Below are 229,455 nucleotides of genomic sequence, written 5' to 3' on the forward strand. Positions count from 1 at the left end.
CAACTGTTTTTGAGATGAAATTGCAAATTATATGTACCTAGTTCGATCTAAAATATCATTCTATGGATAAGATGTCGATGAGAACTATCATATGTGTAATGTATAGGTATTGATACAGTACTAATAGTGTCTCCAAGTTATACTGGCGCCTCAGAAAATATTGAGAGGAGAGGATAGTCATATATGTATGGAAAGAAAGTAGATGATTTGCTCAATGAATTGGTATTACATGTTACAAGGAAGATTTTGAAAAGTAAGAAGCGAGACTACCGACGGTTCTAACTTGTGCGTGTATATTTATAACAAAATACGTGAATAAAAAAGAACACGCTATTCCATCTCAAAAGCACAAGCATATTAAAAGAAATATATATCCTTTACTGATTTATTCATTTGCACTCCAAGGGTTCATTTTTCATATTTTTTGCCTTCAAGAACCTAGAACTGTACACTTGCGCCACATCTTTTCTAGCTCCACTTTTACACCTTTGACTTCTCGTAATACTCGACGGTCTTTCAAACTATTCAAATATCCCTTCCCGGAATGGCATGTAATTTTTACCACATTGGTCAAAAACCTCCTCTACTTTCCTTTCTTGCCAAATGTAGTCACGAATAAATTTGGCATCTCTGCAGCACTGCTAAAGCAACTGAGCAAGGGAAATTCTCAGTGCCTTGAGAAATTGAGAACGAGTCGGCAAGCCAGAGAAACCGCTTCAAATAGGCTCGACTCGTTCCCAAGCTCACCAGTACCGTGGTTCTCTCCCCAGGTGACGGAGCATTTCAAGTTCCTTTGTCTTCTTCGTTTGTAATCACTGGAAAATCTGATGTTTCTATGACTCTTATGCAATCACGTGATTACTCGTGTTCGCAAAATAACAAACAGCACTGTAAATCGTACTTTCCATAAACTGATAAAAATGAAGGCAATTTTGAGATAAACCAACCGATCTTTGTCCTCCGAGCATCATGCTAAGATGAAGAGATTGACCCAATTGGTCAAAGCTAGTCTCATCCAACTGTCGAGATGCCAGCTAAATTTAAGGTCACAGAAGATGCTGAGTCTAGCAAAGCAAAGGGAACAAATAGAAAGAACAGATAAATACATCATGCAAAAGGCGATTAGCTCCCAGTTCCATGAAGTATGCTCGACCGCAACACGACAATCACGGGGACAGAAATGTTGCAACACCAACAACTGCCTCAGCAAGTCTGAGAAGCTCAAGCCATGATCTTAGCAGACCTCACATACAGGCTATCCACAACCTTGCCAATGTTGGAAATGGTTTCCAGTGTTGCAGGGTAGAGAGCATCAGTCTTGGGATCGTCAAAAATGATGAGGCATCCGGCACCCTGATCCAAAGTCCCAGCAAACTTCTTGTCGAGAATCATTTGAGACAGTTTCTTCTCCACATGGTCCCCGGGCAATTCGATCAGCTCAGCAATATGGGAGATCTCGACCCTAGAGAAAGGCTCAATCAACCTGCAGAGATTCTGTTCTAACAAAGTGTCATACAGGGAAGAGAGGTGCCTGTGGACAATTGGGTCTTCCTCCAGCTGGGCTCTGAAATCCCTCAGTGCAGTCTCAAATAGCTTCAAGGATCGCTTCGAGTGGGCATCAGCAACAGCTTTCATGGCATCAAGCTCTGGCCCCACGTACTGCAAACCAGCCTTGGATGATATTACTCCAGATACATCATCCGCCTGATGTACCATAATCTTACATAACAACATGTATTTGAGGCTAAACACTGCCCTTGGATCTTCAAGAGCATTAAACGCTTCAAAAGCCTCGAAGAAATAACTGTATGCTGTTTTATAATCCTTCTCTTCAGCATGAAGAATCCCACTCTGCAAATCTATAGTCCCCTGCTGAGCTGGAGGCACGTAAATGGCATTTGCAGCTGTTCTTGCTGCTGTAAGAGCAGCCTTGGCTTTGGGAAGATTTCTCAAGGAGAAATGAAGCTTACTCTCCAGCAAGTTGATGTCCACCAGAAGAAGCTTGTCATCGAGTCTTCTCACTTCCTTAATCAAACCTGAAAGTAGGCTTAGCGCTTCTATATATTCCTCATCGTCCATCAGAAGTGCTGCAAGCCTCGCTTCGACTCTTTGCCGCAAGAAAGTTCGCTTCTCTGCACGGGTCCACTGAACCATCTCTTTGCAAAGAGAAATCTGAAGATCAGATGTGCCAGGAATCTTAGCCACTGCATCGATTATACTCCGAACAATTTTTGCAGTTTTTGCCTTTGGAATCAAGGAAAAGTAAGGCCTCAATTGGGTCAGAAGGCTGCGAAGATCCTCCGCCCGATTCTCCTGCCTCAAAAGATCTGACAAATTAGTGATGGCCTGCTCTTTGATTCGGAGGGCTTCAGGGGACGATGAAGGGTTTTCAAGAATACGGTACAGGAGAGATATAGATTCTGATGGAGTTTTGGCCTCTAAAGCCTGAGCAACTGAATCAGTTGTTGCCGGGAGATAAGACGTTGACATCTTTTTCAAAAAGTCAAAACCCTGTAGAACAAGAAATAAGACTTCGATATTAGATGAATGCTAGTCCCCAAGACATAACAGAAGCCAGAGTATGTGAGGGATAAGTAGAAGCATGAGTTTGCAAAGCAGCCGACCACAAAAGTTCTCGACTAATTTCATCACATTTACATGGATGATAACCTCATAAAAATCACAATAATCTTACCAATGAGTGCTTTGCTACAAATAAGCAGTATTATGATTCCAATTTGCATCCCAATAAAGCAATTGCACAGAAAATCTATACGATGAAAATCTATACAATTTCTTATTATCAGGAAACAGAGCAAAGCTGATCAAGGAAAGTGTTCGCTGTCCATAAAAAATATTTAACACCCAATCACCTCTTGAAAGAAGCAAATCAATTCTCGCTACAATCGTATGTATTCTAATGACTTATATAACTTGCTTATCTTCTGCCAATCAACAGCATAACCAGAACCACCACAACAGAACATTCTGCCACCACCTAATGCATTACTTCCCCAGTTTCACTATTGCTAAGCCTATAATAATCAAACTCACATATTCGCAAACAAAATCCTTCTAAAACAAAGCATGTAGTTGTGGTAATGCATCCACTCATGACAACCTTCACCAATACTGCCAAAAATCACCCAATGTCAGCATCTAATGACCTTCATAGCATTAGAAACTGAAGGGGTGAAAGTCAAGAGCCAAAAAGAAAACGTTTCGACCTTCCCCAGAAAGATATGCTTCGAGACCTCTCTAAACCTTTCGAATAAACATATACTGAACATGCAAAAAGAACACGACATAACATTATCTGAAGACACTTCGTCTTCCAAACAATCAAGCCATAACTCGACATCTAAATCATCTGCCATCTATCACTTGTATTCAGTCAACAACTGCCGCTGCAACCCAAAACTTGTAAATAATCCCACAGGCATTAAAAACAAAATTAACCAATTCAATAAAATTTGAAAATCCATCCCCACCTTCTGCGGATGCTCATTTGTTTATTGCTCAAGGGAGTAAAGGTGCTAAAACACTCAATACGGATGATTTCCAAGAAGATTTGCAGAGTGTATACCTGAATCTGACTCGCTACACTAAGAGCCTAAGACATAAAATATCAACGAAAGCAAGCGCACTCAAACAAATCGACCACTATGCGACATAACAAACGCCAAACAAGGTCTGCTAAGTTGTAACTGAGCATGGAGAAAGTGAAGTGCGGAAACAAATTACAGAGTTGCAGCAGGAAGAAGACCGACGCAGCAGAAGCAGAGCTACTAAAATCGCTCGTTACCCTGCGATTTGCGATCTGGATTGAGAGATTAGACGTTCGCCAGCGATCGAAGAAGAGGGCAAAGGAAGAGATCGAAGAAACTGATACGAAACCCTAGCCGACGGAAAAAGAGAGGTCTCCCTCGAGTATTTAAGCACTTCTTCACGCAAGAATTCAAAAGCATTGCAAGTTGCTATGCTACCTACATGAAAGCCGCTTACCAGAATCTTCACGAATCACGAACCTCGTTCTGAAGATAAACCGATCCAAACCCTAGCAACGGTGGAAGAGGAAGAAGAAGAGGAAGTCTTCTCTGGTGGATTATTTCTCAAGAAAAGAACTAAAGTATCTGCTGAGCATGGCGTGATTTTTATATTCGCAAAAAATGATATTGCAATTCCTCTCTATTTTACCATAGGAAACTTATACCAATTTGAAGCAAAGAAATGCTTTGAGGACCACACCGTTACTTTTCACAAAGTGACGGCACCACCTTGGCCACGTATTAAGTGTTTTGCGAGATTTTTTTTTTTTCGTAGTTTTGCTGGATTATAAAAGTTAAAAAAGTATATTGCATTTCGTGAAAAGTGACCATACCGTCCTCTAGGTTTTTTTTCAATTTAATTTTTTTAAAAAAATATTTACAAAAATATTTTTTAAAAATAAATATTTACAGATTTGGGCATCGCTCGGCGGTTGGATTGCCGAGCAAGGCTGGGCTTATCTTTTTTTTTTAATTTCTTTTTTCAAGTATTTTAATTATTTATATTTATAATATTTAGTTTATTTCGTATTTTTTTAACATGTTTATATTTATTTTATTTATATTTTTTTTTTGCAAAGCTTATCTTTATAACATAATTAGTAATAATTAATACAAAAATTATTAAGATCTATAATTCATAAATAATATTGTAATTATGTAATTAATTGAAAATATTCATAAAGTAAAATTGGTAAGATATATGTTGGAAAAACAAATGCGAAAACGAACACAGAACACAAGGATTTACGTGGTTCGATCAAGGTGATCTACGTCCACGGGCGAGGCAAAACGAAATTCCATTATGATCAAAGAGAGTACAGATTACAGAAGTCGTTTTTCGATCGAACAAAAGCATACGGCTCACTCGTCTCTCACATAAGGAAAATCTTCAATACCAAACGAAAAGAAACCCTAGCCGCAATATAAAAAATAGAGCCCAAAAAAAAATTTCTCGGGGGCGTTGCATAATTACAACATTATTTATATGAATATTTTACCAAATTTATATTATGAATATTTTCAATTAATTTCATATATTGTTAAATATGTCTTGAATTTTATGTACCCGAGAAAAAAAAATTTGGGCTCTATTTTTTATACTGCGGCTAGGGTTTCTTTTCATTTGATATTGAGGATTTTCCTTATGTGAGAGACGAGTGAGCCGTGTGCTTTTGTTCGATCGAAAATCAACTTCTATAATATGTACTCTCTTTGATCATAGTGGAATTTCGTTTTGTCTCGCTCGTGGACGTAGATCACCTTGATCGAACCACGTAAATCATTGTGTTCTGTGTTCGCTTTCGCATTTTTTTTTCCAACATATATCTTACCAATTTTACTTTATGAATATTTTCAATTAATTACATAATTACAACGTTATTTATGAATTATAGCTCTTAATAATTTTTTGTATTAATTATTACTAATTATGTTATAAAGATAAGCTTCGCAAAAAAAAATTATAAATAAAATAAATATAAACATGTAAAAAAATACGAAATAAACTAAATATTATAAATATGAATAATTAAAACACTTAAAAAAATGAAATTTATTAATTAAAAAAAAAAAAAAAAGATAAGCTCAGCCTTGCTCGGCAACCCACCTGCCGAGCAGCCATGCTGGGCCCGGCAGCTTAGCTGCTCGGCAGCCCAACTACCGAGCGAGGTCCAAATCTGTAAATATTTTTTTTTAAAATATTTTTGCAAATATTTTTAAAAAAATTAAATTAAGGAAAAAAAACCCCGTCCTTTAAGTAACATTACATCTAACATGGATGGAAAATTATTTTTTAATTTTAGAATATATTTATTAGAGTCCTAAAACTTATCATTAAAGTGTAATTGAGTCATAAAACTTTTCAAAAAAATGAAAACAAATCCTAAAACTTATCAAATTGATGCAATAGAATCCTTCCGTTAACTCTGTCCAATTTGACTAACAAAAAATGCTAAATGTGTAATTTTTTTGTTACTTTCTCTCTCTTATATGGCGCTAACGTGGCTAAAACAAGAAAGATAAATCCAAAATGACCTTGTTTTGTTCTGAATTTAATTTTTTATATAAATATTAATTAAATTAAACTAAAAATATATTATTATTTTTTTGCAAAAAATGGGGCAAACTAGCGAGGGCCTCTGCAGCCCCATTCCTCACCCTTTGTCGACCAGGTTGCCGGTCGGTGACCCCAGCCGATCCTTGCCGGCCTTTCTGGCAAGGGAGGCGGGGGAGGGTTGGTTTTGCTGGTTTGCCTTTTTTTTTAATTTAGTTTTTTTTTTGGTTTAATTTAACTAATGTTTATATAAAAAATCAAGTTTGGAATAAAACAACGTCGTTTTGGAATTATATTTATTTTTCCAGCCACGTCGGCACCACGTAGGAAAGATAAAGTAATAAAAAAATGTCACGTCAGCATTTTCCATTAGTTGAATTGGACGAAGTTAACAGAATCACTCGATTGCGCCAATTTGACAAGTTTTATGACTTAATTGTACTTTCCAAAAGTTTTATGATTCAATTGTACTTTGGTGACAAGTTTTATGACTTCTAGTGAATATATTCCTTTAAATTTTAGGGAAAAACATTTTAAAGGCAAAATGATGAAGTCGTGTATGCTAAAACTACTTCAATAATTTAAACATAGAATAAGTGTACTGAAATACTAAAGCTTGTGACGAAACCGCAATTGAGTACTAAACTTGTAAAAATTTAATCAATTCCTAAAACTTGTCAAGTTGGTTCAATCAAATTATTTCATTAACTTCGTCCAACTTGACTAACTAAAAGTATTGATATGGCTTTTATTAATATATTTTTCCTTATCTTAAGTGGCGATGGCGTGGCTAAAATGATGCCATTTTAATCCAAATGGTGATATAAATTGTATTTAAATTAAATAAGAAAATAGGCTAATAAAAGAAAAATAATAATCGCCACAACCCACCATGCCGGTCTAGGGGAGGGCCGCCGGCCCCTGACCGGGACCCCTACGGTGAGGGGTTGGAACCCTCCCCGCTTTGTTTCTCCTTTTTTAAAGTAACTTATATTCTTAATCTCATTTAAATAAAATTTGTATTTAAAATCTAATACCAAAAAGACGTGATTTTAGCCTTACATTTCATGATTTAGACACGTCACTAACGCGATAAAATATTAAAGAAAAAAGTCAAGTCAGCATTTTTCCTTAGTTAAGTTGGATGAAATTAACGGAACAACTCGATTGCATTGATTTGATAAGTTTTAAGACTTAATTGCACTTTTTGAAAGTTGTAATCTACTAGAAGTGATAAACTTCTCACAAAAGTATAGTTGAGTCGTACAACTTTCAAAAAGTGCAATCACATTTTAAAACTTATCGAATTGATGCAATTCAGCCCATTTGTTAGTCGGTGTCACGTAAGAAAAAGAAAATAATTTTAAAAAAAAGCAACATAAGCGTTTTCCGTTAGCCAAGTTGGACGGGATTAATGTAAGGATTTGATCGCACTAATTTGACAAGTTTTAAGACTTGATTGTATTTTTTGAAAGTTTTAATACTCAATTACATTTTCGTGACCAATTTTAGGATTTTCAATATAATTATCTAAAAAAAAAACTATGGACGAGTGTCTAAATTTTTCTTCATTTTTCAATCCCAACCCTAATTTTTTTCCGGTACTTCTTAAATATGACACAATTCAATATTTTCTTTGCTTGTAATTGAAATTTGCTCACATGTTCGTCCACCGTGAGAACAAACATTTTCCTTGGCAAGACAGAATTGGCCCGGGATCATGGGGACTTATATGGGCGGTGGCTAGCAATGCGCACCTGTTCCAAGTCCGTACTTGCGCCGTGGATTTGAGGTCGGAGGCCTCACGATTTCGAATTAGAATGAGCTTTCCATACATTTTTCAGAATCGAAACGCCTCAGCTACGCGTTGATGTGGACGGTTTCTTGTAATATATATTTTTTAATTTCTTAGTGTTTTTTTCTCTGTTTTTTTCCCTTCCTCCTAAATGGCCACCGCCCTCCTCGATGGCTGGCAACATGTAAGGGCCGGCGAGACTCCCTCTTGCCGGGATCGGGCGAGGCCGACCTCCGGCCAAGCGTGGCTTGCCCTCTCAGGGGTGAGGTCGCTCGAGGGTGGTGAGGGTCGGCCTCGCTAGCTTCAGGCGAAGGACCATCGACAAGTTGAACCCACTAAATACCCATTCTCAACCATTGTGGACGCAAGTTTGACGCTCAAGCTCAAGTGGCCATGATGGCCGCGAGCACAAGATTTGGTGAGGAAGGGAGCGACCTTTGGTTGTGGCCATGGCAGCTGTATACACATTCACAGACACCAAGGCCGCAATCCTGGTGCTCAAGCTCAAGTGGCCATGAAAGCCGTGAGCACAAGATTTGGCGAGGAGGGAGCGGCCTTTGGTTGCGGCCATGGCAGCCGTGAACCCTAAGCTCGAGGTGTTCATAGTCCACGAGCATGATCGCAGCAGTGACGAAACTGTGGGAGAGAGAAAACGAGAGACGTCGGGAAGGATGTGATAGATGTGGCGCTCATGGCGAAGCTCTTGATCCCCGACAAGGCTCGGCGGGTGAGATCAACCCTCACCCGATCCCGGTTAGGTCGGCCCTTGCCCGTTGCTGATCTCCGGCCATTGAGGAGGTCAGCAACTAGGGAGGAAGAAGGAAAAATGCAGAGAACGACAAATTATTAAAAAAATTTACAAAGATTACAACGTCGGCGTCAATAATGCCACATAGGCCGGTCGGCATTTACGTTAGCAATTTTCGATCAAAATTTGTCAAATTAACTGAATTGACATAAATATAAAAGGTTTAACAGTCAATTTAAAAAAAAATTAAGACTAAATTGACACTATTATAATAAAGTTAAGATTTTTTAGATAATTATCCTGTTTAAATTCCCAAATCGGGGCATGGTAAGAAGATTTGAAAACCCTCTTTACTCAAGCATTACTCCTATCACCACGTGACTTCTAGTTCTAAGTCGATGCCCTTTTCGAGAGTAACTTTTCAATTTATTTCTTACAAATAATTCAAAAAATCAAGAGAAGAGAAAACGCACCAAAAAATAGAGGAGAAAAAGGCGCGTGTAAGAGAGAGCGCCGTAACACTTACGTCACAGATGGGAGGTTTCAAGGCCCAACAAACCGAGCAGAAGGCCCAAATGATCCGACAATCCTTAAAGCTTCTTGGAGGCTGAGGGCGCGTCTGATAAAATTTCTGATTCTCTATATTTTTTTCTTTTGTTCCCGAGAAAGGAAAAAAAAAAATCGTGTTTGAAAACATAAATTGATTTTTTGTTCTTGGAAACAAATTTTTGTTCTCGAGGATAAAAATAAGAAGTAAAAAAAGGTAACGTATTTATTCATGGGAACAAAACGAGAAACAATGTCATTTTAGAAAAATAAGCTCTATGTGACTTAATGCTCGTTTTTACAACCACGAGTCCATCCCCTGCCAATCGCCGGCCGCCGCCGCCTTCATTCCCATTTTCATAATTAAATAAAAAAATTGGGAATAGGAATTTTTGGGATTGTACCAAACGCGTTTATATTCTTTTCCTATTTCGTGAATAATGTACAGTCGTCAAATGCTTTCTTCTGCTAAAAAATTATTTCAAGGAACAAAATCAAAATAGATCATTCCTTCTCATAAATTGTTCTTCGAAATAGAAACGTTGACAAACACATCCTAAGATTTCTGTTGCACGGAACAAGCGATCGAACAATAAATAGACAGAACAAGAAAATAAATCGGACACCGGATGTACGTGGTTCGGTCGTAGAGACCTACGTCCACGGGAAGAGCAGCAACGAATTCCACTATAGAACGAGCGATACACGGAGATTACAAACCCACACTCGAGTCACTCAAACACTCTCAGTGTTTCTCAAGCCCCAATTACATTCAAGAACGCACACAGTATTTAGCCCCAAATTCCTAATGAAATAATCTCTCAATCTCGCAAAGGAATTAAAACAAATCTTGGACTCACAAGATTTAATCGGCTTTGACACTTGAACACTTGATGTAATTCCACGGAGAAAATCCTCTAACAAGCACTCGTAGGTTGGCGCTTCAACAATGCTCTCCTCTAATAGACGAGACCAATATACATATATATGTCGCACTGATGGACGAGCTGGCCGAATTCCTCTTGGATCTCGTGATTCGGTCAACACAAGAAAGAGGTCCTACATGGATTATCCCTTTTCTTGATCAACCCCATCCTGAAGAGAAGTCCACGTCCAAGTCAGAATAGGATAACTACAAAAGATCTTCCCTTTTATTTATTTTCTCGTCGACTCCAACAGATAACAGATAAGTTCTGTTATTGATTCAAGATTTGCGATATACCAAACAGAAAATATATATTTCAAATGCATATGTTCACAATCTTGCATGCAGATTTCATATCTACAAAAAATTTCCGCGGATATTGTCCACAAATATTCGATTCGAAATATTTGCAATTTCGCTTTGGGTTCAAAACTCGAGACATATTTTAACAATTTCCATGAGGATTCTAGAATACTTCTAAGGGCGATGCAAGAAATGTGTACTTGTATTATATATTTCTCGTATTTGATTGGTAAATGGTCGTTGAGGAGATTGTATTTTCCACGTTAGATTAGGGGAGATCAACAATTGTAATTAGAGGGTCTCATGTATTATTGTACTGTCTCTCTCATTGCTGTCATCCAATAGTTGAATCAGAGCAAGTTGTAGATGGCGTGATTGATATGAACTCGAGTAACATGGAGAAAGTGAAGTGCGGGAACAAAATTACACGAGTATAGCATGAAGAAAACGACATGGTACAAGCAGAGCTACCAAAATCGCTTATTAGACCGCGTTTTATGATCTGGATCGGCGGTTGTGGCGTTCTCCGGCGATCGAAGAAGAGGGGCAAAGGAGAGATGGAAGAAACTGATGTTCATGGTTTTTTAGCATTGCAAATTGATATGTTACAAGTATGAAAGCGGCTTACCAAGGCTGTGTATGGTAACGTTTCTGTTCCCGAAACAACTTTTAAAACATAAACATTTTTTTCTATTTATGTTCTCAGCAACGATTTTTGGGAACAAAAATGTGTTTGGTAACTGCAAAAAAAATATGTTCCCGAAATAAAAAAAGAACAAAAACACATTTGGTAACTGCATAAAATTTTTGTTCTGGAACAAAAAAGAAGAAGAAAAGAAATGCGTCCAGTAATCGCAAAAAAATTGTTTCTGATGTTTTTTTCATTTGATTAAGGGGACTATATATATTAAAATTAAAATGTCTTTATCTTTTTAACTCACTAAATCAAATTAAATCGCATTTGTTCAATTTACTGAATCAAATTGGACCAATATATGTATAAGTAATTTACGCACGATTTATCAAATGATGATATGGATGAGATCAACTATAAAAAAAAAAAAACTGAAAGAGAAGACAAATTGGAATTAGACAACAAGAACATCAAATATGTTTTCTATAGATAGAAAAAATTACAATTATAAGTTACACATAAATGTTCCCAAGTAGTAAAAAATATGATTACCTTTAAACGAGGACCCTAGAAAAATATTAATTACACTTTGAGTGAAATCGGGGACTAAAATGAAAAATATTTATGCATTTAGGTCCTTTTAGTCCAATTGTACAATTTTTCCAAACATGAGGACTGAAATGAGATGCAAGATATCAAAATCTCATGTCGTGACTCTAAAAGTAAAAATTTTGGCTAAAATGATTTAAAATGGATTTTTTTAGTCAATTTAGGATTATGTTCAATGAAGAGGCATGTGGTCCCAAACTGAATTTTTTTAAATTTAAGAGACCAAAATGAAAAGGGAATTAAAATAAGAATATGAACTATTTTTGCACATTTTTCTGACCACAAATACTATTTTTCCTTATTTTCAGCTATTTTTATAATTAAAATAAATCTGCAAAATGTCAAATATTACAAAAAATATTTTTTGTTCAAAATTGGTTGCTAAGGCTGGGCCAAAGTTTCCAAGGTTGATTTTGTAATTTTATGATTTTTTTCATATTTTTAATTAATTTTTAAAAATAAAATGATAAAAAAATCAAGTGTCAACATAATGCTAGAACAAAAGAGAAAAAAATGCGTTTATAAAAAAAATGTTCCCAATTGTTTCTAAAAAATGTTCCAAATGTGTTTCTAAAAAGTGTTCCGGGAACACGAAACAAGTTTTTCTTGTTTCTTGTTTTTGCTCCAAAAGTGTTTTTGTTTCTCAAAAGTGTTCCCGGAACACTTTGAGAACACTTTTTTACCATACGCATTTATGTTTCCAAAGTATTCCCGGAACACTTTGGGAACAGAAACACTTTTCCTGGAACGTTACCATACAGACCCCAAGTACTCCGGTGGAGTATCTCTCAAGAAAAGTACGGAAGTTATTGCTAAACTGGGGGTGATTTTTATACTCCATAAAATTAAACTGAAATTACTACAATTTGCCTTTGGCACTAAGGAAAATATTGCAATTCTTTTTCTTTACCAAAAGAAAATACAACAATTCGAAATATGTGCATCTCTTACTTGGATGGAAAATTATTATCAAATTGTAGCATATATGTGTGCGCACGCGCGCGTAAATTGTGAGGAATGTCAAAATGGCAAGTCTAAAATTTTGTTGGAACTATTTTAATGATTTATAAATGACTAGGTTGTGTCCCGCACCGGCGCATGATATATAATAGAAAATGATATAAATCATCATTGGACTTTGGCTTGATATACAATATGATTTCTGAACTTTTAATTTATTCAATGTGGTCATTGAACTTTAGTCCAATGCACAATTTCGTCTACCAACTTTTAATTTATTCAATATTGTCTTTGAACTTTTGGTACATCTTCAAACTAATTCATGCACTATATATTGTCCTTGAATTTTAAGTAATGGAAAGATAACATTTGATATTTTCATATAGTCTAAATACTAGTTTAATATTTATCAAAAGTTTAGGGACTAGCTTGAACAAAATAAAAGTTCAGAGACGACATTCCACATTAAGCTAAAATTTTAGGACCACATTGAATAATTAAAAGCTCACATATCACATTGTATATTGGGTCAAAGTTCGGAGACATTTATGTCACTATCCCATATATAAATTTTGAATCCATTGGATTCAAGCATTTTTAGATTACGTATTGGAGTTCGACATGAAGATTCGAAAACCCTTTAAACTCGGGCGTTTGTCGTATTCCACGGACACATACACTATTAGTTAGGATGCACTCGTGAGTTGTGTTAGAAAAATTCTACATGAGAGAATTTGTATGGTGTAGAGCAACTAATATATCTTAGTTGACTCGTATTTTATTAGCTTAAGCTTTTGAGTAAAAATTAACCCAACCGGTTATGTTAAAGGGCTCGAACTTGAATTCACTCTTGGCGGCCTTCTATGGTAAAAGTATATGCGTGCTCCCAACAAATTGTATCGAAGCCGATGGTAGAATGGTGGGCCCCAAACACTGGAACAAGTAAAGATATATGTGCGCTTCCTAACAAATGGTATCGGATTTGATGGTAGATTAGTGGGGCCCCCAATTTGTTTCATTTTTTGGTGGATGAAGATGGGCGTGATTTTCAGGCGGTGGGTGTTGTTGTAACAATGAAGGTCCGGTGGCAGACTTCATAGTTCGGTAGTGAAGAAAAATATATCGATGCGGAATGATATATGGATTAAAGGGAGAGCACAATATTGAGCTCTCACGTGAAGTAAAGATTGTTAGGATGCGAAATCCCACATCGGCGAATTAATATTGTGAAAAGTAGTTAATAATGTCATAGCTGACTCATAACTCATTGATTTACATTTTTTAGTCAATGTGTGTCCGATTAAATACGGCGACAGGTTCAACTTGGGTTTTCTCTTAGCAATGACACTTTTGCTAACACTATTTTTGTTAAGACGAGTTAGGAGGGAAGAGAAAGGGCACACGCTATTTTTTTTAGGAGACAGGAGGGAAGAGAAAGGGTTCGAAAGATACAATCGTTCTTGGATGGAGGCAAAGAAAGAGAGAGAAAAGATTAGGAGAAATCATAAGAAATTAGAGGATTAGACCTTCCGGTCGACCAATCCTATACCGGCGCTAATACTTAATTGTGAATCGACATTAGCAACTACAGCATTAATTTTCGTTAGTGTACTTAACAGAAGGATGACATTGAATTTGATTAAAAAAGTTCAAGCTACTTTTGAATATTTAACGAAATTCAGAGACAATCATTTTCATCCATTGTGCATGAAAACAAGCCATGTACATTCGAATGTGTCGATCCTACCATAAAATAATTAAATTCTCGCGCCTCAAGAAGTATGTAGCGCAATCCCTGGGACGACCACAAGAAAGTAAGTTTTCTTTTTGTTGCAATTTCCCTGGATTGGCCTAGTGCCGATGACCTTTCTTTGACTGGATTGAGAAGTCAAACTTGATTGAACATGCAAAAAAAAAAATTAAAATGGCTAAGGTATTACCCCACGGTCATCTTAAATAAACTACGCAGAACATTCATCATAGCAAAATGATGGAATTTCCACAGATAAGACTACAGAATAATAGATTGGTGCAGTCACCAATTGTCATCACTGAATCAGGACTTACAAGCAGTTCAATGGTATGCCCTCCATACATATACATTGACTGGAAGGCGAAAATCCTCGCATTTTCACGTCAATTCTCGAGGCGGTCGGAGCATCTTGGCCTCGATGAACGAGGGCACCGGCGAGTTATGACTGACTAGAGATGGAAAGCATTTAACCACTGACTCGGAGCACCTGAACCCGTCGCCGAGCTCCTATGAGTTCGTTCATCTGTGCAATTTGAAGCAAGAGTTGGCTGATCTTCTGCGCAGGCCACAAGATAAATTCTGAGGTCAGTGATCATTATGTAGACAGATGTTTCTGTACGACTAGGTGCAAGAAGCCATGCTAAACAATGGAAAAGTTCCAGGAAGGCGAGATAGAACATCGAATTGCAGTATTGAACATATGAAATGCGTTGTTTATATGACCGAATATTCACTATTGACATCAGCTTGAATCTTTAACAAAGTGGCACGGGGTCCCTGATTTCTCGGTTTGGGCGATAGCTACCCGAGTAGATACTATGAATCCAGGGATCCTACCACATACCAGTTACCAGGCAGATAGAACCATATCATTCGCTCGGTGAAGCGTCTCTGGTTTTCTGCAGAAGAACAAACTCTAATCGAATATGCATCAGCTATGCACAAGTGACAAACCACAACTCAGGTTAGCCCGAATTACAAGATATGGAATTGTGCAGCTAACCAAGAAAAGTTTGGTTCTTTCTCGCTTCCGTCGGAAACTATGTGCATGGAAAACTTACTTAATCCGAGCAGTTTCTACTGACTGCACTAGCGAAATTTTTTGGACAAGTAGCATTTTCTCAGAAACCACACAGGGATTAACATCTTTTTAATGCTTCTAACATTGGTTTCACTCCAAAATCCAGCAGATCCTAATTCTCAAGAGCTTAATAAGGTTGTTTGAATACTAAATGAGTCTCAGTACTTGAGAAACAACTGAAACTTCTTTTATTTCCCACACGCACAAACAATTTTCCGAACCATTGATGACATAACCTACCAAATTCCTCTTGTTTCGTTCTCCTCAGTTCCTTATCCCATTTTACATGCCCAGGAAGCACATGAATCTGGCAAACCTTGCAATTACAGCTAGCAACAGAGGCAAACCCAAGTGAATTCTTTTAGTTCGGAATCATCAGCTCTATCATGCAAATCGAGAATTTGCGGAGAGACGAAGAAATTGCAAGCCCCCATTTGTTACCTGGTCCTTGTCTCTGATGAGGAGGAGGAGGTGGTTCTCGCTCGCCTCCATGGGGATTCTGTCCCTTCTCCACCACCGCCACCTCCTCCTCTGCGTTCTCACGTATGCCAACGAGAGCAGGACCGCCGCCGCCACTCCGGCCGCCGCCGCAGCCGAGCCGAACGACCAGAAACCCCCAGCAAGAAGCAAGCCGTGGCGGACCCTCGAAGCAATCCCGCAGATGCCGGACTCGAGAATTCCGGCGGGCGGACGACTCGGCAGCGGCGGCGATGGCGGTTCATTCTCCGTCCCATTAGGAGAAGAAGGCGAAGAGGAAGATGCCGATGGCGACGACGGAGACGAGGAAGGAGGAGGTGAAGTGGGTGTATGTGGCGGTGGCGGTGGGAGATGCTCAAGGCCCTCGGGATGGTGGGGAGGGAAGACGGAAGAGGAGCGACACTGTTGGAGTTGGACGGAGTCGTCTCCGCCGACGACGGCGACGACGCCGTCGTTGGTGTCCCATTGGGTCGTACTCAAAGAAGAGGGAGGTAAGCGGAAAGACGGCGGAGAATCAGGGGATTGAACGTGTTGCCATTCGTCGTCCACGGCCTCTTCTTCTTCCCCTGGTGCTTTCGCGCCGTCGGTCGCCATTGATTTGGAGCAGAGGAGGCGAAGGGAGAACTTCTTTTTGGGTCCAAGAATGTTTCGGATGTCACACTGACCTCACCAGGCCACATATAACTGACCCTCGCGCCTTTGTTGCAAGACTAATTGCGCCGGTTATGTTCTAAAGTTGATCATAAACTGAATTAATTGCCATTAATTACACTAAGAAACGTCACTTGAAAATACTAAAAATTATTTCGCTTGAAATAATTTGTCATTATCTACAGCAATTACACATTTAAGCGCTTTTGTGAACGGTGAGAAAAATTTTTATTGATTCATTATGTAAGCGATGCAATCGAATTATTTCTAATAAACTATTTTCAATTTATTTATTTTTTAACAAAATAAACGGAGCCTTCACGTCACTTTTTTTCAACAATTAAAAAGATATGTCTGATCAAGATAAGAGAGGAAAAAAAGAACTGGATTTGATAATTGATCGAAGAGGTACCACATGAGTCGAGCCGACAAGATACTTATTAATAAAGCATGACTTAATTAGTTGGTTAATGAGTGTCACAAGGCACTTATTAATAAAGTTCTCCATTTGTGCAAAGGTGGGAAACCAATGAACTGAAAATATTATCCTAAATAAATTAACCACTCCGAATTAGTGAACTTTTTCCCTAGATTCGGTTGGAATGAAGGGGTGAGCTTTGAAACATCATTTCTAGATGTGCCTCAAGCAGCTTCGATGAGCTCGTCAGGCTCTAATCTTACGCCAAAATCTCAATTTGGGCATCACTTGAGAAAATTAATCGATAGAAAATATTTTTCATCTTTAATAAAAATATGAGCCCGAACATTTTCAATCACAACGGGAATGTTTTTATCGATATATTTTTCTAAACAACGTGATATTTTGTTGACCCTTTTTCGCGAAGAAAACGGATCATTTATTGGCAATGATGTAACGGCACGATATTTTTGGTCGATATGTAAATCAAAATCTGCCTTCTTTTATCTAAAAAGATCATTTTTTTTTTTGTGGTGTGCCTAAAAAGATCATTAAACATCTTAAAAGTAGATATTTTATACGCACGCCCCCGGAAAAATTAGTGAATCAAAAGGATTATCCAGTTGAATCGAATAGCGCCGGGGATCAAGAATAGGACGCGTGTGCTAAGCTTGTGAACACGAGAAGGACGCGATTTTTTTTTGGCTGCTTTTTTCGTTTTATTTGGGATGATATTTTGTTGATATAAAATATCTGCCAGGAAGGTCGTCTCATTTTCCGTACAAATTTACCATTTTGTCCTTTTGGTGCTGGCCAGTTATTGAGATTTTTTTTTTCCCAATGGAAGCCGTATTAAATGATGTGACGAATTCCTATTAGTATTTGAGTATTTAAATAAATATATTAATTTAGAACGGATTTTACACACTTCATAAAAAAAATAAAATACTATTTTGCTTTTCCAACAAAATCTGGAATATAATTCGAATCTCGAAAAAGTATATGTGGATGTACATTTGAACATATTCATTTTTGCAAAATTTTTAATTGTTTAAATTTGAAACAAGCAGCTGCCATACATAAATACATACAAGTGCATGCATAAAAAGAAAATAGCAGTCACGGCTAATAGGGTATGGCCTTATTAAGGTTCGCTAACCCGCTTAACACGCATTGAATAGCACACATGAACCACACGTCTCAAAAACATTTGTTTTTATATAATAGATAACCTATTAATTGCATATATCTTTATTCAAACGAACATAAAAATACATTGGGAGGAATACAAAAAGAAACATCTACTCCAGAGTTCTATTTACATTTTCGTCGACGTGCTCCAGCGCTATTACTATTGTCCGAGGCCATAGAAACCTGTGAATCTAGAAATAAAGGAAATAACTACGGAGTAAGCCGAAACTCAGTAAGTAAAATATCTAACCTAACGACTAAAATATTCATTTACCATTCATTCGAGCCAAAACCAACAAGCATCATTTCGTCGGACATCACTTCGTCAGATATCAAGTAAAAAAAAAAATTTTTTTTTGAAAGGAGTGTATGAAAGAAAATAAAAATATTATTTTCCGGGTCTATTTCATATTTTAGCAAAACACCGAAATTTTTTTTTTTTTTGGAAAATAACTTTTCGGAAAGCGTTATATTTTTTGCAAAACAAACTAGAGCCCAAGTGAGTCATAAATACGTTTTTTGAGTATTAAAAAAATCAAATTGTTTAATGATTTATTATTTTTCTTTTTATATATATTTTGCTTACTTTTTCTTTTTTCCTCCTTCTCCAACTACCTCCATTGCGAGTGATGGGCAGCACGCCAACGAGCTCGAGGTCGGCCGGGATTGGTTGCGTCTATGACCTATTGCCGGGCTATCGGCCGTCGCTAAGGCCTAGCGATCGGTGGACAAAGGAAAAAAAATAAAAAGAAAAAAGAAAAAAAATTCAGTTTTTTTATATTATAAAAATTGTCTGTGATATTTTAGGCATATATATTTTTTTCAATAATTTATAGGAATTTTTTTTATAAATTAGATTAAATATAAAATGCTTTAAAATTCAGTTGTCAATTGCCGGCCGGCGACCCTCGCCAATCATTGAAGAAAAAAAGAAAAGAAAGAAAAAAAAATACATAAAAAGAATCAGAATGCATTTTAAAAACTATAAAAAAAAATTCAGCAATATATATTTTTAAAAATATATAAGAAACAATTTTGTCTAAACTGGATTTTAATATTGAAGTGTTTTATTCAATATAGATTGGGTCATGCATGGATCGCTAGATTTATTAGCATGAATACGAGTCAAAACAAGTCAAAATAAGCCAATATGTATCGGACCGTTTTTGACTCGGCCAAAAATCGACCCGACCATCCATTTGACGGCTCTATTTTGAAGTCAAGGAAGTCGGCTTTTCGAAAATTGCCATGACTGTGAGGCGCTGTAACCATGATTGTGCGACGGTCGTGAGGTAATTAGAGCATCAAATCGATGGAAACCTGAGCCTAGAAATCCTTTGTCCAAGCTCATTCATGATCGCGAAGGAAAAATCATTTTTTTCTTTTAAAAAAAAACATTATGTCCGCCCGTTTACCCGTCGGGGCTTACTGGGTTTGGATGGCCCAATGGAACCGGCCGCCCAACTATTGGGCCCGTTGATCGACGATAGCAGACACAGACAGAGCCCAACACGCTCTACTAAAACGGAAGAAAAGGCTCCACCCCTCGGAGGACGCGGGGGAACTCGAGCTGTTGTGATCACTCCCAAGTTCATACTAGACAATTCATTCTCTGCAATATGCTCTCCCGGAGCTGCGATGCGAATCTTCAATGGTGGTGGGAACGGGATGACGAGCTTGACTAGCCGTTGGCCTCTTTTAGCTGTTGACTTCGGCAACCACCCTTCTTCTCCATTAAACTAAAGCCCCACCAGCCACCGCCAATCGCCGAGCGCCACTTCCCCGGTGTCAAGATCGGTCGAGAAGACGAGGACCCATCAAAGCTTCGGAACCCGTTCTCGCAGTAACCACATCGCGACGAAATTGGGCGCTGTCTCTTTTCCCTTTTGGCCGATAATACAGAAGGAGAAGGACAGAGCAGAGCCTTCACCAAGCTGCAAGGGGGGGAAACTTCACTCGGTTTCTACTGTTTAGATTGCTTCCGTATTGAGCAAGGCATATAGCTCGATCGGGCGCGAACTACTTTTCTCGATACCTCAAGTTCTGGGCCTTTGTCCGGTCGCTTTGATTTGGGCTACCAATTATTAATAAGCAGGTGCCAGATCATTCTCTACCTACCTCGCCAGGTGCTAGCAGTGGATCCTACAAGGTCCTCGTGTAGCCATTTCTCGTTTTAGCTTCCGTTGGGAGGAGGCGCCAGGTTTGATGCTTCCTGCTCGTTTGCCCGCTTGCTGTTTTTATGAACATGCGACTGTTCCGAACTCGATTCGTCGTTCTGTTTGTTAGATTTCTCAGACTGTCTTAGAGTGAGACGCTTTTTCCTTACTCTACGTTTTCCGGCGATCCTGGCCAGGACTGTCGAATACGTTGCCAGTTTAAGCGGCGAAGTTCATTCTTGAGCTGAGTTGGTTAATGAGGCATGCATGCTTATTGTGCTTTCGGCTTTGATTTTGGGATGCAGCTTCCTGTTATTGTTCTTCACTGTAATAAGTTGGTGTACTTTTGGGTTCATTTGACGTCTTACGCTGCATGTCTTAAATATGATTGCTTCATTGGCTGATCGGAGCGATGTGCCTTGTCATATTCCTTTTCTTTGTTTCTCCCCCTCCTCTTTCGGAAGCAAAGTTTGTGGTATGTCTTAGGTGTATATAGATTTTCTTGTAGTGTGGGGATTCTATCTATGGAGATCTAGTTTCAAAATTTTGAAGCAGGTGTTTGAGTGTTTCTATGTGCTTCAGAGATGCACTATGTTCTTGCAGCTTAAAACCTTGAAAAGCAAAACCGCTCTGGCTCTCTCTCTGTGTCTCTCTCTCTCTGTGTATGCTTTTTGTGTGCTTCCTTTTCATTTTCCCTAATGCTTTTGCTTTTAACTCGCAGGAATTAGCAGTTTATCCCTTCTTTCTTTGAAGTTGTTGGGATATCAAGAAAAAAATGCTTGTATCTGCTCTTTTGACCTCCGTTGGAATAAATACGGGCCTTTGCTTCTTATTCTTCACATTATATTCAGTCCTGAGAAAGCAGCCAAGTAATTATGAAGTTTATATCCCACGATTGGTAGCCGAGGGGAAATCTAGAAGGAGAAGCCATTTCAACCTAGAGAGATTAATTCCTTCTCCGGGGTGGGTGAAAAAGGCATGGAAGCTTTCTGAAGAGGAACTATTATCTATATCAGGCTTGGATGCTGTTGTATTTATGCGGATTATCATTTTCAGGTAATTCAAGCTCTTGGAAGGCAAGCATTCTCTTTAATAGTTCTAAGTGCAACCTTATTTCTTTTACCTTCTTTCAATGGGTATCGCAAACTTGAATTGGCAGTTTCTCTTAGTGCTGGAATGAGTATGCCCATTTTCAGAATTTTGGTAATGAGGATTACTCAGTGCTTCACTAGACACTGCTTTAAGGATTCTTACCCTCCCATTTCTCCTGTGGAAGTGACGCATGATTTCTTTTCGGTTTAAAGTTGATATGATTAACTTCCAGCTCACATTGCGAACTATTATAGAAAGATGCTTAGAGCAATATCACCTGAGGGAAATGACACGATATGGAGGAAATAGAATTAGCAAGCAGAACCTGCTTACTGAATATTTCAAGCGGAGCAGCTAATAGCAGCCCCTTTACTAGTCAGGGAACAATTTGCCTTTCCTCTTGATTAAAAAGTAAGTCTTACAATTTTTCTTAATTCAGAAAACAGAACCTTTTTAACACCCTCAGCTATTTCACATGAAGGTTTAACATGACTATTGCACGCTCCATGAGCTTAAGTTTTAATACCGTCTTTACAGCTTACTTTTCTTATTCAATTACTTTCTGTCTCTAAGCAATTCAAGAGCAGTAGGATTTTGGCTTAGTATCATGACCTTGCTGCTTCATCATCATATAGTAGTTATTGGATAGTAGCAGCTCCTCTGAATTGGATATTTGAATCTGAAGGTTGAATTATTCTTTGGTTTAGCCTCATTTAACAACCATTTATTGGAATGATCCGAGGCCATGTTGTAGCTGTATTCAAGCTACATCATGTTGCATATGTATTCGGTGATTCTTATTGGTAAAGATGTCTAGCCACTGGGTGTTAATGCCTTTGTTCTCTGTGCGTTCCCTCTCTCTCTCAGCCCTGTTGTCTTAAGTATGGTGAGGTGACATAGTGGATGGTATTCCAACTTCCAATGCTTGAATAGACCTATTTATCCAAAATCATGAGAAGATTTGATGGTTTCATCATTTCTTGCACAGCTTATTAGGATGAGCGCAAGGATAGTGAGCTGGATCTCTTTCTGTTTTGCGTATCTCAAATTGCATTCTGCATGATTGTCGAAGCTAATTTGTGATGGTTAAACGTTTGCTTATAATTCTTCTGATTTGTGTAATGCTTTCAAGCCCTTGTTTAATGTGTCATTAGGGATTCAGACTAATTGCGAGTTTTTATTTGTAGTGCTAATTGGATTACTGATCTCATGGAACACATTCCTCTCCATGAGATTGAGGGAAATGCTTATTAACTTCATCTACATGATGTGTATAAAGATAATCGATCATGACAGAGCCTCAAGTAAAAATAAAAAGGCTCCAGTAAACAGTGAAACAATTGAAAAAGAGCATTTGTTTTATAGAATTTCTGTAGAGAAATGACTGGGATGGTAGAAGTTAGATCTGAATTTTGGATATTCATTAGCCTTTCTTCTTTCTATTCATATATGTCCCCATCAATTGACGAGTAGTGACTATGGTAGCTGGGGCACTAGCTTCTCTGCGTCATGTATTTACTTACCTCATTAGCTCTTCCTAATATAATTTTCCTTTTGATCTGAATTTTACAGCTTGAGAGTTTTTGCATTTGCGGGTTTTATTGGAGTCTTCATCCTTCTTCCAATAAACTGCACTGGCGATCAGCTTGAGGATATTGACTTTGTCGATTTTTCAAACAACTCACTAGATGTATTTACAATATCGAATGTCAGCAATGGATCAAACAGGTATTTTTTTGACTCATCTTTATTATTTTTTATTTTTTGGTATTTATGACCGTTAGTGGAGAAGAATGATTAGTTATTTTGTTTGTATACTTATAACTTCTACCAAAGTTGACGCTTTAGGAAATCTTCTTGACTGAAAATATTTGATTTGTCAGTAATACCGGGAATTCCAAGCCCTGTCGCCTAGTTTGACATTGACACCACTGAGTCTCAACTTTTGTGTAAGGATAGATCACCTCTTATGGGAAAGATGGACTCCGCCTGTCTTTTCTTGATGCTAGTACTAATTCATGCTTTAAGTATGCTTTACCTGACATGTTATTCTAACTTGAATTTTGAAATTAATCAAGTCGCCCATACTTTTAGATGAATAGAAGATTCTGTGTCTCTTTCTTTTTTTCTTTTTTTTCTGGAATCCCTGTTAATATGCAATGGTATGGGCATCAATTACTCCACACACCATCTTCTTTTGTGAGGCTAGATATCCGAAATCTGCCTTAGCTGATCATTTGTTTTTTTCTCAGTTGGCTTCCATTTACATTTGAGAGTCGAGAATTTCCACCATGTGCTCCACTTTTTTAGTGTGCAGTAATTTATTGCTCCTACTGAAGCCTAATTTTTTCTATCATTTCCGGGTAACTTGCTAGCATAATGTGGGTAGCTTGCAGTTCCTTGCTTTTACTGTGTTATTTCATTTTGAAGGTGTTTCTTTGGGTTCACATGATACGTATAATATTCCATAGGTGTGGGAGAACCTCAAACATACCATGTTTGGACTGGTCCTTGCCTTTTGGGTTTATATGTGCAAGAACCCTCTTTTGCACACTCCATCAACTTAACAACTGCATACAAACTTAACTGACCAAAAATCGTCCTTAGGTTGTCAACTTCTTTAGTTGCGTCAAATCTTTTAATAGTGAGCTTAATCAACGTTTATTTGGTAATGAGCTGGTCAAGTTATTAGCTGAAGAGCTGACCGGAGTATGAGAGAGAATCTTGACTGATTCATGAAGCCCTTCTGGCAAGTATGTCCTATTTTATAAAAGATGCACTATCTTGTACGTCTATGCTGTGATCGCCTTAAGGAAATTCTCTCCTTTTAAACTTAAATTTTTATGAAAAGTACATAACCTTGGTTTTTCTACTATCTCTCTGGCAGGTTATGGGTCCACTTCTGTGCCGTTTATGTTGTCACGATATTTGTGTGCTTTCTCCTGTACTATGTGAGTCTGAAGGTTTTATCCTTGGAATTTTCTTCTAATACTCTGTGACAACTGATAATATATGATTTTTTTCAGTATCATATCAAAAGGCGCATGACAAATAAATTGTGTATCATTGCTTGATTTTTTAATCATCTCATGAGAAGCAAACTGGTCATTCAGGGGATTATTTAATTTCTTTCTGTCCGGACCTAGAACTGTATGAAAGTTCTCAGGGAAGGATGTGGCATATTATTAGAACAAGTTCAGCGACATTAAAGCAGTCTACTTAATTGCAGGAATACAACAATGTTTCATCAAAAAGGATAGCTTACTTTTATGCCTCGAAGCCCCAGCCACATCAGTTCACCATCCTCGTCAGGAGCGTCCCCGTGTCTGTTGGAAGCAGTGTCAGTGATAGTGTCGAGAGATTCTTTAGAGAATATCATCCATCTACATATCTGTGTCACATGGTTGTTCGACGGACCAACAGGCTACGAAACCTAATCGTAAGTACTATGAGCTACTTTATCTTTGTTATCATTTTTCCTTAGCCGTATACCCGAGGATGCCTTACTCCTTTTTCAGTGAAAAGGAAGCCCACCACCGTAAGTGTTTGAACCACAGAATCTTGATAAATTCTACTAATCTCATGAATCAGGCAAGATGTAAGCTAAAACTTGTGTGAAAGACCCAAACACGATTATATTTTGCACATGGTAGCGTGCAGGCTTGAACATAAGGCATGGACCTAATTCACCCTCATGCATTCCTTTACCACTAAGCCCACTCAGTTGGTTGCTGGACTATTGCATTTGACACGTCAGTATGATAAAAAGTTGGGCTGAATTTGTCATGGCTCTCGGATCCGCTCTGATATTGCGATTGGTTCCTAGAGAGCTGTAGATTGTGTTTTGCAGTCATTAGGAGCATGGCACTTCTGATGTAGATTGGCTAACATTTATCATATTAAACTGATGCCTTTTACAACCATTGTTATAGACAGACAGACTTACGGTTTTTATCTTGTTTAAAAACAAAAAACAAAAAGTAATGATACATCACCTTCCCAAAGGAGTGGGAAATCTCACAGGCTCCAATGGTTATGACGAAACCATCTGACTTATAGCTCATCTAGGCAAAGGAGTATTACTGTGCTGGCTTTCTTTAGATGGGATCGAGCTACCTATATGCTCATTCCTAGCAGGCTGGATTGAGTAATCTTGGCTTTTCGCGCTTTTCATGACATACATATCTGTCCAATGGAATCATGTCCTTTTTTTTTGTTTTTTTCTGTATTTGCCAGCTTTATCATATACCATTGGTGATAAGTAAGAGGAATTTCTAGGTTAATTAAGTGCTTTAGCTTTCTGCCCTATGTTTTTTCATTCTGTCAAAAATCTGTTTTATGGTATGGATGATACAAACCTTCACACGTTTTCATGGGAATAGAGGCTCCCATAGGTGCATGTACCACACAAGTTCAGGCTCAGATTTTCTATGTCAAATATAGGTTAATGGGGAATGTTCTTTGAAATTTTCTGATCTGTGATATTCTTCGTGGCTTCAAGGGATTGACTATTTTATGGATTAGTTGAGCCTCTAGAGATTCAAATTAGTTTTGTCTTCCCCTGGTGCCATTAGTCTCTAAACAAATAAAATGAAATTGCGGTCTTTGGCAATAGCGATGATATGTTTTAAAAGTAATCTTTTAGGTCTTTTCCCTTTTTGGCCAAATGTTCTGTTTTAATTCATCTATTTGATTTGTGTCCCCACTAATGCCATCTCTTACTTTATGATTTAATTTTTCTTTAGAACGATACCAAGAAATTGTATAGAAGGCTTATACACATGCAAGCTGATCCCACACACCAGAAGTATAAGCGTGACGGCTGCTTTGGTCTGTTCGGACGCAAAGTTGACCTTGTGGATCACTATGAGAAAAAGCTGGAAGACTTGGAGGAGAATGTGAGGTTAAAGCAATCTGAAGTTTCCTTGGCTGGAGAAGTACGTGCATAATTATCTATTGATTCTTTGAACAAATTTAGTTCCTTATTATGTGTACTCCCTTCCTTGCCAGATACTTATCCTGCCTTCAATTGAGTACTACATGCAAACAGGGACATCCTAGGTCTAGGAAGATAACTTCTATAAAGCTAAAGTTGCATCATTATTCTCACTATGGTTACCATCCATCCATAAGCAAAGTGAAAAACTTGTTTGCGTTCTTTCGTGGGAATAGACATCCTGGCAACTATAATTTTGTTATTAGGGATGGCACAACGAATGCCATTGCCATGGCTACCGATTTTCTCAAACAAGTATATTACTGTTTCCAGTAGAAAGTGGAATCATAGTTGCAAGAGAATTTCAATCATGATTCTCACAGGGAAGTCAAATGTCTGCAAAACAGAAGTGTTACCTTTCCTTTTGGCATAAAAAAAGATAAGAGAGGAGTATCGACTGAAGATGTACGTTTCCAAATCTAAATTTTAGTGCTTTAACTTGTGCTCAACCATCCCTCTGGACCTGAAAATGATGATTTTTTTTTCTTTTAAGAGGAAAATTTTCAAGAATCTAATTCTATCATGCGTAGCGTCTGAATTGGAGCCATACACGAGGGAAAAGTTTATTTCCAAATCAATATTGCTCAAGTTGTAGTGCCTTCTCTTTAGGGTATTGGCGTCTTGAGCTACGGGTTTGATGCGTAGTGCTTCTAATGTAAAATTATTGCTGAATCGATACTGTTCGTGTTGATGCATATTTCTGCCCTCGTTTCCGTCTTGAGCATGTGTATCGTATTGCTTTTGATACCGTCTTAAATTCATAGGAAGTTCGTGCTGCCTTTGTTTCCTTCAACTCAAGGTATGCCGCTGCAACTGCTTTCCACGTCCAACAAGGAATCAATCCCACTCAGTGGCTAACAGAGGCAGCTCCTGAACCTGATGACGTGTACTGGCCTTTCTTTTCTTCATCCTTTATGCGGAGGTGGATATCTAAGCTGGTTGTCATAGTCGCCTGTATACTTCTCACAATATTATTTCTCATCCCTGTTCTAGTGGTGCAAGGTCTGACTAACCTGAGTCAGTTGGAAGTATTGTTTCCCTTCCTAAAAAGCATTCTAACCATGTAAGTAATAATTATTCTTAAAGTTACTAATCCGGCACATCTGCTCTTACATATGGCATTTTTTATTGCATCTCTCTCTCTCTCTCTCACACGCACACACACGCACACATACCTTCTAGCGCTGTTGATGTTCATTGAGAATTCAGCTTTTATGGTGTTACTTCTCAATGATGCAAAGCCTCACCTCATAAATTTCCTTGCAGAACATTTGTCAGTGAAGTGATCACTGGCTATCTTCCCAGTCTCATTCTTCAGTTGTTCCTGAAAGTGGTGCCTCCTATAATGGAATTTCTCTCTTCAATTCAGGGATACAATTCTCATAGTGCAATAGAGAGGAGTGCTTGCAACAAGGTGCTTTGGTTCACGATATGGAACATATTTTTTGCAACTGTTTTTTCAGGGTCGGTTCTATATCAGCTCTCCATAGTCCTTGACCCCAAAAATATTCCAGCCAAGCTCGGTGTTTCAGTTCCAGCACAGGTGAGCCTGCTTCTTTCTGGGACATAGCGTTCTAATGTATCGATTTAGGAGTTTGAAGGGATAAAGCTGAGCATTGGACATAGTTGTGCACAGCAATTAGGAAATTACTGATGAAAGTTGTTAGTTTTTTTTATCTTTCCCGATTTATCATTAATTGCCGGGGTTCTTAATTTTACTACTTTCCTAAATTATTGTTAACTTTGTAAAGATGGCCAGATGGCCGGATATGATTTTTAACTTAATAGGCTTTTAGCTATTTGGATTGTGATTTTTCTGCTGACTTTCACCTGCCTAATTAACTAACTGTTTCAAGTGAAAAATGCTCAACACGTTGCCTCTTGAGCTAGCCTTACGTTGTTCTAAATCATTAAGGCATTAAACTGATAGTGGTTGTTTTGCTATTAAGCTAACTATAAATATCTTCTGGAAAATTAGGCTTGAGTGGTAATGGAGGCTTTGAAGATTAACTTATAGTTGGCATTTTAGAGGAGTGTCGTGTCTTGCGTACAGACATATGGTCGAAAACTTATCAGAAGATGCTAAAAAAACTTGTACATCTTACTCTTTTGGAGTGGAATATCATTAAATGAGCAAAATTATTTTTTTTGCTAAAGCTAGCATCATATACAAAATTATTGGGCTTTTTGATTTAAAAAAAACACCAAGCATGGTCACATAGAGTTGACAAAGTTTCTCCATCAAGTCATTAGCTAAGGTTTTACTTGTTTATCATTGCTAACTTAGGGGTGTTTGTTTCCGGGAAAACTTAACTTTAAAGGAATAATTTCCGAGAAGACATTTTTCCTTTTCAGGTTAGGGAATTCAATTTTCTAGCTTTAAGCATGCATATTTTCTTTAACTGTAAATGGTTTTCCATTGATTGATCATTTTCAGCAAACTAAATGCCTGAAAGTCCAAAAAACTATTTCTTGGAAAACTCTTTAACTCAAACTAACATACCTTTTGTGGTTGGTTATTGGGCTTTCCTACTTCCTTCTGCACATTCCAATACAGCAACATACAATCAGGGCCAAGCCTATGGCTGTTGCAAATGCATCATTTTTCCCCGTGGGGCTTGTCAAATTTGATACTCTTATCTTTTGGGAGGTCATGCCTCTGGAGTCGCCTGATTATGGAACTAAGATGCATTGTCAATCCAGATTGCCAATAATGCACTATGTACCAATTGTGACCATTTAAAATATTGATCTACACTTGTCATAGTTTGCTATGTGATATCTATATATGTTTTCGGCAGGCATCATTCTTTATCGCTTATGTGGTCACATCTGGATGGACCAGCACCTCATCAGAGCTCTTTCGCATAATCCCTTTCATTTGGAGTCTAGTAAAAAGACCTTTTGTAAGAGATACAGATGAGGAATTTGAAGTTCCATCAATTCCCTATCATAGGGACATCCCCCGAATTCTCTTCTTTGGACTACTGGGTATTACATACTTCTTCCTGGCTCCACTTATCCTGCCATTCCTCCTGATTTACCTGTGTCTTGCATATATTATTTATCGGAACCAGGTTAGTTGCATCTCCTTTATTTTCTCATTATTGAGTTGTAGCTTCCACCTTTGGACTTTTTCTGCATAGTTCTATGATGTGGAATATCAACAGAGTAGCTTCATGCCTCTTTTAATGGGTGTTTGACATTCTTAACCAGATAATGATCAAAGGCATTTCTGCACCAACCGGTTGCTCCTTCCAAATATCTGAGTCCCAATTCTTATGTTAATTATATATCAACGTGAAGAGTCCACAACATTTTGCATCAATATTTATTTTCCCAAAACACTGATATGATCACTAATATTTTGCAGTTCTTAAATGTCTATGCACCAAGGTATGAAACTGCTGGAAAGTTTTGGCCGATTGTTCACAATTCGATGATATTTTCCCTAGTGTTGATGCATTGTATCGCTGTGGGAATCTTTACGGTGAAGAAGCTCCCATTAGCATCTACCCTCATTTTCCCTCTTCCAGTCCTCACTCTTCTATTCAATGAGTACTGCCGGAAACGCTTCTTGCCCATCTTTGTTGCTTATTCTGCCGAGGTATGGCGTTATTAGTTAACATTATTCATGATTACATGCTGGGGCTTATCATTTACATTTCTGCTACTGGGAAGAGATAGCTTCGTTGTTGGATGTTTAGTTCAATAGATGCAAATATTCTTCACATTGATCATGTACAAATAATGCGGTTTAGGCATGATTTTCACTATTTTTGCCCAAATAATCTTCTTATGGAGCTATCAGAATCTGTGTTAAAGAAGGGTTCTCTTGTGTCAAATAAATCTTTCCTTACAAGAAAACGTGCTGCAAGTGGTAGTATGATCAAGTTTTTTTTCTTTTTCTTTCTTACCTTCTAAATTGATCCTGTCTTAAATTTTTTTGCCTCCCATGTAATATCACTTTGGTTAATCCATTTCCAGAGTTTGATAAAGAAGGATAGGGAAGATCAGAACGATCCATCAATGTTGGAGTTTCTGGATAAATTGGTGACTGCCTACCAGGACCCTGCTTTATTGCCTATTCAGTATTCTGCACACTCCGACGGTCTGAGCAGTCCCCTCATCTCTACCGCTGAAGTGTGACAGCGATGAACGCCTTGTTCTTATACCAGCATCGAGGCCACTTCTGGGGAGTTTGTTCCGTTCATCATTTCATATCCTCAATTTGCTGAGAGACTAAGCAAGAGCGGCTTGTCTCGCATGTCTGCTTAGTGATCTGTGCTATGCCTGACACCTTCTTTTATACCAAAATGCTGTGCCCGGTACTTGTTTGCTGTAAATTAGCGCTTGCCGTCACATGATTTGCTGAAGACATCTATGTTGTGTCAACGTGTTAATTTTTTGATGTGCTTCATTTTTTAATCATTATAGGAACGTTATTCCTCATGACGGGCTGTTCTTTGTATTCTTTATAGCATAAGTGCCCTGTTGTAAAAGTATGTTCCCAAACTGATACTAGTTTTTTCTAGTCCTGATGCTTTGCTCAAATTGGTACTTGTTACTACCAATACATACCATTTTTTTGGACATCACGACAATGGTCACCATATGAACTGATCTTTCAATTCCTCGGCGTCATCGGATGATTCAACAAGTGACTGTGCCATAATCGGTCGTTATTTTGCCGACTTTCTCAAGCAAGTATATCATGGGGATTTCCTAATCCCAGAGGGTGCCGAAGCGAGAAGTAGCATTCATTATTTACTGAAGTGGGCGAAATAGCATTTGGATGCCTCCAACTTTGGCAGTTATTAACATCGTCTTTGAGACCACCATAAGCCAAAGAGACAGTCCAAAGACTGCCAGAAGTTGATTTTGCATTAAAATCATCGTACCATATTCTGAGACTTTGCAAAATGTGGCTCATATGCATCCGAATCCTCCATCTTACAATGCCTCAATAATGGTCGCTCAGGTATGGGAGAACAAGCTCACTATTGAATAAGCTTAACACTCAGTGTACAAGAATTTCATCTATAGCCAAAGAAATTAACAAAAGTGATAAGTGCTCCGAAAGTCTTAAAACTTATTACAAAAGTACAATTGAGTCTTATAACTTGCAAAAAGTGAAATCAAGTCCTAAAACTCATCAAATCGGTTCAATCGAGTACTTTCGTTAACACCGTCCAACTTGGCTAATGAAAAATGCTGACTTGGCTTTTTTTTTTTTCAATATTTTCTCTCTCCTACATGGTGATAACGTGGCCAAAATGACGTCATTTTGGTCCAAATCTAATGTTTAATAATTATTTAAATTAAATTTGCAAATAAGCTAAATTAAAAAAAAAAAGGAGAAAGGAGAAATCGGGCTTCCCACCATTGCTAGGAAGGGCCGGCAAGGGTGGGGGACGATCGCCCCGGGGCCAAATCTAATTTTCAATAAAATTTTAAGTTAAAATAAATTAAAAAAATAAGCTAAATTTAAATATTAAAAGAAAAGAGAAAGAAGAAACTAGGCGCCCCACCATCGCCGGGAAGAGCCGACAAAGGATCGCGGTTGAGGAGGGTCGCCGACCCCTGGCCGAGGCTTGGCAACCTCGGCCAGCCATCCCCCACCACCACTGGGACCCTTGATGGCCCTTCCCCATGATGGTGGGGTGACAACAGCCAGGGCTACCCTCGCCTATTATTTATTTATTTATTTAAATTTAGCTTATTTTTAATTCTAAGTTAAATAGAAATCATTTTAGAAATTAAATTTGGACCAAATCGACGTCATTTTAGCCACGTCATCGCCACATAAGATAAGAAAATTAATAGAAAAAACTCACGTCAACATTTTTCATTAGCCAAATTGGACAGAGTTAACGGAAGAATTTAATTGAACTAATTTTATAAGTTTTAGGACTTGATTGCACCTTTTGCAAATTTTAAGACTTAATTGCATTTTCGTGACATGTTTAAGATTTTCAGTGCACTTATCCCTTATTAAAATTATATTTCATATTGGCCTTGGAAGAAATGGCAAAACTACTTGGAAAATATCTACAACTGAGGCAAATGTTTTTGAGTCGTTATGCACTTCCCGAGTATCAGCTATGAGCTTGTAATTCCACCGGAGACGGTTTTTTCTTGCAGTAGACACCAGTTCTTTCTGATAAGAATTGTATACAACCACCTTAAAATTAAACAATCTACAAAGGTAACTGTTCTCTTTCCACCTGAAAGTAGCCAAAAAAATGTCTGTAAACAAGCATCAAGGACAAGGGCACTGAGCAGTATCCATGACACAACTTTGGCAAAGTCATGAATCCCAAACAATTACGATATGTCGATATCTTCACATGAGTCAGGAATATCATCCTTCCTAGATCAAGATGTATCGCAACAGCAACTTGCTCTTAGGCTATTGATAAGTAAGATCACGAGACTACGTTCGCAACAAATGAAGGACAGAGGTGATAACAACTTTGTATTTGGCATTACTTGGGTATAATCGAATGTTCAACATATGCTGAGCAACTTTTTCCACTCTCCCTACTAGAAAGTTAAAAACTATACCACTGCGTTGGAGCACAGTTCCAGCTTAGTGCATAATGTTGAAGGCCTTACATATACACAACGCCACTGAGTTCATAATCGTATATAGAACAACCAAAAGTTGAAAATCTTGAAAGAACCCAAGTTGCAAAAGCAAATCCATACGATCTATCTATCTTATTCTGTATATTCAGAGTAATATTTCCAACATGTGACTGCCATTGTCAACCCCCTTTTTGAAGTCATTGTATGCTGAAGAACAATATAAAGATCAGTATAATGAATTACCTACCGACATGGTTGGGAGCCATCTAGTTTTGTTGTCCGCATCAAACCAATGGTGGAAAAGCTCGACCGAGAAAGCCCAGATACTAATTGACATATGAGAGCCTAAAGAATAACAAAAATGCCGATGGACTTAAACTTCTAATGCAATTCTCCTCTTCCAGATAGAATTATATAAACCCTGTGCTTGCACATAGTTAGATACCCATTGATTCAGCAGAGCTAGCCATAATTTCCAAAATCGGTTGCCGGTCTACACGCGATGCTTCCATGCTATGTGATCTGCAACTGAAATAAAATACTGCACTCATCATGGAATCAATAAGCACCAAAAATGAGTACATTATCACCAAGAGAGGCCCTTCCCATATCCTCGAGGACCCATCTCCGTAGCTCAATACCTTGACTCTATGCTCAAACAAGCCCTGTATAAATGCCATCCCGATTGTGGACCCAAGGAATATCAGGAGCCCTACATGAGTCTGGCCCTTTATCAGAGCACTCGACCGGAACAATGCCTGAGGTCCAGAAACATCCTCCAGTACACATATGACTATAGCAATGTTACAAATAATAATGGCATTAGCAAAAGTGACTGAGAAAACCAACCCTTCCAAAAGTGCTGCATAAACAATCAGATTTTCAGAAACTCCGATGATAGATAACACGCTACAAATGGCAACCAGAAGAACAACAAACAACGTGAGGCAGCCCACACTGACCATGCACGTCCACAAGTAAGTCATGACGATCCGCCTCCAAATTTTGGAGACTATCACAAAGAACATTGATGAATCGGCCCTCTTCTTCGAATAAGTACAGTCTACCGAGTATATAACAGCAGCTTTCGACAACAACGACACCGTCATGAACAAGGGGAAGCTCAAGGCTGAAGAGATTGCCATCTCGGAGAATTTCTGGCACGAGTGTTTGACGAAAGGCCTCAGTGGGAGTCCACTTGACTTGGCCACTAGCATGAGCCTAATGGTCAACCTCTTCAGCATCGACTGATCGACCAACACATTGGACAAAGTTATTGCAGAAACAGGGCAGATGAGCAATGTCGCGATCAGCATGAAGCTTGACAGATTGTACCGGAGAATCCTCACAGTTTCCCTCAAGATCTCCAATGCACTCATGTAATGGTACTGATGAATCTGACTCTGCCCAAAAACCCCATTAACGGATGATTCCACATCCAAATTCTGCAAATGGGGTCCTTCAGATCCCTCACTCTTGGCTCGGGCCAACTTAATTCTCGGAGAGTTTCCAGAAGGCACCTCCATTTTTCCCCTTGACCCAGTTCCGCAAAATTCAAGAACAATCAGATAAACATCACAAAAGCTCACTCAGCCCACGCAAAAGTCATAAAGAGCCGAACCGACCCATCAGATCTAAAACCTGGCATCCCGCATTTATAATGGCAATGCAGATCAGGTGAACAGAGAAGCATCGAATTCGGATCTGAGAAGGTGAAAACACAGAAGAGAAAACCTGAGTCCCCCACGAAATCGATGCAAGCGACCGAGCTCGAGCTGTAGAACTTGAAACGGAAATGCAAACCGTACTGTAAATCATCAGCTGACGTTCTTGAGGAGGAATTCACGAGTTCCAAGACGTGATTCCAATCGGACAAAGAGGAGGGATCTGGGGATTGCGTGAGGGAGAGGGGTCTCCGTGGGGAAACGAGAGTGGACGTGCGGACTGGGGAGCTCTTCTTGGCGCGAGTGGCATGGCGTTTTTGACACCGCCTTCCAGTCTTGGATAGTGTTCGCCCCATATGTTACCGCGAGTAGTTACGTCATGATATTGATTTAACAATTTACTATCACAGAAATTGGAAAAATATATTTCATGACAAACGATATTCTTACAATTGAAAACGTTATTGTCCCATTATGACACCGACCACCTTATTTCAGAAACACATTCGCTACAAATTGATTTTCAATGATTTCCGTACCAACGCTAAAAAGCATTTCGAATGTTCGAGTTTTGATTTAAAAAAAAAGAAAAGAAAATGCTTTATTGTATCTGCATAACAGTAATTATATTACAGCCGAGTAAGTCAGGTTATCCTCGACATCATCACTGAGCATTGTGTTATTGCCGGGCATTGCTGCCCGTGGCGGTGTGGCCTAGCCCGGTCGTTATCATTGTACGAGCAAGATTGGGCGATATAGTGTGCTTTTATCGGATTCGTCTCTTCAATTCTCCACTCTCAAGGTTCTCCACGATATGCCTTCGCCGACCCTCCACCGATTGCATCGGACTTGGCCTAAGAAAGGCGAATCAAACTTATTACACTCATGCCTTCATGAGACATCACATCACCAATGTGCTTTGTCCTAAGGTTTACATCAACCACGTGTCCAATTCATTGCCCATCTCTTGGGCCGTGGGCTTGGGATTTGACCTAAAATCAAACTCTGTTATCAACTCCGTTTCAGAGGCTACACTATCCTTTTGCTGGTCATATGCAACCTTTAAACATCAAGATTAACTTACTATTCATCTATCGAAACATGCACGAAAATCTTCTCTCTCTTTGCTAGTGAAATTCGAAAACCGCGTACCCGTTCGACTCCCCTAGAAGCCTCAATCTAGGGGGGCATGACACGTTGGATAGACTCGATGCTAGAATGGAAACACGTGCGTATATGTTCTCCGGTTTTTTCTTTTTTCCCGATTCGCCAAAGTCTCGAGAATTTCCTCGCACACTGAAATACAACTGACTTGAACTAGCTAAAAATTAATCAGTCCGACCCGGCTATACACCCCGCATGTCTTGATGACATTTCGGAATGCCGGAAGCGGTGGGCTTAGTTCAGATGCATGGTAAATGCATGGGCTTGGGCTTACTAGGGCCCAACTAGCCATGCAGCCTTGCTCTTAGCTTCTCAGATTATCATGGTATATCGGAGCTCCTCTCATTTCTAATCCTCCAATCATGCCTCTGATTCGTGGTTTATGAGTTATAGACACGGGTGATGTCCACATTTATAATCTATCAAGCTAGCCTTTCTATTATTTGGACCCACAAAAAAATAAAAAAATCTAGCCTTTCTATTTCACTTTTTGGACGCCAAGCTTGATAGGTCGAAAAGCTTTTTACATTATCGTGCGAAAGATTTTGGATTGAATTTAAGGCTACATTTGTTTCGCGAAAAATAAGTGATTTGCGAAAACGTTTTTTCCTAAAAATGATCGTTTGTATTGCTTGAAATAATTACTCCATAAAAATATTTTCATCATCAACAGTAATTTATGTCTAAATAGTTTTGTAAACGATGACAATATTGTTCGTCCAATCATTCTTATCAGCGATATAACCGATCATTTTTTAGAAAATTTGTCCAAATCAGTTATTTTTCGTGAAACAAACGGAGCCTAAGAGGGGCGTGAAACTTCTTAAGCACCGATTAACAATATGTTTTGCATATCCCCATAGCATTAATGGGAACTTTAGTGCCATGTGCTATCTTCAACATTAACTCCGTGATTATTCGGGCGCATTAATACTGACGCGACGCCGTATTAATGATTGGCATCGATCAGGCTGCCTCAGACTTTTAATGCTTCTCCCGTTCTCACGCCCGGTCCTCGGTCAAAGTCGACCCCGTCCTCTCAGGGTTCGAGATTCAAGAAGCTCGCACCGCATTAATTTCGGAAAGTTTAATGTCACAAGGTCCGTCCTTTATGTTGACATTTATCCCCATTTTCTTAATTGAAAAGGCAATTTAAATTTAAATAGATAAATTTCGGGCCCATGAAATATATGGCTAGCTTCGTAGTGTAATTACAATTAGCACCAAGAACAAACGATTTTCCTTCGTTCAGACCCCGCGTTCTCGATATGAATGTGATTTTTAATCCAAACCAAGCGCCTAAACACTTCGTCATGCATGTCCAAGAGAAAACCTTTGTCAAACGTGATCTAAGTGATCGATAAGTCATGAAGCTTAAGGAAAATCGCGGTGAAACCTCTGAATGCTTCGATACGACATCTATAATCTTTAGTGATACTAAGATGGCGTTTTCAGGTGACAAAGAATAGAATATGATCGAGGAAGTCGGCGTTATCGTGCATCCCTCCCGCCATCCCGAAATAGCTTCCCTTTAGTTACAATTTCGTCTTCGAAATGATAGATCCGTCCTTGAGCGCAACTAAAAATACAAGACTTAGCTTGATAGTCGGTCCCATGGCATCTAAGGAAATTATAATAGAATTACACTAAAGAAGAGTTCGATCCTCTCATCGATTAGTTTTTTTCTTTTTTATTGGTCGAAGTAACATTTCATTCATTTTTGACATAAATACAAGAGATAAATAACGTAGTCCAACCGCAAATCAAGACAATTTTCAGACAACTTCAAAACAAAACAAGCTTAGCAAGATGAATCATCGTAACAAAGGTAGGAATCACATGCTTAACGAGCAGATCCGTGACTTCTTCAAGCCAAAATTGACAACCAATCTATCTTCAGTAATGAGCAAACACCTGGATCTCTGACCGATTAGTTAGATTGACAAAAGGTTCATGCATTTTCTTTGGTCGGAGGGACCAAATGTGAAATAGTTGACTAGAATTTGCCTTATGCTCTTTAGAAAGTCTATTTTGACGTGCGATTTCTCTCCCTCCATTGACCTCAATCAGTGCATCGTGACTTGCAAATTGTGCCCCACTTTCAACTTCTCTTGGGTGAGTCTAAGTGTGAAATTCAGCGATAGATAAACAACCATTATTGACGAAGGATTCGCTCAATGACTAAACATTTTTTTTCTTGAATTAGGCTGATATCGACAATGCCATTTGTAGAAGGGACAATTTTGGAAGCACGATCATTTGAATATACATAATTTCATTCACACGGGTTGTATATGAACGGAGAAACCCTCCTTTTTTTGGTAAATTGTCAGTGATGAAAGTCTAAATGTACCTAATTTTTCGCCTGAAAAGAAGATGACTTCCGCCATTAACCACTTCTCATGCAACGGTTGACCAATTTTTATTCTCCAATATCCACTAGGGTTTACCAAATAAAAGGAACCGAGTTCATTTCATATCAAAAAATCAGTCAAAAATGCGAGATCATGAGAAAAAAAAAAAAGTTGCTGATTGCTCGAATAACTTCAAAACTCACCGTTCTTGAGAGACTTTCATGTCCTCGGCACGTACCCTTCTCGTCCACTCAAATTAACTGTTGCTGGAGGTGAGAAGCCCTTCACTCTTTTTTCGTAAAGAATTCATCGTACCTCGACACACAATAACAGAATTGTGAATGAGGGGAATATCATACTCGAAAGTGACAAGAAATTTCTCGCCCCATGATTAGCAAAAGGAAGGCCAAAAAAATAACAATTAAAGATTCATCCACGAGCAATGGACACAAGAACTTTAACATTATGTATCAAAGTGGGAGAGCAAGCACAGCTTTCATGGAGTTGGTGAGATAGGTAGTAGCGTAGGGGGAACAAGTTGTTGGACCTCGTGGGGAGAGCGGTATTGTAGCTGTTTCCCACAACACAATGATCAGGGTTTGGCATAATTTAACTCATCAATGGCCGCATAAATTACGTTTAAACATATTAATACATGCTTCTTGTCCCATTGTCTTTAGGGTTTCCACGATCCGTCTAGAACGAACTAACCATTATACAAGTCCGGGTTCGTCGACGACTCTTCACTTGCTCCTTCCAAGACCCATTAAAGAACGATGACAATATCAATCAGTTGATTTGGTCCCGTATTGATCCTGATATAATAGCGACTTAGAATATGGAAGAGAGATTCTTCTCATGATTGAGTTTGCTTTTAGACGGAGACATGATTTTGTGCGTGCGCACTAGTTTATAGCGTTGATTATCGTTTTTGTTCCAACCCCATTAGGTTTTATTCTCACGATCGGTTTGGAATCACGAGGCTAAGCTCAATGGCAAGAAGGAGTGGAGACGACATTTTCATCGTCCATACGTAGGAATTCATCCCCTATGAAAAGGAGGTAAAGAAAAGGTCGAAGAAAGACAGCTTCAAAGTCTCTCAAATTAAAACCGTAGGATGCTGACTTGACTTTCATTTAACTTATCATGCTCAATAGTCCAAAACCCTAATCTTGGCCTCCTCTTTATAGTTACACGAGATCATTGGAATTATAGGATTGGTAACATTGGACAAAACCCGTATACATGACACGAGATAATAAGTAACAAATTATTTTGGCCGTGACGTTTGGATGCTAACATGAATTGACCAAACCGCAATAATAGATATGATATGCTAAGCTGAATTTCTAATCCTAATGTATGCTAAGCTGACTTGCTAAAACATTAATATGGTGCTACTCTTGGCTCGACGAAATACGCACATTTGACATCTATGGATCACGACCTAGGAAAAGCTCTTATAGAGTCTGGACAAATGTGTTAGGGACATGATGTGGAACATCTAACTAATAATTTCAAAAATACAAATTAATTTCAGTTTCTGATGCATCAGAATCAATATGTCCTTACATTACAAAATCACGTATAATCGCAACTTGTGAGCGCTCTCCCATGCCCCCACTACTACTAACGCTTATCAAGTCCCATTAAACATCAATAGAGCATCTTTGTGAACTGAAAAATCAGCAGCTGAAAAGGGACAACCTTTGATTGCTACTTTTGCACATTAGAAAGACACATTATCTCCCACAAACTGAGATTGGGGCGTAGGGTTCTCCATCAATCATTTGTGCGTTAGAAACTCTTGTTCGGCCACATACCAAACCATAGTCACAAGGAGTTGGGTGGAGCACAAAATTCATCGGTTTAGTACCCAATTCAGTTGATAGGGGTCGGGTACGAGACCACGGCGAACCTAATCAAGAGATGTGTTGCGAGTACGAAGAGTTTCTTTACGGATTGATTCTTGAACTAAATTTGGTGTGTCGTGACGATGACCCTATTGACTCGTTGCCCCTGTTAACAACTTCCACAAAAGTTAGGCCACTCGAGTTTAACCAACATAAAATACCTGTCAAGGTTAACTATTTGAACGACCTCAAAGTCCCACCTCCTCAATTTCTTTGGAAGAACATGATTCCCATGCCTACGTATATATTATTTTGCTGGAATTTCTACTTCATGGAATCAAAGTTTGGCGGCAGAAGAGGTTTAAGAAACGAGGAATCTTTGGGGAATTGAAACTAGGGTCGACATCTTTCTCTCATTGACAAGACGGTCTTGAGTTAGATGAGAGCTCAAGCGAAGAGCGATTCGTCTCTTTATGTGTTATGATTCTTTTAAAAGCCAAAATTGGGGGTCATTAGGTGGATCGAGTGGGACGTGAACGAGTGGGACGTGAACACATAAATTGATGATTCTCTTGGTAAAGAGCCATTGTCAATCACTAAAGTTTAGTGGATAATTGCTAAAAATTTTCTAAACTTATTGTAATTATGTCAATCCAGTCCTAAATCTTTTTTTTTTGTCGATTGAGTCCTAAGCCTTTTGCAAGTGTACCGATTCAGTCCATTTGACAGGTCGGAGTTGACGTAGCATCACCGGCGCCGATGTGGCAATTTTTTAGTAATATTATAATAATCTTCAAATTTTTAATTATTTTTTAACTTTTTTCAGTCCCTTTTTTTTGTAGTTTATTTTTTTAGAGGGTTTGGCTGGCAGTCCTGTCGACCACCGGCCGAGGGCCGGTGAGGTCTCTGGCCCCATGGGTGAGGGTCGTCGCCCTCGCCGCCCAATGGGCAAGGGCTCCCGACCCTCGCCCAGCTGCGGCGATTGCTCGCGGCAACCGCAAGGAGGGTCACGAGCCCTCACCCGGCCGTGATCGAAGGCTCGAGACCCTCGCGGCCCTCGCCCGGATCCGGGCAACAGCCGCCCACAAGCCATCCCGGTGGCTTGGGCGAGGGTTGGGGGCCGACGGTTGTGAGCCATCACTGCCGCTAGCCGAGGGTTGGGGGCCAATGACCTTGCCTAAGGGGCCAACGACTTCGCCGGCCGTTGGCCGGTGGCCGGCATGGTTGCTGGCCAAATCGTAAAAAAAATAAAAAATAGGAAAGTTAAAAAAAGACAAACAAAGTTATTAAAAATTCAAAAATTATTAAAATATTATTTAAAAATTGCCACGTCGCTTCCTATCGGTTAAATGGAATGAATTGACACAATTGCAAAAGGTTTAGAACTCAATCGGCCAAAAAAAATTTTATGATTGAATTGGCACAATTGCAATAGGTTTAAGATTTTTTTGGTAATTTTCCCAAAGTTTAGGAGCTGAACAAAGGCAAGAGCACCAAAGAATACAAATCCTTGCCTCTCTGCTATGATGGAGAGACCCTCTTATGTCCTTCTCGCACGAATTTCGTATCCGTAAAGTATTGTGTTGCCCTCGTGGATTGGATACTAAGGTACGGGTTTAAAACTCAAGTAATGACTCGATTCCGAGATGGTTCGTGATAGGAGAATGGAGGGTGTGGTGCTGGCAATGCAATCTCGAACTCCATATAGACGTCCCTTTATTGCCTCCAATCGTTAACTTGGGTCTTTGATTCGATCCTGGTTCCTCTATCGGCCACATGCAATGTCACACCAAACCGATTGCAAGCTCTAATGAAAACTTGGTACTAACCTAAGCCCGCAACTCATTATTACTTTGCCTTCTTCATGTTTGACCGCGTTTCCTCCATTCTCGATCGGGGAGATGCCGTTAGTGGATTACGAGTATGGACAACTGTCGCATCTAAACTTATTTGAGAAGAAATGAGGGCAATGTCCAAATTTGTAACCTACCAATAGGAGGAAAAACTACCAAAAAAGTCTTAAATCTATTGTAATTGTGCTAATTTAAGTCCTAAATATTTTTTTTACCAGTTGAGTCATAAACCTTTTGCAATTATACCAATTCAGTCCATTTGACCGGCCGACAACGATATGACAAATTTTTTAATATTATTTTAATATTTTTCGAATTTCTTGATTATTTTTAAATAAATTTTTTCTATCTTTTATTTTTCTTTTCATTTAGCGGCTGCTGGGCGAGGGCTCGCGACCCTTGCCCAATCGCGACGAAGGTTCGTGGTCCTTGTCGGCCATTGGGCGAGGGCTCCTAGGCCCTCGCCAAGCTAGCCACTTGCAAGCCAAAACACAAAAGAAAAGAAAAGAAAAAAAAGATAGAAAAAAATTATTTAAAAATTTGAAAATTTGTCACGCCAGCGCTCCCAACGCTACGTCAGGACAAGCCGGCCAAATGGACTAAATTGGCACAATTATAAAAAGTTTAAAACTCAATTGACAAGAAAAAAAAAGTTCATGACTGAATTGACACAATTGCAATAAATTTATGATTTTTTCGGTAATTCTCCCATCAATTGAAAGGCAGGTTGGAAGGAGCTCTTTTGATTAAGAATGAAGGAAAATACGACTCTTCTCGTATTTTTAAATTGAAAAGCAGTAGAAAGATATATTTAGCTTTTAATATTGCTCTTGAACTTTTTAAATGTGCAAGTTCGAAATTTGTATGGTTTTACTATTAGGAATAGTACCAAAAAAGAACTAAACGTAATGTATGGCGGTCAATTCATCCATAACTTTTTTTGTCAATTTAGTCTTGAACCTTTTGACAATTTGTTAATGTAGTTCTTCTAGTCACTATTCGTCTAAAATTGTAGTTGAACAACTAAAGCTAACGTGGATTGTTTTTACAATTTTTTAAAATATTTTCTTTTTTTCCTTTTGACGTCGCAGATCTCGCTAGTCGAAAATTCAAAGGGAAATAAGAAAAGCATTAGCATAGAAAAGAAAAATGAAAAAAAGGATTTTTTTTTTTTTTACAGAAATCAATTTCCAAGATTGTTCCTCATTTTGAAAACTAAAGTTAAAATAATAATAATGAAGAAAATACAGTAGAGCAAATAGGGAGAGCAAATTAATATGGAGAGCTACCTAAGCTGACTTTAGAGGACGGGCCCGACTCATCAGTCAAGTGCATACAACCAAACGTCACGGTATATAGTGATGTCCTCAAATAGAAATTTCCCTAATGCCATCCCTCAAGATTAATCGTGGCATATATTGATCATCAACATGAAAGGATGTTAGAATTAACAAAAGAGCTAACTTAAATTGTCTGTACAAAAGATGTAATAGTTACATGGATCCTATGCTTCTTAGAACTTCAAGGGAAAATTACCCTATCGGTGCGAAATTCCAATATTTCCCTTCCAGCGAAAGATCGCTGACATGGTAATCTAGTCGTCGTTCACTATCCTATGTGGCACACACTAAATAACCTATCAATAAGCCATAATATTCTCATACCGATATAGTTCATATAAATCTGTCCGAATATTATGTTACATGGCGCAACGCGCACGATGAATATAATTCAAAACCCCGGAACCTATCATGCGCCAATCAATCTTGAACTTTTGAAACATAGAACTATATGGTCCCGAACTACGTATACTTACGAGGAAAAAGAAACATGCGACCGTGTTCTTATGTGATAAGCTTTCAAAAGTCTCCTCCCTCGTGATGCCCACACAAAAATATGAGAAAAAGTCAAAGTCGGATGTTCTCCTTCCAAGCCAACCCGGCAAAAAAAAAAAAAAAGCGAGTTCGGTTCACGGCCAATGAACGTGCTTCCCAGTTGAATGCTTGGCGCCCCAACAAGTTCAGTCTCGAGTTTACACTGTGAGAACTCGCGACATGAGTTACATGGCTATATAATAATAGCAAAAGTACCATGCATGGATGATGTATTGGATCATATAAAGAGGAGAGAGAAGGGAGAGAGAGAGAGAGAGAGAGAGAGAGAGAGGGGCAAGGCCATGGCGGTTCTTCTTTCTTCCTCAGGCGAGACATGAGTGCACGTGGGGGAAGAGGGACGCGAATTTTCTGCTAAGATCACCCACCCATGTCCCAAAACCCTTGGATGAGAGAGACGGACACTGTAAATTAGGATCACATCGCCTTCTCTCTCTCTCTCTCTCTGAAATTTTTGCAGTTTCAGCGAGGTTTCAGAGAGGGAAAACATCTGGGGTATGATTCTCTCTTCTCCTGCATGTCAGAACTCTCCTCAGGTTTGTTTGGTTTTTTTGTTTTTTTTTTTTTTTGCATTTTCATTTCTTCTTCATGGTGTTTTCATTGTTCCTGCGACCCCAAAAGTTTTATCTTCTTGTTTCTCTGGGCAATTAAGAGCCCTCTTTTTTTTCTTCAGAAGTTTTAGCTTGTTGCATCTCTTGCATGTATCTGCAAAAAGGAGGTCAACTTTGCTGACTCGTAATAGTTCTTGCGAAATCATTTTTCTTGTTTTTTTTCTTGTTTGGTGGGTGTCCATGATATGGAGGAGGACTTTTTGGTGGTCAATATGTGAAAGCTGGCAGAAAGTTTAGGCTCTTCGTTCGGGATTTTTCTCCCGAGGTTAAATTTTTGGCTTTAGCCATTGTAACATGCTCTCTCTGCAAGTGTCTAAGCCTACAGTATGATGATGTTGAGGTGAGGTTTCCAGTTGACGGAGTGCTCTGTGCTTGATCGTGTTGTCTTCATTTGGGAATGACAATGACCTGTTACTGGTCATTTCTTTGTTGCTTAGTTAGTTCTGCAAATTTTTTTGCCTGTCTCTGAACCATCCTTTTCCATTGAGATTCATTCTTATCTTCCTGGCATTTCTCTATGTGCTTATATCCTGTCTAGATTGTTCTCATTTTCTTGCTGGCTAAGATTTGATTATTGCATGCCGCCTTAAGAGGAAATTTTGTGAATTTCGGTCTGAATTTGGCGATTGTCAGGATCCTCTTCTTTTCTTATTTTCCTCTGGTTGGAGAGCAATCTCTGTAGCAGAGTGTACCTTGAGCTTCACTGCGGGAGTTCTTATCTTGTATGGTTTGGTTTCAAGGAGTTGAGTATGGTTGGGCAACGAATGACACTCAATGAGAATGCCTCCTTCCAGAACTGGGTTAGGAAGCTTTGCTCTATGAGATGACAAAGACAACACTCTGGTACGTGTCTTTCTCGTAGGTGAGTACTCTATATTTGCATCAAGTTTGGCTGGAAGAAATATTATCACATCTAGAGATATCCTCGGGTTGATTAATCTCATAGATGCTGAAGAATGAATCACCTCTTTTTGTCGATGTTTCCACCGTGCTGTGTCAAGCAAGTCAACAGAAAATTTGGCAGTTCCCTGCATTTTATAGCAGGAGTTGGCAAGTCAATCTGCCCGTGCAATTTAACATGAGTTGGAAGTTGTTGAATTAATGAAGGGTGCACTTGAACAATACCAAGTTTCTCTTTACTATCTTCTAAGTGGTCTCCATGACTCAATCTAACATTTACTCTGAATAGAAAAATTGTAAACTCGTAATACCAAATTGTTTCGGGAGAGATTCCTTTGTTTTTACAGTGACTTGTTTTTCGTGTTTGGTTTGTTTCTTGATTGGATGTTATTAGCTGCATTAAAGTCATCATCGCGACTTTTTTCTGAAAGCTAACTTCATGATGGGGAGAAAAAGAAATTTTAACAGATATGTTCTTTAAGAACAGCGGACATTAATTCCTCTGTAAATCTGCTGTTGCAAAACAGGGGAGGTTCTTTTTCCCAGTTCAGATATATGCCCACTTTGTGAGGTAGTAGGAAATACAAGCCCACCCAATGCATGGTAACATAAGTTCATAGAACACAGGAATCATAATGGGTGGCTGTGTTTCAACCACACATAAGCAAGTTAAGACACGGAGGCGATACTTTAGAAGACCTGGGAAATGGAACCAAAAGATATGCAGTACCGCTGTCGATGTGCCTATAAGGAAGAGCGATGCCGGAAATCATGTGAGAGAGATTTCCACGAGCGAGTTTGCTCATCTGGATTTTGACAAAGGTGCCGCAACTGCTTGCAAGAGATCAGACGTCTCCAACATGACATTGCACTTAACTCAATTGCAATGGAACCATAGTCAAATTGATGAAAACGGTACTATCCTCTCTCTCTCTCTCTCTCTCTCTCTCTCTCTCTATACTTGAAAAGCTCACTTATGCTTTTCATGTTAAATGTGCTCGACAGAGATCATTTCAGGATATGAATCCCTACCTTTTCAATTGTATATCTCATTGAAGTTGCATAAATGAAGAAATTTTTAGATGTTGAAAATCATGTCTATCATATCCGACGCTGCATCCTTTATTAGTTTTGGCTACGCTTTGGTATCATTTCTTTCCTTTCTGAAAATGTGACGATTGCAAGAACCATACCATCTCACTCGAATTCCATTATATGAAGGTATATGCCAAGAAGAAGCTTGGTTTGACTCGGTCAGTATCCTAGAGTCCGATTCAGACGATGACTTCATTAGTTTACATGGAGGTAATGGTTCTTTTCTTGATGAGGCCATTGGACAGTTCAAATCCATCGACTTCATGACCATTGTATGACTGTTTTCGTCTCTTGTTTGGCTACAGATGGTTTTCCTTCAGTAGGTAATGCCACCGGGGCTATACCAAGTGGTCAAGCTCTTCAGTATGATAGTGAATTGCACTACATAGATGCAGGGCGTAGATACGAGGGCTTTTATGACAGTCGTGTAAAAGTAGATGGAGGTGTACATGATCCCAGAGAAACGCAGCGAAAGAAGTCGAGATTTATCTTGTTGTCTCTCAAGAGGAAATCCTGTGATGCAGAAGAAACTTCTACCGAGCATCGTAAGTTCATAATACTTTCTCCCAATTCTTTTCCACGCTCCAAAGGTTATTGCTTGATGCGATACTTGCGTTAGATGATAGACATTTTCAAACGTATTGTTGTGAATATGTGAAATTCGGGTATCGGCTTTCCAAGTCAGATCTTCTGGCTCATTGTGGAACAAAGTTTTATGAGCAAAGCAGCATGAATCTTTGGTCATGATAAGCTTAATTGAAGCTTTTCAATTTTGTTTTCTCAGCATGATCAGAGAATCTTTCTTAAATAAATTTCTCAGTATCACTATCCGATTTGGTTAATGTTACTTTTCATATGAGTATTTCAGTGCTTACGAGTAGAGTAGCTTTCATGCATTTATGGACTCCACTAGAATTCGAATGTTGTGAATTGGTACGCAGGCATGTCGGAGAGGTTCGTATATAGGCCCAGAGCAGGACTTCTATTACCATGTTCAAAAGAAGAGAAGCCAAGTGCAGGAAGTTGGTCTGCAGTTCCACCTTCGGTCTTCAAACTCCGTGGAGAGAATTATTTCAGGCATGTTTCTTGAATTGGATTTTCTGCCATGTACTAAATTATTTGCGCAAACAAGTATGCTGTTGTAATTTTGCATTTGGTAACACTTTGTTCTCATTTCACTATCTTAATTCTTGCCATCCGTGCAAAAATTGCAGGGACAAGAGGAAATCTCCAGCTCCAGGTTGCAGCCCTTATGTGCCCATTGGAGCTGATTTATACGTTTGCCCGCGAAAGATACATCACATTGCTCAACACCTCGATCTTCCTGCTGTCAAAGGGCATGACAAATTGGCCTCTCTTCTAATAGTTAATATACAGGTTCTACCCAATTCCTAGTAACAACCTAGAGTCTTTTCAACTTCTTTTAATCAGTAACCTATAGTAACATCTTGCTAGTTCTTCTCTAGTCCATAGCTAGCATGCAAAAGGTAGAGATGATTAAACCATAGCTTTTCGATTGTGATATCCTGTACAATGCATGGATTTTACTGTGCATGATGGTTTATTTTCTTGTTAGATTCAACATTTTCATTTTGTTCAGAAGTTCAAATTCTTTCGAGCGGTCGAGATGAAATGTTTCTTCTTTTTCTTGCAGCTTCCAACCTACCCGACCACCATGTTCGGTGATAATGATGGGGAAGGAATGAGTCTTGTGCTGTATTTCAAAGTATCTGATAATATCGATGCAGAAATTTCTTCTCAGTTTCAAGATAGCATCACGGTAGGCAACCACTGCGAATTTTTCTTGTTACAGACAACTTCATCTGAGTATTCTGCCATACTTTCCCCTACCTTTGTTCACCATATCCTAGAATTATGTTACCATGTACTGAGTATACATAACCATTTGCATTGAAATTAACTCAGCTTTGAACCTTTATGAGGTTTCATCTAGTTTGATGGAACACTTTCCTTTCCTTCGTTACTGTCAATGTCTTGGTCCATCCATCACTTGGATGAAACATAACCTGTCCATTCCTCTAGCACTCTGAACGATGAAAAAGAAACTAAAAATGTCGCCAAACTTTATAGTATTGTCTTCTTGTTTTGTGATTCATAACAGCAAAGATTGGTTTCTAATGCAGAGATTGGTCGGAGATGAAATGGAAAAAGTTAAAGGGTTTGCAAAGGAGAACTTAGTTCCTTTTAGAGAGAGGCTGAAGATCATGGCCGGGGTGGTCAACCCAGAGGACCTGCAACTAAGTTCAGCAGAAAGGAAGCTTTTACATGCTTATAATGAAAAGCCTGTTCTCTCGCGTCCGCAGCACCATTTCTTCAAGGTAACTGAAGGTTATGTATTCTTCGTATATACTTCACTGAGATTCTGATTCTCGTTTTTGTTTCTTTTTTCTGGGATCCTCACTCGAGCCATTCTGGAAGAGAGTAGTCTAGAGTCTCTCACATTGTTTCCCAAATCACCTTACAACTATTCATTTCACTTAATCTTTAGAGTGTCGGCATTATCTTATATGCTAACCCATGTCTTTATCTTGCAGGGACCAAATTATTTTGAGATTGACCTTGATATACATCGGTTCAGCTACATATCTAGGAAAGGATTAGAAGCTTTTCGGGATCGTTTAAAGAATGGGGTTCTCGATCTGGGTCTAACCATACAGGTATAACCTTGCCTTCTCACTTTGATGTCATGCTTAGTTAGCTCATATTAGATACCAGATAAGTGATACGTAAGGCCCTTTGATCTTTCTTCAACTATACACATGTGAAACCCAGCTTTTGGCCGTTTAATAAGTTCATCACTTCTGTCAACTGTCATGTTTAGTAACCTCCAAGTTTGGATTTGGTTGATAGGCACAGAAACCAGAGGAACTTCCTGAGCAAGTTTTGTGCTGCGTGCGTCTGAATAAGATCAATTTCGTGAATCACGGCCAAATACCGACGATAGTGACGCTTGATGAAGGTTGATTTCTCGTATGATAGAGAGCACACAATGCATCAGCACCGAGGGATTGAGAGCGGTTCTGTCGACTGGTAAATAATTTCAGAGAAACGCGCTTATTCTTCGCTTTGAGGAGAGACAAGGAAGGATGAAAATAGCAGAGAACCTTATGCTTCGACGCACGTGTTTCATATCTGTCAATAATCATGCCGGGATGTGTTCTCTAATAGAATTTAATTCATTCTTTTTGTATTCACAAGAGATCCTAATCAGTGCTTTGCTTTTCAACTTTAGAAGTCTGATTATTCTGGACCATAATAGTTGACCATCCATCTGTAAAACATTAAAGCGAATGCATTCTCCAGGATATCGCTCTTAAAATTGAGATGGCTCCTGATACCATAAATTCGAATGATTTCGGTCGCTGAATTGATGTGATAGATATGGCCACCATCAGAAAACCTTCAAAAAATGCATAAACTTTCGCCGGAACAGTTGGGTTCATGTTGACAATGATCAATGAAGATTCTTGATAACGAATGCAAATCCTACCCTTGTAAGATGCAGTCCACGAAAGTGGGAGTCAGAGCAGTAAAAGCTATACTATGTACTGAAAATGTAAAGAGGAATGTTTTGCATGTTCCAATAATGGGTGGTGTGGGTAAATTGGAGGACAACAAAGCTCTTTCAAAAAGAAGTTGCCGCCTCGTGTCCTAAATGTATGACAGAGTATATCATTCCCCATTTGAAGGCAAATAGTCTGAGACAACATCAACTTGTTCAAATTAGGCATGCATCAACCTGTACAAAGAATTTTCATTGGTATGGGATGGACAAACACACAAGTAGTAATTTTATAAAGCACAACCTGACGTATTGTATAAACTCTAAAGCATCCCTATTGTATCTTCATGTACAAAAGAATGCAGGGTAGGAAAAGTAATTTGAATACAACACGCTCTGCCTTGGCAGTTACCCATACAACAACGCATCGCAAGCTCGCCCCTAAACAGGCTCCTTTCCATTTGTCCCTCTTTCTGGTCTATATCATCAAGCGGAGCACTTGGCCTTGAACAAAACTATGGCCACAAAATGCAGACAATAAATTGGGCCTAATCACTGAAAAGTTCTATTTTTTCCTTTTCCCCCATTGATGCACTTTGTTGTCTTCGGTTCATGCTCTGTCATATTCCCAAAAGCAGAACAGTTTATGTTATCTGCTCTTTTTTCAAAAGTAGGCGTGCTATCGGCCTATTCGCGAGATCTGTCGTGCCACTTGAGGTGCGCCTATTGTATTCTGTGTGATGTGGCCTAACCTGTGGTATGTTAGAGTTGGCAACACTGTGGCTGCTGGTTCTGGCAACCGGTACATCATGATTGTGTTTACCCTCGTACGTCGTAATGACAGCCTTAGGGTCAGTTGAAGCCCTCTCCACATGTTTACGAACATTGCATCCAGGAGTCGTGCACTTGTAATAGCTCCTGCACATTTAAAAAGTAAAGAAAGTGTTATAGCATCCACAGCAATAATGCTGATCAACTTAAATACAGAAGAACACCATCTTTTCGACATACAACATTACAAACAGTAAACCTGGTTGCTTATCGCCTTGTAATTTACATGTAAAAGAACAGCAGAGAATCTTAGATACTCACTTCAACCTCAGAAACGTTAATTCAATTAAAATCCTGCAATATCCATGCCCATCGTGATCTTGGATCTTTTCTTTTTCTATGGTATTTCGGTGGACGCAATTGCGCTTCTGAAGTGCTGGTAGTAAGGGAGATATGATAAAAGAAGGTGACTATGGAAAAATGTGGATGATAGATGCTAAAAGGCAATGATTCAGCAATCTGTAACACCAAAATCAAAGCTGAGTTTTTGCGCGCCATATTAAAAACATGTGTTAATGACAATACATGCGAGCTTTACCTATTAAATAATTGTTGTTGTTACTCTGGCCTATGTAACAAGCTATATTAAATTAGCAGTTGATGAATTTCGAATTGTTAATATCTTATAGAGTAAGAATCCAAAAGATTGTCGTAGAAGGAAGAAGTACATTTTTGTCCTTCAAGTGCTTATGTTCTATTGTTAGGAGACAAACTTTTCGATGAAATATGGACACTGATTTGCTTGATACTTAAGTATTTGGGCAGGAGACAGAATGTATGCATACAAGATAGACAGAAAGCAATATGCATTGGTTATATCTAAATATGACATAAATGTAATATTACCTTCAATGCAATTGTCATTTTTAGTACATTAACAATCTAAAGATGCGATTAGGAAAATAGTAAAGGTGCTTTGGTGCGGCTTCAATCATCACCATGTATGATAAACAACTGTTATATGCATCGCCTTGGAACAATCAACAAATTCTTTCCATTACTCAAAGATAAAAGGTCAATATTATAATGTGTAGTAGTGTGGGCGTATGTGTCCATATCATCAACATAAACATGTAAAAGAGAAAGCATAAATGCTGTTATAGAATTAACAAAAAGCCAATGTATTGCATAAGCCTTCTACCAGTGAAAACACAGATTTTCCTTCTTCAGGTTCACCTAGTAGATATATAAATATTGAACTCTCAGAAACAATTAATATTGCATCATCTACTACTTGAAATCAGTATATCATATAAACGATAAAGCCTTTTCAAAATGCTGATAAGTGCAGACAATTTTAGACCATCTCAATTGGTGATTGAGGTCGAGAAACCATAACAACAAAGCATAAATATGTCACGGACAGCTCCAAGTAATAGCATAGTGAAGCAATTCTGCTCTGCCAAAGGTAGATAGTTGAGTCAGATTAGATTGTTTCTTTCGAAGTTTGAGCTACCATCTACATTGACATATCCTTGAAGGACGACCAACAAAATAAGCCAGATTGTTGCTTTACATTCTCAGAATCAGAATATTAGGTTTCTAGTTATAGCATCCAGCTTCTAACCATTAACAAGGAGCATATAATCACCTTGGATAGGGATTCCCTTTGACTACTTTCTGCCCATATTTCCGCCATCTGTAGCCATCGTCCAGAAGATCAACTTCACTAGTTGTTTGCACAATTATTTTGGGTTCACTTACAGCCTTGAGTGAAGCAGCAGACTCCACAACCCTGACTTCTGTGTTGCTGCATGGAAGAAATTTATTATGTATTAGCATAGACAGGGACTTAAACTTTATAAGCATCAGAAAAAGATGCCCTTGTTGAAATTATACCGTCTTTTGGGTTCAGGTTCACCTTCACATCTTTCATCTGCTCCATACTCCGAATTACCAACTTCTTCACTGTCACTCGTGCCGGACAAATGCTCGGGAGTTAGTTGGCTAGATTCATGCTCCTTTCTAAGCATTAAATTAGAAGGTTCGCCATCCTTTAATTGGTTAAAATCGCCACTCTGAACATGTGAAGTAAATTTTGGATGCTCCTGAACATGCGAATCACCACCACCAGCAGTCCCAGCATCTTTCCCACGCTTATTTAGAGGAGGTTGATGGTTGTGCTCTCCCTTATAGATAATTTCTGTTATATGGCCGTCAAGAGAACGCTCAACTTTTTTCTTGACGGGGCAGTCGGGATGCGTGCATTTGTAGTAACTCCTTGGGAATTCACTACCCTTAACCTGTTTCTGCCCATATTTCCTCCAATTGTACCCATCATCAGCCGGCTTATCTACTTGCAAGGGAGGCTGTGTTCTCAGATCGGACTGCGATAACTCCGACGATTCAGGCACTGCAACTTTTTCATTCGGTAAAGATTGTGCCTGCTGGAACATTGGCTGTGCCAGCGATGTTGCAGGCGCTGCAGATGCTGAGTTCGGATATTCAATTTGCATATGCATCAGGGACTGGGCTTGTGCAGCCTGAGCAGTGACCTGTGCCAGGGCTTGTTGATGCGACATTCCAAAAGGCCCCTACACATCTCATAAACTCTGCAGATAAATATCACCGCTAGAAACCCAAATCTAGAGATGTTCAAATAAGATTAAGCTCAAAATCCGAACTTGTCTAGAGATCTTCAAATAATTGAAATTGGAGTTCAACTAACATATAATTCAACATAAGCAATCAAGGCATGAGTTCTATCAAGGACAAAGGAAATTAACACAAATACATAACAATATCCGCAATGATAAAATCCCCTATTAGGAAAAAAACTCATAACAACATGATAGTTAGTTACATGCCAAATGACTTCCCTTGCTCAGGTTTTTTGGAATCGTCCATCCAAGGGAAACTTTACTTTTCAAGATTTTCCATAAGGAAAAAACATAACGTCACGAAAAGAGGCAAACAGAAAAAAAAGAGGAGATTTCGTTTGGCCATAGAAGCATTGTCATTCACTAAAGAAATTTTCAGGTTTGAGTTTTATATGGTTAATGATCAAGAAAGTGAAGTTTAGAATTTGCTGGAGTTTTGAGTAGAAAGTGACTATTCCCCAGCACAGACAGACAGACAAACACTATTACACGGTAAATAATATCACTAGCCCTGACAAATGCGTTCATGGAGAACATTGTACAGCTTGTGCTTTGAAGGATTCTTCCCACTCATATTTCCTATTAAAGAATAGATGTTAAAAAGGTAAAACTTAAACAAATAGATTAAGAAACCGTTTCAGATAACATTGCACTGAAACTAATCATAATCAGAAAGCATTTTCTCGGTGTTATGATAGTATCTCATGGAGAATTTAGCAAGAGTATACTTAAAGTTGGTAACTTGGCAATCATAAAGCAATTACCAACAAACGATCAGCATGGAACAACTTCCGAGTCGCTCCTTTTGATAAAAGCAAAGTCAGAACTCAATAAAAATCACGATACAATTACGACACTTCACGTGGCCCCAACCTAACAAACCGAAGTTTCTCCAGAAAAATTCGGCACTCAAGCTTATAATTTCAAGTTCAGCAGCATCATTCCTCCTCCTTTATTAAAAGTAACAGCTCTTGCAGCAATCCTGAAGCATTTCATTCAACACCAATCATTTCTCTTACCAAATCTCCACTCTGTTAAGTTTATTATTATGTCATTCCAAGTCCAGCACAATACGAAAGTCTTGTCTACACTTGATTCCTCGATAAAGCTTGATTTAAGCAGAAGCAAACAATACAATTTACAGCTTGACGGTCAATAACAGTGACAAACTGAAACTAGAAACGACCATTTTCAAAGCAGTATATATGGGATAGTTGCAATTACCGGCGAGAAAAACCCCGGCGAGTCGAGCAACGTGGGGCTCAGCCCCGGGGGCAACGCGAAGAGTGGCGACAGGGGAGGTGGCGCCGAAATTACCAAACCCTCGGGCCGGCTCTGCTTGAACCGGAACTCCCCGTCGCCGCCTGCGACCGAGGGAGCGGGAGCGGGCTCTCCGCTGGAGGAGGGCGGGCGGTGAGCTGCGGGAGAGGCCATGGCGCCGGCGAGGAGCTGGGAGAAGGACTTGTACTCGTCGGAGTCGGAGAAGAAGCTGGAGACGAGGGTCATCGGGCCGGGGCTGAAGCCCAGGCCGAGGCCGAGTCCCCCGGCGGAGGGGGCGGCGCCGTTGGAGAAGAAGGAGTCGATGGAGGCGCGTGGAGGGAGAGTGATGGTGGGCCGCGCGGGAGGCTTCCCCGATGACGCTGATGGCGACGACGACGACTGCGGCGGTTTTTCGTTCGCCGCCATACTTGGCGAACAAAAGACAAGAAAGGGCAGAAAATATCTCTCTCTCTCTCTCTCTCTCCTCGTTTCTCTAACGATCTTCTTCTTCTTCTAAAGAAGGCAATCGAAGCTTGTCGGCGTCTGCGTTATTGGGTCGCTGTCTTTCTGTCTTGGGCGAGCGTTTCAGGATCTGAACTGCGAAATCAGTACAAGAAAGTCCACGCCACCATGTCCACCTGCAACTGCAAGTCTCTCTCTCTCTCTCTCTCTAAGGACAGACCATGATTTTTTTTTTCATTTTTCCTTTTTTTTTTCTGTTTAATAGACAGATCAAGAAATGCATATTGTTTGTTTTCGAGAAAATTGGTGACCCCGTTGACAAAAGGGACACTCTGGTTTGGACAGCTATATGGCTTCGATGAGATGAGATAAAATGACGGCGTCATCGCCAGTCATGGAGACGACATCTTTCCATGATTTTCCCTTTTCTTTTCTTTTTTTTTTAATCGCTTATTGACAAGAGTTGCCCAAAAAAGAAAAAAGAAAAAAAAATCTTTAGCGGGATTGCTCTCAAAGCTGACGTATTGCAATTCGGATTGTCCAACAGAAATTTGATTTAGATCTAGTGTGATTTATGCGTTATAATTTGATACATAAGCGGGTAAAACTATTATGCATCAATATGCAGTAAGACCATCACACTATTTAGTACCGCTGCTTAAGAAGGCAGTGGGACCGTCACACCATTGATTACCATTGCTTAAGAAGGCAATCACCTTATGATAGTCTACTAAAGTCCATGGCCTCCATCGAGATGGCGCTTACCGTGTAATCTAGTTCAAAGATCCTCATATCTGAAGGCATTGCCAAGAGAGTGGTAGCCTGGGAGTGATGATCAACTCAATAATAATCGCTCATGAAAGAAGCTGCTTGCCACTTAATTTGGTCCCTTTCTTTTTTGATTCTAGTGATAAGTGGAGGGAGACAACTATATATAAAGACTATATAAACATAATCTAATCAAGTCACGTGAGATATTTTAATGATCGGATTAGGAATGACACATGTAACACATGAAATACGACTAATGGGTTGACGCACATTTGCAAAAGAGGTAAAAACTCGATTATGATATCATGATAAAAAGTCCAACAAGAACTTTAAGTTAATAAGTAAAAGGAGATCACACATGTATTAAATTTTATTTAATTTTCAAGTGAGATGATTAAATTATGTAAACTAATACGAATATCTCTTACGGGAAAAAATGAAATTTGGGAACTCCGTGCGTGCTGCCAAACACGATTTCGTAATCAAAATAAATCTGATATTAAAGTCCGACGCAGCTTGATAATTATAAAAAAAAGAAAAAGAAAAATATCAATTAGTACATTAATAATGTGTTTGAGAAATCCAAGATCTCCCTCGTAAAAATGTCAGTCAGTGCATTTATGCTGTCTGTGAGAAATCCTCTCTCATTTCTCTAGCTCTCCCTCTCCGAGAGAAGTTCAGCATATCGAACCGAATCTCCCGGAACTGCAAAGCTTAAGCTTTTACTCTTCTCTAGCTTCATGTGCGGAACTCTATAACGGTGAACACGAGGGTCAGCATCTCCTCCTAGGTTTGGGGTTTGTTCATTTAATGATCTTTTTTAACCCACTACAGGATGGGCTATTCCGAGATAACCACAGCCGTCGATTATGTCGCACTTGTGTCCCGGATGGGAGCTTATATGATTTGTCATTACGACGAACTCAAATTCATGTGAAGTCGGATCTCGATAAAGAATTTGACTTTTGAGTCAGCTCGTTCGCTTTCCATTTTTCAACTGCAAAGGACCCATAAAGTTGGGAACTTTTTCTTCAGCAAAGGGAGTGTCTTCATTGGAGGAAGAAGGCAGAGAGAGCTGGAACAAGAACAAAGAGAGCGTCTTTAATAAAGTGAGCAAGCAAAGCGCTCGAAGAAGACCCAAGAGCACAGTGATGGACCAGCAGCGATCGGAGCACCCCAACCTCGTCAGACCACTCCGATGCATCGTCAAACTTGGTTTCTCCTCTTCTCTCGTCTCATCTCCTCCAGTTTTCTTCCTTTTCTTTTTGTCCATTTTGCTTCTATATTATGAATCGCTTCACACATCCAATGCGTCCATGTTCTTGCAATAACTGACCCGTTCTTCCCGGTCATGCTCACCTCATGTTCGTCTATTCGTCTCAATCAGTTCTCTTGGGCCAAGATTTGCACTTGTTTTCTTTTTTGGTTTAGTCATTGGGTTCACTTCTGTTCTTCGCGAAGCTACACGTGCATAGACCAATAACAAGTGCAAAAAACAATGTTCTGCTTTCTTGACCTACGGTCAGTTTCTTGATATTGGAGAGAGCAGTGGATGATTTCTTTTAATTAGCAAGGGTACTGCTATTAGGGGGTTACCAATTTAAAGCTGAGATGGGGATGTCTTGTTTGATTATTATTTAGCTTTAAGAAATGATGATATCCCATGTCCACGGCACAGGAGGAGCGGCTGTCACGTGCAAAAATGATTTAGAGAAGATCAATGAGGCTCATCTTGAGATGGTGGCAACACAGCTTAGGCAAGTGATGATCTCGGGTTCTTCTTCTTCGGAGATCCCAGGGATGGATTGGAGCAAGAGAAGTGGAAAGTTGGAGATATCCCTCAACGTGGATGAGTTTAGAGACCAGGAGTTGTTGGAGCCGAGCAGTTTCATTGTTGTCCATGGAGCAGGTCAATTATTGATTGCTAAATTTTGGGTCTGAAGGATTTTTTAAGCAGGATAGTTATTGCTTGTTACTTTATAAGGCTTGAGAAATTGCACTGTGATTACAATCTTTTCCATTGGGAAGAGCAAGCGAAGCTAAATTTGTGATCTTTGGTTTCCAACATATGAGGAGGAGCAGACTAAATCCCTCCTTAAATATCATGTTCAGTTATATTATTTGCAATTACTGTGGTTTTGAGTGTAATTGGATTGTTGACGTGCAAACAGGTTCTTTTGGGCATTTTCAGGCTAGCCAATCTGGGGTTCATAAAGGAGGCTTGGAACGACCTCTGGTGAAGGCTGGTTTTGTTGCTACACGTATTTCAGTGAGATTCAGTCTTTGATTTCTTTAATAGCTTCATTTCTCTCTCTTCCTTTGGAGAATTTATCCATTGGCAGTGTCTCCGTATGTCTAGCTGCTATAATTATTGCTGGTGCTTTTAATTTCTGAAAATGGCGCTGTAATGTTAATACATATCTGGATGATCGTTGATATAAGTATTTCTTATTGATAAGTATGACCTCAAGAAATTGCTTCTTCTACTTGGTAACCCTAGACAAACAGAATAAGAAAAGAAAAAAGATGAGATGCAAACCATCCTGTCTAATCTGGGCATTTCGCCCTTCTGGGATGTGATCTTTTGGTCATTTGTTGAAATCTTGGGGTGCTTTTCTGAGTAGTTGGAAGTCATCTTGTGACAAATATGATGGTTCAGTTCTCAAGAACAGCCAACAAGAATTGGTGGACAATTAGAAGTGACTTTGCTTAACGTATGATAGCTCAGTTCCTGGAGAAGGACAACTTCAATATTCTAAAGATCGATGGACCTCCTTTGTTCGCCATCCTGTTTACATACTAATGATTTCCCATTTGTCGTCCTTCCCTATTTGGAGACTTTACTTTCTTATTGACCAGGGGAACTGAATTTATGACCTTTATGCTTCCAAACACGGTCTTTCACCTTGACATAACAGAGTGCTAGCAACAGGAAAAGGATCATCGTCTCTTTTTTCATTATCATTTGTCTTTGGAAATAATTGGAAAGTTGAGTGATGCGAGTGCTGGGTTGGGACTGACGTGCTAACCAAAGCTGTTCCAGTCATCCAATACTAAAATCTTTATGAACTTTTGAGGAGGATTACATCTTTGTCATCAACTGAACAATAATGCTGGATGACACTGGATGACAGCTTTATTGTTTGCATCTATCATGCCAATGCCACCATTGCATGAGTTGTCAAATATAATGAGTTACAAGTTGTTATTCATTATTTGTTGAGTGCTCATTGTTCTGATTTTCCAGCGGGCATCAATGTACTGTTCATGTTGTAGATGCAAGCTTCTGTCTTTGCTCCATCAAGTCTTTAGTGGAAATTAGATACTTCATTTCCTTTTTCCTGGCCATATTGTGTATTTTCTGTTTATAACTACTTTTTTTTTTTTTTTTCAAACATACAGGTGAGCACACTCAATCTTGAAGTTGTTAGAGCTCTTGCAAGAGGTAGTGATTCACATTTAGTGTCCAACTTTTACTGCAAGTTGGTTCTCTTTTCTGTGGGTGTTGCTTCTCTTCTTCCTATTGGAGCTGAACTCATGTCTCAAAAACTGACTTCCAAGAAGATACCTGTCAGCTAATGTGTTCGGTTAAGGTTACCGTGCCCAAAATGGGAGCTAAATTTAGCTAAGAGCCCATTGAAACTGTGCAGCCATTCATGAATTTCTATGTTGACCAAGCTTTAACTTGAGAGAGGCTCATATTCTGTTTTAGCTTAACGAAATACATGTTCATTGAGTTGTTCAATTAGTGAGGCTCATTTGTTAATGTTTTTCTTTTTTGCTTTTACACTGACCGCCATGCATTCTGCCCTAGGAAGCACCACACTCTCCAAGGGCCTCCGTGTTGTATCCAACACTCTGACATTTTCCGACATGTGACCGACATGTGGTCAGCGCTCCAAACACACCACCGACACGAGAGTCCAGCATTCTGACACGTCATTTTGACACGCACGGGGTCAATTTTAAGTATTTTCAATAAATTAGGGGTCAAAATGTAAATTCATCATAAATATATGCACTTAAGTCATATACCCGGCCACCTCAAAATTAATATACCCAGCCAACAAAAAAAATCTAATCGTGAATCCCTAACAGAAGAAGAAGAAACTCACCATTGATATTTTTATACATACATGATAATTTATCATGTATATAAAAAAATATACATTTAATATACAACGTGTCCCAACGTGTCGAAATTCTTTATTTTTTGAAAAATTACGTGTCGGCGTGTCGTATTATGTCTTGTCGCGTGTCGGTGTTACTTAGATTCCGCCAACCAAAAAAGCTTGCCACACTGTGCATCCAAATTACTCTACTATCTGCTATTTCACTATTATAATATTGCAACTCTTGTCTTAATCAACTAACAGATTAAAAGTAATTTTGGAAGTGATAAATAGATCAGTTTCTGGACTTGATCTCAAGATAAAGATAATGCTGACGGGGAATTTTATTTACTGCAGAGGGCCTCCCTTCCATTGGAATATCTCCCTTTTCATGCGGATGGTCGACTCGTGAAAAGAATGTAAGAGACACCTTAAGAGACTAGATTTTTTGTACCAACATATATAGAGATCACTTGACTGCTTCATGAAACCTATTCAGCATATCAGCAAACTTTTCCCTGGTTTTTTATTTATTTCTTACGAGGGGTCGTTAGTTCCTTTCTGATCCTCAGCTGTTAATGTTTTCAGATTGCCTCAGCCAATTTGTCCACAGTAACTAAGGCTCTTGATTCAGGTTTCATCCCTGTAAGTTCACAAATTCTTGTCCTCTCGGGCGACAGATTGTTGTGGTGAATTCGTCTATGTGATTTTTCTTGTGAAGAGCAAAATATTATGTCATGATGCGGTAAAGATGTGATTTCTTCAGTTTCATCATCATCCACTTCATGTAAGAAAGTTGTTTCAGATGTCAGAATCTCTCGAGATGAGCAGTGTCATTAAAAAATAAGAACAAGCTTTCCTTTTCTTAAAACAATCCATGATAGTCACTTCCATTATTCTCACTTATGGGAAAGGAAAAGGCTCTGTTTTTAGTGGAGATTTTGACTTTTGTATGTGACTTTTCCACCAAAATGAACAACTATATTTTTTTATTTGAAAATGTTAATGGTTGTGTAGTTTGAAACCCTCGAGCTGTTTTATAATTAGAAAAAAAAATCAAATCTAAAATTTAAAAGGAAAGTCTGTACTTCTGATAAGTCGACATTACCTTCAGCAAGGAACTGTTTAAGAAATCAAATGAAAAGACCTTTTCGTCATGAAAACATGTTTAGGATGAATTAGTCGCATTATCTTGATTTAGGGCAATTATGAAAGCAGAAGGAGTGGTAAGACTGCATCTATGTTGCATTTATGGTTTGTGCTTGACTGGGATGTAACAGCTACATTAGCATTGTTAACATCATTTTTGCTATCAAGCACTTCTTCATTGGCTATGGAAGACGTGACTAGTACGTAATTGCTTAGATATAAATGAGCTAAAACTTGTTTGTTCGGCATGCCTTCCAGGTCCTTCATGGAGATGCAGTGCTTGATGAGTTACAGGTTACTTATCTAATCTTTAAGTTGTAATCTTGTACACCTTTCCAACTATGACTTATAATGTGGTACCATGTTCTCTATTTTATCAGGGCTGCACCATATTGAGTGGAGATGTAATCATACGTCATCTAGCAGAGCATTTGAAGCCCGATTATGTGGTTTTCCTTGTATCCACCATGCGTATTTGATAATGACTTGCATTTCTCCTTGCATAGTCTTTTGTCATCTTAAAAAAATTTGGCATTCCTATTATTAGCTCCAAACATGTGTAGAGTTAACTTTATAACTTAAAAGTTTTATCAGGTTCACTAATGTAACACAATTTGCATCATTTAAATGCCTAAGTATTTAGCAGCTGCTCAAGCTTCTAAATTCAAACTCAACGCTTGGCTGATACTGGAGGTAAACATCAACTGATTGGCTGTTGCCACCAGGCATAGAGATGAATATTGAGGCCCTAATTTCTCATTGTAAGCTCGATATCGTAAGCACGTTATCCTATTAATGTCAAGACAGATGTATTTGGGGTATATGACCGTCCTCCCACAGAACCTGATGCCGTGCTCCTAAAGGAGATTGGTGAGCATTCATTTTTGAGTCGCAGAATAACATTGGATAGTATCATTGGATCAAGCTTCCGGAACTGCAACCTGTAACCAAGTCTTTTGAATGCAACAGCTGTGAGAGAAGATGGGAGTTGGTCTGTTGTGAAACCACCTCTTGAGGACCGTCATGGTTAGTTGAAGAGACAATTAGGGCATAAACACATGTTCATGCTCCTTTAATGCCTGATTTCATTCTGGCAACATGAAACGTCCAGTGGGGTTTCCGCTTTATATATTTGAATGAAGCCTGTCATTATCTCTATGTTTGGGTCCTTATGAGTTGATCTTGGTTCGGTCCATGTCATAACTAACCCTTCAACATACAATTCACTTTGTATCAATTGTTCTGAACAGTTGAATGGACAGTAGCTGCTCATGATACAACTGGGGGAATGGAAACCAAGATTTCGGAAGCTGCAATTATTGCAAAGCTTGGCATTGATGTTTACATTGTGAAGGTTACTTTTCCGAGTTCGCTCTTTTAACTTACCAGACTTTCAAGAGATCAACAAATTTACTTTTCCGGGTTTGCTCTTTCAATTTACTTCTTCGTGGATCAGGCGGCAACGACCCACTCGGTTAGGGCATTGAGTGGGGATTTGAAAGGAAACATACCTGACGACTGGCTTGGAACAGCCATTCGGTTTGCTGGGTAGGCGTGGCCAACAAAGAATTGGGAGGTGGGAGGTGACATTCGTTCATTATGGGGTTGATTTTTCGGACGAAATTTTGCAATCCATCAACCAACTTAATGGACTTGGATGCATACATTAGTCAATTTTTTGCTTGATTTTATCTAGATGTGTAAGACGAGTCTGCATCTTTTCTTCCTTCGGTGAAGACAGGAACAAGACAAGCATAGGAGCTTGGTGAGAAGAGAGCTTTTTTCCTTAAAGTTCCAGTTCTATTTGTCGAGGCAAACAGGGTCGAATATCGATAGTGTTGAAACCTCGATACATGTAAGGGTGATTAATTGCTCAACAATCAATACGGAGTTCTTCAAAGGAGCGGTCCGACTTATCGAATCGAGTAACTAGTTCAACCATCTGAACTGGACCGCCAAAATGCGGTTGAACTACAGCTGTTGGCTTTCCATGAGAGAATTTTCAAATTAGCTGCACCATGTCAATGGCTATTGACAGAGAGCAATTGCACTAACAGACTTGCTGAGGCATATGTAAATAGATAACAGCTGAGAAGTAAAAACAAACATATCATGAAAATTTCATCATCTTCTCTATTTGCAAAGACAGACTAGGCCATGACCTAGAAATAAATGGCATTCTCTACATATTCTTCATTTGTTGCTGGATTACTATCTAATGAATAAAGAATGATTGTGCAGCTTATCTTAATCGTTGATGTTTGACAACAACATTCGTCCAGATTCTCCCAACCGCTTGTTCGATCATAGAGGGACTTGAATTGAGTCTTTAAGAATCTCATAGAGCGATATGACATTCTCGATGCTTAATAGGAAAATGATGCACCACTCCAACAAATTAGACCTGTTGTTCTGTAGGACTTCGTGAAGAAAATGAATGTTGTGCTGCAATAGGGAAATTCATCACCAAATTCAGCTAAGTATCAGAAACAAATAACTAGAAGTAGGCATGGAAAAATCCAATCTTTATCTAGTTGTTTCTTCTGCTCTAAGTGACTGCAAGCATAATGAATGTAAGCTCTCTCCAAAGCAATTTCCTAAGTCCTTGAAGTACGGCAAGATCTCATATGGGCAGTACACTGAGAATCCTTAAGAAAGGATGAAAGGATGAAAGCATGGAGGAAGAGATAATACCTCCACAAATTTTAGCTTGAAATTCAAATTACCAAAGCGTTGTGTGACCTCATACTCCTCCCTCAGGTACTCATATATTTGAGCATATTTTGCTTCCCTCCAAGCAATTTCTGATCTGCATATGATGAGAAAATGAATATTGCTAGCCAACCCTAGAGTTCTGAAGGGGAAAAAAAAATCAAGGCAAAGGGTTGTTCTCAATGATCAACTTAATTACAGCATGTAGAGATCTTAAATTTCCTAACACGTACAGGCACACAGACCCACAGAAACTTGGAAAGAGAACCACAAAGAAGAGTGACTTGAAAATCTCTTCTCCTAGACAAGCCTGTTCTATAGAATTCTAAATAATATAGTTTGACCATATCACCTAGTTATTCTCGCATACTTAACAGAACGTCAAAGCATCTTGATGGCATCTGACACTCGATGAGCTAATATAGATTTTTACCTCTCAAAAAGACCAACTTTGAGAATTACATCGGCTAGATTTGAATTAGCCTTCCCAACAAGTTGAAGGAGCTTCTTCCTATCCATTGTAAAGGTTCCTGTGGTCTCCATCTTCCGATTGATATAGGCAAACTCCTCAACCATGCCATCAATCTGAACCAGAGAATTATGTGTTTAACCTTGTATATTAACTGCCTCGATGAAGTTTTACTGAGAAAAACCAACCATAATAGAAGTGGGCAACAAGTGAATCCCACAAATAGATGCAGGTGAGAAACTACCATTCCTCTACACAATTTATATGCCATAATCTTGTAACTTGCACGGATAAAATGAGCCATGCAGCAGCTAAAGAAGCCAGACTGCCTTTGGCAAACAAGCAGAACAATGTTCTCAGGATGAGTCCTCATAAAGCTCAGACAAAGACTTACCTGTGAAACAAAATAATCCAAAGCAATACTTTGACCAAGAACGCTTCCAATAATTCGGATACCATCGATATCCAAGACTTTGAGAACAATATAATCAGGACCCCCCTCCATGTCCCCGTCTAACAGCGGCTGCTCCTTCACCACATAATCTGGAAAGAAAATTTGACAATTCGAAGGAAGATCAATCGCATGAATGAGCATAATTCTAGCATCTACCCCTAGATCATGATGAATAGTGACAAAAACCTGCCTAACAACATTACATGTGTGAAGGTAATGGGCAATTTCAAAACATTTGACCGTGTAACCATAAAACATTTCTCCTGTATTTAGATTTTCTGTGAGGCCCTAGGAAACTAGATGTCAGGGCTACAAAATATCCTTCTACATCAATATATAATTCAGCCCTCTTACCTTCCTTCTCATAGCCCTGTGGGTCTTGTGTCATCGGTCCTTGTCCCAGTGGCTGAGGAAACATGGAGATAAAAAAAGATTTCCCGAAGCTTTGCACTTAGGTATTTCCATTCCAGGTATGAGAGCAGGTTGTGAGCAAGGAAGCCGTGAGTTGGGCATGTATGGTCAAGGGTGGTGAGTCATTACGGTTAGAGTAATTAAATATTAAACCACGCCTTCATCCAAAAGCTTAAGCTTTTAGAATAGTTGGCAAGTGGTCCCATGAAATCTCACATGGTATTAGGGTAGAAGGTCTTGAGTTCAAGTCTTTCCAGGCCCCTATTTATCTTCCAATGATATATTTCCACGCTTAGTACTAGGCAAAAAAAACCAGACCGAGTATGAGGGGGAGTGTTAGAGTAATCAAATATTAAACCACCTTCATCCAAAAGCTTAAGCTTTTAGAACAGCTGGCAAATGGTCCTACAAAATCTCAATTGCGAAAAGCCAGAAGGATTCCTAGTAATACAAATTCCTCTTCATTATGTTGTGACCAGCGAAGGAACTGCCTAAGCTCCAAAAAGACGAAAACTAAGTGATACAGGTTTTTTTTTTTTTTTTTTTTGGTAAGGGAAGTGATACAGGTTTTGTAATCTTCTAAGATGTAAATGGGTAAGAGCTCCTTCGACCGATTCAAGTGATTCAGTCAGTAGGAAAGTCAGATGCCTCTCCTGCGAAACTGGCATTGCTGGCCAGCAGCCAAACCAGGAGGCAATGATTCCCAATGGAAATGAGATATAAGAGAGAGGGAGAAGCCACTCACGGCACACTTACTATATTCAGCTATTAACAGTTCTCATTTCATTTACACGCAAATTTCAAGTGGCCATGAAAAGTTGGAAACTGAATCAACCACTGGAACCGAATTATCTAATAAAGATATTCTAGAAGCTTAAGTAGCTTTTCCAAGCACATAGTTATGTGCATGCTGAGAGAAAATACATCACAGAGCATGAGTAGAAACAGTTCATTTCACCAGGTTAAAATATCCTGAAATACAAATTATCAACAAGAAGACTTACCATCTTTGCATCTCTGTGGAAGCAATCCACTGGCATGCCTTCTTACTATTTTCAGATAAGTTTCAATTTCGTCATCCTCAATGTTGAACAGAATGACAGATCCATATTGACATACGACCATGTAGTGGCAGTGACTTGCTCTCTCTTTGGCTCCAAGACCCTAAAAATGTCATCTTGTTATCATCATCATCACAGAAAAGATGAGCAAAATCATGAACTAAGAAAAAAAAATAAAAAAAATAAAAAATTTATATCAATCTATTATGTAGTTCGTGTTGATATGTAATGCCAAAAAGGCCATAATGTTGCGATTTATGTTGCAGTGCCCTGATCAACAGAAACCACTCATCCATCCATGAATTAGAAGACAACAGTAAGCCTTATCATCATTATGAGCTTGCAGAAGTGAAATCAAGTTCTGCACTTTTAGAAAGAAAAAAAAAAGGCAGTTAATAAACTAACACTAAGATGATGTGCAAAGTCCTGGCAAAGCCCAAGTTATTTTTTTGCCAGCTTAAACAAGTGTACTTAACTGTGAAACATCCAAATAATGCAAATCCCATGACAACACATCAGAGCGAAGTGACTTGTCTAAGAATTATAATCACAAAGTGAGATGCTGACTGTCACACCCCAACTCTACAACTATAGGGGACATTACACGGCTGTCCTCGGAAGAACGTGGCCGCAAACACACAACCAAACCTAGGCTGTTAACAACATATGAATCTATCTACATATCTAATAAAACAGCAACGTGGTAATAGGATCAGAATTCTAAAGTCCACCAACAAAAAATATATACATCTCCAAACCAACAAAGCAAACCCAACAAAGACTGTTTCAGACATAAAATACAACTATCTCAACTCATACAATTCATCTCATTTCTTTTTCAGGTTCTTTAGCTAGAGGCAGCTAGCAATGTTGGCGAGGTATTTTTGGGAGCTAAACTTTGATGCAATATAAAGATGGCTATTTATTTTGTTGAGAGGTTAATGTTGGTTACATGTTTGAGACTGCGTCCCTCAAGTAGGAAAACGGCCTTGTCATGTCTCCTATGCTTATAGAGTTGCGGTGTGACACTGACAACCCAGCAATAATATACGGACTGCCTTGTATCAAGTTGACTATGATCACCAACAATTACACGTCACAAAACTCCAGATATCATGTAAAGTCCAACCAAGAAAGTAAATGAGCTATCTTACTCTAATGTCTGAAGGGAGAGCAGAATATTTGAGGGCAATGTAATTGGAGGAGCGAGAGGTGGCGGGGAGAACATTGCCTAAGTTCTCTGCTTGCAGGCTCTTCAAATCGATACTGCCAAAACCATGGATCTGAGAAAACCACCAGCAACCACGCAAGAAAGCAAGAACTGAACTAAACACAGTGGCCTCATCAATGGAAATAACAACCCAAAACAACCTAGCCACGAATCGACACTCCCAAAGAAAGAACAAGGGTCGAGCTTAAACAGACCTGGTGGAAAGAAAGTAGGACTTGATGGGAATGTTGTCCGATTCATCCGCGTCCTTGATCGGCGACAAGCAGGGGCGACCCGAGTCCTGAAGCCGAGGGCCCAGTTCGTCGCCGTCGAAGTAGGCCCTAGCCGCAACGGCAGAGAGAGGCCTGGCCAAGATTGAGCTAGCGAAGATCGAGAGGCGCGACGGAGCTGGACCTGGAGGTGGAGGGAGAGGAAGATGACGAGAAGAGACGGCGGAGAAGAAGCGGGGCTTAGGGGATGAATTAGCGACGCGGGCGAGGAGATGAGAAGCGGCTCTCCATCTCCCCATTCACGGATTCGGAGGCGAACCCGATAGAGTGTTGTCCTCGTCTTAGTTCCTTCTTCGTGCCAAGGTTGGTTCTCGTTCGGTTTTTCTGCTTCTGCTGTTTTATGTTTGGCTTAGCCGACCAGTTTCCCCCCCACGTTTCAGCGTCCGGGACTCCGCACCGAACAAAGAAGGAAAGTTATTTTTCGTCTTTTCCTGGACCAGAAAAGGTTATTTCATCGACTTTATATTAATGTGACAGTCATATGTTACGGAGCATGCTAATTACAAGTGAGAGTGGACCCGGGCACTGGGGTCCCGCGTTCGGTCTTTGTGGACCTGGACCCGAGTGCCGGGGATCCGAGCATGGACATCGGGGCCTTGAGCCCGACCGAGCTGGGGCGCAAGGAAGCCATGCGCGGGCACCAAGTTCTTCTTTTCGACTTTTGTGGACTCAGGATCGTCCCTGTTTCCTAAGCTGTCCGTGCGCGAGAGTGCTCTGTTGCTTGTCTTGTGCTGATACAAATAAGGAGGAGAGGCCCTGCTTTCTACATGAACCGCCAACATGGCCCCTAAAAGAATTTTAAGAGTACTCGTGCAAATCCTAGACTCCCCTAGAAACTTAGGGCGTGCTCGATCATCTGGGCCACCTCCTCGGCCCACTATCATGTCTTGAAAACCGCCCGTCAATGGCTATGGCTTGTCTGCGGGACTTCGTCTCCACTCCAATCTTCTTTACCTCTAGCTCTAGTCAATCATCTCTCTCGCTCAGGCACAGATAGGTATGCGGCATTCACGCTCAACAAGAAGATTGAGCTCTACGCCGTCACGCTGCTTGCCGTTGATGGGTTCCTCAACATCCGAAACACATTAGGAGATTAGGTTCCGTTCATTTCGTGAATAAATTAATGATCCGGAAAGCATTTTTCTATAAATGATCCTTTATATCGTTTACGAAAATATTTAGACATAGATTGTTGTCCATAATAAAATGAATTTTCTTTGACTGATTATTTCAAACGATACAAGTGATCGCTTTCATAAATATATTTTTTAAATTTTTCGCAAAACATACGAACCTCACGCTACCATAATCGAACCGAATCATAAAATACCCTACTCGGTACTCATAATGGCAGACGAGACAGAACTACGTTGCGAGGGAGCCATGGGCCGGGCCAGTCGGCTCCATGGGCTTGAATTGGGCCTGAAGAAGTAACCACGTTACCCAGCCAGCACTGACATCATACCGAGCCGACGACGTTTCAACTTTCAAGTGAGCTCGTCGTTACGTCCCCGAAGAGCTTGGAAGTGAACTAGCGAAGCAAAAACCGAAGGAGAAGAAGAAGAAAGAGGAAGAGAAGCGAGTCGAGAAAATGGCGATTGCTGGGGATCTGAAGGTCTCTGCCACTCTCGGCTCTTACCATGCCCACCCTGTTCGAACCTCTTTGGCCCTCTCGACCTCAAGGGTACTTTCTTTGTCTTTCCGTACAGCCCGTTTCAGCTCTTTTCCGCCAAACGTCGAGCTGAAATTTCATGCATTTCTCGTCGCGAGTTCCGTCTCTGCAATGAATTGAGTTCGCAGCGCTGCGATGTGTTTAACGGGTGCTAGAATTGATTTGGGTGAGCGATGATGCAATTGGCGAAATGGGCAACTGAGAATCCGCCACCCATTTCGAGGGTTTTGGCTGTAGCTGTGCGGAAAGCTGCTACTGATTTATTCGGTCTCTTTTTCCTTCCTTCTAATTGTCATTGTGTAAGCTCAGTCGTCAAATAGAGCGGTGTGGTTTGATATCCGAACTGTATGATTGGTAGCTGTTGATGTCTCCGAAAAGTCTTGTATGAACTTTTCGATGTCGTGATCGTATACTTGTCTCGAATTGATTCAGAGATCCATGCTTTTAGGATTGTGAATTGGGGTCGTTAGCAGTTTAGGTTTATTGGGGGCACACGCCTGTTTTCATGGTTTCAATTTGTTAGAAACCACTGTCTCTTTTTGCCTGATTATAGCTGAGTAGCTAAATTTCAAGAGGTTTTTGTAGTCTGTAGGGTCACTCCGTTCCTCTGTTAATCAGATTGCATACTCTCGTGGCCAAACTGTCTTCGAGAATAGACTCTCATCTCCTCTTAAGTACGGTTTTTGTTTTGTAGAATTTGGGGACTTCACTTAATTATATCATCCTTCCTGACTCCTCGTGTCAATCTTCTGTGTGAACCTTGGTTTTTCCCTTGTTTGTGGATGTCAATTGACCACATTTGTGGACTAGGTGTTCCTTTGCTCTTCTCCTTTTTATTGCATTGATTAATCTTTGATTTCCTTGTTGCATGTCTCACCTTTTGGATCTTTCGTAAGTTTACCCTTTTTTTACCTTGATTGACACGTGTGAATATTTCAGTAGAAGTAAATTATCCCTGTGTCAAGGCCAGCTAGTAAGCATGCTATTGACTTCTCTTTGTCACCCTCTTTCTGTTAGTTAGATACGTTGACTGGCGGTACATGCATGATTTGTGCATGTTATTTCGCTGAGGATAACATTATCGTAATTTTTGCCTCTTCTGTGGATGATAATCAGTTGGCTGTGTAGCTATTGGTAGTGGGGACAGGATGGTTTAGGGGTGGTGTCGATGACTAATTGTGCCTTTCTGTCAATTGATTGTGTAAAGAAGGGAATAAATGAGTCTTTTACTAGTACCTGGTGCTACTTGTTTTCCCCACTTGGTAATAGTTATAAGTCCCATGGTGCAGAGTAGAGCCAATGTATAGATGCCTTTATATAAGTTATCGGTGATATGCTTTAGACTTCCGGGGGAAATATGAATACAGGATCTTGAGAAATTAATTGCATTATTTAGTTTTACAATTTGAGGTACTTGAGGTCAGAGGACCTCTTCTCTTCTTTCAGTTAAGTTCAAGTTTCTATCAAATAGCTTATCAATGTTTTCTGACACATAACGTATCTTTACTTATTGGGCTTCCTCAATTTGTACGCAGTGGCCCCCTTTCTATGAGAATGACATCTTCCTAGTCCTTACAGAACAAACTTAAACAGTTCACTACATAATGTGAGAATGAAGCCTCAAAGAAGAAGCACTAGATGTTCTGTCTAATGTTTAAAGCACGTAAATATATTTCATACAGGATAGCATGTAATTACCCTTTACTTTTTATTGAAATCTTTTGTAAAGTTGAAGATACAGCTCCAGATTTGTTTTCTGAGGGATTGAGGATCTGCAATTGTCTCCGAAAAACTGAAATGTTAAACTCAATCTTTTGTTAGCTTTTCAGGTAAAGTTTTCTGGTTCCTTGAATGGAGGATCTGACATTCGTGAGAATTCACCTAAGTGGCCCTGCATAGTGCTAGAGAGTAGCAATATGCATCGTCCGTCAAAACGGCTATCTGGTTTTACAGGAGATTATCAGCTGTGTCCAAGTTCTTTTAGCCAAGAATCTGAGAATTTTCTTCTGAATGCCATTAACATGAGCTTCTTTGAGCGTTTAAACTTAGCTTGGAAGATAATATTTCCTTCTCGGATGACTAGAAAGAGTTCCAATGCAAGGGTTGCCAAGCAGCGACTCAAGATGATTCTCTTCTCCGATAGATGTGCGGTTAGCGACGAAGCAAAGCAGAAAATTGTTGCAAACATTGTTCACGCTCTATCAGACTTCGTGGAAATCGAGTCACAGGATAAAGTCCAGCTAACTGTATCTACTGATGCGGACCTTGGAACTGTATATTCTGTCACAGTACCTGTGAGAAGGGTGAAGCCAGAATATCTAGACGAGGATGAAGTTGGAGCAATAACGAATATCGAGTACAAAGACACCGGGGAGAGGTCTGGTTCAGTGGATGTCAGATTTGATTTCTTTATTCCAGACGAAAATGCCCCGCGATTCTGAGGTGGAATCAAGGGGCAAATGAAAGTTTGTTATTGTCGTAGTCGTAATGATTTTCTTTTCTTCTTTTCCGTTTACTGAGTTTTTATCTACTCCAAGTTGGGACATTTAACTGGCGATAAAGACGCTACATCTCTGTATATATGTGAAATATTGTTGAAGGCGATTGATGATTTTGCTCTCTGGGAGTTCATGTTATATCTCAACGAGTAGGAGAAGAAGAATTGCGAGTTCTTCATAATGGTAATGTCCGGTAGTTAGCTGAAGACATTGTTGTCATTGAACGACATATTCAGTTCTTACAGGGGAAAAATGTCACATCTACTAAAATAGCTGCATGCGAGGCATTTAAACGAGTAGAATTTAGACGTCTTGGTTCCAATTAGAGACTAAAAGCTAAAAAGGAACCCGGTGCTTTGCTCGAGAAAGGGAACCCGAATGGAATGATTTTGAATACCAATTCATTAGTAAAAAACCTTATCCTACTTTTGAATTGCCGAAGTAAGAACTTTATGTAAGAGTTGAAGCTCCAAAGAGAATGAAGAATTTTTTTAATAGGAGATTAGACTGGTTTTCTTTGGAGGTGGAAAATTCGTCTATCTGATTTTATAAATTTGCAAATTATTCCTCGGTTAGTTAAAAGAATAAAATTGGCTGATATTATAATAATATTAGGTAGCATAGATATTATTATGGGAGAAGTTGACCATTAAAATGATAATTGATACAATAGAAGTACAAGATATAAAGGCTTTTTCTAGATTAGAATCTTTAAAAGAAGTCTACTAGCAACTGTGATGCAGTTCGATGATGGACATAGACTCAACCTTTTGTAAGTTTGTCCATACGAGAGTCTGATCTTGTGAAATTTCCTTATTTAACTGTTGTTCCTTTGGTGTCGAATTTATCCTTTGCAGAAGACTTATTTAAGGTAGGTAAATTTTTCGAGTTCCTGGAATATTCCTCCGACAGACCACAGGCGTGAACGAAAACGATCAAAATTTAGGATTAACACTTCCTTCGGCTTTGTGAGATGGAAATGAGAAGGGGATGCACATTCATATTTGAGCATGCCCAAAGTGGAGGGCGGGGATTCACAGCCAAAAAGGTGGACGAAGAACACCATATTGTCGCCCAAACAAGTTCAAATTTTCATCATCCATCCGAAGCAAAATGGTAGAATTTCTCTTTTGCGTAAGCTTTGTCCGGTCATATGGCGAACAAATTGCTAACTGGAACACATCTCTAGTCCGATAAACCGATGGCTGATCAGATTGCTTATAGAATCATCAGTCATAAATTGCATAAAGCTGTAAATTGAGAAATATCCGTTCCCAGATGCGGCAACATCAAACGAAAGAGGCTGCAAATTTGGTCTTGGAACAAAGCAAATATATAGACACCTATGCTTCACTGTCTAAAAATAATAGGAGATGCTACTTCCCTTTAGCAGATCAAAATTCTTCCACTCTGACAGCGTCACGGGGCATTTCATAGGCATCCTTTGGCCTCGACTTCTTCACGCCAGCCATGAACCATACTTTGTCAGACTTGTAACCCTCGACTGTCACGCTCGTCACCTTAACCCATACCAGGACTTTAGTCTTCATTCCCTCTATACCAGTGAGCTTCCCTCTCATCAGGATTGCTTTCACGCGATTCGCATACCTGATTGCAGAAGAGTCCTTGAAGGTAACCTCGCAAGCAGAGGGCAAGTAGACGATCAGCTTGGCCTTTGATTCATCAAATTCATAACAAGTTATGTTCTGGGGGAAAAGCCCTGGTGGTAAGTTGTATTCTCGAAGCAGCTCTGGCAAGGTTCTCTGCGGCTTTCCTAGAAATGAGGAAACAATAATCAATCAAAATAGAGAAACCGATTAATTTATTTGAAACGACTGTGCTAATTGGTTTATAATAATCTTTTTCTTATTACAACAAATACACTGACATATTTCATGGACACCCAAAAAGCAAAATGAACTTTATTAATGCAAAAGAGAAGCAAAAGAAAAGGAGACAGAGCACCGGCTGATTCCTACATTGGAAGTAAATCAAAATGCAAAATGGTAATCTAACAGTTCTTGCAATATGAGAACTTAACGGCATGAATAATGTCACGATTACAGATGCCAAGTAATACGAAAAGGGGAGATAGTGAACAGCAGCTGGCTAGCTAAGTAGATCCAGCAGAAAAGTCTCTTCAGTAAGTCTAAAAAACAACAATTCATCTCATCTCTTCAAATGCAGGAAAATCTAAGTAGATTAGTTCACAATAAAGATATTTACCAAAGTTATGGAAACATATCCATCTGTAACTATGTTCTTTGATTGCAATAAGTAAGTGTTTACCAATAGGTAACTTGGATTACCAAATCTGGATTGTTACAGTAAGTCTAAAGAGTAAATGTTCCTTACCTTTCAGCTTGTTGAAAATCCATTTTGCCTTCTCTTCAACTGCATTCGAGACATACTGCAATACGACAAGATCCAGGGAGTCTTAATATTATTTTTTTTTTTTAACCAGAAGGAAGTTATTACTTACTGGAAAAAAGATTTTTTTTTTTTTTGGCAGCATCAAACCATCTAGAAGGCTTGCAAGATAATAAATGAAACATTATGCAAGGGTACCACTGTCCACAAAACATACATAATCAATTCTCCTACACACAGCAGCTTTTAAACCAAAATTTCCGCTCCCTAAAACCAGTTAGAAAAAACAGATAGTCCTTTGAAGTAACATTGACTTAAGAAAGCCAAGCACAAATATGTCATCAAGCTGCCGAAATACAACAAATGCTAGACCAACAAAGCTCCCATTGCTGATCCAAATCTCTTAAGTTTGCTATGTTTACCATACCAGTTCATGACTCCAGCCCATGGGTACCAAAATACGATATTCTTTCAGCTCATTTATCAATAGATATACCAGCAAATTCAACGCTCTGCAAGCATTTGACCAACCTTGTTTTCACATAATTTCGAAGGTGCCATGTGTCTTAATAATGTAGCTGAAGGTACTTAACCAGGTCATCATCAACAGGAAAGATATTTTGCAAGGTGCAAATACAATATGTCTCCTTTGCAAATCAGAAGACTCAGTTATGTTAGAGTAGCTACCTCAGGGCAAGACACGAGTAGCTGCTGAACTTCATGTGTCCTGAGAGTCAAACTAGCATGGGGCTTATGAGAAAGGAAGGGCATTTAACTTGATTTTAATAAGGTGGAGAAGGTTCCAATCTATATAAATTCTCATCTGATGAACCAGAGGAAGTACACTTATTTTAACAGTCATGTTCTTCGACGGGCAATGGTAAATTTAGCCCACAATGCTCTAGAAAGCGAACTCGGCAACTAAGAAATTTCAAATTAGAAGCCAAATTAGTGCAATCGCAAACTGGAAGCTATCGTACCCCAACAAACCAAGTCTTATTTCACTAAGTCGTGTATACTGTATAGGCTAGATGAACGCAACCCCGTTAGAAGCTATTGCACGATCACAACTCACAACCATTAGGCACAGAAAGACCCGCAGCGGTCACCCCAAAGAGTCCACTGAAGCCGCTGTTCCATACTCAGAACAAAGAAGCCACTTTCACTACATTCACTTCAAATTTCGATCCCTCCCATCACACCGACAAACAAAAGCTGCCATCTTTTCCTATAATCTTTCCTCGTAATCCTCGGGTTTTGAATGCATCGGGTGAAATTTACCCTTAATAGATCCGGCGACATTGCCGACCGGAAACGAACATTCATGATGTCCCCCTCCAGAACCAATCATTCCCACTTATTTCCCCTGAAATCCACAGATCTGGCATCCCATCCGGTCGCCATTTTCACTCCACCCGCAGAAAGGCGTCAATCGTGAAGGGGCGAGGGGATTCGCGGACATCACATTCGAGCCACATTACCGGAAAAAACCCACTCCAAAAAAAAAAACACAGCTTTTCAGGGCGAAAGAACAAGAAAACTCACGGTGATGTCTTCGGTGATGTTGGAGAGCTCCTCCTTGGCTCTCTTCGAAATCCAAGAGTTCCCGAGCTTCAAGCTGCTCACTTTCGTCAATGCCTTCTCCATCGCCCTCCTCTCTCCCTCTCCCTCTCTATATCTGTCGCTTCAGAGTCACGCGAAACGGTGGCTTATCGGTCCCTTCCCTCGCTCTCTCTCCCTCTCTAATCCGAGCGAAGAGCGGTGAAAGAGTGACACAGAGAGAGAGAGAGAGAGTGAGGGAGAGAGACAAACATGCAGCTGTATGTATGCGTGCCATTGAAAGCAGTCAAAAAAGCGGCGCTTCCGGTTCTCGATAGCAAAACGACAAAACAAATTTTATTGCCTTCCTGCTAATCGTTTTCCCCCATAAATAGTTCTTCCGTTTTTCAAAAAAAGTTCAGCGAAAGCGTTCAAAATGACTTCAGCCCTCAACTTTTTTTTTTTTTTTTTTTTGGTCCAAAACTTCAGCCCTCAACTTGGTTGGGGTAATTTATGAAAAAAAAATGATTTGAAGGGATTGGATGGTAATGTTATTTAGCCTTAAGTAATGGAAAAGAAAGAAAAAGTATGCATTAGGACATAAACATCTATTGATGTATTGATAAGATATTTTAAAAATAGGGTTCAAACGAAAAGGAAAAATTAACTTATATATTAATACGAAAAACTCCCTTCCGAATATCTCTATTTATTCGAAGAGATTCAGAGAAATTTAGTATATACATGAAATCGATTTTGATTTCCTAAATAATAAGTACTTTCGAGTTAAAAAAAAAAAGAGCGAAATCAACTATTGGAGTCATCATGCACAATGCTTGTATATGTTCAAACTAATTCATTCGGATTTACCATCTTGTTAAGTCCTCATCGAATTTATCCAAAATTCAGAGTTTTGAAATCTCTTGGCTACATATTGAATTCGACAACATCAATTCTCGCACATTGCGGATCGAATTGGCGAGGCATAGGTTTTCCATGGTACAAGAATTTTTCCCGTGAGCGTGCCAATTATGACAACTGATCTTCATCCATTTCATCGTATATTCACAAGGAAGCGACCAAGAGACTACTGAAAATCCATGGCCACACGGTCCAATCCAAGACAAAATTAAAAAAAAAAAGGCGCAAAAGACATCTCGTACCCGTAGAAATCTTTTGGTACCATAAAGTCATCATCTTTTTGAACAAATGCTTAGCAGTAACGCATTCGCAGGGCCTTTATCTGTTCGTTCTTTTGGAAAAACTCCATGGATGCAGTAGCTGTAAGCACATGGAGGGACCGACTGTTTCTGTATCTTTCCAGCTCAGAAGCTTTGACGAAGACAGTCACTCGCAAATTTTAGCTAAAACACGCGACGTGATGCCAACTGAAGGTCATGCAGTGTTAGGACAACTCCAGGAGCTTAGCCTCCAGGTCTGACTTCCTAATCGAGAGAAACATGGCGTACGACAGTCGCGCCGATTCGGCAAAGCTCGAACTTTCTGTAATAGCTCTCCTTTACATCGGACTGAAGCCTCGGGCTTTGAAGCGAGAGCGCGACCCTTTCAGCAGCCTTCGCTTTGGCAGGTCGGCGAGTGCTTGTTTTGCTTCAGGAGAAGCCCAAAATGATGCCTAGCACAGCTTAGTTTCATTCGAGCGGCCTGTTTTCCATCCCAGTAAATTCATTGGAAAGTGCGGAGGTTCGACATTTTGATGTTAAACACACTAACGCTGATGGTTTAGATTAGAGAAAGCCGGCATTTTTGCTAGTCCAACCTTCTCAACGAGCATTCAACCCAGACTTGTTTTGTTAGAGGCATGATCCAATCACCGTACCAGTCGGCAACTAAACTCGGCTTGATTTTGCAGACCAGATAGACTGCGTCTTCCCAGTTGTTGATCGTTACTTACTGCCCGTATGCTTTTGCCTTCCATCTCTACTTTCGCTTGACTGCCGACTCCACATCTTAGAACGTAAGCAAATTCATTAGCTTCGCCCTATCCTGCAAGACCCCGCGTTCCCGAAGATGAGCGAAGGATAGATAGAGATGACTTCATCTATTTTTTTTTTCGGATAAGCGACTACATCAGAGGATTACTAGAGAGAGATCACTTCCTTCAAGCAAACTCAGACCTGTGAACAAGGACACTATGAATTGATTGGTGTACCTGTAAGCAGATAGTGTCAAATACAGCTGCTGATCCACAATTACCATCCTCTCCAGCTTTTACCTATCTTGGGAGTAGATCCCCGAAGTACATATTCCACACCTTACGGTTTATTTTGATTTAATCGGCGCAGGGTCGCAAGAACAAAAGAGAAGATACGAGATATTGGAAGCTGGAGATACAATAAAGAAGGATACTTTTTAAGTTCTTGAAGGTGATTCTGTATATCAAATAGAAACCAGGCCCTTCACTTTCCAGATAGCAGAAGGAAATGCCATTGCTGCTGCAGATAATTCAGTACTCAGTAGAAGTGATACTACACACTTGTCACCTAGCATTCACATTGACAAACAGGAATGCATTGTGATGTCGAGACGATGAGCCTATCTCCTCCTACTTTCTTTCCAATTAAGCTGTAGCAATTTCAGTCGCTTTGTTGCCAACTCGCACCTATAATTTTTCCTATGAGAACATCCACCAAAAGAAGTGGGATGGCACTTCTCCAGTGTAGCCTTTCTAGAAGAGCTGAAATAAGCAGTTGACCGTACTTGACCATACGTGCGTAATCCCATTTGTGCCTAAAACTGGATCTTGATAACAGAGACGGCGGATTCTTGAAAACATGGAAACCTATGTACTAAAAATAGGCAACTGCATTAAGACACCTCTGATTGGGGAACTGGAGATATTGGTTTTCTGCTGACCTACTTGTCTTATGACAGCAATAGCTGTTGAATACATGAGAAAGAAATTCTCGGGATTATCGGAATAACGAGAGCCTCAACAGGGTGAACACAACATTAAGTAACACATGTCAACTATCATAGAAGATTATCCTAAGTCTGGTGATACCTGTGTGTATTGCAGGGTTAGAAGCATTGGCTCAGGTAGGTGTGCAGGGAAGAAAGGATGCTCATCTGAACTCTTCCATCTGCCAAACTACATAGTGTTTCGAAGATCAGTTAAGGGCTATTGCAACCTTTCTATGGAACTGCCTCTGTTTAACTAGGAAACAAAACTGCCTGGGCATGGAGCTTTTCAGTTTCTTTGACCATGAACTCAACCAAAGACCAAGAAAATTTTCAATGGGAAAGGTGCCAAGGTCATATGTATCAGCGTTGCAACAATACTGTGCCCTGTCCAAAAGGCTAAAAGATAATGCTTTCCTCTAGACGTATTAAGGAATCCACAAAGTGGTGAAGAAAGATCTAACTTGTACAAATCTTTCCATTTTGCAATTCGATCCGAATCATTAGTTTGTAGAGCTATTTACTCGATCGCAGAGATTCCGGGACACCTCGACGAGAGATACAAATAGTTGCCGAATACCATCTAGGCATCTAGAGTGAAAATCCGACTCTCGTCAACCTTTTTTTCTCGGAAATTTTGCGTGCAAAGAAGATTCGGGAAAGATATGTGCAAACGTTATGCACAAAAAGAACAGCGAAATTTTCCTGCTCCTACCAGGCATATGAACATCCGGACAAAAGTCCTTTCGGGTGGCAATTAGTCGAAGAGACATGTACGGTAACAACTTATAGCAGATGTTCTGAATAATCACATAAAGGTGGTGGAAGCCGTTTAAATAGAAATCACATAAATGAATAAATAATGAAGGGTTAACGGTTGTAACAGAATGTAAGTTTAGGGGCATTGTATAGAGGTTGAGAGTTCGAGAGCAAAAATATAATATTGTTGACACCGAAAATCGGCATGGGCCTTAAAATGGTCATAAGGCCCATGAGAAGGCTGTGTCATGCAAAAGCCCGCGATGAAGTATGTGTTGGTAGCCGAAACACAGCAAGCCGATACCCGATTGAGTAAAACGTCGGTGACACCATAGAATTGGTATGTCACGCTAAGAGATAGATGGAGCAGATAAGTTTGTACTATAAACTATCCAAAGAATAAGGAGGACAGATTCTGAAGTCAATCCGAGAGTTTAGGAATAGAGTGTACGAAAGAAAATGCAACCGACGGTCATGCTTTGCACTAGGCTATATATAGTTTGTGACGACTCTTTATAAAGAACCGATCAATCATCAATCAAAAACACTTATTTTTTGCTCTACAAATTTATCTTATTTGTATTTACCTTTTATCACACTTTACTTTACCGCACAATATATCTTTTAGCCATTTACTTTATTTTCTCTCCGGAATCGCTACAAAAACCCGTTTAGACATCAAATCCGAAGGTTCTATGCTTCTTGATGAAAGATCTTTCGTCGTAGACATTTCCGGCGAAACACTTACTCATGCTTTAGTGGTTCTTTTTTGGGGGGTGACAATTTTAACACCGCACTATAAGTCTATAACACGGATGGATTCAGATGAATCGTGTTCGGATGAGTTGGAGAAAATGTTGACAAGGACTAGGATAATATTGTTAAGTTGCAATTGTATTCTCAATTCATGTAAGATTCATTAGGGTGATTGATTCGGGATAGGCCAGTTCCCACCTTTGAACTAGAAATTACCCATGAAGGTGTCGTAACGTGATTCATACTCTCAATCGGCGGGAAAGCACAAATGTAGCCCTAATTTAAGAGTAAATCAAGATAAATCTCATGTCTCAATTTATTTTTCTCGTTTTTACACTTTATTTCGTTATGGTTGTACCTCGAATCGTAACAGAAAAGTCGGTTCCACAGAAATTAGCTGTTGGCTCGTGGACCCACCCACCATGATCTGTTCCCTAGTAGGTCCATGGAACCTGCCATTGCACAGCCTCTGCTAATCCTCACTGTTGGCGTATGCATTACGCCCCCTCATCGCCTTCCTTCTCCTCATGTGCTCCACTACCGTCTCCGCCTTCAACATCACCGAGATCCTTGAGGGCTTCACGAGTACTCGTACTTCAACTCCTACCTTAGCCAGACGAAGCTGGCCGGTGAGATCAAGAGCCGCCAGACCATCATCGTCCTCGCCCTAGACAACAGTGCCATGTCCACCCTCGCCGACAAGAAGCCCCTCTCCGTCATCAAGAACTAGCTCGCCATCCATGTCATCCTCGACTACTTCAACCCCTAGAAACTCCACCAAAACTCCAGGGGCTCCATCCTCTCCAACACTCTGCACCAAACCACAAGGAGTCCACCCTCTCTTGAGCAGCAAGTGTGACTGCAACCTACGAGAGCGGAGAGTGAGACTGCAAGAGAGCGAGAGAGATGAGAGGAGTTAGGGCTTTTTAGAGAGAGCGTGAGGACTAAGGAATTACCGGTCCGATCTAGGTGGGTGGTCCCACACCTGGAACCGGACCGGTACTCAACAATTGGAACAAGGAATCGAATTATTCGATCCGAATTGGGCAGTTCCTAGTCCAGTCCAATTCTTTTGCACACTCCTAAGAGTCACATATAATGGGTCGGTCTTTCTCACTCAAGAAATTACTGGTAGTTTGATACTTGATTCTTGTCTTTTTTTTCTTTATTTTTTTGCCTTGCTTTTTGGGAGATATTCCCAAATAAACAGAACAGGTAAGAAGCTGCAATTGTACAACACGATCGAATTTATGAAAGCACTGAATTATACATTCCTCTTAGTCTCGACTCTAGGGATAACTTTTTTCAATATCTTTTTTCGAGAACAACTTAAATTCAAACAAAAAAGGTGAAATGATTTTTCATTATATCAATTGAGCAGCTCGTTACTTCAACTAGTAAACATGTTCTTTGGATGGATTTCTGTTTTTTCCTCTTTTCGAATGGTAAATATTTCTCGAAACATGGAGTGTGAGTCGAACCCATGTTTGCATTATAATTGAGATGCTTATACAAGTTCCGCCCTACTGAATTAGAAAGATTCATATTTAAAAGAGGTTGACAATAAGTTCTTTCAAAATTAATTATTTGTCCCTCTTTTAGAGGTATACCGTAAATGTCTGTAATCGAGTAAATAGCTCTATGAACTAATAGATTGGATCAAATTGCAAAATGGAAAGATTTGTACAAGTTAGACCTTTCGAAATCAATAGTAGCAAGGATGAGCCGAGGATCACGGTTCCGATTTAATTTTATCCATGGGGGATTCCAAAGTTTGGAAAAGAATAGTTGAAAATTGGTAGAATTAGGTAGCGGTGTCAATGTTTCAGTTCAGGTCGACTTTTCTGAAAAATTGAATCGAACTAAACTATTAGGGTGTATGATTGAATTGAACCGAATCTCGCCATGAACTAAATATAATCAATTTGGTCCTATTCGATTTTTTATTTTTTCGATATACCTATTTTGATTTTGATTTTTTCCTTTTTCTTTCTTTTTTTTTTTCCCTTTTTTTTGGTTCAAAGGGCTAACAGAGCCACCGGTGGTGGTCTCTAGCCCTCGGTTAGCGGCCGGCGAAGGTTGACGACCTCACCGGCCCTTTGCACTTAAAAAAGAAAAAAGAAAAGAAAAGAAAGAAAAAGGAAAAATTAAAAAAGTATAAAATTGCTAATTTTAAGAAGAATAGGGATTTTCAGTGCGGTTTGGTTAATAGAACTAGACCAAAATAATCATAATTGAAAAAAGAATGGTTATTTTTAATTACTCGAACCAAAAACCCAATCGAACCGAAATGCACGAAATTTTCACTTCGATTAGTTTTTCGGTTTGATTTTTACACACTGCGTTGTGGCAACATTCTAAGAGAGATTCGGCATGGTGCTCACTGAACCTCTGTAATATCGAACAAGTCGAGTCTTAGCAGATATATATATGAATGAGTATGACCAGGATACCAAGAGTGGATCATAGGATTTAATAAAGCCTATGCAATTCACCGATATAACCACCCCTTGAAATAAAGCTCATTCTCATTTCTTCGAAACATCACACTTAAATCCTTCTCTAACATGTAATGATACTCGGAAGGAGGAAAATACGTTGCAAAGTTAATTCGCATGTACGGACAATATGCAATCGAGATGGCGTAATAGAATGAGTTTGGAGAATAACCAAGAAACAAAGGTAATCAAATCAAGAACAGGTTGAGACACCTAATCAAACTCAAACCCAAGTATTTTTCTCGTGCCATCCCAAAGAATCTCTTGACGCGATACGCCCGTTGGCTCGCCCGACTACAACAAACGAGCGACCCTCCAACGTGACGAGCTGCTCTGCAACACCGCAGCACACAAGACACCATGACGCACCAAAAACCGATTCCTGGCGTTTGACTTTGATTATAAAGGGATAATGACCTAAATGGTCCCCGAACTTTGAGTTAATATGTATTATGGTCCATGAACTTTAAATCTGTTCAATATGCTCCTTGAATGTTAGCCTAATATTCAATATGGTCTCTGAACTTTTAGTTTGCTCAATGTAGTTCCCAGACTTTTGTTACATGTTCAATATAGTCTCCGAACTATATGAAAATATTCAATGTAGTCCTTCCATTAATTTTGGATCGGGGATTATAATGAACATTTTCATATAGTCTAGGAACTAAATTGAACATGAATTAAAAGTTCAGGAATTACATTAAACAAGTCAAAAGTTTAGAGACCAAAATGCATGTTGGGCTAAAGTTCAGGGATTACATTGAATAAGTTAAAAGTTTATGAATTATATTGCACATTAGACTGAAATTCGGGGACTATGTGTGTCATTTTCCCGATTATTAACGCTGTCGCAGCGTCTGGTCTGGTCAATCTTCTCGTCTTTTAAGGTAGGTTCATAAATGAACACCGGGTGATTTAAGGTATTGAATCATTATTTTTCGACCCTTGTATGTATTACTACCTACTGCCAATAATTGCCTCATAGCCTATCATACTCTCTCTCTTTTTCAGCCTTCTTTGACACCTGTGCGGGTCTTCGCCGTTGAAGCGCACTTTCCCTAGCTTCCTCCTTAACGTATAAGCCTCGCCTCCCTCTCTCTCTGTCTCTGTCTCTCTCTCCAGCATGCATCTCTCTTGAGAGTTTCATCCTGAAGCTTGATGGGTTGTTGACACACAGTGCGAAACATCCACAACAAAAGAGCTGCTTTTCAACATTGCAGGGTCTCTCCATCTGATCTCTCCCCTTGTGCGTGCCGGTGCAACTTCTGTCATTAAGACGCAGGTTTGCAGATCGTCGCGCCTTGCTTCTTTGGGGTCTTTTCTTGGAGCGGAATGATCACGGCGGGTGCAATGAAGAAGAGGAGCCAAGGGGCTCGGGTGGTACTGGTAGGCCTGGTTTTCCTCGCAGCACTCCTGGTGCTTCGCACCAATGTGTCGACCGTATCCAGGCTGAGCGTTGCTGCTCCTCCACGCTCCCTCACCAAGAACGGTCAAGGTATGCGTTCCTGCTGGTAAAGCCCTCTTCAGATCTCCTTCTCTCTCTTTCTGTTTCATTTTCCCTTAGGCTGCTTTGTTTTTCTTTTGGAGGATTTCACTTCTCAGATTCGGGTACTGGTTCTAGATAGCCAGTACCCAGTAATTAGGGCATGGCAAGCAAAAAGATTCTTCTGGAGAGATTTTGGATGCTTCTTGTTTAGTTCACTCCCATCTCCCTCCACATTGTTGTGTTTTGCCTGAATCGGCGAAGCTTATTTAGAGCGAACGCCCCCATAACGGGCAGGAAATCCTTTCATCTTTCTGGACATTCTGCGACTGAGGGTTCGAACTTCTTCCAGAAAATTTATTTCCTTCCTACATTTTCCAGCAGTACCATAGAGAACAGCTTGAAGTATACAGTTGTATTAGCTTTTCAGGAATTATTGACTGGTCTTGCCATAACTAGCCAGTTGCCCAAATTGTTCCATGCTTTGGCAGATTGCATGGACGGGAAATAAATGAGTGTTGGATTTTATGGGGTGTACGGTAAGTACCATGGTCCGCCCATGTAGTTTACCACACCCCTTATAATATTGGATAACTGTTAAAGGAAGTTACTCATTTTTTAACGTGAAAAGTCACGTTTAAGAACAACGTTTCCTCTCCCCTCTCTATTAGTTTTTATATAACAAAAGAACAGAGAAGACCGAGTAACAACGACGCTCTTTTGATCCTATCATGAATGCGAAATCGATAAACTACAGATTCTCTCGCTGCATTATGGACATTTAATCTGTGAAAAACGAGATACGTCCGTTCTGTGATGTATTTCTCCGATCGGTGATTCAAGATGATTCTAGGGCTTGTTGATTCAAAGTAATTCCGCTGCGTATGTTTATGGAATCGGTTCCCTTCAATGAGTTTGCTTGTCAATGTCCAGGAAGCTAACTGTAGATGTCCTTTTCTATTTACTCATTCTTGGCAACTCAGCAAACTTCAAGGGAGTGTGTTTCATGTTGAGGGATCTTGGGCCACCACATATCTTCTTTTGAATTCGTCGAGGTCTTTAATTATTAACAATTGGCAAATCCCACATGGGATGTGACGATCTTCTCTTCCCAATCACACAGAGTTATTAGAAGGTCATATAGATCTGTGGCTCTAGGGATGGTGTCAAAGACTCGATGCAGGAGAGGATTGAACTTGATACCGCCTTTTATTTCTTGATGCATAAGGTCCTAGTGTCACATATCGACGGTTGAGAAAGTGGCCAAAGTGACCAGACATGTCTTGACACTTCCAGGGGTAGGGATGAAATCTAGGTTTTCTTGATTATTCTAGAATATTTTTACACGTAGAGTGAGGAATTCTGTATTAATATTCCCGAGTATTCTTGCGATTAATAAGGTAGATGGTAAATTGAGAGATTGGATCTCCCCCGTTAGATCGAGAGGAAATTCACACTTATAATATGAGGGGCTCCGTGTAAATATAGGAGTTCCCCTTGCCCCCTAATTTGCAATATCCAAGAATCCAACTCAAGAAGAACAATAGAACATTCTCTTCAAAACACTGCTATCGTTAGAGCTTCTCTCTTCGATCTTGAACGGACCAAGTGAGAGAGCGATCGATTGATGAGAGAAAGGTCGAGCTCATGCGGCTCCAGCAAGGGGCCGGACGAGTCATTTGGAACCTAAGTGCCACACGGTCGCTCTCTCCATTGCTGCCCTCGACAACAGCGCCTAGCTTACACTATGCCAACCCAAGAAGGGGTGTCAACATTCTACCTTGGCTTAGTCGCTAGCTATCTACCATTAATTATTAAGTCCGCGACACATTCGTGGAACCCTCTGCATAAGTGGGGAAATTAATATATGCTTGACATGTTTTAATTGATGTAATTGAAAGAAAAATGCGGTCAATTGCGGACATGATTGGAACAACGTAGGAAAAGGGTTTGCCATTTCTGTTTGTTTCTAGTAGACTTGATCATAATAAACATGGTCATTACTTGTCGCATGGCGTCTAGTTTCCAATATGTATATGTAAAGAAAGTCGATGCTCTCAACTGGCGCAACGATCCATCATTTGGAAGGAAGAGATGTTTGATCATTCAATCCTTTACGGACTGCATCACCAACTTAATCTTCTTCTGTGTAAAGGTCGGGCTAGAATTATCGATTAAAACGAATCGATGAGCTGGAAGCAAATGTAGAACTAGTTGTGTGACTATATTCGGCTTTCTCTTAATTGTTAAATGAAACTTATTCAGGGTATATTTGTTTGGGCAAAAAGAAAATCCCAAATTAATTTTTCAGACTTTTAAGCGTTTGATTTATTAAAAACGATAGGTTTTTTTATAAAAAAAAAATGATGGTCAGGAGAAAAAAAAAACCGTTAGGTCCCGTTCAAAGAAAACGTTCGTTGGACTCTTGTCTGACTTTTCTTCTGCTCCTTGTAGGTACCAAAAAGTTGTTACAACGAGAGATTACGGGGGTCCCACTCAACAGCCAATGGCAATCCCCTGAATCCAGAGAAGTAGCAGCAGCAGCAATCACCTGCGACCGGTCTCACCACGCATACGACACCTGCACCGTCAACGGCCCCACCCTCCTCCACTCACCCACCTCCACCTTCTTCCTCCTCCGCCCCGCCGCCGTCCGCCTCTCGCCGGAAAAAATCCGCCCTCACCCACGCAAATGGGAGAACTCCACCATGTCCAAGATCAAAGAGTTCACCCTCGCTCCCGCCGGCCCTCCGCAAGACCTCCGGTGCGACTTCGAGCACGACGCCCCCGCCCTCGTTCTCAGCGTCGGCGGCTACACCGGCAACTTCTTCCACGAGTTCGGCGACGGCCTCGTCCCCCTCTTCGTCACCGCCAACACCGTCTTCCCCGGCCGCGATTTCGTCCTCGTGATCGACGGCGCCACCGATCGGTGGATACACAAGTATGAGGACTTGCTCCAAGCTCTCAGCGGTCGTCCCGTCGTATATGTCGACCACGCCAACGGTTCTCATTGCTTCCCTTCCGCGTCGCTTGGGTTGATCTCTCACGGATTCATGACGATAAACCCTAAATTGACGCCTAATTCCAGAACCTTCTTGCATTTCCGCCGATTCCTCGACGAGGCCTACCGGCGCAACCGCCCTGAGGCCCCCGCGGCCGCTCCTCGGTCCCTGGCAAGGAGACCGCGGCTCGTGATCGCCGCCAGAACCGGCGGCGTCGGGCGCGTGATCCTGAACCAGAAGGAAGTCACGGACCTGGCGAGGGCGGTCGGCTTCGAGGTGGCCGTCTTCGAGCCAAACCGGAGCACGCCGCTGCGGGAGGCGTACGAGCTGATCAACTCCAGCCACGCGCTGGTCGGCGTGCACGGGGCGGCACTCACGCACACACTGTTCCTCCTGCCGGGGGCGGTGCTGGGGCAGGTGGTGCCTATCGGAGCGGGCTGGGTGGCGCGGGCGTGCTTCCAGGAGCCGGCACTGGCCATGGGGCTGAGCTACGTGGAGTACGGGATCGCGCCAGAGGAGAGCAGCTTGTTGGAGAAGTACGGGAGAGACCACGTGCTGCTGAAGGACCCGGCGGCGGCCAACGGCGGCGGTTGGTCGGCGAAGGTGATGAGCGTGTACCTGAAGGAGCAGAATGTGAGGTTGGATTTGGGGAGATTTAGGGGTTTTTTGGAGGTGGTGTATGAGAAGGCCAACAAATTCATGGAGGAGGAAGGAAAAGGGTTAAATTGAATGAATTTTAAGAATCAAATGGATGTTAATTAATTTCTCTTTTTCCTTTGTCAATATTTTTGGGTCAAATTTCTTTGTCAAATTCCTCATAAAACATCGGATTACAAACTTGGAAAAGATTAGCAAACAAAGTTGAGTTGATACATACTTACGGAACCGATCAATTTAATTGATGTCGTTTCTATGATAAATATTTCTTGCAAAAAGTAAAGTTAACCATAGCAAATGGGTTTACGATTAGATCTAAAGGGATGTTGATTTTGGTAGATCCATGCATGGCACATTCCAAATTGCAAAGCCGAATATAAACTCTCCCTCACGAGGGTACTAATTCTTTTGCAAGCACAATTAGCGTATCCAATTCAAATTCAAGGTCGAGCCACTGTTCTACATGAAAATAAACAATTCACAAGATAGCTGCTCGGCGATTTCAAATCTCCATCGATAATATTTAATGTCTTTTTTTAACTTGTTCTACATTAAGATAAAGACATTTTGGTAATTTGAAGGAAACACTAAACACAAAGATGGAAGACGTATGATCGGAGGCACACTGAAATTATGGCGTGGAAGTTCATAACAAAAGATAAGGCCCACTTATTGGACTTCCTTAATATGGATGGACTCAATTGCAATAATCTATCTCTTCATAAGGTCCAATTCCATGACATCGCTTCTGTTCCTCCATTTGATGATTGATAGAGCTAGAACCTAGTGATGAAAGACCGAAACGCACGAAAACTGCCCATTACATTAGAATATCATGCCCTCAAAATTCCCATGAAACCGTCTTTATTTTTTACTTTTTTTTTTTCTAACCTTCGCGTGAATTCTTCACAATCATTCCGTCCATGCAATTATCATCCCTATAGGATAATAGGAAAAATTGTCAAAAAAATCATAAACCTTTGGCATATTTATCAATTCACTGTAAACTTTTTAAGTTTGTCGGTTCATTTATAAACTTTTTCACTTTTTGTCAATTCAGTCCTATTAGCTAAAAACTATCGATGTGGATGCCGGTCGTCCTACATGACACCGCCGGCGCTAACGTGGATAATTTTTAATATTTTTATAAAAAAATTCGAACTTTGTTCTTTTCTTTTTTTTCTTTCTGACTTCAGAGGCTAGCAACCCCACCAACCCCTAGGCAAGGGGCCGGCAACCCCCGCCTGTCCCTAACCTAGGGAAAAAAAAGAAAAAATAATTAAAAATAATTATAAAATTATATACATCAACATCGGTGATGCCATGTAAGACGGTCGCATCCATGTCAGCGATTTTCGACTAATAAAACTGAATCGATAAATGATGAAAATGTTGAGGATTAAATGGGCAAATTTAAAAGGTTTATATCTAAAATGGTAATAGTGTAAAAGATTTAAGATTTTTTTTTTTTACAATTATTTCAAGGCTGATAATGACGTGGACCAGACTCCTCGGACTTTGATTCATTCGTGTTAATGTTAGCCCAGGATCCACAAAGTCGTGCTTATTTAAAGTCCCGCCAATTGGAACGAGGGCTAAACCTTGACTAGGTTTCACAGTCACATCAGGCGCTATAAATTTTGACATTTTTCCAGCACCTACATGTCGTTAAGTGTATCTGATATCTCAGGCAAATCACATCACCACTTATGTTGCAGAAGAAAATACCGATAATGTCCCGCCAATTCATCTTGGTAACAGATTAACTGTATTTATTATGCGTTTTTTTATTTGTCATCGAGCAACTTTACTCTCCGCATCTAGCACTTCAAGATTTCAACACTCAATATTCTCATGTGAAGTGCGCCTCGTCACCGAGCAAGGTTGGAAATCGAACAAATTAAAAGTTTAAAGGACGACGTGACACATCGAGCTAAAGTTCGTAGACTGTTAATGAGCAAATTAAATGTGTAGAAACTACAATGCACATTGAATCAAAATTGATGGACCATTTATGTCATTTTTCCTGTGAGAAAATTACAAGCACCATCTCCAGCTCTATTCCCCATGTCAAAATTCCTCTTCACTTTTTGATACCTAAGAATTACCATCATAATTTTTCACGAGTCACACTATCATCGATACCGAAATTCACATTCCGGGTGTAAATTTGGGGTTTGCATGAAAACGAATAGGTCCTTTTATGTTGGGAAAATGGAAAATGTACGTGAGCTGTGAACTTTGAGGAATGATTTGATATGAAGAGCAAAGTCAATGGTTGTTTCCGCAACTATCCCTTAAAACTTCTTCTTCTTCTTTTTCATTAGAGATACACAAGCTGCGCTTCCAAGAGAATGTATAAATGTAATCGGTGGCCCGCAAGGCTCGCAACTTTTACCCTTCCTTGATTTTCAAAGTACGACTTGTACACATCACTGAGAAAGTTGGCACATGAATTGAAGATTAATCTCTCTCTTTTTTCTTTTTAAAGTTCTTTAGCGCTTTTCGACTCCTCCCAAAAAAAAAAAAAAAAGTTTCTTTAGCGCTTTGAGCATAATGTCTGGCTTTTTAGGAAAATCTTTCGGACCACGCTAACATCTGAACGTAATGTCTTAAAGCCGGTACGGATTCGAAGAGACGCGTCAGCTCTAATCTAAGCCAAATTTGTGACGGGTATCTCGGGAGCACTCGTGAATGAGATTCTAATTAAAAATTAAAATTAAAATTTATTTTTCTGATGGGACTTGGGGGTTGATTAAAATATCGGGCGTTGAACATTCCGGGTGAACCCCGGTCGCCTCTTTGAAAAAACTGGAGAGGGGGGCAATTTTGTCTGCGTAAAAGCAGACACGTGACTGGTGGTGATTATTTTATTATTATTATCATCATGAGGTCGCGCGGGGGGTTCCGGATCGACGGAGCGTGGGGGAACAGGGAGGGGGTGGGGGGGATCAGGCCAATGAGAGAAGCGATTCGACATCCGTTGGATCCCCAATCTCGTAAATAGAAAGTTAGAAACCCCCGGACAGAAGGCCACGTGTCTCTCGCTCCCCTCATTCCTCTTTCAACACGCCTCCTGGGAACCACTTTTACCCCCCCCACAAAGATATATATAACAAAAAAAAAAAAAAACATTTGTTTAATGTAACCCCGCTTTTGCAAAGATGTTCGAATGTTATTAAGTGTGGGGGGGTGTGGGATTGGGAATGATAGTCCAAGGGGGTTGTTTGGTGAAAATACTATATATAGAGAATACTCAAAGTTATCTTGAAAATGTTCAAGGACTCGAATCAATACGTTTATTGCCTTGAATTTTCAGCGGGTTTTGGTGAGGGAAATTTGTCCTTCGATGACCGACCGTTTCATTTTTCCCATTATAGTCCTTCGTCTCCCGTTCATCCAAAGCGATGGCCATGAAGAGAGAGAGAGAGAGAGAGAGAGAGAGGAGGGGGGGGGGGTGCAGCTCGATCTTCGGAGATCGGGTTGGGCGATGCCTCTCTAGGTCCTCGCCCTCTCTTGTTGACCCCACCCGTCGAGTCTTGCCGAGGTCTAGTCAACCCTAGGCAGAGCAAATCTCGTCGGAGTCAAGCGGGATCACACAATGTCATCAACAACTTGCCTGAGGCTAGCAACCCTTGCAACAAACATAAATTGTTTCCGGAAAAAGCAAATATCCATGCCTCTGCCCGATCTTTTTTCCTTTTTTATTTACTATTATTATCGATTTTCCTTCATTTTAAAAGTTTCTGCACAAAAGATGTTCCAATCAACAATTATCTAGACGCTATTGCACTATTGAAAACACCTTGACTTGAGGGACTTGTGCTCAAATGCCAAGTCCCTAAGGTCAAAGCAAACTCGCTACCCATGGTGGCTTCACGACTCGTTAGGCGAAAATGGGAGTCGTGCGCCTGTTCATGTGGAGTCCCCCGTCTTGCTTGTGCAAATTATTGACTTACACGTGAATGGAAGTGACGAGGCATAATCCTGTAAACAAATACACGATCGACACGTTTCCCAGTGGTTTGACCTTTTAAGGAAAACAATTCATCACATACTTTCACAGTTCACACCAAAGGCCTTTTAATTTTTCTTTTTTTCTTTCTTTTCTTTCATGGTTGTTACGTTCTTATATTGGTTTTAATCAAAACAACAAGATGAAAAAATTCTTGGGGATTTTTTTTGTTCATTAGAATGTGATTTATACTCTCTACAAGGTCAAGGACCTTGCTTCCGAGATGGCTTTTACGGTTTGAGCTTATATTTTTTCATTGATAACTTGAATTTGATGCTGCTATATATATGCTCTTTTTCGCTTGTAATTGAGTGATGTAACGGAGAGATGTAATGTGTTAATTATAGTTGCATCCTATACCGGACGCAGCTCTAGTTTAAGGGTACATAAGGACAAACCTTGTGTCGGTTTCTTTTTTCTTATTTTTTGTGGTTTGTGCACCGAATCTTAATATTTTTAAGCGAAATAATCATCATATTTAACTAGCTTCCTAAATTGGGAATGCTTGACGGAAAGAAACTGGTTTTGAGGCGTATCGATCGGTATTTTTCATCACCACCATTGTAGAATTAAACCGATTCTCGTAGAAGTTAGGTTATCGCAGCCGGACTTTCAAATCGAGACCGCTTCAATCGATTAAAGAAACAGTAAAAAAAATTTACCCTTCCAATTTGACTGCCGCAAATAAATATTGGGAAAGACCAGCCTTGTCTGAAAATCAATTGCCCCAGTAGTCCGTTAGGTGAGAATTTCCACTAGTTCCCTCAAAAAAATACCTGAAAATATTTGCACTCCACATATTATATATATTAGCCAAATAAATTTAAATGAATATTAGCAGAAGAAACGAATCCAAAAAAAATATATATAAATGATTTTTTTTTGTCGGAAAAAAAATATAAATATATATAAATGATTGAAAAATTAGAAGACCGAAGCTAGAGAGAGAGAGAGAGAGAGAGAAGTGAAGTGAAGAAAAAGCAAGCAGAGAATAAAAAGAGACCGGATGTTGACAAATTTCACGTCACTGTTCTTTAAGAACCTTTCATTCATTTGTGTGAAGTGAAGATCTCTCTCTCTTTCTCTGTCTAGAAGGACAAGGTCTCTGCACTCTCTCTTCGAAGAGAGAGGGAGAGAGAGAGAGAGAGTGGCCCAGGAGATCGAAATCGGCTTCCTCTCTCTCTTAAGCTCGATGCGACGAGGATCTAGAGCTCGTTCCATGGAGCTACGGTAGTTTACCTGGACCTTTATTGCGTTTCTGTGTCTTTTCCTTCTTTTTGTAGCAATTCTCGATGTTGATGCTTATTAGCTGGAGTTCTGGGATTCCGTTGGTGTAGGGTCGATGGTCGGTGATCGAGCGTTCGTTGGAGATTTTCCTCGGAGGGAGCTGATTGGAGGATGTCGATCTCAGGTGAACGCGCCTTGATCTTCTGGTGATCTTGTCCTTTTCGATACGTTTCTGCGATGCCTGTCTGATTGTTGCGTTGGTTAAGTCTGATTAGTCGCGTCGATCGTGTTATTCCTGCCCCCCCTCGTATCTGGCATAATCGCTTTGATTTGAGGATTTTTTTTGCTCATTACGTCTGGGAGCAACATCCGTTACCATTGCCTCTCGTGGAGTACAAAGCCCCTGTAGCTTATGTTAGTGATGAAGTTTGGAGATGGTCGATACGGTTCGATTTTGATTCTCACTGCATCCGTGTCTAATGAATTTGGCGTACGAGCGCCTGGAGAGTTAACCACCGAAGCTGAAGAAAATCCCTGGCTCATTTGATGTTAATGATCGCGGTCCTCTAATGCCTAGTCGAGTTCACGAATGAACAACACCGAGCGAATGTTTGTGGGTTCACTTCCTTACCATCTATGTGAGTTTTCAAGGGAAAAGTTAAGACTGAGGTGTGCAAGAGAGAGGAGGGATGGGGGAGAAAGAGCTTAGATTGTTAATTTTGATGGATCTATGAATGTGCATCTCTTTGTGAAAGGTGGTGGTTAAGCTCATGGAAGCATGATTTCAGTCCGAGCTAAGTGGATTTAACTTTATTCTACCCGTGCTTCATAAAAGCTGACTCACCACACAGCACGACTAATTTGAGTATGCGTAGGTCTGCTCTTTTGGATGTGAGAAATAATGTTTTTCCATGCTGTCCAAATTTTTTAGATATACATTATCTTCTCTGCAGTGTTGGTGGCTTGAGTTATGTACGCTTTTCATCAAAGGAGAAGTAGGTGCAGAGCATCCATTATAAAACTATAATTCTTATGGGAATGGGTAATGTAGACCAGCTAATTTATAATTAGTAAGTGAAGTACTCGCAATCCAAGGCGTGTTAAAATGCGGAGTTTATTTTGTATTACTTTCCATAAATAGCTTGTAGCTGCTTCTTTTGCATAAACATTGTTCTCGTACATTAATGCCTTCTTGCATTCTCATTTGTCTTTGGCATTTAAGTCTTCATGCAGAAAAAGTACCGAATTATGAACTAAAAGCCCAACCCAGTGCGCGTTGAAAAACCTAAGTTTCTTTGTTCTTCATAGCTAGAGCAATTGATTAGGAGTCTGTACTTGCCCAAGTTCTTTCCCCTTTTGTTGGTACTTATAATAACAGTAAGGCAATTATTGCTCTTACAGTTTTCATTATTAGGCAGTCTTGGAAATGATTTCTGAAATAACTTTGAATCAACTGCCAGGAGTGACAGCAGAAGTGCAGTACAATAACCATCCAGCAGTGTACTATCCGATGAGAGATCTAAACGAAGATTACTACATCTGTAATTGGCCTATCTATCATCCAGATAAGGCATTATCAAGCAAGCAGTGCTACAATGGTTTTTGGTCAAGGCCTGCTGCAGATGAAGTCCCAGAGTCCGATAAAGATGTTGTTAAGCAAACAATAATTGAGCATGAGGCTGTATTCAAGAATCAGGTATACCCTCCCTTCATTTGTTATTTGATGTGAAATTTCTACGATTTTAGCCCTGACCGGATAGTTATGACTTACAAAGGGGTAATCTTATCTTTTTAAGTGTCCTTTCAAGTTTGATGTTGGGTTTTGTGCGTGGGGGCTTGCAGTGGTTTTGTTTATATATGTGGATTTTACTATATTTTGTATCATCCAGGTACACGAGCTTCACCGGTTGTACAGAGTCCAAAGGGGTCTCAAGGATGAAATCAAAAGGAAGGGACTGCATATAGGGCAGATAGCTGCTGATACAGAATCAAGCCCTTTGCCATTTCAATTAACATCTGAAGATGCTCAGAAATGGCATTTTTCCAGTTTCCCTGGTGCGAGCTCTTGTTGTGGATGGCCATCTATTTCAGATACCAAAGGCATCCCTTTGAATTCTCCAGAAGGAAATAGCACACAGGGATCTCCTTTTGTGCATCAACATGGAGGTAGTTCCAAATTGAAAGAGGTGTTCGAGTGTAGACCTACAAAGGTCAGAAGAAAAATGTTTGATTTGCAACTTCCAGCTGATCAATACATTGACGATGAAGAACTAAAGCAGATCGAGAATGAAAATGGATCATTGTCTTGTGATATTCGTTGTCAAGGTTCTAGGAGTGTTGCTGGGAGTTCTGTAAGCTTATCTCACGGCGGATCCGCTGGCATCAACACAGATTCTGCCAGATCAGATTTATACATAAACAGTCGAAATGTGGCTGACTTAAATGAACCTATACAGATTGAAGACATGAATGCTTCTGCATCTTTTGTTCATGCAGACCATTCCATCTCTGAAAGGGAAATTCGCAGCCAGGAACTTTTTATGAAAGCGAAGCCAAAGATTCTAGGTTTTCTGGATCAAAAGGCTCCAAACTCCATTTGTCAAAGCAGCAGCGGAAGTTCAAATGCACACGTCAACAACAAGAACGATGGAGGGCTGTCCTTCCATGTTCTTAAACAAGGTAAATGTTTGGTTGAGTTGTCCTTGAAATTGGATTAAGTTGCTTAAGTTGGATCTAGATCAATATTATGACTTCAATTGATATCTCTCTCTCTCTCTCTCTGTGCACAGGGCAGGACAAGGTTGAACTTCAACCTGTTTCTCAGTCCCTCCAGTGGGAGAAGTTTTGCCCATCATCCCAACCAGTGCAATCTTCATTCAAGAAAAGTTGCAATAGTCCAGTGTATTTTTTGACAGATCATGCCGTGATGGAACACAGCAGAGAGAGGACAAAATGTGGATTAGTAATTTCGGAAAGTTCCAAGAACTTTGAATCAACCTTTGCTTCTGATTCTCCTAATCGACATAAAATAACTAGTTTGTCTGACTCAAGAAACTTAAGGCACTCTGGTTCATCTTCTGACAACTTGAGTAATAGTTTGAGCCAGAAGTCAATGTTGGTTGAAGGGCTTCCAAGTTTAGATTTATACAGGACTCCCCGGAAAGATTCTCAACCTGCAGCTCAGAGCCATGGATCATTTTGTAGCAGGTGGCATGATAGCAATGCTAGTCTGAGTCCAGGCTATCAGAATTTGCCTAGTCGAAATGGATTCCATTACGAACTTCCTTCGAGATCTGAGAAAGCATCTGTTTGCATACCAGTCATCAGCCATGACAGTTATAACCATGCCAGTAGATATGTAGCCTCTGAGCACTTACATACTAGGAAACACACAACTTCAAATTATGCGATTGTGGACTCTGACAGAGAGACAAAGCGAAATTCAGTGCTTTCAAGTGGTTCAATTAACAAGTCCACATCACCACAGGGTGTGGCAATAAAAATTGGAGAGAGTACCGAGCAGGAAACTCTTCTGGTACCTCATTGGCTTAGAGTTATGCCAGCTCGTGAGAGGGAGAAAAATTCTGGAATAGACTTGAATCATACAGAGATGAGTTTTGTTCAGTCATCTTCTAGTCATCTTAGCAGCAAAGTTGAAGCTGGAAACAGCCCGAGCCAAATATTTTCTCAGCGCGTGGAATCTTTCTCACCTTTGTGTAAAGTGGAGTCCAAGAGGATGGAAATAGGCGAAGGTCCTGATAGAAAGATTTTTGGCTTTCCTATCTTTGCAAACCCTCCTACTTCCAATAATGCGTTCTCTCCTCTTGCCTTTCCATCTATATCCATCACTCAGGAGTCTAAGTGCGAAGTCACAGATCGTAAGAAGGAAGTAAGAATGTTTGATATTAACTTGCCCTGCGATACCAGTTCTGAATGGAGCGAAGTGGCTGCTGAGGAAACCCTGGACCTAGAGAAGGAATCTCATACCAAAAATGCTTACTTGAAACATCAATTTGATCTAAACTCCTGTGTTCTTGACGATGAAACTTCCATGACACCATCCGTCCCAAGTGTTGTTGGAAAGGTTATTGTTGAAATAGACTTGGAAGCTCCACCAGTTCTTGAGACTGAGGAGGATAGTTTCCAGGGAGAAGAAATTCCTGGGAAGCAACTGGAAACATCTATACCATTTACACAGCAAGGAACTGAGCAATCTTTGGAAAATCTAGGTAGAATGGCAGCAGAGGCAATAGTTGCCATTTCAACTGTTGGTTTCAGCAATTGTTTGGACAGCACTGCTCGGGATTTACCAGAAGAATCTTCTTTATACTGCCTTAACTGGTTCGCTGGTATAGTTGCCTCTTTTGAAGACCATAATTCTTGGACCAGGTCTGAAGCTGCTCCAAGAGATTGTGAAGAGCAGAATGTTGCAGAATCTACATCAGAAAGTATTGATTACTTTGAGTCCATGACGCTGAGACAGGTAGAGATGGGGGAGGATGAATACCTTCCTAAACCACTGATCCCTGAGACTCTAAGAGCAGAAGATGTAGCAGTCACCCCAGCATCAAATCGGCCTCGAAGGGGACAGCCTAGAAGAGGGAGGCAGCGGCGAGATTTCCAGAGGGACATCCTCCCGGGCCTCACTTCACTTTCGAGGCATGAGGTGACTGAAGATCTTCAAACTTTTGGAGGGCTCATGCGAGCAATGGGCTATTCATGGCACACAGGGTCAACAAGGAGGAACTCCAGTAGAAATGTTTCCTCAAGAGGCAGGCAACAGTTAGCGAGTGGGTCCCCCACTGCAGCGTTGGAAGCCACATGCGGTCCAATGATGCCTCAGAAAAATAATGTTGAAGTGGGACTCGAAGATAGAACCCCAACAGTTTGGGGGAATACACCAAGACGGCCCCGAAGGCAAAGGTGCCCTGCAGGCAATCCTCCATTACACGTGCCTCCAACATAATCTGGTACGAGGCTTAATGTCTTAATGGGGCTTATGGAGGATGAAAAGATAGCGCAATTTGTGGAATTATGGTTGTTATTGTTAGAGAGCCGTTGGGGTTAACATTGTGCATTTCTTCGCCCATAATTTGGGTCCTTGATTGTCCCTCTGTGGTGGGCTACCTCTTTAGTTATTCATGAATAACTACACGATGTCTGTGGATATTGCTTCTCGCTTTTATGAGGTCCTCCGCAGAGTTTCTTGTACTTTTGAGTGCTGACTCTCTCAGGAACAAGAAATGTAACTTTTGTTTTCCTACTATTTGGTTAGGAAGGAGTGTTTTGGGGTGCTGGGGACAGACTTTGAAGTGCTCGTGATGGCAGGTTTTGTGTTCATTTCTATACAGGCTCGATAGATTTAAACAGTGTTGACACTAATATGAGCTCCCATCAATGGGTGCATCATCATATCGCTCAGCTCTTTCGCAAGTCTTCCCAGCAGATGCGAGAAAATGGGTTAAAAATCCATATTTAATAGTGTAGGTCATAAAATATGTTGCGTTTAGTTTTATAAATAAGTTTAAGTGGATCATAAAATGGTTACTTAACAACTTAATGTCCAAGAGGCATGCAGTCCTATTAGTAAAGGAATTGGGGGTTGGGGATGCTAGTATATCATAGGTGAGGGGGTTCAACGCCAGTCGGTCGCGCAACGGAGAAAGAAGGAAATCCAACGGTTTTTAAAAAATAAAAATAAAAACAGAAAAATAGAAATTAATGGTTTTTAAAATTGAATTAAATATGAAAGTGTTTTATTAATATGGGTCAGATATGAATATCTAGATTTGTATCGCATGAAAATGGGTCGGACTATTCTTGATACGATCCGAATCCAATCCGATCTACTCATTTGACAAATCCACTTACGAGGGCGGATACATAGCAGTCGATGTTGGTGTGACAATCAGGTCAAGATTCTCGGCCTGAAAAGGTCATCTACTTAAAAAAGCGGGCATTTGGGATGGTTTTTGTTGTGAAACACGTCAAGAGCCCAAAGAATAGTTAATAAGGGAATGAGTGAAGTTAGGACATTATGGCATATGGGGGTCCATTTCCGTTCGCTTCATCCTATCATAGCCATGCACGTAGTAAAGGGTCTTCAATTTTTTGTTCAATTATTATTATTATTTTTGGCCAGATTTTGTATGGCCAACAGATAAAGGGAGGTCCAGTAGAAGCTTTTAGAGGAGAAATCTAACGAAGCTTGGAAATCCAAGTTCTTCACCCTAAGTCGAATGAATTCTTTTCAGATCATTTCGGAGCGCCCCCAAGGGTTTGGATACAATCTAAAATTACCGAAGACGTAAAAGAACTATCTTCGTGTCCTTAAAGAGTAGCTTGCAAAATAACGGTCGAAAGTCCCAAAGAGTTTTGAGTGAGGTGCACGCGCGAGGCAGGAGCGCGTGGTGATGAGAAGGCGCACGTGGCAAAAGCGCCTGCGGAAGATACGACGATGTCGGTGTCAGCGTGGATTTTGGTGGACAATCTCAATCAAGGATGAGTTGGCGCCTGTGGTTGGGCCTCTCTGGTCAGACAGACAAAGGAGTCAGAATCAAAATCATTAAAACTCTTTTTTCTGTCTTCTCACCAATCACATGGTCATCAAGCCCCACCGGCCCACCCCACGAGAATTTATTGCCTGCACGGGATATCAGTGAGCCCAATTGTTGAGACCCCCCACACAACTTTGGAGGGCTGAGATTGATTTCGAGAGGCATTTGATTTTTTAGGGTTTGGATATGAAAATTCAGGCTTCAAAAATTTCGAACGATCAAATTGAAATGGAAAGAAGGTCGAATAAGGAGCAGACAATTGATTCAGCTAATTAATAAGTAATTTCACCGATTAGTTAAAGGACTTAAATGAAATGCTATCTGGGTGATTACTACCTGCCACATGTCATTGATTCATTGAATTTTTTTTTTCCTTTTTATTGTATGCAATATGTAACTTTCACTTTATCGCAGCAACATGAGACCGCCACCTCGCATGCGGTCCTTGTCATTCGCTACCACACCTCTCGTCGTTGTTGCCTTGTGCAACCCCCATTATTAGCCACTATCGCCAATGACCTACTACCCATCCAAAGAGATCCAAATTTCAGCCAACGCCCCCCCACCCTCTGATCAACACTATCTGCCTCCCCTCAATCACCCCACCGCCTCCCATCCATGATGGAGCTCGAGCTCATGAATCTAGGGCTCTAGCTCAAATGGATTTTGAGGCCACCAAGCTTCCAAGAGATTTTGACGGCTATGGAAGAGTTGTCAAGCTCAATGATGGACAGAATAGGGTGAAGGAGAAGATGACCGACGAGGCAGTGGTTGCGAGTGACGATTTGCAGCTTGGCTCGGGGCAGCGGCGGGCATGGTACCAGGATGAGAGGGGTTAGCAATGGGTGGTTGGATTGCGGTTTGGATGAATGGATGATTTCCAAATGATGGAAATGGCAAAATCCAAAGTCATTAATAGCACCCAATCTTGTAGACAACGTAAAACGGAGTGGCAAATGCAAGGATATCTGGATCCCCTACCATAAAGGTAGGGGTGACATTGAGGGATCCGGGCCGTCTATTTCAAAATGAATGGCCCGGATTCATTCACATCACTTTTTGAAAGGGGGGATTTTTTTGGCGGGAAATTTTAAAATTTTTAAAAAAGTGATGTGGATCTATCCGGGCCGTCCATTTTGTATTTGGACGGCTCGGATCGATCATGTCACCCCTAACATGGCTTGGCAATGTTAGGGGTGAAGAAAAAATGAATCCGAGTCATGAAATTGACAAGGAGATGAAAAGTTAAAATGATTTTCGAAATTTTCCCTTCAGGACAATTACCTTGGACGTTGGCAATCAAATGGGCCGGCTTTATGTCGGCTGCGGTCCATCCAAATTTGACCCACGACCCACAATCGACGACCATGCCTCGGGCTCGAGCCTGTCTCGTCTCCGACTGCAAAAGAGAGAGAAGATGCAGAAAAATGGCGGGAAGTAATAGCGTCGAATCTGGAAGCAAGACGCGACGCGGACGCAGTGAAATGAGAGAAGGAAAAAGACGCAAATGCGATCCATTTACGCGTCACTCCTGCAAAGAGGCAATCTTTTCAGCAATATGCATCACTCTCGGTGGATTCGTCGGCACTCGATACAACCCGACGGACGTTCTCGATTGGATCAGAACAATATCATGTCGGCAGTCCACTCTCTCTCTTCTGACCCCTGCTTTTCTCTTCTGGGAATTTGCTACGACATCCGTTCTCTCAAGAAAGTCCACGGCTTGCTGATCGTTCACGGCTTGACCTGCCATCTTCTATTCGACACCAAGCTGGTCAGTTTGTACGGTGCTTTTGGGAATGTCGGGCTCGCACGATTGGTGTTTGATCGAATTCCGGACCCGGATTTGTATTCTTGGAAAGTCATGCTGAGATGGTACTTCTTGAACGACTGCCCTCTGGAAGTTGTTCGGGTCTATGGTCAGATGAGGAGTTCAGTTAAGGAGAATGATAATGTCGTGTTTTCGATCGTGCTGAAGGCCTGTAGCCAGTTGCGAGATATAGATGGAGGGAGGAAAGTGCACGGGCATGTTTTCAAGGCGGGTCGTCCCGATGGCTTCGTGTGCACTGGTCTCGTGGATATGTATGCAAAGTGCGGCGACATCAAATGCTCCCGCCAGGCATTTGATGAAATTCTTGACAGGAACGTTGTTTCCTGGACTTCGATGATTGTTGGATACGTGCAAAATGGTTGTGCGGAAGAAGCGTTGGCATTGTTCAATCGGATGAGAGAAGGGTGGGAGGGAGGCAATCAATTCACTCTGGGCAGCCTGGTCACAGCATGTTCCAAGTTGGGCGCTTTGCATCAGGGGAGGTGGCTTCATGGTTATCTGATCAAGAATGGTATCGAGTTGAATTCATTCTTGGTGACCGCTCTTCTGGATATGTATGCTAAGTGTGGTGAAATTTTAGATGCTAAAACTGTATTTGACGATCTTTCATCCACTGATCTTGTCTCATGGACAGCAATGATTGTTGGGTACACTCAGAGTGGCCATTCTTATATGGCAGTGAAGTTATTTACGAATGAGAAATGGGCAAGCCTCACGCCAAATTCTGTTACTGCTGCAAGTGTTCTTTCTGCTTGTGCTCAGTTGGGCAATTTGAATATGGGCATGTCCGTTCACGGTCAAGGAATTAAACTTGGGTTAGAGGAGAGTGCTGTGAAGAATGCGCTTCTCGACATGTATGCAAAGAGCCGAAGGATGGAGGATGCTTGTTGCATATTTAATTCAATTTCTGAAAAAGATGTAATTGCCTGGAACTCATTGATTTCTGGATTTGTGCAGAATGGGTCGGCAGGTAAGGCCTTGGAATTGTTTCAACAAATGAGATCAGATTCTTTCTCTCCTGATGCTGTCACATTGGTGGCTGTCCTCTCTGCCTCCGCTTTCCTAGCCGCCCTCGCTGTCGGTTCCTCGCTTCATGCATACTCCATTAAACAGGGCTTATTATCATCCAATGTCCATGTTGGAACTGCAATTTTGAACTTCTATGCCAAATGTGGGGATGTGGAATCCGCCCGTAGAGTTTTTGATGGGATGGATTTTAAGAACACCGTAACTTGGAGTGCAATGATTGGTGGTTATGGGATCCATGGGGATGGTAGCGGGTCTCTCACTCTTTTCAGTGACATGTTGAAGGAAGAAATAAGGCCTACTGAAGTAATCTTTACTAGTATATTATCAGCGTGCCGGCACACAGGCTTGGTTGGTGAAGGATGGAGATATTTCAACTCGATGTGCCAAGACTACAATTTTGTGCCTTCAATGAAGCATTATGCTTGCATGATTGATCTTCTATCTCGAGCTGGCAGGCTTGAGGAAGCATTGGAGTTTATAGAGAGAATGCCAATGCAACCAGACATTAGCTTGTTTGGAGCCTTTCTTCACGGTTGTGGACTTTATTCAAGGTATGATCTCGGTGAGGTGGCCATAAAAAGAATGCTAGAGTTGCATCCTGAGGAAGCTTGTTATTACGTGCTCATGTCCAATCTGTCTGCTTCGGATGGAAGATGGAGTCGAGTTAATTACTTTACGGAGTTGATGGAAGAGAAGGGGTTGAAGAAATCACCTGGTTGTAGCATGGTGGAGATGGATGCTAGGGATAAATTCTCTGCTGCCAGCGTTGCAACTGTACAGTAACCATGACAACATGAGCATAGCACTCTTCTTACAACTGGTTGATAGAGGTTAAAAGATGAGAGGGTAATGAAAGATTTGGAGCATCTATTGAGCGATTCTGGGGTCCAGATTCCGGACAGTCTTATCAGTCTAAACCTCAAGATACATGTGGTATGGTGAATGGTCAGATGATCAATGACTGAGCAAAAATCCGCGTTAAGGAGATGATTCCAATGAATATATTTTAATAGACTGCGCTTCTCTGGTTTGATTAGATGAAAGATCACTGCGAGCATGAAAATTGATTCAAGGCTGGTTATTCATCTCATATCCGCAGGCAAGCATCAGAAAAATCATAAAGAGCTGGTTGATTCTTTCTGGACTTGGGAGTCGTTTGGGTCAAATGTCAGCTCAGGAGTCTGGAGATGGAGGTGGAGGTTTGATCGACATGTATACTGCATGTGCATAAAAAGATTGTTCAATATTGGAAGGACCTGCTTCTGTGTTATAGACATTGATGGGCCCACTGGACAAAGTATATTTCGGACATCCGTGTCACTTTAATTGGAATAAGTAACAAGAAAGTGTATTAGAGGAAAGATTTTCTTTTCTACTTGCTCATTTTATTTGTTCCAGTAGTTTCAAATTTCCTAGGGCCGTCCTGAAGATCTCATGAACCGATAACTCTCAGACTTTTTAGATTGTGCAGGCGATTCTGATTAAGAACGGTTTACATTTTGGAGAAATTCGAATAGGTGTTGTTGAATTGAAAATCTTTCATCTCCCTAATTAATTGCGTTAATATAGGTAAATAGTTTTAAATTTCTGCAGTTGGAAAGAAGGATAGAGTTGAAGTTACAAATAATCAGTCGATAGTCAAGTAAAAAAGTGTACCCATTTTCAAGTTCATTTTCAAATTTTTTAACCTTGAGATCCGACCCGATAAAAAAAAACAAAAACCTTTGAATTAGATAAAAGGTTGGACAAAATTTACTTCTGACACAAACCATTGATAGGTGAGGAGATGTGAGATTTACTAGGAAAGAATGTCTACATTATTGGACGAGTCTACAGTATTATTCGACCAAAAACTTTCTCGAAGCAGTTCCCGCTAAAGGTTGTAATCTCGTTCGAGCTTGTTCGCTTCCCTTAACACCACTCTGTTTTCTCTCTCTGGGCCGCTCGGTCCTCCTCTTGGACCTCAAGTTCGTTTCCATTGGTGGACGATCGTGTGAAGCGAAAACAAGCTCTGACGATACCTATGGCCGTTCCTCGGGCGACGAAGACCGTTCTTTGATGCTCGAAAATTCGTGAATTGATGACGCTTTACATGCCCTTGTTCAGGGCATGCGCGCGCTTGCGGACACTGACTCAGCTCCATGCCCATCTCCTGGTCGCGGGCCTCCACCGAGACCCGCTCGCTTCCACCAAGCTCATCCAGTCCTACGCCGAAATGGGCTCTCTCGGATCCTCGCGGCTTGTCTTTGACCATTTTCACGATGCTGATTCCTTCATGTGGGGCGTGCTTATCAAGTGCTGCGTGTGGGGTCGCGCTTTTGAGCAAGCCGTTTCGCTTTACCGTGAAATGGTCTGCCAACGGAAGGAGATCACTAGGTTCATATACCCATCTGTGTTACGAGCCTGCTCTTGCTCAGGCAATCTCAGCGCGGGCGAAACTGTCCACGGGACGATCATTAAGTGTGGGTTGGATGGGGACCATGTGATTCAATCTTCATTGCTCTGTGTGTACGGAGAAATGGGCTCGCTGCATAATGCCAGGAAGGTGTTCGATGATATGTCAGGTACAGATGTGGTTTCTTGGAGTTCGATGATCTCCAGTTACGTTGATAATGGGGATCCAAGTGGAGGGCTGGATGTGTTTCGTTGGATGCTTTTACAAGGTTTTGAGCCCGACTCCGTCACAATGATTGGTGTCGCTGAGGTTTGTGCCCAATTGGGTTCTTTGTGTTTGGCAAGGTTGACCCATGGTCAAGTCTTGACAAGAAATATCGAATGTGATGATGCAACATTGAATAACAGTCTTGTCGCTATGTACAGTAAATGTGGTGATCTGTCTAGTGCAGAGGTTCTCTTCAATACCGCCACTTGCCGGTCTGCTGCCTCATGGACTGCAATGATTTCGAGCTATAATCAGAGAGGGTGCTTTCGTGAAGCACTTGATGTTTTTTCAGAAATGCAGGAATCCCAGAGTAAAGCTAATAATGTTACCATGATGGCTATTTTATGTTCTTGTGCAAGGTTGGGGTGGCTGAGAGAGGGGCAGTCAGTTCATTGTTTTGTCATTAAAAATGCTATGGATCCGGGATATGATTTTCTAGGGCCACCATTGATAGAGTTCTATGCTGACTGTGGAAGAGTACCTGATAGCGAGAAGACTTTTATGACAATTGAAGAGAGAGATGCTGTCTCATGGAATATGCTCATAACTGTTTATGCACGAAAAGGGTTTTTAGAAGAGGCTTTATCAACGTTTTTACAGATGCGAGGACAGGGAGTAGTACCAGACTCATTCAGCTTAACAACATCACTGTGGTCTTGTGGAAGCATGGGTTGTTCGCAGCTTGGATGTCAAATTCATGGTGTTGTAATGAAATCCCATATTCACAATGAATTTGTACAAAATGCACTTATTGATATGTACTCAAAATGTGGCTATTTGGATTCTGCATACGGAGTGTTTCTTGAGATCCATAAGAGAGATATTGTTACTTGGAATACAATGATTTGTGGATTTTGTCAGAACGGTTATTCTCTAGAAGCCATCCATCTTTTTGATGAAATGTACTTGAACTGCTTCATAATGGATGAAGTCAGCTTCCTTAGTGTAATTCAAGCTTGTTCACATTTAGGATACCTAGAAAAGGGTAAATGGGTTCACCACAAGCTCATTATCAATGGTGTAAGAAAAGATCTGTACATTGATACAGCTTTAACGGATATGTATGCCAAATCTGGAGACCTCAAATCCGCCCAAGCAGTTTTTGATAGCATGCCTGAGAAAACTGTGGTTTCGTGGAGTGCCATGATAGCTGGTTATGGAACCCATGGTCAGGTCGATATAGCCATCTCTCTTTTCAATCAAATGGTGCAAATGGGAATACAACCAAATGATATCACCTTTATGAATGTCCTATCAGCTTGCAGTCACGCAGGATCTGTGGAGCACGGGAAGCTCTATTTCAGGTTAATGAATTCCCATGGAGTTGCTCCCAAGTTGGAACATTTTGCTTGTCTAATCGATCTTCTCAGTCGTTCTGGGAATCTCGATGAAGCATATTCAGTCATCTCTTCCATGCCTTTCCCTGCAGATTCTAGCATCTGGGGTGCCTTCATCAGTGGTTGTCGTATTCATCGGAGAATGGACATTTTCCAAATTATTCAAAGGGATCTTTTAGATGTTGATACGGACGACACGGGGTACTACACATTGTTATCTAATATACATGCGGAAGAAGGGAATTGGGGTCAATCTCGAAAACTAAGGTTGACAATGGAAAGCACAGGTTTAAAGAAAGTACCCGGATACAGCTTGATTGAACTTGGTAACAGAACATATAAATTTGGAGCAGGAGACATGTCTAACCTGCAAATTGAGGAAATATGCAATATATGGGAAAGAAATCTACAAAACTTGGCTCTGGAACAATGTTAGTTGGAGAATGATATTCCCTAGTGTCTATAACATCTATTTCCTTCGTATGTCACCTTGACATGGAAATCCTCTCCTGTCTTTCTCTTAGCGCTCTCTCTCTCTCTCTCCTTCTCAGCAGAGAGCGTCAGTGGAGAACCAAGCGATTAATTTATTCCTGGAGGAAGATGAATGAGGAAATCAACACATCAAGGGTTGGAGTCTCTGCTCCACCATTGAAGAAAGAGCTATTCACAGAGCCCATTTTTCTAGTCTATATCCCATGGGATTAGGATTAGTTCTCCGAGGCCAGGTTGCTGCCCAACGAGGATGGCTTCTAGAAAGATCTCTAATAATCAGCCAAGATGGGGTGTTTTTTACGGAGTTAATAGCATGAATTGAGTGCTCGAATTACTCTCACACAGAACTCTGGCCTTCATGCTGAACATTCTGGATGGTGAGAGGCAAATCATTTTCTTCTGCTTGCAGCGGAGAGACTACAGTTCGACCTCCTGCTGCTGCTGTGGCGCCCAACAAAGTCTCAGGATGATGTCTGACAATTAGAGCTGAAGCACCATTGTGTGAGGATGAAAGCAGTATGCTCATTAATCTTGATATGGTGTCTCCTGTTGGAGGGACTCTAGCACTAACGATACGTTGGGTCTTTTAGGTAAGGCCAAGATGGTATTCCTTCCATTAGGGAGCTCCGCCTAGGTGCCTGCCAGTTGTTTTATGATGCCCTGAAATGTCCAGCCTTGCGTCCGGATCAATGGACTTATCACGAAATTCCCACAATCTCCAATATACGATGCCGGGGGAAGCTGTTTCGGAAGTTCAATAAGCTTTGCCAGGAATTCTCTCCCTACCAAGTGACTGCATATGAAGGCTCCAGCCGACCCGAACCCGAGTTATTATTCTGGTCACGGGACAGTAGCGCACAACATGAAGTATTGTCTCGTTCTGCGTGTGACATGAAAGGACAGTGTTCATCTGCACGACACATGAATTGTCCAAGTTTGCTCTGTGAGTGGTAGGTACATTCTCCGAATGGTCTACAGTGGCTCGCAGATTTTGCATAGAAAATTTATGTTTCTTCAATAGGTGAATTTTCCGGATGAAGTACCAGCGGACAGCAAAATATTCATTAGTTCGCGAGCGCCACGTTAATAGCTGACGCGACCGTGCATTCTTCCATTCTGAACCTGTTACGGATTTTTTTCTATCAGCATATAAGGGTATACTGATACGGATTTTAATGAACAAGATAAAAAAAATCTCCGTCCACCTCACCTTCCTCTTCCATCTACACTTCCTCCTCCATCTACAGCCACTTTAAGCCCAACCTCCACGCCTCCCTCCACTATGACCACCAGCAAAGTTGTCGGCGCCGCGTCCAAGGCGTCCAACCCTCTCCATGGTCTCTGTGGTCGACGTTCCTTCCCTTAACTTCATTGCCACAGATCAAATCTGAAGTCATGGTGGCGGTTATGGGCTCAGCAGCCATGGACGGCCAGATCTCAAGAGTCGGCCAAAAAAGATACCTTCACGCGGCATCTCATGGCCATGGACGACGGCCAGATTCAGGAAGAAAGAAGAGGAGAAAAATCAGATTTTTATTTCTTAGATCAAACTCAGCAACCACATGTCAGTTAATTAACAAAACATCGCACGCCACGTGTGATAAAGGCCAAACTGACTAAGAAAAAGTTATGTCATTCAACCTCGAATTCAAGTATTTGACCAGCAATTCAATATTGCTGACCTCTCAAAACTCGGTACTGAGAAAATTAATGCACAAGCCCCCTTTCTCTTCCATTCTTTTTAACGGATTTTAGACAATTTAAAGCACAATTTTCGAGAACTGGCGGTATCCTAATCTCAAGAGCAATTGAGTAAAAATCATCTCCTGGAGAGGTTGGGGGGGTGTGAGTATTGAAGTTGGAAGTAACTGCTACTTTGTGGAAGGCAGGCAGAAAAAAGTATTCTATCCAGTCAGGTCCGGAGCGCCAGAAAGAAGAATTATTTTCAAATCCCATCATACCTCATTCATCCAGGATACAGCAAGAAACAAATAAACTTTATTCTATCTTAAGTCAAACAAATCGTCAATCTAAAACACTTACAGAGAAAGAGGGGAAGAAAGAATAAACAACAGCTTATGATTTTGTACCCAACTGTTAGCCGAAGACACATCAAGCCAGCTTTAGAGAGAGAGAGAGAGAGAGAATTGTGCTGATGCTTGTCGCCCAATCAAACTGTAGTTGGTATTACTATGGCCGCTGATACACGTATTTGGTTCTGGGATCCACAATTAGACCCTTACCACCGTTCACTTCTAAATCGTGCCTGCACAAATAAACAAGGAAAAACTTTTACTTCGTATTTCCTCTGGGTCGACAAGATCCATACATGGGATCTCCACCAGAGCCACTAATAGCCACAGAATGCCATAACTAGTTTAAAAGCTTCCTGCAGTCCTTTGGGTTAATGAAAGTCAGCTGATCAATAAAGTGCAACCCTGCCCAACAGAAGAACCATCGCTTTTGTTGTTATTGTTTCGATGATGTGCCAAACAATTCCAGTTCCGATCCAGTAATACATTAAAAGACGAAGCAACTATGTGCATGCCAAGAGTAAATATATGCAATTAGGTGCAAGCCGTAAGTAAGTTGATATATTTGCAAGGGTACCGAAATATGTAAAAAGATGGAACCGAGAACTTAACTGGAACACAAAATCGGGTATTGTCAACTGCTCACGAGGGACATATCTGAATAATTGCAGGAGTCTATCAACGTAAACCACTTTCTTCCACACCTAAATTTTAAATTATCAATGCTTCGACAAACAATAGATAGCTTCCAAAAAATTTCAGGTCCGGATGACATATACAGGAAGAATTCAGACATACCACATTGTCTACAAACAACTGCAAGGCAAAAATTGTGGCCTTCAGGTGAAAAGTTGGGTGAAGAACATAGATTGCCTGCAAAAAGGCAGTGAAGGTCAATGTACATACTAATACATTTCTGCGCACATTCCCCGCAAAATCACATAATAAAGTACCGCATACATGCAAATTACGCTGGTGCTTACGACCGAGTATCTGTTGCAACCGCCTCATCCATCCCAGTTCAGGTTGACTGTGAAAAATTGCATATGCAGTAAACAAAGTAGCGCACGCACCAAATTGAAAACCTACAAACACTTCCATTCCACTTGCATACAAATGTGATTCTCAGAAATGTATCAACTCACTTCACATCCAAGCCATCATTTTACTTCCTTTGCATCAATTTAATGTATTCTTCGTCTCATCTCATATTACCTATTTAATATACTAACCAAAATTCATCCCCACAGAGGATTTCCCACTATGTGTAAAGCCACAATAATGACTCTCAAGATGACAGTGCCAACAGTGAAAGGATAAAGAGAACTCAAACAGACGACTTCAAAGAGGATGAAAACTCTGTGTGTGGCTTTCATTACATCCTCTTTATGGTAGAGCCTCTGAGCCTCTTTATTTAATCACGATGAAGCTTTCGCAGAGGGACTTATTATTCAACAGATGTTGCAACATTATCTAAAATAGCTTTGACACTTTTAAAATACTGATAGGCAACCTATAGTCAAAATCTTATAGAAAAGTTGTATCAACACGACATTTAAAAGATTCTATCCAAGGTCTTATCCCTCATTGGCATCCATCACCAAAATATCGCGTCATGATTGTGGCTTTCAATAGAGTTTTGTTGCTCCATTTTTCTTTCTATAATCTCTTTCTAGGAGTGATATTGAGCTAAGCTGCTTTAGATACTTCGCTTAGTAGTTACTCAAGCTTGACTGAAAGTTACTGAGTCTAATTATAACTCGCGCTGAATTCACTATGGTTACCACAAAGTGGATCACTAAATAATTGGATCATTGATTTCTAAAACATATTTTAGATTTCAATTATTCACTTCTAATAATCTCGACTCAATAAATTCATGTAATACTTTTCCATTCTGCATTTTTTTGCACAGTAATTTTCCTCTTTATTAAGTCTCATCACTCCTGGGTGGATCTGAAGTCAGTTGAGCAGTTAATAGAGTTGAAATAATCATGATGATGAAGCTCCAGCAAAGCCAAGTGTTGACTTGTGTCAATGACTTGACTCGATCGCACTTCTAGGCCATGCTGATCACAATTCAGCACTTGCTAAGCTCATAATTAAGCTGCGAGTCAGTGGAAGCAAACAATACGTCATGATTTACATCTGTAGCAAAATAAGGTACGTACAGCTGCAAAGATGCCGCAGAATGGAAGTATACAATAGTGTAAGGTTTCTTTATTACTGGCTCGAATTCCTGAAAAACCATGACCACGAAACTTGAGTTAGTTCCATATCCTGTAAGGTCTAATTCAAAGCTTGAATAAATTATTCATCCCCGACAACAGAAAGGTGACTAGCCTCGCATCAATCAGGGCAAAAGAAATGGTCAATGCACTCCACCAGTAAACAGACTGATAATTTAACATTAATCAGCATGTTGTATTATATAAACATGCCCCTTTACTTTGCATAATCTGGACACAAGTGCCAGAAATAGATGTACCCTGATAGGAATACTTTCAGTCAGCCCTAATAGACAGGTGGCGATCAAAACTCTTACTAGATATTACATGCTGAATACATAAATAATTAACTAATACAGAAACTGCTTTATGCAAGTTATACAGGTCTATTTTGATTTTCTTTTTCCAATGATCTAAGAGGCACATGAGCAACCGATTTTCCAAACAAGCAGATTGAACAGCTTATTCATAACAAAAATAAGTATGGGCACATCTAATTGCCAGGTGTCAGTCATGTCAAAAGAACAAGTAACAGTTGTGAAACTGTGGAAACTGGCGCCTGTTACCTTTACAACATAGAGGATAAATCTTTCTAGATCAAGACAGCGCAGCAGAAAATGTGCTCCCACAACTACCATTACAGGGCGACCCTCACTATCCACCCCCCCTCGGTAACTGCAAACAGAAAATCCAATATTTAATCACGAGAAATGTAGTTCGGGTGGCATGTGCATGTGTGTGAATTATGGATAACCTTCAATCTCAACAAGGGAACTACGGAGAGAAAAACAAAAAGAAAATTGAAGATGGCATAGCCACACCCTTAAGAAAAACTGCATAGCCAAGATGTTTAGGTACAACCCACCAACTAAACTAATCTATGCTTTCTTTCCACTAATAAAGGTAAACTATAAGCATAGAAAAAAGGAGGAGGATAGATGCATACACAATCTTCATCTCCGCGATTTCAGATAGATTAATAGAAGTGGCTTTAGAGAGGTATCTAGAATGAAGCGAGTATTCTTCAGCAACAGATAAAGGAGGTCCTCCGAGATCACCAAATCCTAGCAATCTAGCACAATTCCAGCTACTCTGTGCTTGGGCAGTTTTTTCCCATTGCTCCTTTCGCCGCTGATCTGGATCTTTAATTAATGACATGAAAGCAGGATCCAAGTATGAGTCCAAGTATGAAGAATTCCTGCAAGTCATAAGCAATTTAATAAATTCAGTTGATACAAACAAATGAAGCACAAAGTCAAAAGGGAAAAAAGAGCAAACTTTACAATCAAAAGTACTTTATTCATAAGCAAGAACACCAAGTAAAGTGCCTTATACATGAAAGAGTAAGAAAGCATTAGAGGAATGCTTTTCAACTTAATTTGCTGTGAATTAAAATCATAGAGAATCCTCATTAAGAGCAGAAACATATATGCAAAAGCTCCTGTGAGAGAGAATCACAGGGAAGCAAATTAAAAAGTTCGGCCTTCTTTAGACAATAGATGGTCTTGACTCTCAAAGCTACTTTTTATTCAGGATCATAAATAGAATTGCCTCTTCAGATGGCATAACATGAAAACAAAGTCATACCGTATAATATGGATTCCAAGAAAGCTGTATGTAGACAAGTCATAACCGACTAAAAACAACGTTGCCATCATATATCAGGTAAACCAACCTTCTAACCAAGCCAACATCACTGACAGGAGGATCCTCAGGGGCTTGTGGAGGTCTGGGTATAGCCTTCTTTGGCAAAGGTTTGATTCGGATTTTACGTTCATCAATAATTGTCTCACCATTTTCATCCCCAACATCTGCAGGAAGCTTGGAAATGGCTACCTCCTCCTCGTGTTTATCTCGGGGAAAGTAAAGTGGAAGCAGTCTGCATTAGTAGTAGATATGAGAACTACACAAGAAACAGAAGCACAGGACTAAACGAATAACAAAGATAGGACAGGAAACCGAAAATTCATGCAAAGGCCTCATAAGCTACTACTCAACTAAATTACAACAATCTACACACCTTTTATAGATCTCTGTGTCAACTGCAGTCGTGGTGCAAAAAACAACAGCTTTAATTTTGTCCTTTTGCTTCTCAAGAAAACGACGAACAGTCCCTACAGGAATAAACAGAAAGCAGAACCACGAATTTAAGAGGAAAAAATAACCCTAATACAGAATGCGCACCAACATAAGGCTAAATAAGTGTTGGCTTGATCTAGTGCAAAAGCTAAATCAACAACCTACGGAAGCTAATAGGCATGTCAAGGAATATGTTATGATAGCCTTGTTTATGGTGGAAGCCGGATCAGATTTGCGGATCCCAGAGCCACCAGGGACACTAGCACACAAAATTAGCTCAAGAAAAGCTTTCTTCCCTAATATAGAACTTCTGTGTGTTTGCGTTTAGTTGGCATGTTACTTCAGCTTTATGCATATGAAGTGAAATCAGCAAAGATAGAATTGCAGGATTAGCTTTCAGACTTCTAGCGGGGAACATAATCCACTAACTTTTACTGCCAGACAGAGAAAATTATGCAGAGGGCATGGATAGAAGAAGAAGAGAAAACCGACAAGCAGGGAAGATGAAGAGCCAGCATCAGCAAATACGATGGCCATGGAGGAAACGAAAGACAAAAAGAAATAAGGAACTAGAAAGTAATACAACTTCTGTTCAATTCTCAATAGCATTCTTTTTGCCTTTTGTTCTCTTTGCTAATAAAATGGTATTCTTTTCTGTTTACATATATGTAAGTCTTCAATGTCCTATCACTACCTTTACATTTAGCAAAGCCTACAAACAACTCTTTTGGAATGAGTTCCAGCTATTGCCAGATTTAGATTAGCAAATTAAACAAGGAGATCCTTCAACTACAAAGAATCTCTTTTTGATATAGTAGTTACTCTTTATCTTATCTGAAGTAGATATCAATCTACTGAAAAAATGTATTTTAATAACTGATCATGCTAAATCACATTTAGAACATTAAATGAAACAATTCCAACAGAAACTATGGAGAAAGAAATTCTTTGCAATTGAAAAGAAATTTATACAAGAACAGGATATAAAATTGTAAAATACTGTAGAGATTCTCACTTATAGCCACATGTGCTGCTGGCTCACGTGGATAATTCTTTGAGTCTGTGTATATGCAACCCATGGCAATGCTGTACATTATATGAGTAGAAACGTGAGGCTAACACTTCAAGTTTTCAAGTAAAAACAGAACTACGGTCGAGGAAATAATACAGCTTCTAATGTGGCACAACCTTTGAAGCCCATTATCAATAAGAAGTTCAAGGCAAGAGCGGTAACAATGACTTAATGCATTCTCAGCAGCAGTATGATATTTCACAGCATATTTGGGACCAACAGTATGAATCACTCTCCTACAATTGACAATTACATTAGTTAGCCACTCAAATCATAGCACACTGCTGAAGTGTGAGGAATTTCACAAATATCTGTGAATGGCCGTGGCTAGCCTAATACAGAAGAATATACCAACCTTGCAGGAAGATCGTATGCATTTGTAACTTTTGCCATTCCAGTCCGACATCCCCCCTGTGCCCAAGGATGCAAATAAAAAGTCAAATCCACCATGCAATTTCAGACTTCTAGGGAAACCTTCATTCCATGAAAAGAATGGCAAAGTTCTCGCTTTGCAAGTAATCAGCCTAATCAAGATGAAAGGTGATCTTGATGCCCACAACTCTCATGTTTCCCTAAGTTCTGTCCATATCAACTCAGCTTGACAACCAAATATAGTTGGCAATGCCTGTAAGATCACAGATTCCATTCAACAGCAGCCCTACAGAACCGAAAAAATTTCACTCACCAGTGTTGCACATTCTTCAGCGAGACCAGGCCCAGCAGCAGCATGTAAACCAAGACTACTGTGTGCTTCATCCATACTCTAACAATCATGAGAAAAACATGTCACTCCTTTTTCCCAGAGAAAAGAGCAACAGTCTTTGTCACTTGTTCAAATGAATACAAGGTCCAGCCACTGAACTCAGTTTGTTCCAGAAAATGCAATATTTCGCTAAAATGCATGTTTAAATATGACGCCAACTTGCCCTGCATGTACATCCAATAGTAGGCATATAGTGACTGAAAGGAAAACAAATATGACAAAGGGATGAACGAACTATTACTCCGAGAAGCTTTCACATGAAGCTCAAACATGTCTATCAATAAAGATCTTGCATCAAAGGGTACAAATGTTGGGAGTAATAATCCACAAAACAAAAGAACACTTCGACCGCATAGTTAGCCAATGGGACATACTTTTGAAACTCAACTCCCTCACACACAGAGCCCTGAACTGGAATCAATCATGAACCTTTTTTTGTTTTCAAGGTAAATAAGTTACTTTTAGGTCCTACACAAGCCCAAAGTCAGCCCAACTCCCCAATACAAAACTCAAAGCCATACAACAACAACACTCGCCCAATCTGGCCCAAAACCAGAACCAAAGAGCTCAAGAGATGCACCAGAAACCAAAGCAGAGAAAACAACACCAGCATCAATTGTAAACTTTAGCACTGCCTAATCAGAAATTGCAAGTTTCATTGCAGCCATCGGCGAAATTTCACAAACTCAGTCAGAGGAGATGTCGTGCCCTAAATAAGAAGTCAAAAGGAATCATACTGCTGCATTTTGCGTTCTGACACGCAATCCTAAATTTAAGTTTCCCTGTTTAGGAGCAATTACCGTATGTAACACGAAAATGAAGTAGTGCAAACAAGAAAGCAACTACTGAAAAGCTATCAATCATAATAACAAGCCAAGGTTGTAACAGACAGAGAGAGTAATCACCTCGTTTGTAGCATTCACGACTGCATCCACCTCAAGATTCCATGGGTTTCCCCTCCACAGATATATCTTTGAGTTAATTTCATGTTCTACCGGAAACCTCGATATCATCCCATTGCCAGTAATTTCAGAATATGACGTCAGAGGATCAGCAAAATATGAGTTAGAAAATGAAGGATCTTCATTTTCATAATCCAAGGACGATCTATATTCTGTATCACTCCACCGCGGAACCTGATCCAAACTCACAACATATTCCCCACTATCAGTTGGTAATCCACCAACAGTTGTGGCAGTGGCTACAGTACGGTACATTTTCCGTAAGTTGGAGACTTCTCAACTCAAGTCACCAGTGATCAATTCTTCCGCATTAAAGAGCGGACAAGCACCCGGGAGCAAGCACCACCTGAATTCAACTTCCAATTGCCCACGCTATTTCACAATGTAAAAAAAAAAAAGATCGCCAGTCAACTATATTTCCCCGGTAACAACCAAAAAGCAGAAAAATAAGTATGCAGGGCAAGTTGCACACCGCTTTAACCTTCCAATCTACCAAGTGCGCAATTCAAACAAACAGAAACATTTTTTTTCAAACTCATACTCCATAATTCAACAAGGAAGTCAATTGTAGAACTGACCAACATGTCCAAATCAACTAAACACCCAATTCCAAATTCAATGCATCTCCGAAGGGCACCGCCACAAGTACACCATCAAGCATCACTAACTATAAAAAAAAAATTCAGAGACAACGCTGACGGCAGCTCGGAGATTGGAAACGCGGAATTCCAAACAAAATTCCGAAGCTTAATCTGGTGGAAGCTCCAAATTCACAGAACAAAAAAAACCGTAAAACCAAAAGCGTTCCTCTTCCATTCGCTCCACCTCCGTACTCGCGCAATACGAGAGTCGTGACCAATTCCGAAGACTTCAACCGCTACAATCCGCGGCTCTCTCGAGACCCGAAACTAGAAGGAAATCGAGGATCAACACGACATGATCGAGCGGAAGTAAGAGCGCACGCGCATGGGTGAGGGTGGGGAAGAAAAAGCTTGGGCTCACCGACGAGATTGCGGAGGAGGGGGGCTCCGGGCGAATTGGAATGGCGAATCCGTTCGTACAGCCAGTTTTGCTGAGGGGGGTTGATGATGATGAGCTTGCAATTTCGCAATTGCAGAGAGCTCCTTCTCATTTGTTTCTTGTCTTCTTACCCATTGTTTAGTTTGTTGTTTTCTTGGAGCCCATTTGCAAAATAAAAATTAAAAAAAAAAGTAAATAGGAAATAACAGGCGACCCTTCGAAATTCCTTAAATTCCTCTCGAGACCCTTAATTTCCCCCCGAATTTCACCTCCATCCCTGAAAGACAACCCTCCTAAAACTATCATTTCCCATTCAAGCAAAATGGAATTTTCCTATCATTTCCCATTCCAGCAAAATGGAATTTCTTTACAGTTTAGATTGCCTAGTTCCCAATAATATACTATGAAGGAAGAATATATTAAAATAGGATAAACATAGGAAAAAAAAGAAATTAATGCCAACATAAGAGCTTGTTTTAGGCCCAATTTGATAGTTTAAGAGACATTATGTAAGATCGTGTCAATTACAAACAATTGACATTGTTGTTGCAACGCCTAGTTTTGGCCTAATGCCCAATTTCGTAGCGTGGTGCGTCTTATCAAATTAGACAAACGAGACCCCTTTTAGGCTCTTTGCTGGCTTAAAGAGCACTTCAGCAATGAACTCTCCACTCTACATCTCCAATTCTTCGCTGAAACAATAAACATTCTCTTTCCATTATGCTGTGGTGTAGGGATATTTTAAGTTAGCTTTAAGTCTGCCTCTCTAGTTCAGCCAAAGACAAGATCATCCGCAGTGAGATATGATGATTTGAACTTCAGATGAGCGCGCCTAGAGTGAGTTATATTGAGACATCACATTTATCTAAATGCAGAGATCACGATCATTTTATCACTTGATCAAATCTTTTTTCGAATTATTTCATATTAGACATTTTTTGTAAAACTATTTTGGAGAATATATGTTATGGGAAGCTTCAAACAGTCTTGCGATATTAAATATTATCTGCAACACTATTTGGAGGAGATATATATATATATATATCTATATATATCATATCCTCCTTTCATGTGTCGTTCTAAAGCATTTTTTTTCAATATATATATATTGCAAACAATGTTTGAAAGAAAAACAATGTTTGAAAGAAAAAACTTAAACATTTTCATCATAATCTTCTTCTCTTTTCACTAACATATTCACTCCTTATATATATATATATCTCTCTCCACCCTTTTCAGCATCGCATTTAACTTTTTCCACCCGTAATAAGCTTGGTATTAAACAAAAGAGCTTGTGCTGCCATATTTTAACAGCTGGTGATTATTTTTTATATGTAGATTTACGGTGAAAGAACTTGTCAAAAGCCTAGTGCGGAGACCGAGCTCGTCACAATGTTCAGGCTCATCCAAGAGCGCCCCAGAAGGGCTGAAGGAGCGCGTCTGAAGTCTGAAGACGGTGAAGTAAATGCAATTCGATCTCTGTCCATCTTCTGCTCCGACTGCAACTGAGGAGGAAAGGGTTTTCCACAGGAACAGCGCCAGGTTTCCCATGGACTCGCCATTGGGGTCAAGCTTTTATAAACATCGAAAAGCAATGACCTCCCGGCGGCGACGTACCTTATCGGGAGCGGGACATCTTGGCAATCTTGCCACGATCTCAGCAAGTAAGTATAGGTCAGGAAAGAGCTTTCGCACTTCATCGCCAATGGGGGTTGGTCGAGGTCTAAGATCAGCGTCCCAAGGGCCAGAATGATATGGGTCGGGCGACATCGGTCGGTAAACCCAAGAGTCGCAGTCGCTGTCCCTGTCGCCATCGCTGTCTCTCGACTCCTATTTGCTGGCGTTCTTACATGTTGGAGTGGAGGAAGAAGAGACTTGTGCTGCTTCCCTGTCCAATTACTTCATCTTCCACAAAAAACAAAAAACAAACCAAAAACAAAAGTTAACGGCACGAAACCCCATATTGGTACATTGGTAATATATTTAGACCAAATTAATTTTTTGATCACGAGAAACTCAAAATTGATACACCTCTAGCGAATTTATCCTAAACTAATTTTTTGACAATAAAAAATCTAAAACTAATACATTTATGATAATTTTACCCTCCGCTAATTTTCGTTAAATTTTACCGTTAAATAACCGAGTTGGATGATATGTGACGGTTGATGGGTGTACCGGTTTAAAGTTTTTGTCCTCCTTTTATCGTGGTTGTACCAAATTGAAAATTTTGGTGGTAACTGATAGAGTGTAAATTTATTACAGGTGTACCGATTTGAAATTTTTATGGTAAGTGTACCGGTTTGAGTTTTTTTTGTGGTATTTAAAAAAATAGGAAAGCTATTAAATATTGGGCTTGCTATCTTCAAACGCCATGCGCGTGCAGTTCGTGTGGGCTTTCATCAGTTCCCACTCGCCAGTCCTCCCTCACGCTCACGGCCCAAGAAACGAGTCCGTGTACAACACGCGGCCTCTCAGCCCGAAGCTTCCCCACGTGAAAACCACCAACTCCCATTCGCTTTCTTCCCCACATCCCCTATTTAGAAATCCCCGGATTTCACTTGTTTTTTAATTGGCCACTATTTCCCCTTCAATCATCACCCCCTTCGATCCTCGCTCTTCGATCTTCAACCGCAACCCCAAAATGGATCCGAGCCACTCGACCCCCTCTCACGCCCACGGCCACCACCAGAACCCCAGCTCCAGCGACCTCATGGCCAGCGCCAAGCTCGTCGCGGAGGCCGCCAAGTCGACCTTCAGCCACGAGTCCGACAAGATCGACCGGGCCAGGGTCGCCGGAGCAGCCTCCGACCTCCTCGACGCCGCCTGCCACTACGGCAAGCTCGAGGAGAAGAGCTTCGGCAAGTACGTGGAGAAGGCCGAGGACTACCTCCGCCAGTACGGCTCCTCCCACCCCTCCGCCGCCACCGCCGCCGCCGGCGGCCACCACCCCGCCCCGCAGCACGCGGGAGCCCCTGCTGCCGCGGCCGCGGCGCCCCACCACTCGTCGGCCCACTCCGGAGGCGAGGAGCACTCCGGGAGTGGCGGGCACGGGGATTACCTGAAGATGGCCCAGGGGTTCCTCAACTCCGGCGGCAAAGAACACTCCGGGAGCGGCGGGGGATACGGGGATTACATGAAAATGGCTCAAGGATTTCTCAAGAAGTAGTGGTCATCGCTAGTAATTACAGAGTTAGCCGGTGAATCTTAAGTAGTGTGCGATGTGTTGGGTTGCTCTGCTTCTCTCTGTCTTTCTCTCTCTCTGTTTGTGTAATTTGTGTTTGTGTTTGTGTTGACTTTTGAATTGTGATTGTAATTGGCTGAATCGTATATTGCTGATTTTCCGATCATGCAAAAGATCCGATGCCTGCTTGATTACGTCTGTCTGCTGCGTCGAAGTGATTCACCGCTGACGAGAATCGTAGAAGCGATTAGAGATCTTCCGAGTCGGATCTGGGAAAACCCATGACGGGTTCGGCGAGGAACCGTATTTGTGTTTTTTCTTTTTTTTTTTTTTTTTTGTCGGGAGAAAAAAAAACAACGTCATTCAACTAACACGACAATTATGAGTTTCTGAGCATAAAGTCACGCACAGACTGAGGTGGTTTAGACGACCAGGTAGGAGGAAAGGCCTTCGGCAACTTGGTTTGCGTCTCTCGGACCGGGCTAAGCTTTGCTCGCAATCTTCAATAACGGTCCGTAGCTCCCATGGGCTTCAAGTGCCCGAGAAAAGCTCAACAACTGACAGGCCATACGTTTCCACGGTCAAGTGTTGATCATGTTCACTCCACAGATCACGCCTATCTTCCAAGTATCAGGGATGAGCGGTTTTAGAGTCCATTAAATTTTCAATTGGAATCTGGAATTTACCCATATAAATCGATTCTCTAATTTTTGAAACGTGAAATTTATTCTGCATACCTTGAAATCTGAAATCTATTATGTCATAGGTACCAGGATCGGTTTCAATGTTTGCTCATATTCTACTTGTATTTTTAATTAAACATTGCAGTGAACAATCACCTTTAATAACAATCATTTTCTGCTCTAATGAATTGGCTACAGCTCATGTTTAGACATACGAAGAATATGAAAATATTAACAAAGTAAAAATTTCAGTTGTGGATATAATCGAAAATAGAAGTTTAGACTATTGGTTCAATATTATACACTCATAATATGACGCCATGAAATATCGTAGCATCGTGTGAAAATATAAAACAAGAAAAACGCAAAAAACTTGTTCCAGTGGACTGTCTAAACCAGTCTCCCAAATTTTGAAACATGAAACCTACCTTGCACATCTTAGTAGGTGGAACGGGACCAATTCTCGCTAGTCCCATTTTACCTTGAAACAACGCCCATCCCTACCAAGTATAATAGAGCAATTCTCAAGGCTAAGCTTTCAACGATAGCTGGCAAGGAAGGTGGACTCACTCAGTTGGCAAAACCCACAATAATTCGGCCAGAAGAGTCGCAACAAATCCGAACGACCGCACCCTCCTATTCCCCCATCGAGCATGGAATCATCAACTTTGAGCTTCAAGCACCCGCTTGTCGGAGAGGAGAAAATATTAGGTAATCTTGATTTGCCAAGTCATCAATGAGACACTCCATACGAACATCAACACGTGTTCATTGCGGGTCCCACCTGTCAGAAAATTTTCAAAACCCCTCCTCTCCTTCTCCGTTATTCTCCGTTATCTCTTCCCCCCCTATATCTCTCTTTGCCTCTTACCGAGGACCCGCTCTCTCTACGCAACCTTTGCTCTCGCTCTCCCCATCCCACTTCAAGAAAGAAAACCTTCTCTCTCTCTCTCGTCCGCCTCCGCGTTGGTTCGCATCTTTCTTTGAAACTTCGTCCCACGATTTCTCTTAAGGTTTGGTCGGTTCTTCTTCATGCTCGTCTCTCTTGTTAGGTTTCAGCTTTTATTTGGTGGAATCGATTTCGATTTTCTTGCTGCGTGCTAAAGAGGGCTAGCGTTTTGTTATCTCGATCTTTATTTTGTTTTTCCCTCTTTCGATAGAATTGATTTTCACCTCTTTGATCTTCCCGATTCTACTTTTCGTGCTAAGATTATGCTTGCGTTTGTGACTTCGTTGCCTAAATTGTGCTCCAAGCTCAAATTCCTATCCCTGGCTTTGTTGCTTTGATAGGAAAGAAAATTGCCATTATCGATGAGATTAGTATTATCTTTGTAGTGATACCGTGGCGTCCCAGTCCTGCCACTTGCTTGTTATTCGTGCTTTGTTTTAATATAATATTATATATAATAACTGACGCATGCGGTCCATGCCGAAGACTAACACAAACAAGTGAGGTTAGCATACAAGTGCATGAACAAATTGTAGGAGGTACAACACTTAAATGGTTTGGCCTCAATAGGGTTCACCACCGGTACATGCTTAGATAGATATATGTACACTCATATCACAAATCTTGATTTTATATAATGGATAATTTGTTAATGTACATCCATTTTTAATCGTCGCAACTATTTATGTTTATATATTTATGTGAATAATTAAAAATATTATTCGTTCATTTATTTTTATAAGAAATCATTTCCAAAAAAAAAATATTCTCCATGTCATGAACTTTTACGAATTATTCAAGTATTTACGTATTATATCAAACTTTCATCTAATGGTCGATAATGGTTTCTCAAAATATCGTCTTAGTGAAGGAGATTTTAACTTCACCTTTTTTTCAGAGTCCTTGGCCGACGCCGAATAGCGTGGACAACTCGTGGCCTCTCAGTTCCCACGTGGGGACCACCAACTTCGTTCGTTTCTTCTCTCACCTCCTCTATTTAAGACTCGTGTTCCTTCCTATCTTCCCTTCAATCATTCATCATCACCCCCATCTTCATCTTCAATCCTCGCTCTTCGATCTCCAACCAACCGCACCCCAAATGGATCCCAGCGACGCCAACCCCTCTCGCTCCCACGGCCACCATAGCTCCAACTCCAGCGACCTCATGGCCAGCGCCAAGCTCATGGCGGAGGCCGCCAAGTCGACCTTCAACCACGAGACCGACAAGGTCGACCGGCCCAGGGTCGCCGGTGCCGCCTCCGACCTCCTCGACGCCGCCTGCCACTACGGCAAGCTCGAGGAGAAGAGCTACGGCAAGTACGTGGAGAAGGCCGAGGACTACCTCCGCCAGTACGGGTCCCCCCACACCTCCTCCGCCGCCGCCGACGCCGCCGGCCACCACCCCGCCCCGCAGCACGCGGAAGTCCCGGCCGCCGCCGCGGCGTCGCCCCACCACTCGTCGGCCAATTCCGGTGGCGAGGAGCACTCCGGGAGCGGCGGGCACGGGGATTACCTGAAGATGGCCCAGGGGTTCCTCAACTCCGGCGGCGAGGACCGTCCCGGGAGCGGCGGGGGATACGGGGAGTACGTGAAAATGGCTCAAGGTTTTCTCAAGAAGCAGTGATCGTCGCTAGCGACGAATTACAGAGTTATCCCATGAATCTTCAGTTACTTTGCGATGTATTTGGCTTCTCTGTTTCATGTTGTTCGTCCTGGTTTCGAGTTTTACGGTCGACTTGTGATCTGAGAATTAGATATATCAGTGAATTTCCGATCCTTCGAATGCGCCGGTTCCTGCTCGATTTCGTTGTCTTGTTGCGTTGAAGCGATTCATCGTTGTCTTGTTGCGTTGAAGCGATTCATCGACGATGAGGATCGATTCAAGTGATGGGAGATCTCCCGGGTCGGATCTGGGAAGAAAAAAAAGCGGGGGACTCGACTTGTTGAATTGGTCAAAGCTTGAGTTGAAAAGTTGGATATGGATAGGGGTGGGGAGATAAGGAGGAACAATAAAAACAAACGAAAACAAGGAAAATCAAAAGCAAATTTCCCAAAAAAAAATGATAAATCGTGGTCGGAGCGTCGCCTCACGGATCCAGTGGCCATCAGCGAGAGCCACGTGTCAGCGGTTGCATTAATGTCTCCGATTTGCCACTTCGCTTACGTGGACCTCGCGATTTGTACCCGATAACGCCGTGTTTGTCTGGGAAGTGGGGAAAAGTTACGGAAACAACTTTTTCCTTGTGCTAGTAAAATTATATATATAGACGCACACACATACTTACTTATATATTATGTGGGCCTGATCAGACAGGACTCTTTAGGACAAAGGGCTTATCACTGGCCTGGTTATCTTAAAACAAATATTTTGAGCACTCGGGCAGCATCGGTTAACAAGGGTTTATCTTTTTCGGACTTCTTAACCGAACCGAATACGACATTATTGACTGAGGGTAATATGGTAAAAAAATTGTATGTTAACTAGTCAATTCCCCCAACTTCTATTCTCAATTTGGAGGACGCAAAAAATGCGAAGGGCAATAGACACAAATGCTACTCCAAATCCTCACCTTACATTTCCCACTATCCTTACAATTTTGGCATGCCCTAGATGACGTCAGAATTAGGAGCAAATAACATACACGAAAAACGTACTCCAAAAAGGAAGAAGGAAATTACCTTTGCTATCGTCTAAAACAACCGGGCGCTCTCTCTACTTCTCTAAAATTGTAGCCATTTTTCGATTTATGTGAATCTTATCCGGAATAATCTTGTAGGATGTAAGATGATTTAGATTTTATTTTCTATGAATCGATCTACCAAAAGGAATACGAACCGTCTTTTAAAACCACCTGCGAACCTAAGAGGGGGTTGGTGGTGGCCCCTTCGTCACTAAGCTTGAATTCTAGACCCATCTTTTTTTAACACTTGTGCTGTGTAACGCTTTTTCCCTTAAATTTTATCTTGATGCGTTTTTAATCCTTACACTTTCGTGTTCCTTTGTGAGTTCTATTGAAATTCTTATTTGAGCATTTTCGTTAGAATTGAGAATAATTTCTGTGTGTGACAAAAAAGAAGAAGATGAAGACTAGTGAATAATGCAGTAATTGTGAGCAATTCTTTTACTCTCATTTCTGACTCGTGGACCAACCATTTTTTGTATGTGATTCTTGAAAGAGTTTCACATTTTTTTTTTTTATCTTCTTGTAGACCTTCGGAATAAATCTTGGGTTATTATGCAAACCAAATAGATTGATGACTGACCAACAAAAAAAAAAAACCAAATAAAGAACTGATTTCTTTTGATTAAATCAAATTAAGTGTCGTGACTACGAAAGTACGAGGGATAAAAGAGATTGAAATAAAATAGAAACAGAGTCTAGGAGTTAAATTGATACTGGAGAAAAATTTTGAGGGTCGCAACTGTAATTTCGCCTTTCCTCAGGGGCCACTTCGCTAAAAACAAAACAACCCCCCACAAAAAAAAAAACGGTGCTGCGTGCGTGTGGGGCTTGGGCGACGTCGTCTTCTCTTTTGGAAGTATTTCCTGCCAAAATTGTTTATGATAACTAATTTTTCAGTCATTTTCTCCGGGTAGATTTGAGGGACGGAGAGAGGGGGAGAGAGAAGAGATAGAGAAGAGTGGGCCGTCCTTGATCTCCTCTTTCGATCTCTGCTCCGATCGCTTTCTCCTTCGTCTGTAAATCCTGCAATCGCCGCGATCTTCTCTCTCTCTCTCTCCAATTCGAGGTAATTTTCGCGTTTCGATTCGCGGGTTTTTTTTCGATTTTTTTTTTCCAGATGACCTCCATCTCATCTTCCGAGAGTCCCACGAATCGGTTGCTCAGTTTAGGCTTTGTTTGACTCGAATTCAAATCGTTTTCATGCCCGTGAGGATCGTACGCCGGTTTCCGTGGGTTGAATTCGGTGGATTCGGTCCCGTGTTGGTCGCGATTGCAATTGTGCTGGTACTTTTTGATGCATTAAAAGCGCTGCGGAACCATTGCCATGTTGTTTCTCATAACTGCGTGCGCCTTTTTGGGATGCCTTTTCTGGTGGAGCGTTCTTTCTTTTCTTTGGCGACTTAGGAATGAAGGCGATGGAATTTCGCGATCTTCATAGTTGGTATCTCTTGCTGATTTTATAAACATACTGTGGACGCGCACGTTTCGAAAATTTAATCACTGGATGCTGTTCTTCTCTTAATGAGGATAGGAAGTCTGGTAGAATTAGAGAGATAAGGGTGGCTTGAGAATGCGGTTTGCAGTTAATTTGGCGGGTGACTCTCGAACATCAGTGTGGCTTTGAGAGGTTGGCACCACCAAATAGGAAATTCATGCTTACCCTTCTTTTTGTCCAATGAAATTAATGGCGGCTTACTAATCAGGATGAATGTGGAGCAGGGTAACCTTTTTTATATGGCATTGTAGTTGTTCTAGAAAATAATGATAGTTAAGCTGTCATCATCTTGTGATTTCTGGGGAATATCTACCTTTTCGTATGATTGTGAGAAGACTAAATCACTTCGAGCGTACTCAATATTCCCTGTTAGTTCCATTGCATCTTCGTATGGAAACTGTAGTCATTGAAACTAAAATATCATGAGTAGTGTGTATAAGGTTAACTGTTCTCCTTGTGTTTAATTCAGGTAGGTTCAGGTAAACAGAGCTTTCGCCTCGCCAGTGAGTCAGAGAAGGGAACTAAAACATTCTGCTCAAGATTTCTTCTTTGAGTTTTCTAGTTTAGATGGCGTGCAATTCACGATTATAGCATTTACGACCTTTGCTCCTTGAGCAAATTGTTTCATTGTTGCAATGTGGAAATTTACATCAAATGTTATTTCAAGCATCGGATTGAAAAAAAGCTCCAGTGAGCCAAGTCGAATATGTCAGGAGTGCTCAGATGATGAGGTTGCTTCCAATGTAAGCAGGGATGAAGGCTTGGAATGCCCGATATGCTGGGAGTCATTCAATATTGTTGAGAATGTACCGTACGTCCTATTGTGTGGCCATACACTCTGCAAGAATTGCGTCCTCGGCCTTCAATCAGCTCTTTTGAATTTCCCGGGACAACAAATTAAGATATCCTTTCTTATTTCCTGCCCATGGTGCCACTTGTTGTCATTAAGGTTGGTTCATAGGGGGAACCTAAAGTTCCCTCGCAAGAACTTCTTCCTTCTTTGGATGGTCGAGAGCTTGAATGGGGACCGGACCAGGTTTACTTCCATTTGCTCTATCGAAAATCAAACAGTTGGCTCTCCAAGGCGCAATCTAGCTCTTGCAAATCGAGCTGGCAGTGGTAGCCTTAGAAGGCAGCCAAGTTCTCGATATGCCGGGCAATTGTCCCAGTTGGAAAATGTTGGTCGCAGTCCCAATGGGCAGCAGCATTCCCCTTTCCCTAAATCTCTGGATATATTCATTGACATTATGTCTAAGTTCCCATTGGTGATCGTGTTTCTCCTGATTCTGTTTTTTGTGCTGCCTGGTTGTGCTATCATCTTGTTCCTGTATCTTCTGCTCACTATTCTTTTTGCGATACCCGCGTTTTTGGTATTGTACTTTGCATACCCTGTTTTGGGATGGCTGGTGAAGGAGATAACTTCGTGAGATTTAGTTTTTCGATGATGAAGCCTGGGATCCTTGATGCCTCTGCTGTCTGCCCAAGAGGTGATGTCGTTGGTTGTCTTCTCTACTGTCACCATGCGTATTGATTCAGGTCGACCCATCGCCTATTTGATTAGCTTTTTATAGAGGGGAAGTTTGAGATGTTTCTTGGATATGTATCTATTGCATTTGGGAACACGTTAAAGAGGTTGTCATTTATTTCAATGGCATTGATTGCATTAACCAGCTGGTGGTACAATCTAAGTCTATTCTATGTTGATGCATTGGAGGTGCAATAAGAGTATCTGAAAGGTCCTTCACTTTCTTGGCGGCAGCCGTGGAGGTATAGATAGGAACAGTACTTGTATGGATGTTTTATTGCGTCTTTTCTGCATATTGATTTAGCTATGCTGCCATTTTTCGTTCTACTATTGCTGGCTCTTCATTACGGGCTAATGCGTGTAGGGAAATAGTAATATGTGCTGCTGTTTACATGCTCTCTTTGCTTCTTTTTCCCCCCTTTAATGTTTCTTTGGCGATGAAATTTATCGTATCGACCAGAAACCTTAACACTGAATGATAAGAGGCAGCCATGTAACATCTTGCAAACTGAGAACTGTACAAAGGTATTCTTGCGATCACACCGAGAAACAGACAGGAAGGAATATATCTTACATCCGCAGCTTCGAGTATTTTGGGAGAACCAGCCAGGGCCGGCGATTTCAGCAGCAGAAACATGTGGTCGGAGGTTTCCCAGTGGTTCTGATTTTATTTGCTTTCTCTCTGGCCTTCAACTCTTCATTCCTTTGCCTTTCCTCTGCCTTTGCTCTCGCTCCGGCCGCAATCTGTCCAATCCTCTCCATCTCGGCCCGGAATGTTTGCAATGCTTTGGATCTTTTTCTCTCCACTTCACTCTGCAGCCATGTTACCAAGATTATAGGAAGAGTAAAAAAGAACCTTAAATTTATACCTAACCGCGAAATGTTAAATTCAACCGGACCTCTGTCACATCCAATTTGCGTCTGGCCTTTTTCTTCTTCTCGATCTCCCACGAGACTATAGTTGCGTTCAGGCTGTCGTACCTGGGGAAAAGAGCGCGTGTTAAGGGAAATTGGGTGGAACTGTTTGATTGGGATACTTCGTCCGAGGGGCAATTCTTTTGAAGATGATACTCAATCAAGTAACGAGACCTGACCTTTCCTTGATCCTAGACGACTCCTGTCTGATCCAGGCATCCGCTTTCGATTCGCCTCCAGGAATTGCCGGACTTTGACTAGTTTTGAGTTCGGGTGGCGGCGGTGGACGCACGGGTGTGATGGTGGGAAGCGGTTCCAGTTCGGGCATCGGAGGCGATGAGATCTCGGGTTTCATACTGTTGACCTTCTTGAACTGTTTATCGGCTGATGACGAGGCCTTCTTGATGGAAGGGGATGGTTTTGGCGGTGGGGGCGCTCCTTCTCTGGCGTCCTCGGTGCTTTCCAAGAGCTTCTCGGCAAAAGTTGAACGTCTTTGCACGGTTTGGGCGGGGCCGGTTATCGGTATTTTTCTATCTGCGCTCTTTAGGGATTCTTCTTCGCCTGTCAATTTAAGAACCCTTTTTGTTCCCATCAGGTGACACCACATACAATCATTTATAAGTGCGCCTTCTCTTTAATTAGTGCGCAAGATTGTTCCAGATGCTGTACCAGTTTCTAGTTGCGTCGATCCGTTGTGCCTTTTGGACTTGGCCTTGGTTAAGGTGCTCTCAGGGCCCGCACTCATCGGGCTGCTGTTGGGCGTGAAGAAACCTTCGTCGAGATTGTTGACTGCAAAGGTTGCAGCAGCCACGGCAGCGGCTAGCTCGTCTTCGCCACCGCTGTAGCCATCGCTCCGGCTTGTTTGTCTGGTGAATTGTCTCTGCAACCAGCTTTGGCTTCTCTTGTCTGCAAAGACATTGATGAAGGCGAGTCACCATGTTTAGACTTTGACAGTGACATCGAAAGCGGATTTAATTAGATAGATTATCATAGACATGTACATGATTTGATGACTTTTCTTTGTAAATGAAAGAAGTTGTGCTTTTAGCAGCAAGGTATTTGCTAAATCAATTCTTAAATCGAAATAGTTTGGCATTCCAACGACAGCGCTTAGCGAATGACATATTAGTAAACCGAGTTTGAATTACCTCCTTTGAATGATTGAGTCTTTTGGGTTGGTATCTTTCTGTCCCTAATATTGCTGGTTCCTTCTGCCTTTTCTCGTCCTACACCAGAGAATTTCAACCTAGCAGAGAATAGCTACGATCTTGTTAATGCGTGACCTATGACGAAATAATTTGATTTCCTAAGGTCCGGCATCCAAAGACAAATCGATATGTACAGCTGATTTAAGAGCATTGCATTCAACTGGAACTAGCCACTACATGATCATTGAGAGAGAGACTACCTCGTTTGCTTAAGCAACTGCTCCATTATCTCGGCGTTGCGAATTGAGCAAGAATTTGGAATTCATGGAGGGTGTTATTTGAAGGACAACCCCCTGAGAAGTATAAGGTTTGTTTAACTTCGATAATGTCTGCGAGGGGTAGGAGTGCTGCAAGCAAAGTTCAATATGCTTTGCATGCAAAGCCTGGTTTGTATCTTTCTCTGCCGCCAACATAAGAGGTCAAGCAAAGTATTCTTTCTCTGCATGCCTCTGCCACATTGTCGACTTACTTTCTGCTGAAGGAAAGAGGATGCTTTCTAACTTTTGTGCCCTGTTTCTTGTGCACTCTTTTGCAAAATGAAGCAGCCCTAAAGCCTTAAAGCAATCCAAGATTTTGCGTAGTTTTTTGAAATGAGGTAAGCTTTTTCGGTATGTTACTGGAACTCATGGCAGAAGAACGATGAAACTCTTTTTAGGTTTGTTTACAAGTGATGACTTGTTAATGCAGTTAACTCTTTTCGAGTTTGGCGTGGACAACTAGCCTTAAAGTCGAAAAGAACAGAAAAGTCACAGAAAAAGGGGACCTTCTTTTGGGCTTTGCACCAAGTTAAACTGAGTATTTCGCCTGAATTATTTATTTCCGAACACGGGGCGATTTGCAAGTTTGTAAGATATACTTACATCAGGGTGATAGTGAGAGTTTGCAGACACCAAATTAGGAAAAACTACTGTCGCCAATCGAAAATTCACCATCTTGCGTCACGGAATTGTAGGATTTTGCCTGAACTTTTAATCAAAAGCCGGACACATTCGAGTCCTACTGCACCGATGTTGGCGTACATAATACCACATCATAGATTCAAACCAAAGGCATGTATTTGGGCTTCATGAAAACGTCTAAGCAAATTCAACTTGCGGATTTGCTGTAAGATCCATGCTATAACTAAAAGAAGGGCAAAACAGAAAAGTGGGAATCTCCTAAACCTAACGACTTGAGCTTAATTACATGCAGCAGCGTTGAAGCCTTGCAGCCTTGCAAAGACGATGGAATCGGCTGCCATGTGGATTGGTTGCGATGCGTCCACAGAGGTCGGATTAAGTTCGGGAATGTCGGATGAGTTGGTGAGCTTCAGCGGGGTCCCATTGAGAAGCAGCACATCACTTCGAATATTGCCGTCTTTTGGCGTCAAGTGATACTCCTCTCTTTGGGCATGACCACCTGAAGATACCTTCTTCTGGTTACTGGGACTCGAGTTCGGATCATCGACTATGGACACGTCAAAGGAGGTCGAGTTCGACATGTTGATCAGAACCACGGTCACCCCAGGCTGCAAATACATAATTCATGATGCAGAAATTATAATCAAACCCATCTGCAATAATGTGACAATACAGAGTGTTCCTCTGCGATGTATATTAGATAGTAGTAGTGTGATACTATAAACTGCAACGAAGAATTCAATACCGTGTTCCTTGAACAATGAGCATATGCGCGCAAGTACGGCGAGCCATTGTGAGTGGTTGAAAGAACCTCCTTTCCCATGAGGCGATGCCACAAAAGCGCTCTGTTGGGGGAGAAAAAGCAGAAGAAGAGAAGAATAAATCTGTGGAGTATGTATAATTCTCATTGGATCGTCTGTTTTTGATTGCTAACTCATCGAAATCAAGTTTAGTAAGGGGCCGACCCGTAAAAATCCGGGTTTGGAATGAAGGTTGTGGTGTTGAGAAGAGCATAGTTCCCTCCAATCAAGGCTTGTCTGCAGAATACCTTGTGGTTGAATTTGGATGCCATCCCTAGCTGGTCCAAGTACCTAAATTTCATGCATCCTTCGAGTTTATATCCTCCTTTTTCTTTGTAGAGCTGAATGCATGAACATGAAAATCTACTTTTGAAGCATTAAGTCATGCCAGAAGCCCTTATGGAAATAGGGTTCATACCAGAAGCCATTGGCGAAGGTATTTGATACATCTTTGCCTCCACTGTTATAAGCCCCTCCAGCTTCCCCGACCCACGGTGCGGTCCAAGGCCCGAATTTCTGGACTGTGTCCGAGACATCATTGTATGTCTTATCGATCTGATCTAGGTAAGATGGATCTTGAACCTTGTCGATTAGCGTGGGGTCGACACCTGCACGATTTGATTTGATGAAAAGAAACTAAGATATCTCGGTTCGGCTCACGTTCGATATAAGAACTTGCTATGTTGTTACCTGCGCCGAGATTGTATAGGTGGTGGGTCACTCCATCGACGACGCCCGGTCCAGTGGCCTTTAGGAAGGTCTCGAACCATTTCCTGTCGTAGAACCCGGCAGGACCCAGAACCTTGGGCCGGGACGCCTGGTCGGGGTACAATTTGGTCAGGAATTTCTTCATCTTAACAATGTCTTCCGCGTACTGTTCAGCCGTCAGTTTCCCAGAGACCCCGGATCCACACAGCTCATTTCCTAAGAAGGAACATGTTAGAGTCAGTAAAGGATCCAACCATGCAAAGCTTCACAGGACCGAGATTTACGCGAACATGGACATCAGGGGCTGATGTATGGCCTCTCACCTAGCTCATACGAATCGATCTTGTAACCTTTGTGGTGAGTGTACCGCATCAGATGGCGGGCGTTGCCGTTCTTCCACTTCCCGACGAAAAGGTTGTCGGATTGCTTGGACCTCGTCCTCCCATTGAGGGCGTTCAAGCCAAATGTTACCAGAGCACTGCAATGTCACAGCAAGAGCAAAGTATTTACATTTTACTCTTTTGTTACCTATTAGGACTAGTATTTGTCTGAGGGGCGCAACAGCAACAGCAATAGCAATAGCAATACCCTGTTTGGTTGAACAAGTGATTGAGCTGGTCCCATCTCTCCGTCCGGAGGCAACCCTCGCTGAACCCGAACATTCCGCCGTCCTCCTTCTCGAACTTGGGGCATTTCTTGTTGTACGAGTGCGTGTGCTCGTACACGACCTGGTCTTGCAACGAGCCTCCGACCCGTATTCTCAGAGGGTTGAACACTGCAATTCGAGAGGACGACGGAACCTTACAGTCACGAGTATGTACAGCAATGAAGATTGCTCTATAGTTTGGATGATGACTTGTAGCAAAACTTGTTACCCAAGAGACTGAATTAAATTCTGTATAAGTTTCTTCAAAGAGTACAGAACGTCTTCAGCAGTAGCCAAATTCCATACGAGTCTCTCAACAATGTACTTTTCAACTACCAAATTTCACTATTGTGAAAGTTTACCCATGATAGTTTGTATTGATATTGATACATGAAAAGGACTTATGCTGGTTGCTTAGTTATTACACATTTTACTTAATGTCATATTACTCTTGTCCTCGTATAAAAATAGAGAAAAAATGATTACTTACTTCGCTTGAAACCAACGTCTAACCGTTCAAGAATTCTTCTGGAGCAGCTTCCTTTCCTTCTAGACATGCATTGCTTACCGAACTCAAAGAAAATCGGGCACAATTTAGCTAATAAAGACTATTTGGCCAAATAAACCGAGAAAATTTCGCATTGTCCTAATCTTTCGACAACTTCAATGGCAAAAAACAAAAGAAGAAGAAGAAGAAGAAGAAGAAAGTTTAGGTCATTCCGTAATTCCCCCTCGGTTTATAAAACTGAAGTTAGATCTTTTCAATCTTAATAGAAATCTAAGTCCATCTTTTTCCAAAGTAGATCAAATCTGCAAAAGTTTGGTTCTCTAATCTTTTAATTTCCTTTTCAGTATTTGTCTTTACACCAAACTTGCGTGCTATTTTTATCTATGAGCAATTGTACAAACTAACTCGGAAAAAATAATATGAGACGCTAGTAACTTTAGACTGAAATTATCGTGAACTGTCGAATTATCTGGCTGATTAATAATAGAAGTCGTGTATGCTAAATTAGGGACAAGTCTACAGCTTCAACACTAAAACCAGATAAACAAATTTAATAAAAAAAAACTTGGACAAATAAATTAATGAGAATGAAAATTTACCTTTAATAGCATTGGAAAGGATCTTGTTGTCTAAATCCTGTCACCATATACACACAAAAGCCCACAAAACAAAACAGAACAAAACACGTTTACTTTTCGGTTTTACATATTTCCCAAAAAAAGAAGAGAAGAAGAACCAAAAGTCATATCCGTCAAAAATAAGAATTACCAGATTGAGAATGCCGGCCAATCCCCAAGGACATTGACCATAGTCACACTTGCCGGAGGGCCACCAGTCCAAGGTGGCGCATATGAAGCTCTCATCTGTCGTAGCAATGGCGGCCTCCCCTTTCACCGCCACCTTCACATCATCTGCTAAAGACGACGACGACGACGAGAGCAGCCAGGAGAGGAGAAGAAGAGAAACCAGACCTAGCCCTACCTTGGACTCCATTGTCGACGATTTGCAAAGCAAGAAACTCAGAGCATCATCACATCATATATATATATATATATACACACACACACACATCTACATATGCCCTTGTAAGATCACGACGACATGTCTACTAATTATTATCCTGCAGCAAGTGCTTTAAATACAGTTTGTGTTGTCTTATCTTCTGTTGGGTCGCGATCACAGCGGATATAGTTTAGTTTAGTTTTTTTTTTAGGTGGTTTTCCATTGAGTAGAGAAAATACTCGATTGCGAAATAATCGAAGGCCGCATCGAAATTTGAACAAAATCTAAGTTGAAATAGAGATATGGTGAAACAAATATTAGGAAAAAAGAGGTTGAATACCACTAGCATGTTTGCAAATTCAAACTTATTTTTGAGTTGATGGGAAGAATCAACATATTTAATCAAAGTGGACTATCAAATCAATTCACTTCTTATCCGAATAGATTTTCTCGAATGGAGTAAGGTAATAAATAATCAAGTGAAGTCTAAAAGCATTCGACCAAAAGCATAAAGTAAAATGTATAAACTAGCGAAAAGTTATTTTCTAAATAAGCTAGGATTTTTTTTTATATTTATGATTTTTCGATCTTGTAGTAAATTTATGTTACTGAAGAACGTAGGAAATATGACTGCATACGTGTTGTGTTTAAGTGAGTTTCTAAGTACAATTTATTCACCTAATGAAAAGAGAGACTCTCTTAATTATAAAAAAAAATCTATTAGAAAGATATATTTTTAGTTGCTCGATTTTCCATTTAATTCATAAATTTATTAATTATCAGAGATTATTTATTTACACTATAAAATAAACTATACATTTTTTTGGTCAGTAAAATAAATAAATAAATTGTGATTTTTATTGTGCGATGGTATATTTTGTCTATCCTAAATAATTTCAAGTTAAACGAACAGGTTCACCGTCATAAGTAATGTTTGAAATTATCTAATATACTCTCATATAGTTTCTTCAAACTTTAAAGCAAGCCGTCATCAAAATCCGAGGCATGAAGATCAGTATGTCGAAGCTTGTTGGCTGAATGGGTAATTAGATGACAAATATATGTGTGCCACATCGCGATTTCGAATTGAAGTGTCGAGTTGCGAAGAGAGACGAGAAATTTCACCTAGCAATGGGTTGTAATTGTTCATAGTAAATAAAATTTTCCTTTTCCCTAAATTATCTATAAAAAAAGGGGTTTTCAAGATACTTTAATCTTTACCTATTTTCTCAAATTTAAATTTAAATTAGGAAAACTCGAGCGAAGCCTAAAGAGATTAGCGCTAAGGACTACCGACTATAAATTCGTTTTGAAACCAATGAGAATAGTATTAAGAACTAACTATAGATTCGTTACGATAGGTTCTGTTTATATTCGTCATCTCAAATTTATGTCGAAATAGATTAAAAATTTGTTTCCATAATCAGTTTTTCAAAACACACTTGGATTTGATTCGATACCAAACGCAAAAAAACCTTCTTGCCATTGCCAGAGCGGATCTTGGTAACCCTCCCCCAAGGAAAAATGAAAGGGAAAAAAAATAAATGGAAACTTGCTTTCATTGAGAGTCGAACTCAAGACCTCCCGCTTACTAAACGGGTGCTCTAACCAACTGAGCTATGAAAGCTGGGATGAGTATGTTTTTCATTACCAATAAATTAATATTAAATAAATATAAAATCCACCCGTTTTCATATAAAGACACCATTCCTGTACTACCATTTCTAAACTCCAGGTAGCCAAGCGTTGTATAAAGGATGAAATCCAAAGGCGCGTTTGTTTTAAAAAAAAATGTCGTCGTAAAGGTAAATGCTTTCCTCTTTTCAAGTTATAAATTCATTTCCCTAAATTTAAGCATGCATTTTTTTTCCCGTAAAAACCGATCATTTTCAGCATGCCAAACGTATGAAAATCCAGAAAACTGATTCTCGAAAACACAGAAATCATCTACGTACGCTGCACACAAGTCAGCACTTGGGCATAGAATTTTAACTATCCGTGGGTGCCTTTCTGATAAAGCTCACACATTATGTTTAAAAAAAAAATGTCGTCATAAAGGTAAATGCTTTCCTCTTTCCAAGTTATAAATTCATTTTCCTAAATTTAAGCATGCATTTTTTTTTCCCGTAAAAACCGATTATTTTCAGCATGCCAAACGTATGAAAATCCAGAAAACTGATTCTCGAAAACACAGAAATCATCTACGTACGCTGCACACAAGTCAGCACTTGGGCATAGAATTTTAACTATCCGTGGGTGCCTTTCTGATAAAGCTCACACATTATGGATCTGGAGTTGATAATTAGTGGAGCTTTCTCGTTTCGTTTGCAGTTTTTCAACTTTACCAAATGCACACCCTCAAAAAATGGTATGACCGGTTCATTCCTAGTCTAATCTCTGTGCTCGAGAGCCGGCAATAGAAATGCCGCCATGAGACCAGAATAATGTTTGCTTTCTTACCACACGAGATGCGCCCCTTTTCATAGTCGAACCACAGTATATATGCTTACCAGTTCGATGTCAAATACATTCGGTGTTGCCTGAATGTCATAAGCACTTCTAGGATACGGTGAGTGCGTGACCAGATCGGCTCGCACACTGCAGTAAACTTCAGATTAAACAAAGCTCCCTCAATCTTAATCAACAAAAGTGATGAGAAGTTGAGACCAAACTTAGTTAACCACTTGGGAGCAGTATCGTTGACAAGTTCTTTCCCTGGTAGCGGGAAGTACAATGACTCTTATCACTTTGACAAGTTCTTTCCCTGGTAGCTGGAACTACAATGACTCGATCACTTCGAATGGTGATAGTTGATTGGACTAGTAAAATACATTGCAAGTTCCCACCTCGAAAGACACTGAGAATAGAAGATGACGATGAATGGAGTCACTCGAGCATATGAACAAAATTAATAACCCCCTATTGCACAAAAAATATTGCGTAACGAACATTATTACCATTTGGCTTGCATCAACTAATTATACTAGCTTCCCCAGGTATTGACATGATCCTATGTAATCAAAAGCTCGTTGTTCTCTTAAACTAAAACAGAAATTCCGAGTCAGAAAGTTCAAGAACTCGGTGAACTCCGATTGGCTTTACACCTGGTCGGAATGAGTTTCCTTCGATGTACCTGTACAATATGTGGATAATCATAAATTACTGCTAGAAGTCGCAAGTAGGAGGACATCAATCAAATGAGAGATTCCTATCAGGTGCTGAAAGGGACTCACATTTCTTTCAAGAACGGGTGTTTGTAGAAAGCATCAGGAATTCTTCCGGAAAATTGATTGTGATCCAAATATCTGAGATCAACAAAGAGAATTCAACATGAATAGGTTGCGAACAAAAAAAAAATGTCATTATCTTAGTTAGCTTATGTTATGGCAACCATGCTAGCGTGTGGATATAATTAGAAGAAAAGATATCTTACATACCAAAAACAACTTGAACGGACTATATAGAAGACAACCAAGAAGTTAACCTCAGAAAGAGGAAATGTTCACTGGCTCTAAACTGTTTTTACTTCAAGTATTTGTTAAGCAAAAGCATTCCAGGAAATATTAATTAACAAGCAAGCCATTAGGCATCCAACGTGTTAATGCGATTGACCGTACATGAGATTTATGCTCTACTTTTCCTTATTTCACTTATTGCGTAATTTTGATTGTCTTTCTTTAAAGCTCTGTTCTTTTATATCTCTGATACACTAAAACAGTTTCTCTTCACAAAGAAAGTTCTATTACCTACATGATACAGCTATTGTATACACCATTCAATGTGTCTAAACTACATTGCTTTACAGTACTACCACTAATATTGCCAAATAAATCAATTGTGTTGTCAATACAAGGCATATCCACATACAAAACTGCCTAGTCGGGATTATAAACCTTTTTTAAGTGAATCCCCCAGGCAATCCAAAGTAGGCAACTTACAAGAATGTTAGTTTAGGAATACGAGCAATTTCGGCTGGTATAATTCCTGACATTTTGTTGTAGGATAAATACCTGCAACCAACAGAGCAATCAATGCCATGACAGACCTAGGGTAAGAGAAGTAAATACAAAATAGCACATTATGGACTGATAGGTATCTTAGACATTAACGCATTTAAAAAGAAAAGAACAATGATGAGAGCAGGCGCCAAAATGATACTTACAAAATCTCCAAGTTGGTGACATTAGCAAGCTGTGCTGGAATACCTCCAGTAAAATAGTTGTTATTCAGATAACTGCCATATTCAGAATTTCAGATGGAATGAGTCTGTTAAAAGCAAACTCATACCGAGGTTCCAGAGTTAATAACTACAAACTTGCCAGCAATTGTACTTACAAGTTCCTCAAGGCCGGAAAGCAGCCTTCATTTCGTGTCAGTTCCCTCAAAGTACCTACCAAATGATTGTTACCAATATCCCTGTGAAAGCACAACATAGCCATGGGATTAATAACAAGTAAGAATAAGATAACGCTCTATTAAAAGATTTCCCCAGGAATAGAAAAGTTTACAGGTGACGCAGATTTGGCAAGATGCACAATCCTGGCGGAATTCGCCCCGTCAAACGGTTCTCTTGCAAATAGAGATATCGAAGTTCAGGAAGATTAGCAAGTTCTGCAGGAATTTCTCCCTTAAAGCTATTGAAGCTAAGATATCTGCAGAAATATCGGCTTGTCAGGCGTACGGGAAGGTAAGAAGTAGCACAAAGTGAAGTTCCCTTGTTAAAACAATCCGCCATCACCTTGCAAAGTATAACAGTACCATTATAATCATAGTCACAGAAGAGAAATAACTTACAAATGTGTCAGGCTCTTCAGTTCACCAATCTCTGGAGGAATCACATCTTGCAGCTTATTCCATCGTAAGTTACTGGCGTCATAACAGAGATTCAGTAGTGAAATGACTTAAAGGCACGGACAAAATATACAATGACCAGTGCATAAAAAAAATGCCAAGGAAGGGTGTTTCCTCAGAAAATTATCATATGGCAGCCATATGGCCTTAAAACCTCAACAGACAGTCCAGCGATGCTCACTGGACATGATGTTCTACTATATTGAGTCAAACAGCATTACTAAATTTGCTGCAGCATTGAAGCAAAGCAAATGTGGGGAATTATTCATCCATAAGCCAACAATCTTACAGTGTTTTGAGACGCTTCAACCGTCCAATCTGAGGAGGAATAGGCCCTGTCAATTTGTTGTTATGGAGATCCCTGCCGGTATAGACAGACATCAATTGATAATACAATACGATACTATAACCCAATTATTCTGTGCAATTATGACACAGAAAAAAGGACTTAACACTCAGTTTTTTCCAGAAAAAAATTCAGTCTCCTAGTATTTTGTTTAAGATATAGTAATTTATACGTGGAAGTGTGGAACAACGAATGTATGCACTTGTGCAATTTTAACAGGAAATAGAGTGATCGTAATATTCATGGTACAAATTCACATGTTACGCAATTAGTGAGCCAGACTCATGACAGAAAGAAGAAGCAATGACACACAGAGACTTACAGCCTTGTCAGATCCAGCAAATTGGTAACAGCTGTTGGAAAAGGCCCTACTATTGAGACTGCATAAACCTCCCTGTCGGAAAAACCGGTCAAGTCCAACATATAGACATGAATCTAACCAATCTATCTGATTATGCAAATGGTGAAGCGTATAATTCAAGTCACGGAATGACATTGACAGGACCTAACTAACGGCCAATTCACATGAAATCCCATGTTGAGAAGCGGACATGAACCCAGAGAAGAGAAGAATTGTAAGCTTACAATTCGGTCACAACCCTATAATCTCCCTGAGAGGAGCACGTCACGCCAGACCAAGGCGGCAGATCACCGTCGCCACAAGGATCATCCCCGACCCATGAGTACACCACCCTCCACCCAAGTGACGCCTTAATTTCATTCAATGCCTTCACTGCAACCACATTTCAAGCGAAGCACCGCGTTAAATCATGCTTGAGCCATATAAAAAAAAAAAAATCCACGGACTTCCTAAATTCACCAAGGTTCACCAGCACATTTGAAAAAGCATTCACAGTATTGGAGAAGTCGCGCTGAAGCACAACCATCAATCAAGCAGGAATGACTCTCGGCTATACTCGAAAACAACCCAAATTCAGCTTCCCCCCCCAACTAAGTTCAAACTAGAGAGAAATGAAGCTCAACCGAATCTAAAGCACCAGCAAGAAGGCAACAGAGGACACAAGTGAGAATCCGAAGCGAAGATCGCGCTTCTAATCGATCGCAATCGGTTTACCGTCGCGCTTGAGGGTTTTGGAGAGAGCGAGTGCGGAGAACAACAACGGCGAGACGAGGATCGCAAGAATCGCCAGCGGGAAGCGCGCCATTAGAGGGCGCCCGGATCTGTGGAGTTTGAGGTATTGGCGCCGACGGCGAATTGATCTTCTTCTTCTTCTTCTTCTTCTTCTTGGGCGAAGTGGGGATATGAAATTCTCAGTCCGCAGTGGAGATTGTCAGATCTGAAAAGCGAACAGGATCGGGGATCATCCACCGACGGGGCGGGTTCAATTTCTCTGATTTTATGAAAAATTACTGAAAACGATAATGAGCATAAAAAGAAAATAGATATGTGAGGTTTTATTGCGTCTATACGCGGAAATGCTCGCCTGCTCTTCAAATTTTTATTTATTTTTTTTCCTGTGACAAATAATTTATAAACCTTGTCATGAAAGTACAAAATAGTGATGATCGGTTCCCAATTTGATCCGATCCCATCTCGAAATCGGGAACTGAATCCAAGGGACTTGTTCCTAGTTTTCGGAATCGAGGATCGGACCGGTCCGACTCTATTCTTGGGCGGTCCAAAGGAACCTATGGCTTGTACTTTAAACACATAAGAGTTTAAATATTTTTTCAAAGATTTTAAAGAAATAACATTAAAACTAAAAAAAAAAATTGTAGGTTCGGTTCGGGCAATTCATGTGGACGATTTCACCTTCGGAATCGGGAATTACTAAATCTGTTTTTATGGAATTGGGAATCGAAGAGAACTCGACCAAACCAAACGATCCGATCCGGACGGTTCTTTTTGCTCACCTCTGGGTACAATATAATTAAGTCCTAAAATTTGTCAAATTAGTGCAATCGAGTCCTTCAGTTAACCATGTCCAATTCGACTAATGTAAAATATCGATGTGGCTAAAATAAGAAAGATAAGGTCCAAATGACTGTTATCATTAGAATTTTGATCACGGCATGAAATGACATGGATAGTCAGCATTGATGTGACGATAACGGGCCGTTTTGCCACCTTATTTCATCCTTAACATAATGGAAATTTGATGATTTATTTTCTTTCCGCTCTTTTCCTTTTTTAACCATGGAAAATTACTGTTTATCTAGTTCCTGCACAGAGTAATTTCAAACCGAACCCAGCAGTGTGTGTTTCCTTCTGTTTTTGTTTTTTTGTTTTTGTTTTTTTAATTCTCCATAGTGAAGCAAATCCAAACAAATAAGAGTTTCGAGTTCTAATCATTCTAAGGAAACCGGTTAAGCAAGTTAGAGTTTGTACAAAAGCCACTTTTTTTTGGGAGGGTAAAAATTTCAAATAAGAACTTGAAGTGCCCTCATTTTCTCAAATAAGAGCTTGAAATAGATATTATTTCAAATAAAAACTTGAAACGCCTTCATTGTTTTAAAGAATGATTTGACCAATGGCATTTTCCTCGTTTTTTTACTTTTATCTTTTCCATTTCTTTTTTTTTTAATTTGTTGCGGCCGGCGAGAGTCCCGTATCCTAGGCCCTCGCCGGTGGTCGGCCATCGACGAAAAGGAAAGGACCAAAAGAGGAAAAAGAAAAGAAAAAAGGAAAAAATTACAAAAAAGATGTAAATGACGAAAATATCCTTAGCCATGGCCTTTTTTGAAACATTGAAAATACTTCAAGCCCTTTATTCGCGAAGCAACATCCAATTTAGGTCCTTATTTGAAATTTTGCAATTTTTTTTTTTAGGTCTCAGCATTTTCCATATATTTTTCTATTTTAACTTGCTTCTTGTGGGGTCATCAATTCGAATTGCTTTCGCTGATATATTGAATTCTCTCTGAATTATCCTGCCGCAGACATTTAAGTCATTAATTTTGGGATCCACATGCTTTTTGTCGCGTTTACTGATTTGTCAGAGAAGTAAAACTATGTTTTCGATTAAAGTCATGCTTAAAGAGATGTTAAGAAAAGGCCCGACAAGAGCTTGTTTCCTCGTTGTCCCTAGAAAAGAAAATAGAGTCTCATCTTGATAGCATGACAAGCAATTAACATGAAGAATATACTCGCTTTACTTTTGCTTAATTTAAATTTTGCGACATATGCCCAATGACTTTTTTCTTAATTAATCACATATACTCAAATTTTTTTTAATATATAAATCTCGATACTCAAAATTCACACCCATGATTTGTTGAAATTTGGACAATATTTTAAGCCTTGACGGGGAATGTAAGAACATACATTTTTTACTTAAACTCGGGCCTAAACAAACGGGTCCCAAGTGCTGTATGCATTCTCAACCTTTAATTGCGTGGCCTAAAAAAGGAAAACAAAAAAAGATTTGATTTTCAAGCTGCTTATGAAAAAGAAAAAATTTGATGGTCACCTTCGGTTTTTTTTTTTTTTTTGTATTCAATGCTTCAAAATGATGAGTGAGCGATTCTAAATTCCTTCTAAGTTCCAGGTGGAACCTGAAACCTACCCGTTGGGATCGATTTCTCATTTTTTGGAACTCGAAACCTTCTGCGCATACCTTATAACCTCAAACCTAATATTGCCATAGATTCCAGAGTCTACCCAAATTCTACTTATATTCTTTCTCACCCCTATTCAAATTGACTCATTTATACATCAGCAAACTGCCATTTGTTGCTTTCACCACGGTCTATCATTTCCAAGAGAATGACCCATTACAAGTGCATTATAGCATGGTCGTTGACGGGTTTTGCTTTCTCGAATTAGTATAGGGAACGAGGCTTTAAAGGACACTCTTCTCAAGAGGTAAGCGTGGTTTTAAAGTAGAATCGAAAATTAAAAAACCAAATTTGTGAGAATCGGTCTGGTTCCAAGTTCCACAAAATGCAAGTAGGTTCTAGGTTCAAAAAATTAGGGAATCAGTTCCGACGGGTAAGTTTTAGATATGAAACTTGGAACCTACAAATTAGAATAAATTTTTGTGCTTTTCTTGTTCTAGGTCTTCACGTGATCCAACGGAATTTCATGGCGTTCGATGATGAATGTATAATCTAAAGCCACTAGTCTAAGTTTTTATTTTCGGCAATTTCCATGACTAAGACTCTTACTTTGTTAATGTTTCATATTTTTCACGTGTCTAAATATAAATTGTGGTTATTAGATTGTAGCAGCAAATAGCGGCATTAAAATTGATGATTCATTACACTCGTTTAATTAAAAATACATGTAGAATTTGGGTAGACCCTAAAAAAACTCCCGAACCCGTGACGGAATAGATATCGGGTTCTCGGAGTATGCGGGGTAGGTTTCGGATTCCAAAAATTAAGGAACTAGTTCTGACGGATAGAATTTGGACCGACCCACGGAAACGCTCACCCCTACTCTTCCCCCATTCATATAGACCAGAGGAGCTTCACCCGAAAGAGATGCCATGTTGGAGAATCGGCCGATGGATATCGAGCCTGGTTTCGAATAGGGGAGACCGAATCGACCCGCTTTATTCCCCTTGATATCTTGATACACGCTCCTCCTAAAGGTAAAAGGATATATGCTCGCGAACTGCGATTGAAAATCGCAACCGTAGTGTGATACCGTAATCTTGTGAAGGGTAGATCGATCCAAAGTGCGCTTGTTATCCTTATAAATACTCCAATAGTATCATTTAAACATATTTTAGCTTATGGACGATGCTATGATAGCAAAAGGTGAACCTCATCTAGAGCCGTATGGGGTCGATAACGAAGACCGCCCCGCCTTATACCACAGCCCAACGGACCCTTGAAGGTGCTGGACGCCCGATCGGGAAAGAGACTCGAGGAAAAGAAAAACAGGGACAAACTGTGCGCGGCTTAAAGAGCAACTGTAAAGCGAGAACCGTACATATATGGAGCGTAGTAATTGCATGAGATGAAGAGCTAGCATCCCTCTCTCTTGAGATCTCCCTTCTTTCGGCAATACCCTTGCGAGTCTTTTGACCATACACAACGCCCAGCTGAAGTGACCTGACATCTCCTTAGCCCTAGCAGCTTTGAAATAAATTTGAACTCGTGGGCTTATTGAAGAAAAGCAGCTAACATTGTCTATCATTACTATGAGTTATTTCGGAAGACACAATCTTTTAATCAGTGAGTGTCTTATGCAAAATATACGGTGATGGTACGTGGATATACGATTGAGATTTGTACCGTCCGCGATAGTACTGTCACGAAAGCATTTTCCCCACCACCAAACATCTCTCCTCCCCATAAGAAAAGAAGAAAACCAGCAGAAAACCACAAACACACGATGAATTGAATAACATAGTAAATACACACTCTATATTTGCAAGGGTTTCATCGGCCATTTCCATGCTTGTTTCTGCTCCATCCTCTCCCTTCCATGAAAAACTCTCTCTCTCTCTCTTTCTCTCTCATGGGATTTTCCAAGACAAAGACAAGCGTGGAAATGGCGCTACTACATTCTACATAAGTATATAGGGAAGAAAATAAACACGTAAAACCTTGAAACAGTTAAAAACGATGGCGTGTAGAGGCTCTGCAATAGCCATGCATTGTGTGCCTCTCTGATCTTCTTTCCTCATCCGCAATAAATTTGCACGTTACCCCGTGAAAGCCCTCTTTAATTCCTCCCTCGCTGACGCCCAAGGGGAGAAAGGAGGTCGGTGCTGCAAAGAGCCGCGTTTCCTCTTTACCATACTTATCAAAGAAATTCAAGCCCACCGGAAAAAAGAAAAGAAAAGACCGGAAAATGCAAGGAAAGTTTTCTTGAGTAGTACTTTCAGTTTCAGTTGTGAAGAGGGTTAGGGCCGGAGGGGACGAGCCTCTTGTCGACGCCGTATCTCGGGTCAATCTCGTCGGGCGGCGGCGGGGGCTGGTGGCGGCGGATTCTTTCGAGATGGAAGCACAGAGAATAAGAGTAATGCGGCAGGTTTTCGTGGCGGGAGGAGGGATCGCAAGAATGATGGTGGCGGAGGTGGTGGGGCTGGCTGTCGTGGCTCCTCCAAGATTTACCATAGGAATCGGAAGAGCGGGAGATGGCCGCCGAAGTTGCCGCCGAAGTTGCCGCCGGCATTGACATCACGGGGTGGAGGAAGAGAAGCAGGGTCAAGACCAAGAACTTGGCTGCAGTCGCAGAGTTGTTGCCGGGGGTTGACGAAGAAGACGAAGAGGAAGGTCTCTTCATGGTTGCTGGTCGCGCTTCGCTTCCAAGAGGCCCTTCAGAAAACCTTTCAAACGGGGGTTGATCTGAAGATGGGTGCTTTAGAGAGAGAGAGAGAGAGAGAGAGAGAGAGAGATGTAGGTGATACGAAAGAGTTTAATGCGAAGCGAGAGACACATGAAGGAACATAAAAGAACGACTAGCTTAGGGTTTTTTTTTTTATATATATTTATTGCGCTTTTGCCGACGGGGGGTAACCTATAGTCGTCAAAGATTCAACCATCCTCCACTGATAATAACACGAGTCACGTTCAATGCGTTGGGTGTTGTGGGGAATGCCCTACGTTATATTCGAGACCAGAAGAATGTGAACTTACAAAAAAAAAAAAGGTTTTGTTTATGATAAAATTTGAGCATAGAAAATGGAGAAAGCAACCGGATCCCATCACCATTTCTCTTAGTACGAAAGAAGAAGTTAGGACAAGGCCCAAAATTCGACTATATGTAGGTGGCGACTAAACTTAAGACGTACGTATCATGCATTGGACGGTGACTATGTAAATCTTCACATCATCAAAAGAGCTAATCAAAATAAGCAATACATGAGCACCTACATAGTGCTTAATCGGGTGTGATTTGTTGTTCGTTAACCCTCTCGAAGCATCTCCCTTGTTAGGAACATAAACAACCTATAGACTTTTGTAGGCTTGTCCTTCAGCAAGTTACTAACACCTACGAGACTAACTTCTTAACATTTGGATAGGGCGCGAAACGATTAGTAAATACCTTAAATAATCTAAAACACCCTTTTCACGGTTAAAAATACAAAATGAAAACCGCACCAAATACACTCTGAGTCAATTTCTAAGTAAAGCGGCCTTATTGATCTTAGTTGCTTTAGAGTTTAGACAAATCTGATACGCCTTTTTCTTTTTCTTGTATTTTGCATTCGCATATTATGGACCACTATGTTGTACCCAAGCCAAGCACGACGAAAGGGGGGATATTCTCTCCAAAGCAAGCGATCATTGAGCGTGCTGGAGCTGAAGGTCGAACCTAATGTATATTACCTATGCCCGCCCATGTTGACCTCTGAATTTTGGTCAACAATTCAAATTCTCGTTTCTTGTGAAAATACAAAAAAAAAAAAAAATACAAATAAAAGAATTGCCCAATTTGGCCATTTATCATTTGCCTTAGTCCCATTCAGGAACAGCCCATTAATCCTAGTCGAAGCCCATCATCCAAAGCCCATCAATCATGCTAACCCACCATTCACTGTGGCTCCTGGAATACTTAGGGCTTATTTGACAACGATCATGTTTCTCTGATTTTTATTCTTTTATTTTCAGGAACAACAAAAAGAATAGAAATCTGTTTGTTAACGTCAGCTAATTTTTCAATTCCCGGAGATACTGATACAAGTTCTTCTCTTCTGAATCAGATAGGTTCATATCTGAAAGAGGTTGAGAATAAGTTCTTTCAAAACTGACTATTTGTCCCTCCGGAGAAGGAAGAGATAATAAGGCCTCTTGTGGAGAATGTGGTTAGAAATCCATAATAGAGTCCGACCATATAACGGTCGAATTTATTATCTTTCATACATAGAGGGATAGGAATAGATGTGGAACAGAAACGAGAAGCAAACACATTTATGCTCTCTTTCTATAACGGGAATGGAAATTTTTTTGTTTGCAGTTACCATACGCGTTCCTCTGCTCAGAAACTGTTCTCGAGGACGGAATCGGAAAAAAATCATTTCCGCTCAGAGACTGTTCTCGAGAACATAAATTGTTACCAAATAGGCCCTTAAACTTAGCCCAACAATTTCAAACCCGCGAGAATACTCATTCAAATGATTTTTTGGCCCAGCAACCGAGAACCCAGACAGAAACAGCAGCCCAATCTCCCTTTCTTACTGCTTCGGGATTCCCCGGGTGAGGAATCGGCGGAAGAAAGAGAATCTCTCGCGGACAATTCTGAGCGACGTCCATGACGAGTCCGTAACTACAAGCAGGGGACGCCTGCTCAGGAAACAAAAAAGGAGAAGAACAGGAATACGGATTTAATCCGAGCCGTAGTCAGTGAGCACGATTTGTCTAAAACACTCACTCATTTTTGTCAGTCCCTTTTGTTTGGGAGACAGAGAGTCGAATATATGTGTGTAAATCACTGAGAATCTGAGTTAATCCTTGCCTTCTTTTAATGACCGGGGATGACATTGTTGTCCCAATACTGACTTTAGGTGAGAAGCCATTTGGATTTCGCGACTAGATCCAGTAATCTCGTTGCGCGCAAAAGCTGTTTGTTGAAACGTCTCCGTGAAGTTGTGAAACGGATCCAAGAGGGATAGCTTAATTCCACGGCTTGTATGTTCAATTCACAATAGTAACCTCCGAATCATTTGTGTTGTTTTTGTTTCGTGATATTCGAATCTGGACATGGGAAAGACACGAGAATGCTTGTCTCTTCGTTTTTTTTGTTCTTTTTTCTTTTTCGTTCCGTGCATTGCCTTGGTGTGGATAAACTATGGTCGTTGTTGTGCTTGTGCATTTTTGTAGGGTAGTGGTGGAATTGAAGGGAAAAATATGGCAGAATTAAGCATGGGTATGCTCATAGATATTGTGGATGAGGAATGGATGAGAGACACTCTGCCCGATGATGGTATTTTGCTTTCCTCTCCCTTCACTTTCATGATTTTGCTCTCACTTCGCATAAATGTAGGTAAATGAATGTGTCTGCCGCTGTGTTAAGGATTTGATGTCTGAATTGGTTTCCACAAGATTGCATTGCTGTTGCAGATCTTCCCTTACCGCCTGTGTTGCTTGTTCGAAATGAAGATGTTGAAGATTCGAGTATGTATTTCGTTAGACGATCTCTTGTTTGTACTGATCTTTGCAAAATGGATCATGTATTCTTATCCTCTAATGCTTGATTGGATAGTAAGTCTTCACTTTGTTATTAATTATCCGTAGATGCCACATGCTTGCTATTCAATGAAGAGACCAACAGCATCGAAAGCGAATATTGACACACTCAGTTTTGATTAAGCTGGCTCTTGTAGTTTCTCTATTACCCTATTGCACCGTGAACATAGAGCTTCTTTCATCTTTTGCTTGTGCATTGAATGCGCCCACTGTCACTGTTGTTTATAGTGACGCATTATTGTTTGGTTCATTGGGGGAACAACCTTAAGCCTAGAGAATTGCTACCTTTGCATCGAAGTGACGTGAACATGTATAAACTAATCTAACTGTGAGAACTGTGGAGTAAATTCCTTAAGCCTTTGTAGCCCATCGTTTGTTCTTATGAGAATCACAAATCTAACAATCATAAAGAAGTCTCTAGTGTTGAGTTGGTGCCGCTGCAAGTGTTTTGATATCTTTAGTTGGTTGAAGCAGGGACGAATGAACATGTACATTTGTGTGGGAATTGTTTGATGTACGTTTCTCCTAAACGTCCTCTCATGTCTGGTTCTGGATAGAAAAGTTTGTGTTCCTCATTTATGGACTTGGCCTATTCAGAGTGCTTTGACCATTGTCTTGCTTTTTCTGAAGAAATGGATGATAACACTAGATATTAACTGCTTCCTGTATATTTCCTATGAATTGACTGGGTAGTGCTTGACTGTTTGCTGCATAATCCAGATCAGGGTACTCAACAAGCTGATGGAGATTCTTGGCATGATCTTGCTTTAAACACCCAGTGAAGTAATACCGAGAGGCGGGTTGATCCTTGAAATGTTGTTTGGGTACTGGTTTTTTTTCGTTATCTTAACGACATAACTTTCTTGTGATTACTGTTTCTTTACGAGTAGTTGACAGCCATAGCAACTTATCTCTTCATTTTCAACGCGTATACAAGTGCTAATGAGATCTCTCACACGACTTGAGTACTCGAGCGGTGGCCGAGGATTAGGTCTACCCAAGAGTGGGGGGCAGTAATCCGAATAAAAAAGGGTTCTTTTGGTCGGGCTCGATTCGTTAAATCCCCGTTGCTAAAGAGAAATGCTGACTATAATTGTGCCTAGAGACATTTGCAAAGCCTTTGCCGAACATCTCATTTTCGTGTCGATAATGGAAAAGTTGCGAAATTAAGATGTGAAAGCAGTAGCGCATTTCGAGCGGTTTACATATCGATGTATGATGTGTACACATCGAAAATCTGCATCCATTCAAGTATACATGAGATGGAGGATAAACGTCACGAGGATTGACATTTCTTATGGTGGATGGAGATACTAAGTATCATAAGCACGACTGACTAGAATATGTCGGAAGAATATTCGTAATTTTGGCTGTTTGTCTTTCATCAATTTGTCCGAAATAATCCGAACCGAAACTCACACCACCATCCCTTCCACGCCAAACGAAACCCGCGAACGCCGCCAATTCGCCCGACAAAACCACTAGTCTCAACCACCTGATCCACCTCCTCCTCCACCACCAACGCCACCATGATCCCTCTTCTCATCATCTCCCTCCTCTCTCTCATCGACCCATCAACCCAATCCGGACCATCCCTGTCCATCTCCCCCAAGATCCTCTCTAAATCGGGCGACCCGATCCGGATCCAATGGTCCGGCGTCGACTCCCCCTCCAGCCTCGACTGGCTCGGCATCTACTCCCCTCCCGACTCGCCCCACGACCTGTTCATCGGCTACGTCTTCCTCTCCTCCGACCCGGCCCACCTCTCCTCCGGGTCGGGATCCGTCTCCCTCCCCTTGCCCAACCTCCGGTCCAACTACTCCTTCCGGATCTTTCGGTGGTCCGAGTCCGAAGTCGACCGGACCCGGCTCGACCACGACCACAACCCCTTGCCGGGGACGAAGCACTACCTCGGCGCCTCCGAAGAAGCCGGGTTCGAGCCAGGCCGCGGCCCGGAGCAGGTCCACCTGGCGTACACGGATCGGGAGGACGAGATGCGGGTCATGTTCGTGGCTGAGGACGGCGGGCGGAGGTACGTGAGGTACGGGGAGAGAGAGGGGGAGATGGGCGAGTTGGCGACGGCGCGTGCGGGGAGGTACGAGAGGGACGACATGTGCGACGCGCCCGCGAACGATGGCGTCGGGTGGAGGGATCCTGGGTGGACCCATGATGCGGTCATGAGGAATTTGAAGGGTGGGGTGAGGTATTATTATCAGGTGAGCTGGTGTTTGAACTGTGCTTTATGAGGTTTTTGATTAGTTTTGTTCTTTGATTATGCTTAAATGACAGTTTTGCTAGGTTGATTGCTTGATTGTTCTTTTCCGGTTAAGCTTCATGTTGGTGCGTCGGGTTAGCAGTTTCATTTCTCTTTGATGGTCAAGAGACAATGGTATCGTTGTGAATTTGCTGTTGCCATATGGTGGTTTGGATACATCATGTTGCTGGTTTAGTTGATAGTTGCTGCTGCCTCACCACCTTCAGAATGTGCGGTGAATGAATCCCATCATATTTTTGGCATGCGGAAATCATGCATGGATTGAGCTCTGGCTTGGTCTTGTCCACGAATGGTATGGTTCATGCAAAATTTTCAGTGTCAATGCATGATTGTTGGATCTCTTGTATGAGAAATACATGCGAAAGAATCATAGAATCTGTCATGACTTCAATGGGGCTTGTCGGCTGTCTCAGTAGAATTTGATGTTCCATGTGATTAATCTTTTCCAGTCGTAGAAGTATCATAACCGATATAAGCATGCTTGAAATTCGATTGGGACTGGTTCATCTCATTGATTGGAATGTCTATGCTCCTGCAACAGGTTGGGAGTGACTCTGGTGGTTGGAGTAAAACGCACAGCTTTATGCCCAGGGCTAAAGACTCAGATGAAACGGTAGCCTTTCTATTCGGAGATATGGGAACTGCAACACCATACACGACATTCTACCGCACGCAAGATGAGAGCATATCGACCATGAAGTGGATTCTCCGCGACATTGAAGCTCTTGGGAACAGGCCCAGTTTCGTGTCTCACATTGGAGATATCAGCTATGCGAGAGGTTATTCTTGGTTGTGGGACCATTTCTTCACTCAGATCGAGCCCGTTGCTGCCCAAATTCCGTACCATGTGTGTATTGGCAATCATGAGTATGATTGGCCATCGCAACCTTGGAAGCCCGAATGGGCCCGAACCATATATGGAACAGACGGGGGCGGTGAATGCGGGGTACCTTACAGCCTTAGGTTCAACATGCCTGGCAATTCTTCGGAACCCACGGGAATGAAGGCCCCGGCCACCCGGAACCTCTACTATTCATTTGATATGGGAGTGGTCCACTTTCTTTTCATGTCTACTGAGACCAATTTTCTTCCTGGAAGCAAGCAGTACGATTTCATAAAGACTGATTTGGAATCGGTGGATCGGAAGAAGACCCCATTCGTGATATTTCAAGGGCATAGACCAATGTACACAACCAGCTACGAATCTTATGATAGGCCCATTAGGGAAAAAATGATGGAGCACTTAGAACCTTTGCTCGTGAAGAATAAAGTGACCCTTGTGCTGTGGGGCCACGTCCATAGATACGAAAGGTTTTGTCCGATTAATAACTTCACCTGTGGAAGCACAAATCCAGCCGAGGATAATTGGGAGGCACTGCCGATTCATCTCGTGATTGGAATGGCGGGCCAGGATTGGCAACCCATCTGGCAGCCCAGACCAGATCATCTGACCGATCCTATTTACCCGCAACCTGAAAGATCGTTGTACCGAGGGGGTGAGTTTGGGTACACTAAGCTGGTAGCTACAAGGGAGAAACTCGTGCTTTCTTATGTCGGAAATCACGATGGTGAGGTGCATGACACGGTGGAAATCCTGGCATCTGGACAGGTTCTTAACAGTGGTGTTAGTGGTGCTGAACCGAAGATAGAGGTGCCTGAATCCTTTTTCTCATGGTTTGTTAAAGGTGCGAGTGTGTTGGTGCTTGGAGCATTTGTGGGGTATATTCTTGGCTATATCTCACACGCCAGGAGAGAAGCTATGTCCAAAAGGAGCTGGACTCCTGTGAAGAGCGATGAAGTATGAAGACTGTCAAATGTTACGCCAGTCAATGGAAGAGGCAGATGGTGCTTTCTTCTTTGATATCCTATTGTATTGTAGTTGCAAGCATTCAGGTATCGGAATTGCTCGTTTGTATGCGTATGGTGAGAGGTGGGCGGCCTCTCTGAATGGAAGTTTGTACTATCTAACTTTTCTCTCCTCTGTAAATACACGATGCTTAGAATCTGCTGCATGGGTTCATGTCTTGGGGAGTACTGAACTTCAGAATAAGTCTTCCTTTCAGCATGAACAGGAATTGATGAATGGTAAAGCCTTTGTTTTTATCCTTCAAATTAGAGAACTGCTGAATAGCGACTGTAAATTGTAAATGAGAAACAAGGAAGGTCTCTCTCTCTCTCTCTCTCTCTCCAGCTGTAGAATGAATAAGGGAAAGCTTTCCCAATGATGCTTGACAATAGACGTTAAGCCGAAAGATTGGTAGCTTCCATAGAGGAATGGGAACTCAGCGGTCGACACAGATTCGAACTTTTATTGACCACCATGGCCACTTCTAAATATTCTTCATGATACACTGCCTGTCACTCTGCCTGTTTATAACCATATAATCTGCTGGCCTGACTGGATGTTTATGCAAATCTGGGAACTGATCGGAGTTAAGCCATCTGCCTCTCAGCTTTGTTCGCTTACTCCATTTATAGTTTGACTCGGAGATTATGTCCACCCGTATTGAGTACCAACATAAGGGCCAAAATACATACAAGAAATTCAGGATTCCGGCAGATCACCAAACAAGAATAATTCAAATTTGCAGAAAGATTAGTTTATTTCATTTGCTGATGCGGTACAAGCTACGAAACAATATTCTTCGTTTTTGGTTTCGTAAAAGAAAGAGGGAGAACACACTATAACAGCTATAGGAAGGCAAATCAGAGGGGATTGCCCGATAAAGAAGCCTGCTCTTGCTCTCTTTTCATTTGCCAAGCAGACGACGAGTACGTTGATTGGCGCCTTTCACCCGAGAGTTCAGCTCATCCACATCGTCACTAAGATGGTCGAGAGCTTTGTTTTGCCTGTATGCACCACATTAGCTCAACATGTTAAGTAAAGTTCTACGCCTTGAAGAGAATGTGACAAGGGCCGGGAAAACCACGGCAAACAATCAAACTTCCCCAAACCAGAATTTATCTTGATCAAACTTCAGTCTCACAGCTAGCAAGTGTATCAGTTCAGGGACGTTTAAGAGGTTACGTAGGAAAGACATGAATATAAGTTAGGACATATTCAGACCTGTCAAGTTCGCCTCCCATGTCAACAGCCATATTCTTCAGGTCACCTAAGATATTGCTAAGATCCGATAAAGCATCATCTTGCTTTGCCTTCTCAACCTGCCATCCGAAAAGTCATTGTGAACAGATGCTCAAAGACTGCTATCTGAGCGAAACAAACTTGTTAAAACACAAACCTCGACTTTCTGCAATGCATTTGTTGGTTCAGGTGGAGGCGTATGACTGGTCCCTTTTCCTTTCGGCACAGGAGCCAAGCCCAACTGCTCTCTCTGTTTCTTGTCACTCTTTTTAGATGAATTGTCTGTCATGCCAGGAAGGAAAAGCCGATGAGTTTATGAATTAATCATCACGGAAAGTACAACTACTCAAGTTTCAACAGAAGCTGTGCATAAAATTCACTTCGTTTTGGCCATATTCAAGTAAAGAAACCGCAGCAAGGCAATTGTGTAGGAAACCTGGTGTAACTACAGGCCCTGAAATTTCTCGAGTCTTCTTCGGCTTCCAAGTCATGGAGAACATTCCTCCAAGGTTTCCTAAGATCTTTTCCCCCTGGTATTCACCAAAACAATGTATCGGTGATCGTTAATTATTGCAATTGAAATCACTCGAGAAACAGTAACGAGGTGTCATCTGGGTGAAAAACCTGAATGTTGCATAAAGAAACTGAGAAAGGAGCAGGCAGCAGAAAAGCTTCGCACATTTTTTTGTACAACATATTCTTAGCATGCTGAGTTCATAATACGTGGAAATTACCTTGCTCAAGTCCTTCTCTGTAGTGGCAACCATTTCATGGGTCCTTGTGATCTGCTCGCCCTGTTTATGCAACATGTCGAGGGTCCTCGTGGCATCCCCTCTTATATCCTCAGCAATCTTAAGGCAGTTGTTGACAGTACTTGTGGTCTCCTCCGCCTTGTACACGGCATAGTTCTCCAATTCTTGCACGCTCTGATTCTCTAGCCCTCCCGATTCACGGAAGTCATTCTTATAGTTATCACGTGCTGCTGATGAACCGGATTTAGAGGATGCGGAGGAGGAAGCCCCTCTTCGTCCCTTATTACCATCATTGAAAGGATTGCTGCCAAGATCCGGCACAATTAGCGTGGGTTCTGAGTTTGCTCGCCTCGAAGGTTTGATGGTCGATTTGGTGTCAGATTCGGTATCAGAATCAAAAGGATTTGCTCCTGTGTCCACAGAGTTTTGCTTGGAAAGATTATTTGCTGGTGATTTACGAAATCCAAACATTTTCGAAGACCAGAAAAAGCTGCCTTTCTCAATACGGTGGTGTAGAGGACGGCGAAAATTCCAAGAACCTGACAGAGCAAAACAAGAACAGTTACTCGCAAAGCTAATTCCAAGAAAAAGAAAAAGCTCAAGGATGCGCCCAATTGAATCCTCTCCAGAAATGGTGCACAAGTGCAGGCCAAAAACTAGGGAATCGGCCGGGGATGATGAATTATGCAAGCGAAGATCAATCACAAATCATCTTGGCCAGTAATCAATCGCAAATGCTCTTTTCCAAGAGCGGCTACTAAAGCGTCATCACTTTAAAAATGGAAGCCATGAATCATCTCATAGACCAAGGAAGTGCAGAAGCTCAAACTTCACATTCTCTGTTCCCTCAAAACTACAGAATGCGTGATAATCCATTCACTCTTCACACAATCTCTCTCTCTCTCTCTCTCTCTCTCTCTCTCTCTCTCTCTCTCTCTCTCTCTTCGACCTAGCAACAAGAAGAAAAGGACAGGCGGCTTCGCGGAGCGAAATCGACCGGCAAATGCAATGTCTGCCCACACCCAATTGACACAAACCCACCAATGCAGATAGAGAAAAGAACATCAAACTGTTTCGCTAAAGGAAGAACTGAAGATACAAACGCACGCAGCAAGAACGAGAATCATCACGAGAGCAAGAAATGAGCAACTGGGTACCTGGAATTCGGTGAGAGGCTTGGGTGAAGAACTCGAAAGGCGGTCAAAACAAGTTCCGCAAGCAGCAGGACACCCAAAATAAAAGAAGGAAGAAGAAAAAAACCGCTCCTTTTTTAGGAGGTCTGCAAATGGAACTCAGAAAGAGAGAAACGCTCGTGAAAAATGACGAGGACCCCTCTCTCTCTCTCTCTCCCTCTCTATAAACGGATCGAACAGATGGAAGGCGCCGAGGAATGGCAGAAGGAATTGCGCAGGAGGCTATTTTTGGGTCGTCGTCCTCACTTTCTGGACCGTTGGGTTTTGGGCTCTTTTTAAACTTGGTGCCTCTTCTTATGTAATTTTTTTTTAATATTAAGGTTTTTTTTTTTGTCTGAGGTTTTAATATTAAATTCTTTTTTTTTGTTCCAAAAAAAATTAAGTTCAGAGCATCCTTTTTGGTCCTTTTTTTTTTTTTGGTGGGCTAAGCATTGTTTACCTTTTGGTAACTGAACTTTTGCTATTAATAATTGATGGGCGGTGATTTTTTTGCTTTGGCCGTCGAAATTTTACTTTTCGATAAGCACAATTAGATCAACATTTCGTCAAAATTGCATCGTATTGAGTTATGCATGACGGGACGAGTTAATATTAACACAAGGTGAAAAGTAGGGACAAACAAAATGGCCAATCACATCCTCTCCTCTTGTTTTTTTTTTTTTTTATGGTAACCGAGGTTTCCACATGCAATAGACTATTTCTCGGGGTGGTGGGATATGAGCGCCAATGCCACTGGTTAAGTCCCCTAAAACGCGATCGGGGAGATTCGAACCCGGGACCTTATCGGTTTAACTGTCTAAGGCTCGGGGATCTCACCCATTCCGCCAACGCCTTATTGGCTCTCGTTTTGTATTTTTGTCTATGGTTTTTTTTAAAAAAAAGAAAAGGATATGGCTTTCCCACAAATAAAAAAAAGAATTTTTTTCATAAGATATTACTATAGGATGTTGGTCCCACTCTACAAAGGAATAATAAAGTTTTTAAAGCATTAATTGTGCATAATAGAACACAAAGAAGTGTATCGGAAAGTCCAAAGTTTCCTTCATTAGTTACTCATATATGACCACGTGCTAGCACAATAGTTTTTGGGTGAAAAGCAACAGCATACTGTGAGCCACAAATTTTTAAACAAATAGATCACAAAATAATTTTTTTATTAATTATTATTTTTTTGCTCAAAATAGATTGTTAATCTTACCGTCATTCAAAAACTGTTATATAATTAATTTTTCAAAAGTACTCAACCATAAAATCTATATATTCAAAGTTAAAGAAATGCATGAACAAGATGACACCCACATGAAGCCAATATGCTTAGATTCGTATTGATTTCAATGTTGCAATGCTTTGTTGTTTTTTCCTTTTCTCCCGTTTGGTCAATCCCTGTTGGAGCTTAAAGGATTCCGCGGTGGGGTATGTGATAACGTGGAAACACAAATATCTTGGCTGATACATAACATAAGCGACGGCTCCTCGAACTCGAAGTTCATTCCGAGTACCCATCGCTCGATGAAAAGATTGAAGGCTCGCGTTGAGAAACGATGATTCGGTTTTGTTTACATGTTTTGAGTATCCACCTCTCACTTCTTCTATTCTGACTCGTTTCAGACGTGATGGGGTAGATGAAACAGCGAAGACAGAAACGGGAAAAGCTGCTCACAGAACAACAAGATAACACCTTGACAGAGAATTAGCACCTCTCTCTCTCTTTCTCTCTCTCCTGTCCCAGTTCTTGCTCATCATTCAGCTGGTCAACACCCATTTGTGTGCTCTGGCGCGATAGAGTAACGCTGCGCGCAAAAAGGGCAATGGCTGCTTCCCCATTCTCATCGAGTTGCACTTTGCCCAAGTCGATTTCTCATTCCAAATCTGTGCACAGCTCCAAAGGCTGCGACTTCAGAGCCAGAGTGACAGAGTTGTTCTTTTCCAGCACCCACGTTTGGTTTGCTCCAGAAGAAACTTCTACGTCAGAAATGTGGCTAGTGACCAAAAGCAGGACCTGAAAGAACCCCTCGCTGACGAAGGTCGAGTAATTCTTCTTCTTCTTCTTTTTTGTGCCGTGTAGTTGATGCTGCATTTGTTGCAATGAAAACTATCAGGCTTTAGTTAGTGATTGCGTGTGCACGCAACTGTTTAGGATTTTGTTTTAGTTTAGTTATTCTCTGCTAATTTCCTCCTGTACTTCTGGGTCTTCATTGAATCGAGTAGAATTTTGATGGTCCAATTAGCACTCGAAAGTTGCTTAAATGTGCTGGCATGTTCTTTTGAACTGAAGTTGCCCATTTAAGATCTAGAAATTGAAGTTTCTTGTGATTCACTACACGTTCATCATGAAAAATGAATAGACATCAGCAGTGCGAAAAACGACAACTTTGACTTGACGATCCATCACTGCACAAAGGTTTTCTTTTTTGATGACCGACAAGAAAAAGGTCCTTTCTTTTTGGATAGATGGATCGACCATCTTTCTTTTCCTCTAGAGGGAACTTTAGATGTATTATGAAGATTTTGTCGATTTTGTTGCCTTTGGTTTCAGTTCTTTTAGTGCGAGAGACTCAATCATACTTGACTGATAGTGTTTTAGGGTGTCCTTTGGCTTTTGTTTGCCGAGAGAAGTTCTTTTAATGTGTGTACTGGCAATTTTGTCCAGTGAAGTCCTAAAACTTGTCTTTTGCTTTGGAGTTCCAGGCACACTGGATACTTTTGTTCCTGATTCAGCATCCATTGCCTCGTGCATCAAGTACCATGCGGAGTTCACCCCGTCTTTCTCTCCAGAGAAGTTCGAGTTGCCAAAGGCATATTTCGCTACTGCAGAAAGTGTTCGCGATACCCTTATAATAAACTGGAATGCTACTTATGATTATTACGAGAAGTTGAATGTAAAGCAGGCATATTATCTGTCTATGGAGTATCTACAGGTTTGTGGTGAAATATGTGCTATATTGTCGTTCATGACAAGCTTCAGGTTTCGCATGTTATTTGTTCATGGATTTGAAGGAAAATATAAATTCTCCAGGGCAGAGCACTGCTAAACGCAATTGGTAACTTAGAGCTTTCCGGGGCTTATGCAGAGGCTTTGAGAAAGATGGGGCACAATTTAGAGGATGTGGCCAGCCAGGTAAGGCCATTGAATGACCTCAACTAGCCCATGCTGGGGTTTGGTCTTTCAAGTACTGTCGGCAACTTCCTGCATCAAGTTTCAGTTAGGTTTTCTTTTCAGTCAAACAGTCAGTTGGTTCATCACATCTAATTTCTGCTGTCAAATGCCATGGGGCATCCTTTAGATGTTGCATCATTGCTGAACTGTGTAGCTAAAACTGACATACACTAATTATACTTGTTTATGTCTATACCAAAGTATACCACATTAATGGGGTTCCGATCTTTGGTCCCTCATCAAATTGTGGAGACGCTACAGATTGAATAACGTGCCTAAACTTTGAGATTCTATTGCCAGTTTCACAGAGCCCCTCATGGTTGTCGAATTAATTTTCTCTGCCTCACCTATAATCTCTTGTTAATAAGCTTTAAATTTAATCAGTATATCTGTAATACTGGCATTTTTTCCATTTTGTGTATTGTACTTCAGGAGTCTGGATGATGGAGATAATCTGATTACTCATGTACTGAGATTGCTTTTACAATAGAAATGTCATTTCGCCTGGTGAGAGTTTTGTCTCTAGCTAAAATTCTCTAATTGATGATACCAAGGAACAAGATGCTGCACTTGGAAATGGGGGACTAGGGAGGCTCGCTTCCTGCTTTCTTGATTCTCTAGCCACCCTCAACTATCCTGCTTGGGGATATGGGCTTAGATACAAGTATGGCTTGTTCAAGCAGAATATCACAAAAGATGGCCAAGAGGAGGTTGCAGAAAATTGGCTTGAGGTACGAAAACTTGTAATCTTTCCACAAGCTAAAGAAAAATTTTCTTTGAATTAAGACACTGCTGAAAGTGTCACTTTGACAGTGACTTGAATCACGTTTGCTTTTTGTTGACTACTAACCGTTCCTAGCAGATGGGAAATCCATGGGAAATTGTGAGAAATGATGTTTCTTATCCAGTGAAGTTCTATGGTGAAGTCATTTCTGGACCCGATGGGAGTAAAGAATGGGTTGGGGGAGAAAACATAATGGCTCTTGCCTATGATGTTCCCATTCCAGGATACAAAACTAAGACCACCATCAATCTTCGACTTTGGTCCACAAAGGTTGCTTCAGAAGAGTTTGACCTGCTTGCTTTTAATGCTGGAGATCATGCCAAAGCATCTGCGGCCCTAAAGAACGCTGAAAAGGTGCGAAGGATATTTTGGAGAACTTACACCTCCTTTAGAACTTTATAGGTAGAACTTGCCCAAGACCAAGTTGTCTGAAAAGAAATAGAATTCATAAAATTGACTAGGGGTGTGTCTTTCCTGTGAATTCTGCTGTCACCTCACTGCATAAGTGACTAAATTATAGGAACTGTTTTTCTGCTTTTTACTGGTCAATGTATTGTTTAGATGGTCCATGCGACGCAAGTATTTATGGTGTAGTGACATATTACATTTTTTTAATGTACAATGACAAAATAATAACTGAAGTTCTTTGGTGATCAGATTTGCTACATATTGTACCCTGGGGATGAGTCAATTGAAGGAAAGACTCTTCGATTGAAGCAGCAGTACACCCTCTGTTCTGCTTCTCTTCAAGATATCATCGCTTGTTTTGAAAGAAGATCAGGGGATGTTAAGGATTGGGCTAAGTTGCCTGAGAAGGTTGCTGTCCAGATGAACGACACTCATCCTACACTCTGCATTCCTGAACTGATGAGAATATTAATGGATGTGAAGAAGTTGAGCTGGGAAGAAGCTTGGAACATCACTAAAAGGTATTACATATCACAACGGTGTTGGTGATCTTTTCATAGCTATTTATCTGCATGTGCCTGCATTGTGAATGCGATCATCGTCTTCTTCTCACTTCAGACATTCAGTTTTCACAGCCATCTCATGTTGTTTTGTTTCTCTGATTTCTTGCTTTTAATGTTTCTGTCAGGACCGTTGCCTATACTAACCATACTGTTCTACCTGAGGCCCTAGAGAAATGGAGTTTGGAGCTTATGCAGGATTTGCTTCCTCGACATGTTGAGATCATCAAAAAGATAGATGAGGAGGTAATACTAGAGAGTCCATAATACTTGGCTATGTGACAACATCAATCCCCCATTGTAAATTCTAACAAACTTCTCTTTGTTGAATGGTTTCTTGCTGGTAACATCAACCAGTTAGTTCAAACTATAATAGATGAGTACGGCAAGGAGGATCTTAACCTGCTGCAGCGAATGTTGAAAGAAATGCGGATATTAGATAATGTTGAATTGCCTGGTACAGTTCTAGAATTGCTAGCTAAACCAGAAGTAGATCCTAGTGAGGAAGTTGATACTGCCATTGAAGAAAGTAAAGTAGTTGATGAAGTAGATCAACCTGAAGAAGAGGATGCTCCGGAGGAGAAGAAAGTGACTCCTGAACCAGCTCCAGTATTGCCAAAGATGGTTAGGATGGCCAATCTCTGTGTTGCTGGTGGATTTGCAGTGAATGGTGTCGCTGAGATCCATAGTGAGATTGTAAAGGAGGAAGTTTTTAACGAATTCTTCAAGGTGATACTATTAAGAAACTTTTACCATCCTGGTATATAGTTTCTCAGTTCATTAGCTACTTCTGCTCCATGGTCAAGTGATCTTTCCATGACTGTTTTCTGGCATGACATGGTAACAGTTATGGCCAGAGAAGTTCCAGAATAAAACGAATGGTGTGACACCGAGAAGATGGATACGTTTTTGCAATTCAAATCTGAGTGAAATCATAACCAAGTGGATTGGAACGGATGACTGGACTATTAACACTGAGAAATTAGCTATTCTTAAAGAGGTAAACGAGTCAGACAGACCGTGTTATCATTTTGATATTTGAAACAGTTCATTATATGCTTCTATTCCAGCAATACTATATATCCTGCAAGAAATTAGATTTGCTTATTGAGGTCGAGTGTGAAATATGGGGGCATCAGGTTTCATGAAGGTAGTTGTGCGATTCCTTCACTGATGATTGGTTTATTTTGTCAGTCTAATTTACATCCCTTCAATTTTTCAGTCAAATGTGAAATAATAGCAGCTTTTCCTATGGTGCATACTGAAGACCGCCTGGGAAATGGTCTACATCGTCTTCCTTAAGCACGAATTTCCTGACTATCTGACTTTTCGAGGAGGAGATTGCCTTTTTTTAGTACTACAGCAATGATTGAGGTCATCATGCATGGTCTGCCATTTGTATGCATACAGCTGTAAATTTCTTATGGTGATAGACCTTTTGAATCGAATCCTTTTAAGAAGTTGAAATAACAGGCTAGTCATGCACTTAACCTGAAAGGCTGGTGTGTTTTATCCACAGTTTGCTGATAATGAAGATCTCCAATTGGAATGGCGGGTAGCCAAAAGAAGAAACAAGATAAAGGTCGCAGCATTTCTCAAAGAAAAAACTGGATATATAGTCAGTCCCGATGCCATGTTTGATGTCCAGGTTAGTTCTTCCTCTATTTTCTTTCTGCATCTGCAGACAAGCTCTGGGGGAGATGCGGCGTTTACCCTCTCTTCTGCTATTGGTGAACTCTTGCACAGAAAGGTCAACTTATGGCCGTCTCTTGTCCCCCTGCCGGTGGGGAATCTGCTCCAGGTGTTGCTTTGCTGCCGCTTTATCTCATGTTGGCCTGTACCTTCCTTAGGTGGCCCTCCACCAAAACACCTCTACAACCGGCATAACTCCTTCAGGCTCCTCTCGTTGCCTTGGCTACTTTGCACGTGTGACTCTGCTTTCATGATAGAACCAGGGACCTTTCGTTTAAGTTGTAGTAGTGAGCTAATTTATGGAGCCGCAGTTGAGGCAGCAGAATCCTTTCACTGACCAAATAATTCCCTTTCTAAAGGGTTTTTCTTCCCCATATCCCGACAATAAGCTGGTTTTTTGGGGGAAAATGGTTCGTCCCTAAGGTAGTCCTAGGAGTTTTCTGTATATACTTCCAAACCTAGAAAAAGAAAGTGAAAACATGAAACCTCGGAAATCTTAAGTGAAAAGGCCTAACAATAGATATTCAAATGGCAAATGGATCATGGTAATCTCTATGCCTGCAATTGATCTGGTCTTGCGACAGTGAAGATTTCATAGGTGGCGTTCTAACTGTTTTAATGGGTGGGCTAGACTCATATCTCGCGAAACACTAGCAATTATAATATGTTGCTCTAAACATGCGTATCCAATGCAACTTATCAAAATACGTTACTTTCAAGGCATGTATGACTAAGTCCAAATTTTGAGTCTTCGAAGTTTAATTGAGAGATCTTGATTATGTATGTTCAGGTGAAGCGCATACATGAATACAAGAGGCAGTTATTAAACATCCTTGGCATCATCTATCGCTACAAGAAAATGAAGGAGATGACACCTGATGAAAGAAAGATGAGGTTCGTTCCTCGGGTCTGCATATTTGGAGGTAAAGCATTTGCTACATATGTCCAAGCTAAGAGAATTGTGAAGTTCATCACGGATGTGGGGGCAACCGTTAACCATGATCCCGAAATTGATGATCTCTTGAAGGTGATTTTGTCTATTGGCTACATTTAGGATATCATTTGATATTTGCTCAAACTAGTTATAGATTGGTTGGTGTCTTTCCATTGGATATTGAGTGCAATCTTATACTTTGAAATTGATTGTATCATTGTTCTCCAGCAACTTCATCTATACAGCGGACTAGCTAGTTATGATATGGACATCTAAATGCATGTATGACATGTTCATTGTTTCAATCTAGGTTGTCTTTGTTCCAAACTACAATGTCAGTGCTGCGGAAGTGCTTATTCCAGGAAGCGAGTTGTCACAACATATCAGGTATCTTTTTCAATAAAGTTCTCATAGCCTGAAATCTCAAAAGTACCAGTCCATGCGTCTTTAAACTGGATCAGTTGAAATGTAGTCGTTAGTTCTAGATCCTAATGGATGATCATCATTTATGTTTTAAGCGAGATCAAAAAATGTTAGAATATTTTTCTAAACAGTGTAGTTGACAGCAACTCTCTCTGCTCTATAGTACTGCTGGAATGGAGGCCAGTGGAACCAGCAACATGAAGTTTGCAATGAATGGGTGTGTCCTCATCGGAACCTTAGATGGGGCGAATGTTGAAATAAGACAGGAGGTTGGAGAAGACAATTTCTTCCTCTTCGGGGCAAAGGCGCATGAAATAGCTGGGCTGAGGAAGGAAAGAGCTGAAGGAAAGGTAATGTTGTGACGGTAGGAGAATTTTTTGCTTTATAATGGGATAAAGAAGCATCACTGTGAGATAAGATCCCACCATTAAAACAGATACTTTTCTGACTGGATTACTGTCCCATAGACATTGCCTACATGAATCTAATGATGGTCAGAGAGACATGAGCTCACACTTCGATGAGAAGCATCGTCAATGATCAGCTTTTCATTCTCTTTCTTGATACATATGATCAATTGTGACATTTTCAGTTTATACCGGATGCTCGTTTTGAAGAAGTAAAGGCATATGTGCGGAGTGGTGTCTTCGGTCCCTACAACTATGAAGAGTTAATGGGATCGTTGGAAGGAAACAAAGGCTATGGACGTGCAGACTATTTCCTCGTGGGCAAGGACTTCCCCAGTTACGTGGAATGCCAAGAAAAGATCGACGAGGCATACAGAGACCAGAAAGTGAGTAACAAACAACAATTGCTGATTATATCTTATTGTTTCTGCTCTCTTGTTGAAGCTTTGCCTGCAAGTGCTTGATCAGAAATCATACGCCAAGATTTGCCTATCTATGTAGAAAATTGGAGCCCATCTTACATCAATTAGTAGTTTCCTTGTGTGATAAACGTATCCCTTCATTGCTCCATGTTATATATTGATCTCTTGCTTCTCGATCTTCATTATAACTTTGGGTCTAAACTTTCTTATATAAGATTCTGCGCGCTCTCTTGCTCCTTGTGACTGATTTAGTTCTATGATATGTGCTTGAGCAGAGATGGACAAAAATGTCGATCTTGAACACGGCTGGATCGTACAAGTTCAGCAGCGACCGGACAATCCGCGAGTATGCCAGAGACATATGGGGAATCGAGCCGGTCGTACTGCCATAACTTTGCAGTATGTGTTCCCCTGGGGAAAGTGCAGAAATGAATTGCCTTCTTGCATCATCCCACTGTGATAGGAGAATGGAAGGGGTTGGTGGAACAAAGAGAGAATAATTAATTGGTAAAGCTGTGTCCTCATATTACTGTAAATTGTAGAATTACAAGTACAATGAGGAGTGTTGGAAAAAGTAATGGAATGTAGTAACAATGTGGTCGGACTTTGAGGCGTGTAATCACTCTCTTTTAGGATCAATTTGCCCCACAAAACAATGAAGATTGGCTGTCTCTTTTTTGAAGGACAACGAAAGAATAAAAGTTGTCTACAGGAATTGAACAGAATTGTCCTTTATATAATACTAATGGAACACACCTCTTGGTGTCCAAACTGCCCATATACGAACGCACCTAACGCACCTATTCATGTTCGTAAGTGCTAAGTGCGTCAAAATCGCGCAATCACACGCGCACCCGCGCGCGAGTATAGTGGGGTCTAGCCCACTTGCCCATTTCTTTATTCCGAAAGACTACTGTGGCCTTCTAACTAATAAAGAGACTTGCACCTTTCTTTTTATCCTATGTGGGATTGAAAAGGCAGCTTTTTATTTTAACAAACAAACTTCAACAAGGAGTCTGTACGAATTACTCCCATATTGCTAAGCCTAAAAATTACACGATAGCTCAGCTTCACAATGCTGAGGAATACCTTTCCTGAAAACTACCTTTGTTGACCTTTCGACGGTAGCCTATCGTCCCCTGCAACCGGTTTATCCCTCCATAACCCGAAATCACTTTGCATTCCACAAATGTCTTCCCTCTTTGTCGAATGAATTTTTTCGGGCGTTTTCTGGTAGTATGAACATCATGAAAGCGAGATCAAAGTAGCATAAATCTGAAGCTAGTACATTTAAGATGTAGATATACTAGGAGATCAATGTTTTCAGTCCAAGTAAAACAGGAGAGGGGGATTCGGTTGAGAGGGATGCGATTCTTTGTGAATTTTTTAGCTAATGAATGGATCTCAAATTCGGCTGAACCATATCATTAGTCCAATACGTGACATCGTCTCTGAATTTCTAACTTGTTCAACGTGAACTTTTGATACATGTTCAATTCGGTCTTTGGACCGTGTGAAAATGACTAGTATTGGCCTTTCATTAATTCAAGTACAAGGACAACATTGAACATTTTCATACAGTTCATGGATTTAATTGAACATGTATCAAACATTCGGAGATCATATTGAATAAATTAAAAGCTCATGAGCCACATTGCATATTGAGCGAAAGTTCAGGAGCCATTCGTGTCATTTTCACCATGATTATATATGCGCCCCTCGATTTTTTTCTACTCTTATTGTAGAAGATTGATTTTGCAGATCCGTAATGTACTCTCACTTTTACGAAATTACCAATTAAATAATGAAGTACACTTAACACTAAAAACTATCAACCACAGACAAAGAAATTGATTATTTCAGATCAAGTAGTTGTAGTATATTCAAAATACCTATGTTCTCCTTCTCTTTTTAAGGTCACATCTTTGGTTCTTTCAAAACTCTTGGCAAGGTCTTGCTGTCTTACCGTAAGTGTCATTTTCTTTCCTCAACTAGTCAAAAGTCTCTCCTGCACCGATTTCTTTTGGTTGCTTGCAAGTTTTTGCCACCTCCTTATTGGTCTGATTGTTAATTGAGTTGGCCCTTGCAAATCCCCCTTTTGAATAATTGGATATTTGCGAATAAATACCGCCAAATTAGCGGAAAGAAAAGAATAATACCGGGTATATTAGTGTTGGTTTACAAAGAATATATCTATAATGAAAGTGAAAATCAAACTGTTTATTAACTTTTAGGGATATGTTCATTATAACTTCTAAAACTTGTCACAAAGGTACAATTGAATTCTAAAACTTGCAAAAAGTGCAATCGAGTCTTAAAACTTATTAAACTAGTGCAATCAAGTATTTTTATAAATTTCATCCAATTTGATTAACGAAATATATTGACGTGAGTAACTGTCCAGAGTAATTCTTTAAATAAGCTAAAACTCTACCTATATTAATCAGAAAAAAGGCCATGGAACTTTTTTGAGAGGTGGGTCATCGTCATTGGTTTTTACCTTAGGAAGCGTAAACTCTCCGTGAGAGTTTAGATCTGGCAGTGTAAATAAGACAAAACTTTTTACCTTAAAATCTGTCTATTCTTAAATAGTGATGTGAACATGCTCAATTCTCTTTCCAGTGCCACGTTTCGAAGAGCCACTCATCAACACAAGAATATCTTCAGCCTTTATCCTAAAAAAATGCCATGATTAATTTTAAAAAATGCCGCGTTAATTTGTGGTAAAAAAGAAGATTTTGCAAACCCTAAATGAACCTTCAAATCGCTCGTTGAAAACCCCAATCCTCAGGTACCTCAAAACACCCATCTCCGCCGCCACCTTCCGTGGCGCTGCCGCCACCAATCCACCGCCCTCAGTTGCGCAAATGTCCACCCCTGTCGTCGTTCTTCGCAGCTCCCGTCGTCGTGTGCCACCTTGGCCCTCCCTTCTCTCCTCCACCTTGTCTCTGTTCTATGTTTCTCGCCCATCTCTGCTTCCTCTCTGTCGTGCTTGCTCGTGAGATTGCCCGGGCCGAGGATGACTGCCGCAACCTCGATTTGAGGTCGTCCACGGCGGTTCTACCGAGTAAGACCTTCAGAACGACGGTTGAGTCAAGATGTGCAACTTGAAGTCTTGAACATAGAACTACGATTATTTCCATCGAGTAAAAGCTTAGGCACGTTTCCGGGATTTTCCCGAAAAACGTTTTCCCGTGTTATTCAGAATATCACCAAATGCATTTTCCAGTTCAACGTAGTTATCGTTTTACTGAATAAGACCGTTGCAACTACCTCAATTTTGAAATTCAATATTAAATCTTTCAATTTTTTCAATTGAATCGTAAACTTTTTTCATCTTTTGCCAATTAAAGTTATCCAGTCAATTTTAATAAAAAATTGCTCAGCCGATATTGTCACGTAAGACGGCCGACGTTGACGTGAACAAAATTTTAAAAAATTTTGAATTTTGAATCTTTATTTTTTACACTTCTATTTTATTTTTTATTTTATTTTTTTCCTTTTTTCTACCAAGTTCTGCTGGGGTCGCCGGATGACCCTAGCCGAGCTTGGAAGGAAAAAAGAAAGAAAAAAAAAATCAGAAATTTCGGAATTTTTTTTAAGAAATTATAAAAATTATCCACGTCAACGTCGGTCATATCACATAGAATAATTGCAATCCACATTAGCGACGTTGGGATTCAATTGGCAAAAGTGACATTTTAAGACCGAATTGATTAAAGCGCAACAGATTCGGGGTTTTTTGGACATTTTTTTTCTTAAATTTGAATATCTTTTATGTCTTTTTCCTTGCTAATATAAGTAAATCCTTCGTGGGCGCTCATCCAACTTTTACGTAATTTCAGTTTCAGGTCACTGTACGTTTTTCTTAGGTTTCAAAAGCACCGGTTCCCTCCCACTTGTGAAATAAGAATTTTCACTTGCCGACGAATCCATGCAGATGTTGGTGGTCCCCACCGCAGTTGACGGCGGACAGATCTTACGTGACCGGCTCGCAAAATGATAATGACCGTCCGATGAAAAGCCAAGAGACAAGGTCAGCGTGGGAGACGGGCAGTATCAAAATAATGCACGTGCCCTAATTGCGGACTTGCCTGCATTGGGCACGGATCTCATAATGTGGAGGATAGTACAATAACACTCGATTTTTAGAAATCAATTGATTATGATGTGATAATATCTAGCTAAACAATCAAATAAGTTGTTAATCAAGTCAGCATCGTCCCTATGTATTCAACAATATTTGACGTAACCTTTTTGTTTTCTTTTCGCTCACGACATATGTCGCACCATTCTGTAAAATCAAATATGATTTCGTCTTGGAAAAATCAGCTCACATTATTTTACTCGAGCATCTCCTTATTTGTATGTTTAGTCGCAGATGGTTAAGCTGTTTCGTTAGACAATCTTATTTTCTATAAAATTTTCGCCTTTTCACGCTCTTTTAACTTTTCATTTCGTACGCGCGCACATGGCATTTTAGTTGCTATTCAAATCAAATCAAATAAAAAAAAATCAGATAGTCATTTTGTCGAATAATGTTCTCTTTTGGGGAAACATGAAAGAGCGCATCTTCCATCAGTAACCAACCATCCAAAGTACTTAATGACATTTGTTCATGGGCCAATAAGGTAGCCGCGATCCACGATGGAGCGGATTAGTGGAGATAATGAGTAAAATTTCATATCGCGATAATGACCTTGACATATATTAAGTAAAGGATTTATTATTAATAAACGAGTTATTATTATTATTAGAGTGTTTCATGGAATATCATGCGAAAATTTCATCGACTAGAACTTCGGTCAAGTGTTTGTGAATTATTATATAGTAGAGTTAGGAAGATTTAGATTCAATTCATTAGAAAACTCGATCCGCTATTTCGAGTGAAAAAGATATTATAAATATATGTAATCATGTTTTAGCAAAGCGATGCTGAAAGGGAATGGACCACGTACGCGTGATTATTGCACATGATGTATTGGCACAACAAATAAAGTGCATTCCCACTTTTAAGGACCACATCTATCTATTCTTTTACCCATAGGACACGAGGCAAATTCAACATATGAAGGAAAAAAAAAAAAACAAAGCATACCAACATTATATATCTTTACACAAAATAATATCACTCGATGGAAAAATAGGTAAATAAATATATAAAGAAAGAAAGGGGTGGTGGGTAAATTGCTCTTTTCGAATCCTGAACCAGTATGATGAAGTTCAATTCAACTAAATCGAAGTTAGATTCCTCACCATGATGGACACAAAACTTAAGTTATTTGCACATCATTCGCCACCCACATGCGATTCGCGAGGGACGTATGTTATGCCTCGACAGTACCAGGAGTCTTGTCGGCAGCCCCACGTGTCCAGATGCGGCCGCAGCATGGGGCGTCATAGGTCCAGTCAATCTAACCTTTGGGAAATTCCGTAATGGCAAAAGTCGGCACCCCATAATTAAGGGCAAATAAAGATCAGTATGCGTTGAGAGAGCGGGGCTAAAATCCAATGCTTTTATTCCAAAAGATCGCCAAGAGAAAGTCAAATTCGAGCTTTTCAACTTATTCAGATGAATTTATCTTTCATCAAAAGTTTAAATCACACAACTCACATATATATTTTAATAATTTCCTCCTCACGTATACGTTCAATGTTAGGTCTGCTCCCCTTTGATCCATGAATCATCAACTTTGGACAATGACACCAATCTAGCATTAACTTTAATATCATTTGTTGAGAGAGCACAACGGAAGCGCGATGCTTTCATCGGGGAGAGCCAAGTTCGAGCTCGTCAAATTATCTAGTTAAATCCATTTTCACTTTAATGCATAAGTCAATGAGTTATGAGTTACATTAGATATAATAATTGCTCCATAACAAATTAGTTTTTCGATGCGAAATTTTTCTAACATATCTCACACATGTATATAAACAATACGGCACATTTTTTTTTCTTGGTAATAGTCACTATGAACGACCGCATTCGTGAACAGCTGTCGTAAAATCCTAACACGGATTACAAGATTTGCTAACTTGCCGCGTCGTGCCGGACCAACTAGAGCATCCGATAGACTAACGACGGTCGTTTCCAGTCGATCGAGCGTATGAATCACGGAGAGAGTAATAAGCAATTCTGTGTAGAATAAAGTTTGGGGTTTTCTTTTCCTGGAGTCTTCTATTTGCCATTAGACAAAATTAGCACCATAAATATCTAATTATGCGCTCGGTTGTCACCAAACATCTTTTCGCTGGCTCCAATCATGAAGTGCCAAGGGACATATGTCGACGTGTTCCATCCGGTGTCCCTAGTCACGTGGCGTCTTTTACGATAATGTTCCAATCGAGCACGGCCAAGAATAAGAGCGCGGGGGCGGAACCGGACTGGAAGGACGCAAACCTTCCACGTCGAAACCGAAGTACGTTTTCGCAACTTTGCATGCATCGCTTCCGTGGAGTGGACGGATCTCTTTGCCCTCCCTTACTTAAGAGTTAAGGGGCTTTTGAAACGCCACGTGCTTTCGCGATCAGCTTTCGTCTTCAATTTGAAGGTAATTCTTCCAACAACCAAATTCGTAACATGAGTTCAAGGGAGAAGAAAATTTAATGGTCAGATCCTAATATTATAACACGGAATTAAGGCTAGGGTTAGTAGGACGCTCTTGGATTTGATGGGAGAATTACCAAAAACATTATAAACATATTTCAATCGTGACAATTCAATCATAAATTTTTTTGGACTAATTCAGTCCTAAACTTTTTGAGTTTGTGTTAATTCAGTCAATTCGGCCAATTTTATCCGAAAATCGTTGATGTGGCGTTGCGGGAGCCGACGTGACAATTTTTTGATATTCTTTTTAGATTTTTTTTTCATTTTCCGTCTATATCTTCTTCTTTCTCCATTTGGTCGTTGAGATCCAGTGATCGGCAGGAGAAAATTGATCGGATAGATTGAATTGTCACAAATGTAAAATGTTTAGGATTGAATTCACAAAAAAAAAAAAAAAATTCAAGACCGATACAATTGTAATAGTTTTATAACTTTTTTTGTGTGTAAATATCTCTGAATTTGATCTAAAGAGTATTAGAAATTTGAATGGCCTTCCGCGACGGATAAAATGTCGCGCCGACCCTTCCGCGGCGGAATTTGTAGATGTTTGCTTTAATTTGATATCGCAATTAATTAGGGTTATCTTTCCTTCTCTTTGACATGGACACGTGTTACTAGATTAGCGATATAGTTGAATATTATTTTTCGGATCGGGACGTGGACCAATTGTTACCGAGCAATTCGAATTTCGTTAGATGGGCGATATGCTATTTTACACGGTACCCCTTTTGAGTGAGATTTCTCATTTGTTTCCTTCTGCGAGGCTTTTTTTTTTTTTTTGTCGCTTTCTTTTGAATTATTAAAAATAATGTCTTCTTTGATGGAAACTACCAAACATACGATCGGTTTTCATTTCGATTGAGGATTCGATTCGTCATCTTATCTTGTTGTCTACTCCATGTTTAATCAACTTATCACTCCGAGGAGAGCTTCAAGCTCTATCACATATGCTATAATCAGAGGAGTGAAAAGAAAGATTAGTTGGACTGTCGAATCCTACTAGCTTTTGTCTCCGATTTAACGCTTTGATTACCCTGGAAGATGAAATTCCGAAATCAAATCCTTACAAACAATTCGTACAATAAAGAATTCTTCAAAGGTTTTTTTTTTAAGAGTATTGTCCTTTCTGATAATTAACGACCACGAACTACATGCCCCGCTTTTCTATTGAGTAAGAGCACGATTTGTTCGACAATTCAAGAAAAAAAGGAAACTTTGGTTCTTCATTGAACCCTGTATGAATGGAAAAATAAATTAGAATCATGGATATTTTTGTTTCGTTGGAAACTTCATGATAAAGAATATATTTTTATGGGGAAACGGTTAGTTTTCATTCTTTTTTGGCGATTTAAGAAAAATCGATTTCTTTCTCCGAAGGAGGAAAAATTCATTTTTTTTAAATATAAGCTTGTTGTATTTAGTCCATTATAAAGAGTTTTTGTAAATTCATCGGTTTCTCGTCGTCCAAACACTGAAAAAAATCGAATAATGACCTTGGATTTTTTTTATTAGCGGTAACCTTTAAAGGCAAACAGTTGAAAGAATACATCTAGAAGGCCTCACATTTTTGGGAAAGTCGACGTATGTGCAAGTGCAACATCAAATTTATGTCGATGCGATGAAGGAGCGGAGCACCGAAATTTCACGGGAAATAAATTAAACAGAAGGGGTGGGGCCCACCCTCCTTGTCGGAAAGATCGTATCACCTCCCCCTCCCCCTCTTCCCCGCCAAAAAAGCTTTATTTACTGTCCCGCCATTCATGCGCGTGGGCCCCTACTCTCTCTCTCTCTCTCTCTCTTCCCGATGGAACGGAACACTGAGCAAGTAACTACTATCCTGGTGAAGAAAAGAAACCCCTCCTCCCCAACCCCCAACCTTTTCTCTCTGTCAAACCTAAAAAGAAGCTTCAAAAAGCTACGCGTCCCCCGCGAACCCTAGCTCTCTCTGTCTCTCTCTCTGCACTGCGACTTCTGGATTCTTAAGGGCCAACCTTCCATGGACGACAATGGAGAGCAGCACCGATCCGATCCGTTCGCGGAGTTTGCCCCCATCTCCAGCTGGCCCCAGCTCGGGCCCGACTCGGACGGCCGCTACTTCTTCGGCGCCGACCGGGACAGCGCCGTGCTGAGCGAGTTCGGATGGAACCTCCCGGGAGCCGGATCTGTTGGGGGAGCTCCCGACTGCTTCGGGGACGTCGACCAGATCATCGCCGAGGGCGAGGGAACGGGATCGGCTCCTCGCGGCTCCGACGCCGCCTCGGGGGCCGCGGGGGACGCGTCGACGTCGAACAGGTCGGCGTCTTCGGGGTCGAGTGAGGATCCGCCGGAGAGGTCCGCGGCCTCCGGCGAGAGCTTGCTGGCGCCAGAAAAACCGTGAGTATCATAGGGGCTTTTGCTGTTGTGGAATGAATCGGAACTAAAAATCGCAAATTATAGTGAAAACCCACGAGTCTTCCGGGTTCGGGAACCGAGGAATCGCATCGAAATCGGAGCTGAATCCTCTTCTCTGATCTGGAGTCTTTCTGACCCAGTGCAACTCCCACGCTTTGTCCGTACGCTCTAGCAGCGCATGCGAGAAGGGTCGGGCCGAGACAATTTCGTAATTTCGAGGGAGAACGAAGGGCAATATTGGGCGGCGGTGAGGGTTTGCATTAATTAAGTAGGCGCGTCCTTGGACGCCGCCGCTATTTCGGCGGCAATAGCGTGCGCCAATATTTCTCTTTCCCTTTTGTTCTTGCCTTATCTAGGAGCATGTACGACCGATCCTGGTTTTCTTGTTCGTCCATGGATTTCTTTGGTCAGTTTACGAAAGCGGTGGTGGGAGTGATCCTCTCGACATTGGAGATCTTCTCCGCAGGCCCTTTCCTTTTTCGCAAGCAAAAGGACAATGCGCTGCTTTTTGACACAGAGAGAGGGTTGACTAAGCAGAGAGAGAGAGATCGAGGAGCGTACAGGGAGACAGAGCAACTTTTGCGCTCGATCTCCGAGGCAGATTTGGTTGTCTGTTCGGTGGGCGCGATTCCGATTGGATTATCCCATGTTATCATATGCTTCTGTCATGCACGATACCAAAAAAAAAAAAAAAAACAATAAATGCCCGTTTCCTTAGAGCCAGGTTTTCTTGACCATGGGGATTATCGTTAGACGAGATTCAACTCCGACCACCGTGTACAGCAACGAGAAACGGCAATGGTGTGTCGTTCGTGTGGAACTGGATATTCCTTCCATTTGCTGTGCTTTTTCTCAGTTCATTGAAACCCTCGCAGGAAAACTGACCCAGAAAATTCGCCACGCTTCTCTGTCTTCTTATTTAATTAGGCTATGCACTTTGCAGTTTGACTACTGGCATTGACATACGCAGCAAAAAGCATCAAGATTTACTATAATTTCCCCCCCAAGTAAACAAGTGCCTGTGGTTCCAACGCAGGTTCAAGGTTCGAGATCTTCACCTCTCTCCTTGTCATGAAACAACCGGGGTGACCGTATTCTGTATGGTAGAGCGACTTCCGTGCCGAGACGCAGGACATTAGTCCTCACCTTCTTGGTGTTGAAGAATCTTGTGTCTCGATCTTGTTACTTATACAGCAAGTTTGATATGCTTTGGCGGGATTTACAAGATATTTACATGCTGATTATTTTGTGTGCGTGGCGTATTAGTTATCATCATTTGTCTTTTTTTTTTTGTGTGGCTAATTCGGGGTTGATGTGCTTATGCAGGAGTAGAGCTCGAAAGAAAGGACAAAAGAGGATAAAGCAGCCGCGGTTTGCGTTCATGACTAAGAGTGAGGTTGATCATCTTGAAGATGGGTACCGCTGGCGAAAATACGGACAAAAGGCCGTCAAGAATAGTCCATTTCCGAGGTATGTTGATTCCTTTATGCTCCCTGAAGGTGCCCAAGTCTATATATGCTTAATCTTGAGACTCTCCTCTTGGTATGTCCTTTGATGTGGATTTGAGTAGAAAAAGAATCTCTTTTGATCAATCCTTCTGCTGGATTTTTTTATATCGGTCTAAGATCCTTCTAAGAAGGTGCACTAATGAAGTGCATTATGCCCGAGTAAACGCAGTATTCAAATCATTTAAATTCCGGTTATATTTGGTTCAAGAAGTTCTCCATTGCACTTTTCTTTTCCTATCCATTGTGCGCAAAACCCTTCCAAGTTTTATGGCTATGAGCTTAGAAATGGGAGCTCATCTGATTTGTGCATTTACTTTTTGAAAAACTTGTGAAGCATTTGATCTTGTCTAGAGTATCCGATTGCAGCTCTCTCTTAGGATCTGCAGTCATTGGATGAATACCCACATGGTAAGAGAAGCAAATTGAATTTGAGTTCCTCTATTAGCTTAAGCGGTGAAGCAGTACAACTGATATTGCAGTTTCTTTAGAAAGTTTTCTACCTAACAGTAGCCCAAGTAATACTATGTGTGCAGCCGTAGGATGTCAAAACAAGATGATCTTGAGTTCATACTCCTGAGTATCATCAATGTTTTTCCTTATCTTCTTTTAGTAAAATCATCTCTCCACGTTGTAATTATCTGATAGTAGAGGGGGTGTTTGAGTTTAGGTTTCTAACTTAGCAGTGCAATTGTATCTAATGGAAAGGGAGTTCACATTGTCATTGTGCACAAGCACCACAGTTCTTGTCAATAGTAACACATTCCAAGTTCCACCAATTCATGAAACCTTGTTTATCTAAGAATTCCATGAATCGGCTGCCAAAATAAAATCAAATTCAAGTTGATGTTTAGGTATTGCAAACCTGTTGCTGTACTAATGCCTTTTTTCGTGCTCATGTTTTGTTTATTCACGTTCTCGCGTCCTCCAAAATGGAAAGACCGACCATGAACTCAAGATTATGCATATGCTATTTCTTATGCCGACCTAGGCAGCTGAGATTTTTTTCCGCTGACTTGCCACATTGGGCCACTGGTTTGTCAAATGTTGCTGCACGAATGCAGGAGCTACTATCGTTGCACGAATAGCAAATGCACAGTCAAGAAGAGAGTGGAGCGGTCCTCAGAAGATCCTGCGACCGTAATAACCACCTACGAAGGCCAACATTGCCACCACTCCGCCGGGTACCTCCGCAGCAGCAGCGTCATTAGCCACGAGGCTGCCTTCGGCAGGCGATTAGCTCATCCGGCTTCGCAGATTTACCGTCCCACACGAGTTCTTTTACCCCTAGAAACTTCTCCTCATAACTCAAACACTCACAGTGTGCCGACCTCTTCCGGAGACTCCCAACGGCTGCCGACGTCTTCCGGAGAATGCGATGCGCTGTTGGGCGCAAACCAAGTTCTTTCTACGGAAGGACTGCTTGCCGATGTCGTGCCTCCTGGAATGAGATGAGGATCGAATTATGGTAATTGCTAACTAGAGGCTCCTATTTATACATGCCATTGATTTTGTGAACGTGTTCCTTATGGATGGAGTACTTGTATTGCCAAAAGGGAAGCCCATGAGTATTAGATCCAGTCCTACAGGCTAACCAATCTCAGACTTCAAATGATTTGCAACCTGGGCTGGTGATCACCAGAGATGCGCAGATATCTAATATGTGAATAAAAGAATTATATTTGTTCCGTGTCAAAGTATAGATTATTTTTTTTTTTTTTTGTGATGACCGGATTCGAAAATTCCCAAATACTTTTGTTAAAAAAATGACCAGTAATTTTTTTTTCAAGTAACTTATTAATAACTTATTAGTAACTTACCAATGCTTTCATGAAATTAAGATTTTCATTTGGTAAATATTTACGGACGTTTATTTGGTTTATTTACTTTTTTAAATTACCAACTTTTGTAAGAGTGATCTACCAATTTTTACCAATTTTTCTTTGATTATGTTGGCAACTGCTTTTGGGTTGTCAACTCTTATTACCAAGTTTATTTTCTTTTAATTACCGACTTTTATTGACCTTTGTTAAGGCCTTAAATTTATCAACTCTTTTTAAAAAATTAACAACTTTAATTGAAGTGATCCATCATCGTTTTTCGATAGTTACCAGCTAGTTTTTTGGTTAGCAATTCTTTTTTTAGTTAGTTACTCATATTCATTCGGTTTTTTCTTAATTTGTGAACTTTTTTATTGGGTTACTTAATCAGGAAAAGAATTGGTATATGGCTCAATAAGTTGGTAATTTCATATAATAATTGGTAATTTAATGCATTGGTAGGAATGGTAAATAAAAGTCCATTAAAGATAGAACAAGCTCGTTTTCGGCCAGAATTAGAGAACTTGAATTTAAAAAACCAAATAAACATCGGTAACTAACTCAAATAAGAGTTAGTAACTTAATCTCAGTAAAAGATTGATTAGTAGGGCCAATAAAGGTGGAAACAAGGTTGGTAAGGGTAGAACAAAACAAAAATTAATAAGCAATTTTGAATATGAGTTGGCAATTCAAAGCTGGTAGGGATTTAATCATAGACGTTGGTCAGTCACAAACAAACATAAATAGGTTCACAATGTCATATAATAATTGATAAATTTGAGGCATTGTCAAGAGGATTTAATAAAAAGTGGTAAAAGATAAGGCTTTTTTTGGGGCAAAAAATAAGAGATGTTGGTCATTTACATTATATAATATATATATATATATATATATATATATATATGTTGGCTATTGATAAGTAATGTAAATAAATGTTAGCAAACAATTAAGAACCTTTCTTTGTGAGAGACAAGAGAAACAGATAATTTTTTAAGTAAACCATGTAAACAATGTTAACTAACTCTGTTAAGAGTTAGTAACGGAAAATAAGTTGGTTAACTTATCAAAGATAAGAGTTGGTAATCATTCTGACTAATGTTAGTAATTTTTAAAGAAACTTCATAAGTTAAAAAGGCTGTTGGCTGGACAAATAGAAGCAGTAATTCAATAGATAAATTGGTAAATATTTATACGGGAAAAATTAAACACTTGTAAGCAACTCAAACAAGAGTTGGTAACCGAAAATAATTTTACAACATAATTGAAAGTTGATAAGTTACTTAAACCAAGGGTGAAGTTTGATATAATATTTGCTAAGTATAAGGTGTTTACTAATAAAGGTAGATAGAAGTTTGTAAAAAGATAATAGAGGTTTTTTTTTTTGTGTCAGAAATAAGGGAAGTTGGTAATTCAAAAAAAAAAAATTTAAATATGCCGGTCATTAACTCAAGTAAGTGGTAATGACACAAAGCTAGTGGGAAACTTAATTAGAAAAAAGTTGGTATTAACTCCAATTAAGGTGGACTACATCTAAAAAGAGTTGATAATTATACAATTTGTAAGTCTTTTTAAAATAGAAAAATCCAATAAATTCAAATAAGAGTCAGTAAGCCAAAATTAGTGGGCAATCTAATGGGAGAAAAATAGGAAGTCTGGTAAATTATAAAAGAGTTGCTAAGTAGAAACACAAACAAAAGTTGGTGACCAAGAGCAATTCTTGATAAATTGAAAGAAGTAAGTCAAGTAAAAATTGAAAGCCCAAGAGTTGGAAATTCAATCGGAAAAAAGTTGATAAGTCACTTAAATAATAAAGATTGGTAAATTCTAATAAGAATTGGATTGGAAAATCAAGACGTTGATAAGAAAAACAAGTATATGTTGGTAAAAGTTAAAGAAAAAGGGTTAATAATTCGCAAATTGTCAAAATGATTTGTAATTTTACAAAGAACTTTCAAAATCATTCGGAAATCTACCATGTTGAAAAAGAAGGAAAAATCCATGTTTTGGAACAGAACAATTGAATCGCCCCGTAGGAGCGAGATCGAGTCATGCTACTCCCAAGCAACTCGGACTTGGATCCATGGCTATTTTAGATCGGCTCACTTTATTTCTAAGTTCAATATCTCGTGGAAATGAGCTCAATTCGAGTATCCAAAACTCTCCAATGCACCCGTCCCGCGCCACCAACTTCAAGGAATCACCGGCAATCTTTGCCCATAATCGTCTCCTCTTGTACACGATCGTCAAACTACAGGCAAGTGTTTAGCTCGTGGTATGCTTAACGTGTGTGTCTAATCACGCGACAAGAAATGAAAGGCGCCGGGCGGGGATGGTGATCATATATGTGCCCGGCGAAGACTGACCGAGCTGTTCGGTAGAACAAAGAAACCTGCATATGGGTTCTGTTTCCTGTTTAAAGTTGAGCCGCCTTTTTTAATCTTGCTTTTATCTGAGCAGCTCATAAAACAATGTGTGCGACTCTTATACATTGAGACGGATGATGACAAATTAGGATTTCTGGACCTTGCCCATCTTGTCAAGCTAATACATTGAGGCAGATGAAGCAGACAGATACGCTGTAATGTTGTCCATTGGTACTTGGTAGGTGACTCCACAACCACCGTAACCACATTTCTTCTTGGAGAATAAAGGTTGCATCGATCAGCTTTGATTCCTCATGATTCCAATGGAACTAATCATTCTTTCCAGCCTTACAATCCAAAGGGTGTTAGTCCAACCACTCTCCCTGTTGTGTTCCCTGATAATTTTTTCAAACGCTATACTGAAGCTTGCAACCTTTTTCATAATCGAACCACGTCCCTCGGTCTGGTCAACACCTCATTTGCCAAAATCAGGAATCACTGTGTGGGTTCAATACTTGGAGCGTTCTCAAGAAACAGAGGAAGAGATCAGAAGAAAGAATTTCAAAGTTTTTGCTAATCTTTCTGGTTAACTAGTACAAAAAGAGAGGGCACATGCCAATCAATCTCGAGGGTGTCCGGCATATCGACTTCCATTGTTTACATGTGAACGCACAGCGCTCTGCCTTGGACCCCAGGAAGCGAACGCACAGTGCTCTGCCTTGGTCCCCAGGAAACTTCGCTTGCTGCCTTTTTTCTTTATCAAACACTTTAAAGCTTCATCAGAAATGCTTGCAACAAAGACGTTGCATACCATTGCTATGAGAGCAAGAGTTATGATTTACCTTGCAAAAAGAGATCCTCAGTGACTAGGGCAGGAAATTCAGGGTAAAGTTCGAGAAAAATATCACTGAACCCAGTTACCTATGCCAAAATGAATCAAAATGTTCTTTTTTCCATTCTTTGTTTTACATCTCTATAGAGACATTTCAGGAAATTGCCAGAATTGAGGAAAGAATTTGAGAACTTCCGATCGAGATCTTCTCTGGTGAAACTCTCACAATCATAAGCAGAATATAGAGCATCTTGGAGATAGTTGAATCACGGGCAAAAGGAAGAAAAGTGAACGATTCTCCCGGATTTGGTTGGTGAAGATTGGAATGTCCCCCGACTTCATGCCCAAGGGTTGTTGCAAGAGACCTATCCTTTACCATGAAAATAAACCGGCCTCGCCATTTTCCACTTCCCAAGCAGGAAGGTTCAGATCAATTAAAGCAGGAACCTCGTGAACTTCTCGCCCTGTCGCCGTCGCTTTGTCTCCGGACCCCCCTAAAAAGTGCGATCTCTTGTGACCTCCTAAAGCTTGGCCTGACCGAAAGACCCTGAAGCAGATTGAGCACTCATGCCTGTTGTTCTTCTTTGTACCTGGTTGTTTCTCCTTTCGAGTCGCGGTTCCACCAGTGCAAAACTCCTGATCTCTAATCACCTGCTCAGGATTATGAGATGTATCTATCTCCCCGCCGGTTTTGCTACTCTCATATTTGGACCAGGCGCTCATCTTTAACTTCTTCTGGCAGTCTTTGTGCCCAGCAAGTTTCTGGGGAGAGTCGAAGATCTTCTCACCAATTACAGATCCTGATCTTTGCATTTCATTTTCGACTCTCTTTCTTGAAACATCTAATGCTTCCCTTATGGTGCCTTCTACTCCTTCAGCTTCGCATTTGATTCCGTTCAACCATTTCCTCCATTCGACACCATCTTCCCTAGCTTTAGATCCGTAGACTAATTTATGATTCTTAAGCTCACGAATGCTGATATTGTGGTCGACATAACAATCAGATTCCGTCTCCTCCACATATCCGGAACTATAACTGTTAGAAACATCAATCTCACCTGATTTCCCACTTCTTACATCACTCGAGGATGATTTAGCTTCTAAATAATCTGAATCATGATCCGCACCATCTTGGATCCAAGTCCAAGCACCCTTAAAATTGCTAGTATCCCTGGATAACATCATCAAACATTTTGCCACCTCTTCTTGTTCTTGTTCGATCTCGGAAACAGATGATGCACCGCAGACTAAGATCTTTGCAGGACCTCTACACTTGATTCTTTTTGATCTCCTACACTGAATTTGAGCTGACCCTTCTGAATCTGGGACTACATCCATTTCTACAATCTGCTTCTCGCTGTACTCCATCACATCCTTACGACGATTGGTTGCCTTTTCTCTCTCGGAATGACAAGCCATATGACCGCAAAGAGCTTTCAATGACTGAAACACTTTCCCACACTCTTTACACACGTTCCCTACTCGCAATATACTGCCTGAACCCTCGAACAATCTCGTTCCTTTCCGGTTCCTGAGGCAGTGGCTGGAATTCCCCTCAACTCGAAGCTCCTTGACCCTATGATCATTGCAATGCCTACCATCTTCTCCAGCAAAACCATCCACCATCTTATGAGAGCTCAAATGACCGCCCAGAGATTTCCCACACGGGTACCTCTTGTTGCAATACTTGCACACAAAGTCCATCTTCTGATTCATTTCCCTTTGGGTGACCAAAGGTACAGAGCAGAGCACAACTAAAACTTCAGCAAACCACTAGTGTAAATCAGCAGATCACTCCATAGTACATACCTCAGATCTACAGAAAATGCTGCATGCCGCTTTCCTTGCCCATCTCCTTCCACCAAAAGAACCCTCAAGTTGTGGTGAGAAAGATGAAGCAGAAAAGCAAAGCGAAATTCAGTTCCAGATCAAGAAGCTCGTATCTGATGTGCCGGATTTCAACAAGATGAGAAAGTTGGCAGCTTTTTGCACAAAAGAACTAAGCGTGACTGGTTCTTTTTTTCCCAAAGTACAAGATCCAGACCCACCAAAGGACCGGCCGCCCTCCAAATCCTACACCTTTTGCAACTCTCGGTTCTCACATCACGTCCCTCTCTTGAATGGTCAAAAAAACTTCGGGAGCAAGAGAAAAATTCAAAACTTCGAAGGGGAGAGTGGGTAGCTAATGATGGCGACGAACGGGGCAGGGGCCCTATGCGTAGAACAATCAAAGCAAAGACACTATTGACTCTCTCTCTCTCTCTCTCCTGTGGTTGTGCTCTTCTTGTTGAAGTTTGGAAGAGAATTCCATGCATGGAAGCTCAAAAGATGCTCAGTAAAAAGGAGGTTTCGGGGAAGCAAAACCGTGGGGGAGTGCACGTGTGCTGGGGAGAGCACAGATCGCCTGCCTAATTGGACGGTTGAGATTGGTGGGTTTTTTGGGGGGATTCCGAGGTATGAGGACTACTGAAGAAGGCTAAAACTGAGAATGTCTTCTCATGAGTTTTGTGAATTCAGTAATTCCCAAAAAAACCACGCATGTTCTTCCCCTACTTAAGCAAGTCTCAGACAGAGTTTTGGATTATCGAATTGCTGATATTTTATGGAATGCATTGCCGATATTTTGAAAATCGATCTTTTCTAATTAAGCATACTCGACAGATGGTATTATAGAATCGTTTTGTCGCAAGCCTAACGAGATTAGTTATTCTATAGCTGCGAATTTTACGTTAGAATTTGAGAATTGATAGGTGTTTAAATTCGAGACGAAAGAGTCCCTTTGTAATTGCAAGCAGAGATAGTTTTGATTGAATGGCTTGATTTGTAACTTCCAGGCTCGTTTTTTGAGCGGCCTGCAAGTGATCAAATGGGTGGGGGGCAATGCAAGGGTTCAACTTGAATGACTTGGTCAATCCCAAGGGCACGGATCCATTCACCTATGCTTCTCGCTTGTCGAAAGGGACAGGTGGAGATAATTTCCAAATATCAAGGAACTTGGAGCAATTTGTACTTTAATAAATAAAAATGCTCACGTACCTTCATTACAATCCTTTTCTTTTTCTCTCTAAATCCAAATACGTAAAGGGTCATTGCTGTCGTAACACATTCCTTTTTATTCAGCGATGTTATTTAAAAACCTTCACTTGAGCGAACGAGTCTCTCGAATTGTTGGGCGAGACTCGAGAGAGAGGGATAAAAACCTTCACTCGAGCGAAATGTTGTGAAGCTACAAAATCTTAGCTTAAGCCTTGTTCAATCGTTGCCTCAAACACATTTGTTATTCGTGACGTGTATAGTTACAAAGTAAGTTGAATCGTCACGTCAGAAATCAATTGAATTAAATTGATAAGGTAAATATATTCGGCTCGAAATAATATATTGGCCAGACCAAACAAAATTGGGGTTGGAAACATCAAATTAGACATTGGCAAAGAGAAGAATAATGTTGTTGGCATTGGGGGATTTGCCCAATAATTTTCTAAGAAAGAAACCTTCTTTTATTTATTTATTTATTTATTATTGGTATATATATATATATATATGCGTTTTTTTTTTTTTTTTTGGTCATATAGGGTGGCTGGTGAGGTCCCAAATGAAAACCTCTCGTAAACCCTCGAGCTAAACAAACTACCTCGGATTGGCCATGGAAGACGGAGTCGAACTTGACGATGGTCCGCCACTCGCGATCGAAATACCCGGGACGTCCGACCAGAACCGGCGACCCGAAGACGGCGGCGCCTCGGTGGGCGTCACCGTAATCACTGGTTACCTCGGCGCCGGCAAATCCACGGTGAGCGCCGTTCCGTCTTCTTCCTCGAATTCGTGACGGTTTTCTGGAATTCGAAGGTTTCGTTTCTTCACCGTGGCTTGGTCTTCGAAATGGGATGAATAATTGTCAGCTCGTCAACCACGTCCTGAACTCCCAACACGGGAAGAGGATAGCCGTTATACTGAACGAGTTTGGGGAAGAGATCGGGGTGGAGAGGGCGATGATCAACGAAGGGGAAGGCGGGGATCTCGTCGAAGAGTGGGTGGAGCTCGCGAACGGCTGCGTCTGTTGCACCGTCAAGCACAGTCTGGTTCAAGCCCTCGAGCAACTTGTTCAGAGGAAAGAAAGGTCTGTGGACCCCCTCTCTCTCTCTCACGTTGTATTTTGCATGTTTTTCCTCACTTCTGCCACCGACTGGAAATGTGTTGTATCGTATGTACTCAAATTTTTGGGAGATTTTTAAATTCTCTCATTATGTGCTGTCTTTTTCTCGAAATGAGCATGTGGTTTTGTGGAGGAAGTAAAATGAAAAGTAGACAGAGCTTGCAAGCTTGAGCGAAGGTTATATTTCAGACTGGGTGACTGGGATTATGTTGGTGGTGGTGGTGTCGTCGTCCTCCTCGTCTAATGAGGACCACTAGCCTAATTGGAAATTATCTGATGCGCGAGCCCGTGAGGTTGATGACTATTTATCATTTTCGGCATTAAGTTCTGCTTAAATTTCTTTATGATTGAAATTTGTTCAGGACTGCAGGTATTGTCTTGTGTGATTAGATGTTCTGGTAGAAGCTGACAATTGCCTTTGTTGCTGTTCTGGTTGGACAGGCTCGACCATATATTGCTGGAAACGACCGGCTTGGCGAACCCTGCTCCTCTTGCGTCTGTTCTTTGGTTGGATGAGCAGCTTGAATCTGATGTGAAGCTCGACTCCATTGTCACAGTAATATGTTATTAATGACATCTTATAAGATGGAACTCGGAAATCCATTACTTTATAATTGCTTTGTCTGTATTCTTGATAAGCAGAATGCCATTCCCTATTTATGAGGACCCTCTCGTTCTTTCCTTTTCTCTTTTTGGTTTTTTCCCTTCTTTCTTTATTTGCTTTTCAGGGATGGCGAGGTTAATATACATATTATTTACATGCCTATAGGACAAAAATCATCATTGATGGAGTCTATTTTTTCTTCAGCCATTGTTTGATATGCTGCTCCTTCACTAGGTTGTAGATGCTAAAAACCTCCGATTGCAGCTCAATGAGCAGCGTGATTCTTCTTCATTTCCAGAAGCATTTCTTCAAATTGCATTTGCGGTAAGATTTCTCTTTACTGTTGTTGTTCCGCTCAGTTCATTCACTCTGGGGCACATATTCCCTCTCCATGATTTGTTTGTTGTGTTTGTCTTTATTTTACTGTTGGATAGGAGAGTTTGGAATGTAGGAGGCTCTTACAGAAACTTTTTACTGTTGTAGGATGTGGTGATTCTTAACAAGGTTGATTTGGTTTCCTCGGAGGCCACTGGTGCCTTGGAAGAGTTGGAGAAGGAAATACACGGCATCAACTCTCTTGCCGACATCATTCGCACTGTTAGATGTCAAGTTGAGTTGTCAACAATTTTGGATCGGCGGGCCTATGATGCTACAGTAAGTTATGTGTATCTTCACTGATTATACTTGTTGTTGACTCCCATTTTAAGTTAATCATACTGCTCAATATGCTCTTTCAGCGTGTTGCTCACTTAGAAACGTTGCTGCTAGAAAATCAATCTCTTTCTGGTAGAGAACTTCATGACAAGAGAGTGCGCACATTATGCATTTGTGAGCCTCGGAAAGTTGATCTCGATAAGGTAAAGCATGAAGTACAGACACAAGGGTCATATTTACTGATAAATGTCATCGTTTGTCAGCAATATGGTATTTGGACCTTTTAGTGAGCAAATTAATTGCGAATTGTTCGTTTTTATATTTACTTTAACTGCAATATTATGGTAGTATATTGAAATGTATGATGTTAATCTGATGATTTATATTTGTATCATCAAAGCATTTTTAATTTATGGTGCTGGAACATAACAAGACTTAGAATGCGTGTGATGTGTGGCTTTAGTAAGGTTTGGAAATACCATTATGCTGATAAAATATCTGTATCAAGGATTTTGTAGCCCTAAGAGTATCCGCATGGTCCTAGAAATTAGATGGGCCATCACTTAGCTTAAACAATTTCATAGATATTTCTTACAGCAAATATAGTTCATAGTGTAAGACATCATTTGGTGTCCTTTTGCCTAGTGTTATGTCCTTGTGATTTCTTTATCTAGGCATTTGGAGATTTGACCTTAAAGGAAGTCTACAGCTGACTGCTGCTTTTAGAAGTGTGGAGTGCTCCTCTGATTACTCAATACTTCTCTGTTAAATGGTCTATATTTTTGGTTTTGTAATTTTTGAGGCGTTATTTTCTCATTTTCACATAGTGAAGATATTATGCAGGCACAGATTGAGAGAATTTCCTCATGGCTTCTGGCCTTCATCTTTTACCTTGTACAAGTTTTATATATGACAACTTCCAAAATTTGTTTCCACTTAGTGGGATTGGCCACACAGTTCCTCTTATGCTTGGGCTTCCGTCCGATATTGTATAGGATTTCCGTAACACATGTAATATCAAGATCAAGAACTTAGGAAAAAAACCATTTTAGGTTAAATAAGTAATCTCCACTTTGTTGTGAATGGTTTTTGTACATTGAAACCGATACTATGTCAATCAACATGCAGGGCTTGTTCTTCTTCTCTTTGCTATTTTAGTATGCTGCATCGGTTGTGCCAGATAGATCTTACACCGAATCGTAGGTTTTAATTTATTCCCAATTGTCGCGGGAGGGATAATTCAGTAAGAATAAATTTCATGGTAGACAAGAAATCCAAATTGGCCTTCCCCTTGCCTTTTTTCTTCCTCTTTTTTCCCATTTGAAGCCTAGTAATTTTTCATTGGCTTTTCATGCAGGTTCGTTCATGGCTTGAGGAGATTCTTTGGGATAAGAAATATGGCATGGATGTATACCGCTGTAAAGGGGTCCTGAGTGTCTTGAACTCGGACATGCTACATACTTTGCAGGTGAACCATTATATTTGGTGGTATTGATAGCATTGCGTATATGTGCTTGGGCTTTTCCACTGGGGTCTGACATTGATAGCATAGTGAATTTGTTCTCCCCTTCTCAAGGCCAAGTTCATCCACGCACAAAATTGTCATGAAGGACTTTGTATCTGTGCATTCAGACTGGCTTCCTAGGCCTGCTTCATTCCGCATAGGATTAAAATATTCTCCATGCATGTATTCCTCGCATCTTTATGCATGCTTTTGCTGAAATCAGTGGTGCAGCTATCGGCAAACATACAGATCTTTAATTGATTTCGTAAGTCATATTTCTCAAATTCTTTTCATTCAACTGTTTGGCAGGCTGTCAAGGAGATATACGAGATTGTTCCAACTCGCAAATGGAAAGAACAAGAGAATCCGATGAACAAGATAGTGTTTATCGGTGATGTTCTGCAAAGCTCATCTCCTAATTGTAGCTCAGGGTGCTTTTTCAGTCTTAGATTGAAGTTCCATTTATTTGTTTCTTCCGACAGGTCATAACCTCAACGAGGACGTTCTCTTCGATTCCCTCAGAATTTGTGCACTGGCATTGTGATCTGGCGATTATCCATGCTATTGGCTTCTCATTCGTTGAATTGATGAGAAACGTGGATCCTAAGTAAAGCTAGTTCCGACCAAACAAAAAGGTTCAGCTAGCTATACAACTAGCTGGTCCCTTGAGCACGGGTTGGTTTTTGAGATTTTGTAGCGTGCATTCAATTGAGTCGGGGCTCATTCAATTGAGATTTTGTAGCATGCGTGGTTAATAATGTTCATCAATAAGTATGCATGTGAATTTGTGTACGAAATCAATGAGCCGGATAAAGTGATGTTGTAGTAGCCGGCGAACTAGCAAATATTACATGAGCAATGTGTCGTGTTAGACACCGGATGGCGGAGACGAGACAGGGTTTGTATCCCGTCATCTCTCTCTCTCTCTCTCTCTCTCTCTCTCTCTCTCTGCCTGTTTGTGTGTGATGTTTGGAATTCGGTTTTACCATACGGACCTGATCGAATGTGTGACAGTTAATCCGGTCTCAATATCTGACCAAAAAAAAAATCTGGTCACAATATCATGAGTTGATAATTTGCCATTGCTAATTTGCTACTAGCTAGGCCCGTCAAACATGTGGATTAGGTCCCTGCGAAAATGATTCAATTCAAATTGATTTATTTATATGGAGTACAAATTTAGCTATCCATAGTTAATCCGACTCGAGATCCATCTTCAGTAAGTTTTCTCTTTATATTATTGCCTTTGAAGAATGGACCTCTGGGGACTTGCTCGTCGAATTAGTGAGGGAGCTTAGAGATTGGGTTATCGACGCTTGCGTGAAGGTGGGGTCGAAAATCTGGACCGGGCCATCCGACTGAATTGTATAATGAACACACAAAAAAAATCATCCCCAAAAGAAAGCGTACATCGAAATAAGTTCCTTCTGAACTCTCAGAATCTCGCCACCAAACTGAAAGAATTTACTGCGTCGAAGATGCATGTAGATCAGTAGGGCCTCCTAAAAACCGTGCTCTTGTTATGTGAACCCTTGGCCACATTCATGCCTGTTTGTGATAATCGGTCAAGCCTGTCTTGAATAAGAAGCCTATATAAGTCGCCCTCGAATTAACCCAACAGGGATGGCGAACGCAAAATTCATAGTGTACTTCGTCTAATTCACCGTATCATCATCAATGGTCTACGACCTTTTTTCGGATATAAATCTGGGTACGTTTGGGAATCTCTAACATTGTGGTCTTTGATTTTTCTTGATGATTTTATAAATGGGCATTTATAGCACGCAAAGGTTGGTGTCCTTGACAAACTCAAAACAGGCGATACGTAAAACAAGAAAGCTCTCTCATAATCACGAACAACAAAACCCAAAGACGTTTTGAAGTATTTCTTACCTCGACTTCTTTGAGAGCAAAAGGAACCACTTTAGCCCAGAAACAAAAGTGACGGGACGATTTTCGGTGAGGCAAAAGTTGCCAAAGTTCTTGAGGTCGAAGCAGCGCTTGCACTCAGAGATTTCCCGCTCCTCGGAGGGCCATCGGAGATGGGTGGTGGCGAAGCTGGATATAGGCGGTGGCCAAGCCGGTCCGTGTAATCGAAGAGAGTCTAATCTGGCGAAGAGGATCGAAGAGTTAGGGAAGGTTAACACACATACGAACCCATTTGTTTATCGAATGGGTTCATTTTGGGACACTTTTCATTCTTTTATTTGGGGCATTTTCAATTTAAACCCGTTATGGCTAGGCCCTCGAATCTGAGGTGACCTATATAGGACCCACTTTCAACATATTTGGGTTAAAAAATGGGTTACAGACACTATTTTAACGGGTCTACTACTAGCTCAACCAATGAGGAGAAGAACAAACACGGATCATCTTAATTAAGACAAATCATCAACTTTTTCACCATTTCTCTTGGGCTTGCCACTATAATCAATCTCTGAATCTGAAGATCTAGGATAACTAATCCAATGTGGTGACATCTCCGGCACCGATAGTCAATTGATGTAGGTTACTTCGTTCAGGCAATCTGACTTCATCAATATCTCATCAATGCACATGGATAACTGACGTAGCATTAAGGCACGAACCTTGTCTGTCGTTTAATTCTGCAGGAAACAGAAGCAGCCCCTTTCCTCAGTATTTAAACAAGCCGTTTAAGCAAAGAAAAAGTTGCTAAGCGCCATTGCAAGTTACCAGAAGGAATTCTCCAGAGAAAGGCCAATGGCTAAGTTGTGGACGTGCTCGCGTTGGAAGCTAATCTTCGTGGGGGCTCTCTGCGCCTTGTCCTTCTCGAACGCTCATTTGTCTAGCTCGGACACGTGGGCCGTGCCGCCGGAGAGCGGGCACACGTTCCTGAGAGAAGTGTGCACTTTGCTGGTTTGCCTGGCGTGCCCTCCCTCGAGCTTCAGGACTGAATTGCTGAAGAGATACCACTGCTTGGACAAGGACTTCCCGCCAGACGGCAGCCCCAGCTACGCGCTCGACGAGCCATTGGATTAGGGAATCGGCCGAGCGCAACGCCATGGGCCTGATCCGAAACATAATAAGCGGCAAAGTCTACTTGTGTATCTGTGTTGTTCTCTTCTCACGGTATGTAAGAAGTGGTTTGTGTAGTTGATGTCGGCTTAGGATGAGAGGTTCATGGACAGTGCTGGATTTCCTTCAAATCTCTCATTGGCTTTGTTTATAAAGTACGACGTGGTCTTGTTTAGTTAAGTAAACTTTAAATTTCTCTCAAAATGTCGACTATAATCATGCAATAGTTCGAGAATGAGTACAATTAGATCATTAATGATTGATTACTTGGGAAAGATACTCCGGAGCCGGAGGTACATGAACCTCCCGGTGGCAATGCTCGAGTCTCTTATCGGCTTTTATTTGATAGGCCGATACCGTAGAATGAAAATTGATGAGGAAGTACCTTACATAAATTATAAGAAATTTGTATGTGTCTACCTATGTTGGGATCATACAAGGATCTTCATCGAAGAAGAAAACTTTTAGTAGGCGATTACAGAGAATTTCACTCACAATAATCAAACTTTTGGGGAAAGTAATGGACGATATTTTTCTTGAGACGAGTTTCTCCAATAAAAAAATGTTTGAAATTGTCTCAGCAAGGGAATCAAGGTATGGTAGATTGCCAAGGTATGAATTTTGATAAGAAGAATCACTAAAAAAATAATAAATTCATTGCAATTGTGCCACTTTAGTTCTAAACTTTTTTTTTCTTTGCCCAATTAAATCCTAAACCTTTTTTCTTTGTGCCAATTAAGCCTATAGGTCAATCTTAGCCTAAAATCGCTAACATATACACTAGCCGTCCTACGTGGCACGATCGGCGCCAATGTGGATAATTTTTAATAGTATTTTAATATTTTTGCTGATCCGAAGAAAAAATAAAAGAAAGATAAACGAAACATAAAAAAGGAAAAATTAAAGATATAAATAATATGAAAAAAAAATTGCCTATGTCATGTCGGTCACGTCATGTAGGATGGCCGATATCCATGCTAGTAATTTCTGGTTAAGATTGACATAATGGACTGAATTGGCACAAAGATTAAAAAAATTTAAGACTTAATTAGGACTGAATTGATACGGTAGTAATAAGTTGAGAATATATATTTTTTTTTTTGGTAATTTTCCTGATCAATCATCATTTGACGTCGAAAGTCCTAAGGCTGCGGAACAAAAAGAAAAAGGCGAATCTTTAAGACAAGATCTTAAAGAGAGCGAGAGACTGTCGCATGCTCTTCCCTAATGCAATCAAGCAGCATCCCTGGGTCAATTTTCACGCGTCGGAAGAATCTCGTCCCGTTCAATCCCGTCCCGTTCAATCACTAGACTATTTAGACTCATCGGGGCTTACACCTGTCGAATCAGGTAGTCCACGAATTTGGGGAAAAGTCCGGTACCTATCGGACGTCGTCAATTCAGTCTTACAAATTTTTTTGACAGCTTATCAATTTAGTCCCAAATCTTTTGATAATTTATCAATTTTTTTTATCGAATTAGTTTGTCAATTTAATTCCACATCTTTTAACAATTCGCTTATTTAGTCATTCCGATTAACTTTGGCCGAAAATAATTGGCATTGCGGTCTAGTTAATGTTGGCCGTTCTACGTGACACTCTCCACTATCGACGCTGACGTAGATAATTTTCGCATTATTTTATTTTCTGAATTTTTTCTTCCATTTCATTTTTTTTTCCTTCTTTTCTTATTCCGTGGCCAGTGCCGAGGTCTCGGCGATGATATAGGAAAAGTGACCAATGACCATTCATGATCGTATTGCCAACCTCACATTAAAAAGAATACGTTTTCTTGCATCATCATTCTTATCTCGGTCTACCCAAACTACAATATTGATGATGTGAATGTATATGTCCCTCGAGGCGACAACATTGTAATCTACTGCTGATTTTTTTTTTTTTCAATCCGATTATGTAGCATTCTTGAATTAATTGAGATATCTACTATACCTTATATTTTTTCTTTTTTCTTTTTGGAGAAAATATAGTTTCTCTTACATGAGATAAATTTTATATTGAAATGTAACGTTGGCACTGCACGACAACTTAAAAACCATTTTTGTAAAATCAAAGAGTGTCGGCATTTATTTCTACACTAAAAAAATGCCAACTTAAGAAGCATAATTGACGAGTTCAATAAATCACGACGGGCTAATAAATTGCAAATCAACATAGGAAAAATGGTGGGAACGATCATTTCTATCGCGCTTTTGTAAAGATCTATATTTACGTGCTATTTCCATGCATAGCACGGGTCTTTCTTTCTCCTAGTATATTCACATATTGATTGATGGAAGTTAGAAGGTAAGTGATAAAAAATCCAAAAAAAAAAAAAATCAAAGCAAGCATGTTGTGATATTGAGAATGTGCAAGTTTTTTTGGGCATCAAAATGCATTTCTTCATTCATAATTTAGTTTCAGCGGTAGAGTGAAAGGCAAGAACACGCGTTTCTCTCTGTTTCATAGTGTTTTTTATGGAGAGGAAGAGGGTTCTTTATTTCGTTTATGGTTTGGGGAAAGCAGTGCAGAATTGCCTGTGGCAGGACTGGGGCACTTGCTATTTGATAAAATCGTTGAGAGAGACCAAGAGAATGACCCGTCAGTTGGTGAGCAAGGACTTGGTGTGCCTCTTTGTTGGCACATTGATTTGGTTTGCCAAGACTCTTACAATCAAGGTCTTAGCGTATCCGGTATGTGATCAAGACGCTGTCAGGCTCGCCGCTAGTCGAGATGAGGAAAGCGGCGGAGAAGACTGAGGATGAAGTTGATAAGCTGCAGAAGGCAGGGGCTGTGGTAGCTCCCGACCTTGTTGCGGCTGTATTGTCGGCAAAAGGCAGGGGGAGAGTGATAGGTGGTCCTAGAGGAAAGGAGAAGGGGAAAGAGGAGATCACAATCGATCTCTTGCATAAACTGAGTTTGAAGAATGTATCTGCTTAAAATATGAAGAGGCTCACGAGCTTGGTGCGGCATGGAAACCTCATCACACTGGATGAGCAGATGAATAGTGAAACTGAGGCGAGAGCGGCGAGGAAGAAAATTTTCCAGAATGTGGCTCAGCAAGGATCCAGGTACGCTTTTGTTCTGCTCTTTCACTCTTGTTCTGATTAGTGATTATCCACACTACTGCAAGAGCTCCCAACAAAATCAAGACCAGAATAGCTGCAACTGATGCAATGATAGGAGCAATAGAGATGCCCTTCTTTGTCTGCACATTGCTGGTCTGATAATTTCTGATTGGCAAAGATTTGGATTTCCATCTAAGCTGTCAAGAAACAGATTGTATAACTAATAATAAGCGACTCAAATGTAGAGTTACAATACTGTGGCTATGAGTGAACCTTAGTAGCAACAAACCATCTGCCTTCTTCAAGAGAGAGTTTGAAGAACAGAACCATTCGAGAAGTTTCCACCTAAATTCCTGCAAGTTTTCATATTTAGGATTTGATTAACATTTCACTCGAGCTATGTAACCACACATAATCTTTCTAGTAAAAGCTCAGTAACTCACAGAACTTTCAAGCTCGACATTTGTGCTAAAGAGTCAGGAACGGACCCAGTTAGTGAATTAGTGGACAAATCCATGTTGCATATGTTTATTGAAGTGCATAACACAGGGTAAGGTACAGAGTGGACACCATGCTGATGAAAAAGAAGTCTTTCGCTTTTATGGGCTTAGTGTCATTTTTCTGCTTCTGTGCAAATTGAGTAAACAATATGGAATAAAAAACTGCTAATGCATATACGGATACAACTGCTGTCAATTTGGAGATCGGTGTAGCTATCAGTCCTTTTAGTCCACTAGAGGTCAGATTCCTGCACATAAGCAGCTAAAACGGTTAAAATCCTCCCCACTTAATACTTTTAATTTTTGAAATCATTCCTTTCACCGCACGACGTATTACCAATCTGTACTATAGTTATTGCCAAGAAAATCATTCCTTAATAATTCCTTGTCTTAAGTCTTAGGAAGAGAACTCTCTATCATGTAGAAATAGATATGTGGGAGGTTAGTCTATAGCTGGGGCTTTAGGATCATAGTGTTCTTTCTGGAGAGGAACTTCTTCACGAGGAAGAGCATTCTCCGTTACGTTTATGGTCCGAGGAAAGCAGTGCAGAATTGCCTGTGGTTAGGACTGGTTTTGGTGGCATGGCACATGATAAAAATGTTGAAAGCATGACCCTTAAGTTGGTGGCCAAGTTCTTGGTATGCCTCTTTGTTGGCACATTGATTTGGTTTGCATGTATAGTGCTCGAGGTGCTAGAGATACTTAGAAATTTCTCTAGAATAATTCTTTTGTTACAGATAATTTGATAATCATGTTGACTTTGCACGTCTATTGCACCAAGGGCATTATCAACATTAGGATGCAGGGAACGAAAATCGGTCAAGGCATGTCACCAAGCATAATTTACAACAGCAGAGACACATCCGAGAGCAACAGCGATGAGAGCGCACGCAAGTCGGAGCCTGTACAGATAAGCACCAGTATTGTTGGGGGACCTGTACAGATATACATCTCCCTAATGGCTTGAAGATTTCTCTAGAATAATTTCCTTTGTTAAAGATATTATGATAATTCTGTTGATTATCCCACATCTCTTAAGATTGCACGGATATTGCACGTATATGTTTTTTTATTGTATATTTCTTGATTGAGATATTATCTTAGAATATTTATTTGATACTTTGATATACTTTCATTATGGTATATCAAATAACAAAGAAAATCCTCAACTATTTAACTTGTATCAGTGCCACGGTTGCTGATGAAACCTTTTTTTTTTTTGGCCAACAGCTGATGAAACCTTAAGTGCATTGGGCTTAACAAGTTTCAATCCGTGCATTGGGTAATGCCCGAAGAGAGGACAATAGACAAATTTATGAATTGGTTTCCAATGCTTGATTGCTTTTCACCTAACCCAAGAATACTATGTCATCAACAAAAATAAAATGAGTTTGAATAGTGAAGAGATTAACTGGGAATGGTCATAACGTGTATGTGTCCTCTCGAGGACTTTCTATATTTGTCCTCTCGAGAATTTTCTATTATTCTTGGCTCCGTTTGTTTCGCAAAAAATATAATATAATTGATTTAAAAAATATTTTTTTCTAAAAACATCCGCTCATTGCTTAAAATAATTAGTCAATAGAGAAAGCTTTTATTATCGACGACAATTTATATCTAAATATTTTCGTGGACGACGAAAATATTTTTCATTCATAAATTTTTGCAAGCTATATAAGCGATCTTTTGTAGGAAAATATTTTTCAAATCATTCGTTTTTTTTTTTTTTTGCGGAATAGATGAAGCCAATTACGCATAAATTTTGGTATAATTTATTGCTAAAAAAGTTATATAAAAATAAAATCCACTCCACAAAATAAAAGGATGATGTGGTCTCTTCACAAGCATTCAACAAGGTTAATTATACTTGAGTTTTCACGGTTTTATAAAATTGAATGCTTCTTATTTGGTATCTTAGTGGTATTTGGAAGAGTGCAGCATTGCCATCTTTTATTGTACTTTGAACCTAGCAGTAAAAGAATAGATTTTCTTGCATCGTCGCTTCAAAAATTATCTCAGTATGCGCAAAAAAAAAAATTTTGGTTTGGGCCAGCCCTCCGGGCGAGAGCTCGTGACCCTCGTCCAAGGGCCAACGGAGGTCGTCGGTCTTGCCAGTGGGCGGTAGCCTTCTGTTGGTCCAAACAAAAAAAAAAACTAAAAAAGGCAGAAAATTTTATTTAAACAATAATTAAATTTTTTAAAAAATTATTAAAAAATTATTAAAAATCTATCACCTCACCTCCGACCGGGCAAATGGAATGAATTGACACAATTTAAAAAGGTTTATGACTTAATTGGCGCAAAAAAAATTTAGGATTGAATTGACACAAATACAATACATTTATAATTATTTTAGGTAATTTTCCCCTCGATTTGATTCTCGAAAGTAATGAGCCACCGTGATATCTTAGAATGGGGTCATTCAATTCCAACAGTCTGGATAAAGGCCTTTCAGGTTCCAACCATGCACATAAGTTGAAAGACTTGAATTACGCAAAGCTTTTTCTTTGTTTATTTTCCAGAAGAATAGGCATGTAATTTCTTTTCCTTTAATTTTTTGGTGCTGGGTAATGCCAAAAGAGAAAACAAGAGGTAAATTTATGAATTGGTTTCCAATGCTTGTTTGCTTTTCACCTAACCCAAGAATATTATATCATTAAGCAGAATAAAATGTCCGACCAAAAAAAAATGAGTTCGAATAGTGAAGAGATCGACAGTGAATGGTCACGACGTATATGTGCCCTCTCCGAGGATTTGCCATTATTATTATCTCCGTATGTTTCGCAAAAAATAAATAATTTAAATTTTTTTGTTAAAAATAATGGCTTGTATCGCTTAAAATAATTAGTGAATGAAGAAAGTTTTCATAAATATTTTCGTGGACGATGAAAATATTTTTCATTCATACATTCTTATAAGCAATATAAGAGATCCATTTTATGAAAAAAAATTTTAAGTCATTCATTTTATCGTGAAATAAATGAAGACATTGATTATAATTTATTGCTCAAACCAAAAGTTATTTTATATAAAAATAACATCCACTTAACGAATTAAAAGGATGATGTGGTCTCTTCACAAGCATTCGACAAAGTTAATTATACTAGGATTTTCACAATTTTATAAATTTATTGCTCTTTATTTCGGGGACAATTGTAAAAAAAATCCTAAACGCATTGTAATTGTGTCGGTTCAGTACTAAACCTTTTATATTTGTATAATATAGTACTTTCGGATTGGGAATCGCTAACGTGGGCAGCCGGTGTTAACATGGTTAATATTTTAATTTTTTAAATTTTCTTTTCTTTTTCTTCCCCCCTTCTTCCAGTCAACATCCGGCTAGAGGTGAGCCTTGCCACCCTTGGCAAGGTCTACCTCACCGCCTCTTGCCTCTGGCTGGTCATCGAGGTCTGGCGATTGAAAGAGAAAGGAAGAAAATAAAAAAGAATGAGAAAGAAAATTAAAAAAATAGATAAGAAATAAAAAAAATATTACAAAAATTGTCACATCGGTGTTGGCCACGTCAGCGATTTTTTTTTGCCAAAATTGACCGAAATGATTAAATTTAAATAAAAAGATTTAGGACCGAGTTAGCACAATTGCAATAAGTTAAGGACTCTTTTTGCAAGTATCCCTTTTGTTTAGTATCTTATTGGTACTTGGAAAACTAGAGCATTGCCATTCTTGATTGTACTTTGAACCTGACGATAAAAGAATAGGTTTTCTTGCATCATCACTTCAAATATTATTTGGGTTGCCAAAATTATGAAAAAATTTACCAAAAAAGTCCTAAACTTATTGTAAATGTATCAATTCAATCATAAATCCTTTTTTCTTACCAATTAAGTCCTAAACCTTTTGCAACTATGTTAATTCAATGTATACAGCCAATTTTTCTTATAAATCGTTGACGTGACCATGTCAAGATCGACTTGATAATTTTTAATAATATTTAAATAGTTTTCAATTTATTTATTATTAAGAGAAAGAAAATAAAATAAAAAAATATTATTAAAAATTGCCATGTTATCGTCGGTCATACCACGTCGGTAATTTCCGATTAAAATTGGCCAAATGGATTGAATTGACATAAATACAAAAAAAAAATTAGGACTCAATTGGCCAAAAAAAAAATTAGACTGAATTGATACAATTACAATAAGTTTAAGATTTTTTTGATAATTTTCCCACCAAACTAAAATATTGACGATGTGATTGTATATTTCCCTCGAGGCAACAACGTTATGCTCTAGGGCGCGTGTGCATATATATATGTTCAATCCAACAATTTAGCACTATTGAGTTAATTGAGATATTTACTATACCTTGCCTTCTCTTTTCTCCTTGTCTTTTCTGTTCCTTTTCTAGCTAAAAGCTATAAAAATTTTGCGTGAGATAAAATATTATATTAAGTCTAACGTTAGCACTGCATGACAACTTAAAATCCGTTTTGTAAAATCAAAGCATATTAAAATATATTTCTTCCCTAAAAAATGCCTACTTAAAAGCATGATTAACGAGTTCAATAAATCACGACCACATGCTAACAATTTGCAGACCTATATTCTGTTTCCTAATATATTCGCATATTTATCTACGGAACTCGAAAAGTAAGTCGTAAAAAATCAAGACAACGTCGTTGTCATAGTGAGAATGTGCAAGTTTTCCGGCATCGGATTAAATTTCTTCATTCCTAATTCAATTTTAGTTTGCTATTGACCTTTAATCTTTTCGATGGAGTGACTATTTAAGGATATGAAACAACACGAAGGTTATGAGCAAAGTATCCATGGATGTATAATCCTCTTTTACACAAAGCAATTACGAGATTGATAGTGGACCGGCAGGACTGTCGTTCTCGTTCCCGTTTCCGTCGCCACATGCTCTCCTTTTTAGTACCGACCCAAGAACACGCGTCCTTTTCTCTTTCTCCTTCTCGGGAGCTTTGAATCGACCCATCACTCGTATCTTGAATCCCATTCCCACCCAACTCTTGTTCTGCTTTGCCGTTCCGTCCATCAGATCAGGAATCTAGCGAACGTACATTGTCCGACCCAATTAAGTATTAAGCAGAACAAGTTTGTGAGGAGGATGAACGCAGGGAACGGCAAGATTTGGAGGGATCCAAGCTACGACTTTTGGAAAGACGGAGGAGTTACCAGCAATAAGGCGAACAGTACTGATTCCAAAGTTGGTGACGGCGAGGAGTTCGATTTCCAGAGAAGCGGCGAGAAGGGCTCGGAAGATCCGCCGTCGAAGCTGATCGGTCAGTTCCTGCACAAGCAGCGAGCTTCCGGCGATTTCTCGCTCGACATCGATTTGGAGATGCAAGAGCTCAAGCAAGACGACCACGACGATGACGACTTCACGCCGCTGCCACCTTTGGAGGAGTCGCCATTGAAGAGCCGGAACAAGGTGTCCTTTCACGAGTCCGGCTCGAGCGAGGCCAAGACCACCAAGGTTTCAGTGGAGAACCAGCAGCGGCAGCAGGAGGAGGGGAGCGCAGATGGGCAAGTCTTGAGGTGCACGTCGAACGCGTCGTTTCATAGCAACAGCTCGTTCAAGAGGAAGTCGCGGCTTCTGACCACGGCAGCAACGAAGAACAAGTCGAGGCTCTTAGGCCCGCCTGATCAGACGGACAAGAAATCAGATCGAGGCTCGAAATTATCGTTGTCGCCGAAACGCGGTGGGGACGACGACGAGGATGACCCTTTTGCGGGAGAGGACTTGCCAGGGCAGTACAAGAAGGCCAGGCTCAATCTGGTGATCCTGCTTGAGTGGGTGAGTTTGATCTTGATTATAGGTGCATTAGTCTGTAGCCTCACTATTCCTTACCTTAGGAAGAGGACTCTGTGGAAGCTCATGTTGTGGAAGTGGGAGGTAATGGTGTTGGTGTTGATATGTGGAAGGTTGGTCTCCGGCTGGGGCATCAGGATCATTGTGTTCTTTATTGAGAGGAACTTTGTTCTGAGGAAGAGGGTTCTTTATTTTGTTTATGGATTGAGGAAAGCAGTGCAAAATTGTCTGTGGTTAGGGCTGGTATTGGTGGCATGGCACTTCCTGTTTGATAAAAAGGTTGAAAGAGAGACCAATAGCAAGGCCCTATTGTTTGTCACCAAGGTCTTGGTTTGTCTCTTGGTTGGCACAGTGATTTGGCTTGTGAAGACTCTTATAGTCAAGGTCTTGGCGTCTTCCTTCCACGTGAGCACCTACTTTGATAGGATTCAGGAATCTCTGTTCAATCAGTATGTCATCGAGACCCTGTCAGGGCCGCCGTTAGTCGAGATGAGGAAAGCGGAGGAAGAGGAGGAGAAGATTGCGGTCGAAGTTGAGAAGCTGCAGAAGGCGGGGGCTGTGATACCTCCCGACCTTAATGCGGCTGTATTGCCAGAGAAAGGTAGTGGGAGAGTGATAGGTAGCGGGAGAGTACAAAAGAGTCCTAGAGGAAAGGACAAGGGGGAAGAGGGGATTACAATCGATCACTTGCATAAACTGAGTCCGAAGAATGTATCTGCGTGGAATATGAAGAGGCTGATGAATTTGGTGCGATATGGGAACCTCACGACACTGGATGAGCAGATATCAGGTCATGATGATGAATCTTCGAACCAAATAAACAGCGAAAGTGAAGCAAGAGCAGCGGCGAAGAAAATTTTCCAGAATGTGTCTCGGCAGGGATCCAAGTAATCGTTATTCAATTTTCATCAAATGTTGTTCTACTCTCACTGTCCTAAAGATCTTGAGCACAAACCTAACAGCGTCATTGCTTGGCCATATTAAGCCTTTAATACTAAACGTAGGCCGAACAATTTGAGGAAAAGCTTGAACTTGGTCCAATCTATCAATTCTGGCCTCTTCTTGCAAAATTATTATAGGAGCTTAATAGTGTGCTTTCCTACAATTCTGAACTCTTCATTCTGCATTACCCTTGGCCGTGATTTTTCATCTATGTTCTCTTCTATCTCTATCAGCTCTACGACCCTTTTTATTCACGGGTCTTGTTTTTTGTGGCTCTCTTTACGTGCTGTTTCTATTCCAGGCACATATATCTAGAGGACTTGATGCGGTTTATGCCAGAAGATGAGGCTGTCAAGACAATGAGTCTATTTGAAGGAGCATCAGAGAGCCAAAAAATTAGCAAATCATCATTAAAAAACTGGGTGGTAAGAGATGGTAGAAAGTATCTACTTGTTGTCTTGACTCTTTTAGCACTTGATTGAAAGGTCTGTAGAAGTCCAAATGAGATCATGTATAAGAAAAGAAGGAATTAATGGAAATGTAATCATGAGGTAAGTGGTATATAATCGAGTGACATCTAATTGTAACCTCTTCCAGGACCTTGGTAACTGACCAGCCTAAAAGTACACAATGCATGACATTCAGAACCTCTCAGCCCCCGTGTATAGGGTAGCATTTAGATGGTAGGTTTTCAATGAAAATCCAGCAATATGTTAAATGTATTTCGCGATAAGTATTGAGCAGAACAGCTTTCTGTCAGATAGCATATGACCCTAGAAGATGCCAGTTATTATGGATTTTACAGATATTGTTCTCCCTTGCAGAATCAAAGTTCAACATATTAATCTTTAGGAATCTAGTTAGTTTAGTGGATCTGGATGTTAAGGTAATAAATCCTGCTCTTGATGTAAATGGAGGGAGGGGGGTTTTGGAATTATCTTTTGCTAGTTGCAAGTGCTCATGAATAAAACCTCTTACTCAATTTATGTTTTCATGTCAGATTTGGGTCAAAGTACTCCGTTTCATTTTAGTTGCAAATCGAGTTCTCTATAGCTTAAACAGCAAAAAACTAGTTAGTGCTTAAAATTTTTGGACATTATGAAACTAACTGATCGCATTAGGATTGTGTATGCAACCTTCGCAAATTGGAGTTACCCTGATAAATCAATTACGCTGTCTTTCTACGTTTGTTAAACTTCTAACGCTGCAGTGTTCACTAATTGAGCTTTAAGGTTGCATTTGGATGTGACGCAGGTTAATGCTTTTAGAGAACGAAGAGCGCTAGCTTTGACGCTGGATGATACTAAGACAGCTGTGAACAAACTCCATCGGATGGTCAACATTCTAGTTGGCATCCTCATAGCCATTGTATGGCTCCTTATACTAGGAATTGCCACGAAAAAAGTTCTGCTTCTCATAAGCTCCCAGTTGCTGCTTGTGGTATTCATATTTGGAAACAGCTGCAAAACTACATTTGAAGCGTTAATTTTCTTGTTTGTGATTCATCCATTTGACGTCGGCGATCGTTGTGAAGTTGATGGGGTGCAGGTACATAGACGAACAGAGCTCTGTGTTTCAACAGATGTTCAAAATATATGTTACTAAACCATGATGCATCGTGTTTCAGATGGTTGTGGAAGAGATGAACATCCTAACGACTATTTTCCTAAGGTACGACAACCAGAAGATAATAATTCCGAACAGTGTTCTTGCTACTAAGGCCATCAGTAACTACTATCGAAGTCCCGATATGGGCGATGCAGTTGAATTCTGTGTGCACATATCTACACCAGCTGAGAAGATTGCAATGATGAAACAGAGAATAATAAGGTCAGTAGCTACGTTATTAGCTAATCAACTTGGCCCCCTTTACTTATCTACTTCCTGCATGGGACAGTAACCATTTAAGACAAATGAGGATGTTATCTTGGTTTTGGGCCTTCCGGCCTTGTAGAAGTGATGCATAAGCATTTAGAATGTAGAAGGTCCCTCACGGATTATGTGCAATTCGTCCTAAAACAAGACTTCTCACCTACGAGATCTCAGTTCTCTACCAATATACTGATTCTCACAACTGGTCACCCCAGAAAACAGAAAAATGTAGTAATGGCGGATATTATATACGTCCACACTGTTGTAAGACATCTTATTACTGCTGATTAAAACAAGCTTCACAGTTTAGCTATTCTACTCATACCTAACGACTTCTTGGTAAGTCTTTCTTTGGTTACTTGATCTTTCTGATTTGGTTTATATTACTAATCTTAAATGCAGTTACATTGAGAACAAGAAGGACCACTGGTACCCCGCACCAATGTTCATATTCAAGGATGTGGAAGAATTGAACAGGTTAAGAATAGCAGTTTGGTTGACGCATAGGATGAACCACCAGGACATGGGCGAAAAGTGGGCAAGAAGAGCCATCCTGGTGGAGGAGATGGTCAAGATTTTCAGGGAACTTGACATCCAATACCGGTTACTGCCCCTCGACATCAACATCCGTGCTATGCCTCCAGTGACCTCAACCGCTCCTCCTACCTGGACTACACCTTCTGGCTGAGTACATGCAGGGCAGGGGGTTTGTTTTAGTAAAAGGGAAGATTCAATTAGAAAACAAGAGTGTCCTGATATTTTAAAATGTCCAGATGCCAGAGCAATTTGCATAGAATTAGCTTTGAATGGGATCGGTTGTTTTCGAATATCTTGGCTGGTCTAACTAAATTTAGTTTGAGGTACATATACACTGGAGTAAGAGCCTCTGAGTATGGGCAGCACTGGAGTCTTCTTTATCCATTTCTTTTCATATACATTTTACATCATCTTGAATACATTTTGCAACTTCGCCTGTCTCTTCCTCTCAAACTCCTATGCGCAAGCACTTCATTCATCACTGACAGGATGCATAAAAAAATCTCTCCACAAAAAAGTTTCAACACTTGGTGGGAGAGTAATTTCTCCCTCACCGGCTGATGATATAATTCAAACCTGATCACAACAGATTAATCGCCCAATCAGTAGCCAATCTAAAAAAGCGACAAGAATGCCAACAGAAAGGGCTTCAGATGCATCTTCCGTTTATCTGTCCACCGGTTTGCATGTACAGGCATATCCTTTTTGTTAGTTAGCCTTCTCATTGATAAGGCCCTATGAAAGAAGAACCTTTCCACACACTTGGCCTCATAAAGCTCATCTCATGATTCGGCTGCTCTGTTTCTCCTCCTCTCGCGAGTCGCCATTTTCTCGCCATATCTCTCGAGTATATCAGCCAAATCGATCATGCCCGCCTCTCTTAGTCTCTTGCTCGCTTCTTCAAACATGAGCGTGCCATCCTCACTCGAATAGTAATGCAAGAACTTATTGTAATCAAATCGAGGCACCTCGAGTCCTCTATTCAATGTCCGCTCGACGTACTTGGTTGCTTCCAAGGACTTCCCCGCTTTCACTAATCCCCCCACGAAAATGGAGTCGAAATTTGCAGGCGTATCAGGTCCTTTCCTCCCCCGCTTCCCCAAATGCCCTTGCAATAACATGATGTACGTGTGCATTATGGGCTCGCACCCTCTCCTTATCATCTCTCTGAAAACATCGGTCGCCTCGCCTGCCCTTTTCAGTTTCAATAGCCCCTTGATCAATCCATGGTACACGTTAATGTCCGGCCTCTCAATCCCTTCTACAATCTTATAGGCCTCTCCCACCCGGCCTTGCGCCAACAGACCGTAGACAAGTGATCCCGCCGTCAATGCATCTGTCTGGATCCCTCTCTTATGCATTTCTTCAAACACCATATAAGCTTCACTCACCCTGCCCCTCCTACACAGCCAACTGATCACAAGCCTGTAGGTGGAAACATCCAACCGATCCTGCATCCTCATCCTCATCATCCCCAAGAGCTTCATCGCCTCGCCATACCGATTACTCTTGAAGAATCTCTCCATCATCGCCTCGAACGCCCAAACCTCTGGCTCCAGCCCTTCATCCACCATCGAGTTCCAAACTTTGGAGGCCTCGATCAAGTCACCGGCATTGCAAAACCCTCTGATCAACCACCCGTAAGTAACCCCATTAGGCCTAACCACGTCCTTTAACTGAAAGACCACATATTTAGCCTCCTCCACTAGCCTGTCCCTGCACAAACACTCCACCACCATATTCAGAGTCTCCACGCTGTACCCCCAACCATTCTCATTCATCAAGTGGAAGAACCCCACGCACTTCTTCAGCTCCCTGACCTGAGCCAACGTCTTCAAAGCAATCTTGAACGTCTTTTCGTTGGCCAAACGCCGTCGGGCCATGTCCTGGAGGACTTCCCAGAAGAGGGCGACGTTCCGGGACTTGCCGACGACGTCGGCGAGCTTGTTGAGGGTGAGGGAGGAGTGGGGGAAGTCGGGGCGGGTGAGGGTGAACTGGTAGAAGCGGTGGACGGGACGCCATGAGAGGGGGAAGTTGTTGCAGACGCGGAGGAAGAACTCGGGGCTGAGGTGGAAGGGGAAGGAGCGGAGGGAGGCGTGGAGGCGGGAATCGGGTGAGTGCTGCTGCTGGTAGAGGATGGTGGAGACGCGGAGGAGGTGGGAGGGATCGACGGCGGTGGTGGAGCTTAATGGGCGAAGGTGGAAGAGCACGGAGGTGAGAGGCTTGGGGAGTTCGGCGAGGGCGGCTCGCATTTGGTGAGAACAGATGAGATTCTGCCAGCTTATTAGCCTGCAAGCTCATTTCATCTATTTTGATGCTTATGTTTCCGTCTGAAAGAGGGCCATATTTCCTTCAATTAATTTCTTTCTACCGACTGATTAGCCAATTAGAAATTTTAGTCCACGGCTCTCTCCTACGGCACTACAGCACAAGCCCCGACTCATGGCCACCGTCATCGTGATGCCTAAGCTGCTGCCGCAGTCGCTCCACCGCCCGGCTGCTCTCGCACGGCAGTACACATGTTCCATAACAAATAAATTGATTCTTATGATGACGCCCCAGGTGCGTAGGGTTATGATCGCACCTCTGCTCCTTTTAATTAAGGGAGAAGAGAGGATATTTGAGACCTCTTTTACTTCCTAATATATAAGCAAGTCATCCTAATCTCCGCAGAGAAGTTTTCTGGCATGCACGTAATAGATGCAACTCCAGTAGAAAATATTTCGTCCATGATATTCTCTTCTAATGTCAAGCATCAAATTAAATAATTACTTCCCTTTTGTAGCATTCACTTCCACCTCAAAAGGTGAGCTCATGGACCAAATGTGGAATGGACAATGCCCTATGATGAGTTTAATCTAACTAGTCGCTTTTTGGATAAATGGTGTCTTCCTTCTGCTGTCATATAGATGCAGGAAGAGACTACAGCCACTTCTGTTGACAGTAGCTTCTCTGTCCTCGGACCAAGCTGGCAAGCTCAAGATGGAAGATCAGCAGATCGATTTATGGACAGCACATATGAAACAGAACGTAATTTGTGCAACATTTATTCATCATCAACCGGATTACCTTGCAAGATTTTGCATCATCACTGGCCCTCCGAGGTTCTCATACAGAAAAGAAGAGGATGTAAAGAGCAAAACAAAATTACTGGCTCTAAAGACTAAAATCCTAGATTCATTCTGTCGAAAATGGGAAAGGTAGAATTGAATAATATACAAAGGGAAAGGAAAGATCAATGGTTACAGTGCAGCTTATGCTCAACCACGGGGAAGGCAGGGAAGATCAGAGCCTTCGAACTTCGAGAGCCAAAATCAGCATACCTACATGAAGAGAGCACTCGGAATTAAGCCTGCAACGCCACGACATAAGACATCTGACTGAGTCACTAGGCTTGCGAGGCATAAAAAGAAGCAGGAAAAGCCATAAATGAATCCTGGGTGAGAAATGACAACAAGACGCGCAACCCAGCAAATGCTAAGCCAATCTACGTGGGGGATCAGTACAACTATGTGGCTATAAAAGGTTACGAAGCATGAAGTGGCAAAAGCCCTAAGCATTACCTGTCAAGCATACTCTGTGCTGTAATTAAGATTAAATAGTATGTCTCTGCGATTTTCATTGCCCATACGTATTTTAAACTTCCTAGCCAGTGAATCCACCCGGTCATCGCTCTCATAGTCCATCTCTCTCATACATCGTCTTCTGACCTTTTTAAGCATCTCCTTTGTGGGAATGAATCCAGCAATTACCTGGCATAGCATTTAAAACTCAAAACATCAATATTGGCATCAAAAGCAATAGATATTTCTCAAGAGCAGGCCAGCTTAGAGCTCGGTCAATAAACATTACCATTTCATCAATCACAGAGAGAGCAGCTTTTGGATCTCGGTTTATCAGATGCGCATCCACAAGCAAACCATATGACGTAGCATTTGGTTTAACCCCCACGCTAACCAAATGCTCAAAAACCCTTGACGCTTCAAATGTCTGTCACAGCAAAACTTCCATTTACTTACATTTGGTATAGTGGCAAAGCATAACATACAGGCTTAACATGTATCTGCTCCTAATCACAAAAACGTTCATGTTCACAAGCTATTTTATGGCACTGCTGTTAGTTTATGTGACTGCTGAATGCTGATAGCGATGTATCCAGTTATATATGACATCAGGAAAAGGACTAATTTGACATCGCACTAAGGCCTACCATGTGAAACATGCAAGATAATGGTAAATGGCCTAGATCAACTGAAAGGGAATCTGCATTCAACTTCAAACAGGCAACTGAGAGAAGGAAGTATCATGCACCTTCTTCAGCTTCCCGAATGCATATAAAAGCGCATTATAGGAATGGATATCCGGGGTCAAGCCAAAAGTTCCACCAATTGCCTCAAATGTCTGGTATGCACGGTCAAGATCCCATGTATCGGCACAACCTAAGATTACACAATTGAGAGCAGCAACAGATTTGTAAGGAGGATCACCACGACTCAAATTCTCCAGTTGAAAGTACACCTGCAATTTTTCTAAGTGAATCAGCAACAAAGGTCAATGATGTACACAAAAACTTCTCAAACACCATCAAATTATGCCAGCAGAGCTTTAAAACCATACTGGGCTGAACTATTCAACTAGTTGGACCAAGAATAGGTTTGCAAAGCAGTCATCACTTATCATACAACCCAGTTCGACCAAGAATCAGATTGAACTGAGTTTGATCTGATTAAACTGATGAGCTCTTTGCCTATTCAAACTGACTGAGATTTGAGAAACTTAATCCAGGCCCATAAGAAAGATAAATGCCAAAACTCACACCTCAGTTGGGAGAGAGCTCCTAGCCACTAACCTACATATCGCCTTTCACTATAAATGAGTCCTTCCCTCATTTTGTGGGTTTTGAAAACAAATCTCAAACAGTAGAAGGTGAGATTCAAATGCTTGATAGATCATTCAATGTCAGCACACCTGAAAAACCAGGCAAGGAGCCAGTCTGGTCACGTTTTGCATGGACTAACGTTTCTACCTACTGAACGACCAACTTCTCAGCGCCCATCGTAAAATTTCTCAGAACAGTAATTTTCAGAAGACTGGAAGCAAGCCAGAAATCTAAAGCTCATCTAGAAACAGATGACAGCATAACATGGACATTAAAATGACACTAAGAGCAGCCAAGCTGCCATAATATGCTATTAAAGTTCAAATAGGTCGTGTTGCGGTGGGGGATCTGCATCAACAGTGACCAAAGAAATATTGCGAGCTGCAATACTATGAGAGATTGTTGATAATCATGAAAAAAACAATTTGTCCAATACTCACGGAGTCCAACGTCTCAAAACCATTCTTGGAGCATGCAACCACCAAAGGCTTTAGAGAGGTAAATGGAGAGAAAAGATCTTCAGCTTGCTCCTGGGGATTTCCATAGGCAGTCTCAAACTCACGCAATGTACTAAAGGCCCTCTGTAAATTGCCCAGTGAGGCAAGGGCATATATCTTTCCAAGGTATGATGCTGGACTAGGTGTATTCTTTTGCCGTAAAGACCGTCGCAAGATTGCCCAAGAAGCATCTAGGAGAGTAGAACTAAATGTTCTACCAGCAGTTCCAAGTGCCGATAAAACCAGCCCTTCATCCACGGAAAGATGAACAGGAGGCCTTGCCATCTCACCTCGAGCAATCCATTTCGCCATAAATTCCAATGCATAAAATGCTAATTTGCTATTGTCATCTTGCATCGCAACTTCAGCAATGTAATTGCATAGGCTCCATGATGGGCAAAGAGCTTTATTCTGATCCATTGCCTAGGAATATTGGTAGGAACAAAGTCACAAATGGAAAAAATCAAGTAATGCACATCAACAAGTGCAGAACTTCAAGGATCATGACCGAACAAATTAATGGCATACCTTGCACCTCTCAATTATCAACACCAATGTGTCCAACCGGCCTTTCTTGACACAGCTTTGCACACATTCAGTGAATATTTCCATCGACAACATATAGCCAGACTTCAGAGTAAGATCTACATATTTCAAGGCAGCATCTATTTGATCCGCCAAAAGGAGCAAGCGAGTTACCAATCCATAGGACTGTTCATCAGGCTGAGATTCTTTTCCTGTCTGCAGCATCCTGGTGACGGTAAGAATTAGATTGTCCGATTAAAAGTCAACCTTTCACTGTAAGAGAGTGCATGCATCTCACGCTACTAAGAGCACGAATACTATCAGGAAACAGCCAATTCATCTTCCACAGATGATACAATAGCCAGTAGCATGCACAACTAGTACAGAAAAACCCAAAGTCAACTGGATTTTGACAGGGAGCACCTTCATTGAGCAAAAATTGCAAGACAAATTGAACCACATCGGCAGCAGTTCTTATTATCCATGCACGCCACATAATTTTTTAACTGAGTAATTGTAAGAACGTCATTAAATAATATGATCACGACTCGTCATGATTATCCAAAGCTAGGGTATCCTTTTTTCCTGACAGATCAAAAGACAGAAGTCCACTAAGCCTCAAATTTTGGGACATGGGCAGCAATTTGACCCTATGAACTCCTCTAAACAATGCACCTAAACATAGAGTCTCCAAAACTCAAACTCCAGGTCAGGAACGCAACTAATAGAAGGGCACAGGAAAAAAATTCTCCATGTTCTCATGCAGACTATCACAATCATTGCACTTAGGCCGAAAAACTAACCCTTGCCTCACTTATTTCAGAAACAATTTTGCCGGATAACAGAAAGAACCAGTCTTCGGAGTCAAATCCAGCCTATGTCATATTAATGTCAGGATAAAGCAGCTCCACTTCCATTGTATACGGTGCCATAGAAGTACCACAATTTCCGCCTCCCACTAATGCAAATAAGTTACTCTTGCATTCAAAGGAACATAGAGCATGAATATGGCCCAGATAAGATCACCTTCTTCTTGCCCTATATACCCATTTTACATATCAGCTTCTTCTTATAAGAAATATCGTACATACATACATAACGACAATAGCCTGATAAAAACCATATTCATCAGTATATGCACATTCGGAATCTTATCATTTCACGGTTATTTAGCCCCTATTAACGGGATGAACAGTTCTAACCGTTCCAGCAACTTCTCAGCAGCCTCGGCCTCCCGAGCCTCGTACATTGCCTTCAGAACGAGGTTAAACGAAGCCGTGTTGGGCTCGATGGAGTATTCCTCCATCTGAGCGACCAGGTCGAGCATGTCCCCAGCAGACGCTCCAGTCATCAGGTTCGCCCTCAGGTAATGGTTGAAGATATTCACGTCGGGCCGGTTCGGCTTCCCGTTCTTGTCCAGGCTCCGAATCCAGAGCTCGAAGAGCTGCTTCATGTCGAACCACCGCTGCGACGTCATCCAATCGGCGAAGACGTTCATCAGGGACTGGACGTCGAGCGTCTGCGAGAGGGACTGCATGCGGAAGGCGGCCTGGTGGAGTAACCCCTGAGGGATGAGGGCCTGGGCCTGGGCGGAGGCGGAGGCGGTGTAGGGGATCGGGTTGCGCCAGTTGGAGGAGTAGAGAGGGCTCCCCGTAGCTGGATTCGGAGGGAGCGGCGTGGAAGGCGTGGGGTCAGGGTCAGGGCTAGCGCCAGGGTTCGGAGACGGGTCGGGTGATTCGGCCAGCTGAGGCTGCTGAGAGAGGAAAGCGGAGGAGGTGATCGATTTGACGGAGTGAGGAGGGGAATTGCCGAGGGCATTGAGGAGAGTGCGGGTCCTGGTGAAGATCGACGCCTGAGACGCCATTGATGAGAACCTCGGCGGAGGACGGCGTCTGAAACTAGTGGGTGGAAGGGGGGTTTTTTTAGGGTTCTTGAGAGTGGAGGTGAGAGAGTGAGAGAGTTTGGGGGTAATCTGGTTGGATCACGGATGGTGGCGGATACCGGCCGATGGTCAATCTGGTAATTTCCCATATCAGTCAACGGTGAAGAAGCGGAGAGAAGACGCCAATCCTGGACGACATGGACTTCAAAAATTTTGGTTTATAAGGGCGCGTATGGTAACACTTCTCTACGAGACTTCTCCTCAAAAGTAGAAGTTGATTTTTCTATTTCTATTTCAAATTGACTTCTGATCAGGAAAATTCGTTTGGTAACTGTTGAAAATTTCTACTTTTGAAACATTATTAACAAAATCTTCAACAACGATGGTTGGCGGCCGCGGCGACGGCGGTGGTCGGTGGCGGCGACGATCGGCGGTGGTCGGAGGCGGCGGCGATCGGCAATGGTCGAGCGGTAGAGGTGGTCGGCGGCGGCGGTGGTCGGCGATGGCCGCAGTGGGCGGCGCACGACGGCGAGGTGGCGGGTAGCAACGGTGGCTAGCGGTCGGGGTAGTCGACGGCCACGGTAGACGGCGAAGGTAGTCGGCTGCCAATGGCGGTGGGTGCCCGGTGGTCGGCGGCCAACGGCCGTGGGTGGGCAGTGGTCGATGGTCGGTGGTCGGCGACCGCAACGACCGTGGTCGGCGGCCGGCGGTTGCAGCAACGATGATCGGCGGAGGCGGGTGTGATCCAAGAAGTAATTTTGAAGCCGAAAAGTTAAAATTTTTTACTTCTCAAAATTGGCCAAAAATCCTATCAGAAGTGAAAAATCTTACCATAAGTAAAAAATCCTACCGGAAGTCAATTGTTTTACCAAACGAATTTCTACTTCGATTAGGTTTTTATCAAATACATTTCTCTGCCAAATAGACTCCTAGTAGAGAAATGTAATTTCTCAAGTGTTTTCATGCGGGCCCTAAACTTTCCGTTCGAAATTGAGAAATCATTCAACCGTCCCATAAGCCTTAAATGTATATGGTTATCAAATTTCGTTGTCGCCAGTGATCGGCAACCGGCGATCAGCAGCGAACTTCGGCAATTGGCAACGTTCACCAACAACCGACGGTCAAGTCCGTCCGACCAGTGACAAAGTACGATAGTCGACGCCATCGATCATTTTGTGATCATTAAAATGTGGAACGAAATTTCAGGGGCAGGCATAATTAGCTAATCCGATTTCGCATTTTCAGAATTAATTGGAAAGGAATGACAATGAGGGATTACACTCGGGTGATGGGCTTTGAGGTGGGCTTTTTGATTTAGTTGGGTACTACCGCGTAACCCCCCCCAATCCAGTTAATTATATTATCAAGACTCGAATTTTTTTTCTAACATAAACTAGATTTTATAGGTAATTATTGTATGCATTTTATTTGATATACATGCGTTCGGAAGCATAAACAAAACATATATCTTAATTAGGATATTATCGTGTTTTCTATTTTCGATATGTCTTTGGACTTAGGAGATATCTGATGAAGAGATCTCTTGAAAGGTCTAATGATGTGAAGAAGACGTTTTCCAAGCAATGTGAACCGGTAATCGTTGCAATAAAAACAATAACACTCCTGCCACTTTGAATCGAACTCGCGACGTCGTGGAAGACGGGGTTGCCGCATTCACCGCAAGGCCTCTATTCGATAGACATTTGACTATGTTTTAGCTTTGAATTTTTCTTGTCGATTACCCTAGTCACGGTACATATGTTGCGTTAAATTTGGACCGTTAACTGGCGACAGGGATGTTTTTCTATAAGGACATGTCGTACCGTGCTTATATGTTTCTTTCGGCATTGTCAGTGGTGGGAAGAAAAGCACGTTCGTGTGAGAGAAACCTATTTTGTTTTGGTGACGAAAGTGGATAACATTTTAGATGTATCTGCATTCTATTTTTATTTTTATGGGTAGTTTACAAACTTTCGTTTGATGTTTATTGCAATCTCTAAATTATTTTTTTATTTAATTTAGTTCATGAACCTTTTGACTCGATTCGATATCTTTTTTTTTTTTTTTGGTAATGAAAACTGTTGATATAGATATAGATCGACTAATGTTCAAGCGCTGTCATTTGAGGTGTCCAATCGGATGATCCAAATGCTTCCACTTTCTCCATTGAAAGGACCCCACAAGACCTCGTACGTTGTCATTTCTTCTTCTTCTTCCGGCAATTCACCATCTTTTTCGGGCGGATCGGCTCCACCATCCCCCCAGTGCAGCCGTCTTGCACCGCCCCATCGGCCTTGCTAGAAACCTGTCGCCGTCGTGCCCATGGCGGTGACTCGCCGAGCACCACTATCACATTTGGTCACCCCTTGGGAAAATTATGAAAAATGTCTTACACCTATTACAATTATATCGATTCGGTCTTAATTTTTATTATCGATTCAATCTTAATTTTTTTGTAATTGTGCCAATTCAGTCCATTTGACTGGCCAGCACTAAAGTGGCAAATTTTAAATAATATTTTAATATTTTTTTAATTCCTTAATTCTTTTTTGATACTTTTTTCTGCCTTTCTTTTCTTTCGGCTTTGGACCGGCGATCTCCATCGAGCCCCGGGCAAGGGTCGCCGCCTTCGCCGGCCGCAAGCGAGGGCTCGCAAGCCCTTGCCCATGGCTAGTGGCCGGCAAGCGGCAGGAGGTTGCCAACCCAAAGACAAAAAAAAATTTAAAAATTTGAAAAAAATTAAAATATTATTAAAAAATTTCAACGTCGACACGGACGGCGTCACGTCATTGCCGGATGGTCAAATGGATTGAATTGGCACAATCGAAAAAATTTTAGGCCTACATTTGTAAAAAAAAAAAAAGTTTATGACTTAATTGGTACAACTGCAATAGTATTAGAACTATTTTGATAATTTTCCCCACCCCGCAGCAAGAAATCACCACCAATCGCAAGCCACTGAAACATCAACACCGCCTAATTAGCGCTGACCGACCACCACCTCATTAGGACCGAAGCAACATGGAGGCGGATCCATCAAACGAAGCTCACACGAGAGCTCTCCAATGCCAGATCAGTGCCAACCCATCACCACTGGACCAGTGTCGGACCGCCACCGACTCAACTACAACCGAAACCACCGGACTAGTGCGAACAAACCGAGACATCTAACGAACGATTCAACATGGAAATGGAAAAACCTATAAAAATGAAGATCGCACGACCTTCGACCGGAAAAATACAGAGACAAAAAAACCAGAGAGGGGCAAAGATGGGGGTGGCAACAAAGAAAGAGCAAACGGCAATGGTTCTTCTAGGACGGCGGCTGTGACGACAGCATGTTCGGCGGCAACCATGGAGTTCTCATATCTCAGGGACGACGACAATGCTGGGTTCATCGTCAAAAGAGAAAGGAATGGGAAAAGATGAAGCAAAAAATTCATTCAGGAAAATAACAAAAGGGAAAGATGTAACAAACTCCGCACCATGCTCAGTGTTATCGCACAAACGTAGTCACTTTGGTGGCATCGTAGGTCAACTACAAATACCATTTGATAGAAACTTTACATTGGGCGAATTTTGGGAAGTTCAGGTACTCAATTGAAAATGAAAAGTTCAGGAAATTACATGGTCACATAGCAAAAGTCCAAAATTCGCTTAGGACATCACCTCAAAATTAGAGCAAAATCTTTGTTTTTTTTTGTTTTTTGGGCAGTAGTCATGTCTTGCCCGCGAGACATTCCAAACACAAGATCTCCACGTGTGTGGAGAACAACCTTTTTGGGCTTTTAGGACAGCCTCCCCCCAAATGCCGATAAAAAAAAAAAAGGGAATCGAAACGAAAGTTACGAAGAAAGAAAGTGAAAAAGGAAAGGGGAAAAGAGATGGAAAGAAGATAAGAGGAAGGAGCATCTATCTTTGTAAGGCTTTTACATATAGATGCCCTTTTGGGAAAAAAAAGGGCCAGTTCTCAGAATTTCTTCTGGTCTGCTTCGCTTGCAGGCCCTCCATTATCTTCTCCTTCTTCTCCTTTTTTGTGGAAGTATGTATGATCTCCTAGTAAAAAAAAAAGGAATATTTACCGTTCTCGGTTGATTCGTGAATTACAGAATATGCATTTGCAGATACGAGCTTAAGCTCAACAATCCAAAAGCTTTCTCACCCGAAATATTATTACATAACCCGATTTAGATAGGCAGTCCAGGATGCGCATTGTAACACTTCTGAAAATGAATTTCTGCTCCCGAAGTGTTTCTGGAGCAGAAAGCCGTTTGATAATACAACTTGTGAAGCAGAAATTCATTTGATTACGCAATGTTACATTTCTACTTCTGAAGCAAATATCTACTTCTGAAGTTGTTTTTAAGTCGATTTCAAAAGTTAAAGAAAATTATTTCTTATTCAAAAGTAGAAATATCTTAACATCAATATCTTTCTTACTTCGGTCTCTTTTCATTTCCTACGCCTCTCTCTCTCCCAACCACGACTCCACCGCCAACCTTCGCGGGTCGTTGCCGATTGCCGCTCCCCGCCGACCGCCGCGACCACCGCCGCCACCACCAACATCCATCGGGTCACCGTCACTGCGATCGGCGCCGTCGCCCACCGCCAAACCCTCGCTTGCCACCGCCTCCTCGCCTCCCACCACCGTCGCCAAGTCGCCATCTCCAGCCATCAGAGTAAAAAATAAACAATAACTCTTTATTTTTAAAGAAACTTAAAAAATTTAACATGGAATGAAAGTTTTTCGATCATCGACAATAATTTTTTGTAGAAGATTTTGTGTTAATAATGTTTCTGAAGTAGAAATTTTCAGTCGTTACCAAACAAATTTCTCCGATAAAAAATTAATTTCTAAAGCAAAAGTAGAAAAATTAACTTTCACTTCTGAGTAAAAGTAAAAAAATCAACTTATTATCAGAAGTTGATTTATGAAGCAGAAGTGCTACTATGCGCACCCCTAGTGATCCAGCCCGTTTCAAGGGGACCGAGTTTGAAATAAGTCTCGGTTTTGGAAACGTTGGTTGTGCAACCATCTTTCCTATTTGACGTGGGATTTGAGATGGATGTTCGAACGAGACATTTAAAAGACTGGATTCCAATAGGAAAAAGACGTGGGTACTGCTTAGGAAAAGGTGAAAATATTGAATATGTCAGGAAGATAAGATTGAGATTGATTTTTTTTTTCTCCGGTTAAATAGTTGTGGTGGCGATGCCCTGAATTTCCGCCAAGCAACACGTTTGATGCCTTGGTATAATTTAATTGCCCTCGACATCATTGAATTGTAGAGATAATGCGTCGTAAATTCATTATAAGACCCCCTCAAGATTGGATAATAGGTTGGGCAATCAGGTGATTTCTAGCTTGAAATCTTGAGATAAATCTATTCGAATCTCACGCATTGTGTGCAAGCAATTCTCGGTGAGGGTCACATGGGCAATTCAAAGGTCTGGACTAAACCGATTCATGGGGCTTGCAGGGTGTTTCATAGATCTTGTACGGGACTTTTCTTGCTTCTGATTCTATGCTTTTCCGCTTCTTTATTGCCCAAAATAGGGAAAAAAAAAAAGTTTGTGTTGGGAACGGGTTAGTGGTCGGAGAATAGATTTATAACAGAAACAATAAGTAAAAAAAAAAAAAGTAGCTTCTTTGTAAATTTTCGAAAATTAAGTTCAGTTTAACTTGATACTCGTTTATATAATCACAAGCCGACCGACGGTTGTCCGTGCGGTCGATCACCACTTGCCGGTCACTACTCACAACCGTTGATCACCACCGCCAATATTTTTTTTTTTAGGGGTTGTACCAAACGCATTTATGTTCTTTTTCTATTCCGATAATAGAAATTTTGTACGATTACCAATCACGTTTTTTTACTCAAAAATTTATTAAGGGAATAGAAATAGAAAAAGAAAAAGAAAATGTTTCTGTAAAGAAATTGTTTACGGGAACACAAATGTTACCACAAGCACCCTAGATAGCTTTGATCTCTACGCTCGCTATCTCTGGCATGAACTCAAACATAAGCTTTCCACAAATTTTACACCGTAAAACATAGTCAAAAGCTCCTTCACTTCGTATTCTCAATTGCCAAATCATTCTTTCGTTCGACAGCACGCCACCCAAAACTCGATCACTATACCGATCGCTGGACCATGCGAGCGTAATTGAGGGGGGCGACCTCTCATCTCTGTCTCTTTTCGTTCATTTCTCATATTTCGGGCTGTTATTGCTATATGATTTAAGTATATTACGAGTGCCGGAACTTATATACGATGCTCACTTTAATGATAAAACTTTCAAAACGATCATTTAAGTATCAATTTTTTTGAAAAAACGATCACTTCAATATCAAAATTTTCAAAACGATCTCTTAAGTGCCAATTTTTTTTTAAAAAAATGCTCATTTGAATACCAACTCCGACAAGCTACGTCGGTTCAAATATTAATAAAAAAAAATAGGTCACGTCAAAATTTCGATGAGCAACGTCGGCTCAAATCGGAATTGGCGCTGAAATGGGCGTTATTCAAAAAATTTAATATTCAAGTGATCATTTTAAAAATTTTGACATTAAAGTGAGTGTCATATATAAATTTTAACGGTTATTATGTACTTTAGCCGTTGTGTTGATCCTATTGGAGGGACTGATTCAATCAAAGCTAATCGAGAACGTCAAGAATCAAAGGCACGAGTCGGCAGCCTCCATAAATACGGTCAAAGAAGCCGCAGCATAATTCTGCTTTTTACACTCGCCCATGCTGTTCTCAGCCATCTTGCCTAACAGTCTTGCCTAGTCATCAGTCCAACTTTTTGGCTCCTTCATGAGATTTTACGTAAAGGGTTCAACTGGTTACACAGTGACACGTATAGCTGGTGACTGGCCTCCTTATGTTATTCCTTATCGATTGTGATTGATCGTGACTGCTTTGGATCAAAAGGGGGGAAAAATCGTCCTCAAAAGAAAATTTTAAACTATTGTAACTGAGCCAAAATTAAATCATAAACGTTTTGCACATTTTAATTTATCCGATCAATTTCAATAAAAAATCGCTGACATGCCCGATATTGAGGTGGACAATTTTAATAATATTTTAATGATATTTTGATGGTTCTTTTATATTTTCTTTCCCTTCTCTTTCTTTTTTTTTTGGGGCTAATGACCGGCCGATATCCATATTAGCGATTTTCGATCAAAATTGATCAAATAGTTTGAACTAACATGATTACAAAAACTTTAGGATTCAATTGATAAAAGAAAAGGAAAGAAATTTGGGCTTGGTGTATCATAATTCTAAAATGTTTATGACTTTTTTGATAATTTTTGCCGATCAAACGGAGAGAGTATGTTTTACTATGATAGGGCATCTCACCTTTGCTCGTGGTCCAGATATTCTTCATTCGGCATGTAAAGAATTTCAAACCCTCCATCAACGACTTTATGTTTTTATAGCGGGGGGAGGACCCCATGGAGATAAAGTCATCCAAAAGCAACCACAGATTTTCAAAGAATACTTCGAGTGTCTCTTCCTTTTTCTAGGGCTGCACCTAACCCTAAAATACAGACAAGCGAACCCTTCTCCTCCTCCCTCTCTCTCTTTGATTCTCGGTCACATTTGATTGCCAACTCATTCTCTCATCATTGGGACTAGCCATTAGGACTTGCGGACAGGGACCTCGTCTCTTTGGCTGGCTTGATTCTCCGCTTAGCATGCCCCTCAGCGAAATAATTGCCCAGTTGTGGAAACCCCACAGATGCTGTAGGCCTCGTACCACCGAAATCGATCTGAGATTGGAGGAGAGAAGACTTGATTTGTAAGTGCAACTCGCCCCTAAGTAATCACCATTGAAGTTGCTTTTTCTGGGTGGCTTTGACCCATATGGATCGCACGAGTCGTTACGAGTAGTATCGGAGAAGCCTGTTGATCGGAAAGATGTGGGCACTAACTGCTATAAGGCAGGAGTTGCATGTCGGCTCTCGAGCTTGCGGAGTCACTTATTCATTCGACCCGAATGAGGGGGTCGGTCAAAAGGCTTGCGGCAATAATACAACTCGCCCTATATGGTTACCGCCTAAACGGTTAAGAAAGAGCTTAATAAGTTTGCTGTGCGGGTGAACTGTAGAAACAGGTCAAACCCTTTTCACCAGAGTGATTAAGTAATGCGGAGGAAATCTTTCTGGGCCGATCGAAACAATCGAAAGCAAAAGTGTTCCTTGAAATTTGTATAGCTTGAGGAACAATCAAAAACTTCCTTCAGGTCTCTGCCCAACGTCCAGATATCTTTCGTCTGTTTTCACACTCGGACAGCACTAAATTAAGGACGGCCCCAAGGTTAATTAGAAAACGACTATTCGATCTTTAAGTTAGCATATGTCGGGCGCCGCTAAGGAGTGTTTTTCTTTTTTTTCTTCTTCACATTGATGACTGCGCTGCGCTAATAGTATGACAAGCAAAAAGCTAATTACGGTCATATGCTTAAAGTATCCATTTTTCCAAATCTTTTATTTGTCTACCTATTTCAAACTTTCATCACCATTCATCAAAAAGAAGAAAGCTACGCATCTTCTTTCTGGAAAAAGAAGAAAGCAATGCATTTTCTAGCCAACTCAGATCACCTCTGCGCCACCGCCAAATCTTTGTCATTAAGCACGTCCATGTCTTTTCACGGGGAATCATGCTTATCATTACTGTCAATTACCTTTCCATTGGTAATCATTCTAAGTCATATTCGGGAGATCACATAGATATGATATTGCACTGGGATGTCTAACTAACAAGTACGGATTAAACGAGGTTTGAAAGCTGATACAGTGTTAATGAGAGATGAAAGCCTAGTAGACATCGGTTGAGGACGACCGTGAGCATCTAATTCCGAGTTAGGATGAGCAAGATAAAATCGTGTAGTAATTTCCAGCGTTCGTATTTGCTTACGATATCATAATCGGGAGATTGCGAGCTGTGCGCCTCGAGTAGTAACATGATTATTCCGCATGCATGGGGGTAGCAGTCGGAGGAGCTTTGTCGATGCCCTCGCTGTCTTCCATCATCGTCCTTGTCTTCGGTCCTGATGTTATACCTCTGCGGAGGGAAAGAGACGAGATCCATCTCCTAATGGGAAAGCTTAGTCAGACAGTTTTTAATAGCCGCGTTCATTGCTCCTTAAGCTGACAGTAATGTGATACATTTATCTTCTTGTAGTAAAACCCTTGGCGATTTACAATAAAAATCAAAACTTTTTACGAAAGGAATGAACAAATTAAGGTTAAAGGTACAGCACCTCGAGGTAGATGCTGGATGGACCATGCTTTTTTGCACAGTGCACATGGGTTTGAGAAGGTTCGAGAGAAGTGGACAAGCAGTCTCGTACGTGGGTGAGGTTGGGCTTCACTATTGCTCCAAAACGGACAAAAAGTTGAATAGCAAGATCAGAAAACAAAGAATTCTTTCGGTCGATGGAGAAAATATACAAATACAAAAATTGGGTTTGCTCTAATGTCGGTTCACAAGTCCCGGACCGTCACCCACCTTTACCAGAACTATTATAATAGCCTACGGTACTAATTACAGAGGCCATAGTTAAATACATTCTGGGGACACATAAAAGGCCTGAAAGGAGATGCAGACGCCACCACCCACCATAGCCACTTCCCGTCACTCTCGTATTCTTGTCTAGAGCGCTCTCTCTCTCTCTCTCTATCTATCTATCGAGCGCACACAGGACTCAAAGATCGCCATCTTCATATAATCGATCTCATCCAGGGCTCTCTTAATCTGATTGTTGCCAGTCCAGCAACCAGACATGGCTTTCTTAGCCTTTTTGATGCTTCTCTTGGCCATGGCCGGCTGTTCAAGTAAGCTTCTATATTGTTCTGCCTCTTTTACTCCCAATCTTGTTTTCTTTTTCAATTCCCCGACCTTCATAAGCTATATGGAGAGGAGCAGTTTCACTCTTCTGTGATAGATGGTCACATCTTGTTTTGGGTTCTGAAGAGATCTCTTGCCTCTCGTCTCATTTTTGCTTCATCTTTGTTGAGAAACTGGTCCCTGTTTGCGGCCAAGAAACAAAAAGGGAAATATTAGTTCCTGGCAGAAAAGGGTTTTATTTCACCCAGTGGATGGTTGGTCACAGAAACAGATCATGTCCAGATTTCTCTCATCTCCTGGATTAGCAGAAAGCATTTCTTTAAGAAGTGATTCAGTTCTTCTTTGAATTGACTGTTCAATGATGGTCCTTCTTTTGTTCTCTTTTCCTCTTTGTTGTCTCTGCCTTTGTTTAGGCGCAACATACTGTATCTGCAAGGACGGGGTGGGCGATTCAGCTTTGCAAAAGACCCTGGACTATGCTTGTGGAGCCGGTGCTGATTGCAGTCCAATCCTCCAAAACGGGGCTTGTTACAACCCGAACACTGTCAAGGATCATTGCAACTATGCTGTGAACAGCTACTTCCAGAAGAAAGGCGAAGTCACCGGTAGCTGTGACTTCTCTGGGACTGCCACCACTTCAGCCTCTGTTCCCAGTAAGACCCATCGAGATTCTGTTCTCTGTTCAATCATTTGGGGCCTTTCTAATTTTCAGTGTTTGTCTTGGGTTTAATGGTGTAGAATGTTGGATGGTTTGCCAATGTCTTCTCCCTTTCTCATATGTCTGAATCTGATGTGTATGTGTACAGATCAAGCTTCTGGGTGTGTGTATCCTGCAAGTGCCAGGTATGCTACTTCTAGTTTCTTGATTCTCCAGTAAAGAGAGAATTCCCAGATTACCATCCCATTACTCTTCGGCAGCACAGATCACCATCAGACAAGGAAAAATCATTTTTGTCCACCTTACAATGGCTCTGAAGAAAAGCCCCTTGTGCTCAACCTTCTGAGGAGAGCGAATCTCGTACCCAGATTAAGCCCCTACTTTCTGCAGTGAACCCGATGACTTTTTAGACTTAGTAGGGCTCAAAGATCAAATCTTTTTCAGATTATTCTTGTTGGTAGTGGTGGGAAAACATGAAAAGAACAGTCCAGAATCGGAATCCAGTTCCTATTCTTGGATCTGCTTGCTCTGTTTTCCCTCCTGCTTCTGCTCTAGGATAGAAGCGAGCTTGATCTATACGTAGACGAGAGATTTTACTTGGGGGATTTTGCGACCCATGAACAAAGATGCCGTCAAAGACCTTTTTGCATCACGGGTTGAGAATTTTGGGTCGATTAGTTACGAAAAAGTGTATCCCGTGCTTAATTGTTGTGTGTCCCATATTGGTCGCGGGGTGAGCTGTCCCTGATATTGATTTTCCTACACACCCTCTGTCCCTTTCTTTGTTTATCTTCGCATGAGGAGACAGCATCATGTTTTCTTTTTTCAACTCAATCTAGAGAAGTAATCACTCGTTGAAAAATCTTGGTAACTTCTGCTCTGTCTTTCATTTACTTTGAGGGCCTCAATTGATCCTTGTTTTTTTTTTTTCCCCTCTGTTTGTTCTTTTGATACAGTTCCGCGAGCACCACACCAACCGGCACTCCTACAACAGCCACCACGCCGACAGGCAGCAATTCAACAGGCACCACGCCGACAACCTCCACCACGCCGACCACCACTACCACCACCCCGAGCTCCACCCCAGTGTTCAACAGCGGACTGGGTCCTACTGGCATCACTGATAGCAATGATGCTGCCATGTCCATCCAAAGAGCAAGCACGGTCCTTGCTCTCACCACCACCTTCTGGTTTTCACTCTCGTTGGCGTTGTGGGCCTGAAGGACCACAGAAGATTGGGGGGGAAAAAAAAGAGAAAGAGAGAGAGAGGAGGGAGGGGAGGTACAGCCTTTGGGGTTTGATCTGTGGAGGAGATTCGCCAGGAATGCCATGGGATCGGCATTATCTTTTTGGTATTTGGGGAATCATATCATCAAGGGCCAGACCCCACTAGGGTTTTCTTGTCGTCTTCCTCCCTGTGTGATTAAAAAAAAAAGGGGGGGGTGTTGGGAATTTGATTCCTGTTTTTCTTACGAGTGGTGACACGACCACCAGTGGGGCAGAAGAGGGCTGATCTTTTTCCTTTTCAGTTCGAGATTTATTATTGCTGTATATTTAGGGAGTAGTAAGTATTTTTTGTTACTTAATAATGTGTAACTGGTGGTGGCACTACTGCCGTGCTCTTTTTCTTATGTCTTGATAAGTTCCTTGCCGTTTACGCATCTAAGATCTACATCCTTGACGAAGTGACGGCTGACCTAAATTATGCGATGATGGAATGAGGAAAGGGAACGTCTGTATGATATTTATAAGAAGTGGCAATGCGAGGTAAAGAGAATAATCATATGAGGTGGAAACTAATAATAAGGAATATCTATGACGGAATAAGAAAAATTCATCATTTTGCAAAGTAGGTAAATTATCAGAGAAATTGACCTAATCGGAACACTTAAATTAGGCAGAGTTTAGATTAAGCTACTAAGAATTATACATTTCCGTTCTGTGTCCGCTGATTTTTCAGCTAGCAGTTTGAACATAAGGTTAATGCCGACAGACACTTGATACAACTCATTCACGGGGGGATCATTTGGGATTTTCATTTTTCTTCCAAGGAAAAGTGCGCGTGACTATCAAGCGACGAATGTAAATGTCAATCTATCGTGATAAGGATGTTCAGTCAGACTAGGCAGTTTTGGATGAGCGTGCAAAATGAAAATGCAATTCGATCGGTAATTAAGTAAGGTTGCAGAAATGATAGATTTAGAGGCGGCGGAATACCGTATGTCGCCGATGATCCCTGTGATGAAGACAACCAATTCTCTAAGAGCTAACGGCGGCGAATAAATTTCAGTTTAGAGAAACAAATTCAGCTTCTTTAGTGCTATCTTCCTGCACAAAGTCAGCTATCAAATTGGCGACGATGTTTGGCTTCTCCACATGAGGAAGATGGCCGCAGTCTGGTATCTGGCGAAGAATTGAGTTCGGCAGCTCATCATGCAGTCTCTGTAGAAAGTAGAATAGAAATTATTAATCTACAACTGAACATGGAACTTTCGGAGTTGCATGGTTCGATGACAAATTTGAAGTAATCCGGTTAATTGGTAAAGGAAATTTCAAAAGCTTTTTATACTAGTCAAAAGCTTGAAATGGATGATCATCTCCTCAGTAGTAGCTAGCTAACTATAGTTTAAGAAAGAGAACAAGAACCGACCACGGCAAATTTGTTGCTGACAATTATGTCATCCTCTCCCCATATGATGAGTGCTCTCTGCTTCACCTGTGATAGCACGTTACAGTCAGCACCCGAAAAACAACTAAAAAGGCGTATCCAAGATTTTGATCAACTTTGACACTACCTTTCTTGAACTTGCAAATAAGACATATAGACAAGCTCAATGATTGAAGGACAAGCAACTTTGCTGCTATACATGTGAGGAGAGATCCCCGAAATAAGTCGCTCAACTTTAATAAAAGAGTTACAGCATACAAGAAATGCGAGATATGAACTGAAAGCAGTTGTAACACATTCTTCAAAAATCTCCCAGAAATTGAGAGAGAAAGGAGCTGAAGGGAGGTGGAGAAGACTCGTGAAACTGGCGTTTCAAGTGAGTTATCTAGTAAAAGAATTTGCTTGTGTTACAGGAATGGATGCTCTTACCAAGGAGAAGAAAGCAAAGATCCAATTTGAAGATTTTGTAAGATAAAATGCATAATAAGAAGTGAAGGATCTGCAGCTGGGCACATATTGCAGCCTCAGGCTCAGTGAAGAATATTAAACAGCGACACTTCGGAAGCCATGGCAAAATGTTTGTCTTTTCTGATAAGAAGTCAATCGAACTTGGAATTAGTACAGACTTTCGTGCTAGATGCAAAACAATCTGCCATTGTAGCTTTTAGGTATGATGATCTCCCATGCTTTTGAGTCTGGGCATCAGACTATAAGGAATGACCCTTCACTGTTTGCTTTATCTTGTCAGAATATACAGGAAATTCTATATGCACCACAAACAAAGTTGCCAATAGATGGGAATACATCACCCTGCATACCTGATTAATCTGGTCGGTCACATTGTATCCACCACTAAGCATGAAATCAACTGAAGCATCCTCCCACCAAGGATACCGACAATGCAGCCTCCCGACCTAGATTTGGTTAGGATAAAATACAAATTCATCTCTTCAGTATCTTGAGGTGCATGACCGGAAAGAAGACCCGGGTATCATGAGTGAAAAGGCCTCATCTCATGAGCAACACGGCGAAGACTCACATTAGTCCAATCTAAGTTGGTGCTGAGTGGAAGACCACTGAATGCCAAAACATTTACATAGAAGCGGAGAGGAAAGCTCTTCAATATGGATACCTGTTACAAGAACAACACTCTCATCTGATCTACCGAGTCTCAAAAAATCAAAATCAGGGGGAAGTATATATATATAGTAAATCATCTCATTTAGCATACAAGATCATAGGCGAACTCGCTTAGAAAGATCAGGCTTTTGTTGTTGTTGTTATTGCAGCATGATGGAACTATAAACTGTTAAGTTTGCCCTTCATTTGCAACACTACTTACATGTGGAATTTTTCCCTAAGTGCCATAGTTTTGCGTGGAAGTTATGTGATTACTTTCATGACGAATTAATTAACTAATGCGTTGCAAAAGTTCTCTGGAGTTTATTTAGTACTAAGTTAAACTAGCAACCTCAACAGTGTCGAGTTTGATTGACCCAAAAAATTCAGTAAAATTTTATTTGCAGATATATGAAATCCATTCTTTGTGATGCACTGAGGTATACATGTCACAATACTTTTTGAAGTTGCCATAGACTCTGCCATCTTACTGTATCAACATCCTGTAACATATTTCACATTAATTTCACACCGTGCATAATTTTACTGTAACTGTAAGTAAAACTACCTGTTGTCCTCGGGCGAAGGATATGCAGGAGGCTCCTTAGTCCTCATGGAAACAAAAACTAAAGCTCTAGGTTTTTTCTTCCTTTTTTTTCCTCTGGGAGCTCATAAAATTCTCAGTTCCAGAATGAAGCCATAGATTATAGAAATATCCAGATGACCTCAGCCATTCTCCAAACCATGGCATAAGGAGTGTGTTTGTGGGGACTTTGGCCCCCCAACTTAAAACTTTTGACACAAAAGTAAAAAGCCATGTCACACAGCTTCAAGTTAGAGATTGTTAGAGGTAGGCTTAGTCAAGTTGTTAATTTGGATAGCAGAACGTTCTGGACCATCGGTTGGAATCATTGCCTATTCATTACACAAAGGTAATAGAATCTTTAGTTATAGTTGCTTTGATTTTGAAAGTGACGTGCAACTTTGACTACGATTAATCAAGTAAACTGGTACTTGTACAACTTCGTTTTTACAAATCCAAAAGTCTAATAGAGGTCAAGAAAATGCAATCTCAAGTTCTCAGCAAAGCCACACCAATTAGTCTATTTCATATCTTTACGTAGAGCAAAAATGTGGTGTGATCTCTCGGCATAGCCAACTTTCGCGATCTGACAATTCTGAAAATTAAAAAAATTGAAGTATCTCATATCGCTTATCTATATGATTTATATGCTTTTCTTGTACATGTGTCCTTCCTTCACCTAGGATTTAAGCTTTTTGGGTTAGACATTTGACATGTATCAGATCTAGGTTTCGCCTGGATATATTTCTCGCATGCGAGGCTCCTCCTGAATTCCACTTGTCATTCTTACTTTAGTTTACATATGAGAGGGGGTGCTAAAGCATCGCACATCACTCGTTTGTATGATTTATATGCTCCTAATATATATGTCGTCTCTCTCCACCGAATGTCTTAAGTTTTTTGGTTGCACATGCTATCAAGGAGCACCCAATTTTGAAACACTATACTCGATTGTGGTTCGCAAGGGGTGAGGGGTCTCGACAACAATGTGCCAAAGTCAAATTCCAAAACCACAGCTAACCGAAACACACACTCCGTTTGTTAGTAAGCTGTGCAGCTACAACTATCTCCCTTTCCTTAAACAAAGCCTTAAGTAAGTTCTAAAAACAAGCTAAAACTCGCCAGAAGTTCAGCAGCTAAGAATCTGGTCACTGGATGTTCAAAGCTCCAAGAAAATTGCATGAAAATGGATGAAAATTTTGAACCGAAGAAGATAATAACTACATCACCTTCACTAGAAGGTGGACTGACAATATACGTATAAATGAAGTTTTGAATCCTTCAGGGGTAGAACTTACACCAGCATAGGCAATAGCTCTAGGTAAGTTCGCCATATCCCCTGTGCCTTCAGCATATACACTGGCATCAATCAAAACTAGCTTTTCAACCTGGACAAGTTGAATCATTTAGCACCAAGTAACTCTTTCTAATCCAATTTTAGTACAATAGTTTACATTAGCAATGCTAACTTGTGGATATGTAGAAGTACTTACTGCCTCTGGATGGATGACTGCAAAATCGATTGCAATAGCAGCACCAAGGCTTGGCCCAACCAATATCATTGGCCTCTTGATGTAGGACTTCCAGAGCTACACCCCATACAAAAAACTAGAAAAGTTCGACTACACGAAACCGAATAAAACATAAAACAGTTTTCAACAATAGGAGTACGGATGGCAGCTTTCTGTTTTTATGTAGCTTTTCTTCTTTATTTCATACTGCAATTGACAGGTCGTTGAATTCTTAAGAACCAGTAACAACTATAAAACACGAAATGGCAGGGCACTAAATTAAGCAAAGATGGTGCCACCAAGCACCCTCTACCCTGTGAGGGGTTGGCGTGCTTTGTCCCTGCCGCAAAACGCAAAGACAGAAGAAAAATTGAAATCTGGTTGAACTTTGCAGTTCTTCCGTCAGTCAAACAAGGGGCTCACAGCTTTCTCAATAAAGAGTTTTCTTTCAGGACAACAAGATGCCCTGAAATGAAAAATACCTGATAAAAATGGTTGCACTTATTTGCCACATTGCATGCTGGAAGTTGTTCTTTCACATGCAAAAGAAAGAACCTTGAAGCAATTTGCGGAATGCGGAGAGACTTGGATGCTCGGAAGATTCAGCCAAGAGAAGAGGCATAAAAGCTCACCTAGATCAGAGAAACCCCAACCAAGAATGTCAATGGCCCAAGTCTCTAGACCAGCATCCTCAAGCAATGGATATGTGTATCTCCATTCTAAACAGGAGCTGCAGGACAAATATGCATCAGAAGAAGAGTGCCTATAAGCTCACTCTTGCAGAACTCCGGATTCACAAAGTACCTGTCAAAACCATGTAGCAGGACCACCGGATTAGTCTCTCCTTTTACTAGTGGCTTCACACAGCTGCTCATGATGCAGTTGTCTGAGAAGTTCACCTGCATTGAGCCGAGCAACAGAATATTGGATCAACAACAATGAGAAGTTCCTTTTCTGGTCGTGCCATGTGTTAAATTGTGTAAAAATTGAATTGAGACAATGGTTAATCTCCAATGCAGCAATAAGAAATGAATTTACTCTGCGTCGTGTAGAAATTGTCATGCTGTGTGGGGAAGGACCTCATCCGGTGTCTGTCATACATTTTGTTATCTCTTGAAGTGTCTTTAGCCAGTTCAGTGAAAAGCGATGATGGTCAAGGACTCGGCTCCGAGAAACTTGAGTAATCAGAACATCAAAAACATATTATGCGCCTAATGTCGTGAGAAAAGCTGTCGCTATCTGCCTACCGTCTAAAATCGGCAACAATCACATAAGAAATTACAACATAAACCGAGACAACCTCGAAACATTCACCGTGATGGAAATCGAGTCATATTACACGAAAGCACGAGTTGAAAAGCCAGAGAGAGAGAGAGAGAGAGAGAGAGAGAGTACGCACGGGAAGCCTCTCGATGCGAGAGGCGAGTTTGCGAGCGTAAGAATCCTTGATATTCTCCACCTCTTTGGGAAGGAAGGGAGGGAACGCGTCAGCCCTGGCACTGGCGGCGATTGGCGGAGGAACGGCGGCTAATGTCAGCATCGTCATCGTCGTCGTCGTCGTCGCCGCCGCCGTCCAGTGGCAGATGCTCTTGTCAAAGCATTTGCGTTGTGGAAGCTGTGCGTTCCCGTGGGCGACGAGACCCGCGGAGACAGTACTCTTGCGTGCTTCGTTTTGGTTTCAGTCGGTGTATGGTGTATGGTTCTCGCCAATCCATTTTTTCACAGACGAATCGCACACGCGGTGCAGCGGCGCGTGCTTCTTACGCCATCGCCCGGAGGTTAAACTGCTTCCCGCCACCTTGCTTGGGCAGGTGAAGACAGAATTTCGGGTAGACATGGCCACGGGCCGGTTTGAGCCCGGAACTGGCCCGTGAAAGAATCGGAACCGGGCCGTTAATCGGGACCGGCAGCTTCGAACCAGAACCAGCCCGGCCCCTCACGGGCCGGTTCCAGTTTTAAAAAATTAGGAACCGGCAAAAAAAAAAAAAATGGGAAAAGAGCACAGCTCTTTTCCGGGTTTCCCCCCAAGCCCCACCCCCTTCCCTTATGTCCGTTGCAATTATGAAACACATCTCCCCCACTTTTTTTTTTTTTTTGCTTCTAAAATTTCTATAAATACCATTCCCTCTCCTTTCATTTTTTCTCACAATTTCTCTCAAATTCTCTCAAATTCTCTCAATTCGTTGAATCCCGGCTCAATTCTATCAATTTTCTGAATCGCCTTTCCGCTCAATTTTCTAAAAAAAAAGGCAAGTGGAAACGGAGTTAGTGATAGGGGAAAGAGCCCGATGCCGA

The 229,455-nt window shown here is 40.8% G+C and overlaps 34 protein-coding genes and 1 non-coding gene across 54 annotated transcripts; 17 read left to right on the top strand and 18 right to left on the bottom strand.

The window, feature by feature from the left end:
- Window positions 1-876: 876 nt before the first annotated feature.
- On the bottom strand, window positions 877-4,152 carry LOC115755638 (26S proteasome non-ATPase regulatory subunit 11 homolog). Of its 4 annotated transcripts, none has more exons than XM_030695110.2 (2): window positions 4,006-4,152; window positions 877-2,511 (listed from the first exon to the last, which is right to left on the bottom strand). In XM_030695110.2, the coding sequence occupies exon 2, from the start codon at window positions 2,488-2,490 to the stop codon at window positions 1,222-1,224; it is 1,269 nt and encodes a 422-aa protein (XP_030550970.1). In that variant the 5' UTR covers window positions 2,491-2,511; window positions 4,006-4,152; the 3' UTR covers window positions 877-1,221. The 4 variants fall into 4 exon arrangements, with proteins under 4 accessions (XP_030550970.1, XP_048136527.1, XP_048136529.1 ...); XM_048280570.1 differs by having other exon boundaries at window positions 4,029-4,133; XM_048280572.1 differs by lacking the exon at window positions 4,006-4,152 and adding an exon at window positions 3,771-3,970.
- A 10,422-nt stretch (window positions 4,153-14,574) lies between these two features.
- LOC115728850 (actin cytoskeleton-regulatory complex protein sla1) lies at window positions 14,575-16,628 on the bottom strand. 2 transcript variants are annotated; one of them, XR_004013880.2, is made up of 3 exons: window positions 15,898-16,628; window positions 15,697-15,785; window positions 14,575-14,931 (listed from the first exon to the last, which is right to left on the bottom strand). XR_004013880.2 is itself a non-coding variant. In XM_030659257.2 (2 exons), the coding sequence occupies exons 1-2, from the start codon at window positions 16,525-16,527 to the stop codon at window positions 14,842-14,844; spliced, it is 720 nt and encodes a 239-aa protein (XP_030515117.1). In that variant the 5' UTR covers window positions 16,528-16,628; the 3' UTR covers window positions 14,575-14,841. The 2 variants fall into 2 exon arrangements, 1 of the variants encoding a protein (XP_030515117.1); XM_030659257.2 differs by lacking the exon at window positions 15,697-15,785.
- A 3,235-nt stretch (window positions 16,629-19,863) lies between these two features.
- Window positions 19,864-31,032, top strand: LOC115726368 (CSC1-like protein At1g69450). Of its 2 annotated transcripts, none has more exons than XM_030656233.2 (11): window positions 19,864-20,429; window positions 21,071-21,405; window positions 23,014-23,169; window positions 24,329-24,392; window positions 24,671-24,880; window positions 26,187-26,378; window positions 27,202-27,500; window positions 27,704-27,980; window positions 29,239-29,514; window positions 29,811-30,044; window positions 30,425-31,032. In XM_030656233.2, the coding sequence occupies exons 2-11, from the start codon at window positions 21,125-21,127 to the stop codon at window positions 30,584-30,586; spliced, it is 2,151 nt and encodes a 716-aa protein (XP_030512093.1). In that variant the 5' UTR covers window positions 19,864-20,429; window positions 21,071-21,124; the 3' UTR covers window positions 30,587-31,032. The 2 variants fall into 2 exon arrangements, with proteins under 2 accessions (XP_030512093.1, XP_030512080.1); XM_030656220.2 differs by having other exon boundaries at window positions 19,865-20,393.
- Window positions 31,033-33,131: 2,099 nt separating this feature from the next.
- On the bottom strand, window positions 33,132-35,030 carry LOC115727946. Its single transcript, XM_030658272.2, has one exon. The coding sequence runs from the start codon at window positions 34,552-34,554 to the stop codon at window positions 33,466-33,468; it is 1,089 nt and encodes a 362-aa protein (XP_030514132.1). The 5' UTR covers window positions 34,555-35,030; the 3' UTR covers window positions 33,132-33,465.
- An 8,776-nt stretch (window positions 35,031-43,806) lies between these two features.
- On the top strand, window positions 43,807-49,758 carry LOC115728651. Of its 3 annotated transcripts, XM_048281386.1 has the most exons (12): window positions 43,807-44,344; window positions 45,160-45,281; window positions 45,847-46,234; window positions 46,541-46,624; window positions 46,720-46,959; window positions 47,356-47,491; window positions 47,629-47,791; window positions 48,069-48,194; window positions 48,559-48,753; window positions 48,970-49,092; window positions 49,286-49,420; window positions 49,458-49,758. In XM_048281386.1, the coding sequence occupies exons 3-11, from the start codon at window positions 45,955-45,957 to the stop codon at window positions 49,397-49,399; spliced, it is 1,461 nt and encodes a 486-aa protein (XP_048137343.1). In that variant the 5' UTR covers window positions 43,807-44,344; window positions 45,160-45,281; window positions 45,847-45,954; the 3' UTR covers window positions 49,400-49,420; window positions 49,458-49,758. The 3 variants fall into 3 exon arrangements, with proteins under 3 accessions (XP_048137343.1, XP_030514851.1, XP_048137344.1); XM_030658991.2 differs by having other exon boundaries at window positions 49,286-49,758; XM_048281387.1 differs by lacking the exon at window positions 43,807-44,344 and adding an exon at window positions 44,415-44,759 and having other exon boundaries at window positions 49,286-49,758.
- A 464-nt stretch (window positions 49,759-50,222) lies between these two features.
- LOC115726672 (probable WRKY transcription factor 4) lies at window positions 50,223-55,318 on the bottom strand. Its single transcript, XM_030656656.2, has 4 exons — window positions 54,593-55,318; window positions 52,608-53,302; window positions 52,360-52,518; window positions 50,223-50,855 (listed from the first exon to the last, which is right to left on the bottom strand). Exons 1-4 carry the CDS (start codon window positions 55,052-55,054, stop codon window positions 50,582-50,584), a joined length of 1,590 nt encoding a protein of 529 aa, XP_030512516.1. The 5' UTR covers window positions 55,055-55,318; the 3' UTR covers window positions 50,223-50,581.
- Window positions 55,319-56,868: 1,550 nt separating this feature from the next.
- Window positions 56,869-63,043, top strand: LOC115756836 (isopentenyl phosphate kinase). The gene is made up of 13 exons (XM_030696801.2): window positions 56,869-57,076; window positions 57,540-57,770; window positions 58,033-58,130; window positions 59,264-59,306; window positions 60,331-60,392; window positions 60,562-60,618; window positions 61,381-61,416; window positions 61,503-61,580; window positions 61,926-61,992; window positions 62,092-62,148; window positions 62,373-62,476; window positions 62,579-62,684; window positions 62,725-63,043. The coding sequence occupies exons 1-12, from the start codon at window positions 57,013-57,015 to the stop codon at window positions 62,672-62,674; spliced, it is 993 nt and encodes a 330-aa protein (XP_030552661.1). The 5' UTR covers window positions 56,869-57,012; the 3' UTR covers window positions 62,675-62,684; window positions 62,725-63,043.
- A 187-nt stretch (window positions 63,044-63,230) lies between these two features.
- Window positions 63,231-68,166, bottom strand: LOC115756821 (protein RETARDED ROOT GROWTH, mitochondrial). The gene is made up of 7 exons (XM_030696782.2): window positions 67,655-68,166; window positions 67,384-67,495; window positions 66,173-66,332; window positions 64,698-64,846; window positions 64,268-64,419; window positions 63,817-63,931; window positions 63,231-63,567 (listed from the first exon to the last, which is right to left on the bottom strand). The coding sequence occupies exons 1-7, from the start codon at window positions 67,966-67,968 to the stop codon at window positions 63,427-63,429; spliced, it is 1,143 nt and encodes a 380-aa protein (XP_030552642.1). The 5' UTR covers window positions 67,969-68,166; the 3' UTR covers window positions 63,231-63,426.
- Window positions 68,167-69,249: 1,083 nt separating this feature from the next.
- Window positions 69,250-72,032, top strand: LOC115756842 (cell division topological specificity factor homolog, chloroplastic). The gene is made up of 2 exons (XM_030696814.2): window positions 69,250-69,413; window positions 71,231-72,032. The coding sequence occupies exons 1-2, from the start codon at window positions 69,321-69,323 to the stop codon at window positions 71,840-71,842; spliced, it is 705 nt and encodes a 234-aa protein (XP_030552674.1). The 5' UTR covers window positions 69,250-69,320; the 3' UTR covers window positions 71,843-72,032.
- A 1,114-nt stretch (window positions 72,033-73,146) lies between these two features.
- LOC115756852 (uncharacterized protein At5g01610) lies at window positions 73,147-95,913 on the bottom strand. The gene is made up of 4 exons (XM_030696822.2): window positions 95,885-95,913; window positions 75,815-75,943; window positions 74,255-74,309; window positions 73,147-73,673 (listed from the first exon to the last, which is right to left on the bottom strand). Exons 2-4 carry the CDS (start codon window positions 75,914-75,916, stop codon window positions 73,294-73,296), a joined length of 537 nt encoding a protein of 178 aa, XP_030552682.1. The 5' UTR covers window positions 75,917-75,943; window positions 95,885-95,913; the 3' UTR covers window positions 73,147-73,293.
- On the bottom strand, window positions 77,327-83,723 carry LOC115756287 (chorismate mutase 3, chloroplastic). Its single transcript, XM_048280749.1, is given in 7 exon segments — window positions 77,327-77,861; window positions 77,944-78,121; window positions 78,830-78,917; window positions 79,001-79,047; window positions 79,050-79,146; window positions 80,919-81,129; window positions 83,719-83,723. Coding segments are annotated over 7 exon segments (912 nt in total). The 3' UTR covers window positions 77,327-77,575.
- LOC115756279 (xylan glycosyltransferase MUCI21-like) lies at window positions 83,574-88,010 on the top strand. 2 transcript variants are annotated; one of them, XM_048280043.1, is made up of 3 exons: window positions 83,574-83,627; window positions 83,752-84,235; window positions 86,678-88,010. In XM_048280043.1, exons 2-3 carry the CDS (start codon window positions 84,073-84,075, stop codon window positions 87,952-87,954), a joined length of 1,440 nt encoding a protein of 479 aa, XP_048136000.1. In that variant the 5' UTR covers window positions 83,574-83,627; window positions 83,752-84,072; the 3' UTR covers window positions 87,955-88,010. The 2 variants fall into 2 exon arrangements, with proteins under 2 accessions (XP_048136000.1, XP_030551845.2); XM_030695985.2 differs by having other exon boundaries at window positions 83,602-84,235.
- Window positions 93,024-98,491, top strand: LOC115756782. Of its 2 annotated transcripts, none has more exons than XM_030696699.2 (5): window positions 93,024-93,127; window positions 93,235-93,308; window positions 94,585-94,820; window positions 95,014-95,803; window positions 95,914-98,491. In XM_030696699.2, the coding sequence occupies exons 2-5, from the start codon at window positions 93,296-93,298 to the stop codon at window positions 98,088-98,090; spliced, it is 3,216 nt and encodes a 1,071-aa protein (XP_030552559.1). In that variant the 5' UTR covers window positions 93,024-93,127; window positions 93,235-93,295; the 3' UTR covers window positions 98,091-98,491. The 2 variants fall into 2 exon arrangements, with proteins under 2 accessions (XP_030552559.1, XP_048135997.1); XM_048280040.1 differs by having other exon boundaries at window positions 93,029-93,128; window positions 93,236-93,308; window positions 94,539-94,820.
- Window positions 98,492-100,922: 2,431 nt separating this feature from the next.
- Window positions 100,923-103,506, top strand: LOC115756802 (pentatricopeptide repeat-containing protein At2g03380, mitochondrial). The gene has a single exon (XM_030696724.2). It carries the CDS (start codon window positions 101,189-101,191, stop codon window positions 103,322-103,324), a length of 2,136 nt encoding a protein of 711 aa, XP_030552584.1. The 5' UTR covers window positions 100,923-101,188; the 3' UTR covers window positions 103,325-103,506.
- Window positions 103,507-104,347: 841 nt separating this feature from the next.
- On the top strand, window positions 104,348-108,449 carry LOC115756268 (putative pentatricopeptide repeat-containing protein At1g69350, mitochondrial). Its single transcript, XM_030695974.2, has one exon. It carries the CDS (start codon window positions 104,622-104,624, stop codon window positions 106,974-106,976), a length of 2,355 nt encoding a protein of 784 aa, XP_030551834.1. The 5' UTR covers window positions 104,348-104,621; the 3' UTR covers window positions 106,977-108,449.
- Window positions 108,450-109,008: 559 nt separating this feature from the next.
- On the bottom strand, window positions 109,009-117,330 carry LOC115756809 (protein GDAP2 homolog). Of its 6 annotated transcripts, none has more exons than XM_030696761.2 (15): window positions 117,172-117,330; window positions 116,113-116,541; window positions 115,130-115,207; window positions 114,800-114,855; window positions 114,561-114,680; window positions 114,388-114,458; window positions 113,314-113,407; window positions 112,969-113,172; window positions 112,240-112,491; window positions 111,860-111,968; window positions 111,237-111,304; window positions 110,026-110,095; window positions 109,864-109,938; window positions 109,678-109,760; window positions 109,009-109,298 (listed from the first exon to the last, which is right to left on the bottom strand). In XM_030696761.2, exons 2-15 carry the CDS (start codon window positions 116,422-116,424, stop codon window positions 109,223-109,225), a joined length of 1,668 nt encoding a protein of 555 aa, XP_030552621.1. In that variant the 5' UTR covers window positions 116,425-116,541; window positions 117,172-117,330; the 3' UTR covers window positions 109,009-109,222. The 6 variants fall into 6 exon arrangements, 5 of the variants coding, with proteins under 5 accessions (XP_030552621.1, XP_030552599.1, XP_048135998.1 ...); XM_030696739.2 differs by having other exon boundaries at window positions 109,678-109,769; XM_048280041.1 differs by having other exon boundaries at window positions 109,678-109,769; window positions 116,113-116,343; window positions 117,172-117,327.
- A 1,032-nt stretch (window positions 117,331-118,362) lies between these two features.
- LOC115756248 (heparanase-like protein 1) lies at window positions 118,363-134,386 on the bottom strand (the record flags this gene model as incomplete). Its single annotated transcript, XM_048280750.1, has 11 exons — window positions 134,162-134,386; window positions 133,993-134,029; window positions 132,828-133,014; window positions 132,563-132,717; window positions 132,222-132,455; window positions 131,950-132,139; window positions 131,697-131,822; window positions 131,477-131,576; window positions 131,018-131,339; window positions 121,948-121,952; window positions 118,363-118,368 (listed from the first exon to the last, which is right to left on the bottom strand). Coding segments are annotated over exons 1-11 (1,587 nt in total), but the record flags the coding sequence as incomplete, so codon positions are not given.
- Window positions 119,746-120,564, top strand: LOC115756258 (nodulin-related protein 1-like). The gene has a single exon (XM_048280046.1). It carries the CDS (start codon window positions 119,834-119,836, stop codon window positions 120,356-120,358), a length of 525 nt encoding a protein of 174 aa, XP_048136003.1. The 5' UTR covers window positions 119,746-119,833; the 3' UTR covers window positions 120,359-120,564.
- On the top strand, window positions 125,611-128,022 carry LOC115727120. Of its 2 annotated transcripts, none has more exons than XM_030657283.2 (2): window positions 125,611-125,755; window positions 126,654-128,022. In XM_030657283.2, the coding sequence occupies exon 2, from the start codon at window positions 126,820-126,822 to the stop codon at window positions 127,609-127,611; it is 792 nt and encodes a 263-aa protein (XP_030513143.1). In that variant the 5' UTR covers window positions 125,611-125,755; window positions 126,654-126,819; the 3' UTR covers window positions 127,612-128,022. The 2 variants fall into 2 exon arrangements, with proteins under 2 accessions (XP_030513143.1, XP_048136002.1); XM_048280045.1 differs by having other exon boundaries at window positions 125,625-125,755; window positions 126,658-128,022.
- LOC115727104 (remorin 1.4) lies at window positions 128,186-130,158 on the bottom strand. The gene is made up of 6 exons (XM_030657273.2): window positions 130,033-130,158; window positions 129,773-129,870; window positions 129,292-129,530; window positions 128,804-129,180; window positions 128,609-128,690; window positions 128,186-128,522 (listed from the first exon to the last, which is right to left on the bottom strand). The coding sequence occupies exons 1-6, from the start codon at window positions 130,056-130,058 to the stop codon at window positions 128,331-128,333; spliced, it is 1,014 nt and encodes a 337-aa protein (XP_030513133.1). The 5' UTR covers window positions 130,059-130,158; the 3' UTR covers window positions 128,186-128,330.
- A 1,562-nt stretch (window positions 134,387-135,948) lies between the features above and the next one.
- On the bottom strand, window positions 135,949-136,022 carry TRNAT-AGU. The gene has a single exon. It is a non-coding gene; the product is annotated as a tRNA-Thr (tRNA).
- A 1,269-nt stretch (window positions 136,023-137,291) lies between these two features.
- On the bottom strand, window positions 137,292-140,932 carry LOC115727905 (probable leucine-rich repeat receptor-like protein kinase At1g35710). 2 transcript variants are annotated; one of them, XM_030658221.2, is made up of 11 exons: window positions 140,668-140,929; window positions 140,178-140,325; window positions 139,915-139,986; window positions 139,536-139,607; window positions 139,190-139,261; window positions 138,904-139,047; window positions 138,731-138,811; window positions 138,558-138,629; window positions 138,334-138,405; window positions 137,629-137,700; window positions 137,292-137,528 (listed from the first exon to the last, which is right to left on the bottom strand). In XM_030658221.2, the coding sequence occupies exons 1-11, from the start codon at window positions 140,756-140,758 to the stop codon at window positions 137,438-137,440; spliced, it is 987 nt and encodes a 328-aa protein (XP_030514081.1). In that variant the 5' UTR covers window positions 140,759-140,929; the 3' UTR covers window positions 137,292-137,437. The 2 variants fall into 2 exon arrangements, with proteins under 2 accessions (XP_030514081.1, XP_048137153.1); XM_048281196.1 differs by lacking the exon at window positions 139,190-139,261 and having other exon boundaries at window positions 140,668-140,932.
- A 3,924-nt stretch (window positions 140,933-144,856) lies between these two features.
- Window positions 144,857-145,906, bottom strand: LOC115727328 (CLAVATA3/ESR (CLE)-related protein 9). The gene has a single exon (XM_030657526.2). It carries the CDS (start codon window positions 145,792-145,794, stop codon window positions 145,396-145,398), a length of 399 nt encoding a protein of 132 aa, XP_030513386.1. The 5' UTR covers window positions 145,795-145,906; the 3' UTR covers window positions 144,857-145,395.
- Window positions 145,907-147,715: 1,809 nt separating this feature from the next.
- Window positions 147,716-149,520, top strand: LOC115728820 (anaphase-promoting complex subunit 13-like). The gene is made up of 4 exons (XM_030659228.2): window positions 147,716-147,854; window positions 148,332-148,434; window positions 148,572-148,625; window positions 149,418-149,520. Exons 2-4 carry the CDS (start codon window positions 148,359-148,361, stop codon window positions 149,477-149,479), a joined length of 192 nt encoding a protein of 63 aa, XP_030515088.1. The 5' UTR covers window positions 147,716-147,854; window positions 148,332-148,358; the 3' UTR covers window positions 149,480-149,520.
- Window positions 149,521-150,018: 498 nt separating this feature from the next.
- Window positions 150,019-153,037, top strand: LOC115728773 (probable inactive purple acid phosphatase 2). The gene is made up of 2 exons (XM_030659164.2): window positions 150,019-150,913; window positions 151,514-153,037. Exons 1-2 carry the CDS (start codon window positions 150,227-150,229, stop codon window positions 152,774-152,776), a joined length of 1,950 nt encoding a protein of 649 aa, XP_030515024.1. The 5' UTR covers window positions 150,019-150,226; the 3' UTR covers window positions 152,777-153,037.
- A 519-nt stretch (window positions 153,038-153,556) lies between these two features.
- Window positions 153,557-156,274, bottom strand: LOC115728812 (SNAP25 homologous protein SNAP33-like). Its single transcript, XM_030659216.2, has 6 exons — window positions 155,967-156,274; window positions 154,792-155,348; window positions 154,494-154,587; window positions 154,215-154,339; window positions 154,040-154,137; window positions 153,557-153,822 (listed from the first exon to the last, which is right to left on the bottom strand). The coding sequence occupies exons 2-6, from the start codon at window positions 155,278-155,280 to the stop codon at window positions 153,723-153,725; spliced, it is 906 nt and encodes a 301-aa protein (XP_030515076.1). The 5' UTR covers window positions 155,281-155,348; window positions 155,967-156,274; the 3' UTR covers window positions 153,557-153,722.
- A 1,216-nt stretch (window positions 156,275-157,490) lies between these two features.
- On the top strand, window positions 157,491-165,345 carry LOC115756239 (alpha-1,4 glucan phosphorylase L-2 isozyme, chloroplastic/amyloplastic-like). Its single transcript, XM_030695941.2, is given in 16 exon segments — window positions 157,491-157,925; window positions 157,928-158,026; window positions 158,691-158,920; window positions 159,019-159,120; window positions 159,714-159,890; window positions 160,022-160,297; window positions 160,601-160,872; window positions 161,040-161,157; window positions 161,269-161,640; window positions 161,759-161,911; window positions 162,431-162,559; window positions 163,394-163,630; window positions 163,848-163,924; window positions 164,124-164,310; window positions 164,553-164,753; window positions 165,065-165,345. Coding segments are annotated over 16 exon segments (2,862 nt in total). The 5' UTR covers window positions 157,491-157,810; the 3' UTR covers window positions 165,182-165,345.
- Window positions 165,346-173,271: 7,926 nt separating this feature from the next.
- On the top strand, window positions 173,272-179,869 carry LOC115728801 (probable WRKY transcription factor 57). 2 transcript variants are annotated; one of them, XM_048281273.1, is made up of 4 exons: window positions 173,272-173,772; window positions 175,117-175,260; window positions 176,360-176,763; window positions 179,656-179,869. In XM_048281273.1, the coding sequence occupies exons 1-3, from the start codon at window positions 173,396-173,398 to the stop codon at window positions 176,748-176,750; spliced, it is 912 nt and encodes a 303-aa protein (XP_048137230.1). In that variant the 5' UTR covers window positions 173,272-173,395; the 3' UTR covers window positions 176,751-176,763; window positions 179,656-179,869. The 2 variants fall into 2 exon arrangements, with proteins under 2 accessions (XP_048137230.1, XP_030515065.1); XM_030659205.2 differs by lacking the exon at window positions 179,656-179,869 and having other exon boundaries at window positions 173,274-173,772; window positions 176,360-176,780.
- A 324-nt stretch (window positions 179,870-180,193) lies between these two features.
- Window positions 180,194-182,666, bottom strand: LOC115728793. Its single transcript, XM_030659194.2, has 2 exons — window positions 182,120-182,666; window positions 180,194-182,030 (listed from the first exon to the last, which is right to left on the bottom strand). The coding sequence occupies exon 2, from the start codon at window positions 182,024-182,026 to the stop codon at window positions 180,683-180,685; it is 1,344 nt and encodes a 447-aa protein (XP_030515054.2). The 5' UTR covers window positions 182,027-182,030; window positions 182,120-182,666; the 3' UTR covers window positions 180,194-180,682.
- Window positions 182,667-183,869: 1,203 nt separating this feature from the next.
- LOC115728779 (COBW domain-containing protein 1) lies at window positions 183,870-187,828 on the top strand. Its single transcript, XM_048281119.1, has 9 exons — window positions 183,870-184,100; window positions 184,210-184,427; window positions 184,905-185,019; window positions 185,302-185,391; window positions 185,551-185,732; window positions 185,792-185,924; window positions 187,079-187,189; window positions 187,535-187,640; window positions 187,735-187,828. Exons 1-9 carry the CDS (start codon window positions 183,954-183,956, stop codon window positions 187,767-187,769), a joined length of 1,137 nt encoding a protein of 378 aa, XP_048137076.1. The 5' UTR covers window positions 183,870-183,953; the 3' UTR covers window positions 187,770-187,828.
- An 11,025-nt stretch (window positions 187,829-198,853) lies between these two features.
- On the top strand, window positions 198,854-203,371 carry LOC115728536 (mechanosensitive ion channel protein 6-like). The gene is made up of 5 exons (XM_030658856.2): window positions 198,854-200,509; window positions 200,866-200,989; window positions 201,819-202,112; window positions 202,192-202,394; window positions 202,839-203,371. The coding sequence occupies exons 1-5, from the start codon at window positions 198,918-198,920 to the stop codon at window positions 203,122-203,124; spliced, it is 2,499 nt and encodes an 832-aa protein (XP_030514716.1). The 5' UTR covers window positions 198,854-198,917; the 3' UTR covers window positions 203,125-203,371.
- LOC115728563 (putative pentatricopeptide repeat-containing protein At1g26500) lies at window positions 203,152-205,458 on the bottom strand. The gene is made up of 2 exons (XM_030658883.2): window positions 203,561-205,458; window positions 203,152-203,402 (listed from the first exon to the last, which is right to left on the bottom strand). Exon 1 carries the CDS (start codon window positions 205,223-205,225, stop codon window positions 203,756-203,758), a length of 1,470 nt encoding a protein of 489 aa, XP_030514743.1. The 5' UTR covers window positions 205,226-205,458; the 3' UTR covers window positions 203,152-203,402; window positions 203,561-203,755.
- A 534-nt stretch (window positions 205,459-205,992) lies between these two features.
- LOC115728545 (pentatricopeptide repeat-containing protein At1g26460, mitochondrial) lies at window positions 205,993-210,832 on the bottom strand. Its single transcript, XM_030658866.2, has 7 exons — window positions 210,077-210,832; window positions 208,878-209,100; window positions 208,293-208,772; window positions 207,285-207,491; window positions 206,826-206,963; window positions 206,537-206,725; window positions 205,993-206,296 (listed from the first exon to the last, which is right to left on the bottom strand). The coding sequence occupies exons 1-6, from the start codon at window positions 210,736-210,738 to the stop codon at window positions 206,540-206,542; spliced, it is 1,896 nt and encodes a 631-aa protein (XP_030514726.1). The 5' UTR covers window positions 210,739-210,832; the 3' UTR covers window positions 205,993-206,296; window positions 206,537-206,539.
- Window positions 210,833-220,334: 9,502 nt separating this feature from the next.
- On the top strand, window positions 220,335-222,936 carry LOC115728570 (PLASMODESMATA CALLOSE-BINDING PROTEIN 3-like). Of its 2 annotated transcripts, XM_048280575.1 has the most exons (5): window positions 220,335-220,413; window positions 220,542-220,608; window positions 221,035-221,274; window positions 221,428-221,464; window positions 222,236-222,936. In XM_048280575.1, the coding sequence occupies exons 2-5, from the start codon at window positions 220,557-220,559 to the stop codon at window positions 222,498-222,500; spliced, it is 594 nt and encodes a 197-aa protein (XP_048136532.1). In that variant the 5' UTR covers window positions 220,335-220,413; window positions 220,542-220,556; the 3' UTR covers window positions 222,501-222,936. The 2 variants fall into 2 exon arrangements, with proteins under 2 accessions (XP_048136532.1, XP_030514753.1); XM_030658893.2 differs by lacking the exon at window positions 220,335-220,413 and having other exon boundaries at window positions 220,420-220,608.
- A 512-nt stretch (window positions 222,937-223,448) lies between these two features.
- Window positions 223,449-228,907, bottom strand: LOC115728522 (uncharacterized hydrolase YugF). 2 transcript variants are annotated; one of them, XM_048280574.1, is made up of 10 exons: window positions 228,560-228,907; window positions 227,965-228,059; window positions 227,793-227,890; window positions 227,643-227,692; window positions 227,143-227,238; window positions 226,912-227,037; window positions 224,987-225,079; window positions 224,766-224,861; window positions 223,930-223,995; window positions 223,449-223,721 (listed from the first exon to the last, which is right to left on the bottom strand). In XM_048280574.1, the coding sequence occupies exons 1-10, from the start codon at window positions 228,704-228,706 to the stop codon at window positions 223,566-223,568; spliced, it is 1,023 nt and encodes a 340-aa protein (XP_048136531.1). In that variant the 5' UTR covers window positions 228,707-228,907; the 3' UTR covers window positions 223,449-223,565. The 2 variants fall into 2 exon arrangements, with proteins under 2 accessions (XP_048136531.1, XP_030514702.1); XM_030658842.2 differs by having other exon boundaries at window positions 226,948-227,037; window positions 228,560-228,903.
- Between the last annotated feature and the right edge of the window lie 548 nt (window positions 228,908-229,455).

The sequence above is a fragment of the Rhodamnia argentea genome, chromosome 6, assembly GCF_020921035.1.
Source record: "Rhodamnia argentea isolate NSW1041297 chromosome 6, ASM2092103v1, whole genome shotgun sequence".
NCBI lineage: Eukaryota > Viridiplantae > Streptophyta > Magnoliopsida > Myrtales > Myrtaceae > Rhodamnia > Rhodamnia argentea.

Excerpts from the sequence above, each read along its gene's own strand:
- LOC115755638 (XM_030695110.2), bottom strand. The coding sequence starts at position 2,490 with ATGTCAACGTCTTATCTCCCGGCAACAACTGATTCAGTTGCTCAGGCT.
- LOC115728850 (XM_030659257.2), bottom strand. The coding sequence starts at position 16,527 with ATGGCGACCGACGGCGCGAAAGCACCAGGGGAAGAAGAAGAGGCCGTG. Across the intron at positions 14,932-15,897 it reads TCATCAGAGACAAGGACCAG|AAGATCAGCCAACTCTTGCT; the intron begins GTAACAAATGGG and ends TGGCCTGCGCAG.
- LOC115726368 (XM_030656233.2), top strand. The coding sequence starts at position 21,125 with ATGCTTGTATCTGCTCTTTTGACCTCCGTTGGAATAAATACGGGCCTT. Across the intron at positions 27,501-27,703 it reads CTAAAAAGCATTCTAACCAT|AACATTTGTCAGTGAAGTGA; the intron begins GTAAGTAATAAT and ends ATTTCCTTGCAG. Across the intron at positions 30,045-30,424 it reads TTGTTGCTTATTCTGCCGAG|AGTTTGATAAAGAAGGATAG; the intron begins GTATGGCGTTAT and ends ATCCATTTCCAG.
- LOC115727946 (XM_030658272.2), bottom strand. The coding sequence starts at position 34,554 with ATGGAGGTGCCTTCTGGAAACTCTCCGAGAATTAAGTTGGCCCGAGCC.
- LOC115728651 (XM_030658991.2), top strand. The coding sequence starts at position 45,955 with ATGGGTGGCTGTGTTTCAACCACACATAAGCAAGTTAAGACACGGAGG. Across the intron at positions 47,492-47,628 it reads CGTGGAGAGAATTATTTCAG|GGACAAGAGGAAATCTCCAG; the intron begins GCATGTTTCTTG and ends CAAAAATTGCAG. Across the intron at positions 48,754-48,969 it reads CGCAGCACCATTTCTTCAAG|GGACCAAATTATTTTGAGAT; the intron begins GTAACTGAAGGT and ends TTTATCTTGCAG.
- LOC115726672 (XM_030656656.2), bottom strand. The coding sequence starts at position 55,054 with ATGGCGGCGAACGAAAAACCGCCGCAGTCGTCGTCGTCGCCATCAGCG. Across the intron at positions 53,303-54,592 it reads CGCCGGGGTTTTTCTCGCCG|GGGCCTTTTGGAATGTCGCA; the intron begins GTAATTGCAACT and ends TGAGATGTGTAG. Across the intron at positions 52,519-52,607 it reads GAACCTGAACCCAAAAGACG|CAACACAGAAGTCAGGGTTG; the intron begins GTATAATTTCAA and ends TCTTCCATGCAG.
- LOC115756836 (XM_030696801.2), top strand. The coding sequence starts at position 57,013 with ATGGACCAGCAGCGATCGGAGCACCCCAACCTCGTCAGACCACTCCGA. Across the intron at positions 58,131-59,263 it reads TTGTTGCTACACGTATTTCA|GTGAGCACACTCAATCTTGA; the intron begins GTGAGATTCAGT and ends TCAAACATACAG. Across the intron at positions 61,581-61,925 it reads CCGATTATGTGGTTTTCCTT|ACAGATGTATTTGGGGTATA; the intron begins GTATCCACCATG and ends ATTAATGTCAAG.
- LOC115756821 (XM_030696782.2), bottom strand. The coding sequence starts at position 67,968 with ATGGGGAGATGGAGAGCCGCTTCTCATCTCCTCGCCCGCGTCGCTAAT. Across the intron at positions 64,420-64,697 it reads TGGATTATTTTGTTTCACAG|ATTGATGGCATGGTTGAGGA; the intron begins GTAAGTCTTTGT and ends TCTCTGGTTCAG. Across the intron at positions 63,932-64,267 it reads AAAGTTGGTCTTTTTGAGAG|ATCAGAAATTGCTTGGAGGG; the intron begins GTAAAAATCTAT and ends CATCATATGCAG.
- LOC115756842 (XM_030696814.2), top strand. The coding sequence starts at position 69,321 with ATGGCGATTGCTGGGGATCTGAAGGTCTCTGCCACTCTCGGCTCTTAC. Across the intron at positions 69,414-71,230 it reads TGGCCCTCTCGACCTCAAGG|GTAAAGTTTTCTGGTTCCTT; the intron begins GTACTTTCTTTG and ends TTAGCTTTTCAG.
- LOC115756852 (XM_030696822.2), bottom strand. The coding sequence starts at position 75,916 with ATGGAGAAGGCATTGACGAAAGTGAGCAGCTTGAAGCTCGGGAACTCT. Across the intron at positions 74,310-75,814 it reads ACATCACCGAAGACATCACC|TATGTCTCGAATGCAGTTGA; the intron begins GTGAGTTTTCTT and ends GTCGTATTGCAG. Across the intron at positions 73,674-74,254 it reads GATTTTCAACAAGCTGAAAG|GAAAGCCGCAGAGAACCTTG; the intron begins GTAAGGAACATT and ends CCTCATTTCTAG.
- LOC115756279 (XM_048280043.1), top strand. The coding sequence starts at position 84,073 with ATGATCACGGCGGGTGCAATGAAGAAGAGGAGCCAAGGGGCTCGGGTG. Across the intron at positions 84,236-86,677 it reads CCTCACCAAGAACGGTCAAG|GTACCAAAAAGTTGTTACAA; the intron begins GTATGCGTTCCT and ends TGCTCCTTGTAG.
- LOC115756782 (XM_048280040.1), top strand. The coding sequence starts at position 93,240 with ATGGTCGGTGATCGAGCGTTCGTTGGAGATTTTCCTCGGAGGGAGCTG. Across the intron at positions 93,309-94,538 it reads TTGGAGGATGTCGATCTCAG|GCAGTCTTGGAAATGATTTC; the intron begins GTGAACGCGCCT and ends TTTCATTATTAG. Across the intron at positions 95,804-95,913 it reads CTTCCATGTTCTTAAACAAG|GGCAGGACAAGGTTGAACTT; the intron begins GTAAATGTTTGG and ends CTCTGTGCACAG.
- LOC115756802 (XM_030696724.2), top strand. The coding sequence starts at position 101,189 with ATGCGATCCATTTACGCGTCACTCCTGCAAAGAGGCAATCTTTTCAGC.
- LOC115756268 (XM_030695974.2), top strand. The coding sequence starts at position 104,622 with ATGACGCTTTACATGCCCTTGTTCAGGGCATGCGCGCGCTTGCGGACA.
- LOC115756809 (XM_030696739.2), bottom strand. The coding sequence starts at position 116,424 with ATGTACCGTACTGTAGCCACTGCCACAACTGTTGGTGGATTACCAACT. Across the intron at positions 110,096-111,236 it reads TCTGCGGCATCTTTGCAGCT|TCAACCTGAACTGGGATGGA; the intron begins GTACGTACCTTA and ends AATTTTTCACAG. Across the intron at positions 109,770-109,863 it reads AGTTGTTTGTAGACAATGTG|GTGTGGAAGAAAGTGGTTTA; the intron begins GTATGTCTGAAT and ends TTTAAAATTTAG.
- LOC115756258 (XM_048280046.1), top strand. The coding sequence starts at position 119,834 with ATGGATCCGAGCCACTCGACCCCCTCTCACGCCCACGGCCACCACCAG.
- LOC115727120 (XM_030657283.2), top strand. The coding sequence starts at position 126,820 with ATGTGGAAATTTACATCAAATGTTATTTCAAGCATCGGATTGAAAAAA.
- LOC115727104 (XM_030657273.2), bottom strand. The coding sequence starts at position 130,058 with ATGGAGCAGTTGCTTAAGCAAACGAG. Across the intron at positions 129,531-129,772 it reads GACTCAATCATTCAAAGGAG|ACAAGAGAAGCCAAAGCTGG; the intron begins GTAATTCAAACT and ends ATGTCTTTGCAG. Across the intron at positions 128,523-128,608 it reads GCAAATTGGATGTGACAGAG|AGTGAAGTGGAGAGAAAAAG; the intron begins GTCCGGTTGAAT and ends ACATGGCTGCAG.
- LOC115727905 (XM_030658221.2), bottom strand. The coding sequence starts at position 140,758 with ATGGCGCGCTTCCCGCTGGCGATTCTTGCGATCCTCGTCTCGCCGTTG. Across the intron at positions 140,326-140,667 it reads CAAAACCCTCAAGCGCGACG|TGAAGGCATTGAATGAAATT; the intron begins GTAAACCGATTG and ends ATGTGGTTGCAG. Across the intron at positions 138,406-138,557 it reads GTCACCAACTTGGAGATTTT|GTATTTATCCTACAACAAAA; the intron begins GTAAGTATCATT and ends TGTTGGTTGCAG.
- LOC115727328 (XM_030657526.2), bottom strand. The coding sequence starts at position 145,794 with ATGAAGAGACCTTCCTCTTCGTCTTCTTCGTCAACCCCCGGCAACAAC.
- LOC115728820 (XM_030659228.2), top strand. The coding sequence starts at position 148,359 with ATGGCAGAATTAAGCATGGGTATGCTCATAGATATTGTGGATGAGGAA. Across the intron at positions 148,435-148,571 it reads AGACACTCTGCCCGATGATG|ATCTTCCCTTACCGCCTGTG; the intron begins GTATTTTGCTTT and ends TTGCTGTTGCAG. Across the intron at positions 148,626-149,417 it reads TGAAGATGTTGAAGATTCGA|ATCAGGGTACTCAACAAGCT; the intron begins GTATGTATTTCG and ends TGCATAATCCAG.
- LOC115728773 (XM_030659164.2), top strand. The coding sequence starts at position 150,227 with ATGATCCCTCTTCTCATCATCTCCCTCCTCTCTCTCATCGACCCATCA. Across the intron at positions 150,914-151,513 it reads GGGTGAGGTATTATTATCAG|GTTGGGAGTGACTCTGGTGG; the intron begins GTGAGCTGGTGT and ends CTCCTGCAACAG.
- LOC115728812 (XM_030659216.2), bottom strand. The coding sequence starts at position 155,280 with ATGTTTGGATTTCGTAAATCACCAGCAAATAATCTTTCCAAGCAAAAC. Across the intron at positions 154,588-154,791 it reads CAGAGAAGGACTTGAGCAAG|GGGGAAAAGATCTTAGGAAA; the intron begins GTAATTTCCACG and ends GGTGAATACCAG. Across the intron at positions 154,138-154,214 it reads ATGCATTGCAGAAAGTCGAG|GTTGAGAAGGCAAAGCAAGA; the intron begins GTTTGTGTTTTA and ends TTCGGATGGCAG.
- LOC115728801 (XM_048281273.1), top strand. The coding sequence starts at position 173,396 with ATGGACGACAATGGAGAGCAGCACCGATCCGATCCGTTCGCGGAGTTT. Across the intron at positions 173,773-175,116 it reads TTGCTGGCGCCAGAAAAACC|GAGTAGAGCTCGAAAGAAAG; the intron begins GTGAGTATCATA and ends GTGCTTATGCAG. Across the intron at positions 175,261-176,359 it reads AAGAATAGTCCATTTCCGAG|GAGCTACTATCGTTGCACGA; the intron begins GTATGTTGATTC and ends GCACGAATGCAG.
- LOC115728793 (XM_030659194.2), bottom strand. The coding sequence starts at position 182,026 with ATGAATCAGAAGATGGACTTTGTGTGCAAGTATTGCAACAAGAGGTAC.
- LOC115728779 (XM_048281119.1), top strand. The coding sequence starts at position 183,954 with ATGGAAGACGGAGTCGAACTTGACGATGGTCCGCCACTCGCGATCGAA. Across the intron at positions 184,101-184,209 it reads TCGGCGCCGGCAAATCCACG|CTCGTCAACCACGTCCTGAA; the intron begins GTGAGCGCCGTT and ends AATAATTGTCAG. Across the intron at positions 185,733-185,791 it reads GATGCTACAGTAAGTTATGT|TATGCTCTTTCAGCGTGTTG; the intron begins GTATCTTCACTG and ends CATACTGCTCAA.
- LOC115728536 (XM_030658856.2), top strand. The coding sequence starts at position 198,918 with ATGAACGCAGGGAACGGCAAGATTTGGAGGGATCCAAGCTACGACTTT. Across the intron at positions 200,990-201,818 it reads CATCATTAAAAAACTGGGTG|GTTAATGCTTTTAGAGAACG; the intron begins GTAAGAGATGGT and ends GATGTGACGCAG. Across the intron at positions 202,395-202,838 it reads ATGAAACAGAGAATAATAAG|TTACATTGAGAACAAGAAGG; the intron begins GTCAGTAGCTAC and ends TCTTAAATGCAG.
- LOC115728563 (XM_030658883.2), bottom strand. The coding sequence starts at position 205,225 with ATGCGAGCCGCCCTCGCCGAACTCCCCAAGCCTCTCACCTCCGTGCTC.
- LOC115728545 (XM_030658866.2), bottom strand. The coding sequence starts at position 210,738 with ATGGCGTCTCAGGCGTCGATCTTCACCAGGACCCGCACTCTCCTCAAT. Across the intron at positions 207,492-208,292 it reads GTTTTGAGACGTTGGACTCC|GTGTACTTTCAACTGGAGAA; the intron begins GTGAGTATTGGA and ends GAAAAATTGCAG. Across the intron at positions 206,964-207,284 it reads CATTCGGGAAGCTGAAGAAG|ACATTTGAAGCGTCAAGGGT; the intron begins GTGCATGATACT and ends TTGCTGTGACAG.
- LOC115728570 (XM_048280575.1), top strand. The coding sequence starts at position 220,557 with ATGGCTTTCTTAGCCTTTTTGATGCTTCTCTTGGCCATGGCCGGCTGT. Across the intron at positions 220,609-221,034 it reads GGCCATGGCCGGCTGTTCAA|GCGCAACATACTGTATCTGC; the intron begins GTAAGCTTCTAT and ends GCCTTTGTTTAG. Across the intron at positions 221,275-221,427 it reads CACTTCAGCCTCTGTTCCCA|ATCAAGCTTCTGGGTGTGTG; the intron begins GTAAGACCCATC and ends GTATGTGTACAG.
- LOC115728522 (XM_048280574.1), bottom strand. The coding sequence starts at position 228,706 with ATGACGATGCTGACATTAGCCGCCGTTCCTCCGCCAATCGCCGCCAGT. Across the intron at positions 227,038-227,142 it reads CAGTCATCCATCCAGAGGCA|GTTGAAAAGCTAGTTTTGAT; the intron begins GTAAGTACTTCT and ends CAACTTGTCCAG. Across the intron at positions 224,862-224,986 it reads CCAACTTAGATTGGACTAAT|GTCGGGAGGCTGCATTGTCG; the intron begins GTGAGTCTTCGC and ends AACCAAATCTAG.